The sequence below is a fragment of the Choloepus didactylus genome, chromosome 1 (assembly GCF_015220235.1).
Source record: "Choloepus didactylus isolate mChoDid1 chromosome 1, mChoDid1.pri, whole genome shotgun sequence".
Classification (NCBI taxonomy): domain Eukaryota; kingdom Metazoa; phylum Chordata; class Mammalia; order Pilosa; family Megalonychidae; genus Choloepus; species Choloepus didactylus.
In genome coordinates, this window is record NC_051307.1 from 192,806,876 (window position 1) to 193,095,233 (window position 288,358).

Genomic DNA, 288,358 nt, shown 5'->3' on the forward strand with positions numbered 1-288,358 from the left:
TAAAACATACAGTCTTCCTGGAAACCACTCAAATGTCCTTTAACTGGTGAATGGATAAGCAAACTGTGGTATATCCATACAAAGAAATGGCATTCCGCACTAAAAGCAAATTAGCAACACGTGCAACATGGATGAATGCAAATACATCATGCTGAGTGAAATCAGCTAGACTCAAAAGTCACATACTATGTGATTCCATTTACATGATATTTGGAGGAGGCAAAATTAAAGGAACAGAAAACAGATCAGTGGTTGCTAGGGGATGGGAGTGGGAGAAGGGTTGACTACAAAGGGGCAGCAAAATGGAATCTTAGGAGGTGATGGAACTGTTCTGTGTCTTGAGTGTGGTGGTGTTTATGTGACTTGATATATTTGTTAAAATTCGTAGAACTGTTCACCCAAAAGAGTGAAGTTTACTATAGGTAAACAAATTTTTTAACTGAATTTTTGAAACACAATGTTTCTGAGTTCAATAAAACATTTACAAAATTGACCAAATATATGGCCGCAAAGGAAGTCTAAACAAGGATCAAATATCAAAATCTTTATTTTATTGGTACTTCTTTATAGTGCAATAAAACTAAATCAGTACAAAAATTTATCCTCCAAACCTCATACTTTTGGAAATGAAACAAAAGCCTTTTCACTAATTAATGGGTAAAGAAGAAATCATAACAGAAATCACAAAATATTTACAACTGAATAAAAACAGATGCATTAAATATGAAAACTCATGGAAGTTTTCATAGCTGAAGCGCCACTTGGAATGAAGAGTATAGTGTTAGATGCAGCTATGGAAGACAGAAATTTTTTAAAATGATAAGCTAACCGTTTTGCTCAAGAAGTTAGTGAAAGAACAAGGAAAATAAGGAAAGGAGAAAAAAAGAAATAATAAAAATAACAGAATTAGTTGAAATCATAAACAAAGGCACAGTACAGGGAAAACTGCTAATAAAATAACAATAGAACCTCTGCTAGCTAGGAAGGCAGCTGGCATCTGCTCCAAAGCTCCGGCCTCAAAACGGCTTTCTCCCAGGACGTTCCTCTCTAGCAAGCTTGCTCCTCTTCAAGACATCACTCCCAGCTGCACTCCCTTCAGTCTCTTTGAGTCAGCATGTTTTATATGGCTCCACTGATCAAGGCCCACCCTGAATGCGTGGGGTCACACCTCCATGGGAGTATCCCACCAAAGTCACCACCCACAGCTGGGTGGAGCACATTCCAAGCAAATCTAACCAGCACCAAAATGTCTGTCCCACAAGACCACAAAGATAATGGCATTTGGAGGACACAATACATTCAAACCGGCACATTCCCGTATTAGAATTTAAACCTGGGGATTAAAAAAAGTTTATTAATTCATTTTAAAAAAATAAATAAACCCATTTACAATGTTATTTATTTATTTTGTTAAAATGAGTTTGTTTAATACATTTTAAAAATAAAAGATGTGCACAAGTAAGAAAAGAAAATGTGTATAAATAATAAAACAATGAGAACAATCCAAATGTCCACAAATAGGGAAAAGCATAAGTGAACTGGAGTTTATTATACAGTAGAATACTATATATATAGCTTATTTTAACTAAATGTATAGATATCAATATGGATAAAACTTTTTGAATGAAAAAGGGCAAATTGCAAAAGAATAAGAAATGCAATATATTTTACATAAATGTCTTTAAAAGGCTGAAAAGAATTGGCTGGTAGATGTGGATCTTTGCATGCCTGGATGAACATGAACTTACTTCAGTAGGGAATGAGAGCTCATTGTTGAATGAATGAGTCATTAAAAGATTTTGAACTTGGCTCTCCGGGTAAAGATGGAGGAGCACAGTTACAGTTTTTCGTTGACAACATTCAGCCCGTCTGATAAACTTGTCCAGATTGAATATGCTTTGGCTGCTGTAGCTGGAGGAGCCTTTGAGTGGGAATTAAAGCTGCAAATGGTGTGGTATTGGCAACTGAGAAGAAGCAGAAATCTGTTCTGTATGATGAGCGAAGTGTACAGGAAGTAGAACCAATTACCAAACATCTAGGCATGGACCCAGATTACGGAGCGCTTGTGCACAGGGCTCAAAAACTAGCTCAGCAATATTATCTTATTTACCACGAACCATTCCCACAGCTGAGCTAGTACAGAGAGCAGCTTCTGTGATGCAAGAATACACCCAGTCAGGTGGTGTTTGTCCATTTGGAGTCTCTTTACTTATTTGTGGTTGGAATGAAGGATGGCCATATTTATTTCAGTCAGATCCATCTGGTGCTTACTTTGCCTGGAAAGCCACAGCAATGGGAAAGAACTATGTGAATGGGAAAACTTTCCTGGAGAAAAGATGTAATGAAGATCTGGAACTTGATGATGCCATTCATACAGCCGTCTTAACGCTAAAGGAAAGCTTTGAAGGGCAAATGACAAAAGATAACTAAGAAATTGGAATCTGCAATGAAGATGGATTTAGGAGACTTACTCCAACTGAAGTCAAGGATTACTTGACTGCCATAGCATAATAATGAAGTGACTGAATAGTATGGAATTTCAGATGATCTATGTACTTGAACAGGTTTAAGTTATGTTTTGTTTTGCAGACATTTTGCATATTTACTTCTACGTGGTTTAATAGACTGATGTTTTAAAAATGATACTTATAAATCATAATAAACTGTTAAACACCCCCCCGCCCCCCCAAAAAAAAGATTTTTTGCAGTAAACCCACAAAACTGAAGATTCTTAATCTGGGGCACAGAGATGGAAGTCAGGGGGACTGTGTCCTTGGATGGGAAAAGAAATACATCTTTATTTTCAGCAACCTCTAACTGTACTGTAACATTTCCTTCAATTACAAGCATAGGCAACAAAGCACATTGGTATTAGGGGACCTGGGACTTTGTGTCCAATAGAAATCACAGATATTTTTATATCGGTACAATTGTGGTTAATGTCTAGAAATATACTTTAAGCTCATCACCCTTTGAAACTAGGGAGGTGTTTCTCAAAGGAAACTTGAGGTGTAAGAACTGCCTCTGGATCTCATTATTTAATGAGTTAATAAAGAAACACATATTGTATCAGAAATTTGATTTTTAAAATGTTTGCTAGTGCATTTCGATACAAAGGTTTCCGTTGTAATTCAATGTGTTTCATTTTATACATTCAAAGACATCATTCTGGGAATGTCCATAAGCTTCACCAGATTGCCAAAGAGGTCTAGGGTACAAAAACGTGAAGAACCAAGTAAGAAGCGGGGAATAGGTAGAGGCTGCTCCCTGGAAGCTTATTGCAGAGTCTAAACAGGTGGAAACAGGGCCTGGAAGAGGAAGTGTGCAATAGGACAGGAATGAAGCTTAGTTCCATGAGTGCCTGACTCATTTCCTGCCCACCCTCAGCACCCAGCACAGTGTCTGGCACATAAACACCAAGTCAAATATCTTCAATAAATGGAAAATGGAGCTGGTGAAGGAGGCAGTTGTGAAGTGGTCCAATGAGTGGTTTGATGAAGCTAGAAAGAAGGATCAGACATGACAAAGCTGGTGCGTCACACCTGGATGTGTTCCCGTGAGGTCTGGCCCTGGGGCAGGGGGCAGGAGGATGGCAAACTCCCCAAGGGGCGACAAAGGAAAAGGGCCCATTTCACCTTCTAAACCTCTCAGATAGCCCCTAATCACACATTCATCTTAGTTTACTCTTTCACTGATCTTGTTCCAAATTTGCCTTTTTTCCTTTATGTGAGGGACTCCACTGAGCCACTGTCACAAAGTACGTTTGACTGTCCTCCTGGATGTCTCCCACAAAGGCAGGTCGGGATAAGGCTTTTCCTAGCCCAGAGTTTCCACTGCAAGTGACAGCTTGACCTGTATGACACCACTCAGGCAGGACCTGGAAGTGGGCCCAGAATCACAGAATTACAGAAAACGCAATTGGATTTTTAAAAATATCAGATGGAAATTATCTTTGTTTACAATTCTCTACTCACAAAAATGCTACAAAACCATAATTTTAGGTTTTTTTCTGAATCACAGACTTAGAACATAATTGTTTGCTGTTTGTGTTTTGTTAAACCTGCTGGACCAATAAAAAAAAGAACATCAGGAATAGTGAAGAAAGTAATGAATTTCAGTCATTCTTAAGTTTGGCTGAAATGGTAAAGCTGAGGACTGCTTTGTAGGATAGTCTGGGGCACCACACACGTGTGCACATGTGTACACACATTCACACACACACACCTGCTCCATTTCCTCCTCATCCACTCTTCCTAACCTCTGGCAGCCTGACCTCCATGCTGAGGTTCCATCTTAGTCCTTTACTCTTGTTCATCTCTAATGTCTATTCCCAAAACCCAGCCATTCCCACTGTGTGAATGATGTGCATCTTTAGCTTTGAGCTTCTGAAAATAATGGAATAACAACCCAGAGTCTGGTTCAGCCCAATGCTGTCATGGCACAGATGAAAAACCTGAGGTCTTAGAAAGCTAGAAGATGTGTCCAGGGTCATAAATCTGTTGGTGATTAGTGTTGTTAAGACTAGATGCCAAGTTTCCAAACCACCGCTCTAGCATTCTCTCTGATAACCCCATTGTCCCTCTGATCTCTATTCAAGTTAGCTATTGTTTTAGTTCTCCTGGCTGCCAAAGCAAATACTACGCAGTGGGTTGACTTAAACAACAGGAATGTATTAGCTTACGGTTGTGAAGCTAAGAGAAGTTCAAAATCAGGGCTTCATCAAGGTATCAAGTGACGCTTTCTCCTGGAAGACTGTGGCATTCTGGGGCTGCCTGCCAAGGGTACTTGGTCCTCGGCTTCCCTGTCATGTGGCAATGAACACAGTGGCCTTTCCTGGCTTCTCTATTCCACTGACTTCCAGCTTCTGTGGCTGTTCCCTGGGGCTGTTTCTTTCTTTTTCCTTCAGGAATATGATTAAGACCCATTCCAACTCAGCTGGGCCACATTTTAACTGAATTAACCTTATTAAAAGGTCCCACTTGCAAGAATTCACACCCACAGGAATGGACCCAATTTAAGGACATGTTTTTCTAGGGTACATAGCTCCAAACCACCACATCTATAAAGATTGTCCAGTTAGATAGCCTCTGCTCAACTCAAATACCACAAGCCTCAACATACAGTCAAAGAGAGCAGTCACTTGCAAAAATGTTGCGTCTTAAATGGAAGACTGGGAAAAGTTATTTACCATTTAAGGTAGCCAAAGGGCTAATGTCTTTCATCTATAAAAGAGCATCCCATCATTCCACACATATTTAATGAATGCCAACCAAGTTCTCTGTGCTAGGCGTTGAATTCAACCCTGGGTAAGAGCAGTATGGCCCCTGCTCACCTGGGTTTACCCTGTCTGGTGGACAGAGGCAGAGTAATCAGAGAATTACTGTAATGAGACACTAACCAAAGGAAAGGAATGCCTGCTAAGTGACCTGACCCAGGTGTAGTGTGTGACCCAGACTTGGGAGTGTCTGGGAGGTGTCAATGAAGTGGCTGGGCTGGGATAGAAACTATAACTGGGAGCCAAGTAGGGGAGGATGGAAAGTGGAGCAGACATGTCAGGCAATGGAAACAAGGTGCAAAGGTCATGTGGCAGGATGAAACTTGGTGCATTTGTAAAACTGAAGGAAGGCTGGTGTGGCCTCAGGGCATACTGTGAGAGGAAGTGTGGTGGGGGGAAGTGACTAAAAGAGACTGGAAAGGGAGGCAGGGACCTGCCCATGCACAGGCCTCTAGGTCATGTTGAAGATTTGCATCTGCATCCAATAGGAAATGGACAGAAGGTGTTGACAGTGAGTTTTGTGTTGTAAAGAGACAAGGTTGGTAGCAGCGGGGAAAACGGATCAGAGAGGGAGAAAATGGACACAGAGACTAGTGATGCGCCTGCCAATATCCCAAAGAACAAGAATGATTAGACCAGTGGTTCTCAAGTTGGGGCAGTTTTGCCCTCCAGGAGATATTTGGCAATGTCTGCACAGGGGGAAGGGGAGGATGGTACTGGCATCCAGTGGGTAGAGGCCAGGGATGCTAATGAACATCCTACAATGCACAGGACAGACCTCTCAACAAAGAATTATATGCCCCAAAATGTCAATACTGCCTAGGCTGAGAAACTCTGGTGTAGACTGTGGTGGTGGAGGAGATAGGTAGACATATTAGAGGTTAAGATCAGCAGTAATTAGTCATTGATTGATTATGAGGAGTAGGGAAAAGATTATCCAAGGTAACCCTCAGGTTTCTGGCTTCCTCACCTGGATGAGTGGTGATGTCACTCACTGAGATGGGAAATGCTGGAGGAGGTGACAGTTTGTTGGGGGATGATAAGGAGTTCAGCCTGAGACCTGGTAAATTTGAGATGCCTTTAAGACATCCAAGAGAAGTCAAACAGATAATTCTGGAAGACTTCACCTCAAGAAGGAGGCCTGAGCAAGAAATGTGCATTTGAGATTATTCTGTGAATAGGAGACCAGGAGCCCTGGGCATAGAAGAGAGTGAGGAGAAAAGAGGGCCAAAGGGTGAGTCTTGAGAAACTCCTGGGAGAGGAGCAGGAGCTTTCAAAAATGAGAAAGAAAGAAGGGAGTATCTGGAGAGATGGGAGGAAAACCAGGACATGCCCCATCCCTGAAGCCTGGAGAAGGCCTATTGCCCAATACTCTCACTAATACTCTAGATCTTTTAAAGCATTGCTAAGCCGATCAGTTAAAAAAAAAATCTTGTCTAAAGATATCAAGGTTTTAATTGGTAAGTCCTTGACAAGTAATGAGATTAAGCATTTTTTCCATGTTGATTGATGATTTATATTTCTTTTGTTGATTTTTTGTTTAATTTTGGACATTCATGTTTTTTCTATAGATTTATAGGAGCTCATTATATATTATGGTTTTTAATTCTTTGCTATCACATCTTAATTATTTTCCTACAATTTATCCTTTTCTATGTCTTTTTCCTGCAGTGATTTTGAATTTTTATTGAGTCACATTTGTTGACTATTTCTTCCAGCTTTTATCTCATGATAGAAAAGGTTGTTCCTTCCCAAGGATCATAAACATATTCACCTATATTTTCTTAGAACATTAAATCTTCTTTATATTTAAACCTTTAAACCATCTATAATATTTTTGTATGGTGAGCAATCAGGATTTTTTCCAAATGGTGAGGTAATGGTTTCAACACCAATTATCAGATAATAAGTTCTTTCTATCTCCTCTTTTTTCTCTAGTAAATCCCAGATGCATTAGCCTCTTGACTATCTCTTCTTTCGATAACTCCTCCCCCCCACCCCACCCCCTGCCCTGTATATTCTTGTGCCTGAGTCAGCCTGTTTTAATCACTGTTGCTTTATAAAATACTTTCATATCTGGTAAGGTAAGACTGTATTATTTCATAATCAGGAAAAAACATATAGGTTTGTGTGGGGGGAGGGTGAATGTACGTGTATGTATGGAGGTTTGATGATGAAGTGCCTTTGAATGATTAGGGCTGGTCTGAGAGCTGCAAAGAAGTTTAGGCAGTGCCTGGAGCAGAAAGATTCCAGTGAGTTATGGAAAAACAAAAGGAGAATTGGAGACTACAGAGTTTACAAAGGAGGTTGGTACTCATGCTTAGGAGGCCTGTAGATCAGGAGAAGCAGAGGAAAGCTGGGGGCGTGGACTGCTCTCTGTTGTTTTTAGACACTAGTGTCAGCTACATTTCAAGTCCTTCTAGGCCTGGGGACCTTTTCCAGCCCCCAGGAAAATCACTAGGAGTGCCAAGGTCAGCCATTCACCCCCTTAGAGCTGATCCTAGTGACCTCAGGTCTGGGTGCAACGTTGGCAGCTGTTTGTGGCCCCTCGGATGCTCTCAGTCATAAATATCATCTCTCTGTCATATGCCTTATCTTTCATTGGCCCACCACCTTCAAAGAAACAAGACTTGCCTTTCAGCAAGCGTTCACTGACTGGCTGGCACCCCAGTGTGGACCCTCTACAAAAGCCCCCAGGAGGGGCCCATCAGAGCCCAACTCTGGGTGAGTTACTGCAGAACTCTTGCAGATACTCTTGGACATGTACGTGCCTGTGTGTGCACGCACACACACACACACACACACACACACACACACAACTGGCTTGGGACCCTCTTCTTAGGGATCTGAGGCCTCAAGGCAGAGGCATTCCCCTCAAGGCTTGGTTAAGGTAGGCAGTTTGGTTCCCAAGTACACAGGATAAGAAACCGATGGGACACTAGACCTAGATCTCTCAGAGAAGTCAAGCAGGCAGGACAGAGCCCGGGTCTCAGCTCTGTGTTCCCAGCATTCAGGAGCCACAAGGAGGGATGGTCCCATTGGAGCCCACTTAGACCGCTTGCTGGGGTCATTCCAAGAGTCCCTGAGTTCACTCAGAGGAGCCAGGAGGCTGTCTGCTGTTGTGTTAGAAAGACTCCTGGGCATTTGAATCATTGCTGCCCCCATGCTGCATTTTTGTTGCCTTTCCTATTTGGCCTATTCCAGGCTAACTCGTCATGGGTTTTTACCTAACGACACCCATATAAAATGGGATCTGGTGGCATTGCTCTCAGAAGCTAGTGAAAATGTCCCTGGGCATGGTCAAGGTGGCTCACTTAAGAAGGAATATATGAAAGGAGTGCCACTGTGTCACTTTGAGCTCCTGGCCCAGGTGACCCACAGACCTATTTGCCCCCACCCCAAAATTGCAGGTGTTTTCCCATTTCCACCCCACCCCCCTTGGAGAGATGGGGTAGGTCCCTGGCACAGAGGCTGCCTCCAGGGGTCCCCACGAGTCCATAAGCGCCCACCTAAAACCCACATCACAACTTGAGGTTGAAATGATGGTGGAGGGGGTTAGAAGTGGGGAGAGCAAAAGGTTCTTGGCCTTGACACTGACAGAAGAGGGAGGCGCGGGTGGGGGTGGAGCCAAGGTAAGCACGGGCAGCCCCCGGGCCGAGGCCTCACCCCCTCCGTTTCCACTCCGGGTGGAGGTGCTGGTGGAGCGAACTAGAAGAGGGGGGGTGAAGTGGTATTTGGCCTGGATCCCTTGGGCAGGCAGGGGTGATCTTCCAAAACCAGTGGAGGCGCTCGCCCCTTTCCTTCCACCTCAAAGGCGGCCAGGGGATGAAGGTAGGAGGAACTGGAAGAGGAAAAGTCAAGAGGTACTTGGCTTGCCGTCGACAAGGGTGCGGCCCCGGAGAGCTACCCCGCCCCTTCTTGCTAGAGTCTCGGCTGACGCCTCCTGCGAGCAGGCCGCCGGCTGCCACTGCGGCAGCGCCCGTCGCCTACCCGGACTCGCAGCGCACGGGTAAGGGCAGGGGACCCCGCGCCGGCGCCGCCGAGGAAGGAGAGGGGGACTGCGCAAGACTGAGAGCTGAGAGGGAGGGGAGGGAATCGGATTCTCGGAGAGGGCTGGAGGACGCGAGCCCCAAATCCTCCGGCGGCAGAAGGTGGTCGCTGCCATGCCCGGGAGGGGGGGCCGGTCTTTACCGAGCGCTTCTGCGGGTCGGGAGATGCGCTGGGCGCTTACATGCCTTTGGCTGAGTGGTGTCGCAGTCCAGAATGGGGTGCCCCAGATCCTGGGCGTGCTGGACTCTTGGGGACCCTACTCCCCCTTGCAGTTCCTTTCCTCCGTCAGCTGAAGACACCCGTGCCGGGTCTTTAAAGAGCGACTCCGGGCTCGCCTGTGTACACAGAAACCTCCTTCGCTGGTGTGCTTTGAAGAAAAGCCCCATCTCAGCTTGGTGAATCATGTTAATAGCAGGAGGAAGACTTTGTTCTAGTCCTGGGTGGTTGTGTAGAGGTGGGGAAAAAAAACTGCAGAAAAAGATAGGATCTTTTTTTTTTTTTTTTGGAAATTTTTTTCAGTTTAAAGTCCCAGCAACCCTTTTCCTCTTTCCCTCCTTGCATTTGGATACAATCTAAGCCCTAGGTTTGGAAGTTCTAGGATTGGGCTCATATGACCGCTGATAATGTTTTGATGTGGAGGGAGTGAGGTGGGTTTGGGTTTTAACATGTGCAGGTATTTTGAACTTCTTAAGTCAGGGGCCAGGAACAGCTTGTCATTCTCTGTTTTCTCACCTGCAGCTGGGAGAAAAGATGTTCACTGTGCTGACAAGACAACCCTGCGAGCAAGCAGGTTAGTATCTCCCAGTAGGCAGCAAGCATGGTTTTGCCAATCATCAGGAGAATCCCAGCTTCAGCCCATAGTTTTTTGTCTGTGTTCCCTGTAAATAAGTGCTTAACCTCGTTGGTTTGAAACTCAGATGCTCACCAGAGTTTAACCATCAGCATTCCTCAGATAAAAGTAATGCTTTTCATCAAAGCCACACAAAACAAGGACTAACATGCATGTTATGCTTAAATGTTTTTTCCGGTTTGCATTATCCGTTAATTTGGCTCAGGTGGCTTCCCCCTCATAGCTGTGTGTAAGGTTTACTTTAGAATATTGTTGATTTTGTCATGTATTGTAAAGTACTTGGGTCTTTCCTGTATTTCCACCCACATGTTTTTGCTGGCACAGTGCCTACAGCATCTTCTCTTTCCCCCCATGTGTCAGTGTTGTTATGGTTAACATCGCAGGCACATATGCAGAATTCACACACACACACACACACACACACACACACACACACACAGCCTCTGAAGCACTCATTGCAGTTGCTCATGTGGAAGCCCAGAGACTCTGGTCTCTCCATCTTCAGGTCGGCACCTTGTAATTACAGTGTTTGCCCAGCTCTAATGACAGCACAGCTCTGAGCCACATGCTCTAAATGAGTGGAGCTTGATCTAGTCCAGTTTGCTTTGTAACAACATTTTCGGCTGGGGCAAGGGTTTGCTTAAGGTAATCATAGCTTTTTACCAAAAAACCTCTGAAGCACTGAGGAATTTGGAAGGCCAGTCAGGTGGCTGTGGTCAGGAGACTGCGCACACATTATTCTTTAATTGTGTCTCTAAATTGGGTATTCTGATATGCTTGCCTTCCAAAAGGAGATTTTTTTTTTTTTTTAGGATAGTGGAGTCAATTTTTATGAATCTTTTTTTTTATGGGGGTGGGGCAGGGTAAGGGAAATTGTACTTCAGGAGCAGGTTTACTTTGATTTTCTGGTTTTCCCCAAAACACTTTGAAATTTTACTACATCACACATAGTCTGACTTGCTACATTCCTTGTAAAGGACAAGTTTAACTTGGCAAACTAAACCTCAAGTCATCTACCGTGTGTTGTTGGGGAGAAAAAACAGACAAAAAAATTAAACCTTTATAACTGACACTGACCCAAGCATTTTTAAAAAGTTGATGCAGAAGATGACCTCTGTGAATAAACTGGTTCCTGGCTGGTTCACGTACTCTTATCTGGACTTACAGAAAAGTGGTCACCTCTGTGGTGGGTGGCCTTTTGCTTGGACTGCCCTCATCCCTCCAGTTGTTATCACAAATTATGCGGCAATGAATAACCTTGTGCATAAAATCCTTTTACACACTTGGGGCTAGTGCTGTGAGATAAAATCCCGGAAGTGGGATTGAAAGTCAGATGATATGTGAATTTGCAATTTTGCTTGACATTGACAAATTGTCCTCCAATGATGCGGTACCAGTTTATTCTCCCACTGATATAGTAGGAGAGTTAAAGTGTTAGGTGACCAACTGTGACCTCAGGAAGTATCTAGCTGCATCTATACTGCAGGAGAATCAGATGGGGCAGAAAAAGTTGGCAGCTCTGAGTCATTGAGACCCACCTCGTGACTGCCCTTTCCAAGTAGCAGGTATTGTGATGTGATTAGATATTTGGGCTGAATCTAATTCTACCATGGTGGCATATGCATGCCTTTTTTTTCTTCCAGGAAAATGTCTCCGTTCTAGTTTGTCAATGCTGCCAGAATGCAAAACAACAGAAATGGATTGGCTTTTATAAAAGGGGGTTTATTTGATTACACAGTTAGAGTCTTAAGGCCATAAAGTGTCCAAGGTAACATATCAGCAGTCAGGTTCCTTCACTGGAGGATGGCCAATGGTGTCTGGAAAACCTCTGTTAGCTGGGAAGGCATGTGGCTGGTATCTGCTCCAAGTTCTGGTTTCAAAATGGCTTTCTCCCAGGACATTCCTCTCTAGGTTGCAGTTTCTCAAAAACATCACTCTTAGTTGCTCTTGGGGTGTTTGTCCTCTCTTAGCTTCTCCAGAACAAGAGTCTACTTTCAATGGCCATCTTCAAACTGTCTCTCATCTGCAGCTACTCTCTCAGCTTCCCTGCATTCTTCAAAGTGTCCCTCTTGGCTGCAGCAAGCTTGCTCCTTCTGCCTGAGCTTTTATAGGGCTCCAGTGAACTAATCAAGGCCCGTGCTGAATGGGCAGGGCCACGCCTCCATGGAAATTATCCAGAGTTATCACCACAGTTGGCTGGGTTGCATCTCCATGGAAACACTTAATCAAAGAATTACAGTCTAATCAACACCAATATGTCTGCCTACACAAGATTGCATTGAAGATAATGGCATTTTGGGGGACATAATACATTCAAACTGGCACAGTCTCCTAGAAATAATGAAGTTATAAAACATAGGTTATGATGATCTAAGAGTAAATGTTCTGGAATAGGGCAGAATCTACCCCATTGCTGTTCAATAGAACTTTCTGTGATGATGGCAATGTTCTATAGCTGAGCTGTCCAATATGGTGGTCATTCGCCACATCTGGTTATTGAACACTTGAAATGTGGCTAGTGCAATGGAGGAACTGAATGTTATTTTATGTAATTTTAATTAATTTAAAGTTAGATAGCCAATTGGTGAGAGATGCAGCTATGATTAGAGCATTGGTCTCCTCTGAACCCAGTGATTTTTCTCTTATGCCAGTGTTTATCACATTTCAGTTATTTAAGTCCCACAATTAATATTTACGCTATACTAGTTCTACAAAGACTGTTATTTACTTAATATTTTTAATTGAATGTCTTCTTATCTTTTTAAAATTTAGGTATAATTTAATACAGTGAACCGAATAGATTCTAAGTTGTGCCCCTAAATTCAGAATTCTTGTCTTCCAAAAGGAGATATTTTTAGGATAGTGAAGGCAATTTATAAGAATCTCTCTTTTTAAAGGAAATTGTACCTAAGGAGCTGGTTTACTTGGATTTTCAGGTTTTCCTCAAAATACTTTGAAAGCTTTAAAGAGTTTTGACAATTGCATACACCCCATCCTCCTGTGAGATATGGAGCATCTCCGTCACCCCCAGAAGGGGTCTCATGCCCCTTCCCAGTGATTCCCCACCCACACCCCTGCAGGCAACTGTTCTGATTTTAGAACTTCCCAGAAATGGAATCATTCCAGTGCAGTACAGTATATCCTCTGTTGGGAAATTTTCTTTTTATTAACTGAAATTATTTTAAATGAAATTTTTTATCACCTCCTTTAATGGAAAGTCCATATTTTTCTTGTCCACATTGAAACAAATACTATTGTAAATAATCTCAGGAATGACCATTTATATGCACAGCACACTTGGGGCAACACCAGAAAACCAGACCATGCATACCCTTCCTGCAAACACTTTGGGGAAAGATTAATGGGTATCGGTGCCCAATAGCTACTCCACCTTAAAAGTGGGAGTCTCATGAAAGCCAGAGGAAGGAACCTGTGCACAGGGCATGGGCCCGGCCCATGGATTCCACAGAGAAGGCAAATGCCTGGTTCCTCCTTTCCCCTCATGTGTCTTTTGGGTTTTCCCTTTGCAGGCCTGAAGGCCCTCTCCCGCACCCCAGCCATCGTTGCCTTGGTGGTCTTGCTCGTGAGTGTTGTGGTGCTTGTGGCCATCACACTCATCCAGATTCACCAAAAAGAAGTCCTCCCTCCAGGACTGAAGGTAAGTATGAAGGGATTAGCACTGTAGGGAAGAAATAGGCTATTCAGAGATCAGGATGATATCAGTTATCCTAAAACTGTGAGTTAGACAAGAAGAAAATCCTCTCCCCCCTGCCTCTGGCTGGAGCCAGCAGAAGATGGTATAAGACAAAGGGAGAAGGTCTGGACTTGTAAAATTTGAGGCTACAGGTTGATGGTGGCCACACCATCTCCAAGGACCGCATAATCTTGCTTTGTTTCCAAACTGGAGGAACCAAAGCTAAAATTTGTGGCCAAGATTTGTAGGTGGCTACTAAAACTTTATTCAGTTACTGCCAATTCCTGTTTTTACCAGCTCGTCCTTTCCCCCAGACCTCACAACTCTATCCTGAGTGGAGACTGGAAGACCCAGGCTCCTATTCTGGTCTGGCCTGGGTGAACAAAACATTGAGGACCTTAAACGGTCTCCTGGAGCTGTGCCACCTCTCTTGGGCCATGATCCTTCTGACCTTCTCCTTCCAGGATTACTCAGGACCTCGCAGTCTATCTCAGAGGCCTCTCTCAGCCCTGGATAAGTCCAGGCCCACGTAGCATCATAGATAATTCCTGGTAGGCTGAGAGTCATGATTTCTATCACCAGCATGGACCCAGCCGTACCGCTGAGGATGCTCTTGGAGATGGGTAGTGATCTCACAAGGAACTATCAAATGGAAGGGAAGAGAGTCACTGAGTCTTCAATTTGAACAGGGATCAGCAAAGTTTATCTGTAAAGGGCCAGATAGTAAATATTTAGGCTCTGAGGGCCTCTTATAGTCTCTGTCACATATTCTTCTTTGATTTTTTTTTAACAACTCTTAAAAAATGTAAAACCAATTCTTAGCTGGAGGGCTGTTAGACCAGCGAATCCAGCTGTGTTATTGGAATTGCATTTAGCATTTACATTTGACCACAAGAGTTCTTCTTACATCTTCCTGCTGTTAGTGACTGTTCAAAAGCCATATTTGAAATAGACATTTTTAAAAGATAAGAGAGAGCCTAATATTGTCTTGGTTCTGTGGGTGGGTTTGATCTACCTCTCTGAGGCCACTTTTCTAAAGGATTAAAGTAAAACCTCCTTTAGATAATGGCATTTGATTCCTTGACAGGACATTTTACTTCAGAATCTCAGGTCCCATTAATAACATGAATTAAAAATAGAAAGGGAAAAACCCTTATGCACTGTCTAATAATGAGAGAAAAACAAATTATGTGGTTGTCCAAAGACATTAGCTGGGCCCTAGAGAAGCTGCTTTCTCAATCTCCAGGCATTGCCTGCCTGTGTAAATTATATAAAATTAGGACTGCAGTTAGACATAATACCATCTCCCTATACTTTGTAGATAGCTGTTCAGTTTAGTGAGCACTTTTCTCTGCATTATATTATTTAACCCTCAGACTGCAGAAGGTAGATAAAGCAAGCAACATGACTGCCATTTTGAAAGTGAGGAAATGGAGGATGTACCAGTGGGTGGCAGGACCAGATCTGGAACCTGGTCCCTTCTGATCCCAAGGCCAGAGCTCTCTTCACTTCACCTCCCACCTCTCCCTGATTCTGATCTCTGAATGGAGAACCCAAGAAGAGGGACTGGCCTCTGATAGGAAGAGGGACATGTACTCCTTTGCACAGAAGGGATAGTGGGGAGGATGGGTGCAGAAGCAGGAAGGTTTGTTGAATTGGGGGATGGAAGTTCAGGCTAGTACCACCCTTAGACCCTGGTTACTGGAGTCCCCACACTTTAGAGGGCCCATCTCTAGTTGTATCCTAGCTTCTCTGTCCTTGAGACAATGGAATGCACCAACCCTGAGCCCCTCTAGAGCACACTGTGTGCCTGGGACCCCAGAATTCCTTGCCCTGAGTCCACTTCTAGGGTCCTTGTGGGGCATCTCCTGAGGGTGGACCTCACCACTGGTCTGAGGGGTGGCCGAGGGCAGCTGCTTGCAGGAATGCAGACAGAGCTTATATGCAAGGTCTGGCTATCCATATCCAGATGCACGAGGCTCCTTCCTCTGTGGATTTGCCAGGGGTGGGGAAAGAATGGGTTTGATGTGGGTGTGGGGGGAGAGGACAGGGCAGAAGCCTTCATTTGAAAAAAAATTTGTCTCAGGCACTACAAATGTTAAAGATGAGCTAGTGAAGGTAGTTGCCAGCTGATGGCTTCTACTTTTTCTGAGATGTGAGAGGTAAGTCCTCTGTCCATACGGGAGGGAGATGGAGGATCTAGTTAAAAGACTAGAAGTGTAAACTGAGTCAAGAAAAGTAGATCCCAGGGCAATCTGGAAGGCACCATTGAAGCAGGGGACCACACATGTTGAATGCTGGGTTCCCCTAAAAGCAGACCCTAAGACAAGGCTGTGAGTGAGTGTAGTTTATCCCAGTGTGATCCCGGGAAGAACAGCTAGGCGAGGGAGCATCGAGACAGGAGGTAAGGCAGCCAATAGAGGCCATGTTAGTTAGCAGATTACCAAAGTGGGCACCTGGGGCTCAGTCCTGCTGGGAGTCAGCACAGACTTCAACTCAAGAGGTATATTGAATGCTTGTCTCAGAGTTATCCTGCTCAAAGGGGAACTTCCATCAGTCATAGATGAAAGGCTACTCCCTGGGAGACGTTAACTCGAGCACTTCTGGCTTACTGTGTGCTCAGGTAGGCCGGGCTCAGGCCACCAGAGAAAGCAGGTGAAGGGGGAATGTAGCTGGCTGGACACCACAGTGGAAAGGTCTGAGGGGATGTAGACAGGGAACCCTCAGTGGCTGTTGCTTGTGGATATAGCCCTTATTATCCCCAGTTTGCAGATGGGAAAACAGGAACAGAGAGGGCAAATTGCTTCCCAAGGTTACATAGAATGAAAATAGCAGAACAGGTATGGAGGGAAGGAAAGACAGCAGAGGAACAGTGGTCTTAAGCAAAGGTTTGGAGGGACCAGAAGACAGAACCTCTACCACTTAGCAAACAATTCAAAGAGGGGATTTTTAATCTCTTCAGAATCTTGATATCCTTAGTCACGGTTGTAGGGAACAGCAAGTTTATAACATTGGAAGATTGTCTCAGAAGGCGTTAAATGTGAGAAAAGACAGATGCTCTGGCTAGCTGAAGCAGGGACAGATTGCCAGGCTTCGGAAAGACAGTGCCACATGCAGCCTTTCCTAGGGAATTGTGAGCCCTCTCTCCTTTGATTTTGCAGTGGGCACTGGTGGTAGGGAAGGATGGTTGTGGGGGTAACGTTGACTGAATATGAGGGCCTTTCTATTGTTTGTGATGTTATGTTTTCATACCACAGCCCTGTTTTGCCTTTGTGCAGCTGACAGTTGGTTATGAAGGGTCAGTCCCACAAATATCCAGCTGGAGGGCCCTGGAATGTTACTCAAGGCTCTCATAAACGGTCATGAGATCTGGCTATTAAATCCAACCTTGGCTTACCAGACCTTGGTTTATATGAATTTAAGAGCAGAATTATTGGAACTCAGTCAGGGGTCAAAAATGTCCCCAGTCCCTTTTTCCTGGTGTTACTAATTTGACCTGCTCCACCAGCTTGAAGAGTAAACATGATGACATCACTTTTGTTTTTCACTTAGTCCCTCACTTGCCCTATCAGCATGAAGTCCAATAGCTTCCTCTTGAGGCTTCTTTCTCCCTGCTCTCAGTCACAATTGTCCAAGAACCCAGGAACTTCTCAGGCCAGTTTGATCAATACCCCACTGCCATTGACTCTTGAGCCACATGGTGTCACTGTTGAAGACGGGTCCTGCACAGTCTCACAGTTTCAGGGACACGGCTTTCCCCCTATGACCTGCTTGGGCCACATTAGTTCCCCATGTTGGGTGCCACAGTGATAGGACTTTTTTGCTCACACTCGCAAGCTCAGTCGTTACTCTCCAAAGCACAGCCACTGGACTGGGCTATGTTGAAACTATGCCCTTCCAACCCTCACTGAGCCTTGGGCATCAGCCTAGATTTCTGGTGCCCTGTGGCCACCCTTGTCTATCCTTTGGAGAACAAGGCCTGGATAATTGGTTTCTTCCTTTCCAGAGGGCCCTGGCTCCTTATTCAAATTGGTCCACCTCTTTCCCAGCCAAATCTGCATACTGCTTAACTGTATTTGCTTTTGAGGGGCTTTTTGCCTGAACAGAGAAAGTCTGTGATTCCATTTCAGGAACCTTATAAGTAGTTACCCCATTCACCCCATTAGACTTAGTTTCCTTGGGACTTGGTGGAAAGCATGGGGACTATGAGTCCAGGTTCAAGAGTCCGTTAGACTCAGATTTGGTCCTGAGTCTACGACCTTGGGCAATTACCCCTGTGAATCTCAGTTTTCCCATCTGTCAAATGGGGACGATGATATTACCTGCCTTGTGAATGCAGTAACATTTATTAAAGCACTTTGCGCAGTGCCTGGCATAAGTACTCAATAAATACTTATTGCTAATACTATTCTTATTATTATAGTCATGGAATAATAGTAAACAAATCTAAGACATATGACCCTATGACCTATGATTTGCTTTTGTCAGAAGATCTCACAGTCCTTAAATTTAAGACCATGGGTTTCAGTACTAAAGACTGTTTCCTTTTGTTAACCCACTGAGTGTGTCTTCAGATCCATATTCAAACTGTGTTATGTTTTTGTTTTTTTACACTGCATTAAACAGAGGATGACATTACTTTTCATCCAAATATCACATTCAACTGAGCTGAATTAAATGAAATTGATTTCCACCCCCCTTTCCAATGGAACCGTATTGAGTTCCACTAAGCTATGCAGTTGAGCTCTGAAAACTAAAGACCAATTTTTCCACTGTTGAAAATGTCAGTGAAACAATGGTGGAAATACATACATGTTAATCAGAAGTAGAGTTTGGCCTCAAGGCTGGCGCTGTCAGCACATCAGCACGTGCCAGGAGAGGCGGCCATTTCCCCAGGCTCACAGAGCAAAGTCTCTGGCTATCTCGGACCCTGAGGAAGGCTGCATGCTAGTTGGAGTTATAAATGAGAGTGGACACTCTTCTTTCTGATCTTAGCCCAGCATACCAGGGCTTTGTACACAGGGAAAGCACACATTCTTTGTGAAAATGGGGAGTGAAGCTTTGGGAAAAGGCAGGAACCTGTGGAGTAGTTGTTCTCTTATTATCTTCTCTTGGTTTTTGGATCAGCACCAGGTGTGGGGTGGGGGTGGGGTTGCAGTACGGGGGTGATCAGGTCACCAGCAAGGGGAAGGAAAGAAAATAGACTAATAATATGGAGGTCCAACCCTCTCCAGTGCCTGTTTTCCTTCCTGCCTTCAGTTTCAACTTAGACTTTAATCTCTTTGTGAGTCCTTGCCCGAGACAGCTTGTGAACAATGCCCATCCTTGTTTGCCATGGGGGATGACATGTCAGGATTCCAATCAAGGGTTGAGATTAAGAAACTGTCCAAGTTTAAATACCAATGTACACAGGATGTTTTAACTCAATACAATGGAGAAGCTGTGAGTCAGGGCTGGAGCAACATTTTTTTACTTGGTTCCATTCCAAATGAACCAATCATGTGTAGTAATAGAAAGTTGGGAGTCTCCTAAATGTTTGCAATCAGGAAATTGGATAAATAAATTATTCTGCATTTCACAGTGGATGTGGTGAATGTACTGAAAGAGATGATATCAGTTTGTTTATATTGGCAGGGAAAGATTTTTGTCGTTATACTGTTAAGTAAGAAAAGGGCATTGCAAAAGACTTTGTATGGTCTATGTATAGACCCATGTTAAAAACGTATATGTCTAAAGTTATCTAAAGCGGAAGGAACCCAGAGAGGTTAGGCATTTACCCAGGGTCGCAAAAGTGGCCGTGCTGAGAATCCATCTGATTCAGCCTGCCTCCTGAACCCAACATCATCTTCCTCACTGGTACAAGCTGGATTGGGGACAGGCCAGTCCCAGAAGGTCTCTGGATGTCCTGGGCTGACTCTAGCCATTACCATATACTGGCTTAGACCTGTATTAGACTAATTTCAATCCCCGGAGGTTGCAATACATGCTCCTTCCTGGGAAGCTTTGGACCAGGACCCGGACTGGGCCGAACCTTCAGGTGAAGCTCCTTGGTGACTGCCTCAAGCAGGACAGGATGGTCCAGCCCTCCCAGCCTACTCTTCTGTGCACAGCCAGCCCTGGCGCTGCCCCTTTACTGCCCAGGCAACACCTTCCTGTCCATTTGTTCACATACATATTATCAAAGTGGGAGCAATATGGCAGTATTATTTATATCTTGTGTTTTTTCTCTTTAATATGACTATTTTAATTCTGGGGGCTGATGCAGATATTAATGTCTCTCTCCCTTATTAGAACTTCTTACCTATTGTTTCTCCTTGTTGGTTTATTCCCACCTTGATAGGGTGGGAAGTTTGATGGAGAGTAGAAGGCAGCCAGGTGACTGATCACTCATTTACCTTCTGAGACCCAGGTGGCTACTTTCCCCCACCTCAGGGGTCTGGATGAGGGGAAATCAGAGGACTGGCATTTGTGTGCAAGATTCTTGGAGTAGTAATTCTCAACGTTGGCTGCACATTGGGATCACATGGAGAGATTTAAAAAAACGTCAATGCCTTGGTCCATTCCCAGAGATTTGGTTTAATTGGTCTAGGTTATAGCCTTGGCATTGGGAGTTTTAAAATTTCCCCAGTTGATTCTAATGTGTGGCCAAGGCTGACAAACACGCCCTAGAACACCTGACCTGCTACACCCACCCCCATTCCGCCACAATCTGAGGAGACGTTGGAGAAAATAGTTTTCTCTTCTTGGTCAGCCCTACTTAAGTTGAATCTGTGGATTAAGCTCTCACAGGTATTTGGGGTCCTCAGAGACCTGCTGGGGAAAGGCTGCTTTGAGGCCCAATCTGTGCCTGACTCTGTCTTCCCCGTTGTGTTCAGTATGGAATTGTGCTGGATGCTGGGTCCTCCAGAACCACAGTCTACGTGTATCAGTGGCCAGCAGAGAAGGAGAATAATACCGGAGTGGTCAGTCAGACCTTCAGATGCAGTGTGAGAGGTAAGGTCCAAATATGTCTGGGAGGCCCAAGGAGAAGCAAGGTAGAGTTCCAGCTCCAGAGGCCTGGAGAAGTCCTGGGAAGCTTCCCAGAAGAAGGGAATGAAGAATGGCTGGAAATCGGGAAAATTTGAGCTCTTACACTCCTGCTGCTACTGATCAGTCAGTTCCTTCTCTTGGCCTGAGTTTTTACATCTTTTAACATGAGGGGCATGTAAAGAACTTTGAATGGCCTGAGATTTTACCCTGGCACAGTTTCACGGATGTTGATAGAAGACGTGAGACTCCTGGATCAGAAATAAAGGACAGTTTATTACTCGCAGAAATAGAAGTAGCCAGATTATCACCTTTTTTTTTGTACAGGTTCTTTGAGCTCTAATTTACACTTGGTGATGTGATGAGGGCTAGAGAATACCTGCTCATGCAGTGTATTGTGTAATAGAAGAGGATCCTGAAATTAGGGAACCTGAAACATTTATAATTGGCAGTGAGCATGCCTGCCTTTTACTCTAGGAAGACACTATCTCTGTCTTCCAAGACTTCACTGTACAAACATCCTTGAAAAGGTAGTCCAAAACAAAGGCAGTTAGTGCCTCTGCTAACAAGTCATGCAGAAACATAAGAGATGCATGGATAATTGTATTCCAGCAGGGTCAAGGGTTAGCTGTATATGTGAGGGAGGGTGGGAAATGGAGGGGAGGGAAATAGACAACAGGTGAACAAATGGGCATGGCTGTGTTCCAACAAAGCTTCATTTATGGATACTGAAATTTGAATTTCATGTAATTTTCATGTCACAAAATACTATTCTTATTTTTATTTTTTTCCCACCGTTTAAAACTATGAAAAACCATTTTAGTTCACAGGCCATTTTAAAAAAAAGGCAGCGAACTGGATTTGACCCATGGGCCATAGTTTGCCAAACTTTGAAATAGAATATTATCAGCCTATTTAATGACCCTTCCATGCTACTCCTTGATGGCAACTTCCTGATTGCAGCTCCCTGCCTCCTCCACAACATATTCTGAATTTTATGATAACTATTTTCCTTGTTTTTTTCAGTTTTTCCTTATTTTTAATTTTTTTCTGCTTTTGAAAATGGAATCAAAGATATATTCTTCTGTAATTTGCATTGTTCACTAACATTGGGTTTTTGAGATTCATAAATGTGGGTTTGAGTAGCTGTATCTCATTCTAATGCACTTCTTTGGCTACTAATAAGATTGGGCATCTTTTCATTTGTATATAGCCATTTCTGTTTCTGATGAAAATGCCTGTTCATGTCTTTTGCTCATTTTTCTGCTAGATTGTTTTGCTTTTTCTTATTGATTCACTGGAACTCTTTATTTATTTTTAATATAAATGCTTTGGTAATATTATTATTATATTATTGTTACTATCTTCTCACAGTTTGTGGTTTGTCTTTTTAGTCTCTTCATGATGTCTTTTGATGAACAGAAGTTCTTAATTTTTATTTAGGTACAATCTTCTTCTTTATGGTTTGCTCTTTTGTATGTTTTAATTAAGAAATCCTTCCCTATCCTAAAGTCATAAAATATTCTTCTATCAAAAATGTTAATTTTTTCTATTACAGTTAAGTCTTTAATCCACATAATCAAGCCCTGTTAGTGAGTGTGTATGTATGTGTGCTTTTTTAAAATCCACCCTTTGTAGAGCATTATGGTCTTCGAGTTGGCCTGAAGATTTCCAACAGTGTGTCCTGAATGGGTTACAGGTCTACCCTCAGCCCACAGGGCAACAGGTTAGAATCTGGAGCAGCCAGAGACTCTTCACTGGCTCTCCCAGTACCAGAAACCTCCTTCCTTTCCCTCAATGAGCTGCACAATATTATAATTTGTGGTGGGGGAGGGTAATGATATTTAAAAAGTTGGGAAGCAGAGTTAGCCTTTGACATAGACCACTAGCAACTCCCAGAGAGCACAGTCAGGCGCTCACCTCCCCTGATACACAGTTGTTGCAGGTTTGGGTTCTACAGAAGCACATGCTGAGACAGAGTGTGGTATACAAGGTATTTATTAGTGATCTACACATCTGGAAGGAATGGGGCAGAAGAAGAATTGGGCAGAGGGAGAAATAGAACTGCAGTGCAAGCCTGACAAGGCCTCCACCAATCACACTTCTCCTATGTTAGGCTGAAATCGTCTGAAAAAGCTATGACATGATACATCTGTCTCTATCAGTCATTGGATGTTTGCCACCCAGTGAAGAGCAAGACCTTGAACAAGGCAGCTCTCTGCAGTTGAGGCAGACCCTGAAGGAACTGACACCTGGGACAAGTCTTTCTTTGAAGGGACATCTGTGTGGTACATTTTGGGTTCACCACATAAGAGACTCGGACGCTTTCTGAATACTTGAATTGTAGTACACAAGGAGCAGTAGCCATGCTCTGACTCAGCCAGAATCCCTGCTCTGATCTAAGTTCTGAGCCACTTCCTCACTTCCAAGCATGAATGAGGGCAGCGGAATGCTCCTTTAGAAAAGAGAGACCACCCACTTCTAGAAAAGAGAAGATAGTGTAGGATAGTGATTAAGACTTCACCTTATCCCTGCTGCATGAGCTCTGGAAAGACCTCTCTGAGTCTTGACCCCCTGATCTCTAAACTAGGAATAATAATAATAGTAACAAGGACAACAACAGTTAATACCTACCCCACAGGAATGATTTGAAGATTAAATGAAATACTATATATAAACCAGGTAGCAAATGCTGGGCATACAGAAAACACTCAATAGCTATTATTATTCATGGGGCACCACACTCAGATCTCCTGGTGGATCTTCTTGCTAAACAGGTACTCTGATCCACTGTTACAAGATCTCTGTCTTTAGATCACGAGAGTAATTCAGCTAAATCAGTTCTGACGGACTGTGAGAAGAGGTGAACTTTCATGAAAAAGGATCAGGCAGTCTCTCAGGGGAAGTGATCCTTTGCCCACCCTGAATGGCATGTGATTTAGGGGAGGGGCTGGGTCATGGAGACCACACCACATCCATAAATGGATCCTCCCTTCTTTGATCACAGTAGCCTCAGGCATCCAAATATACTCTGAATGACCAAAAGACCGCAAACTAAAACTTAAATTAGAGAGTTGAAGTTCGACAAGTGTCATCCCCCAAGGCCACACAGATTCTCCAAGAAGGATTTGGGTCTCTGGTTTCTCCATTGCAAATTCCCCCAGGACTCCCCTGCCTTGGCAATGTGAGGGAGTGGTGAACGCTTGCTCACCCAGCAGTGTTTTCCTGGATGCCTAGATTCCCAGAGGTTCAAAGTCCTCGGTGGCTATCAATCCTTAGTTGCTGCTGTTTTCCATGAGTCTGTTGGGCACCACCTTTGCCACTGGTGCCTGTGCTGGTGTCTGTAGCTCTGACATCTTGTTACAAATCCATCCCTTTGAGTGGACTGTTTCCATGCATGCCTCTCATCTCTTTTGCAGTGCCCATGCCTGCTGCTGCTTCTCGCACAAGGGACTTGAAGATATTTTTCCTTAAATTAGCAGTTAAAAATTCTTTAAGTTCTACTGGAGCCTAAATTTAACTATCTCCTCCATTGAAATGCTCCAAAGAGTGCTTCAGGCACCAGGACCCCATAGTGTTGAAAAGCATCCCTTGCCAATAGTTGGCCAGAGCCCAAGCTGAGGCACACGTCTTTTGTTTCTGTTCCACCTCAAGTAAGTTCTGTGCCATCTCTCTAACCCGCCAGTTGGAATGGCAGTTTCAAAAATCTTTGGTTGAGGTTGTGAATTCCAGTATCCTATGAGCCTTTGAGCCCCATCTCCCTTTTCCCTTCAAGAGGCATAAGGGACCTTTTGCAAGTAGGTCTTCTGGTGACCCACGCAGACACCCCAGACTTCATCACTCAATCCAGCTCCTCACAGCCCCTTTCCAGGCACCAGTTCTAGCAGAATATATTTCATTTGCTCCAGATTGGACTACATGATCCTCTTACTATAGAATTTCATGCTGTTTTGAAAATCTCATTGACTGATTCATGCATTCATTTAATTAATATTTATGGGGTGCCTGCTATTTTCCAAGAATCGTTCTTGGCACTGGGAATTCAGAAATAAACAAAACATTACATTCTAATGAAGGAAATAAATGGGCAATAAATAAATGGGTACACTGTGAAGAAGTCAAGTAAGACAGGGGATAGATCATGCTGTTTTAGTCAAGATGGTCAGGGAACACCAAAGAAGGTGATAGTTAAACAGAAATGTAAGTGAGGTGAGGAAGAGAGCCATGCAAATGCCTAGGAGAACACACTGAGCAGAGGAGGGCATGACAAGGGAAAAGCCCCAAGATGGAAGCTGTCGAATTTTCTAGGAAAATCATACAGACTAGTATGGCTGGAGCAAAATGAGCAAGGGAAAGAAAAGTGAGGCATGAGGCTGAAGCTGTAGCCAAGGCCAGCTCTGAGAGGACCTTGAGAGTATAATAAGGGGTTTGATGTTTACACAAATGAATTTTTCTTCAAAATATGTTGGGAAGCTATTAGAAGGCTCTGAGCAAGGAAGTGACATGATATGACTTACAATTTTAGTGAACCACTCTTGTTGATGGAGAACACACAATCAGAGGCTAAGATTAAAAGCAGGGAACCCAGTTAAGAGCTTTTAGAACAATACAGGTGAAAGATGATAGGATGGTGGTTTGGCTTAGATTAATGGTTCTCAGCCTGGGGAGATTTTGGCCCTAGGGGACATTTGCTAATATCTGGAGACATATTTGATTGTAACTGCTGAAGATGGTGGTGCTATTAGCATCTAGTGAATAGAGGCCAGAGATGCTGCTAAACATTGTGCAATGCACACAACAGCTCACCATAACAAAGAATTATCTGGTTCAAAATGTCAGTAGTGCATTGAGACAGTCTGCTCTAGGGTGGCTCTGGTGACGACAGTGAGAATTGCTTGGATTTGAGAGGTATTTTGAAGGTAGTGCTAGTAAAATTTGGTGATGGATTGGATATGAGGTGTCAGGTTGATGGTGCCAAGATTTTTGGCCTGAGGAACTGCATGAATGATGGTATAATTTACCAATCTTGGGAAACACTGAGTGAGGACAAGTTTGGGTGCAGGGCAAGGATTATGAAATTGGGTTTTGGACATACGGTTTGAAATGCCTATACAACAGAGGGGTCATTTTCCCTCCATCCTCCTTGTCTGTCTTACACTTTCCTTTCCTAAGTTGGGATTTATTTAAAATCAGATCCTGAAATGAAAGAGTAAATTATGTTACATTCACACGATGGCATCCTGCTGTAAAATCAATATACTGTTATATAGTGATCTCCAGGAATTGTTGTTAAATGCAAAAAACAAAGTGGAGTATAGAATAGTAGTAAGTTACCACGTATCTAAAACGGTGTAGAGGTGATTCAAAATATATATATATATATATATATTTGCTTATATTGAACAAACAAACAATGGATAGATGAAGTAAAAACTTAAGAAACAAACAAACAAAAAACCCTACCTACCTGTAGAGGGAGGAGACAGGGATAGAAGCTAAATGTCTGAATATATCCAGTTTTGTAGATTTTAATGTCTGAATATATCCAGTATTGTAGACTTTATTTTAGAGCCATGTAAACATTTTAATAATTATAAAACAGAATTAAGTTTTTATAAAAAGAGCAAACCCTAAAATTCAAAAGCACAATAAAACAAGCCTAATTTTATATTAAGTTGGTGGTATAACCATATGGAAAAGAATTGTTCTAAACAATTAAGCATGGTAATTTGATTGCACACCCCTAGTGGAATATACTAGAAGGACAAAAAGAACTAAAAAAACAAAACAACAAAAAACTGTTTTCAATAATTGTATAGTTAGTGATAGTGCTGGTATTTTATTCTGACGCTATTGTGTGTGGATTATGAAATAAAGCAATTGAGTTATTTGTTGGAGTTGCTTGGAACTGGGATTTTTAGCTTAGGAAAATGAAGATAAAGATGTAAAACTAAAGAGGTTAAGTAAAAACCAGTAGTATTGAATTTGAATTGGAATTATCAATAAGAACTCATGATATATTTTATCTTAACGTTTTCCCTAGTTCTGTTCTCTAAAAAGGATTGCAATAAGCACCCTAGCTTCTAGATTTGGGAGACTAAATACCATTTTTCACTAAAAGGAACCAAGGCTCCTTGAAGAAATGGCTGTTTCCAGATCTGGGGCAAGAAATTTACAAGCTCATCTGATACATCCTATTACATTAGAAAGCAAAAAAGCTCTCAAAGTTTTCTGGAATCATGTCAAAATAACTCAGGGGCCATATGAAGGGAACCATTTGAGCATCAGTAAGAATAATAACTGCAATGAGTTGAAACACATAAATATATCTTTAAAATTCTTATGTTCCTAAAGATCCAAAAAAAAAACAAACAAACAAATGAAAAATCCCTCTTTGGTTAAATTAGGAGGATGCTAGAGATTCAATTTATATTTTTAAAGCTTGAAAATAAAGGGAAAGAATGGAGCACTTATCCTGCCTTTCCTATATAAACTGTACCTTAGGGTAACCAATATAGTTAAAAATGGGTAAGTTTTACTCTTATAAAAGTATTTTAGGTAACAAATGAAGGAAGAATGATGGAATGAAAATATCACCATTTTGCAACTCCTAATGGAATAATGGATCTAAGCAACAATTGTTGATGACTACAAACATCGCAAAAAGAGAGACAACCAGACATTATGTTCTTTCTATTGGAAGTACAGACTAGTTCCTGTAAGGTATTCTTGCTAAAAAAAACTTCAAACCTGAATCTGATCAAGCCTCTACATTCAATTACCAATTTATAGGAAATACAAGGGACTGAGCAACATGTAAAATGACTATAGGGATGCAATCAGCAAATTCTGGACTATAGGAACCTACAAGCCAAATGAAATTGCAAGTAAGTTTTTTTAATTATAAGGAAAAAATAGACTAAAAGGGAGGGCAGAAATCATAAATTAAAAGAGACTTAAGAGACATATCAACCAATTACAATGTATGAAATTATTTAGGTCCTGATTAAAGCATACTACAGAGAGAAAAAGAATGGCTGGGGAGAGAGGAAGAGAGAAAAAATGAATATGCAGGAAAGATGAACTTTAATGAGATATTTGATGATATTAAGGAATTTTTTTTAATTTGTATATGTATAGTAATAGGACGGTGGTTATACTTCTGTATAAGAACTCTTACCTTTCAGTGATACATACTGAAATTTCAAATATAAATAAAAATTGGAAGAATAGTATAATGAATCTCCATAATACTGCTGTAGAAGCTGGGAGATGGAGGCATGGGGATTCATTACACTATTCTCCCTATTTCTATTTCCATTTGGAATTTCCAAAATGAAAACTTTTTTGCTTTAGTTTTAAAAAACAAACAAAGAAAGAAAAACAGGTCCTGGCTCATTTTTTCACCTTTTAAATTCCTTCCTTCCACAGTGCGAGCGTGAACTGACTGATCAGTGTGAAAACATGGGACTTAGTGCATCCACTAGTTTTCCCCCTACTAAACCCCATCAATTTTCAAACCTTATTTGTTTTTAGTTTAAAAGTTGTATTACCATTATTGGTTCCTGGGAATGCTGAAAAGTATTGCTGCTTTCTCTTCAGGTTCTGGGATCTCCAGCTATGGCAATAACCCCCAAGATGTCCCCAAAGCCTTTGAGGACTGCATGCAAAAAGTCAAGTTGCAGATTCCAGCCCAACTCCACGGGTCCACCCGCATCCACCTGGGAGCCACGGCTGGGATGCGCTTGCTGAGGTAAGGGCTGGAATGGCTCGAAGCAGCCCCTTTGACCAAAAATAGGCAAGAATTTGCTGAACCTTGCCAAGAATGTAACTATTTCTGGGAACAAATCTGAAAGGAAGAAGCACATATTCTGCCATAAATTTAGGCTTTAAAAGGTTGGGAAACTTTCAGTCCTTATTTTAGTACCCATAAAGAGATGGTCCTAAAATTGATTCCCTTTCCCATGGTGATTTTAGTGAGAACTCTGGGAAAAAAAAAAAAAAAAGGAGGAAACATGAAATCTGCTCATGGGGTGCACTCTAGATCTTGAGAAAAGTAGAGGCTGCTTTTAACACATGGTCTTTTGACACTGGTTACCAACCAACCCACTAAGTGCACCCCATTGCGATGTAGCTTCTACTCATGTACAAAATGTCACTGAAAACTGTTTCTAAATAGTGGAATGTTGCCCTTCAAATCAGTCAAAGCCTTTGGAGTTGTTATGAAATGAAAATCTCATTTCATTCAACCGAGCAGTTTGCTCTAAATTTGTGGCCAAGTTTTTGAATGTTCTTTCTCTTCGTTTTTTTTTTTCCTCCATTATAGTAATTCCTTGAAATAAAAGAAAAATAATTCAGAGAAGAAATATCAAACTTAAATCTCTTCAGGGTAGAGGCTGCCCCAGGCTTTGGAGATAATGCTTTAGTAGAAGATGATGCTCATTTGCTTCAAAGTCACTTTGTCTATGACACCCAGTAATGTAAAACTGTGTATGTGAATTCGGCATGAAAAAAAACAAAACATAAAGAAACAGAGACACTTTGTCTCTGATCACATTGGGGAAAAGAAAAATCATGAAGGGCCCCTTCCGTTGGATTTTGCCTTTTCCTTGAGTTTTCGTGTCCTTGTTTCTACTCTGATGTCTTGGTAGAGTGTGGAAGGCACTCAGATTTCTTTGCTAACTATTGGAATCTTCAGTATGTTTCAAAATTATTGAGTTTCCCTGAAATAGAAACAATCTAGGTATTCTTTCTTTCTGTCTTTTTTTCTTACAAAAACAATTCTAAGGAACCCAACTTTTTATTCATGGCTTTTTCCCCAGTCCTCAGTGAGAAATAATTAAAACACTCTTTAATTTATAGCCCTTGACAAAAACCATAGAACAAGAAAGCTTACCACCTTGGAGAAAAGTGGATATCCCATTTGAATAAATTAAATAGTAACTATTCCTTGTACAATTTTTCTGATGGTGATCCATTTCTTCAGAGAAACTAGCTGATATTTTAATTGCCAGAAAAGTCAAATATAGAAAAACAATTAATGAGAATCGGTTGGGATGGGAACTGATAAAACTAGGAAAACGGAATAATTTTACAATTAGTGATAATTTGCCACCTAATTGGAATGGATTTCTGCTAATAGCATTGCTATTTCTTCTTCCTGAGCCAAGATTGAGCCCATTGACAAAAGGGAAAACAATCTCCCAAGCGAGTTTCTTCCATAGGGCAAAATGGCAGCAGATGAATATAGATATAGATATATTAATACTGTGCTATGGGCAATATAATCATGCTGTATTGCCACTCTTCCATGGGTCAGAACATTGGTATTTTTTTAACCCAATGATGGCCATTTGTCCCAAAGTAGATATTCCTCATGCTGAAGCCCTTTGGAAGAATGAGGTAGGGACAGCGAAAAATTCAACCCTCTTCCATACCGCCTTCTTCCTAAGCTGCCCTTCCTTTTGGCTTCTTTATATGGTGCCCCCAAGAGATTATTTCTGCCACTCCTATGCCTTCACCAATTTCTTCCTCTGCTGATCTGAGACAGCAAGAGTGGTTAAGTAGGGAGCTCCTTTGATTAGTTGGCTGCTAGAGAGTAGGACAAGAACAGGTCTGGTGGGAGAACAGGTGGTATTTTTACTGGAAGCTCTTTTCCTGCTTGGCAGTTTGACAGGTGACAAGTGCATCTTGCTTTCACGGTTGCCCTGGGAAGCTTCAACTTGCAAAAGGGGTTGCTATGTATTGCACACATCTGGAAAAAGTCCCTTCCAGCAGGGGGTGGTGGTAGGGTTTTATTTTCACTGGAGTGAGACTATTTTAAGACTGTGTTGTCAGGGCACTCAGCCTTTTGTGTTCTGTGCCTTGCATAGGTCGCAAAATGAAACAGCAGCTAATGAAGTCCTTGCAAGCATCCAAAACTACTTCAAGTCTCAGCCCTTTGATTTTAGGGGTGCTCAAATCATTTCTGGGCAAGAGGAAGGGGTATATGGATGGATTACAGCCAACTATTTAATGGGAAATTTCCTGGAGGTGTGTGGAAACAAATGCATGGTTTTTAATCTTGCTGTTTATCCTGTCCCATGGGGGTGGTAGCTTAAGCAGAGGTGCATGCCAACAGGGACATCTATCCAGTGTCATTCCCATCATGTAGTGTATTTGGGAAACACCTATGAGATGATAGCTGAGAAAAGACACTTACATATCCCTTTGTATAGCTGGGGCAAAAAGCTGGGTCATAAACAGAACCAGATGAAAGAGGGAGGGGGGATAGCATCACTTTATTAGTTTGTAAGAAATTGGTGTGTGTGTGTGGGGGGGGTGGGAATTAAATCTAAAATTGGGCTGAGGGTCTCTTTTGAGGGGCAGCTGGAGAATGATCCCTCCAAGAGGCTCCATGGCCATCTGTAACACAGAGAGCCCCCAGCTGCTCTGCTTTCCAACTCATTCTGTGTCCTCAGGTCTCCTTATACTCCATTCCCCATACTCCCTGCTCCTTTGATGCAGAGAAAATTCAATTCCAAGAAGCAACCATCATGTTGCAGAAGTCACACGCTGAGGGCACCCAGGCTATATCTAGTCCAAGACCTGTTTTTTGTTGTTGTTCTTGTTCCTCTGAAATGAATTTAAAATTTTGAATTACTTGCCAAGAGTTAATATTTGGGTAATTTCACATAAATATCTACATTCTAGTTTCTCTTGACCAAAAAAAAAAAAAAAAAATTCAGAAGACACAGTCACAGTGGACTCACATTTCTGTATGGCAACAATTGACTGGACAGAGTGCAACTCATGGACTCTCCAGTTTGCCACAGTCCCCACCACTCCCTATTATGCACACACCTAATCCACTTCACTCATATATTATTCATTTACATTGTCTGCCCAGCCCTTGTTAGTGTTTGAGTTCACCACCCTAGAATATATAAAAGGAGGGATGTGGCCCTGAATGCCCAGCACATCATATTTCATAGTAATAGGAGATGGGTCTTGGATGGAGAATCCTGGGCAAACAGAGATAGTGCCTTTGGCCTTTTTTCTCGCTTCCTCTTCCTACTGTGCAGAAGAACCTGTGGCGTATGTGGGTGCATCCGCATGGAGTGGAGACCACAGGCGCCCTGGATTTAGGTGGTGCCTCCACCCAAATATCCTTCGCAGCAGAAGAGAAGGTGGGACTGAACACCAGCGGCCTCATGCAGGTGTCCCTGTATGGCTACGTGTACACACTCTATACACACAGTTTCCAGTGCTACGGCCGGAATGAGGCTGAGAAGAGGTTTCTGGCAAGGCTCCTTCAGGTACCTGGGCTGGGGGTGGCAGGTGTTCCCTGAGCGGAGGGGAGGGTGCCCTGCCTTCTGTTTCTGTCCGCTCTATTCCATTTGGGAGGCTGATGGAACACAACAGCATTTTCCAGTTTACTCCTGGGGGTTCAAGGTCTTGGCCTGTTTTATTGACACCTTCCAGCACATTTGAATGAGCAGTCCTGAAAGTTTCAGAGCTCCAGATGCTTTGTAAATGGTTCAAGACCTGAGCTCCCTTTATGGACACAAACTGTTTTAAGCCAATTGCTAAATAAGCCTGAGAATTTTGGGACTCCCCTGGGTGCAGACAAAATAATAAAAGTTGCCACCAGAGAAATGCTTGCTGACAGGGGAGAAGTCAGAGCCCGTCCCAGGCTCAGCCTCCTTTTAGATGGATCTATATTAGGCAGGCTTGATGCCCTTTACATAGCAGGATTTTAGAGCAAAGTAATTCCATCACGTAGATCAGTAATTCATCTGGTGACTGTTCCAGGGCACAGATGGCTACTTTAGACATCAGCTGAAATGCTGCCGTTAATATAAACTCAATGGCAGTGCAGTGTGTCTGTGAGGACATTAGTTCCATGGATGAGCCCCCAGACCCCAGACTAAGCTCCAGTGCTCAGGGGCCATCAATCTCAGCCGTGGCTGGGCTGCTAGGAGGGTCCTTGGCTCCCTAGGAGGGTGGGAGGCCAACCAGAGGCCAGAGATCCTGACTTCTGATGGGACCATGGGCAGGGGATGAGGGCCAGGTCTGCCAGTGCACAGAGAGGGCACAGCATCAGTGGGTGAACCAACCCCCCACCCCAGCCCACCTTGGTCATGGAGAAAAGGAGCAACCTTTCCCAGCCACTGGACTGCAGAAAAATTGGGCTGATTTACAAAAATGTCATCTCCAGCAGGTTTCTTCACACTCCTGCATATACCATGTGGTCATGCAAGGGTGGGTTGTGGAAACTTGTCCTCCAGTTCTAACCTCCTCCCTAAAACTTCTCTCTGAGCTTTACAAGAAAGGCTGGAGCCCAATACATATGTGTGTGGCATTTATTGTCTGGAGAGGCTGAGCCCTCCCCAGGGAAGGACAGATGTGAGAACCCTATAGACAGTCCTTGGCCACTCTTCCCTGGCTAAAAATCTCAGCTCCTACCCTAGACTTTCACACCCCACTCAGCTAAACCAAGCCCCACCCGTAATCTGATCAACCCCCTCAGCCAGCCATGTAGCAGTTATCCGTTGTTACTCAAGCAGGCTGCTCCCGGGGATCTCAATACCCACTGCTCTCCACGACTTGCTTATTAAAGTATTTCAACCAACATGTTTCTTTCTGGGAGAAAAGGTCTGCCAAACCCTGTTCTCTCCATCCCCTCTTATTCCTAGCAATGCTTAATGCCCCATTCCCAGCTTTGGCGCTTGTTGGGGGAAGGCTCTGAATTTCAGACAGACAAAGGGGGACAGCTGGAATCATCCCTTTTCCTGGGAGAGTGAGGGCCAGGGAGGCTAATGTCTTAAATTTTGGCTGGTCCTGTCTAATGAAAAAAAATATACATATTGTATGTATATATAATATAGATATATAGTCACACACTCACCTACAATGTTTATTAAAGAATGATTATGTATGAATCCAAAGTCTACAGGAGAGAAGTAAATACTTTGCTTTTCTGAGGTCTCATTTAGCTTTGGGAATGCAGGTCTCAAGATGTGAGCCCAGGACAAGGGGCAGAGGAGGGAGACCCCAGCCTCTCACTGTGGACACCTCCCCAGGTGACGGGGTGGGGTGGGGGAGGTGGGAGTGTCTCTCCCACTTGCCTGATAACCTCCGGATGCCTGTGAGGGAGGCTCTGTCCCAGAGCCGTAGACTTCCAACTCAGGTGAGGGGAGGGATCCAGGTGTGATGAGGTTCACTCACAAATGCATGTCCAGACCCACCTCACCAGTCCTTTCATGTGCCAAATGTATGTGTTGCCAAGCCCTGACTTGGAAGTTACAGCATGAGGACTGGCTGAGTAAATTAAATTCTAGCAGTCTGATTTCGTTTTCTCGTGTAGAATAAGAGGCTTCCTTGTGTACTGAGAATGATACCTGGATGTTTTTGCAAATTCATTTCTTATTAACAAACTTCCAGGTGCCCTGGGGTCAAGCCTCATTCTGACAGCAAGTAAGACATTCAGGACATGCATTCACTTTCTTCCTTCCCTTTTTAAGGAAGATTTTTCTTCCAGTCTTAAAATAACACATGTTCAGTGGGGAAAAAAATTAGAAAACACACACTTTTCTGTATAAAGAATAAAACAAACAAACAAAAAATGCACAGAAATAACCACTATTAACATATTGTTCCAGAATTTTTTTTCATGCAATTATATGTGCATTTACAAATCTGGCCTCATATGTATATTGTAGTTTATATCCAACTTTTTTCCCCCACCTAACAATATATCATGAGCAATTTCCTGTGGTAGTCCTTTAAATATCCTTTGAAATTAAGATTGCATGGGTGTATAATGTTCCAAGCACCATCACTTCAAAAGAAAAACTAGACTGGTTATTTTATTGTAAAAGAAAGTGCATTATTGTAAATATTTCAAACCATAGAAAAGGGTGTTAGAGTAAAAATCAAACAACCTCTCTCCAACCCCATTCTTTGAATGTCACCATTGATCACAGCTTGCTGTGATGTTCTTCTGTGCTTTCCAGTTCAATCTATAATGTATCTTCTTTATTGTTTAATAATCCATAATTTGTCACCCATTCCCTCCCTGATGCACAGCAAGCTATGTCCTGTTTTGTTGCTATAACAATAATACCATGAACTTTCCTGTACATATAAGCTTATGAACTAGTGATTTTTCTTCTGTAGGATAAGGTCGAAAGAAAGGTATATTTTTTTATTTAAATGTACAAAAGCCAGGTAATTTTTCAACAGAACTAAAACCATTCAGATTCCCATCAGCATGTTGTGATGATTTCTGATTTGCTATATCTTATAATGTCAGCGATTCCTAGACATTCCAGTAATGAGTACTTAGATGATGAGAATCTGTTTCTGGACTTTCTGGTCTGTTGTGTTCTTTTGTTTGTCCACCTTGGGCTGATAACATACTGTTCTAGTTGCAATAATTTCTTTTTCCACTCTCAGACATTTATGTTGAACTTCAAAATCATTTGAAATAGTAACAAAAATTTTTTCATTGAGACTGTTTGAATTGCATTAATTCACATATTAATTTGATTTAAAAATGGTTTATTAATGATACTAAGTATTCTATCCAGAATTATAGAATTCTTTCCTTAAGTTCTTGTTTGTGTCCTTCAATAAAATTTGTAGCTTTCATCATTGTCCTGTATCTTTTTAGTTCAATGTAGTTTCTACGTGTGTCTTTTCAATAGTTTCTATCAGTATTGAGAATGGTATATATTTTTTCTGTTTATAACTGGTTTTACCTCTAAAATCAGATTACTCTCTAGTTTTCCAGTGGTCTTTTTTTTCTCTCAAGCTCACAGGTAGATTTTTTCATGATGATTTCCTGCAAACACTAAATTCAGTGAAGATTTGTTGAATGTTGTCATGTCTCAGTAATTTGACACATTGGCAAATTATATTTAAGGAATACCATAACGAATAATTCAAACATGAAGGGGAGAAGACAACAAATATTTACTGATCTTCTCTCTGGGGCAAGCCAGAAATAAAGTAATATTTTAATCAATGAAATATATGTCACATTTGGAGGGGATACTAAGTAACTGGTTGATTGAGTTTATTTTTCTTCTCTTTCAACCAATATTTCAGCCATAGAGTGACCCTGGTGTGTTATGTTTTACATTAAACATGTTTCTATTGTTTTGGAAATAATAGATTTTCTTCACAACATTAAGGTAGAAAGGGGCTTATTTACCTCCTCTGCAGAATCATATTAAGACCTTTCTTGAGAGACACTCAGGTGAGTTACCTTGGATGAATATTGGACTGTTAGAGGGTTCTTTGCAGAATCCTACCACTGATCTTTGTTAAATGATTGCATTATTTTAACGTGTGCCTCAGCTTTCAGTTTCCTCAACAGTGAAATGAAAAGTTTGGGCTAATTAGTCCGAATCAACATTTTCTGTAGGGGAAGCAGTATGACCTGGTGGCTTTGAAATTGGACATATCTGAGTTCAAATCCAATTCCTTAGAAAAGAGAATCCATAAATAGAACCAAATGCATTTTTGAATTTAGCATAAGATAAAGGGAGCATTTTGCATCAATGGATGAAAGACTGGATTGTTATCTTGAGAAAGTCAGATCTCTACCTCAACCTTTATACCAAATAAATTACAAATGGCTCAAAGATTTATGTATAACAAGGATAGTCATTGTAGCATTGCTTGTAATGGCAAAAAAAAAAAAAAAGAAAGAAAAAAAAAGAAAGAAAATCAGAAACAACCTAAATTTTCATCTTGAGAAGATTCCCTAAAAAATTATGGTGTATTTGGACAGTGGAATACTCTGCAGCTATTAAAAAGAATGAGGATGTATCCCCAAGATACATTTTAAGTGAGTAAAGCAAGGGGCAGAAGAGTGTGTCTAGAATGCTACTATTTGTGTTTGTTTTTAAAAAGGGAGAGAGGGGAAGGAGGGAGAAAATATATTTGTTTATATATATAGATCTCTGGAAGGAAACACACACAACTGGAAGAGCAGTTGCCTCTGGGAAGGGGAACTGGTAGCTGAAAGTGGGAGGGAAGGAGACTTAATTTTCATAATATAGTTATCTGTGCCTTTTGGATTATTTCACTAAATGAATAGATAATTTATTCAAAATGATGAATGAATCTAAAGACACTTTGTTTTCTCATCAAAATGGAATTCATCAAACCTGCTTCACCGGGCTATTGTAATGGTGGGATCAGACAGTGCGAGAGAGCCTAGCTTTGTGCCTGGCACATGCAGTAACTGACACCCCTGCTCCCACCTCCACTTACATCATCTAAACAGCCTGGAAAGCATCCTCAAGTACACTCATGCAGATGTCTCTCATGACATTCAACAGTAGCAATAGTGAGAATTGGCAAAAAGGAAACACTTGGTCCTTTATAAAATAATGTGTTTTTTTTTTTTTTATACCTCCCTCATATCTACAGAATTCTCCCACCAAAACCGACCTCATCAACCCCTGTTACCCTCGGAATTATACTGCCACCTTCCCCATGAGCCACATATTTAACAGCCTGTGCACAGCAGACCTGAGCCCAGCAAGTTATCACCCTGATGACATCATTGCTTTTGAAGGAACTGGGGACCCCCTGCTGTGCAGGGAAAAGGTGGCTTTCCTATTTGACTTCAAAGCTTGCCAAGATCCAGAAGCCTGTTCCTTTGATGGGGTTTATCAGCCAAAGGTTAAAGGGCCATTTGTGGTAAGAGCAAAACCCACTGAAACCTTCCATTGTCCTTTTTTGAATATTTATTGTGCACCTTCCTGTTTCTCTCTTGCTGACCTGTTTCCCCCTTTCCTATTCCCCACCTCCATATTATATCCCATTCAGAGAACCAATTTCCTCTGTACTATTTACTTACAGGCTTTTGCAGGATTCTACTACACAGCCAGTGCTCTAAATCTTTCAGGTAGCTTTTCCTTGGACATCTTTAACTCAAGCACCTGGAATTTCTGCTCACAGAATTGGAGTCAGGTCAGTATTGAAATAGAAAGGGTCAATGTCAGTACAAAACAGTGTAGCAGTGTATGTTCTATGTGTGTGCGTGTGTGTGTATTCTGAATTTGAGCTTTATGCTCTCCTACTTTTCCACTGATCTGTAAAAGGGGTGTAAAAAGGGAACCCAGCTCATACCGTGTTGTAGATTAAAGTTCTAACCACATACACAATGGTTTGAACAGTGTTTGGCCCATACTAAGCACTGAATATATTTTAGAGATTACTATTATATGATATTGAATAGTGATATTGCAATTACTACATTATATAACTGCATTATTATATAGTAATTTTTATTATTAAATTCTGGATGATATGATTTTTTCTAAATATCATGGCTGACCTAAGGTGTTCTGAAATGTGCCTTCTAGACCAGGCCTGCCTGCCCTGCCTTTCATGTGTTTTAACCTCCCTTTCAGCTCCCGCTGCTGCTCCCCAGGTTTGACGAGGAGTATGCCCGCTCCTACTGCTTCTCAGCCCACTACATTTACCACTTGCTCGTAAATGGATACAAATTCACAGAGGAGACCTGGCCACAAATACATTTTAAAAAAGAAGTAAGTCAAAGCACAAATCATTTTCTTATCTTCCTCTCAAAGTAAAGGTTTTGTGTATGTATGTGGAGGAAATGTAGAAGATGAAAGGGTTTTGGTGATTTAAACTTCCTGGTGGAAACTGATCAGAGTTGGATCACTTGTGGGCTTCCCAGGAGAAGAGATAAAAGAGAATTCAGAGGAGGAGGAAAGGGTTAGAAGCCAAGAGCCAGTGGACCGTGACTCTTCCAGGGCAGGGACTTGTCTTAATATTTTCATATTCCTAACACAGGGGCTGGAACATAGTAGGTGCTTAGTAAATGTTGAATAAATAAATATGTTAAAGACCTGAGACTTTTCTCCTGAAAAGAAGCTGCAAATATAACTTAATAATTTTTAAGATGATAGTAATTAATTGCTCTCCATTTTACACAGATGTCAGAATAAAATACAAATGTTAGAGCATGAGGAATTTGTTTTAGCATCAAGTAAGAATTTCCGCTTTGAATGAGCCTGCGGTCACTGAAGTCACTAAAGAAGATTTGGGGTTTGGGGAGGATCTTTTTTGTGCAGGGTTGGATTATATATACACAGGGAAGACTGTCAAGTGTCGGAATGGTCTGAGGCTGGAATCGCAGCTGTCACCAGGTGACTGTTTGGGAAAGTGGCCTCTGGGCCCTGTTTTCAGGCATGACCAAGCCTTGCAAATGTGTTCAGCCAACACTATGTTCTCCAGGTTGTGGGAGGGTTTTCTCATTTCAGGAATATCTGATGTGAAAGAAGCCTGAACAATGTCTGGAATCAGTCTGTTCAATACCAGCTTCAGCAGTAATTAGGTTAAACCAATCAATATCCTGCGTTAGGCCTGTAACTGTCTACTCTTACATGAATAAAATTGAGTAATCTACAAAAAACAAGAATGCCTGGAGACATATAAGGACTGTTTATGGCATGTACCCTCTAAGCTTTGCTTCTAATGAAACTAATTACCAGTAAAGTACATTTATACATAGGGAGGATGGCTCTCCATTGAATAATTTGGATGGATATAAAATTCTAGGTTTAAAGTTCCTTTCCTTTAATCATCAGGCATTTTATGTCCAGCCAGATTGGAATTCAAATGTGAAGGCATAAAATGACTTCAGAAGATTTTCCATAGACAGTATCACATTGAAAATATTTTTGGAGGAAATAATCAAATAAGAAGAGAAATAAATCCAAGATATAGTGCAAGAATGTAAGAAGTAAGAATAAATTATGTTGTGACCTAAATTTTAAATTAAAAAAAAAATGAACACCAAAAACAGAGAAAGTTTTCATCCATAACAACCCAGAAATGAATTATAGAGAATGTCCAGCGTGATGGTGTGAGGTAGGTGCGTGGTGATAGGATACAGGGACATAAGAGTGGCCCAAAGTTCTCATCTTGTAAAGGAGAAGATACAGTTATCATTTTTAAGGCAATAAAGGACAAAAAAAGAAAAATGGAAAAATGGCACTAATTGAATTTTAAAAGATGGTAGAAAAAAGTCCAAATATGTCAATAATCACAATAACATAAATGGACTAAACTTACCAGTTAAAAGGCAGATGTTTTCAGACTGGATTTTGAGATATCAAGTTAGAAGCTGTATATAAAAGAAATACTTAATGCATAAGAACATGGAAAAGTTTAAAGTAAAAAAAATGTTTTAATCTAGTAGGTAAACACTAACTCCCCCCCTCCAAAAGCTGGTATCTAACAAAATAATCTTTAAGACAAAGAGCATCAGTTGAGATATAGGGGGTTATAACATAATGATAGAGTTCAATTCACTAAGGAGACTGAAAATTTTAAACATTTATACAACTATAAGGAACTACCAGAAGAAATTGTCAAAGTCTGTTTCCCATTTGGACTGATCCCCTGTTCTTAGAACAGGCCCTGGGTTTAATAAACCACTCACTACCCTCTTTCTTTTGTCACAAAGAAACTGTACTCTATTGTACTCTTGGACAATAGAAAAACTTTCACTGTTACTAACTACGCCTTCTTCACACTTGCCTGTGACGAGGTTGTGAGGATCAGTTCTTTTGACTGTTTTCTCTGAAGTGCTGAAGATTGGGCTCTTGAATCTTTGTCACCTGACCTGGGTTCTAGCCCAGTCTCTGCAGTGTCTGAACTTGGGTGAGTCCTTTGACCTCCTTAGGTCATGGTTTCCTGTGGGGGTTTCATGAGGGTGACAGTGGTGCGCCCAGGTATGTAATCCCTGCCCTGTGCCCTGCCCTGAGAACTGAGCTGTCTGCTCTGCTCCACAGGTGGGGAATAGCAGCATTGCCTGGTCTCTTGGTTACATGCTCAGCCTGACCAACCAGATCCCAGCTGAAAGTCCCCTGATCCACCTGCCCATGCAGCCACGTGTCTTTGTCGGCATCCTCTCCTTCTTCGCAGGGGTGGCCTTGCTGTGTCTGGCGTTTCTTGTGTACTTGTGCACAGTTTCCAGGATACATAGGAGCTCCCAGCATGCATTTGACCACACAGTGGATTCTGAGTGAACCTGTGAAGCAACTTCTGGAGCCCGAGGGCTGTCTCGAGCCAGGGTGGGTGGCACCAGGCAATGCAAGAAAAATGGCTGCCTTCAGGAAACACAACTGAAGTTAATGCCCAGAGCATATGCCTCTCAGTTATTGATTTCTGGCAAAGCGCCCCTTGGGGGAGCCCTCAGATCTTCTGTGCACATTGCTCCTCCAGAGACTCCACCACCCACCTGCTCATCTACTGGGGAACATAGGGGAGACAGGCTTCCAAGGTCAGGCTCTTTATTCCAAGCCTCTCCAGAGGATATGACAGTTTGATGATGATGAATTGACCTCATGGTTCAGTTTTCCATTTTTCCTCCTTCAGCATCCCTCCAGTTTGGAAACTGGTGGATATCCGTTAAGACCATTTGACCCAGTCAGATGTCTCACTGTATATGGCTTCCTCCCATTGGTCCGTAAAAAGGTCTTCCTTGAGCAGTCCCATAAACATTAATCTTCCTCAGATCTGTAAAATGTAGTACCTGGGGACTCCTTTATCCCAAGGGCAGTGCCAGACCTCTATTATGCAGATAAAACCTGAAGCACAGAGACACACAGAAAGTCTCCCAGAAAACCGCAGGATATTCCTGAAGTGGAACCCCCACACAAGGCTCTGATCACTAGATAGCAATGTGTGTATCATTATCCTCATCTTCCCATCACATTGCTATGCCCTCCAATAAAACACATTTAGTCCTAGCAAGGTTATGGCATCAGATCATATTTCCTTTGCTAGGCTTTTGCTTAGGGCTGCCTTTCCATTACTAGTACGGTCTACCATTCCTACAGGTATACTTTATGCCTTCATAAGACATCCTTACCAGTTACTTTCCCAAATTGAAGGCCTTTCTGCATAGCAGCCACTGGTCATGACTGGGGAAAGAAAAAGCTGCAGGAACACTGATCACCAAAGTGGGATGGGAAAGAACTCCAGCAAGTGCACTGATTACAAACTAAAACTTAACATTATTTCAGATTGCTGTTTGTGACAGTATCCATATATGGAATAAAAGACTCATTTTATTCTGACTTACAGTGTGTATGTTAACTTGCATATAATACTCTTTCTTTTAAGGATTCAAGGTATTATTTATGAGAGGAATTTTTTTAATTAAGAAAATCATGCTTTAATTTCACCTTCATTCAAAGTGCTTTCCCTTTGATAAACCTTTGGTGATAATTGAATCAACATTCCTTTACTTTTTTGACATTCAAAGCCTCTGGTATAGTCATAACCTGCCCCTCATTTCTTGATTCTGCTCTGTATCCCAAACTGCCCCCTTGCTCACATGGTCCTCCCTACCTAGGCTGCAGGTCATCCTCCCACCCATCCAAATGATGCATATTTCTAATAGTCCAATTCAGGCTCTATATCTTCTTTCTCATTACATACACACACACACACACACACACACACACACACACACACACACACACAGATGCACTTATCTACCTCCAGGATCACTTTTTATAATTCACATGAATTCTTATATTATTTATCTTTGTTTATATGGCTTGTTTCTAAAATAGACTGTACGCTACTCCAGGGCAAAGCCTGCCATTCATTTCCATTCATTCAATAAACAGACATCTAAGAAACATCTACTGTGTGCCTAATGCCATGCCAGTGTGATCTTGGACTTGGATAAGTGCTACGCCTGTGGTAGATATGTGACTCATTTGTAGAATGATGTTTCCATAAATGGTTGCAGGGTGGGCAATAATCTATACAGGTATCAGGTAAAAATACCATTCAAATCACTGAGTCTGCAAGAAAAAAGAGAGCAAAAGCTCCACAAAGACAAGTCCTAGTCAATTATTCTATTCCATTTGGGGACTTGGAATAAAATGAAGTATTTTAGGTTTTGTGGCATACAGCAAAGAATTATTATCAGATGGATCGTCTTGAAATCTGCAGTTCAAGAAATATATCTAGTACTACTGTGGTAGACAGAATTCTAAGATGGTTCCCATGAGCCATCCTGGTGTTATTTTCATGATTTTGCTGTTACATGGCAAAAGGGATTTGCAGATGTAATTAAGTTTACTAATCAGCTGACTTTAAAAAATTATACAGGTAGGCCTAATCTCATCACATGACCTCTTTAAAGGCAGAACATTTTCTCCAGAAGAGGAAATCGGAGGAATCTGAAGCATGAGAAGGATTCAGTGTCCCATTGCTGGCTTGAAGATGGAGGGGGTCATGCAGATGAGAGTGGCTCTAGTTGCTGAGAGCAATCCCCAGATGGCAGGTAGCAAGAAAATGGGGACCTGAGTCCTACAACTGTAAGGAACTAAATTCTGCCAACAACCTGGATGAAATTGGAAGTGCATTTTTCTCCAAAACCTCTAAATAAGAGCCCAACCTAGTAGGCACTTTAATTTTGATCTCGTGAGACCCTAAGCAGAGCACCCAGTTGAGCTCACTTGGATTTCTGACCTTCAGAACGGTGACCCAATAAATGAATGTTGTTTTAAGCTGATATATTTGTGGTAATTTGTTATGCAGCAATAGAAAACCAATATAACTACAGAACCCCAAGCATCAAGGGTCCAACCCCCACCCCCCAGGTAATTGCATTTGAAATATATGTGGAAGATAAAAGTGATCAGGTATCATAGATGTGTCTGTTCCTTATAATAACCATGCAATAACCATGCAATATTTTACAACAGGTAAAATAATTTGCCAACACCACCTACTAATAAGTGTTTGCGGACACAGGGATTGGGAGTTGAGATTCTAGCATGGTTAACTTGAAGCCCCTGGTCCTCCCATTACATCATATTGCCTTTCACCTAGTAAGGTGGTATTATGTGGTAGTTAGGAGTGTGACTTCAGAATTTTGTAGTCCAACATTATCACTCATTTACAGACACCTGATTTATGACAGTGGTGTCACTTCAGAGCAGTGGGGTAAAGATGTGGGGCAACTGGACATTCACTGGGAAAAAAATGAAATTGGACCCCTTCCTTACACTATTTTCAGAAATCAATTTTAGATAGGTTAAAGACCTATTTGTGAAAGAAAGATAAATTTATAAATGTTTTAGAAGAGAATATTGGAGAAAATTAACCATAAGAGAAAAATTTATGTTTAATTACATTAAGAACTTCTATTTCTCAAAAACATCACAAGAAGAGTGAAAAGACATGCCACAGAATGGAAAAAAGTGTCTAAAACACATATAACTGATAAAGAACTAGTTTTCAAATTATATAAAGTACTCCTACAAATAAAGGAGAAAAAGGACAATCCAGTTTGTCTAATAAAGTTGAAGATACACATACCAAATGACCTGGTAATTCCAGTCCAAGATACAAACCTGAGAGATATGTGTTCTTATGAACACCAGAATACATGTGTAATGATGTTCTTAGCAGCAAATGAGATGCCAGTCAGTAGTAAAATGGATGGATAAGGATGAATAAATAGTGATATAACTGTACTAGAAAATACCAAACAGCAACGAGAACAAGGGAACTACAGATACATGCTTGATATGCATGGCTTTTATGAACATAATGTTGAGTGTATAAAGCAAATCATAACATATATATATAGTATAATCCCATTTATATGACGTTAAAAACAGGCAAAACTAAATATAGAAGGTAAAACTGTAAAGAAAGGCAAGGAAATGATTACCCTAAGTTTGGGGGTAGCTAGGACCTGTGTTTGGAAAGGGACGGATGGGGCTTTTGGGGTGACAGTGATGCTCTACAACTAGGGAGTAGTGATAGGTATTCCCTTTTTCCAACCACTTATGCCCTTTCTGTATGTGTCATATGACACTTAATAAAATTACAGATCTTGGCTAAGTCAAAAATATGCCACCTTTGCTACCTTTGTGATCTTCACAAAGACTTTTAACCTCTTTGAGCCTTGATTTCCTCATACATAAAATGGGGATAATACCCACCTCATGGGATAGTTATAAGAAAAGATAAGTATAGTGTTTAGCTATTGTCTGGCAGAGTATAGCCAATAAATGCAATAAATCAGTTTAAAAAAAGTATTTCTTTTACTTATTCATTCATTCATTCATTCATTCACTCATCTTACATTTACTGAAAGTCTACTATGTGCGAATACTGCGCTAAGTGACTGAGGTAGTAAGACAGTAAGATAAACTTATTTTCTCTTGGAAAACATGAGACATGAAGGCCCTCTGCTGGAGCCGTGGAGAATATTCTTCCCAGGTTTAATAAAAGATGCTGAAAAAAATAAACTAAAAATGCTTTAATATAAAATCTGAACATCTGACTATTTGATTATATCAAGGAATTACTGTTAATTTTTGTGTGGGTAAGACAATGGTAGGGTGGATTGTTGTGTTTTGTTTTGTTTTTAAAGACTCTTTATCGTTTAGATACTTGCTGAACTATTTCCAGATGAAATTATATGTCCAGTGTATCAGTCATGGTTTAGTCACACAAACAGAACCAGCAGAAGATTTATATTGAGATTTATTACAAAGAATTATCTTACCGGATTATGGGAGCAGGCTAGGCAAGCCTGAAATCTGTAGTGCAGGGAGTCAGGAAGGGCGGGTTGGAACTCTCAGGCAGGAGCTGAAGCTGCAGTCCACAGGTAGAATTTCTTCTTCTTCAACCAAGCCTCAGCTCTGCTCTGAAGGCCTTTCAACTGATTGCATCAGGCCTACCCAGGTTATGTAGGATAATCTCCCTTACTTAAAATCAACTAATTATTGGCTTTAGTCACATCTACACAAGACCTTCACAGCAACACATGGATTACTATTTGATTAAATAACTGGGAACTGTTCTGTGTGTGTTCACAATTTTCTACAAGAAAAACTTTTAGGTTTTTCACAACAGGTTTGCTGCCAGAACACAGGTATCATGAAAATCATCACTAAATCTTAAGCCAAAATGGGAAAGGAAAAGACTCATGTCAACATTATCATCATTAGACATGTAGATTTCGGGAAGTCCACTACAACTGGCTACCTGATCTGAAATTGTGGGGCAATTGACAAAAGAACCATCAAAAAAAATTGAGATGGGAGCTGCTGAGATGGGAAAGGGCTCCTTCAAGTAGACCTAGGTCTTGGATAAACTGAAAGCTGAGCATGAGCCTGATATCACCGTTGATATCTCCCTGTGGAAATCTGAGACTGGCATGTGTTAACGTGACCATCACTGATGACCCAGGACACAGAGACTTTATAAAAAACTTGATTACAGGCACAGCTCAGGTGCTTGTTGCTAAGGGTGCTGGTAAATTTTAAGCTGATATCTATAAGAATGGGTAGTCCATGAACATGCCCTTCTGGCTCACAGACTGGGTGTGAAACAACTAATTATTGGTGTTAACAAAATGGATTCCACTGAGTCAGCCTACAGCCAGAAGAGATATGAGGAAATCATTAAGGAAGTCAGCACCTCCATTAAGAAAACTGGCTATAACTCTGACCCAGTATAGCATTTGTGCCAATTCCTGGTTGGAATGGTGACAGCATGCTGGAGAAAAGTGCTAACCTGCCTTAGGTCAAGGGATGGAAAGTCACCCTTAAGGATGGTGATGCTAGTGGAACCACGCTGCTTGAAGCTCTGAATTATATCCTGCCATCTACTTGTCCAACTGGCAAGCCCATGGGTCTCCCCCTACAGGATGTCTACAAAGTTGGTGGTATTGGTACTATCCCTGTGAGCCTAGTAGAGACTGATGTTCTCAAACCTGGGATGATGGTCACCTTTGCTCCAGTCAACATTACAGCTGAGATTAAAGTCTGCTGAAACGCACCATGAAGCTTTCAGCGAAGCTCTTCCTGGGACAATGTGGTTTTCAATGACAAGAACGGGTCTATAAAGGATGTTTGCTGAGGTAGCATGTCTGATGGCAGCAAAAAAATGATCCACCAATGGAAGCAGCTGGCTTCTCCGCTCAGGTGATTATCCTGAACCATCCAGGCCATGCTGGATTGTCACACAGCTCACATTGCTTGCACCTTTGCTGAGGTGAAGGAGATAGATTGTTGCTGTGGGAAGAAGTTGGAAGATGGACCCAAATTCTTGAAATTGGTTGATGCTGCCATGGTTGATAGGGGTCCTGGAAAGGCCATGTGAGAGCTTCTCTGTCTTCCTCTGCATATCCTGTTTGTGATGTGAGACAGTTGCTGAGGGTGTCATCCAGGCAGTGGAGAAGGCTACTGGAGCTGGCAAGGTCACTAAGTCTTCCCAGAAGGCTCAGAAGGCTAAATGAAAATTATCCATTATATCTGCCACACTAGTCTTACTCGGTGGTGGAAGAATGGTCTCAGAACTGTTTGTCTCAATTGGCTATTTAAGTTTTATAGTAAAAGACTGGTTAATGATAACAATACATTGTAAAATTTACCTTCAGAAGGAAAGGAATGTTTTGTGGACAATTTTTTCTTTTGTGTGGCAGTTTTAAGTTATTAGTTTTCAAAATCAGTACTTTTTAAATAGAAACAACCTAATAAAAAATCTGTCACAGAATTTTGAGATCCATTAAAACAAAGTTTAATGAGAAACCTGTGTCTTTTGAAAAGTCAACCCTGAATTGCTTAGGCAAAAGACTTAGAGTTTCCTATTATCTATTTTTTGGTGTTCCATCTGCTGAAATCAGATAAGAATTTGATAGTTCAGGGTTAACCAAATTTTTTATGGAAGGAATTGAGGTGTTTTTTTCCACCTGTGTCTAACGGGAGGAATCATCACTTAAGCTGATACAAGTACTTTAAAAGCTCACTGGAGTGGTTTGTCAGTTGCAAGCAAAGAGTAACTTGTAATGTTTATAAACTACATTATAAGAATGCCATGTTCAATAATAAAGGCCATGTGTTGCATACAGAATTTAAATTTTGTGTAGTTATATCAATATTGAATAAACTTGAGAGTTAACTGTATCTAGGTTCTGGAAAAATAAAGATGCTAGAAGTTGAATAAAGTTTTAAAATATACTTTAAAAAACAGAATCTCACTGCTTTATATTTTATATATTTGTTTCTGGATCTTTTTTCCTACATATTTTTACATTGTTACGATCATGCTGGACTTAGAATTTTATATCTTTCTTACTTCATAGCATTATACCATTAGCACTTTCATGACTCATTAAGGGGATTACTCTTTTATGCAAGTAGGTTAGCAAAGTCTTTTCTGATAAGGTGACTTTTTTTCCAATTCAGTTTTATTGAGATATATTCACATACCCTACAATCATGCACAGTGTACAATCAGTTGTTCCTAGTACTATCATATAGTTGTGCATTCATCAACAAAATCAATTTTTGAACATTTTCATTAAGTTCTTTGATGTGATCTCAGACATTCCACATGTTTCAGACTGGTGTACGATGTGTATCCAGTCACAGAAGTCCCCCAAACAGTTGTTCAGACAGTTCCTGGCTATTTACCAGCTGCCCTAGAGGAGTAATTAAATTCCACACTTCGCCACTCCGCCATCTTGCCCTGCCCCTCTGATAAGATGACATTTGAAAAGACTTGAGGTAAAGGGGTCAGCCATTTGAATATCTGGTTGAAGAGCATTCTAAGTAAGGAAACAGCTTATACAAAAACCCCAAGGTAGAAGCATGCTTGAGGTATGGCAAGGAGGCCATGTGATCGGAGCTGAATGAACAACCGAAAGAGCAGTAGAAGATGAAGTCAGAGAATTAACAGGGAGTGGACTATGCAAGGGGCTGCCACTGGAGGATTTTGAACAAAGGAGGGGCATCTTGCTTCTGTTTTAATGGATTTACTCTCTATCTTCAGGGAGATGAGTTAGAAGGTGGTCAGAATAATCCAGGCTTGGATGAGAGGGGTAGTATGTGAAACTATGAGTAATGGTCAGATACTGCACATAGAGCCAACCAGATTTACTGATGGATATATGGAGTGAGAGGAAGAAAAAGGGAGGAGTCAAATATTATTCCAAAATTTTTGGCCTGAGCAACTGGAAAAAGGTGGTCGGCATTAACTATGATGTGAAGACTTCAGGAGGAGCAGGTTCACTGGGGGGAACACTGGGAGCCAGACTGCTTTCTAAAATGACTGCTCACAATTCCACCAGCACAAATCTATAAGCATGAAGAGAACAGGAAAAAAACAAAACAAAACAAAACAGCAGCGACATTTCAACATTTTGGAAGCTAAAGCTAATGGACCCGTGGTAATTGACTTAGCAGACCCAAGAAAGCAGAATTGCTCAATTTAAAAAGCTGCATCCTCAGAAGGCTCAGAAACTCATGGCACCATGTACATATGGAAATTGGGTTGGAGGACATAATATAAAGAGGATTCATTTAAATCTATTTAAGAAAGAATCCCTAGTTCACTCCTCTGAGTCTTCACTAATGGGTGGCTGCTTCCCCCAACTTCAGAAACTAAACATAATGACAATTAAATGCTGTATATGATCCTGGATTGGATCTAATAAAGAAGGAGAAAAGCCCCAAAAGGATATTATTGGGACTTGTGAAAAAATTAGAATATAGACTGTAAGCTTTATATCAATGTTAAAGTTCTTAAACTTGATAACTGTACTTAAGGTAATTACATAAGTGAATATCTTTATCCTTAGGAAATGTACATGGAAGTTTTATGTGTTCAAGAAGCACCATGTATTCAATCTATTCTCAAATGTTTGGAAAGTAGATAAATAGATAGACAGATGAGTACATGACAGATAGATGAGGATGGCAGACAGATTAATAGATGATAGGTAGATGATAGATAGATAGAATGATTCAGCAAATGTGTCAAAATGTTAAAATTGGTGGATCTGAGGTATCAGCGGGGGGTATATTGGAGTTGTGTGTATGAGATTTATATTATTTTTTGCAACTGTCTTGTAGTTTGAAATTATTTCAAAATAAAAACTTTAAGGAAAAAATCTATGTATTTTACTCCATGGAATCATACATTAATTTTAAAAAATGAGAAAAGGAAAAGCTTAATCTGAATTTTTGAAAAAAGAAGTCAAGAGAAAAAGAACATGAAGAAAAGCAAAAAATAAAATAAAATAAAATAAAAAATAAAGGGGAAATACGTGGACTAGACCTTCCAGGCCAGGATTTTGTACATGGAGGCTGTTTCCTGCATAAGCAAAACAGTGTTTTTTCAACCTTATATGGTTCCTCTTCTCAATAATCTCTAAGAATATGTCCTTGGTAAAATTATTTAAAAGTTTAGGCCCCAAATTTATACTTTCCCTTCATACCTCCTCTTATACTAACTCATTCTTCAGGGTTTTGTTTTGGCTTTTTGTGTCTGTTTTTTTAATACTGAGTCTAAAACAGCACTTCTTATTTGCCTTTAAATGTCCTTTCTTGGGTTTGAACATAAGCCCCTGGCTAGAGTTCTGTGGTGTTTGAGGAAGAAGTCCATGTTTGCCGTCTACACACTCAATGAGTATTTATGGCTGTCTGTCCAACCTCTCCTAACTTTGCCATTCCAGACGGAAGTCTTAAGATAACTAATCTCAGCTCACTGCTGCCCAAATTCACAGATGTGATATTAAATGTTTCTTTTTTGCTTTTTTCCATAGTACTAGCACTAGAATGTCTGATTTTTAGCAAGCCACATAGCCGAGAAATAAAGACTACATTTCCCAGAAGTGTTTGCTGGTAGGTGTGGTGATGAGGAACAGGAAGGAAGCAGAAGTTTCCCTGAGGTGCCTACCTGGACTCCTGAGAAGACAGTGGGCAGATACCTTTTGCCTTCTTCTCTATCCTGCTGCCTTCGTGTAATGGCAGGAGCTATAGGCTTTGGGTAGTGAGAATAAGGGCCACCTCATGGACATTAGGGATGGAGAAGGAGTGCACTGGGTCCTTGAGCCAAGGTACTAGGCCAGCCCAGAACTGCCCATAAGAGAGGGAAATAAATGTTTGACCAGTTCAGGTCACAGTTACTTAGAGTTTCTATAACTCATAGTTCAAATTGGTGCAAACTTCCCCTCCTCAGTCATTTTATTTGCCCTCCTGATGCCTTTTCTGGGTCTCCATTTCATGGGGCCGGGTGATCAGAATGGAATGCAATCAACTTCACATTCATGTGTAGCCCACATGTCTTTGTTCAAGTTTCCTGGGCTCTCAATGTACTGACCCTTCTCAACTCCAGTCTGTGAATGTATCTTGAAATCCATTCTTTCAAAATTGTTAGTAGAGGTTTTTCTTTCCAAATGTCTGAGGAGGGCTTTTGTGCACAGAATGGACTATTGACAATCACCTCAACTTAAAATAGTATTGCTTTTAAAAAATAAATTTTACATTTAAAAACCTAGATTTTTCTTAAACCTTTGATTTCAACTTATAAATCTTGTTATTCTATTTTATATCTAGTAATTTTTATATAAATTAGAAACAACTTTAGCTAGCTCTATGATTAATCTTCAACTAAATCAAGTCTAAGAAATTAAATTTCCAAAAACATGGCACCACTTGAAAGTCTTAATTAAGTTTTCTGAAAATTTTAAATTTACCTCATAAATGTCATGTATTTCAATTTTTCAAGCATTTCATATGCCTGGCATGTCAGACTTATAAACCTAGCCAACCTTTATGATAAATACCAAAGAAAGACATATAAAGACATCAAATCAAACTTACAATGTAGTAAATCAAGTTCTAAACATTCTAAAGTTGTCTACAAATCTAAGCAAATTCTCAAAAACATTTCAACTTAAAATTCAAAGTCTGAAATCAATTACACATTTTGATTTGAAATTACATAATGAATCTTAGATTTTCTTAAACATTAAAGATACTTTCATGAAAATACTCAGAGATCAACTGCTTTTAATGCATAATGTTACATTTATGGTTTAACGTATTTAATCATGGCTAGATGCCTTCCTTGGATTGTAGAATCTCTCACTCAACTTTAGGATTACAGCCTAGATCATGGGTGGGCTGAGACAAATGGGTCAAAGGTGTAGGATAGCAAAATAATTACCCACAGGCCAGATGTCTAAGAGCAAGACACAGGTTCTGGCTCCACATATGTCAAAGATGATTCTACCCAAGCCACAGGTTAAAGCTTGGAACCTTCTATCTGCTCTTTCAACAAGGTGCTTCAATCCTTTCATATAGGATTTAGTTTCACAGTTAATGAATTATGTAATTAATTTATTGAACAAATAGTGATCGAGGGCATTCAACTGAATGAGGCAATGTTTGAGGCACCTGGGTTACATCAATGAACAAAATAAAGTTTTCTGCCTTCCTGGAGCTTAAATTTTAGCAGAGGTAGAGTGGGGGGCAGATGATAAATAATAAATGTAATAAAGGAGTGAATTATTTTGTGTTAGACGATGGTAGACTCTATGGACAAATGGAGATTCAAGAGTGCTGGGTTGAGGGAGAGGGTGCAACTTTAAGCAGGATGGCCAGGATAGGTCTCACTGAGAAGGTGACATATGAGCAAAGACTTGAAGAAGATGAGGGAGTGAGGCAGGAGGATGTCCAGAGGGAAAGTGTTCTAGGAAGAGGGAACAGTCGGTACACAGGTTTTAAGGCAGGAGCTTACTTGCCACACCTGAAGAACAGCAGGGAGAGACCAGTGTGGCTGGAGAAAATGAGCAAGGGGGAGAGAGAGACAGGAGATAAGAAAAGAGAGTGACAAGGGGTCAGATTGTTAAAGGCCTTGTTGGCCAAGGGGGATACTGAGCAGTTGAAGTGTCATGATTGGACTTAGGTTTTAAAAGGATCCTTCTGTTGCTCTGTTAACAATAGACAGTAGAGTGAGACCATTTAGGAGGCTGGATTCCTACATAACAAATTTCCCCAAAACTTAATGAGTTCAAACAACAGCATTTTATATCTCACAGTTTCTGTTGGCCAGGAATCTGGGCAGAGCTTAGCTGGTTCCATGGACTCAGGGTCTCTCACAGTCTGCAAGGAAGATATCAGCTAGGACTACAGTCATCTTGAGGCTCTACTGGGGAAGGATCTGCTTCCAGCTTCACCCGGGCAGTCATTGGCAGGATGCAGTTCTGTGCAGCCTATTGGACTGAGAACCTCAGTTCCTGACTGGTTAGTGGCCTTCATTTCCTTGCCACATGAACCTCTCCATAGGGCAGCTCACAGGATGGCAGCGTGCTTCTTCCGAGTAAGCAAATAGCAGAAAAGAGAAAGAGAGAGGTCACAGTCTTATAATCTAATTTCAGAAGTGACAGCCCATAACTCTTGTCATATTCTATGCATTAGGTCCAACCATCTCTCAAGGGGAGGTAATTCTGCAAGGCATGAATACCAGGAGGTGGGGATCATTGGGGGCCATTTTAGAGGTGCCTATCACACAGGCTATTGCAGTTTTTCAAACGAGAGGTAATAGTGGCTCCAACCAGGAGCCATGTTAGTAATGGAGGAGGGGAGAAGTTTTCAGACTGTAAATATATTTTAAAGGTAAAGCCAAGAAGATTTCCTGTCTAATTGGATGTGGGGTGGGAAAGAGATGGGTCGGGGTGACTCCAAGGTTATCTGGCCTGAACAACTGGAAGGATGCAGTTGCCAGAGACCCAGGGAAGACTGTGAAGGGAGTAAGATTGGGGGTGGGGGTGCTGAAATTTAAGAGCTCCAGTGAACTTAAGTTCGAGACGACTGGTGGACAACTCAATGCATCCTGAGTCAAGTTTCCTATTTTAAGGAACACAATATGCATGGTGGTTGAGAACATGGGCTCTGGGTCTGAATTATGCCACTGACTAGCCATGTGATTGGGGACAAATCACTTAACCTCCCTGTGACTATCTTCTTGCCTGTACATCTTGGGATTTTGTAAGGATTAAATGATTTGTAAAGCACCTAAAAAAGTGCCTGTTGTTGGCTGTTAGTGTTATGAGGGTTAGCCATACAAATATTTTCTCTCCCCATCTCAGTCTATGTGTGTCTGTGTATCTGTGTGTGGCTGGTTCTCATCAATTCTGTAGTTATTTATTAACAAAATTAAGATCTTTGTCTGTCCCAAAACTGAAGATGCCTTCTGGCATGCTTCTGGCCAACCATAGGCTCTCAGCAAATAAGGACAAGGGGGCAAGGACTCTGCTATTATTTCTCAAATACTTGAAGATATTACAGCATTTTTGTTAATTTTACGTGTAGTAGAGGTTATATTTCTTTTTTTTTTAAAAAAAAAAAAAACCTTTATTTTAAAATTTTGGTTACAAGTTTCATTTTTTTCCTTAACAAGTCTACTGTTTACTCTTCTCAGGATTGAAAAAAAAAAACAAAACAAGATTCTAAAGAATTAAACAACAAAGGAATGTCAAGAGAAGGGCACAACTGCCCCATTCTCAGAGGTATGATAGCTATTCCAGTTTAATACCTAGCTTCAAAATAAAATGAATTTATATGTTCTAAATGAAATGATAATGTACATCCACCATCTTCATCTGAGTTTGTTAGAACTTGCAAAGACATAAAGCTTCACTTAAGCTTGGTAAAAAACTCTAACAGGAATGATGGCCGACCTTTATGTAGTGCACCTTACAGGAATTTTTAACAATCAAAACACAGTAATAATGCCATTAATATTGAAGTCCTCAATTTAGAATCTGTAACATTCTTCCATCAAGGGGGGTAAGGGGAAAATTCAGTCCAATGAGTCTGTCTCAAGATCTTCATCTCTTGTTTGCTCCACTTGTATTCTCTTTTCAGTAACTGGATTAATGCTTTGAGCCCAAAATGAGATATATTTTTTATTACTGTAGATTACATGTTGTTTGGTGCTCAGTTTCCGTTTGTTCCTCTTGTTTGTGTTTTCTATCTGCTGCTTCTTTCTCATGTTGGCTTTTCATCATATTCCTTCTATGAGCAGCCTGAAAGTTTCTTCCACCTTTTCTCTTCTTTTCACCTTTTTGATCATCTCCTTCTTCTTCTGAATCAGAGGTTGTTGTAACCCCTGCTTTAGCTAAATTTTTCCTTTTTGATTCAACTTCTTTCTTCCCCTCTTTTTTGTCGGACTCTTTTCTTGGCTTATCTTCTTCCTTCTGGCCTTCTTCATCCTTTTTAAGCTGTTTTTTAGGTTGTTTCTCCTCTTGCCCCTTTTTCTTACTTTTGTCTTCTTCAGTTACCATGTCACTCTCTGAAGGACAAGGTTGTTTTACCATTTTGGGTCTGCCTCTTGGTTTTGGAATCTTGACTTCTGTAGCTGCAGGTCGTCCTCTTTTTGGGCTCACTTTTAGATTAACAGATGCTGTTGCTGTTGTCACTACCCCTGACTCCTCCGTTTCTACTTGTTTTTCTGCCTTTCTCTTTCTCCCTCTTCGGGCAGCCTTCGTAGTAGTTACATCAATTGCTTTACTCACATCCTCGTTACTGGCTTTTTCTTCATGATCAGTATCCTCCTTTGAAACACTGGTTTCTTTTTCTTCAGCTTCAACATCAGATGATACATTTGATTGTTTAGTTGAGGCCTGTTGACTTGAAAATTTAACTTTCGGATTGTTATCTGCCTCCCATAAACCTTCATTAAAACCTTTTCGTTTATTTGGCTTGCCGTACTTTTCCTTATTTTCAGAGTAAGGAAATATGTCCTTTGGTCCTAAAAAAGCAGTCTCATGAGTTCCAAAAAAGAATATAGGTAGTTTGTTTGTGGGTGGCTTTACAGCTCCATCAGGAGCTTCATCTCCTCGAGCTGGCCAATGGGGATAACCTTTCATCTTGGCGAAGATGAGGTCTCCAGGCTTGAAATCGCGAGTCATGTTTCGAGGGTGATGCCGCGGGTCCCAAGGCCAGGAAGGAGCTGCGGCGGTGCGGGAAGCGAGGGGATGCGGGAGGAGGAGGAGGAGGAGGCCTCCGGGCGGCCGGACGCGCCTGCCGGGGCCGCGCGCACTAGAGGCTGCTGTTGCGGGTCGGCCGCCTCCGCCCGCGTCCACGCAAGCCACCTGCGCAACCAGATGCCGCAGAGTATCTCAACCGCCCGGAATCACGACCGCCGCCGCCGCGCTGCTCGAGGTTATATTTCTTTTAAGAGTCATCCTGGCAAGAAATATATTAAAATATTTATTTGTGAAATATCTGGGATTTGTTTTTAAATAATACAGAAGATGGAAAAGTGGATAGGTAGAAATGAGACAAGATTGGTCCTGGGTGAATAGTGATGGGTACATGGGAGTTTATTAAACTATTTTATTTTTGTATGTTGAAATTCTTTATAATAAAAAGTTAAAAAAAAAATTGACCCAGGATCTATGCTAAAAGAAGCTGGAGTCCCTAGAACTGCTTCCCATAATAAAGATCTGATACAACTTGGGTTCCTAAAACTTGGCTTATTAGCACCAAAGTGGCATCCAAGACTGTGTTACTGCTGGTACAAAGGTGTACAAAACTCAAGTTTGCTGGTACAAAGGTGTACAAAACTCAAGTTTTCAGGGCCAACACTTTCCTTTTTACATATTGCAGTATCTGTCTGACTTGTCTCCAGCTTCAATTTTGCCTCCTACAGTATAGTCTTACACCAAAATCCAGTGTAATCTTTTAAAAACATAAGTCAGATCATGTCACTCCTCTGCTCAAAGTGTCCAATGGCTCCCATTTCATTCAGAGTAAAAGTCCAAGTCCTTCTGGTGGCCTCCAAGAGTCTACACACTCTGGCCTACTCATCTCATATTATCTGCCCCTCAGCCACTCCTTTCCAGCCTCACTGCTCTCACTGCTCTTCCTCACATGTGCCAAGGAAACTTTGCACCTGCTGTTCACTCTGTCTGGAATATACCCCAGCTACCTCATGGTTTGCTCCCTCACCTCCTAAAGGTATCTATTCAAGTATCACCTCAGTAAGGCCTTATCTTACTTCCCTATTTAAAACAGCTATTGCTCCCACTCCACAGAAACTCCCCCACCTCCCTAGTACCTGCCCCATCCTCCTCTCTGCTTTATTTTTCTTAGTAGCATTTACCATCATTTGACACACTATGTATTTCTTTATTTCCTGCATCCACCCAGTAGAATACAAGCTCCATGAGGGTAGAAACTTGCCTGTTTGTTCACTGCTGTGTCAATGCCTTGAATAATGCCTGGAACATAGTAGGTATTCAACATTTGCTGAATAAACTAATACATGAGTACCACTGAAAGACCCGAGTCGAGTATGCAGATCACAGCATTTTATTCAGGACACCAAAGTTTTGCTGAAGCAAGGAAGCCAGATCACTTGCAAAAACATAAGCAGCTTTAGGCTTTTATGGATGGCAAATGATTTTTATAGACATAAAAAGAAGTTAGCTTGACTCCTATTGATTAGTCAAACGTTTGTCCATCTTATGGGGCTAGGTTTAGGACAGGAAGGCTTTTTGTTTCATATTGGGCTAAATGTAATGAACTAGGGGCTTGATTGGCTATCTGGGTCAGCTGCCTTGGTGAGTATATCAGTTTGGATATATCATGTCCCCCAGAAAAAGCCATGATCTTTTAATCCAATCTTGGGGGCAGATGAATTAGTTTTGATTAGGTTGGAACCTTTGGATTAGGTTGTTTCCATGGAGATGTGACCCACCCAATTGTAGGTGATAACTCTGATTATATAATTTCCATGGAGTTGTGGCCCCACCCATTCAGCCTGGGCCTTGATTAGTTTACTAGAGCCCTATATAAGAGCTCAGACAGAAGGAGCTTGGTGCTGCAGCTGAGATATTTTGAAGATGGCCGTCGGAAGTAGACTTCCGTTAGTCCAGAGTTTGCCTGAGAGAAGCTAAGAGAAGACCCCCAGACACCTAGAGAGAAACATCCTGGGAGAAAGCCATTTTGAAATCAGAACTCCAGAGCAGATGCCAGCCACATGCCTTCCCAGCTAACAGAGGTTTTCCAGATGCCATCAGCCATCATTCAGTGAAGGTACCCTATTGTTGATGCCTTACTTGGACACTTTATGGCCTTAAGACTGTAACTTAGTAACCAAATAAACCCTTTATAAAAGCCAATCCATTTCTGGTGTTTTGCGAAGTGGCAGCATTAGCACACCAGAACAGAGAGGATTTCAAATTTCAAAAGGTATGAAGAGGAAACTCAAGAGAGAGTTCAAAGAGGAAGTGTGGCATGGGATTTTTTTTGACTCTGATGGGTCCCCAAGGCTTTATGTAATTTTATCAGTACATGAATCCATTTATCCCTTCCAGATGGCACCATGTCAGCATTGCTCCTCTTCAGATGCCCTTTTGTCACTTATTCCACATCCTTATCTACTGTTAAGATCATTAAGCTGCATTACCCAGCATCTGGCCTCACTGTAATGCCATTCTTTTTGGGGAGAGGTGTTTCCATGGTATTATAGGAGCTTTAACCTACTCAGCAGGCTTCTCAGAAAGCTCTTTGCAGCAAGGATCTATTTTTGGTGCTAGTAAGATTTCAACACAGGTGGAACTTTCCATTCCTAAACTGGAGAGTATCCTGTATCACTGTAGCTAGCTAGGTAGCCAAATGGATTTGCCTGGTTCTTTTCAGCGGCAGTACAAGCTAGTTTAGTTAAGTATTTAAGCAGCCACCTTTTGGGACATTTAGTATGTTCTAAGGTTTTGGCCACTCATTCACTCAAAAATATTTACAGGTAGCACAACACTGTGAATGTGATTAATGTCACTGAATTGTATGCTTGAGAGTGGTTGAGATGGGAAATTTTATGCTATAAATATGTGTGTGTGTGTGTTAGTTTGGAGCTGTTACATACCCCAGAAAAGGCCATATTCTTTTAATTCATCCCTGTGGGTACAGACCTATCGTGAATGGTACCTTTTGGTTAGGTTATTTCAATTGAGATGTGACCCAGCCTATTCATTCAGGTCTTAATCCTTTTACTGGAGTCCCTTATGAGAGAATAAAAGACAGAAAAAGCCCAGAGAGTGTTAGAGAAGCTGAGACACAAGGCAACACCCATGGAAGCTGCAGGAAAGAGCCATGGAAGCCAGAAGCTGAAAGTAATGAAAACCAGGAGGGTGGGCCCAGCATACGCTGGCCATTTGACTTCCTATGTGACAGAGGGTCCAAGATACGGGTGGCCTTTCTTCAAAGAAAGTATTGTCCTGTTGATACCTTAATTTGGACATTTTCATGGACTCAGAACTGTAAAATTGTAAGTTAATAAATCCCCATTGTAAAAGCTGACCCATTTCTGTTATATTGCACTCAGGAAGCTTTAGCAAACTGAAACACTATGTTACCACAATTTAAAAAGGGGAGGGGGAGGCACTAAAGAGACAATGACAATTAAATGTAATATATGATCCTGGACTGGAACTAATAATGGAAGACAAAGGCCCAAAAGGGCATTATTTGGGACAATTTAAAAAATTGGAATATGGACTATCTGCTTTATACCAGCGTTAAATTTCTTGAACGTGATAGCTGTACTTAAGGTAATTACATGAGTGTCCTTGTTTTCAGGAAATTTACGTGGAAGTATTGTGTTATAAAGGAGCATTATGTATGCAACCTATTCTCAAATGTTTAGAAAATAGATTATAGACAGATATAAATGATATAACAAATGTGGCAAATTGCTAGTAGTTGGTAAATTTGGGTATCTAGGTATGTTGGAGTTCTAGGTATTGGTTTTGTATAATTTTTGAAACTCTTCTGTAAGTCTGAAGTTATTTTAAAATAAAAGGTTTTTAAAAATGTATTTACTGAGGGCCTATTCTATCCCAGACACAATTTTAGACACTTGCCACATGTCAGTTGACTACACCTTGGGTCCCAAATTACTCAACCTACTGTTGAAGAACATCAAAGATCATGACTTTGCTTGCTGATCTCTGGCTTCCAGCCTCATAGTCCAATAATGCAAAATAAACACATTTTCTCTGTTTACCAAAGAGGGGGAAAAAGTCAGTGTTTAGGATCCTATTCAATAACAAGCCATTGGTCTTGGAGGTTGTCATTAGAAAGAACCAATTCTGGCTGTCTGTCCTGGTGGTGAGGAGAGGAAAAGACAGAGCAACTCTCACTCAGTTGAGTTCCACTTTGGAACATTACACATACCACAGAGACACACTGACATCTCCCACCACAGATACATCTAACTCCTTGTGTACACACCATCAGTCACAAGCCATACCTATTCTCCACCCACCAACCATAGTCCCCACTATCCTCCTAGACTCCAATCACATATACCCATAACCCTCCCACACACCACAGATATCCTTCCCCCTCCACTATACCCCATACCCTCTAAACCACCCAGACACCCTTACTACACACACACATACACACACACACACCAGCTACTGCTACTCCCCAACACCAGTGATGCTCACACAAAAACACATTTAACTACTTTTCAGACATTCACACAGAATCCTAAAAGTTCAGAGCTATGCGCATTTGTACTCTGCCTGAACCTAGTCTTTTCTCCACCTGGTCTCAGCAGTAGCAGGGTCCCCATTGGGCAATCTGGAAAAGTCATCATAACAGTAACCCATGTGCAAGAAATCTTCCAGTCTTCTTGCCGATCCCAGCAGCAGCCTGCGGGATGGCAGAGCTGGTGAGATCCTTCAGATTCAAGGCCCAGTGAAAAGCTGTGGAAATTCTCATGGCTCTGTGTTCTGGGACTATCTGCTCAAGTGTTATGAGGGTTTTAGTGTGGCCTGTAGACTTTCTCTCTTGCCCCAGATTCTTTTGTCCTTCCTGCCCCTGGCTTAGATAGTCCATGAACCCACCTGTGCCAGTTTGGATGTATTATGTCCCCCAAAACGCCATGTTCTTTGATGCAATCTTGTGGGGGCAGACGTATTAGTGTTGATTAGGCTGGAACCTTTGGATTAGGTTGTTTCCATGGAGATGTGACCCACCAAACTGTAGGTGATAACTATGATTAGATAATTTCCATGGAGGTGTGGCCCCGCCCATTCAGCAGCGTGGGTCTTGATTAGTTTACTAAAACACTATATAAGAGCTCAGAGAGGAGGAGTTCGCTGCTGCACCTGAGGCAGACATTTTAAAGACGGCCAGTGAAAGCTTACTCTGACATTTCGGAGAATACCTTTTGAAACACAACCTGGGAGCAAGCAGATGCCAGCCAGGTGCCTTCAGAGCTAACAGAGGTTTTTGGATGCCATCAGCCATCCTACAGTGAAGGTACCCTATTATTGATGCCTTACCTTGGACACTTAATGGCCTTAAGACTGTAACTTTGTAATCAAATAAACCCCCTTTATAAAAGCCAATCCATTTCTGGTATTTTGCAAAAAGGCAGCATTAGCAAACCAGAACACCACCAAAACATAGGGTATTAATTTCCATTCTCACCTTCCAATCTACTTGTCCCAGACAAAACAGGCCACAGAGGGCCACCGCCCACATTTGTTTTATATGCAGATGTCAGCTCACCCTTTCTCTCCCTGGTTGGAGAAGGGAGGGTAGCCCAGGAGGGGTGTGGCCCTGCAGGAACAGGCAGAGAGAAATAAAGAGCGGGCCTGGGATGCCATCTTGGTTCCTGGTGTCCCCCTTGTGTTGCCCTTCCTCTCAATGATTAGAGGAGCAGGGAGGGCCTTCTGGAAGGCCTCTGTGTGGGCCTCCTTGGGTTGTCTGGTTTCTGACATCTGTAACTTCTAATGGCTGGCTATCTTCCTTATTTTGCACACCTGCGACCTCGCGAGGCGGGCTTGCTTGGAGGATCAACCTGCTATTATCATTGAGCATCAAAAAAATATGCAACTGCCTGGGCCTGCTTAGTAAGGAGACTTGAGGTGCTTCTTCGTGGCATTTATATTCTAATTATCACAAAACATCCCAAGTGGGTAGAAAAATAAGTTAGACAACTGCTACTGTGATAATACACTGAGGGGAAAAAAAAAGTGAGCTAGTAAAGAGGATGTGGGGATGACCCCCCCTTTTTTTTTAACCAGGTCTCCATGTAATGTCTCATTGAAGAAGACATATCTCTAAAAAATTAGAAAAGATGAGTTAGCACTGGCATGCATTGTGTATAAACAGAGAAGAGCATTTCTGGCAGGGGAAACACCATAAACATAGTCAAAGAGCAGGAGAGCGCCTGGCCTGTTCAAAAAAAGACCAATGTGGTCTGACTGAAGAACAGTGAAGAAACAGGAGAGATGATGGCATAAGGTGCTTGTGAAAATAGGAGCATGTGATGTAGGGTCTTGTAAGCCAGAGTAAGAAGTTTAGGAATGGATTAAAAGAGGCAATGGAGGAAGCTAGGAGGACACTTAAAGTGTTAGAACAGTCCAGGCAAATTATGCTGGGGTAGATCTTTAGATGTAAGGCTTGAAATACATTTGGGAATTATCGGCAAAAAGATCAGCACCTTCATCAAGTGATAAAAAAGGTAACACCACCATATTGAGTCAAACATACCACATGATTTATGATTCGATGCATCAAGGACACAGAATTTCCACCAAAAATGCATAATCATGAGGACAACTTGAACAAAGCCAAAATGAAGGAAAGTCTACAAAACTAGCCTGTTCTCTTTAAAACTGTCAGTATTATGAAAAACAACAAAGGCTTAGAAACTGTTACAGATTTTAAAGAACTAAAGACATGGTAACTAAATGCAACATGTATTGGATCTGAACAGCAAAAAAAATTACTTCATTTGCTCTAAAATGACATTAGTGAGACAACTGATAAGGTCTGCAGATGAAATAGTACTGTATCATTATTAATTTCCTGGTTTTGATAAATGTACCGTGATTATTTATCTAAGATGCCATCCTTATTTTTAGGAAATACACATTAAAGTGCTGGCATTACTCAAATGATCCAGCAAAGGAAAAAAAAAAAAAAAAAAGAATAAGGCAAACTTAGTAAAACATTAACATTTGGAGAAATCTAGGAAACGAATTTATGAGAATTATTTGTACTAGTTTCACAACTTTTCCTGAAAGTCTGAATTACCTTAAAATAAGATATTAAACAAAATTACTGGGGTCACTAAGGGCGAGAATGTAAGGAGGGAAAAAAAAAACCAGGGCTAGCCATGAGGAAGAACATCTAAAAAAAACCGCGAGCCAAAAAAAAAAAAACAAGAGGAAAGAATGTTAAAAATGAAGTCGAATGGGATACGGACAACGTATACGATGGAAGCCATTAACTTCGGAGCTCTTCATCTTCATCCTAAAGCCGTAAGAAACGACCTTCCTGAAAACCACCCTCTCGCAACAAACCCAATCTCCCAACAGCCGGAGAAAGAGCTGCCACGCCCTAAGAAGCTCCGCCATGTTTTCCCAGTAAGCCTGAGCGCCCACTACACGCACTCCTACCCCAACCAATCGGTGTCCACGTCGGCGTCTCCTAACCGCAGGGGCGGGGTCGGCTTTCTACACATGCGCACGGTCGGCCGGGCCTTCCTTCTCGCCGGACGCCGCCAAGATGGTGAGTATCGCTCCTGGGGTCTCCGGGTCAGGCGTCTGTGACGCTCGATCTCCTTTTCTGCCAGGGAGCTGAGGCGCGGGACGGGGCCCAGAGGGTCCCGGGCAGCGCGTGATGAGGTCTTCAGGCGGGCGATGCACGTGGTTCGGGCTCTTTCTGGACGCGGCGGCCGGCAAACGGCGAGCGCGTGGAGGATCCGGCGCGCCTTGATCTGTGCGTGCGCGTCGCCGCCTCTCGCCTGGGCCGCTGAACCGTGGACCCGGCAGAGCGGAGCCCGGGGTGTGCAGGCTCTTGCGTCCACGAGGCCTGCGGCAGCACGGTTTTCTCTACCGTCACTGCCAGTTTCGTTCAACCAAGTCTGCGCCAGGCGCTTGGGCGTGTTCTCACGATCTCTTTCAAGTTGGACTCAGCCGCTTTCACTTGAAGTGGTGGAACCTGATAATCCAGAGAACATTTTGAATAAATTTCAGTTTCTCCTCATTTTAGGTGTTCAGGCGCTTCGTGGAGATTGGCCGGGTGGCCTACGTCTCCTTTGGGCCTCATGCCGGGAAGCTGGTCGCGATTGTAGATGTAATTGATCAGAACAGGGTAAGAGAAAAGTGTGATGACTTCTAGTTCACTTGTCGGTGAACTTTTATTTTACCATCGAGGAAGCAGGCGGTCTAAGGTCGTGTTTTTTAAACAGCCAAAACGACAGGTTTGCGAATTATCTCTGCCGTTTAAACTGGCCGGAGCTAAAACATTGGTGAGGTTCAAATGAGTTGTATGCAAAGTAAGTTTGGAACAATGCATAGGACTTGTGCTTGTTACTGCCAGTATTTGAGAGCAGCAAAAAAGGATTAATGAATGACGGAACGAACATAAGTTTTTTGTTGGAAACATAAGGATTAATGGCTTAAAATTGATAAGTAGTTTATCCAGTGTTCTAATAATTAGTAGCTTAAAAAACCTTAAGGATGTATAATCCAAACTGAATTTGAAGACTGCTGTAAAATAGAACAGTATTCCCTTTTTCTGAACAGTTTAGTGAAGTGTTAGTAGGGATTTGATGACGTGAAAAGATGAGTAATTATGTAGGATAGCCGTCCCTTCTGGTTGCTGTTAGGTTTTGTAGTGAGATCTTTGATCTTATGCATTTTAGGCTTTGGTTGATGGACCCTGCACACAAGTAAGGAGGCAGGCCATGCCTTTCAAGTGCATGCAGCTCACTGACTTCATCCTCAAGTTCCCACACAGGTAAAGCAACTTTTCTTGCTGCTTTTGTTTCTGCTAGTAAAAGTTTGCTTAAATTCAGAAATTTTGTATTTCTTGAGAATATAGTAAATAACGAAGATTGAGAGTGATTCAGAAGAGGAATTTACATTGTACAAGTAGACCAGGCATCATTTACTTTTAAAATGTTCTATAATCATTTTTCCACCCTGGGTAATTATCTAGATCCAGACTCACCATTCTCTTGTTCTACTTCACATTTATGATTTCAAACAACTCTGTCCTCCCTAAGAAATTGTATTTTCTCACTGAATATATTAGTTACTTTGAGCTTTAAAAACAAAAAATAAAAATATTAACTCTCTCTTCCAATCTTGGTTCTCATTAATTATTTAACTATGACAGTCCCTGCAGAGATTCTCTTCTCAGCTTACATACAGGGAATTGGCAACAAGACACTCTTTTTTGATAAGTTTTAGATTATTAGAACAACGTGACTTGTTGCTATACAGTTATTAGCTCATTATGATAGTTGGCTTCAGTGGAACATGCACTATGGCTCATCACAGGTGAAGTAGATCTCAGTTGTAGAATTTTGGACACCTACATATTCCAGAAGATACATTTTCCCCCAACTAAAACAGTGGGACAAAACTGCTACAAGCTCAGCACTTCTGGTAGTGCCTGGCATATATATACTAGTAACTTTCAGATCAGTTTGGAGTGAACGAATATGTTCGTGTTGTTACTTTTATTTATTTGTGTGATAGTGGGGATTGCCAGGGTAGGTGTATACATTTGAAATGTTAATACCACCAGATGCTTTCCCCAAAGGGAAGTGGTCCAATTTTGCAAATGTTGTTTTCAGTAATTACAAGTGAATTGGATATCTGTTCCTATTTATTGGCCATTTGCATTTCTTCTATGAAGAGGCAATTAATTTCCGGTATTTATTGATGTATGAGTATAGGGCTAGATGTTTGATATCTGTTGTACAATGTTTGAGGCACAGTTAGGGATAAATCTTGAGGATACTTGTCAGAGTTTTTTTTTAAGCATACTGTAGTTTGATAACTTGAAATATTTCGGTCTGAAAAAGAATTTCAAAATGGTTATTCAGTCTTCATAAAAAAGAAGTATCTTGTACACATCCACTCCCTTGAGTGATATTATGTACATGGTCAAAAAGGACTTTTAAATCCATAAAATAGATTAGCTGGCAATTTTGATTAAAATTTTAGTTTATGACATTATAAGACATTCTGGTTTAGTGATGACCATTCAAATAAATAAGACATAATATGCCAGGTGGTGGGTGTTACAGAGAAAATAAAAACAAAGTGTAATGTGAAAGATTCCTCTACCATCATGTTTGTAGTTTTAAATTGGGGGGAGTATTAATTGTGCTTTTCAGAGAATGTGAAGCTGTCCTTTGTTCTGTGTGACTTCAAAGGTGATTCTTTTATCTGTGGTCTTGGTTCTTTGTAGTGCCCGCCAAAAGTATGTCCGACAAGCCTGGCAGAAGGCGGATATCAATACAAAATGGGCAGCCACAAGATGGGCCAAGAAGATTGAAGCCAGAGAAAGGGTAATGACTTGTGTCATGTGAGTTATTCTGACTTTTTCTGTTGGGGAGGACAGGAAGGTAATTCTTTTTTTTAATTTTTTTTTTTAACAGAAAGCCAAGATGACAGATTTTGATCGTTTTAAAGTCATGAAGGCAAAGAAGATGGTAAAGTTTTTAAAGTTCTTGATGAAAATATAAATTTTAAATTAAGATCTGCATCTCTTTTGTCTAACTTTGCTTCAGGATAATACAGATCAGTAGTCAGTTCCCTGAAGTGACTTCTTACTAAAGATAGGGAATGTTTAAATTGTTTGTGGATTGTTTGTATTCCAAGCCTAAACTTGGGTGTCTGGTAACTATGCTTGCCTAAGCTTGATAGCCCAAGGTGGACTTCATAGGTTTCTTAAGACATAGGGTTATCTTCTGTAATAGGCACATAGGATGAACAATAAAATTAGAGTATTTTGTACACATACATAATTAATGCTTTCTTTCTTGTTTTGAAAATTTTCAGAGAAACAGAATAATTAAGCATGAAGTTAAGAAGCTTCAAAAGGCAGCTCTCCTGAAAGCATCTCCGAAAAAAGCACCTGCTGCTAAGGGAGCTGCTGCAGCTGCAGCAGCTGCTGCTAAAGTTCCAGCAAAAAAGATGACCACTGTGGGCAAGAAGGCTTCAGCCCAGAAAGTTCCTGCCCAGAAAGCCGCAGGCCAGAAGGCAGGGGCTCCAAAAGCTCAGAAGGGTCAGAAAGCTCCAGCTCAGAAAGCACCTGCTCCAAAGGCATCTGGCAAGAAAGCATAAGAGGCTGTTATTAATGTAATAAAGGTTGTTTTTGACATGCTGGCAGTGCTTGCATCTGTGGATTAAAACCTGTTGCTGTGGCCAGGATTAGGAGCAGAGCGAAAGAATTGTTAAATCCAACCTTTAAAAAAAAATTCCTTAGTTCCAATTTTGCCTCAGACTCAGTTGGATAGTAAAAAGACACATTCAGAAAGGCTTAATAGTGAATGTTCTCATGGAAAGTTGTGATAGTTAGGCACCAAATGATTTTTATTTTCCATGAATATTTAAAATTTGAGGTTCCTGATGTTTGAGAGTCCAGTAAATTTCCCCCATAAAAATTCTAGGAAAATAGGACAAGTATACCTGCAGGTGAGGAAGGAAATGAAGCCTATTGCAAATGCAAAGGATTGGCTGCAGGCCAGGAAAAAGGGAAGCAAGTTAGTGGTTACATCTCTGGTGGAGGGCAGTAGGAAGCCATTGAAAGTTTTTGTTACACTCTTTGGACTGAATTGTATGGGATCGACACTGGGAAGAGGTGGTGTTCTTAAGCTTAGCAGTTTTTACAGTTAAATGACATGGCAATGGTAATGCCATTTACTAGGCCTTGACCATGTGGATTAGGTCTGGAGGAAAGGTTTCTGGCGTGTACTTCTATTCATCGACTGTGAGAACTTTAGAGGTAGAGCAAAGTTTGGCCAGGGACATTGAGTTTTAGATAAGACAATGTGAACTATCTGGATGGATTTAAGGATACATTGTAGCAGAGTGGTTAGGCTTTGGATTCCAGCAACCTGTGATTTAGGCATGTTCTTTAACCTCAAAACCCATTTCTTCATTTTATGTTTTATGCTCCTAGGGTAACTAAGAAATAATGTCTGTAGGCCAGTTATTAGCTCATGATAAACTGATGGTTACAATAGACAGGATTTGTAGGCATGTAAGTGATCACTAAGATTGCCCAGGGGTTGAGTAAATATTGACCAAAGAGGAAGAGATTGTGAAGGACTGAAAACTAGAAGGGAGGGATGTGGAAGCGATAGGAATAGCGTTCTGGTTGAGATTGTCAACATGAGGGGAAAGGGCAAAAAGTGAAGGAGGGATGTAATGGGGAGGAGGGGTGTTAGAGGTTTTGTTTATGAAGTTGAATATGTTTGAACGCTGGAAAAGGAGCTAATTGGAGGAGATGAAAAAGCTGGATGGAAAGGGGTCTAGAACAGAGGAGGGGGGATGTCCTTTGCATGAGGAAGTAAAGGGTGAATCTGGGTGCTGTAAGTACAGATTCAGTGTCAGGAAATTGAGGAAGTTTCAGTTTGAGATTCTTGGGAATTAGGAAGCAAGGTTATATGCTGAGAAAGTGGGACGAGGGATGTAGATTTGCAAAAGATGCAGGTTCCAAAGAGTTGCTAGTGTAGGAAAGGGGAAACCATTTCTGTCAGCATACTATTATTGAAGGCCCTTGTGGCTCCATTCTGTGAGGTTGTGCTCTGAGGAAGAGAACTATTAGGCGGAGAGGGTGAGAAAGCTTCAGGATGGAGGCAGCATTCAAGCTGCACCTAGAAAACAGTTATTTGAAATTGGAAATTCCGATCTAAGGGACCTGCAATAAAGAGATAAGGCATAAGGCACTTGAAAAAGAAGGTAAAACTAATAAGTAAGGTGGTGCCAGAGAAAAGTTTTGGAGTTAGGGAATAATCTTCACAATGATCGATCTGGCAGCATATGTTGGATTGGAGTGAGGGTGGGCTATTAAAATATCTGGGCACATGATAGTCCACTCTGGTTATAGAGAGTTGTGCACTTCACAGTTTCCTCAGGGAGGTGGTCTAGATTTTCAAATTTATTGATAAAACATTTCCATTTCCTTTTTTTTTTTTTTTTACATCTCTATGAAGGGATTTGTCCCTTTTCTTGTACTAATTATTGGTTATATCTACCTTTTCTCTCTTGAACCTTCATAAATTAAATTATTTTATTGGGCTTTTCTAAGAACCAGCTGTCTTAGTTTGCCAGAGCTGCTATGACAAATACCACACAATGAGTTGGCTTAAATGAGAATTCACACGCCCTTGGTTTTAGAGGCCAGAAGTCCCAAATTAAGGTGTCGACAAGGCCATGGCTTTCTCTCAAGACTCTCGCAATCTGGTGATGGCAGTCCTCTGTCACTTGGAGATCAGCTTCATTCTCTCCTGTGGCTTTTTCTGACTTCTGGCTTTTTCTTCTGGCTTCTGGTTTCTGGTTTCTACTGACTTCTGGCTTCTCTTTAAGGACCTCAGTAATACAAATTAAGGCCCACCGTGATTCAGTGTCCTCGTATCTAATTAGGATCTTAGGAGATCTGACTCACAAATGAGTCTACACCTTAACTGATAATATGTCTGAAGGGTCCTATTTACAAATGGATTCACACGGAAATGCAGATTGAGAACATGTCTTATTGAGGTACATAATTCACTCTACCACACCAACTTTTAGTTTTGTTTCCTTCACACCCCCATTCTTTTCCTATTTCGTTGTGTTTCTATCTTGATTGGTTTATTCCTTATAACTGATTTGTGTATATTCTGTTTTCTTTTTAGCTTTTTTGTATAACAAGCCTTATTTTTTTGTTCTCACATGTATTTAAGTTTTGATGGTTGCTGTTTTTCTTTGATTTCTTAACAATTTATAATTTTTTAATTTTCTTTTTAACCTAAGAGTTATTTAGTAGTTGCTATTATAAAAAGTGCTTTAATGAATGTCCTTGTATATGCCTACTTTCTACATGTCAGTATTTCGTCTGGGGCACATTACCCATGAGTACAGTTGCTTAGTTGAAGGATGTCTTCATTTTTGTCACCCCTACAGTAAATAGGCTCTACCAATTTAGACTTCTATCACCCAGGAATGAGGAAGAGGAGGAGGAGGATAGTAGTATGTCAGCAACAACTACGCTAGCACTTACTGACATAAGAGCCAAAAGCTGCTGTAAGTGCTTTGCGTGAAAGGACTCAAACCACTCAATTTATGAGATTAGTAATTATTACCCTTCTCAATTTGAGATATCAAGGCACAGAGGTTGAGCAGTTTGCACATACTATACAGCTAATAAATGGTGGAGTTAGGATTTGAATCCAGACCATCTGACCCCAGACCCCATGATCTGGGGTAACATTCCAATTAGCTGTTTAATGGGAGTCAGGGGCTGTAAATTCGTTAGGAGATTCTTTCAGCTAGTAAGCGTTAGAGCCAGAATTCAAAACCCGTGCTTTTTTAAAAAAATATATTTCTATCCTTCAGGAATTTCATTTAGTTGCGATAGGAGAACGTAATTGACAAGAGCCAGTCGCGGGAGAGGTCTCGCTTGCGGGAACCATGGAGAAGGGCCAGCCTCCTGGCTTCCTAGAGAGGCGCTAGGATCTCCTGCCCGATCGTGCTTCCGACTTGACCGCGTTCTGTCGCGCTGCCGGGCACCGCGAGTGAGCTACCAGCTGGTTTGTGACCTTCTCCCCGATGGTGGCCCAGCCCTTCCTGACCCAGAGCTCGGGAGTCGGGGCCTCGCAGACACCGCCCGAGGGGCCCGGGCGGCTGCCTCGAATACGGGCCCAGCCTCTTGCCCTAAGAGGCGCGCTCGACCTTCCTGCCCTGAAGAGCTGGCCTGATGACCACCCCCTCTCGGTACTCACGGTGGGGACCGGTGACGATTGGGATCGCCTGCTTCCCGGGGTGGAGTTCCATATCCCCGTCAGGTCTCCGGTCAGCATGGTCCACTGGGACATTGAGCGTCTTACCCGTTTCCCCATACTCAGATCACTATGCGTTTTGTCCTGCAGCCTGTGGTTGGTCTAGGGGCCTCCATTACCCTTCTCTCCAGAGGATTGTTCTGGGTCTTTGCCATGATTGCTAGAAGTATTCAGTTAGAGACTAGTGGGACAAGGGATTTTCTTAAAAGCCGCGAATCCACTGCAGTTCTTGACTCTTGAATCACATTCTAGGAATTGCCAGCTTAACCAGGCAGATATGTAGGAGAACGTAGAAGCAGTTGCAGCACGCTGTGAAACAGTGAAGACGGTGCTTTCCTAGGGTGTTATAAGAATATAAATTTCCAGTGATAGTGGTAAGGAAACAGGAGGAGGCGGCAAGTGTGGGAAACAAGACGGACTCAGTCTTATTTGTGGTTCTCTCTTAGCACTGCAGGTTTTTGCTTTTCCAAACTTAGAGGGCAGTGCATGAAGCCAGGGGTCATCAGCCATGCTTCAGTCAGTGTGGTCCCAGATGAGCTAAGCTTTCTTCCAGCTTTCTGTATTCACAACAGATGCATGGTCAGTATAGGACCTGACTTGGTCAGTCCCATGCTTAAATTTGCATCCATCAGTAGACTTATAGAAAGGAGTGTGTTATGGGAATTGATGAGGAAAAGTAGGTAAACTTGGGAGATTTAGGTTGGTTGGGAAAGAGGGAAGCCAGACAAGAAGCCTCGGGAGATTTAGGTTGGTTGGGAAAGAGGGAAGCCAGACAAGAAGCCTCCTAGAAAGTGAACATATCAGCTCCATATGACTCAAAGTGCTGTCTGCACACAGGTTGGTTTGGCATTACTAGGCAGCTTGTTAGAAAGGTAAAATCTCAGGCCACACCTCAGATATTCTAAATCAGAATTTACATTTTTACAAGATCTGGGGACTTGGTAGGCATCTTAAAGCGTTTTTGCATCATAATGCACAGATGAAGTCCACCTCCTGAGTTTGCACAGACACTGCTTGGGAGGAATTTGCCCTGCAGATCATACATACAGTTAGCATACAATGAGGTCACAACTGTGGGAACCTTTGGAGGATGTGGATTGATGAAGGAAGTGGATTCTTGGTAACAGTATGAGCAACAGGGAATACCGAGTTTGGAGCTGAAGTTAGAGCTGAAGTCAGAGCCTTTAGCCGAAGGCAAAGACTGCAGCTTTACCCTTTGAGAGCCTGTGTCCTTTGTTGGCACAACTTCATGCAGCCTTGGGAACAGTTATCCCTCCAGAGTTTTCTTGGTAGAGTATGATTTCACTGAATTTTTCTCCCATCTCCTAGATCAGCCTGGGTGTATCATGTAATGAGAAAGCTCCATCCTGGAGACTGAAAAGCAGTGTGAATGTGGCTCCTTTTTGTGGCTGTTGGGCCATCTACTTCTGTTTGAGCAGTTTAGCCAGAATTAGTTCCTTCTAGTCAGAAAATGTTTAAACTTCTGAGCTGGCATCTTGTTTTCTCCTGGTGCTTTGCCTGGAGTATAGTAGTCAGTCTATCAATTAGTATTAGGTTCCACTGAATATATCAGAAAACTACAAATGACAGTGGCTTAAGCAAGATAGAAGTTTCTCTCTCATGTAAAAGAAGTCTGAAGAAGGCAGTCCAGGGCTGAAGTTGCAGCTCCACTCATAACATGGACCTAGGCTCTTTCTCTCTCTCTTTTTAAACTTTTTATTATGAAAAATTTCAAACATTTTACAAAAGTAGAGAGAATAGTGTGAACCACCATGTATCAATCTCTGTCTTTCTGCTCTACTATTCTGTCACTTCTATTTCATGCTCAAGGCCACCTCAGGGTCCAAGGTGGCTGCTTGATCTCCAGCCATCAAGTCTGCATGCCAGCCAGCTAAAAGGAAGAAGAGGAGACACCAAAAAGGTGAACCTTTCGACTGAATTGGCTCTCTTTCAGGAGCCTTCTCAGAATTTCCTGACAATACTTAAACTTGTATCTCATTGAGCACACTTAGTTACTAGGCTGGGTGCAGCCTCAAGTAAAATTAGGGTTCTATTACTAAGGAAAAAAGAGGGATATAGAGATATATGGCAACTGTTAGTGTTTGCTTACAATCCCTATGAGAAATACTTGTTATTTAGAATCTCCTAGGAAGTTCCCTACATCTCATGTGTGGTTGTAATGAGTGCTGAAACCTATATAACACTGTGTGCCAGCTGATGTTTTAGTGCTTTATGTGTGTTAACTCATTTCATCCTCACAAGAGCCTTCTAAGACAGGTACTACTATTATCACAATTTTACAGATGAGGAGTCTATGGCACAGAAAGTTTAAGTGTCTCATATAAGCTCACACAGTTAATAAGAATTGGAGATGGAATTTGAACCCAGGGAGTCTGGCTGTAGAGTGGGGTTTCTCAACCCAGTCAGTGCTGACATTTTGCATTTTGGGCCAGATAATCATTTTGGGATACTGTCCTGTGTATTGTAGGACGTTTAGCAGCATCTCTGGCCTCTATCCACCACCACCCCTACCCATGGTTGTGATGAGCTAAAAATGCCTCCAGACATTGCCAGATTGTCTTAAGCACAATGATGGTTGCGAACTACATAGTGCTTTTCTAGTTATATTTCTTCCACCCAGAAGAGACTAAGCACCAAGAGAAGGTTGATGACAAGATGTACTGAGATAGACTTCAGTGTGCATCAAGGTGAGATGTTAAGAGTGGAACTGCTTTATGTAAGTCGTCAGTTTATTTTGAACTTTTTGCTTCCTTCTACACTTTTGTAACTGTGGGGACTCAGCTAATAAACACTCATATGAGGAGGAGTCCCTTTAGTCTGTTTCACAGTGCTTAAGATTTCTGATTCCAATCATTTGAAAATGGGAGTAATAATTCATAGATGCATGGTAGTGACTTACTGAACTGATGTAAAAGTAACTGACCTAGGACATGACACAAAAGCTACATATTCTGCCTTGAGAAGGTGGAGATGGTTCCAGTGGGAGGTAGAGAGAGACACACCTGGTGAAGAGGGCAGCATTGGCAGGTTGGATAGAGCTTCCACGTCAGGGGGCAGTTCTGAATCACCAAAGTCCCTGGAGTCAAGTGTGTTAGGAAAGGAGGCCGGAAGAGGTGACATTGCAGGTTGCCTTCAAGTGAAAGCCAACTTTCAAAGCAAGATGGTAGAAAGAGGGAGAGACAACTAGAATGAAAGGAACCCTATCCCCATGGGGTGACTCCTCTGACCTTAGGAGAAGCTACGGAGGGGTGAACCAGAGAGAAACATAGTCGAGGGGCCTGATGAGGGTTTCGGGATGGATGGAGGTTGAGTGAAAGGCAGACTCCTGCAATGGTCATTTTAGAAAACAAGCTAGAAAGATCGACCCAGCTCATGGAACCAGACAGAGGGACTTAACGTGATCACCAGGCAGAGAACAGCAGGTGTCAGTCTGTGTGCTCGGGATGACCGTATTGGGGCTGTCCCCACTGAGAGTGGGAACACTGGAGACTGAGAGAGGTGTTCACATTAAAGTGGGAATGTGGGCTGAGGGCTGGCCCCTCACTGTGGCGCCGGGCGGCTCTCAACCAATGCAAACCTTCCATGGGGCTCAGAGACATGGGCCGCGGAAGATTCATCCTTTCCCTGGTGTTTGGGCCCCTCCTTCTACCCCTCACTCAAGGCTTGAGCAAGAACCTTTTATTTTAAGGGGTCATTGACATTTGAGGATGTGGCTGTGTACTTTACCCAGAATCAGTGGGCCAGCCTGGACCCCATGCAGAAGGCCCTGTACAGGGAGGTGATGCTGGAAAATTATGCAAATGTGGTTTCTTTGGTTAAGTCCTCCTTTCTCTCTGAGATTCAGCTTTTTTTTGGAAACAGAATTATAAATGATTTAATGCATGAAATATGTTCAACCTCATAATAGAAATGCAAATTAAATGACCCTGCACTATGATTTTCCACCTATCAGATTGGCAAAATTCCAAAATTTAATAGCAAATTCATATGGTAAGTATTTTCATACATATCTGGTAAGATTATAAACTGTGAGACTCAGTTTTTGACCTAGAGACTCCTAGCTTCCTCCTTGGAGGATCTGGGGTATGTAATACCACCGGGCTTGATACTCAGTGAGCTAAACTCCCCAGTCCCTAGTTTCAGGGGTAGCTGGATGGAGAGAGGTCTGTATTCACTTTGGTTTTAAACAAGACTTCCCAATTCCCTGTTTCCTGGTGGGGGTTCTCCTGGGAGGTGCTTTGCTTTGGGCAGAGGGAATTAGAAGGTTCCTGGTGCCCCACCTCCATTTCTCCACTCTCCCAGTTCCCTGGGGGAGCCGCTGGCCTCCGGTCCTATGTGTGAGAGTCTCCTAGGATCTCCATGGGCACATCAATGACTGAGGGAGCTTTCTATCCTCTCAGTCAGAATAAACTTCCTCCCATGCAGCTAGAGTCTTTCCTTAGACCCCAGAGTCTCTCCTCACTGACTTCACTTAGTCTCCTGGGAGGTCCACTTCTTTTCCCACTTGACAAAGCAAGGAGTGGACTGAGAGGAGTCCCAGGATCAAAGCTGTAGGTGGCTCTTCTCACCTTCCTGTTCCTTCTCTTTCTCTTCAAGCAGCATTTCCATTCCCCAAACCAGATCTGATATGCCTGCTGGAGCAAGGGAAGCAGCATGGAGCCCGGATCCCTGGACACATGCTGGGGGGGAAACCTTGGGAGGTGACTGCACAGGTAAGCAGGAGAACGTGCCATCTTCCTTCCCATCTTTTCTTCCTTTGTTTTATTTTTTTTTTTATTTTTATTTTTTTTGGAGGAGAAAAGAATTTATTTACTATCTTGCAAGATAGGGCGTCCAGCCAAACACATGGAAGGAAGGCTGGCGCGCCCGAGGAAGAGAATGGCGATGTTTAAATCTCCTACTCCTAATTCGCAAGTCCCTCCCCTGTTTCCCCATTGACTGGGTACTACAGAGGTTACAGCCTATCCGAGAACACTAACTAATTCATCTTTTGAGATTTTAATTTGTACAGCCAATCCCAGAGAGCCAACTAGCTCATTATTAAGATTTTGAACTGATTAGCCAATCCCCCCCCAAATTTTTATTTTTTTTTGCTGTGAGTTCCCACCTCTGATACTACCTCATGTCTCTTTACATCAGGCAGATTCTCTCTTCTCTTTGTCTGGGGCTTGTTTAAACTGGTTTTCCCTCCATTTCCCTTATTCCATGCTGTCTCTATGTGAAAACGAAACTTATTCCTTTCTTACAGATTCCCTCCTCTTTCTTTTTAAACACTTTTAGTTTTCACATTTTAGATTCTCAAATTTGCTAAGGGCTTTTTCACATTTTTTATCATAGGGATCTTTTTTTTTATTTTTTATTCTAGTGGTTTTGATGGGTTTTTGAACTAGCCTTTGAGCACACGGGATTATGTAGCACCCATCTGTTATAAACATTTTGGCTGGAATGACAAGGAAAATTAAAATAGATGTTGCAATTCCTTTCCATTTCTTGAACCAATTTGCCAACCATTCTATGAGTGGGTTGTTAATGCTAGAATTCTTTTCTAGTTTTTGAAATAAGGCTGTTAAGCCTTGTAGGGCTTTGGTGATAGTTCCATTAGGTGCAGTATTATTGGGGATGAATGTGCGACAATTTCCCCCAACTATAGCACAGATGCCTCCTTTTTCAGCTAGCGTTATGTCTAGGGCCATTCTGTTCTCCCATGCCATTCGGCTAGTGGCATCTAACTGTTCTGCTATTTTTTAATGACATTCCTGGTATAGTTGATAAATTTTAGCTGATGATTGACATTTTTATTGATGGTGACCCACCAGAATAAGGATGATTTAAATTCTGCAGCTAATTGATTTTTAGCTTTAAACTCTTTAGGAACTTTCTGGGGAACCCCTATGCTATTTACAAACATTTTTTTATTGAAGGAACTAGGTACACTTTGTACATTTTTCTTTTCTCCTTTGCCTTGGGTTGGTACTTTATTACTTTCAAATGCCAGGGTAAATGAGATAGCCAATTGAACCAGAGCACAGGTTCCTCCCCACCTTTCAGGTAGTGTTGGCCAGAGGATGCCCTTCCCACAGTACCACCAGAGGTCTGCTCGGGGTATAGTTAGGCTGGAGAAGTTGCCAGTACTATCCTTGCTCACATTCCACACCTGTGTACACAAAGCCATGGTACCAAGATTCTGGAGCCCTTCTTCCCATCTGGAGAGACAGGCAGAGTGGTTTCCGGGACCAAGGTGAGATGCTGGTATGGCTTTGACACTTCCCTCCTGGACTGGAGGGAAAAGGGAGGACAACGTACTACAACTTTCACCAGGAGTAGCATTTTGAAAGAGGAGTGTTATACATTTAAACTCCCTTTCATGCTTTTTCATCCCCAAGGGGAAGGGCATAATCTGAACAGTGGGTTGTTTGGTTGTACAAGCAAACAGTTACTTCTGTTTAGACTCTGGATGGTATGTTTGCCCCATTCTACCCAGGCATTTGTATTTCCATAACCTGTCTCTATTTCTGTGGTTTGCTTTAAGTCTTTGGCCTTAAGTATTCTAATGACCTTGGGGTCAATTTGTACTGGAGAGTTAAATTCCAGCCAAGTTTTCCTTAATGGTTTTTCCTTCAACCTGGGTTAAGACCCATCCCTCATACTGTGTGGTCCACCAAGCAGTGTTCCAAGAATAACAGGGGTTAGGTGTCTCATAAGTTATACTCTCAAATGTTTGCTCCCCAACAATCTTGCTTTCTACTTGAACAGTCTGCTTTCATAAATGCTTATATTCCTTCCTCAGTTGTTGCTGATGTTTTAGATTTTTACAGCTCATTACTTGACAGACATCAAATTGTACAGTTTGAGACTTTAAGCCTTTGACTACACTTATAACCAGCTTAGCAGAACCTGTTACTCCTTGAATATAGAACATTATGATCAGTATAAGCAATTTCATCATTAAGCTATACACAGAGCACAATGCAAACATAGGGTTTAATCCAGCCCTTCCTCCCTCCTAGTATGTTCTTTCAACTGTTGCCTATTTAAGGTGATCCTTAGGGGATCTGAGGTAGGAGTCACTTTCCAGGATTCAGGTTGAGTTGCTGGATACTTATCGTCTGGTTCAGGCACCGGTCCCTTCACTCGTGTGTAATGAGTCCAGCCTCTTTCTGCCGTTCGGACTGCCGTCTTAGTTGTCAGCAAGACTTGATAGGGTCCTTCCCAGATCGGTTGAAGTTTGGATTCTTTCCACGACTGGATCAGAACCCAGCTGCCAGGCTGATGTCGATGGGCAGCAAATTCAAGAGGCGGGGTCTGAGCCAACAGTCCACGGTGCCTGAGAGATGATAAAGTAGAAGACAAGGCCAGTATATAATTCTTAAGAAAAAGATCCTTTGTGTCTAGGGAGGGGAGCTCTCCAGTCCTCCTGGGGAAAGGCAAACCAAAAAACCAAAGGCCTACACCTTATAATTGCCTAAGTACTAAATTACACATGGCTTGCACCCCTCTAATGACTCCCCTAGTGTAAAACTGCTAATACCTGCTTTAGGTACAGACACTCCTGAAATCATGTGCATGAAGAGCAGCAAGAACTTACCAACATTTCGGGCTGGAACAATTAGACTAAAGGACAACTATAATTTACAATAACCTAAGATTAATGAACATAAAAAGGCTTACCACTCTTAAATGCTAACTTAAAATTCAGTTTTTAGTACACCTAGTTTAGTGATGCTTGAATATACGTGATTCACATATATGCATACCCTGAACATACACACAAGTTTTGCTGTTAGATGAGTAAAAACCCACTCTCCAGGGAGAGGAGGACAAGCCTTGGTGTGTAGTATTTGACAATATATGTGGTGTCTTTATTCCTATTAGACTTAATGTTAAGATAGCAACCTGGCATTACCAAATGGAGACCTGGGAAGAGATATGAACCATTCACTGTTCTAAGTTTGTTTTAATTCAGCTTTAGTGAACCTTAAACCCTTTTATAGGAACATTTACTTGCACTTTGAGTATGGACCTTTTGCTTTTGCCCAAAATATATCAGAAAAATTATTCTGCTTTTTACAAGAATACACAGTCTCATATATCTGGAATACAGACACATATAACTTATATACACACTCATAACCATACGAAACAGACATACATTCCCATTTACAAGCATGTATAGCCAATACACTACTGTTACACATACATAGAAAACTTTTACACAGTTTTTCTCACTTTTTTTCATTTTTCACACTATTGTGAAACTGCACACAATTGCCCAGCTTTAGAGTACACACAAACTAGTATACGCTATAAAGACACAAAGAAATAGCTTCAGTTTACTATAGATGAGTACACAGGAAATTTTTGCCAAGTTTTAAATTACACACTGACAAACTTTCACAGTTTGAAAGACTCCTACGTAATTATATTACATGCTTTTATTACATACAAATACAACTATCCCACATTCCTGTGTAAACATACAACTTAAACTCCCATTAGATTCATGAAGTTTTAACTCTCAGAATGCATCCAAATACAGTCCTAAAAAATGTGCATATAACTTTCTATATACCCTGATACACACATTAAGGGACTTTAAATGTAGCTTCCACATGCCTTAGACTTAATTACACAGCACACTAAAATATGTAAATGTATTTATTAATACCTGTTTAGCCCCACATAAGTATATGAATAGAGAATCACAAAAACCCCATGCTACAAATTTCCTTCCTCCTTTTTTTTTTTTTTTTTTTTAAACTGCTCCAATTACTTCTCTATCTCACTTTTGTCTGTTTCCTCCCTGGCTTGTTGACTCTCTGAATATTTCCTCTAATGGCTTATTCAGCCATTCATCGATTTTTGGATCTTCTCTGAATATTAGGCTAAAATTCCTTTATATAGCTGACCTTTTAAAGTCTGAGTTATTAACAGAATGACATTGTATTCTTGGGGCTTGAGGGAGTGGGAGTCCAACCCTTTTTAGAGGCTTTTATGGCAGCCCTTTTCTTTTCAAAGTCTGGGGTGATGTTGGGGAGATTACCTTTTTGGCCCCACCCTTCTTAAACATCGGGGTGCCACCCAGACTCTGCCTCTTCGGGGTAAAGGCTCTACCTTCTCTGAACAGTGGGGTGGCAGCCAGGCTTTTCGCATTCCCCTGGGAATGTGCTCCACCCTCTGGGTCCTGAGGCGGCAAAACTTTTCTAGAGCATTGAGGCGGAAGGCCCACCCTCAACCCCCAGGGCAAACTCACCCTTTTCATGCATGTGGGCCACTCCACTCTCCCAGCCTGAGACCACTTGACTTCAGACCTCAACTTTCATCGTTCTTTGGGGATATGGGTACAGCCAATTTTATTTTAGGTGGATGCAGTCTCTCTCTTTCTCTCATAGCCGCCCTCTTTCCCATTTCCCTTTCTTCTCCCAAGAAAGGGATATTTACATAAACCGGAGTTTAAGAATTAAGTTAATTGTTATTCAGCTAGCCTTGCTAGGCTTTTTATTAATGATTCTTACCTTTCTTTCTTTAAGAGCCTTTAGAAACAGAAACTTTTGGAAATCTCTCCGTTTTTTTTTTCTTTTTCTTAACTTTTGGTGGGTTGTAATTACTGGAGCAGTCAGCATTAACTGGCTCTCCAACTGCCTGGGGGCATAGACTGCTTCCACTAAAACCCCAGGCTTTAATGGTTCCCGCCCCAGTGGGGGAGGGGAAACCATAAGGTGGGGGAATGCTTATCCCAGGTTTTAGTTTTTTTTTTTTTTTCTGCAGCCACCACATGGCACAGTTCAATTCTGCCTTGGAAAAAGGTTTATTTTTATTAACATGACACACGAGGTCAGCACAAAGCCAACTCTTATCTGCCTTATATTTTGGCCAGAATATATTTGGCAGCAAAATGCCTTTTTTTTTTTTTTTGTCTAAACATAACAATAATATTTGATCATTTTCTTTTACCCTTTCCCTTGGTCCAATTACTTTTAGCCCAATGTTTTAACATGTTTCCCAATGGATTATTTAGAGGAATGTTCCCCAGGGACCCTAAAGGTACCCCCTTCCCTTTATTCCCAGCCGGCTGACTGCCTCTATTCCCCATTCTGAGTCTTGCCTGAGTATCTTTCCCTTAGGATCAGCTCTAGGCTCATCAGAATGTCCCCATTCTGAGTCTTGTTTGGGCATCTTTCCCTCAGGATCAGCCCTAGACTCTCAGAATGCTTTAACCACCAAGGTAATATAATATTTCTTTCCTTACCTTGGTCCGTGCACGGAGTTGCCTGGTTAACCAGAGGCAGGCCTTTTCATTTCCCCCTTTTCTCATCCACAACCGGCAGATTCAAGCATCTGGTCTCGGGCCCTTTAGCTGCCGGAGATGGGCCCCCAATGGCGGAGTCTGAGACCGCTCAATCAGCGGGGCGCGCCTTCCCTTTGTCCACCTCGGGGGTCCCCCTCCGAAGCTTTGGATCCCGGACGAGCCCCCAAGTTGTCGGAAATAAAGTGGTACCTGTAAGGGAATAAACGCTCTCTCGGTTCTGGAGGAGAAAAGAATTTATTTACTATCTTGCAAGATAGGGCGTCCAGCCAAACACATGGAAGGAAGGCTGGCGCCTCTTCCTTTGTTTTAACAGTTTAACATGCAGAATATTTTTCTTCTCTTACATGGATTTTTTTTGGGATGAAATTGTCACTGTTACACAGAGAAGTATTGCTTACTAGATCCTCAGCCCCAAACTGGGAAAGACCAGACCAGATATTTCATTTTCTATCATTTTTCTTTGTAAAGGTAAAGGATTTAAAATCTTTTGTAGTGAAAATAGGCTTCTGTTGGGCAATTAAGGATAATAAATACAAGATAGTAAGAACTTGTTTCTATGAGAATATTTTAGTGTATCTGAATGTATGTATGTATGTGTATATATGTGTGTGTATGTATATTACATGCAACTGTATGTGAGAATAAAATTTTACTGAATTCCTAAATACTGGATTGCTTTTGACAGAAAGCTAAACTCCCAATCCCCAGTTTTAGGGGTAGCTGGATGGAGAGAGTTCTGTGAATAGTTTTCTTTTTTGAAAGATGTTGATTGAGGTAAATATAAAGAACCATCCAGAACTAGGGTAATAGCCTTTCTCACTCAGTCCGCCCTGTTCTCATACTCTCAATCCCTTCTGTTATTCAGAACCTTTGTAAACCAAATGTTCCCTTCTAATTCACCCCCACTTCTGCTTTAGTCAATGCCTTTAGATATGATGCTACCACTTCAGGTCATCTTGATGAAGAATCTTCCCAAGCAATCTGCTTGCAGTTGTCAGTGTTTCCCTTTGTCACAGCTGCATGTTGTCTAGTTAGCCTGCTAATGGCTTTAAACCAGCACTGTCCAATAGAACTTTCTGTGATGAGGGAAATGTTATGTATCTATCTCCTATCCAGTTTGGTAGCCACTTGCCACATGTGGCTTTTGAGCATTTGAAATATGGCTAGTGCAACTGAGGAACTGAACTTTAAATTTTATTTAATTTTAATTAATGTAAATGCAAATAACCACATGACAGCTGTAAACTGCTTCCTCTCTATGTCTTTAGGGTTCGTCCCTGACCCAATTGTATGACTTGTGCTATCTTGAGAGGGAATCTGTATGGCCAATCCAAACACCATATTCCTGGTTCTGGCAGAAGTTTCCCACCAGGTCACTTGCTTGATTTCTGGAAAAATTTATGCTCTTGGGTCAGATGCAGTGCTATCCAGAGGGATTCAAGCACAGATATCACCTCCATCAGTACATTTTGATTACAATTAACAGAAGATCTGATTCAATCTGCTTAAACCAAAAGATAATTTATTACCTTTCATAGCTGGGAAGTACAAAGGAGGGTGAATTTCAAGACTTTTCCAGCATTCAACTATGTCATGAAAGACCTTGTTTCTTTCCATCTCTCTGCCTTGTTACTCATAGTGCTGGCTCCACCCTATAATTGTCTCCTTTTATAGTGGCAAGATAGTGCTCAGCATTAACTAGGGCTACATGCGTCCCCATCCAAGTCTGTCAGGAGAGGTGAAGGAGTCTATCCCAGCATTCCAAAAAAGAGCCTTGAAGTTTCACCTAATTGGACCATTTAGGTAACAGCTCATTCCTGAAACATGAACTGTGGACAAACAAGTGGATGGGCTGATTGGCCTAAGTCAAACATTCCATGCATGGACTCTGGGGAGAAGTCTAGATGCAGGAATGCAAATCTGGGTCTTGTTAGGAGGTGGAAAGGGGATGATGGATGCTGGGTAGGTAGCCAATAGATGTCCACTGGATCCTTGCTAATCAGTGTCTAGCAGCATGGGCATCGCTAGGAACTTGTTCAAAATACAGAATCTTGGACCCCATCCTTGGTCTACTAAATCAGAATCTGCATTTTAACAAGATCCCTGGATGATCCCTATGTTCATTAACGTTTGAAAAACACTGTACATGGTCACCTTGGCTTAAGGAACTTCTAATGCAGTGCTACTCAAGATGTGGTCCTGTGCTAGTTAGTGACCAGATAGGTACAGAAATTGAGAGTGAGTGTTTAGTAACATTTTTAGCAATTTGAAATTGCTAAAGCACATGAACATTTTTCTAGTAAATTCATGTTTATTATATTTTATAAAATTATCAGTATGCAACAAATTAGGGAAAATAACTCATCTTTAAAAAAAATATTGTGGTAATGCATGTGCAGCATAACATTTCCCATTTGAATCACTTTCAAGTATACAGTTCAGTGGAATCAGTTACATCCACCGCAAATAACTGGTCTTTTACCACAGGAAGGACTGTCCTAGGATGACTGACTGTCCTGGTTGGCCTGGGACTGATGGATTTCTTGGGAATGCAGAATTTTCAGTGCTACCACCAGGACAACCCTGGGCAAACCAGGATGGTTGGTTACCCTAGTCCTAGTGCCATTTCTCTCAATAGAGAGATATAGGTAGGGACTCATATGGATAAAGCATAAAGCAGGCATCTTGGAACTTGGCTTGTCTGGAAGATGCTATTGGCTTCAACTTCATTTTTAATCTGTCTGTCCAGTGACCTCTGTTGGAATGAGGCAAGCGAAACCAGGTCATAGAAGCTAGTCCCTTTTTTGAAATCTGGCAGAAGTCAGCCAAAGGTTGCTTCCGTTCAGTGTGCTATAGAAATGCTGCAAAAATGTTTTTACTTTTGTTGTCATCAACTTTGTGCTAACAAAGTTTATCATAAGGGTGACTATCAGAGCCAGAGCTAGGGAATCTAAGCAAGGTTGTAGAGCGCAAAATTTAAGGAGGCACTCATTCTTAGGATCGGTTGACTCTCCTTGCCTACCTCACTTGCCTCACCCTAGACCTAGCCCCTTGTGACTTCAAAAAACTGAAGAGATCATCATTAGAGAACCTTGATCAGAAAATGCACTTAACCCATTTCAGGTATAAACCTGATAAAAAAAAGTTATGTTTGTGGACACAATCTCAAGTTTCTCATTTATAAATTTGAAAAAATTTTATTCGAAAATTTTATAAAAACTTAGTAACTTCTCTGACCCTTTGTATTTAATTTTCTTCTCATAATCTTACAATATGGAGAAAAGTCATGATTTTTTTTACCAACTTCCTTTCCTACAGCTCAGACCCTCCATTCATCCCTACTTTCTGCTCTGCCATGCACAGTGCTGACTAATGATTTTCTGTGATAACCATGATGTGGCTGCAACCTCATTAGTGACCCTGATTCCGTATCACCCCAGCCAAGCCACTCCCAAATTCCTGAGAGATAATAAAAATTTATTGTTGTTTTCAGCCATTAAGTTTTAGGGTGATTTGTTATGTAGCAGTATATACCTAATGTACTCTGTATGGCAGGACTGTTTTGTGCTGTAGCTGGTGAATTAGTCTAATTTCAGCGGATGGAGTCAGAAACTCCAAGAATTGGGAACCTGATGATACAGCAATATATCCAAATGTCCAGGTCACTCTTCCTCCTCCTGGAAAGGAGAGAGGATAGTCCTCTTATGTAGCCCAGCAGTGCTTGGAGAGTAGGAGCCATGTCTCTGAAGCTGTGTCCAACAGAAGTCAAGGGAAGACAAGTCTTCTCATGTTGACATCCTCCAACAAGAGGTTGGGAGACATTTGCTTGAATTGCACATAGAATTGGAGGCAAATCATGGGATAGGGTAGTTCTGGAAGACAAGGCAGAGTTAGAGCTGGAAGGTATTCATATCAAGGTATGAAAAGTTTAACTTAGTTCCAAGGCCCCAGTATTCACACGATGGGCTGTTGGGCCGTTAACTGAAATGTCTCTAGGTTGGGCCTGGACACCCATGAGATACAGGGTAGGAAAGGGCCATAAGGCTAAATGTTAACAGTTCTTTCCTTGAACTCTGCCACATACTCAAGCCCTAGCAGCACTTCTTTTGTGCCTTCAAAAGTAAATAACACAGGGGAGAACCTAAGATGGCGGCTAGGAGAGACAGGGCAAAAAAACACCTCTGTGAATAATACTAGATAAAAGCCAGAAAGTGACCCAGAATACCAGTTCCAGTGATGCACCAGCTGGAGGAGGTCTGCTAAATCCACAGGGACTGTGCATTTGGTGAAACTGGGAGCTGCGTTCTGAAATGAGTGAGTAAGCCGCTGAATATCTGGTAGCCACGCTGCAGTGTGGGGAAACCGAGGGTTGGCGTTTGGAGGCAGACTAGTTCCTTTTTAAAAAAACTCAAAGCGGCTGCAGATACGGCAGCGAGAACCACACAGTGAAGCGCGGCAGGAACGGGCTGTGCAAATGCCTCAATATCTGGTGTGGAAGATAGCTTTTTGCGCATCCACTGCTAATTGTCTTGGAGCGAGAAAGGCAGAGGTTAGCCAAAAGGGGAAAAATCCACACCCCTTGAAGCCATCTTCCTGGTGGGCTGGGAACGCTCCTGCCTGGCGCCGGAGCCACAGCCCAGAGCTGCCGCAAAAAACCCAGTGTGACAAGAAGTGCTTCCAGCAACACACGTACACACCACAATGTCAGGCGTGGACAATAGCCTTTTGTGCACCCACAGCTAACTGTCCTGGAGCTGGGAAGGCAGTGCTGTGTGAAAAGAGGGAAATTAACACCCACCATACAGCCATCCTTACAGCAGGCTGGGAACACACCTACACGGCCCAGCAGCCCAGAACTTCCTTTGAGGGACGGCGCGCACTTGTGATGTAGCACAACCTTCCCTCAGCAGAGGCCCTAGAAGGGCACGGCTTGGAAGAGGGACCCACTTGGAAATCCCAGGGACCATACGCCAATAACAAAGACTTGTGGGTCAGTGGCAAAGACAATCTGTGGCGAGACTGAAATGAAGGTTTAGACTCATGCAACAGCCTTAATCTCCAGGAACACCTGGGAGGTTTGATTGTTAAAGCTGCGTTCCCTCTCTAACTGCTCAGACACACACCCCACATTCAGGGCGGACAGCACCAACAACACACCCAAACTTGTTGCACCAATTGAACCCCACAAGAATCAGACCCCCACACACCACAAAGACAAAACTGGGGAGAACTGACTTGAGGGGAATAGGTGACTCATGGACGCCATCTGCTGGTTAGTTAGAGACAGTGTACACCACCAAGCTGGAGATCTCACAAATTATGGAGATTTGTCCTTGAATAATCCTACATATCCTAAAAGAACCCTATCAAGTAAAGCAAATGCCAAGAGGCCAAAAACAACAGAAAATTTTAAAGCATATGAAAAAACCAGATGATATGGATAACCCAAACCCAAACACCCAAATCAAAAGATCAGAGGAGACACAGTACTTGGAGCAATTAATCAAAGAACTAAAGACAAACAACGAGACCATGGCACAGGATATAAAGGACATGAAGAAGACCCTAAAAGAGCATAAAGAAGAAATTGCAAGAGTAAATAAAAAATAGATGATCTTAGGGAAATAAAAGAAACTGTTGACCAAATTAAAAAGATTCTGGATACTCATAGTACAAGACTAGTGGAAGCTGAACAACGAAATCAGTGACCTTGAGGACCACAGAACAGAAAATGAAAGAACTAAAGAAAGGATGGGGAAAAAAATTGAAAAAATCGAAAGTGACCTCAGGGATGTGATAGATAAAATAAAATGTCCAAATGTAAGACTCATTGGTATCCCAGAAGGGGAAGAGAAGGGTAAAGGTCTAGAAAGTGTATTCAAAGAAATTGTTGGGGAAAAGTTCCCAAACTTTCTACACAATATAAATACACAAAGCATAAATGCCCAGCAAACTCCAAATAGAATAAATCCAAATAAACCTACCCCAAGATACATTCTGATCAGACTGTCAAAAACTGAAGAGAAGGAGCAAGTTCTGAAAGCAGCAAGAGAAAAGCAATTCACCACATACAAAGGAAACAACATAAGACTAAGTGGTGACTACTCAGCGGCCACCATGGAGGCAAAAAGGGAGTGGCATGACATATTTAAAATTCTGAGAGAGAAAAATTTCCAACCAAGAATACTTTATCCAGGAAAGCACTCCTTCAAATTTGAGGGAGAGCTTAAATTTTTCACAGACAAACAAATGCTGAGAGATTTTGCTAATAAAAGTCCTGCTCTACTTCAGATACTAAAGGGAGCCCTACAGACAGAGAAACAAAGAAAGGAGAGAGAGATATGGAGAAAGGTTCAGTACTGAAGAGATTCAATATTGGTTCATTAAAGGACATTAAGAGAGAGAGGAAAAAAATATATCTGATAAACACAAATCAAAGGATAGGATGGCTGATTCAAGAAATGCCTTCACAGTAATAACAATTAATGTAAATGGATTAAACTCCCCAATTAAAAGATATAGATTGGCAGAATGGATCAAAAAATATGAACCATCAATATGTTGCATACAAGAGACTCATCTTAGACACAAGGTCACACAGAAATTGAAAGTGAAAGGATGGAAAAAATATTTTATGCAAGCTACAGCCAAAAGAAAGCAGGAGTAGCAATATTAATTGCAGATAAAATAGACTTTAAATGCAAAGATGTTATGAGAGACAAAGAAGGCCACTACATACTAATAAAAGGGGCAATTCAACAAGAAGAAATAACAATCATAAATGTTCATGCACCCAGTCATGGTGCCATAAAATATAGGAGACAAACACTGGCAAAACTAAAGGAAGCAATGGATGTTTCCACAATAATTGTGGGAGACTTCAACACATCACTCTCTCCTATAGATAGATCAACTAGACAGAAGACCAATAAGGAAACTGAAAACTTAAACAATCTGATAAATGAATTGGATTTAACAGACATATATAGAACGTCGCATCCCAAATCACCAGGATACATATTCTTTCTCTAGTGATCACAGAACTTTCTCCAGAATAGACCATATGCTGGGATATAAAACAAGCGTCAATAAATTTAAAAAAATTGAAATTATTCAAAGCACATTCTCTGACAGCAATGGAATACAATTAGAAGTCAATAACCATCAGAGACTTAGAAATTCACAAACAACTGGAGGTTAAACACCACACTCCTGAAATAAATGGTTTATAATGTAGAATGTAGGGGAACTAGCGATAAAGAGCAATTAATGAAGGGGGAATGATAATCCAATAAGAACAGATAAGCTATAGTGGGTAAATTTAACATTCTGGGAATGCCCAGGAATGACTATGGTTTGTTAATTTCTGATGGGTATGGTAGGAACAATTCATAGAAATGTTGCTATATTAGGTTATTTTCTTGGGGTAGAGTAGGAACATGTTGGAAGTAAAGTAGTTACTTTAGGTTAGTTGTCTTTTTCTTATTCCCTTGTTATGGTTTGTTTGAAATGTTTTTTTATTGTATATCTTCAAAAAAATTTTTTTGATATATTTAATTAAAAAAAAGAATTAAGAGTTAATGACAATCAGTGGAATATATGATACTGGAGTGGATCTAAGAATGGAGGAGAAAAGCTCAAAGGGGGCATAAGGAAAAATTGGAATACAGAATTTAAACTTAATATCCATATTAATTTTCTTGAATTAACTGCAGTTAATGACATAAGTGAATATCCTTGTTTGTAGGAAATGTACATGGAAGTGTTATGAGTTCAAGGAGTATGATATATGCAGCCTGCTCTCAAATGTTCAGAAGATGATCAATGGGTAAATAGATAATTGATAGAAAGATAACAGATATAGTTGAAAGAAAGAGGGGGGGAGGGAGGGAGAGAGGAAGGAAGGGAGAAAGGAAGGGAGGAAGGAAGGAAAGAGAAAGAAAGGTACTGCAAAGGTAGCAAAATGTAAAATTGGTAGATACGGATATCTGGGGGTGCGGGGGTGTTGGAGTTCTCTGTATGGGGTTTGTATTGTATTTGCAACTGTCCTAAATGTTTGAAATTATTTCAGAATAAAAATAAAAAAAAAGTCAAGAACACAATTAGGAAACAAAACAAGTTGACAAGCACTTATAATGTGTCTGGTACTATTATAAACCCTCTGCCAATCCATTAACTCATTTAGTTAACCATCAACAGCCCTATGAGATTGGTACCACCATCAAACCCATTTAATAAATAAGGAAACAGAGCCAAAGAAACATGCTGCAGGTCACACAGTTTTTAAGTGGTGCAGCCCGATTTCTGGAGGTAGGTAGTCGATACTCGCAACCGCTACACATCCGGCCTTTGGAATGATGGATCCCGCTTCTCCCACTGCAGCACAGCCACAGAACCCAGGCAGCTTTGGCACAGCTGTAGCAATTGTTCTCTCAGTACTCTGAAGGACAGACAGAAGTGGCAAGAGCCAGAGAACTGTGGTAATGCACAGCATTGTTACCATTCTGTGGCCTGAGCTGGCCGGACGGCAACCACCGGGGGAGCTACCGGGTGCCTCAGCAGGACACCAGCCTGTGACCGGCAACTTTGGCTCACGTTGTACGCGGGATCCGACCAGCGGCAGTCCAAGGGCAAACCACAGAGATGGGCAACACCCCAACTTCCTAGAGCGGAGGGACGCTAGATGACGCAATTCCTGCTGAGCAGTACAAAGCTTTCCCACGAGCTGGCGGGGGTTGGAGTTCCCACGCTTCCTTTGCGCCTGCGCTGCCTGGGGTTAGCGGTGTTACCGCATAGGGATTAACCGAGCGGTGTAACCGGTTCGCTTCCTCGGGGTCCAGGGCCCGGTTTTCGTCCTTTGTGCGTTTGAGGTGAGGGGATGGTGGGGCGGAGAGAGGCCCAACGCAGTCATCGGGCATGTGTGGGGTGCGAGGTAGCATCAGTCTCACCCCTGCCTCTTTTCAGTCTCACGTTTCCGCTTTTTCTTTTCTCTTCATTCTAACTTTTCCGAACCTTGAGGGCAGTATGTGAATCGGGGACGCCAGCCATGCTCCAGTCTGCTTGGCGCCAGGTGAGCGAGAATCTATCCTCTCAGCATGTGTTTCACCTCCCTGCCCTCCCCCCGCTAGCTGTCAAGAGAAAGCTGATGTCAGCTTTGGATCCAGACTTGGCTAGCTAAGCCTATGGCTTCCCACTGAGCATCAGTCACTATCGTGTTTATTTGGGGCGTGGGGGTGGGGTGGAGCGGGGAGGTGTGGAGAGGAGAATGTCCAAACTATGAGATGATTGGTATGGAAGGAACAGGCGAACATGGGGGCATTGGTTTGGATAGATTTGGCAATTGACACCTGTGACCCCAAATTTTCCTGAAACATGGAAAACTGCATCTCAGCCTACAATGAAGACCTCTCCTGCCTCCACCCACTAGGTTGGAGAGGTCTTTCCTTAGACAAAGCAGTTCTAGTGACTTTTTTGGGGGGGGTAGGTTCCATTGAATTTTCTACATATACATGTCATCCATGAATTCTTCTGTAGCAGTCTAGACGCCTTTTTTTTTTTTTTTTCCCTTGCACTGGCTAGAACTTTCATTTCAATATTTAATAGAAATGGTGAGAACTGATATCCATGTCTTATTCCTCACCTCAGGGCAAAAGCAGTCCGTCTTTCCTCCATTACATGTGATGTTCACTCTAGGTTTTTTTTTTTTTTCCTTGTAAATGCCCTTTATCAGGTTGAGGGATTTCCTTTATATTCCTGGTTGCTGAGAGTTTGTTTTTAATTTAAGTTGAATAAAAGCATTGCACGTTGTCTTGTTCTCTTTTTTCTTCCAGAATTAATGGCTTTTATTTTAGCATACTTGTTTCCATATTTTTTAAAAAATTAAAATAACTGTAGTTTAATATACACAACATAAAATTTACCATTTTAATATTTTGAAAGGGTACAATTCAATGACATTTCAGTGCAACCATCACCACCATTTAGTTGCAGAACATTTTATCACCCCAAAAGTAAACTTTGTGCTCATTCAGTCACTCCCCCATTTCTCCCTGCTTCCAGCCCCTAGCAACTATTAATAGGCTTTCTGTCTCTATGGATTTGCCTGTTTTGGATAGTTCATAAAAATGGAATTATACAATATGTGCCCTTTTGTGTCCATGTATGAGAACTTTTGATGGCTGAATAATTTTCCATTGTATGGATATACCACATTTTGTTTATCCATTCATTAGTTGATAGATATTAGGGTTGTGTATGCCTTTTGGATATTGTAAATAGTGCTGCTATGAATATTGTGTACAAATTTTTGATTGAGTACTTGTTTTCATTTATTTTGGTTATATACCCAGGAGTGGAATTATTGGGTCATATGCTAACTCTATGTATAACTTTCCGAGAGCCCCCAAACTTTTCTTCAGTGGATGCATGATTTTACATTCCCACTAGCAATGTATGAGGGTTCCAGTTTCTCCATATCCTTGCCAACACTTGTTATTTTCCGTTTTTAAAAAATGGGTGTGAAATGTAGTATCATATTGTGGTTTTGATTTGCATTTTTCTGTTGGCTAATGATGTTCACCATCTTTTCGTGTGCTTATTGGCCATTTGCACATCTTTGAAGAAATGTTTATTCAAGTCTGTTGCTCATTTTTTATTTGGGTATTTATTTTGGTTGTTTTGTTCTAAGTTTAAAAAAAATATTCTGATACCTTATCAGATAAATTATTTCCAAATATTTTTCACTGTTGTGTATGTTTTCGTTTTTACTTTCCTGCAATGTCCTTTGATGCACAAAAGTTTTAAATTTTGATGAAGTCCAATTTGTGTATTTTTTTTTTTTTTTTTGCTTGTGTGTTTGCTATCATATCTAAGGAACCACTGCTGAATCTAAGATCATGAAGATTTACCCTAAGTTTTCTTCTAAGACTAAAGCTTTAATATGTAGGTCTTTGACCAATTTTGAGTTAATTTTTGTATATGGTGTGAGGTATGAGTCCATCTTCATTCTTTTGTATATGGATATCTAGTGTTCCTATTTGTTGAAAACACTATTCTGCCCCACTAAATGATGTTGACACCCTTGTCAAAAATCATTTGGTCATGTATCTATATCTATATCTATATCTATATATCTATATATGTATCTATCTATCTATCTATCTATATATATGGGTTTGTTTCTGGACTCATAATTCTAGTCTAATGGTCCATGTATCTATTCTTATGTCAGTACCACACTGTTTTGATAACTGTAACTTTGTAATAAGTTTTGAAATTGGGAAGTGTGTTTGTTCTAACTTTGTTCTTTTTCAATTTTGTTTTGGAAGTTCAGGCCTATTGCAATTTCATATGAATATTAAGATTAGCTTTTCCACTTCTGCAAAGAAAGCTGTTGGGATTTTGATAGATTTGCATTGAATTTGTAGATTGCTTTGGGTAGTATTGGGTTCTTAACAGTAATAAGCCTTGCAATCCATGAACACAGGTTATTGTTCCATTTATTTAGATCTTCTTTAATTTCTTTCAGCAATTCTTTGTGGTTTTCAGTGTGCAAGACTTTCATCCCCTTGGTTAAATTTATTCCTATGTATTTTGTTCTTTTTGACAGTATTTTTAATGGAATGGTTTTCCTAATTTCCTTTATGACTGTACATTGCTAGTGTATGTAAATATAATTGATTTTTAAGTGTTGATCTTGTACCCTGAAACTTTGCTGAATTCATTTATTAGCTCTAATAGTTTTTTTGTTTGTGGATTCTTTAGGATTTTCTATACAGGCATATCTTGGAGATATTGTGGGTTCGGTTCCAGACCACCGCAATAAAGCGAGTATCACAACAAAGCAAGTCAAACAAAGTGTTTTTGTTTCCAAGGGCATGTAAAAGTTGTGTTTTCACTATACTGTAGTCTGTTAAGGGTACACTAGCATTGTGTGTAAAAAAACAATGTACATAACTTAATTAAAAAATACTTTGTTGCTAAAAATGCTAACCATCACCTGAGATATCAGTGAGTCATAATCTTTTTGCTGGTGGGGGGTCTTGCCTCAATGTCCATGGCTACTGACTTATCAGAGTGGTGACTGCTGAAGGTTGGGATGACTGTGGCAAATTCTTAAAATAAGACAACAATGAAGTTTGCTGCATCAATTGACTTTTCCTTTTGTGAAAGATTTCTCTGTAGCATGCAATGCTGTTTGATAGCATTTTATCTGCAGAACTTTTTTCAAAATTTGAGTCAGTCCTCTCCAAACTTGCTGCTGCTTTATCAGCTAAGACTATGGAATATTCTGAATCCTTTGTTGTCATTTCAACAGTGTTCACAGCATCTTCACCACGAGTAGATTCCAACTCAAGAAACCACTTTCTTTGCTCCTCCATAAGAAGCATCTCCTCATCTGCTAAAGTTTTATCATGAGATTGCAAAAATTCAGTCACATCTTCAGGCTCCACTTCTAATTCTGGTTCTCTTGCTCTTTCCATGACATCTGCAGTGACTTCCTCCACTGAAGTCTTGAACCCCTCAAAGTCATCCATGAGGGTTAGAATCAACTTCTTCCGAATTCCTATTAATGTTGCTATTTTGACCTCTACCATCAATCACAAATCTTTTAATGGCATCTAGAACGATGACTCCTTTCCAGAAGTTTTTCAACTGACTTTGCCAAGATCCATTAGAGGAATCACTACCTATGGCCACTATCGCCTTATTAAATGCATTTCTTTAATAATGACTTCAGAGTAGAAATTACTTCTTGATTTATGGGCTGCAGAATGGTGGTTGTGTTGGCAGGCATGAGAACAACATGAATCTTGTTGTACATCTCCCCGAGAGTTCTTGGGTGGCCAGGTGCATTGTAAAAGAGCAGTCATATTTTGAAAGGAATATTTTTTTTATGAGTGGTAGATCTCAATGGTGGACTTAGAATATCTAGCAAACCGTGTTGTAAATAGATGTGCTGTCATCCTGCTTTGTTGTTCCATTATAAATTTAGCATAATTCTTAAGAGCCCTAGGATTTCCAGAATGGTAAATGAGCAATGGCTTCAACTTAAAGTCACCATCTGCTTTAGCCCCTAACTAGAGAATCAGCCTGTCCTTGAAGCTTTGAAGCAGGCATTGACTTCTCTCTAGCTATGAAGGTCCTAGATGGCATCTTCTTCTAATGGAAGGCTGTTTCATCTACATTGAAAATTTGCTGTTTAGTATAGCCATCTTCATCATAATCTTAGCCATAAATTCTGGATAACTTGCTGCAGCTTCTACATTAGCACTTGCTGGTTCACCATGTACTTTTATGTTATGTACATGGTTCCTTTTCTTAAACCTCCTGAAGCAACCTCTGCTGTCTTCAAACTTTTATTTTGCAGCTTCCTCACCTCTCTGAACCTTCACAGAATTGAAGAAGTTAGGACTTTGTTCTGGATTAGGCTTTTCCTTAAGGAAATGTTGTGGCTCGTTTGATGTTCCATCCAGAACACTCAAACTTTACTCTCCTGGTTTTTGCATATGGACTCTGAATTTGTGCATTTCCAGAACACATAACCAGGCCATTTACACTTCTACCTTTCTAGCTTTCATGTCCTGCTCACACAGAGCCTAAACACCAGCCAGAAGTGAAAGTCAAGGGTCTTCTCAAACATGTATGTAGCCCTGGGCATATATGTGACCTTCTGTATTCCCTCATATACATGGAAGCTTTTCAAAGCCCTTATTCTCCCATGTATCTCTTTCCCCAGCCTCTTCCTTCCTAGCCTTTCTGCTGCTTGCCCAATATGTTATTTCTTGTGCCAGGTGTCTACAGCTAGTAAATGTGACAGATGGCTCTCAGGGGGTGGTTCCAGCCCAGAGAGAGTTCCAAGGAGGATGAAACAAAGGCAAGTCCCTGTGCCAATCCCTCAGGGAGTTGCCAGCAGGTTTGAAACATACAACTACAGCTCTTTGAGAACAAGGTCTGTATTGCCTCCACTCTGGCACTAGCGAGCTGACCTGGAACATGGGCTGCTCTTCCTACCTCCATTGTGGGTAATGGGAGAGGGTAGGCAGGCAGGCAAATAAAAACTTCACAACACTCTCCTACAAAATTAACCAGCTTCTTTCTTCATTAAGCACCTCCCAGGTTGTTTAAGTTTTTTATTAGATTCCAGAGTTCTGAAAAAGTTTTTGTCAGGTTAATTGTTGCTTAAGTGGAGGGATCAATTTTTGGAGTTCCCTATTCTGAGGTTTTCAACATCACCTCACCTTTGCTTTTGAAAGACATTTTTGCTAAGTACAGAGTTCTAGATTGACAGTTACATTTTCTTTCAGTGCTATAGAGATGTTGCTCTACTGTCTTCTCACTTGTATTTCTGACAAGAAATCTTAAGGCATCCTCATCTTGTTCTTTAGATAACATGTTTTTTTTTTTCCTCTCACTTTTTAAAAGATATACTCTTGTTCTTTTTTATTTTTATTTTTTGTTCTTACTCTGATTCTTTCTGGTGTAAGGAAAATGTTCAGAGATAGATTGGGGTGGTGAATTCACAACTATATGGTGGTGCTATGAACAGTTGATTGTACACCATGGATGATTGTATGGTATGTGAATATATCTCAATAAAACTGAATTAAAAAAATGATATACTCTATTACTGGTTTGGATCAAGTTGTTAATTATGTAACTTAGAATAGTTTTCTCATGTTTCTTGTGCTTGGGGTTAGTGAGTTTCTTTGATTTGTGGTTTTATTTTTCATAAAGTTTGGAACATTTTTCAGCCATTATTTCCTTAAATATTTTTTTTTCTGTCTTCTTCTCTGTCTTCTTCAGATACTCCAATTGCCTATATAATGTGCCTCTTGATGTTGTCCCACATCTCACTGATGATCTGTTCTTTTTGCCTTCAGTCTTTTTTTATCTCCGTGTTTCATTTTGGATACTTTCTGTTGCTATGCCTTTACATTCACCAGTCTTTTCTTCTGCAAAATTTAATTTGCCATGAAGTATGTTTTTCATCTCAGAGATTGTCGTTTTCATATCTAAAAGTTTTATTTGGGTATTGAAAAATGTTCCATGTCTCTAGTTATCTCTTTGAACATATGGAAAACAGTTATAATAATTGTATTCATATCTTTCTACTCTAATTCTAACATCTGTGTCAGTTCTGGATTGTTTTTTATTGACCGATTTTTATCCTTGTTATAGGTCATGTTTTCCTTCCTTTGTGAATGCTTAGTAATCTTTGACTGGATGCCAGACATTGTAATATATGCCTTGTCAGTTGCTAGATAATTTTACATTACTATAAATATTCTTGAGCATTTTATGGAATGCAGTTCAGTGGCTTGGAAACAATTTGTTCCTTTCTGGTCTTGCTTTATGATGTTAGTAGGATCTGGAGCAGTGCTCAGTTTAGGGATAATTATTTTGCATCACTGAGGTAAGATTTTCCTGAGTACTCTATCCAGTGCCCCATGAATTATGAGTTCTTCCAGTCTGGCTGGTGGGAAGAGGTACTGTCTCCATCACTGTGTGAGCACTGGGCATTGTTCTCCCCAATTCTTTCAAATGATTCTTTTTCTGGCCTTGGGTAGTTTTCTCACACTGTTAAATACTTGAGAGGAACCTTCTGCAGATCACTGGAGTTCTTTCTCTGTGCAGCATTCTCTTCTCTAGTACTCTGTTCTATACATTCAAGCTCTCTGTTTCTCTGGACACTGTTGGGGAATCTTCTGGACCCTGCCTTATTTCCTTCTCCTGTGTTGCAGCCTGGAAACTCTTTCAAAGTTTTAAGCTTGGAGAACTCCTTGTTTCCCATCTCTTAGGGATCATTGTCCTTGGTTGTCTGTTGGCCAGGATCTTGAAAACCATTGTTTCAGGTACTTTGTCTCATTTTATGTTGTTCAATTGGGAGGGTACATCCAATCCCTGTGACTTCATCTTGATGAAAAGTGGATGTTTTCTCTAGCATTTTGAAAAACATTTCTCCTTTAACTTTTGCTGTTTAAGCTGTCCTGTCCTGACTCCCCAGTGTTCATATGTGAGCTCTTTTTTCTTCTTTGGAATTTTTTAGGGTCATTCTTTTTGCTCCTAGTCTTCTGAGATTTCTCAGTGATGTGCCTTTATTTAGGAGTTTTTCATTCATTGTTTGAATTCTTGGTAAACTGTCCCCACAATGTGGTGCTTTTAAACATACAGAATATTTTACCAAGTTATAAAAGTAATGCATACTTAACAGATCCTTGTCCTTGGCCTCTTTGTTTGCTTCCCCCTCCTCCAGCAGTTAAGATTCAGTTTTCTCTGCTCTTCTAATTTAGTTACCATTCATCCTTTTTCTGCCTTCTAAAATTCTGTTCAGCACCTTTAGTCTATTTTGACTCTTTTTCTTTTGTTCTATTATATTCCTCTCACTTTAGTGGGGGTTTGAGAGGGAGTAGAGATGAGTGCAAAGAGCTGTTGGCTGTGTTTATAGAGATGCCCCCTGTTTGTGCTCCTGAAACTTAGGTGGGGGAAGGCAGCCAGAGGGACAGACAGGCACAAAGAGGAGGGCACAGTGGAGCTGATGCGGAGACCATCAGGTGAAGGAAGGGCTGTTTGCTTGGGATGACCACAAAGGGGTACAGAGAATCTTGTGACTCCTCTGTGGATGAGGGAGCTGTGTCTGGCGAGGGGCTGGATGACTGTCAGACCCAGCAAGTCTCTGTGTCGTCTACCACCCTCCCCCAGCTTAGGCTGTTCTTTGTCCTCACGCAGTATTTGATCGGGAACCTGTTGTTTCAGGAGCCAGTGACCTTTGAAGATGTGGCTGTGTACTTCACCCAGAATCAGTGGGCCAGCCTGGACCCTGCACAGAAAGCCCTGTACAGGGAGGTGATGCTGGAGAATTATGCAAACATAGCTACCCTGGGTAAGACACTCCTCTCCCTGCCTCTGCCCTTTGAGAATCCTGGCTTCTTTCTTCCTTTGACTTTGTGGAGGATCATTGCTCTGAAGACTGAGCCCCCCAGAGGTTACTGAGTGAAGAGAACCTTGGGTTCCCAGATTTTAAAATTGCTGTTCCCCAAGCCCCAGGATGGGCTTTGCTGCAAACACAGAGGGATATGAGGGGCTCTTGGGAGCTTAGCAGAATCCTTTGTGCCTCTGTCTTCCCAGTTCTCTGAAGATTTTGGATTCCTTCCTGTGAGTGTGAGATTATTCTGGGACTCTGTCTTCCTTTGTGAGAATTTCCTGTCCTCTAACATGGCAAAGGCTATTAAGTTTTTCCCTAACTTCACTTTGTGTCTCCCTCTCTGGCTCAGCAGAGAAAGATAAAGAGAGCTGAGAGGAGACCCTGTATCATGATTCCCTTTACCTTTTTGTTCCTATTTCTTTCTCCCTGAGCAGCTTTTCCATTCAACAGACCTGTTCTGGTTTCCCAGCTGGAGCAAGGGGAACTACCGTGGGTCCTTGATCCCTGGGAACCTGTGGGCAGGGAGGTCCTCCGAGGTGTCTGTTCAGGTGAGTAAGAGAACCTACCAGCTACCTCTTTTGCTGGGTCTGCTTTCTTGTTTTCATCGTCCAGTGTATAAGAATTGTGTCTTCTGTTGGATGACTATCATGGGGGAGAAAACTGTTTTATTTCCTATAGAATTATCACATGATTTTCTGGGGTCACAGTGGTGACCTACTTCAGGTGGGGAAGGGCCAGTTTCTTCCAAGAAAGTCATGGCTCAAGTTACCATCACATGTTCATCTTTGGCTCTCTCCCTCACCACCAACTGAGAAACTCTTAAACCAGCTCTTATCTTTCCTGTCTGATAGAAACATTTTATTTTCCATCAGTTTGTTTTTGCAAAGATAAGGATGTCAACTATCTTATGAGGAAAATAGTGTTCTGGGGGCCTGTTTGACCAGCCACATATCAGAGTACATTGTCTCTTTGGACAACTAAATTATGAGTACACAAACACTGACTTAAATTCATTCATACTTATAATGGAAAATTTCAAACATGTGTAGACACCACCAGTACAATGTACCCTGGGTATCCCTCACATAGTCTCAACAGTTATCAATATCTTGCCATGCTTTGTTTCATCTCCACCCACCCACCCCCCACACATGTACCTTCTAAAACGTTTTTAACAGATGAACTTTTTTTTTTTTTTAATTTTATTTTGAAATAAATTCAAACTTACAGGAACAGTTGTAAAAACAATACAAACCCCATACACAGAACTCCAGCATACCCCAACCCCTCTCCCCTGATACCCTGATCCACCAACTTTAACATCCAGTCACACCACCATTTCTTTCTTTCCCTCCCTCCCTCCCTGTCTATCATCCATCATCTATTGCTCTGTCTTCTGAACATATGAGTGCAAGCTGCACACATCCTTGAACAAACAATATAATTCACATATATGTTTCCCGTGAACAAGAACATTCTTTTATGCATTCCCATTAAGTGCAGCTGAGAAGATCAAGAAATTCAACATTGATACAAAACTTACATTCTGTATTTCCTTTTTTTTTCTTATGTCCCAACTGTGTCCCTTTGAGCCTCTTCTTCTTCATCCTCAGATCTCATCCAGGATCATCCTTGGCATTTAATTGTCATTATCTATTTAGACTGTCTTTTTTTTTTTTTTTTTTCAATTGTGGAAACATATATACCGCTAAATCTTCCCATTCCAACCCCTCCCGAGCATTCCATTAGTGGGATTAATCACATTTAGAATGTTGTAATGCTATCACCTTCCCACTATCCATTACTAGAAATTTCCCTTCACCCCAAATAGAAACCCTACACTCATTTCTTAACTCCCCATTGCCCCTTCCCCCACTTCTCATAACCCATACTCCACTTTTCATCTCTATGGTCATATTCTCTGATACTTTCTTTGTGTTTACTGTGAGGCTTAAATTTAACCTCTTAAGTCTATAACAATCTTGTTTTTCTTCGATACCAACTTAACTTCAATAGGACACATAAACTATGTTCCTATACTCCTCCATTCCCCCACTTTTATGTAGTTCTTGTCAAAAATTACATATTTTACATTGAGTCCAAAACCACTGATTTATCATTACAGTTTATGTATTTTAGATCCTGTAGGAAGTATATAGTGGAGTTACAAATCAAAAATACAGTAGTGTCAGTATTTATATTTACCATGTGATCTTTACTGGAAATCTTTATTTCTTCATGTGGTTTCAGTCAATTGTTTAGTGTCCCTTCCTTTCCACCAGCTCAGTTTCATTTAGCATTTCTTATAGGACTGATCTACTGGTGATGAAGTCCCTCAGCTTTTGATTATCTGGGAATGTTTTCATCTCCCCCTCATTTTTAGCCTCCAGGTGTTTGTGAATTTTCTAAGTCTCTGATGGTTATTGACTTCTATTTGTATTCCACTATGGTCAGAGAATGTGCTTTGAATAAATTCAATTTTTTAAAAAAATTTATTGAGGCTTGTTTTATGTCCCAGCATATGGTCTATTCCGGAGAAAAATCCTTGATCACTAGAGAAGAATGTGTGTCCCGGTGACCTGGGATGTAAAGTCTATATATGTCTGTTAAATTTCTCTACCTCTCTCTCTCCTTTCTTTGTTTCTCTGTCAGTAGGGCTCCCTTTAGTATCTGAAGTAGGGCAGGTCTTTTATTAGCAAAATCTCTCAGCATTTGTTTGTCTGTGAAAAATTTAAGCTCTCTCTCAAATTTGAAGGAGAGTTTTGCTGGATAAAGTATTCTTGGTTGGAAATTTTTCTCTCTCAGAATTTTAAATATGTCATGCCACTGCCTTCTCGCCTCCATGGTGGCTGCTGAGTAGTCACTACTTAGTCTTATGTTTTTCCTTTGTATGTGGTGAATTGCTTTTCTCTTGCTGCTTTCAGAACTTGCTCCTTCTCTTCAGTATTTGACAGTCTGATCAGAATATGTCTTGGAGTGGGTTTATTTGGATTTATTCTATTTGGAGTTTGCTGGGCATTTATGCTTTGTGTATTTATATTGTGTAGAAAGTTTGGGAAGTTTTCCCCAACAATTTCTTTGAATACTCTTTCTAGACCTTTACCCTTTTCTTCCCCTTCTGGGACACCAATGAGTCTTAAATTTGGATGTTTTATTTTATCTATCATATCCCTGAGATCTGTTTCAATTTTTTTGATTTTTTTCCCCATTCTTTGTATTGTTCTTTCATTTTCCATTCTGTGGTCCTTGAGGATGCTGAGTCATTGTTCAACTTCCTCTAATCTTGTATTATGAGTATCCAGTGTCTTTTTAATTTGGCCAACAGTTTCTTTTATTTCCATAAGTTCTTCTATTTTGTTATCTACTCTTGCAGTTTCTTCTTTATGCTCTTCGAGGGTCTTCTTCATGTCCTTTATATCCTGTGCCATGGTCTCGTTGTTTGTCTTTAGTTCTTTGATTAATTGCGCCAGTACTGTGTCTCTTCTGATCTTTTGATTTGGGTGTTTGGGTGTGGGTTCTCCATATCGTCTGGTTTTATCATATGCTTTAAGATTTTCCTGTTGTTTTTGGCCTCTTGGCATTTGTTTACTTGATAGGGTTCTTTCAGGGTCTAAAAAATACCAGTCTCTAATTGTCAGATTTCCAGCTTGGTGGTGTACACTTTCTCTAACTAACCAGCAGATGGCGTCTGTGAGTCCACCTATTCCCCTTAAGTCAGTTTCTCCCCCAACTTTGTCTTTGTGGTGTGTGGGGATCTGATTCTTGTAAGGTTCAATTGGTGCACTACGTTTGGGTGTGTTGTTGGTGCTGTCCACCCTGAATGTGGGGCATGTGTCTGGGTGGTTAGGGAGGCAGGGCAGCTTTAATACTCAAACCTCCTAGGTGTTCCTGGAGATTTAAGGCTGTTGCAAGAGTCCAAGCCTTCACCTCAGTCCCGCCACAGATCATCTCTGCTTCTGACCCACAAGTCCCTGGCACTGGCGTAGGGTCCCTGGGATTTCCGAGCGAGTCCCCCTTCTCAGCCGTGCTCTTTCAGGACCCCTGCTGAGGGAAGGCTGCGCCACGTCACAAGTGTGCACTGTCCCTCCAGGGAAGCCCTGGGCCGCTGGACCGTGCAGGGGCATTCCCAGCCTGCTGTAAAGATGGTTGAATGGGGCATGTTAATTTCCCCCTCTTCGCACAGCTCAACCTTCCCAGCTCTGGGACAGTTAGCTGTGGGTGCACTAAAGGCTGCTGTCCACGGCCGATATTGTGGCATGTGCGCGGTGCTGCAGGAAACACTCACCATCTCACTGGGACCCTTGGCATGGCTCTGGGCTATGGGTCCAGCCGCAGGCAGGAGTGTCCCCAGCCCGCCGGGGAGATGGTTGCAAGAGGCGCAGTTTCTTTCTCCTTTTGGCTCCCCTCTGCCCCCCGGCCCCGAGACAATCAGCAGCGGTGTGGGAAGGGCTATCCTCCATGCCAGACACTGAGGTGTTGGGACAGCCTGCTCCTGCCATGCTTCACTGTGTGGTTCTCACCATTGTATCTGCAGTTGGTCCCAGTTTTTTTTTTTAAAAAAAGAACTAGTCCATCTCCAAATGCCAATCCACGGTTTCCTGACACCGCAGTGTGGCCACTGGACTTTCAGCCAGCTCACTCAATCGTTTCAGAATGCAGGCTCCCGGTTTCACCAAATGCATGGTCCCTGTGGATTTAGCAGACCTTGTCCAGCTGGTGCATCGCTGGAACTGATGTTCTAGGTCACATTCTGGCTATAATCTAGAATTTTTCATGGAGGTGTTTTTTTGCCCTGTCTTACCTAGCTGCAATCTTGGGTTTCTCACTTCTCCCTACTTCCTAACAGATGAACTTTTGAAGGAAAACTTGTTTGTAACTTAGAAGGGAATGGCTTCCTCATTTTGAAAGGTATTAATATAAGAATTAAAAACAGTATATTTTCTTGCCGCTCTTATATGCTTCACTCCTTTTCTGTCTGTTCAAATTTCTTATGTTCTTTCACACTCTTTGCAGAAATGGCCATTTTTTATTTACCACCACCCTTGTGTTAATGTTGGGTCTTTCTGGATATGACCAGGACTTCAGGCTATCTGGGTAAAAAATATTCACTAAACATTTTGCTTTTAAAAACAAAGGATTGGCTACTCAGCAGCCACAGGCACAGGTAGCTCTAGGGACTGGGTTTGACTCCCTTAAACCTCCTCTGGTGCGAGTGTAGCAGCTATTGACAACCACATTGAGCAAGCTATGGATCTGCTGAAAAGCTATTTGATGTATGTGGTTAGAGAGGAAGTGGAGGTCCTCAAAGAACAAATCAGAGAATTCAGAGAGAAAAATTCCCAGCCGAAGCAGGAAAACAATCTGCTGAAGACACTGGCCAGCCCTGAACAGCTTGCCCAGTTTCAGGCCTGGCTGCAGACTGGCTCCCCCCACCCCCACGCCACCTTGCAGCCACAGGGGACCACACAGCCCCCTGCCCAGCCAGCATCCCAGGGCTCAGGACCAACCATGTAACCTCCCATGACCCCTGCAGAACTGGCTGGTACCACCTGAACTGAACAGAGCAGACCAGAGAAGATGTACTAGCGGGAATCCGCCTCCACCGTCACCCATGTCATTGCTTACTGCAAAAGAGATGTGAGACTGATATATGCCATTATCTATTTTGTTTCTAGTATTAAACAGTCATATGCTTTTGGCTTGAAGAACTTTCTTAGTTGGGTGAATTAAAGTTTAATCAGAGAATTAGCATGGTTGTACTGGGACCTTTTGCAGCCTGTCAAATATCTGGAAATGGTTTGATTCACGCTGAGTAGCTGTGTACCTTTTCATCCCTTTCCAGCTCCCCACCACCACTACCTCCAAGAGTTATCTCCTGCTTGCAAGTAGTTTAATACATGGGATTAGGAAGTGGTGGAGTTCTAGGTTGGACTTCCTGCTTCCTACCTTAAGAAGACTTGAGAGGGAGGTACAAGTAAAGACTGATGCATAGTCTCGCCTAAAATGAGGGGAAACAGTTCATTGTGCAAACTGACAACTGTCACCAAAATCCATGAAAACCAGTAGTACCATGCCTCTTTCTCAAAGAGTGGATGACACAAAGCTATTATTGTGACTAAATGGTGACAGGTGGCTGGGACCTAGGCTGTCTCACCATGAAGATTGTTTTGCTTATTGTATATTTGTGTATGTAGCGTAACTATTTTATGCAATAGAGGACTGTAACTACTATTTAGGTTGTACAGATCTAAATGTAGATGTTTCATTGGCTGTCAGAAGTGGTGTGGATTGTCTTTTTATATAAAGACTTATATTTAAAATGCTATATGACAAAAACCACACCTAAAGAAATTGGAAGAATTTGGCATAGTTGGTCTCTGTAATCTGCAATCTTCTTGCTTCTGAATATCCTGACGTAAATCCCTGTTCACCAAAGTGTTTTGATTGAGCTAGTTGAATACTTTGAAAACTGATCAGTTCTAGCTAATGAGAAGACTTTCCCAGTAGGGGTTTCTGCCTATTACCGGTATAGTAGTTATACGCATATGTTTCTGTGCATGTTCTCTATACAGTTGTAAGGTGTCACTCTATTTAACTGTTGCACTTGTCGACTTTCAGGAAAACATATATAATATTTATAAAAAAGGGTTTTGCCCTGCCTCATTGATGAAGATTATATTAGCCTCTTAAAGTCTTCAGTAGTGGAGGAAAAACAGACTTTGGTGTTCCCTTTTTTATTAGTTTAGAATTCTGTATTCCATACTGTGGCATTAAACTATACGCACATCATGTATGGCCTTTTAGGGAAAATTCCTGTTGCCTGGTCCTCTCTGAAACTGCTCTTCATTTTTGGAAGGGTTCTTTACATTTCCAGGACTCTTTTATTTTAGAGGCAAGCTTCCAAGTTTTCCCCCTTTCCTTCTGGATGCTTTGGTTGTTGGCCATGTGTGGTCCACTTAGCCGCAGCATAGTAGCCTTATGCTTTCCAAACCAGCTTTTACTAGAGCCAAGTAGTACTCTGTTCAGAGTATAACATGGATATGTTTTAAAATTAAGGGATTTTAAATGGCTTTACAACTTAGTGGTTTGGCCTTGAGATCCACCATTCACAGGCTGTCTTCCAGCCTGTGGAACCCTTTGTAGTGCTTGAGCTGCTCAACCTGCTCCTTCTTTTCTAATCTTTATGGTCTTTTTCCTCAGTTCTCTAGGTGTCATATTCACTTTTCTCTTGGTCTTTCTGCCTTGATTTATAGTATTTGCTGCTTTCTAGTCTTCACACTCTTTATGAAAATGCCCTTTGGCCTTGCTTCCTCTCTCCCCCAGAAACTTCATTTCACTCGTAGGGCATCATTGTGTGATGACTTTTAGTAGCCATTTTGTGGGCATATTGGAAAATAACTACATACTCAGGGCAAATAACCACATTCTTGGCACTGGTATTTTCTTTTTATATTTTCTTTTTGTGCTATCAGGGAGGCTAAACACTTATATTCTCTTTTTTTGATACCAGGGGATAAGACTGGAACTGAGAAGGAAAAACCAACTATAAAGCAACAAATTTCCAAAGAAACAGAGTCCCATAGACTGACGTCAGGAGGGCTGCTAGGGAATGTTCCTCACCACCCTGATTTTGAGAGCAGCCTAGAGAAGCAGCACAGTCACTGGATAGTTAAGAAGATAAAGTCAAAGAGGAGACATTTCTCAGATGGATCATCCAAGCATCATGGGATCTGTGCGGTTGAGAGCAGGAAGAAGTGTGAGAAATTAGGAAAAAATGTTCGTGTCCACACACAACTCATTACAAATCAGACAGTGCCTACTGGTCAGATATATTATGAATGTGGAAAATGTGACAGGTATTTCAGTAGAACGGTGGACTTTCATCAACATCAGAGACAACATACTGGTGAAAAGTCTTATGAATGCAAAGAATGTGGAAAAGACTTCAAATATAATTCATTACTTATTCGGCATCAGGTAACTCACACTGGAAAGAAACCATTTAAATGTAAAGAGTGTGGGAAAGGTTTAAGTTCTGACACAGCATTGATTCAGCATCAGAGAATGCACACTGGAGAGAAGCCCTATGAGTGTAAGGAATGTGGGAAGGCTTTCAGTAGCAGCTCAGTGTTCCTTCAGCACCAGAGATTCCACACTGGAGAGAAACTCTATGAATGTCAAGAATGTTGGAAAACTTTCAGTTGTAGCTCAAGCTTATTGTTCATCAGCGAATGCACACCGGAGAGAAACCCTATGAATGTAAAGAGTGTGGGAAACATTAAGCTCCAACACAGCCTTGACTCAGCACCAGAGAATTCACACTGGTGAGAAACCCTTTGAATGTAAGGAGTGTGGGAAGGCATTCAATCAGAAAATAACCCTTATTCAGCACAAGCGAGTTCACACTGGTGAGAAACCTTATGAGTGTAAGGTGTGTGGGAAAGCCTTCAGCTGGTGTGGAAGGTTCATTCTCCATCAAAAACTTCATATTGAGAAGATACCTGTGCAGGAGTAAGGCTATCCACAGTTAGGCCCTCTGTGCCTCTCCTTGTTGCTCCTCATTTTCATGTTCTTCTGTTCTGTCAGTGTCATCACTTTCCTTCCTGGACTGTGCTAATTCTTACCCTCATACCTCTGTTCCCATGGCTCTGCATATCCAGAATGCCCGCTTCTCTATCTGTCCCACTTTCCGTTGTGAACTCTTCCTCAAAGTCTCTTGAACATGAACATTCTTTACAAGTAAAAAGGCAAATAAAACAAACAAAAAACCTGAAAATTTACAAACATAAAAAGAAATGTAAGTTTCCCAGTTGAAGAGATACACTGAGTGTCCGACAAGATGAGTGGGGGGAACCCACATCAAAGAGCATCACTATGAATTCTCAAAACACACGCACAAAATGTTTAAAGAGGAGATGCTAGCTAAACCTTTGTAGAGAGAGAAAACCAAAGATCAAGTATAAGAATGGCATCAGATTTCTCAACCTTGGTGTATGCCATAAAATTGAGGAAAATGATTTCCATCCAGAATTTTATTCCTAATTATGAGAGTAAAGGCATTTTCAGACCCTTTAGATCTCAAAACTTTTATCTTCCATGCATCTTTTTTTCATATGTATACCATCAAAGAAGGGGATAAGCCAGGAAAGAGAAAGATCTCTGGATACTCTGCTACAACCTGTATGTCAGAAGAAGTCTTCTAAACTCAAAACACAGGGCTCCTGCTTGTATGGAGCTATCGGCATCTTGGAAGACATTCCTAATTGGGTGCAAATTTACAGAGACCCTACTTTGGATGCAATGCCCACCCACCCTGCTTTCTTTGCTATTACTCTTCTTCACTACTCACTTATCTGTGCTTTTGCAAAAGTCACAGTATATACTAAAAGGGCATATACCTTTTATTCATATGCAAAGCCCCAAGTCCTTCTGGTGAATGTGGTCTAAGTATTGCTTGCTCAGAAATTGCCTCTGCTTTCCACTTGTCACCACTTCCTGGAGTCTCCCTACATGGCTTTCTTGCCATCTGTACCTTAGTCTCAGGCCTAGTTGTTCTTAAATGGATACAATCTCATGCTGTTCCAGTGGTCTCAAGCAATGAAACATTCTTGGCAACTTCATCTAGTTATAGTTTTTTATGATCATGGAAGAACCTACCATTATTATCTGTTACCTGTGGAGATGAGGGAAGATGTAAATGTGTTCTGTTTTAGCATCCACTTTTTTTTTTTTTTAATCATCATTTTATTGAGATATATTCACATACCACGCAGTCATACAAAACAAATTGTACTTTCGATTGTTTACAGTACCATTACATAGTTGTACATTCATCACCTAAATCAATCCCTGACACCTTCATTAGCACACACACAAAAATAACAAGAATAATAATTAGAGTGAAAAAGAGCAATTGAAGTAAAAAAGAACACTGGGTACCTTTGTCTGTTTGTTCCTTCCCCTACTTTTTCTACACATCCATCCATAAACTAGACAAAGTGGAGTTTGGTCCTTACGGCTTTCCCAATCCCATTGTCACCCCTCATAAGCTACATTTTTATACAACTGTCTTCGAGATTCATGGGTTCTGGGTTGTAGTTTGATAGTTCAGGTATCCACCACCAGCTACCCCAATTCTTTAGAACCTAAAAAGGGTTGTCTAAAGTGTGCGTAAGAGTGCCCACCAGAGTGATCTCTCGGCTTGTTTAGGAATCTCTCTGCCACTGAAGCTTATTTCATTAGCATCCACTTTTGCAGACAGCTCGACTTTGCCCATTGCAGGAAAGGAGGGTAGTAGTTAGTATACAGAGCTAGGCAGACTTTGGTTTGGTCCCAGGTATGTGATCTGGTTAGGTTATAGAAACTCTATGCTTATTTCCTTATCTGTAAAATGGGGATAACAGTTAACCTACCTCATAGGTTTGTGTTGAGTATAAATGCATTAATACATGGAGAAGTGCTTAGAAGAGTGACTGGTGCATACTAAACTATAAAAAATGTTACCTATTATTATATTGCCATTGGTAAGTTTTTGTGTGTGTGTATACACCCATGAAACAATCATTACAGTCAATATAGCCATCACCCCCCAAACTCTGCTTGTCCCCCTTTGTAATCCCTCTCTCTCTCATCCCTCACCAGGAAACCACCAAACTTCTTTCTGTCACTGAAGCTTGGTTTTCCTTTTTAGAATTTTATATAAATGGAATCACACTGCATATACTTTTTCTGGGCCTGGTGTCTTTCACTTAGCATAATTCTGAGATTCAGCCATGTTGCATATATCAGTAGTTCATTCTTTTCTATTACTGAGTAATATTCCACTGTATGGGTATAGCACAATTTGTTCATTCACCCACTGAGGATATTTGGGTTATTTCCAGACTTTAGCTATTATAAATAAAGCTGCTATGAACATTGGTGTCCAAGTCTTTGTAATGGATATGTGCTTTCATTTCTCTTGATCTGTTAATATGGTGATTATATTGATTTTTTTTACATTGGAACAAAGAACATTTTTTAAACATTTAATTTTTAATTATAGAAGTTGTAAGTTTACAGAAAAATCATACATAAAATAGAGTTCACATATACCACCCTATTACTAGCAGTTTTCATTTGTATAGTACATTTGTTACAATTGATGAAGAACATTTTTATAATTTGCACTATTAAGTATAGTCCGTGGTTTATTTTAGAGGTTACAGTTGCGTTGTAAAGTCCTGTGGGTTTTATTTATTTATTTAATTATTTATTCATTATAGTAACATATATACAACCTAAAATTTCCCCCTTTAACCACATTCAAATATATATTTCAGTGCAGTTATGTTCACAATGTTGTGCTACCATCACCACCATCCATTACCAAAACTTTTCCATCATCCTAAATAGAAATTGTACAATTTAAGTATTAATTCCCCATTACCTCCCCCTGCCCCAGCCCCTGGTAACCCATATTCTAAATTCTGACTATGAATGTGTTTATTCTAATATTTAGTATCAGTGAGATCATACAATATTTGTCCTTTTGTGTCTGGCATATTTCACTCAACATGATGTCTTCAAGGTTCATCCATTTTGTCGCATGTATGAGAACTTCTTTTCTTTTTAAGGGTGAATAATATTCTATTTTGTGTATATTCCAGATTTTGTTTATCCAGTCATCAGATGATGACATTTGGGTTGCGTCCATCTTTTGGCAAATGTGAATAATGCCGCTGTGAACATTGGTTTGCAAACATCTGTTCAAGATCCTGCTTTCAAATTATTTTGGTATATACATAGAAGTGGGTTAGTTGAGTTTTATGGTGATTCTACATTTAACTTTCTGAGGAACTGCCAAACTGTCTTCCACAGCAGCTGGACCATTTTCCATTCCCACCAGCAATGAATGAGTGTTCCTGTTTCTCCATATCCTCTCCAACACTTGTACTTTTTCATTTTTTTTTTATAGTAGCCATTCTAGTGGGTGTGAAATGGTATCTCATCATGGTTTTGATTTCCATTTCCCTAATGAATAATGATGTTGAGCATTTTTTCATGTGCTTTTGGGCCATTTATATATCTTCTTTGGAGAATTGTCTAATCAAGTCTTTTGCCCATTTTTTTTTTTAAACTGGGTTGTCTTTTTATTGTTGAGCTGTAGGATTTCTTTATATCATGTGGTATTAAACCCTTATTGGATGTGCAGTTTCCAAATATTTTCTTCAGTTGTGTAGCTTGTTTTACTTTCATAATAAAGTTCTTTAATGCACAAAAGCTCTTAATTTTGATGAGGTTCCATTTATCTGTTTTTTCCTTTTGTTGCTTGTGCTTTGAATGTAAAGTCTAAGAAACTGTTGGCTAACACATGGTTCTAATCATGCTTCCTTATGATTTCTTCTAGAAATATAATTCTGGTTCTTATATTTAAGTTTTGATCCATTTGGAGTTGATTTTTTTACATGGTGTCAAGTAAGGGTCCATCTTTATTCTTTTGCAGATAGACATTCAGTTTTCTGAGCATTATTTGTTGAAGAGACTATTCTTTCCTAATTGAGTGGACTTGGCACCCTTGTCAAAAATCGGTTGACCATAAATGAGGGGCTTGATTTCTGAGCTCTCAGTTTGATTCCATTGGTCTATATCTCTCCAGTATCAGGCTGTTTTGATGACTGTGGTTTTGTAATAAGATTTAAAATCTGGAAGTGAGAATCCTCCAGTTCGTTCTTTTTCAAGATGGCTTTGGCTAACCAGAGACCCCTATGCTCCCATTTAAATTCGTTGGATGACTTTTCCATATCTATTCTAACAGCAAAGAAAGATGTTGGAATTTTGATTGGGATTGCATTGAATCTTTGGGTAGTACCAATATCTGAACAATATTTAGTGTTCCAATCCATGAGTACAGAATGTCCTTCCATTTATTTAGCTATTCTTTGATTTCTTTTAGCAATATTTGTAATTTTCTGTATACAAGTCCTTTACATCCTGGTTATATTTATTCCTAGATAGTTGATGTATTAATTAGGGTTCTCTAGGGAGACAGAATCAATGAGAGATGTAACAAACTGTCAACTCCAAGGAAGATGTCCGATGAACTCCTCGGGAAACAAACTGACAACTTCGACGAACTCCTCAGAAAATGAACTGGCAACTTCGACGAACTCCTCAAGAAATGAACTGGGATTTTCGACGAACGTGCTCGATGAACTCCTCAGGAAACGAACCAGCAGCTTCGACGAGCTCCCAGGAAATGCTTCACTGGGCAGCCGAAGAAGAAGTGAAGGTTCTCTAACCGTCCAGCTTATAAGACTCCAACTGATCACCCGGACCAAATCCAGCCAATTGCATTCTCTCATTGTGGAAGGCACGCCCCTTGATGAGTCATCAGTCAGCTGCAGTCAATTGACTGATGATCCAACAAACCAGCCCGTTGGTTTATTAACCAGCCTCAAATATCCTCACAGCAATCGTCAGGCCAGTGCCCGCTTAACCAGACAGCTGGGTCACCTAGCCAAGTTGACACATGAACCCAACCATCACAGTTGATTTTTTTTAGTTGCTATTGTAAATGGATTTTTTTCCTTGATTTCTTCTTCAGTTTGTTCATTACTAGTGTACAGAAACACAACTGCATAAGAAGGAACGATCTTGTGAAACATATGACAACATGGATGAACCTTGAAGACATAATGCTGAGTGAAATAAGCCAGGCACAAAAAGAGAAATATTATATGCTACCACTAATGTGAACTTTGAAAAATGTAAAACAAATGGTTTATAATGTAGAATGTAGGGGAACTAGCAATAGAAAGCAATTAAGGAAGGGGCAACAATAATCCAAGAAGAACAGATAAGCTATCATGGGTAAATTTACCATTCTGGGAATGCCCAGGAATGACTATGGTCTGTTAATTTCTGATGGGTATAGTAGGAACAAGTTCACAGAAATGTTGCTATATTAGGTAACTTTCTTGGGGTAGAACAGGAACATGTTGGAAGTAAAGTAGTTATCTTAGGTTAGTTGTCTTTTTCTTACTCCCTTGTTATGGTCTCTTTGAAATGTTCTTTTATTGTATGTTTTTTCATTAATTATTTTTTTATTTTTTTATTTTTCATACAGTTGATTTAAAAAAAAAAAAAAGTTAAAAAAACAACAAGGAAAAAAAATATGTAGATCCCCCTTGAGGAGCCTGTGGAGAAAGCAGGGGTATTGGCCTACCCCACCTAGATGGTTGCTTACATGACCACAGACATAGGGGACTGGTGGTTTGATGGGTTGAGCCCTCTACCACGGGATTTACCCTTGGGAAGATGGTTGCTGCAAAGGAGAGGCTAGGCCTCCCTATAATTGTGCCTAAGAGCCTGCTCCTGAATGCCTCTTTGTGGCTCAGATGTGGCCCTCTCTCTCTAGCTAAGCCAACTTGGCAGGTGAAATCACTGCCCTCCCCCCTACGTGGGATCAGACACCCAGGGGAGTGAATCTCCCTGGCAACGTGGAATATGACTCCTGGGGAGGAATGCAGACCCGGCATTGTGGGATAGAGAACATCTTCTTGACCAAAAGGGAGATCTGAAAGGAAATGAAATAAGCTTCAGTGGCAGATTCCAAAAGGAGCCGAGGGGTCACTCTGGTGGGCACTCTTACGCACAATTTAGACAACCCTTTTTAGGTTCTAATGAATTGGGGTAGCTGGTGGTAGATACCTGAAACTATCAAACTACAACCCAGAACCCATGAATCTCGAAGACAATTGTATAAAAATGTAGCTTATGAGGGGTGACAATGGGATTGGGAAAGCCATAAGGACCATACTCCCCTTTGTCTAGTTTATGGATGGATGAGTAGAAAAATAGGGGAAGGAAACAAACAAACAAACAAACAGACAAAGGTACCCAGTGTTCTTTTTACTTTAATTGATCTTTTTCACTTTCATTATTATTCTTGTTATTTTTGTGTGTGTGCTAATGAAGGTGTCTGGATTGATTAGGTGGATGAATGTACAACTATGTTATGGTACTGTGAACAATCGAATGTATGATTTGTTTTGTATGACTGCATGGTATGAGAATATATCTTAAAAAATTGAAGATTTGAAAAAAAAAAAAAAAGAAACACTGCATTTTGGGTGTTGATCTTGTACCCCACCACTTTACTGAAATCTATTTATTAGCTCTAGTAGCTTTGTGGATTTTTCAGGATTTTCTGTAAATAGGATCATGTCATCTGCAAATAAGGAGTTTTATTTCTTCCTTTATAATTTGGATGGATGCCTTTTATTTCTTTTTCTTGCCTAATTGCTCTGGCTAAAACTTCCAGAACAATTTTGAATAACAGTGGTGACAGTAGACCTTCTTCTCTGATTTTAGAGTGAAAGTTTTCAGTCTTTCAGCAATGACTATGATGTTAGCTGTGGATTTTTCATATATGCCCTTTATCATGTTAAGGAAGTTTCCTTCTATTCCTAGTTTTCTAAGTGTTTTTATGAAGAAGTGGTGCTGGATTTTGTCAAATGGCTTTTTTGCATCAACTGAGATGATGATGTGCTTTTTCCCCTTCGTTCTGTTAATGCAATGTAGTAGATTGATTTTCTTATGCTGAAACACCCTTGCATACCTAGGATAAATCCCACTTGTTCTTGGTGTATATTTATTTTCATTTGCTGTGATTTTCTTATGCTGAAACACCCTTGCATACCTAGGATAAATCCCACTTGTTCATGGTGTATATTTATTTTCATTTGCTGTTGGATTCAGTTGCTAGTATTTTGTTGAGAATTTTTGCATTTATGTAATGTTCCTTTCTTGTGGCACCTTTATCTGGCTTTGGTATAAGGGTAATATTGCAGGCTTATAGAATGAGTTAGGGAATGTTCCCTCCTCTTCACATTTTTGAAGAGTTTGAGCAGGATTGGTGTTAATTCTTCTTTTAATGTTTAGTAAAGCTCCCCTTTGAAGCCATCTGGTCCCGGACTTTTCTTTATTTGAAGTTTTTGATTACCAGTTCAGTCTTTTTACTTGTTATTGGTTTGTTGAGATCTTTTATTTCTTCTTGAGTCAGTGTAGGTAGTAAGTGTATTCCTAGGAATTTGTCCATGTCATCTAGCTTATCTAATTTGTTGGCATTTAGTTATTCAAAATATCCTCTTATAGTCCTTTTTATTTTAGTGGGATCAGTAGTAATGAACCCCTTTCATTTCATTTGATTTTAGTTGTTTGTCTCCTCTTTTTTTTCTTCATAGGTGTAGCTGAAAGTTTGTCAGTTTTATTGAACTTTTCAAAGAACCAACTTTGGTTTTGTTGATTGTGTTTTTTATTCTCTATTTCATTTATCTCTGCTGTAATATTTATTTCCTTCCTTCTGCTAGCTTTGGCTTTACTTCACTCTTTTTCTAGGTTACATCTCTGATTTGAGATCTTCTTTTTAAATTTAAGCATTTAGTGCTATGAATTTTGGCAACACTGCCTTTGCTGTGTCCCATATGTTTTGGTATGTTGTATTTTCATTTTGAAGATATTTCTTAATTTCTCTTGCAATTTCTTCTTTGACCCATTGGTAGTTTAAGACTATGTTGTTTAATTTCCACATATTTGTGAATTTCCTATTTCTCCCTATTATTTATTTCTAGTTTCATTCCATTGTGGTTGGAGAAGATACACTGTATGATTTCAATGTTTTTGAATTTATTGAGACTTGTTTTGTGATCTAACAAGTGGCCTATCCTGGAAAATTATCCATGTGCACTAGAGAAGACGGTGTATTCTGCTCCGGTTTGGTGAAGTGTTCTATGTCGTTAGGTCTAGTTGGTTTAGAGTAGTATTAAAGTCTTCTATTTCCTTACTGATCTTCTGTCTAGACATTCTATCCATTATGAATAGTGGTGTATTAAAGTCTTTTAACAATTTAGAATCATCTGTTTCTGCCTTCAAATCTGTCACTACTTGCTTCATATATTTTGGGGGCTCTGCTCTTAGGTACATATATAATTATACTTGTTTTGTCTTGTCGAATTGACCCCCATGTCAATTATAGTGTCTCTCTTAACAGTTTTTGACTTAAAGTCTATTTAATCTGATATTAGTATAGCTACTCTAGCATTCTTTTGGTTACTCTGCATGGAATATTTTTCCCATCTTTTCACTTTCAGGCTACTTCATCTCTGAATTTAAAGTGAGTCTCTAGTAAACAACATATAGTGTGGTTGTACTTGTTTATACATTCTGCAAATCTCTGCCTTTTGACTGGAGAGTTTAATCCATTTATACTTATAGTAACTACTGATAATATAAGACTTTCTTCTGAAATTTTGCTGTTTAGTCTTTGCAAGTCTTATACCTTTTTTTGACCTCAATTTTTCTTTTGATGCCTATTTTCATATTTATTTGATTTTTTTGTAGTACCATATAGAGTCCCTTCTCATTTCTTTCTGTATATATTTTTCATATATTTTATTTGAGGTTACCATGGAGTTAAAACTTAATATCCTAAATAATATGCAGCAATTATTTTTTATTTAATACTAACTTAACTTCAATAGCATAAACACACCATTCTATATCCTTTTGTCCCTCCACCTTTTTTTGTAGTTGTTACAATTTATACCTTTGTACACTGTTATGTCCCAAACTATGGATTTATCATTACTTTTTATGCTTTTGCATTTTAGCATCTGTAAGAAGTAAGAAGTGGAGGTATATACCAAAAAATACAATAATACTGACATTTATAATTACCCAAATGATTATCTTGACTGGAGGTCTTTATTTCTTTGTGCCATTTTTATCCACTGTCTAGGGTCCTTTCCTTTCAGTCTGAAGAACTCTGTTTAACAATTCTTGTAGGGGAAGTCTAGTGGTAATGAACTCCCTCAGCTTTTGTTTCTCTGAGAATGTCTTAATCTCCCCCTTAATTCTGAAAGAAAGTTTCAAAAGATATAAAATTCTTGGTTGGCAATTGTTTTCTCTCAACACTCAACACTTTACTTCAAACAACTGCCTCCTTGCCTCTATGTTTTTTGATGAGAAATTGGAACTTAATCTAAGTGGGACCCCCTCATACATAACAGATTGCTTTACTCTTGCAGCTTTAAGAACGCTCTCCTTGATAGCTTGACCACCATGTGTCTAGGCATGTTTCCTTTCAAGTTTATCCTGTTCGGTGTTTGATGAGCTTCTTGGATGTGTATACTCATGTATTTTGCCAAGTTGGGAAGTGTTCTGCCTTATTTCTTTAGATATTCCTTTTGTTCCTTTCTCTCCTCCTCCAGAACCCTCATAATGAGTATATTGATATAACTGATAGTGTCCCACTGGCCACTTAGTCTGTTTTCACTTTTTCTAATTCTTTTTTGTTTTCTGGCCCCCAGCCTGGCTCATTTCAATCATCTCGTCTTTGAGTTCACTGATTTTTCAGTCAGCTCCAATCTGCTGTTGAAACCCTTCTGGGAATTTTTTCCCCATGATTATTTTATTTTACACTTTATAAAAAACAAAAGCCCAAACACAATATACCCACCACTACCAGTTAGGGAGGGGCTCACTGTTCTGAATGCAGGTCTGGCCATTTCTAACGTAGTCCATATTGTTTCCCTACCCTTAAATTCTCCCCTCAAATATTTAAATCTCAGCTATAAAAATAGAGCTGCAAAAGGTGTATCAAGACAAATGAAATGTTCCTCCTTTCCTTACAGTACAAATACTTATAGTGACTAAAGCACTATGATATTAACAGGAAGAAAAGAACTGCCTGATTAAGGAATAGAATGTCTGTTACCTGCAACAAGGTGCTGAATAAGTTCTTCTAACTGGCCCCTACTCTAAAATATTCCATTTCTGGGGGCACAGGCATATAAAATAGACAAACATGTGCCAGGAAATTTCTTGTTTCCTGCAGGCACATGTTTCCTGCACTCTTTTTTTAATAATTAAAGACAAATTACAGGAGAACCCAGTATTTAGATCCTGCCCAATGTGAGGTATTAACGCATAAGAAAAAGATCAGTTATATCCAAGTAACATGCAATAAAAATAGTTTAAACTAACATGGTTAAGAGTTAAGGTTTTTTTAGAAATCAGAGTATTCACATAATTTTAAACTAAACTCAAAACTATTAAATCCTTTGTGGGTAATGATTTAAGTGCAAGAGATGCTGGCTTAACATTCAATTTATTTACTTCATTCAGAATAAAGCAGATCACTTATTCTTTTTTAAAATTCAATTTTATTGAGATATAGTCACAAACCAATCATCAATGGTGTACAATCAATTGTTCACAGTACAATTATATAGTTGTGCATTCGTCACCACAATTTTTGAACATTTTCTTTACCATGAAAAAATAATAATAATAAAAATTAAAGTAAAAAAGAACACCCAAAACATCTCATATTATTCATTTACTTTTTGTCCTCATTTTTATACTGAACTCTCCATACACTGGATAATGGGAGTGGGAGCCACAAGGTTTTCACAACCACATGGTCACAAACTGTAACTATATTGTTTCACTGTCATCTTCAAGAATCAAGGCTACTGAATTGCAGTTTGTTTCAGGTATTTGCTTCTAGCTATTCTAATAAACTAAAAACTAAAAAGGGATATCTATATAATGCATAAGAATAGTCTCCAGAATGACCTCCCAACTCTATTTGAAATCTCTCAGCCACTGAAACTTTATTTTGTTTCATTCCCCCCCCCCCCCCCGCTTTTGGTCCAAGAGGCTTTCTCAATCCCATGATGCCAGGGCCAAGCTCATCCCTGTGAGTCATGTCTCATGTTGCCAGGGGGATTTACACCTCTGGGAGTCATTTCCCACATAGGGGAGAGGGCACTGTGTTTATCTGCAGAGTTGCCTTAGGCCACATCAGAGCAACAAAAGAGGTTCTCTGGGGGTGACTCTTAGGCAAAATTTCAAGTAGGCTTAGCCTCTCCTTTGCAGTAACAAACTTCATAAGAATAAGTCCCAGGATTGACGGCTTGGTGTGCCAGTTTGAATGTATTATGTCCCCCAGAAAATGCAATCTTGTGGGGCAGACATAGTGGGGATTAAGTTGGAACGTTTGGATTAGGTTATTTGCATGGAAATGTGCCCCACCCAACTGTAGGTGATAACTCTTATGAGATATTTCCATGGAGGCATGGCCCCACCCAATCTGGGTGGGCCTTGATCAGTGGAGCTATATAAATGAGCTGGCAAACAGAAGGAACTCAGTGCAGCTGTGAGTGACAATTTGAAGAAGAACTACAGCCAAGAGGGACACATTGAAGTATGCACAGGAGCTGAGAGAGTAGCTGCAAATGAGAAACAGTTTGAAGATGGCCATTGAAAGTAGGCTCTTGCTCCAGAGAAGCTAAGAGAGGACAAATATCCCCAATTGCAACGAAGAATGACATTTTTGAGGAACTGCAGCCTAGAGAGGAATGTTCTGGGAGAAAGCAATTTTGAAACCAGAACTTGGAGCAGACGCCAGCCATGTGCCTTCCCAACTAACAGAGGTTTTCCAGACAACATTGGCCATCCTCCAGTGAAGGTACCTGATTGTTGATGCATTACCTTGGACACTTTATGGCCTTAAGACTGTAACTGTGTAACCAAATAAACCCCCTTTTATAAAAGCCAATCCATCTCTGGTGTTTTGCATTCTGGCAGCATTAGCAAACTAGAACACTCAGCCTTCTAAATTGGTAGTCTCCAATGTCTGTGAGAATATCAGTAATTCCCCAGGTGGGGAAGTTTAATGTTTCCACATTTTCCCCCAGTCCCTCAAAGGGGCTTTGCAAATACGTTTTTATTCTTTGCCCAAATTACTCTGGGTTGTATTGGGGCTTCAAAATAATCAGTACAAACCAACTAGATTTCACTCCCTATTCAAAGTTTCATGTAATTATTGTGATTGAGTAAATTGATCATACAAGTTAAATTATGTAGTGTGTTACAAAAAAATATAGATTTGCACCTAAAAACATCTCTTCCTTGGTCTCACACAGAAGTTGAAGTTTTAAAGCACTGTCAATATCATCCTTTACTCTTTAGTCTGATTTACCTTAGTCCTAACCAAATCTTTTGTTCATATCTCTAATTGAAGTTTGATCTCTTTTTCAGACTCTTTAACATTTGCTGTATGGGGTAATGCTGATATTATAGCTACCAGACTCTGGCTATGAGGCTCAGGTGTCAAACAGATACCCACAGTGCCAGGGACTGACCAGGTTATACACAAAGAGCTCAGCATCTCAGAATTTACAAATAACAATTACAACTCAGGAAGAGATGTAACTGTTTTAAGAGCTTACAATTTAGTATCCTTTACAATGATCCTTCCCCTGATAACCTATGCTCTCAGGTTCAATATTCAGAGTTTGCACATTATACTTAGTCCATATTAGTGAGGCATTATAATGTTTGTCTTTTCATTTCTGGTTTATTTCACTCAACACACTGTCCTCAATGTCCATTCACCTACTTGCATACCTCACAATTTCATTCCTTCTTGTAGCAGTTCAACATTCCCTCATATGTATATACCATAGTTCACCATTCCATTCATCAGTCGATGTACCCTTAGGCCACCTTCATCCACTGCGAATCATGAATACTCTCACCATAAACCCCATTGTGCAAACGTCCATTCATGTCCCTGTTTTCAGTTCTTACAAGTATATACCCAGTAACAGGGTTGCAGGGCCATATGCCAACCCCATGCTTGGTTTCCTGTGGAACCACCACACTACCCTCCAGATGGGCTGCACCATTCTACTTCCCTGTCAATGGTTATTAGGTACATCCCTTTCTCCACATTTTCTCCAGTACTTTTATCCCTCTGTTTATTTTTTAGATTGTTTTATTCACACACCAGAATTCCTTCCTAAGTAAACAGTCAATGGTTCCCTGTAAAATTACATAGTTTTGCATTCACCACCACAGTCTATATGAGGACATTTCCATTTCTTCCACAAAGAGGAAGAGATGAAAAGAAAAGAAAAAGACAACTAAAAAGCAACAAAAGAAAGAAATAAAATTAAAATAAAATGCAAAAAAAAAGTCAAGACAACAACACCAATACCAAGAATCCCTTACCCCTCCCTTATATCCTCCTCTTATAGACATTTAGCTTTGGTATATTGTCTTTGTTACAATTAGTGGAAGCGTATTACAATGTTACTGTTAACTACAGACTTTAGTTTGCATTGATTGTATTTTTTCCCTAATACCATCCCATTTTCAACAGCTGCAAAGTTGACATTCATTTGTTCTCCCTCATGTAAAAACATTCTTATATCTTTAATCACAATCATTGACGACTCTAAGTTTCACTAACTTATACCATTCCAGTCTTTATTTTTTATCTTTCTTTCTGGTGTCCTACATGCCCCTTACCTTCCTCTTTCAACCATATTCACAGTCATCTTTGTTCAGTGCACTTACAATATTGTGCTACCTTCACCCAGTATTGTGCTATCCATTTCTGGATCTATACAATCAATCCTGTTGTGCATTCTATACTCCTTCAGCATCAAATGCCCAATCTTTACCCTCTTTCTATATCCTGGTATCTTCATTTCTATACTCTTCTCCAAACCTCTCTCTCCTGTCTTTTTCTACCAGTCTGTAGCACTCCCTTTAGTATTTCTTATAGAGGAGGTCTCCTGTTCATGAACCCTCTCAGTGTCTGTTGATCTGTAAATATTTTAAACTCACCCTCATTTTTGAAGGACAGCTTTGCCAGATACAGGATTCTTGTTTGGCAGTTTTTCTCTTTCAGTATCTTGAATATATCATACCACTGCCTTCTCACCTCCATGGTTTGTACTGAAAAATCCTCATAGTCTTATTGAGCTTCCCTTGTATGTGATGGATTGTTTTTCTCTTGCTGTTGTAAGAATTTTCTGTCTTGGACATTTGACAATCTGATTAGTGTTTTGGAGTAGGTCTATTTGGATCACTTCTGTTTGCCGTATGCTGTACTTCCTGGACCTGTTCATTTTATGTCTTCCATAAGAGTTGGGAAATTTTCATTGATTATTTCCTCTATTATTCTTTCTGCCCCTTTTCCCTTCTCTTCTCGGACACCTATAACATGTATCTTTGTGCACTTCATGTTGTCATTCAGTTCCCTGAGCCCCTGCTCATATTTTTCCATTCTTTTCCTATCTGTTCTACTGTGTGTAGGATTTCAGATGTCCTATCCTCTAGTTCAGTAATCCTTCTGCTTCCCCAAGTCTGCTGTTGTATGTCTCCATTGTGTTTTTCATCTCTTCTATTGTGCCTTTCATTCCCATAAGTTCTGCCATTTGTTTCTTCAAGCTTACAAATTCTTCCCTACGGTCACCCAGTGTCTTCTTTATACCCTTCATCTCTTTTATCACATTTTTCTTCAACTTGTTGATTTGATTTAGAAGATTTGTTTGAACATCTTTAATTAGTTTTTTCAACTCTTGAATTTCAGTTACAGTGTTAGTTTGTTCCTTTGAATGGGCCATATCTTCATGTTTCCTGGTGTGGTTCATGATTTTTTGCTGTCTAGGCATCTGGTTTTCTAGATTAGTTTATTCCAGAGGTTGTTTCTCATGCTGACCAGTTGTCAGATTGGCTCTGTCCCCCAGTATTCCCCCCAAATCTGGCACCCACTGTGGCCTGCCACAGGGATGGCAGGTAGGCACTGGGCACCCCAGCAAGTTCACTATGTGTGGTAATATAGATCTGCTGGCTTCCAATGGTGCTCTGTTTTCCATCAGTCAGCAAGACCTGGTTTATTTTAGAGCTCTCCTTTGACAGTTGGGTTCTCCATTTTTCTTAGCCAAACCTGGGTTGGGTTTCTGTGTAGGGCATGTAGACCATCTCCTTTGGTCCTAATAAAGTGTCTGGTTCCCTTGTACTTTCCAGACTGTTCAATAGATGGTGTTGTTTGGTAACTTAATTGTCCTCAGAGGCTGCTTTGCCTCTGAGCACACACTGCATCTACACAGGTGAGCCAAAACTGCAGGATTCCTATGCCCTCATTTTGCCAGCCAAAATCTGTCTCGATGTGGGGGTGCACCTGTGGTAGAGTACTCCCTCAGCTGACCCAGTAGTCCAGCCGTCCCCAAGGCAGGGAAATGGCCCCCAGCTGCTGTTTCCCTCAAGGGTGGGGGAAGGGTTTTTCAGGCCCAGGGCTGGAAACAGTCTCTGTCCACATTTTCTCAGTCTCTTTGTCCCTCAATGACCTGGGCCTTGAATTGTCCTCCCCGTTCCCTGGTTCTTCAAACTGCTGTAAGAGATTTTAAAATTTGTATCCCTGGTGGGAGGGTTCCTGTCTGCTGATTCTGAGCTGTTCCTGCACTGATCCCAAGTGAGGGGGAGGGGAGAGGACTGGCTGGTCTGGGACGAAAGATTCCTACCTGGTATTTCTTCTCTTTCTTCAATTTGGCATCTGCAGCGTCCTTCTCAAGTCTATATCCTCCACCAGAGTTTCAAAAATTCAGAATTGTCCTTTTTTTGGTTGAATCTTTGGAGAGAAGTTTTCAGTAGCTATTTATATTACCATGTTGATGATGTCACCCAGATCAGTTGCTCTTGAACAAGTCAACGCAGCTTTGCAAAATGGAGACACTGTTTCTAGCATGTTTTATTTCCAATTCAGACATTTCAGTTAGATTTTTTATAAGTGCTGCCACTCTCTTCCATTTGAAATTTATCAGTTCTTTTGCAGATTCAGAAAGCTGTTCAAATTTTTGGCAGCACTCCTGTTGGTGTGACTCAGCCATCTTGACATCTCCGCTTTTTAACTGAGCCTTATACAGAGCATAGTTGGAGTTTTCATAGTCAATGAGAGCTTTGGTATGTCTGTATAGGAGATCCTTAGTAGCCTCAGTGTTGAGCATGTAGTACTGGAGAAGCTTGGACAGCTTTAAATCTTCATCTGATGAGACTCAACTCTCTGCTCTCCTGTTTTTCAAATAGCTCAGCAACCTTCAATAGGTACTTTTTGATGACCATGGGCTCTTCTAAAGCCAGACTATTCAAGTGTGGATATGGTCATCTGCAACACTTTTATGAGATCTGGTCATTTTGTCAGCTTTTGCATGAGTCCTTGATTGTATTATAATAGTTAATAAGGGAATTCTTCTCTTGCTCAAAGAAGTCATCCACCTCCTTAACTCCAGTAAAAGGGACTTCATCAGCACTTTTCACCACACTTTTGAAAAAGCCACTGAACATCTCTTTGGTAGTTTTCTTGCTAACACTTAGACCCTGATCATATTCCAGGAAAATGTGAAAGTTGTGATCATTACTGAGAACAGGGTGAGAAGAAAGCCATTGAAGAAAGACCTCGTGGGAGGATACAGTTTTCTTAAAGACAGCAATGCATTCAGCTTCCATTTCTTGCTTCATCTTGGCAAATTCTTCTTTGGCCATAGATCCTTCACCTTCTCCCAGTTTCTGCATTGTCTCTCAAGGGCTATCAAAGTCAGCTTTTGTGGGAAGAGGTGGAATAATAAGCCCAGCATAGTCTGTTGTTTCAAAGAGTGTATGTAGCCACAGAAAGTCTTGGTGTTGCCTTGAAACACAAATCTCTGGGCTCTGAAATGTGGAGTGTGGTCTGATGTTCACCGTAAATTTGACCTTCTCTCTCTGAGTGCATTAGGTGTGTCAATCTGAAGCGAGGGATTGATATTCAGGTCCACAGACACAGATCTCAGCTTGCTGTGGTCCTCCTTCTGCTGCTGCAGCAACTCAAACCGCAGCCATGGCGACACAGGCCTCGAGCAGGGGCTGCCTGGCCTCGCTCTGCGCCACACAGAGACCGCCGACTGCAGGACTGCATCAGGGACACGCAGCCACAAACACTCTCCCCTTGAGGCACATCTTGATAAAAAGCCTTTCTGGAAATTTTTCATTTCAGTTATTTTAGTCTTCAACTCCAGTTCTGTTTGTCCCTTTTAAAAATTTCTATGTCTTTATTAAGATTCTCATATTATTCATCCAGTTTTTTCCTGATATCCTTTAGTTCTCTCTCTGTATTTTCCTTCATTTCCTTGAATATATCAAAGATCATGTTTTTAAAGTCTTTGTTTGGTATGTCCACAGTCTGGTCTTCTTCATTGATGTTTTCTGGATTTTCATCCTCTTCCTTCAGATGGGCCATCATTTCATTTCTTTGTCTTGTAATGTTTTTTTGCACACTGTACATTTTAATATTTTAAAATGTTAACTCTGGGATTTAGCTCCTGACCTGACTGTTTCTTGAGTTTGTATCCAACTAGTGATATGACAGATTTTCTTGAGTGGTAAAAACTAACAAAACCAAACAAACTAATGAAAAACACCTTTCACAGTCTTTGCAAATTGACTTAGCATTGGCTGGTTTAGCCTTCCTATCTAGAAGGTTAGCCTAAGGAAATGCAAAGTACAGGGTCCTTCCTGTTTTTTTGGCCTGTGCCTTGTCTTTGGCTTGTGCTTGCTAGTAGCCCTAAGAGTTCCCCTGTTTGTAGGAATTTGAATACCCTCTCTTCCTAGGAAATGGACCTTTTCCGTCTCATGGGTGCTCCACAGCAGGACTTAGTCTTTGCCCCAGGCCACCCAACTCAATTGTTTTTTACCCTGGTTTTGCTGTCTCAGGCTGCTTTTGCCTGGAGGGCAAATTCTGAAAGGGGTGTTTGAGCAGGAGAGGAGTTCCCCAGGTATGTTTTTCCCGTTTGTAACAAGGCTAGGGGCCTACAAAGGGAGGGCCAGCAAGGGTGCCAGAAGTTTCTCCTATTTCAAGACGTGTTTCCTTGATTCAGCATTTGTCTAGTAAATGCAGCCCTTTATCTGTTTTCTTTAGTTCTGAGGAAGGGTGTGATCTTTAAGTCTCCTTTGCTTCTTTTGGTTGGGGTGGGTTGGGGCAATGGCTACCCTTAGAGGCAGGCCCCAGCCTTACTGAAGTAGACAGTTAAAGAAAGTGATGTGATTGTACTGTACACTCCAAGATCTTGGGGAAATAAGGTCTTTATATCCCACCCTGGCATGGATGCTGGATGCTTGGGGATGGGCAAAGGTAGCTCCTACATGGATAATGCAATTCACTGGCATTTACCACAATTTACTAGCTTCTTCCTCTGCTCTTCCCTGAACAGTTAACAGTGTTCTACTAGAGTGTTCTACAGTGTTCTAGACTCTGGAGTTTCAAAATAGTTGATTCAGAAACAGCTGTTGTCTGTTTAATAATTGTTCTGGTGGAGGGACTCATTCCTGGAGTTTCCTACTCCACCATCTTCCAAACTGATTGATTTTTTTTAAAATTAAATTCAGTTTTATTGAAATATATTCACATACTATATAGTCATCCATGGTGTACAATCAACTGTTCACAGTACCATCATACAGTTTTGCATTCATCACCACAATCTATTTCTGAACATTTTCCTTACATCAGAAAGAATCAGAATAAGAATAAAAAATAAAAGTAAAAAAGAACACCCAAATCATCCCCCCATCCCACCCTATTTTTTATTTAGTTTTTGTCTCCATTTTTTACTCATCTATCCATACACTAGATAAAGAGAGTGTGATCCACAAGGTTTTCACAATCACACTGTCACCCCTTGTAATCTACATTGTTATACAGTCATCTATAGGAGTCCAGACTACTGGGTTGGAGTTTGATAGTTTCAGGTATTTACTTCTAGCTATTCCAACACATTAAAACCTAAGAGGTGTTATGTATATAGGGTATAAGAATGTCCACCATAGTGACCTCTCAACTCCATTTGAAATCTCTTGGCCACTGAAACTTTATTTTGTTTCATTTCGCATCCCTCTTTTGGTCAAGAAGATATACTCAATCCCACGATGCCAGGTCCAGATTCATCCCTGGGAGTCATATCCTGTGTTGCCAGGGAGATTTACATCCCTGGGAGTCGGGTCCCACATAGCGGGGAGGTCAGCGAGATCACTGTGGCTTAGTTAGAGAGGGCCACATCTGAGCAACAAAGAGGCACTCACCAACCTGATTGATTTTTGAATGTTAAACTACCTTTACCTTCCAAGTTAGTTTAACGTGTTGGTTTTATCTTTTTATATACTGTTGAATTTTATTTGTTAACATTAAAAATTTCTTCAACCTGTGTTCATGGGGAATACTGTTCTATTGCAGGCATCAGCACACTTCCTGTAAAGGGCCAGATGGTAACTGTTTTTGGTTTTGCAGGCCATACAATCTCTGTCACAGTAAATGAGCTGCCATTGACACTACATAAGTGAGTGAGCCTGGCTGTGTTCCAATAAAATTATTTGTAAAAACAGGCAGCAGGAAGCTAGTCAGTCCCCCTGGAACAACTAATAAACAACCAGGAACAACGAGTAAATAATCTGGAATAACTGTGGGAGGAAAAACGTGACCCTCCACTCATCATATACCAACCTGAATTGGTAGGAATGCCTGAGATCGCAGCATAAAATCTGTAAGTAAAAACTGTGGATCCAAGCTGGGAACCCCTCCCCCCAAGGCCTGAACTGCAAAGCCTCGTGGTGCTAGAGAGCAGCTCTCTCTAAGCAAGCGAATATAGCTCAGCTGAGTTCCAACTGGGGTTTTAGTTAACAAGTGTGGACTGCTCAATAAAGCTACAAATCCCCAACAAGCAGACAGAGGCTTTTGGTGATGACTGACCTTGGAGAGCTGGAGGACCTCTCTGGGAGGGAGGGGAAGCCCAGAGGACCGTGTGCTATCTCTGGCTGATAGGTGAAATTGAGGGACCCTGAAGGGGGGCTTTCTGTCCCTTTTTTGGCTCAGTGGAGGAAGCCTCAGCCATTTTCAATTCCTAGTGCTCAGACCCAGATGAGGGTGGAGATAGCAGAGTCAGAGACTACTAAAATGCTAATGACCTTTCCCTAGGGGGTGTATCTTCCCTAAGAGGAAAGAGGCAGTGCCAAGCTCTACTACCCTCCTTCCATTCAGAACCAGACCCCAGAGCCTGGGGGACAACAGCTATGGGCCACGCCTCCTTACACCAGTCTGGAGTGACAGGCTGAAAGGTACCACCTGCTGGGCAGAAAAGTACAGTGATTTGAGGCCTCACAGAGTGTATCAATCTAAGACACTCTCAGGGAGACGTGATGCTATTGCCTCCTTGTAGACCTGAGCCTGTTCTGGTCTGGGAAAACCTGATTGGGGTAACCAAGGAAATCAGATGCCTAGACAACAGAAAACTGCAACCTACACTAAGAAAAATGAAGTTATGACTCAGTCAAAAGAACAAACTTATGCTTTACCTGAGATACAGGAATTTAAACAGCTAATGCTAAATCAATTAAAAAAGTTTAGGGAAGACATGGCCAAAGAGATGACGCATATAATGAAAACACTGGGCGTACATAAGGTAAAAATTGAAAGTTTGGAAAAACAATGGACAGAATCTATGGAAATGAAAGGCACAACACACGAGATGAAAGACACAATGGAGACATACAACAGCAGATCTTAAGAGGCAGAAGAAAACACTCAGGAACTGTAGAACAAGGCACCTGAAAGCCTAAACACAAAAGAACAGATAGAGAAAAGAATGGTAAATATGAGCAACATTTCTGGGAACTTAAAGACAAAATGAAATGCAGAAATGTACATGTCTTGGGTATCCCAGAAGGAGAAGAGAAGGAAAAAGGGGCAGAGGCAATAACAGAGGAAATAATCAATGAAAATTTCCCATCTCTTATGAAAGACATAAAATTACAGATCCAAGAAGCACAGCATACCCCAAACAGAATAGATCTTAATAGGCCTGTGCCGAGACACTTAATAATCAGATTCTAAAATGTCAAAGATAATAAGAGAATCCTGAAAGCAGCAAGAGAAAAGCGATCCATCACATACAAAGGAAGCTTCATAAGACTATGTGTGGATTTCTCAATAGAAACCATGGAGGCAAGAAGGAAGTGGGGTGATATATTTAAGATACTGAAAGAGAAAAACTACCAACCAAGAATCGTATATCCGGCAAAACTGTCCTTCAAATGTGAGGGAGAGTTTAAAACATTCTCTGACAGACAATGACAGAGTTTGTGAACAAGATACCTATTCTACAGGAAACACTAAAGGGAGCACTATAGACAGAAAGGAAAAGACAGGAGTGAGAGGTTTGGAACACAATTTTGGGAGACAGTAGCACAGCAATGTAAGTACACTGAACAAAGATAACTGTGAGTATGGTTGAAACAGGAAGGTTAGGGGCATGTGGGACACCAGAAGGAAGGAGGAAAGATAAAGACTGGGACTGTGTAACTCAGTGAAACCTAGGGTGCTCAACGATTGTGATAAAAGTTACAAATATGTTTTACATGAAGGAGAACAAATGAATGTCAACATTACAAGGTGTTAAAAATGGGGTGGGATTGGGGGAAAAATACAATCAATGCAAGCTAGAGATGATAGTTAACAGAAACAGTGTATTATGCTTCCTTTAATATAACATAGGCAATACACCAAAACTAAATGCATATGGGGGGGATCATAGGGGAAAGGTATGGGACTCTTGGCATTGGATATGTTGTCTGACTCTTTATTCTACTTTAGTTTAACGCTATCTTTCCTTTTGTTGCTTCCTAGCTGTCATGTTTTGTTTTGTTTTCTTTTTTTTCTTTTTCTCTTCTCTCTCTACCTTCTTTGACTCTTCCTCCTCCTTTGGGGAAGAAATGGAGATGTCCTTATATAGATAGTGGCAATGTTGGCGAATACATAAATACATGACTATAAATTATTTACTTAGTATGGAATGTATGGTGTGTGAACAAAACCATCTTAAAAAAAATGGACTGATGAAGAAATCTTGAGGGCACTATATTGAATGAAATAAGACAGACACATAAGGACAAATATTGCAGGGTCTCACTGATAGGAACTAATTATAATATGTAAACTCATAGACATGAAATGTAAGTTATCAGGATATAGAATGAGGCTCAAGAATGGGGAGCGGTTGCTTATTATGAGCAGAATGTTCAAGTAGGGTGAATGTAAACGTTTGGAAATGGACAGAGGTGACAGTAACAAGTTGTAAGAATAACTAACAGTGCTGAATGGTGTGTGAATGTGGTGGAAAGGGGAAGCTCAGAGTCACGTATGTCACCAGAAGGAAAGCTGGAGGTTAAAAGATGGGAATGTATAAAAGAGTGAATCTTGTGGTGGACAATGTCCATGATTAACTGCACAAATATTAGAAATCTCTCTCATGAGCTAGAACAAATGTATGACACAATAACTAGAAATTAATAATAGAGGGGCATATAGGAAAAAAATATACCTATTGTAAACTATATACTACAGTTAGTAGTATTTTAACATTCTTTAATCAACAGTAACAAACGTATTATACCAATACTATGAATCAATAATGGAGGGGGGCGTGGTTAGGCGTATGGGAGGATTTGAGTTTCCTTTTTCTGTATGTCTTTATTTCTTTTGTGGAGTAATGAAAATGTTCTAAAAGTTGAAAAAAAAAACAGCTGTATGCTGGTACCACAGGCAATTGATTGTACACTTTGGATCTTTGGATAATTCTATGGTATATGAACAAACTCAATAAAAACATAAATAAATAAATAAATAAAACACACAAAAAAGAAACAAACAAAAAAAAACCCCACCTGAAGCAAATAAAAAACCATACAAAATGTTAAAAAAAAAATAAAGTGGTTAGTAGAAAAAAACAAAAAACGAAAGAAAGAAACAAACAAAAAAAAACAGGCAGCAGCGTAGATTTGGCCTGCAAGCCAGGGTTTACTGACCCTTGGTTTATAGTACTTGAAGAATACTGAATGCCAATAAAATCAGAAAAATTCCTTAATCACTCAGTTAAAACAGTATAAATGCTGAGGTACTTGAACAATTTCAAGACAATTACTTTATTGTCAGTGGAAAAGACATCAGGTGCTGTTTGAGCAACATTATGCAGAATATGGTGAGGAAAGCCAACACTTTCCATAGAATCAAGCATGCTTTGCTTCAACTTTGAATAAAACCTGCCTGCACTTTTATGCATATATCCACCAATATTGTATCTCCACAAAACAGCAACATTTTTCGTATTAACTCCCAACTCAGTAAGAGTCTCTAGAAAAATTTGCTGTTGTTTCTGATGTCTCATCTGGAAAGAATTTTACTTGCAATAACCTTATAAGCAAGCCTTTTTAAAAATCTTTATCAAAAAATTAAAAACAAACAAAAACATTTCAAACAAAACAAAACAAAGAAATAAGAAAAACAAATAACCTAAAATAACTACATTGCTTCCAACATGCTCCTACCATACTAGCAAGACTTTTTTGTAAGAAAAATACTGCATAAGTGTTGAGAAACTTTTTTCTGCATTGTATTTACTTGCATGCATGAATATGTGGTAAAAAGGTGAGGCATTTAGATCTTTGAAATCTCTGCAATAAAACATGGAGCCATTACATTTGTAATTATTGCATTAGATTTCATCCTGGTACTTGAAAACTTACTTGAAATTTTAGAAGCAGGAAACATGTCTGGTAGCAGTTAAGTTCAAACATTTATTTGAACTGAAAGCTTAAGGACATTATGGAAGAACATTACAAATTACGCTGTGATTATTTTCTTCTTCATCTGAATTTCTCTTAATGAAATTTGTTAAAATAACTTTCTTTGATACTAATTGGAGAAATCTCTTATGTTATATGCTGGTTTACAGCTGACTTTCCATTTCTGAACACTGAAAATTCTTCTTGAGGCACAAAGACCGTCAAAAGGACTTTTTCCTGTTTAATAAATGTCCACTTCAGAAAATTCATCATGAAATTTACATTTGTGTTTTGGCATTTTGGGGTTCAAATATACACAAAAGATGAATAACTGCAATTCCCACAAGAATTGAAAAGACTGAATTTGATAACTGCACAGCTGTGTCAGTGCATCTGACACTCACTCGTTTGAACTCGTAACTATTAACAGCGATTTAACTGTTGAAAGGGTTGCAAATTGCAAGCTAATAATTCATTGAAATTGGTATCTGGTCCAGAAAAGGTGAAATTCCTGTTTGCCTGCAAGGGAGAGCTGTACTTGTAATGCACAGTCTCTCTGAACAAAAACAGACAATTTAATATAAGGTTTTGAGAAGTCTGGCATTCAGGAATTGGACTTTCGGGGAGTGTGTAGGGATTGGGGGAGATTTAGCTGTGTTAGCTATAAGTATGGCTACTGGAGTATGGCTACTGTTGACCATATCTGCCTGTCACAAGCACCGTCACTGGGGCTAGGCTTTTGCTGATTGGCTGTGGGGCTGTCACTGATTGGCTGACTTGTGGAACTCGGTGTTTATTACTGATTTGCTCATGTTCACAAGCTTGGGGCTGCCATTGATTTGCTAACTTGCACAAGCTTAGTTACTGGAGGCCAATTAAGTACTTTTTTTTTTTTTTTTTTTTTTTTTCAGCCGAACAATTTTTATTTTCAAAAACAACTTTATTCATGACACATATTTAAAAAAAAAAAAAAAAAAAAAAAAAAGAACTCCCACCCTTTGGAAATGAGCTAAAAAAAAATAATAATAAACAAAATCCACCTCCCACTTCCCCGCTCCCACTTCCTCCCATTCCCTCCAAATAAAAGGGAAAAAAAGGCAAAGGAAAAAACAAAACAAAACAAAAAAACAAAAAAACACCCCAGACCCCCCAAAACAAGGTAGTGCATTTCCCCAGGGGAAGGGAAATTTACACTGGAGCCGCCTGGAGCGGAACGGAGATCTTCCGGCTACAGAAACCTGCAAAGAAAGACACTCAAAACAGAAAAAGAAACACAAAAGGAAACAAAATAGATCACCAGGCAATCTGGAGGGGCAGGGAGCCCAAAGAGGGGTGGGGTGGGTGGTAGACCTGGCAGGACAGGAAGCTGGCAGGAGGGGACTGTGAAAGGCAGGGAGAAGATGAAGGGAAGGTAACAAGCAGAACAGTTTGGTGTCCTTCCAGAGCCCTGGGTAAAAAAAAAACCCTCCTACCACCCATGCTCACCTACCCTTGAGCAGCCCCCAAGGGGGTGAAGTGGGACAGGAAAACATGGGGAGCAGCTTGCGCAGTTGAGACGTGTCCATGGCGAATCCCCAGAGTGAATGAGCAGCCCTCTGCCCCACTCCCCGGGCCTTCCCCTACTCCCCAAAGCAGGTCCCTCCTCAGCAGTTAGTTAAGGGATTCTCCCCCCTTCCACAGTATATCTTTTTTTTAAAAATATTTTTTTTTCCATCAAGGTCATCTTCTGTTTTTCTTTTTTTTTTTAATTCTTTTTTTTTTTTTCCTTCTTTCCTCTTTTTTTCCTCTCTCTCCTCCTAATACACACTTTTTTAGTAAGGGGAATACCATGATGTCGCTCTAGCCCGGCCCCTGTAGACACGACCCCGGGGCCTGCTGCTGAAACCACTGTAGAACCGAGAGCGGGAATTGTTGTAGTTGGTGGTCCTGGCACGGTAACGAGCTCTTGGGAAACCCCGGTCTGTTGTGCTGATGCCTGGTCTATTGGTTCGTTTGGGGATCACCTTGATTTGTCTTCCTCTAAAAAGGGACTCATCTAAGGCCAGGGAGGTCCTCACTGACTCTTTGTCTGAGAACTCAATATATGCAAACCCTTTGGGATGGCCACTGAATTTGTCACAGAGTATAGTAACACGGTTGACTGAACCACAGCCATGAAAGTGTGCTTCTAGCTCTTCTGCTGTTGCACCATAGTCCACATTGCCAACATAAATGGAACGAGCATCAGCCTCCATCTTCTCTTCAATAGACATGATCACTGGGCCAGCATTGCCTGGAGGTGGACTCATATTCATCTGCTTCTCTACCTCGTTCTGCAGCTCCTTTAGCTTCTCAGCTTCTTCCTCCATCTCTCTGACTCGAGCTTTGATCGCTTCCAGCTCCGGGTCCTCAATGGCGCCGTCCCCCGGGTCACCCTCGACCAGTCCCGGCTCCTCCTCCTCCTCCTGGCTGCCGGGGGCTCCCGAGCCAGGCCCAGGACCCGGAGCTCCCGGGGGGGCGCGGGGCCGGGGCGCCTCCTCTTCAGGCTCGGGCTCCGGCTCGGGCTCCAGCAGCAGCTCTCCAGGCTCCAGTTCCTCAGACTCCAGGCCGTTCCCGTAGTCCCCTGCGCCCCCCGGGGCCCCCTCCCCGGCCTCCCCACCGGCCCCGGGCACAAGATGGCGCCGCCGCCCCGGCCCGGAGCCCCAATTAAGTACTTTTAATCGTCATCCCTCCTTTTTTGTCTTCTCACAGGTAAACCTACATGAGAGCCATAAGGGATTCTGAATATCTTTATTTTTTTAAAATTCATTTTTATTGAGATATATTCACATACCATGCAGTCATACAAGATCTTTATTTGATGTTTGCTATTTCAGCTAGTGTTGCCATTTTAGTTAAGTGCCAGTTACAATGGTGGGAAATAGCTTTAAATGGGAAATTTTTGTGATTTATTGAAAAAAGCAGAAAACAGGTCATTTAGGGTGTCCCGACAAAGTCAACACAGGATCCAGGACAAAATCATTAGATACAGGCCATGTCCTGCATATACTGGATGTCTATCAACCTTAGTTACGGTTAGTTTGGCTGCTCAATGCATCTCTCCTAAACGCTCCGGCATACTCGTCTAGGTCCTGGGAAGGGAGTGGACTAAAAGGACAAATAAAAATCGTGGTTTTCCTAAAGACTGCCCAGCCTAGGACCCAAGGAAGATCCTTGACTTGGGCCTCTAAAAGATTCAAACCACACCGCACAGCCCAGGCTTTCCGGTGACTCACGGAGTAACGGCGGCCCACGGCCGGATGGGGCTCTTGGACCTGGCGGGGAAGTCCGTTAACTGAGGTCCCATTTGTGCCCAAAGAGCAAAGTCTGGGTGGAACGGGCCTGCGCCAGTATCATCACACTCCGGCCCCGAGGCGGTTTCGACAGTTGCAGTGGTGGGGAGGCACCGGCTGGGAGTGCTCCGGCTCCACGCCGGTGACATGCGGCACAAGTCCGAGCCCTCTCCGCAGCTCCGCCTTTTCCGCCGGTCGGGGCGAGTCACGTGGGGAGCTGGCGGCAAGACCACCGAGACTTGCGGCCTCCCCGCTGTCTAGAGCGGCGCTGGGAGCGGGGTCTCGCTTCCGGATCGGCCACTAGTTACCAGCTTTTAGATATTCCGAAAGGAAGAACGTGTGGTTCAGCGAATTCTACATGCCAGGTCTGTCAGGTGCCGGCTTTTCGCTTCCCTTCCCCTGAACTTGGTCTCAATGGCGGCCCACCCCCCGCTGACACGGAGCTTGTGCGTCTGGGCCTCCCTGCCCACGGAGGCGCGATCCTCTTTTCTGTTCTAAAGAACTTGGCCTCACGGCCTCCAGCGCCCGGCACTGAGGTTTCTGATGTTTCCGTCGTCTGCTTCCTGGGTGACGTTCAGATCCCGGTTGTCTCCGGTCAGCATCACCCACTGGGACACTTAAGTAACTAGCCCTTAACCCGTATGGTCCAGCCATTCCTGCCCTTCTTTCTCTCCAGAGGCTTTTTTTTTTTTAACCCCCATATATGGTCCCTGTAAGCATTCTGTAAAAAACCTTTTCCGTTTTACAGAACTAACATTGTAGGTACAGGATTCTTGGATCCCTCAACCTGCTCTGGCCTTCAGGAAAGCTCTTCGGACTAAGCTCTTCGGATAGAGGATTGTCCTGAGGGACAAGGGAGAGCAATTCAGGAGGGGGTTGGGGGCGATCAGTTTGAGAACAAGAGGGGTCGTGACAGAGACTCCTTCAGTGCTGGAAATGAGGAGACGAAGAGTGCCAGAGATAGCAATGGGCGATGCCTCAGGAAGGGTCCTTTACACTCATGGCTCTTCTTCTCTTAGCTTCTAAGGTTCTGGCTTTTCCAAACCCAGAAGGCAGTGCATGAAGCCAGGGGACATCAGCCATGCTCCAAACAACTTGGCCTCAGGTGAGCTGAGCTAAGCTTTTTTCCAGCCTTTTTTTTATTCACATTAGCTCTCACTAAGAAGACCTAGCTTGGCCAGGCTATGGTTTTCCCTTTAAAGCTATGTGGCAGTGGTAAATGTGGTGGGGGATATGAGAGTTTTGTGTATAAAGAGTAATGAGCTTGGATGTGTAGATTTAATTGGAAAAAATGGGGCCCAAGCCAAGAAATCCCTTTGAAACTGAAAATCAAAATCATGTTCTACAAATGAAAACCCCCTGTTGAGATCATAGAGCTTCTTCATTAAAGAGATTACCCCACAAATTGTGGATGTGAGACAAGCATTATTCTTTCTATGCACAACAAAATAGTGTTTAGCACTTTGTAAATGCTATGTGCATAGTATTGAATAATGCAGACTATGTAAGATACTGTTAATGGTATAGACAGTCTCTAAACAAGTGAATAAATTAATATCATCATTACGTTTGGTATAAGTGCTAAAGTATTGTCAAAGTATGGTCCACTAACTGGCAGCATCAACGGTACCTGGGAGTTTGTTAGCAAGGTAAATTCTTGAGTCCCACCCAGGCCCAGAATCAAACTTTCTGGGGGTGAGTGGGGTCAGGAAGCTGTTGTAACAAACTCTCTAGATGATTCTTAAGCACCTTACGAGGAGCCCTGAAGAGGCTGTTTCTAAAGGTAATGAACGGTTAGGGAAGCTCTCTCATCGAGGTGGTAGTGGGTTGAGACCTCAAGGATGAGGTGGAGTAAGTCATGGGAATAACTGGTGAGAAAGCTAAAGAAATACTTCCCAGAGAGAACAGCGAATGCAAAGGCCTTGAAGTGGAGGAGAAAGCTTGTACTCTAAAACAGGAAGGAGTCAAGAGAGAGTGGTTCAAGGTGAGGCTGGCTGAAAGTAGACAGGGGTTTTGTAGGTCATGATGAAACTTTAGTTTCTATTCCAGGTGAAGTGAGAAAGCACTAAAGAGTTTTAAGCAGTGGGGGGGGGGGGGGGACCTGGTTGGATTTATATCTTAAAAAGGTTTTGCAACCCTTTAGTATCAGGTTGGTTGTGGAAGGGTATGAGTCAGGATTATTGCAGTCCAGACTAGAGATAAAATACTGTCCTTTTAAGGAGTGGTTTAATTTGTGCTCTTTTCTTTCTTTCTTTAAAATATTTTTTTCCAAAACATTGTTGGAAAATACTTTTTCAGAAGAATTTATATAATTCCCTCACCTCTGCACAAACCTCATGGAGTTTTTAAGGGATGATGGACTGTAGTGAATTCATAGGTAAATTTGGAGATAACTGATTTCTTTACAAAATTGATTCTTCCTATTCAGGAAAACTTTATGTTCCAATTTGTTCAATTCTTTTACGTATTTTAATAAACATTTAGTGTTTTTCATCTTGGTCTCACATATTTCCTGTCAGGTCTCTTAGCAATTTTTATTTGAAAGGCATTTTATTTTCTCCTATTATATTTTCCAATTGTTTATTGAGGGTATTTAAAGAAACTATTGATTTTGGTTTACTTTATTCTATATCTAGCTAACCTAATGACTTATCTTGTTAGTACTAATGGTTTTTAGTTTATTCTCTTGGACATCTTTGGGTAGTTATTTCATCTGCAAACAAAGATATTTGTGTTCATTCCTTTCTTATGTTTATGATCCTTTTCCTATCTGTTTTAGAAAATAGAACACATCGTAAATGTTAAGGTGGTGTTTGCTGTTGGTTTCTGACCCTCTTCATGAGGGTAAAAAACTATGTACTGTCAAACTATTATTGAAATTAATTCTTTAACAAATGTGTATTAAGCATGTAGTTCATGCCAGGCAGCGTGTATTAGTTAACCAGTAACGAACAAAACAGAATCCTTGCCTCCTGGATTTAGATTCTGGTAGGGGAGGTAGACAATAAGCAATATATCAGATAGTAGAGAATACTGTGGTGAAAAAAACAAGGTGGGGAACATAGGGACTATCCCACAAGGAGGAAAAAAATATAGCCATAGCCGAACTGCCCAAAAACAGTAAGTCTTCCCTCTAATCATAGGCATTTTGGGAGTACTCATGAAACCTGAGGATATTTTATGACTGGTGGGAAGGAGATCTTGAGGAAGGAATTTATGGTGCTGGGCTGGGAGGAGAATGTTGTGAGAGCAGCTCTGCAGGTGTTAGGGAGTGAGGTTTGACTTGTTAGAGGCAAATTTTGGCTTTACCTGTGAGCCTGCGCTGCTATCTGCAGCTATCCTAATGCCTTGCTGTTGAAACAGTGATTACTTACTAGACAACAGGGCAGGCAGGGAGATTCAGTCTGGTGTTTCTGTTTTTGGTTCAGACTATTTTGGGGGCACTTTGGACCACTTCACTGCCCAGTTTAAAGGCCAGCTCTCCCTTTGAGGCCTGTCCACATTTATTGTTTTTCTTTCATTGTCTGCTTTAGAACTGAGTTTCCTAACCGCTTTGTTTTAAAAGGAGCCCCTTATAAGGATCTGCGTGTAGAACCAATAGAGCTGTTTTGAGTGGTTTGAATTGCCAGAATTTATCCTTAGTGTATGCCTCTTCCCGGCTTGTCCCAAGAGCATTTACAATAGCATTCCTTTCTTCCTGATCCCTTGTGCTGACCCCAGTGCAAGGCTGCTTTAGGGGCTGCCTCAGAGTCAGAATGTGGCATGCAAAAGTTAGATGCTTAGCTCTAGCACTTGTTGGTAGATATTTTCATTTTCAGTAGCTGAAAAGAACAAGGCTGGCAGCATAAAGTAGTACAAATCTACCTGTGGGGGAAATCAAGGCAAGAAGATGCAGAAGCCTTGAAACCCCTTTTAAAGTGAGAACGAAGCCTCTTATACTCTGGGATATCCCTAGAACTTGCAGCAATCTTGACTGCAGAAGAAGAGAAAGTAGCCAAGGGACACCATTCAGGACTGCTCTTGGGCCTTCCAGAATGTTCCAAGACTCTTGCTCCTAGGATGGTGTGTGCTGTTTTGAAATAGGTCACCCCCAAGCCAAGTTTGAGGGGACTGTGTAGCCCGGAGGGGGGTATGGTAAATATGGATTGACCAGTGATTTGGGGGAGTTGGAGAGTTTGAGAAGCTGTTCTCCAAAGATGAGACAGCACCAGTTATGATGGGGTTCAGAGCTTGGCCATGTTTTTAGAGAAGTTTGTGAGCCCAGTGCGGGAGCAGCTTGGCAAGTGACAAGTGCCCAGGTTTGTTGTTTGACAGATCTGGGTTGAAATCCCAGTTCTGCCACTTCTTGGCTGTGTGATCTGGGGCAAAATAATTAACCTTTCTGGAACTTAGTTTCATCATTTGAAAAAATGGAAATTAAAATTCCTACTTCACATAGATTTTGTAAAGATTAAACGAAATTCAGGATTTCAAAGTACCCACCTAAGAGCCTGCTGCATAGGGGCTAATCACAAGCATTAGTTCTCTTTACTCTTGAGAAGTGGCTCCACGGGGAGGCAGCGAGGGTCACAGCTGGTGAACAAGGCAGCCTTGGCAGGTGGGATGGACCTCAGAAGACTGGTGGGTAGATCTGTGCACAGGAACAGGGCTCTGCTACTCTATCTGTGAACACGTAGTTGAGAGAAGAGGCAAGAATGGGGAGACTGCAGTTTCCTTCAAAAGAGAGCCTGCTTTATAATAAGGCCAGAAGATAGAAAAAGGAAGAAATATGCAAATTGCTGGGGATATTTCTAAAGAGTAGATCTTCTGCACATAGTAGAAGATGCTGGGGAAGACAAAAGACAAGCCAGGTGAAGGGAACAAATGGGAGCTGTGTGTGTGCTTTGGATGGGTGGAGACAGGGTGAGTGGTAGCTGTCAGCAGTGGTTGGTTTATAGAAAATAAGGTGATGGGATAGGAGGTGCTGGAGGGATGGATCTGCAGAGCCAGGAATGTAGGGGTTGACTTATTACCAGGCAAAACATCCTGGGTACAAGGCTATGTTCTTGGTAGGACATTTTGGGGCCCCAGAAATGTGCAGATGACAGAGTGTCAGGGCCCCCCATTTGGGGGTAGTAACACTGGCTAAGGGCTGGCCTTAAATTGGGGTGCTGGGTGTTCTTCTCATTAGAGCAGACCTCCCGTGTGGCTCAGAGTTGGGGACCCTGGCAGGTCCATCCCTTCCCTGCAGCGCAGGCCTCTCCCTTCTGCCCCAATTCAAGGCCTGAGCTGGAATCTGTTGTTTTAGGAGCTGGTGACCTTTGAGGATGTGGCCATGTACTTCACCCAGAATCAGTGGGCCAGCCTGGACTCTGTGCAGAGGGCCCTGTACAGGGAGGTGATGCTGGAGAATTATGCAAACATGGCTTCCTTGGGTAAGGCCTCCCATCCAATGGCCCTTTGTGATAACTTCTTCATTAGATGCTTTGGGATTTCTAGTAGCTCTTAGGTTTGTGACTCCAGAGGCTGAGTTCTGTAATCACCAGCCTCGGGATACTGGTTGGGGAAAACCCGGGTTCCCTTTGGTTTTGGACTGGACTTCCTACACCCCAGGGAAGGGTGTTGTTCAGGGCCCTGAGGGAGAGCATTCTTCCTGGTGCCCTAGGGGAGCCCTTGTTCCTCCATCCCTCCAGTTTTCTGGAGATGTTTGCCCTACTCTTTTTAGAGGCATTTCCCAGGATATCAGTACATGCATACTTCCCAAGGGAGTTTTCTTTTCTCTAAATCAGGGCCAGATTACAAAGTTTCTTTCTGTGGAGAATTGCTTTCTTTCTGGCCTCACTTTGGCGTACAGTTTGGACATCTTCCTCAGAACCCCTTGGTAGCTCATTTGGTCTTCTGGGCATTCCATTTCCCTCCCCAGCTGACCCATGGAAGGGAGGACTGAGAGAGGTTTCAACAACTCTGGACATTGCCCCTTAATTTGTCTTTCTTTTTCTCTTCCTGAAGTATCATTTCCATTCCCCAAACCTGTTCTGATCTCCCAGCTGGAGAATGGGGAAGCGCCTTGGAGCCCAGATCCCTGGGAAGCAGAGGTTTTGAGAAGTATCTGTCCCGGTGAGTAAGAGAAACAGTTTCATTTCTTGTTTGCCTTCTTGGTTTACGATATAAGAAGTGTTTCTTCTGCCACAGGGAACAAAGCTCCCAGTATTTTATAAGGCAGTGTCCTGTATGTATACTTTCTGGCTTCTAACTCAAGTGCTGACCCTGAGGCTGGAAAGACCAGGCCTAGGAATACCTGGCCAAACACTGTCTGCACATTCATGTGGTCATCCTCCCAAGCAGGAAAGCTGTGATCCAGCAGCTTCTTAACCAGTTTCTTTTCTCACCCACCAGTGGAAATACTTAATTTTATACCACTTCTTGCTGTATGCGTCTGTGGACCAAACTGATTTATTTGTGTCAGAGCTGTGAGTTTTATTTTTAGGCTTTTAGCAATGAAAAGAATGGTTTAATCTTGCCTTTTTAGTATCTAAATCATCTAAGAGTTCCATATGCCTTACCCTTTGGGTGTACATTGTATTTGTCACATGTGGGACTATAGAGAAAAGGCAAGGAGTATGCCTTCACCAGTGTCCCCAGCACATACACACAGCCTAAACTTACCTTGAGACTGCTTTCCAGTTATGGAAGGTTTTGGATTTTGTTTTCTTTTGGAAGCAAGTTTCTAAGCTTCCCTTCTCCCACACAGTGTGGTTATTAAATAGCAGTTGTATACCAGTAGCCTCCAATCCAGCTTCTTTTCCAGTTGACTTTCTGAAAGGAATCATTTATCTCAGAATATTTAAAAATGGAATTATTAGGAGACTATTTAGAATTTGGGGTGGTTTCCTGGGTTACAGATGAGACCTGAGAATCCATTTTTTTTCTAGCCTGTATTTCCCAGCCTGCTAGACTTCTTGTAATGTAGAGCTGCTCACCTACTCTTCCCCACTCTCACTGATCTCTTTTGATATGCTTTTGCTTTTCTTCTTCTGTGTCTTTCTCTCTTTTTGATCTTTTCCATTTCTTGCTTATCCCACCTGTCTATTCCGTTCCTCTCTTGCTCTCTTTTTCCCCTTCTATCTTTTTTCCTTCCCATTCTTGAGGTTCTCATTCTTCCCAGTTCATCTACCTTAGTTCACTTCCCAGCCTTCCTCGTAGGAGGCACTTCTTGTCCATCTTTCATGATGTGTTGCCAGTGTCTTCACTTCTCCAGTTGTATGCCATTGTTTTCTCTTTGTCTCTCTCATCCTCCTCTATGGATGCTTGTTGCCTTTCATGGGTTTGTTTTTAAAATCATACCCTACCAGAGAAAATTAGGACTAACCACTGGATCCTGTTTTCTTCAGTTCAGTAATGAGGAATACTTGTGGTTTCTTTGGTCAGATGGTGAGTCCTGGATCAAGAATGAAGAGCCAGGTATTAAGCAGGAAGTCTGTGAAGAAACAGAATTGCACAGAATGCCAGTAGGAGGACTTCTCCGGAATGTTTCTCAGCACTTTGATTTTAAAAGCAAGGCAATGAGGCGAACTTTCAGTCCAAATCCTAATCTGATATTTCGAGGTGGAATGAAGTTCTATGAATGTAAAGAATGTGGGAAAATCTTCAGATATAACTCCAAACTTATTCGGCATCAGATGAGTCATACTGGGGAAAAGCCCTTCAAGTGTAAGGAATGCGGCAAAGCTTTCAAGTCTAGCTATGACTGTATTGTGCACGAGAAAAATCACATTGGAAAAGGGCCCTATGAATGTAAAGAATGTGGCAAAGGTTTAAGCTCCAACACAGCCTTGACTCAACATCAAAGAATCCATACTGGAGAGAAACCCTATGAGTGTAAGCAGTGTGGAAAGGCTTTTCGCAGGAGTGCAGCCTATCTTCAGCATCAGCGATTACACACTGGGGAGAAACTCTATAAATGTAAGGAATGTTGGAAAGCTTTTGGTTGTAGATCGCTTTTTATTGTTCATCAGAGAATTCATACTGGAGAGAAACCCTACCAATGTAAGGAGTGTGGCAAGGCATTCACTCAGAAAATAGCCTCCATTCAGCATCAGAGAGTTCACACTGGGGAGAAGCCTTATGAATGTAAAGTGTGTGAAAAAGCCTTCAAATGGTATGGAAGCTTTGTCCAGCATCAGAAATTGCACCCCGTAGAGAAGAAGCCCGTCAAAGTTCTTAGGCCATCCCTGATCAGTCCCCAGTGTCCCTCTCCAAACTTATCTCTTATTTCTCTCCAGGGTTCGTGCTCTTCTCCAGCTTTGACAGTGCCTTCACTGACCTTTCCACATGCTGTGCTCATTCCTACCTCTGGGCCTTTGTTTATGCTGCTGCCCACTTCAGGAATACCTTCTTCACCTGTCCAAATAGTACATGTCTTTCAGGGTGTGAAGCCTTCCCCAGTCATTGTGACCCCTACTTCTCACCCACCATGAGCCTTATCTTGGTGCTCCTGTGGCACTCCTCAGAAAATCTCCAACCCAATTTGAATTTCATTTGCATTTTTTCTCCCCTCGTGTGTTAAAACTGCATCAGCTTAAATTGCATTGCAGTCTGCTTATATTTAAAAACTGTATTTATGTAATATACTCTCTTTTCTTCTGGGTAGAAAAATGGAAATACTTGACCCTTGCAATAGTCCCATTTAGGCTTGAACAGTAATGGCTGTGCCTGCATTGTGGGGTGCCTGGTGTTAAAACTGCTGGGAGTACTCTTTGGACGGGAAATTCCTGTATTAGGCCATTGTGAGAAGCAGCCTGGGAGAAACAGGAGGAGCCATGTAGGACCTGTGGGAGTAGAGAAATGGAATAAGTTAGAAATTGTTTAGTGGGCCAGTGGCTAGGTGGTATATTAATGCAATTGAAGTTGTGTTGTCCTTGTCATGCGTCATTGAGGATCTCATACATCTATGCAAAAGAGCATGTGAAATAACCAGTTTAAAAAAAAATGTATGTATTTAAAGCAATGATAGCAATCATTTACATGATTGATAATGATCATGTAAAATCATGTCTTAAAACATAAAGGAGGTTTTTTTTTTTCTTTTGCTCTTGATGTCTAGTTTTTTGGGGGGACAGGAAGCAGACTTTATTTTACTTTTTGAACAAACTTTTTATTTTAGAATAGATTTAGATTTATAGAAAAGTTGTCAAGGTTCTACAGAGTTTCCGTATACCCTGCACCCAGTTTCCCTTTTATTAACCTCCTACATTGGTATGGTACATTTGTGAAAATTAATGAACCAGTATTGATACGTTATTGCTAATTAAAGTCCATGATTCAGATTTCCTTAGTTTTACCTAATGTCCTTCTTTCTGTTCCAGGATCCCATCCAGGATACCACATTACATTTGGTAGGCATGTCTCCCTAGGTTCCTCTTATCTATGAGTTTCCTAGTCTTTCCTTATTTTTGATGACAAAGTTTTGACAGTTTGGTGGAATACTGGTCAGGTATTTTGTAAAATGCCCTTCAGTTGGGGTGTGCCTGATTTTTTTTTCTCCTACAATTAGACTGGGGATTTGGGTTTTTGGGAGAAAGATCACAAAGGTGAAGTGCCATTTTCATCATATCGTATCGTATCATATCACATACATAATATCAACATGACTTACCACTGTTGATGTCGACTTCAATCACCTGGCTGAGGCAGTGTTTGTCATATTTCTCCACTATAGAGTTATTCTTTCTTTCCCCTTTTCCGTACTGTATTGTTTAGTTAATATGTACACTCCACACTTAAGGAGTGGGGAGTTATGCCCCATCTCCTTGAAGGCAGAGCTCAATCTCCTTGAGGGCAGAGTATCTACATAAATTATTTGGAATTCTTTTGCAAGGGAGATTAGTCTATTCTGGGGGAGCAGGCTTTTTTTTTTTTTTTTTTTTAACTTTTTATTTTGAAGTGATTTCAAACTTGCAGGACAGTTGCAAAAGTAATACAGACATCATATGGAGAACTCTAACATACTCTCATACCCTCAGATGCCCAGCACCACCAATTTTAACATTTTTCCACCTTTGCCGTATCATTCTTTCTGTCTATCCATCTATCATCTATCAATCGTTCTGTCTAGTAAACATTTGAGAACAGGTTGCACACATCATACTCGAACACAATATTTCCATGAACATTTTCTGCAAACAAGGATACTCACTTATGTACTTATGTAATCACTTTAAATGCAGTTAACAAGTTCAAGAAATACAACGTTGATACAAAGATTGCATTCTGTCTTTCAAATTTTATGTCACAGAAATGTACTTATGAGCCTCTTCTCCTCCATTCTTAGATCCTGTGCAGTACAGGCATATCTTGGAGATATTGCAGTTCAGTGCCAGACCACCATAAAGAAGCAAATACCACAATAAAGCGAGTCACAAAGTTTTGGTTTCCCAGTACATACAAAAGCTATGTTTATACTGCACTGTAATCTATTAAGTGTGCAATAGCATGTCTAAAAAAAAAATGGATATAACCTTGATTAAGACTTACTTTATTGCTAAAAAGTGCTAACCATCATCTGAGACTTCAGCGAGTCTTAATCTTTTTACTGGTGGAGGTTCTTGGCTCAATGTTGGTGGTACTGACTGAAAAGAGTTGTGGTTGCTGAAGGCTGAGGTGACTGTGGAAATTTCTTAAAATAAGACAATTTTCCTCATCAATTGACTCTTCCTTTAGTGAAAGAATTCTCTAGCATGTGATGCTGTTTGATAGCATTTTACCCACAAGAGAACTTCCAAAAGTTCAAAATTTCCAAAATTGGAGTCAGTCCTTTCAAACACTGCTGCTGCTTTCTTAAGTTTATGGAATGTTGTCATTTCAACAGTGTTCACAGCATCTTCACAAGGAGTAGATTTCATCTCACTACTTTCTTTGCTTATCCATAAGAAGCAGCTCCTCATCTGTTAAAGTTTTATCATGAGATTGCAATAATTCAGTCACATCTTCAGACTCCACTTTGAATTCTGGTTCTCTTGCTGTTTCTACCATATCTGCAGTGACTTCCTCCATTGAAGTTTTGAACCCCTCGAAGTCATCCATGAGGGTTGGAATCAACTTCTAAATTCCTATTGATGTTGATCTATTGACCTCCTCCCATGCATCACAGATGGTCTCAGTGGTATCTAGAATGGTGAATCCTTTCCAGAAGGTTTTCAGTTTACTTTGCCCAGATCCATCAGAGGAATCACTATGGCAACTATAGCTTTACAAAATATGTTTCTTAAATAATAGGACTTGAAAGTTGGAATTACTTGATCCATGGGGTGCAGGATGGAGGTTGTGTTAGCAGGCATGAGAATGACATAAATGTCATACATCTCCATCAGAGCTCTTGGGTGACCAGGTGCATTGTAAAAGAGCAGTCATATTTTGAAAGGAATTTTTTTTTTGAGCAGCAGGTCTCAACGGTGGCCTTAGAAGATTCAGTAAACCATGTAATCAGATGTGCTGTCATTCAGGCTTTATTTCTTTTACAGAGCACAGGTAGAGTAGATTTAGCATAATTCTTAAGGATCCTAAGATTTTCAGACTGGTAAATGAGCATTTGCTTCAACTTAAAGTCACCAGCTGCATTAGCCCCTAACAAAAGAGTCAGCCTGTCCTTGAAACCTTGAAGTCAGGCATTTGACTTCTCTCTAGCTATGAAAGTCCTAGATGGCTTCTTCCAAGGGAGGTCTTTTTTGTCTACATTGAAAATGTGTTGTTTAGCCACCTGTTCCAGTTTGCTAATGCTGCTGTTTTGCAAAACACTAGAAATGGATTGGCTTTTATAAAGGGGTTTATTTGGTTATAAAGTTACAGTCTTAAGTGTCCAAGGTAAGGCATGAACAATAGGATATCTTCACTGGAGAAAGGCCATTGGCATCTGGAAAACCTCTATTAGCTGGGAAGGCATGTGGCTGGCATCTGCTTGCTTCCAGGTTGCGTTTCAAAATGGCATTCTCCAAAATGTCATTGTCAGCTTTTAATGGCTGTCTTCAAAATGTCTCTGTAAGCTGCAGCAGCACTGAGCTCCTTTTTGAGCTTTTATAGGGCTCCGGTAAACTAATCAAGACCCAGGCTGGATGGGTGGGGACACCTCCATGGAAATAATCTAATCAAAGGTATTACCCACAGTTGGGTGGGTCACATCTCCATGGAAACAACCTAATCCAAAGATTACAACCTAATGGACACAAATATCTCTGCCTCCACAAGATGTCATTGAAGAACATGGTGTTTTGGGGGAAATAATACATCAGTTATCTTAGATAGAACTTCCTGATAACTTGCTGCAGCTTCTACATCAGCTCTTGCTTGCTGCTTCACCTTGCATTTTTATGTTATGGTGATGGCTTCTTTTCCTTAAATTTCATGAACCAACCCGTGCTAGTTTCAAACTTTTATTCAGCAGTTTCCTTACTTCTCTGAGCCTTCACAGAATTGAAGAGAATTAGGGTCTTGTTCTTGATTAGGCTTTTGCTTAAAAGAATGTTGTGGCTAGTTTGATCTTCTATCCAGACCATTCAAACTTTCTTCATATCAGCAGTAAGACTGTTTCGCTTTCATATCATTTGTGTGTTCACTGGAGTATCACTTTTAACTTCCCTTAAGAGCTTTTCTTTTGCATTCACAACTTGGCTATCTGGCACAATTGGCCTAGCTTTCAGCCTATCTGGGTTTTCAACATGCCTTCCTTACTAAGCTTATTCATTTCTAGCTTTTTATTTAAAGTGAGAGATGTGCAACTCTTCCTTTCATTTGAACACTAGAGGCCACTGCAGGGTGATTGATTGGTCTAATTTCAATATTGTTGTGTCTCAGGGAATAGGGAAGTCCAAGGAGAGGGGGAGAGATGGAGAACGGCTGGTCAGTGGGAAAGTCAGAATACATGCACTATTTAGCAATTAAGTTCGCCATCTTATATGAATGTGTTTTCTGGCCCCAAAACAATTTCAATAGTAACATCAAAGATTACTGATCACAGATCACCATAACAGATGTAATAATAATGAAAAAGTTTGAAATACTGTGAGAATTACCAAAATGTAACATAGAGAAAGGAAGTGAGCATGTGCTGTTGGAAAAATTGTGCTGATAGACTTGCTTGATGCACGGTTACGAAACCTTCAATTTGTAAAAAATATGAAATCTGTGAAACAAAAAAAGTGAAGCACAGTAAAACAAGGTATGCCTCGTAGTAAAATTTAATTCATGCCCCATAATGTTTTTTTCATCCTGGTACTGCCACTGTTAAATTCATTTTCAGGTCTTTTAACATTACTTTCTGCTGTTATTAATAGTTTTCTTATATTTTTTGGTAAATGTCTTTAAAAAATGAAATCAACAATGAAGAATATGAAGTAAAACAAAAAGATAGGAAGTTGTATTCTTTGCCATCCGAATCCTTCATAAGTTGCTGTGAACAGATAGGATAATATATTATTCCAGGTATTTTACAAGTTTTTAAAACCCAAAAAGGGATCATAGTCTAGACCAGTCTCCTTGAACTTGAATGTGCTTAAGAATTAACTGAAGAGCTTTTTTTTTAAAAAAAATTTTTAATGGTTAAGATGGCAAATTTTATGTTATCTATGTTATTATGATAAAAATGGGGCAAACCAAATGACATATGATAAAGTAGAAAAAATATTCGCATTATGACAAAGAGCTAATATCCTTACTACATTAAGAGTTCTTACAAGCCCATTTAAGAAGACATATCTTGATGGAAGTTTATGAGCAGGTAGTGCACAAAAACAAAATATAAATGACCAATTATTACTGAGGTTCAACTTCAGTAATGATCAAAGGAGCACAAATTTAAAAGTTAGATCTCCAAGCCTGGCAAGTGTATGAGAAGCTGGCACTTTTACATACTCTCATGGGACCTGGTACAACCATTTTGGAAGGCAATGTGGCGGTATCCACTAGCAGCCCCAAGTCTAGGCAGCCATTCTTCAGCAATAGTGGCACATGAAGAAGTCCGATACAGCAGTATTTTAAATAGCAAATCATTAGAAAAATCAGTAGAACAATGAGATACATGATGATAAATCAAAATACCAGGAAGGCTACACTGCTATTTGTTTTAAAAAAGAGGCAGATAAAAATGCACTCACATGCAGAGATGCAGAATTTGTATGATGTCATCCCAGTTTTTTTATTATAAATACAACAAAGCAAGCAAACAGACAAACAAAAAACAACTAAACTAGCATCTGTTTGGCCTTAGAAAAAGATTTAGAAAGAACTACATTAAACTATCAACAGTGGGTTACCTCTGGGTAGCGGGACTGGAGAGTGAGAGGAGCTTTCATTATACTTTTAAATGGTTGCGCTTATCTACTAAAGGTAGGTTCTGTCCTTTAAGGATTCCCTTCAAAGTTCCTTGCAACTCAAATGGCCATGGCTTTCCCTATTCATAACGAGGTATTTTTAAAAACAACTCTTCCTTTATACATTTTGTAGGGGAAACTATAGTATCACCACTGCCTCTTTTTTAAAATCCATTGGTAATTTGAGAAAAAGAATATTACAAAAACAAACCACCACCCCAGGACTAAAATATACCAGAAGAAACCTATTTGCTCAACATACTACATTTAGTCACCACAATTTAGGAGACAATGCACAAAGCGTCAGCCAGCCAAAAAACTCCCACCGGTATAAATATGCAGAGTAGGAAGAACTGGTCGGCGTGGCCCAGAGCACAGCCCTCAGCGGTAAAGGGGAACGACTATTTGAGTCACAGAATCAGGCACAGAACCAAATTTGGGACTTGCAGGAAGCACAGTGCTCTTTCTTTCACATGTTACCCTCCAGCCAGACTCTGCCCTCTCACAGTTTTTAAAACCGGCTGTTTCTTAACAGATGTCTAAAACAGCTTTACACTGAGGAGTCAGAAACCACTGTAGAGTATGTAAGGAAGGGCTGCTTGGGGTCTGTGTTGGAATAAAAATGGCGGCATATGTGTAAACTCACAATTTTTCTTAGGAAAAGAAACCTAAAACTTCCATTAGCATGTTCTGCCTTACTGCAAGAGCGTTCGAAATCTAGAGTGTCAGAATATCAAATCGGGAGTGACCACTGATTAAAATCGAGATGTTGAACCTGAGCCCTACCGTCCCACGTGCCATGGAATCCTGTTGCAGCTAGTGGACGTAAGCAAGATGTATTCTGGGGAATCATGTCACATCAAAGTAGGAACTGGTGAGCATGTATTTTATGGAGCACTCTCTTCTCCACCTCCTCTTCAACCTATGCTTGGTACTGTAGCGGCCATTTTCCAGATGGCTTTAGCCCTGGAGAGCTTCTTAAACACAGATTTCTATATCCTGGGGTAGGTCTGGGTTGGGGCTCCCAAATGGTGACCCTTAACATTGTGGTAGTAAAGGTTTTTACACTCTGCTCCCATTTCTTGATAAAACCTCTTGTAAAATTGGTGATTGCCAGTGTACACTCTGAGAAGCTGCTGCCTTTTGCAATAGTGAAAATTCTTTCAGGGTTGTAGGCAGAGCCTTTGCTACTAATGCCCAAAGAAGAAAAACCAGATGTGTTGCTAAGAGCTTGTAGGCACCCCATTGCTTTGCAAAGAATTGAGTTTTTTTTTCCCAGATGAAATTTTACTTGGCAAACATAACTTCCATCATTTTGAAGTCTTCAGTACTAGATTTCCCAAAGAAGGCTCATAAAATAGGTATTCTGCATTGAGAGCACCAATGTGTTATAAAGGTAGATGGCAATAGTTTTGGCTAGCTGTCTGCCAAGGGTAGGTGAGAAAATGTTACAGGTTTGTATCATTTGTGTGTGTGTGTGTGTGTGTGTGTGTGTGTGTGTGTGTGTGCATTTATTTTTTTAACTTTATAAAAAATGAAAAAATAATAAAAAAACATTTCAAACAAAACCAAAACAAAGTTGTATCAAATTATAGAAGAAATGTCAGTGGTGGAGTTTTGGATTATGTTATTTGAAACAGGCACTGCTTCAATTTTCTTTCTGTTAATAGGTGTAAACTAGTTTACCACTTCCAAGGCCCAAAGAGGTACCACAGTCTCTTTATCAGTTAGCTATTTGGTGTGTAACAAACCACCCTAAAACTAAATGGCCTAAAACAATCATTATTATTGCTCATACTTCTACAGATTGGCTGGGGTTTGGCTGATCTAGTCTGGGCTGAGCTGGTCACTTTGCTTCTCACTGCAGATCTGTGGGTTGGCTGGAAGTGGCTGTTTTCCACATGTCCCTTGTGTGCCTTCTGGGACCAGTGGGTTAACCTAGGCATGCTCTTCTCATGGGAATGACAGTAGTACAGGGGAACAAACTGAGGCATGCAAGGCCTCTTGAGGCCTAGGCTCTGAACTGGCATATTGTCTCTTCTGCCTCATTCTATTAGCTAGAGTAAGTTACTTGGCTGAACCAAAGTCAGGGTTTGGGGAAATATACTGTGTTCCTTTATTGGGAGAAGCTGCAAAGTCACATGTCAGAGGGGTAAGGATGGGGGTCTGTAATATCTACCACGGTATCTTTTATTGCCTGGATCTTAATTGTTTGGTAATGTGTTTAGTGATCTGGTAGTGAAGAAACAAATGAAAGTAAAACTCTGGCCATTTAAAACCAAGCTTTTTCCTCCTGAGAAAGATTTATACCAAGTAATGTAAGGAGCTCAGCTTGTTGGCTTTCGTTGTCCAGAACCACCATCTGCAGGATAAGCAAGTTGAGAAATGCTGTGGCGTGTGTATCCCATAGCACTTCTCAATGAAAGTAAAACCACCGAACATGTAAACATCATGGCACACAATTTTCTGATGCTTTATAATTTAATATTTAAATTTTATTGTGTTTCTTTACTTGGAGTTTTTTCATTCATTCATTCAACAAACTTTGACAGATATGGATTGTCCAATGACTCTGGACATGCAAGAAATGTCACGCTTCTTAATTTCTCTAAATCAATTAAATCTGACTCAGGACTATACTAAGATTGATGGAAAGTCTAATACTGGTAAATTTTCAGTGCTCCTTCCACCTCCTTTGAATCCTACAAGAACTTGCAATGACTTGCTGGATCCCAGAAACTATAGGGGTGGGGGCTCTGGTCTTTAGTTTGTGGTGGTCCCAGCAATCTTTGTTCATTCCTAGGCTCATGCAATCCATTAGAGGCTGAGGAATAGCCCACTTGGGGCAAAGTCTGCCACACAAGGATCTTGCTGGGATTCCTTCCCTGCAGGGCTTACAGCTCAGTCCTCCCAGATACTAATGGACAGACTCCTATCACCTCAGACCTTCTGAATATGCGTGACTCATGTCCCCATCTCTCCCACTTCTCTCTTCAGTCCTGGGAGAACAAACATTTCCATCCTAGATTCCCTTCTTCAACCAGAAAAGCACAAAGCCTGAATTGTATCCTCTCTCCAGTTTAGTTAATTCCCTCCATAAACCTAGATTTTTAACAACAAATGTTTGTTTTTAGAGCTTGTTTACATGTTAATCCCTATTGTACAGTTTCTTTTCTTTTCTTTTCTTTTTTTTTTTGATACACAAACACTGATTAACTGCCCTCATGGGGAGGGAAAATCCAGATTTTAGTAACTGAGGTATTTGGCTATTCTTCTGTGAGAGGGAAAAAAATATCTTTCACTCCTAGATGATTGACAGTAGCAAAACCAAGAAAACAAACCACAGGACAATTTCTTAATCACCCTCCCACATCCAGGACATGCCAGATATTGCACTAAGCTCTGGTGAGATCCATCAGAAGAACCTTTACATGATGAACAATGAAAGCCAACAAGCTGAGCTCCTTACATTACTTGGTATAAATCTTTGATTTACCCTGTCCTTTACAACATTTTTTTTTTCCCAAAAATGACTGCATACATATTCTGTATAATTTTCTACCTATTCCAAAACCTAGGCTGCTACAGGGATATTGAGAAACAGGTTGGCAGAGACCTCCAGGGAATATCTGCAAACCTGAGTCTAAGATAATAACTGTTCCTTAGAGACAACCCTATTCTAAGAATAAGTGGTACTTCCCTAACACCAGTGAGACTCATGATAGTTGTTGACACATTGGTGGATCAATCAAACAAATTCATTCATTCATTCTTTTAAGATACTTAACTAGGTACCCACTATATGATAGATATTATGCTAGGGATGGGGATACAGTGGAGGTATTTATTACTTTTTCTAAATTATTTCAAAATATGTTGTATACATCATGATATGTCATTCCTAAATTCTTCAGCTGCATCTCCTAAGAATTTAAGGACATTTCCTACATAACCAAAATACCATTCTTATACCCAAGAAAATGTACCAATAATTTGCTTGTCTCGTATAATTTACAGTCCATTAAAAGTCCCCTGATTGCCCTAAAATGCCTTTTGAAAGCTGTTTTTTTTTTGTTTGTTTGTTTTTTCCAATCCAGGACCTGATCAATATTTTTTGTTGATTTGGTTATATCTTTTCTAGAATAGTCCCTTACTTAAAAAAAGTATGATACTGACTTTTTAAATACAGCTTTATTGAAGAATATTTTATATATAAAACTCACCCGTTTCAAGTGTGAAATTCAGTGATGTCTAGCAACTTTACTGAGGGGTGCAACCATCACCATAAATTAGTTTTAGAACACTTTCAACTTCCCGGTAAGATCCCTCATGTCCATGCAACCACTAATCTACTTTCTGTTTCTAAAAGTGTGTCTTTTTTGAACAGTTTATATAAATGAAATCATACTGTATTCAGTCTCTTATATCTGGCTTCTTTTATTTAGCATAATGTTTTCAAGGTTCATCTATGATATACCATGTGTCAGCAATTTATTCCTTTTTATCATTGAATGGTATTCCATTATATGGATATACGACATTTTGTCTGTCCATTCATTAGTTGATGGACATTTGAGTTGTTTCCAGCTTTTGGCTATTATAATAATGCTACTATGAACATTCATGTGCAAGTTTTTGCGTGGCCATTTTTGCATTTCTCTTGGGATGATATATTAGAGTGGAATTGCTGGGTTGTATGGTAGTTTGTGCTTAAACTTTTGAGAAACTGCCAGACCTTTTTCCAAAGTGGCTGCATCATTTTACATTCTCACACCAGCAATATATGGGGTTTCTATTTTTCTATATCCTTAAAAACGTTTGTTACTATCTGATAAATTTTTTTGTTACAGCCATTCTAGTGGGTGTGCAATGGTACCTCATTAAGGTTTTAATTTGCATTTTCCTAGTGACTAATGATGTTGAGCATCATTTCCTGTGCTTGTCATTTGTATATATATTTTCTTTGGTGAGATGTCTGTTTATATCTAGCTCATTATTTGATTGAGTTTTTGTCTTCTTATTATATAGAGTTGCCTGAGTTCTTTGTAAATTGTGGATACAAGATGTGGATATATGTTTTGCAAAAATTTTTTTTTTTCAGTTTGCTGCTTGTGCTTTCATTTTCCTCACAGTTTCTTTTGAAATACAAAGTTTTGAATTTTGATGAGATACAACATAATCATTTTTTTTCTTTTAAGAACCTTCTTTTGGTGTTTTATCTATGAAGTCTTTTCCTAACCCAAGGGCTTGAAGATTTATTCCTAAATTTTCTTCTAAAAATTCTGTTGTTTTAGCTCTTACGTTTAAGTTAGTGATCACTTTTTTTTTCCACGGTTAAGTACCTTATTTTTAATAAAATACATCATTCTGTTAACATGAGCTAAACAACCTAAACTTTTTAAATATTAGGTAGTGCAGTTAGAGGGGAATGTTTGATTCAATAAAATGTGAGTGTTAAGGAAAAACAGATTTTAATCTAAACTTTCATAGTGAAAAATCATGAATCTGGATTCATTGTACTTCGTAAGACTATCATTTAAACAAGATTAATCTAGAGGAAACAAAAGACTTCCAAATTCAGGAAAAAACTTAATTTTGAAATCTGTAAAATTTTTACAGTTCAGGAAAATCACATGAGCCCTTTTAAGTTAGTTCATTTAACTAAACTTTTAAATTTGTTTCTTGATTCTCTTACATATAAAATTATTATATAAGGAGACAAAATGTGAAAAGAGGTGCATAAGGGGTGTTTATAGTAAAATTTATTTTATATAACTTCTTAGATTACTTTCTTTTTACCTTGCACCTTATTAACGTATTACACTCAATGTCAATTTCTCTACGTCTCTTATATTTCTTTGTTATGCATGGCATTTCTCTTTTAAATATTAATTATGCAAGTAATACATGCTGATGGTAAACATTTTTTACAATCTGTAAGTTAAACAGACAGGTAGTCTGCTTTAACCCCTAATTACACTCTCCTCTCCAAAGGTAGTCACTTTTAACATTTTAGAATGTGCTTTTCTCTAAAAAGTTATATGCATTTTTGAATGAAGATCTGTGATATGATTGGTAAATCATAATTTTAGTCATTCATTATTTTTTCATGCCTCAGCATAATTTTCAGTTGCCCAAAAGCATGTTGATGTGCTAGATTTTATTTGTCTGTAAATAAATATAACTTTTCAAATATGTAGTCAATCCCCCAATTTTTATGTAGTTCTTCAAAAGCATCAGCCTTCTCAAGGCAATTAATATTGCATTTTGTGCCAAACAACCTGTTAATTTCTGTGTCTGGAATATAAAATGGTGGGCCTGCATGCTTAGTTAGATCATAAGAAACAACAAATGTGAGGTAGTAGAACCCTTTTCTTGTTAGGGACAACGTTATATCAACATAGTATTCTTGATCACCTGGATTAACAGCGACTAAGGCTCCTCTATCCCAAATCCTGTCAAATTTGCCAGTATTTTCTCTGGAAAGATAAAAAATGCTGCAACAGTACAATGAAATAGTCCCTGAAGAACTCTTAAATGGCTCCAGGAATTTCAGCAATTAGTTCTTCTAAGTAAGAAAGATTGTGCTCTGTAAACAATTCTCAAATCCCCAGTTCACTGATCTCCACACCAGCTACGCTGTGTCTCAGGTCTGCAAACCATCTCATCTCACCTGCTTTCCCACAAAGAGGAAAAAATATCCTGGGTCCACCCGTGCTGTTAAGAAGAGTATCCAAATGCTTCTTTAATAGCTGATATCCTTGTTCTTGATGAAATGCAATGTTGTAGCTCACCCACATTGCTTACCATTCTTCCCGAGTTAGTACTCGGTTTTTCTGTATCTCATTATCGGGGTACTCTTTAATTTCGAGTAAAGTTTTTGTATCATTCATAGTTTTGTAGACACCTTTGCCTCACAAGCAGATGTCTCCAATGCCCCTTGAGCCCCACTGCCTGCCGCTCCAGTGATCGTTTTGAGTTACTTTTGGGTATCATTTGAGGTGAGAGTCTAAGTTCATTTTAATGAATATCCAAATTTCCCAGCACCATTTGTTGAACAGACTATCCATTTCCTGATGAGTTACCTTGACTATAAATATATTGACTATATAGTCAATTGACTATAAATATAAAAACACATTCCTGGACTCTCAATTCTGTTTCATTGCCATGTCTACCCCTATGCCAGTGTAACACTACCTTGATAACTTAGGTTTATATTAAGTTTCAGAATTAGGAATTGAAAGTCCTTCAGCTTTGTCCTTTTTCAAATTTTTTTTACCTATTCTAGCTGTATTCCATTTCCATAAAAATTTTAGGATGTTTGTCAATTTCTGCAAAAGCTGGAATTTTGACAGTAATTACCTTGAGTCTACAGATCAATTTGGAGAGAAGTGTCATCCTAACAATACTGAGTCTTCTAATTCATATGCATGAATGTCTCTCCATTTATTTAGATATTCTTTAATTTCCCTCAGTGAAAACTTCAGTCTACAAGTGTTCACTGTTTTTTGTTAAATTTTTTCCTAAGTATTTTATTTTTGAGGCTATTGTAAATGTAAAATTTTATTTTTAATTTCATTTTCAGATTGTTCAGTGGTAGTATATATAAATAAAATTGATGTTTTTATATTGATCTTGTATTCTGTGACTTGGCTGTACTTCTTTACTAGTTCGAATATATTTTTGTGGATTCCTTTGGATTTTCTGCATACAGGATCATATCATCTGTGGTAAAGACAGTTTTACATTTTCCTTTCTGACATGAATGCTTTTATTTTCTTTTCTTCCCTTAAAGCACTGGCTAGAACCTTCAGTATAATGTTGAATAGAAGAGGCAAGAGGGGAAAGCAGACAGTATCTCACCATTAAGTATGATGCTCCCTGTAGTTTTTTTGTAGATGCCCTTTGCTAGGTTGAGGAAGTAGCCTTCTGTTCAAGTTTGTTAAAGAGTTGTTTTTTGTTTTTTGTTTTCTTTTTTTAAATCAAGAATGGGTATTGGAAGTTGTTAAAGGCCTTTTTGCATCTATTGAGATGATCATATGGTTTTTGTCCTTTGTTCTATTAATATGGTATATTACATTAATTGATTTTTCAATGTTAAATCGGTCTTGCATTTTGGGGATAAACCCCACTTGGTCATGGTTTATAGTCTTTTAAAAAATGTAACAGATTTTATTTTTTAGAGCAGTTTTAGGTAAGAGAAGAGTTCACAGAAAGTACAGAGAGTTTCATATGTCCCTCTCTTCCCCTCCCCCGCAGTTTCCCATGTTAATATCTTTCATTAGTGCGATACATTTATTGCAATTAATGAACCAATACTGATATATTATTATTATTACATTATTATTTATATTAAAGTCCATAAATTTATCTTAGGGCTCCCTCTTTGGGTTTTACAGTTCTATGGGTTTTGACAAATGTATAATGTCATGTGTCCCCTATTTCAATATCATGCAGAATAGTTTTACTGCCTAAACATCCCGTATTCTCCACCTATTCATCTTGCCCTCTCCCCCTGACTCCCTGGCAACCACTGATCTTTTTACTGTCTGTATAGTTTTTCCTTTCCAGAATGTCATTTAGTTGGAATTATATATTATGTAGATCTTACTTAGTAATGCACATTTACGTTACCTCCATGTCTTTTTGTAGCTTGATAGTGCATTTTTTATTGCTAAATAATATTCCACTGTATTGATGTACCACAGTTTATCCATTTATGTATTAATGGAAATCTGGGTTGCTTCCAGTTTTGGGCAATTATGCATAAAGCTGCTACAAACTTTCATGTGCAGGTTTTGATTGTATAATCTTTTTTATATGTTGTTGGATTTTGTTTGCTATATTTTGTTGAGGATTTTTTTTATCTGTATTCATGAAGGATATTGGTCTATTATTTTCTTTTTTTTAGTGTGTGATGTTTTGTCTGCTTTTTGTATCAGGGTGACATGGGTCTCATAGAATAAGTTGGGAAGTATTCCTTTCTCCTCTGTTTTCTGGAAGAATTTATGTAGTGTTGGTGTTATTTCTTCATTACGTATTTGATAAAATTCACCAGTGAAACCATCTGGGCTTTCTTTTGTGGGAAGATTTTGAATTACTAATTCAATTTATTTACTTGTTATAGGTTCATTTAGATTTTATATTTATTCTTGGGTCAGATTTTGTAATTTGTGACTTTTAAGAATTTGTCTATTTTCATCCCAATTGCCATGATCTATATCTTCTATATTTCAATATTATTGTAGCTAAGGATTTGTCAATTTTGTTGATCTTTTCGAAGAACCAATGTGGATTTCACTGATTTTCTCTATTTTTCTTTTTGCTATTTCATTAATTTCTTCTCTAATATTTATTACTTTCTTTCTTATGCTTGCCTTCAGTGTGGTTTGCTCTTCTTCTTCTAGATTTTCAAGGTGAAATCTTAGATTATTGATTTGAGATATTTCTTCTTTTCTAATACAGGCATTTAAAGCTCTTTCCAAACTCTAAGCACCACTGTAGCTGTATCCCATTAATTTTGATATGTTGTGTTTTTATTTTCATTCAAATAAAAATTCTTCCTTATTTCACTTGTAATTTTTTTTTTTTTTGATTCATGGGTACTTTAGAAAAGTGTTGTTTAATTTCTAAATATTTGTGGATTTCTCAAATTTCCTTCTGTTGTTAATTTCTAATTTAACTTCATTGAGGTGAGAGAACATGCTTTGTATCATTTCAATCATTTAACATATTCAATAATTTTAAATATATTTAAATATTATTGTTTTATGGTCTAGCAAATGGTGTAACCAGGAGAATGTCCCATGTATGCTTTAAGAGAATATTTATTCTGCTGTTTTTGAGTATATTGTCCTATAGAAGTCTGTTAGGTCAAGATGATTGATAATTTTGTTCAAGTCTTCTATATCCTTTCTAATTTTCAGTCTAGTTTTTCTATCAATTATTGAGAGTGAAGTATTGAAGTCTCCAACTGTTAGCACTGAGTTGTCTCCTCAATTCAATACTGTCAATTTTAGTTTCATATGTTCTGGGATTCTGTTGTTAGCTCTATATAGTTTATAATTGTTATTTCTTCCTGCTGAATTGAACTTTTCTGTTATAAAATGTCTGTCTTTTTCTCAAGTAACTTTTTTTTTGGTCTTGAAGTGTATTTTGTCTAATATTAGCACAGCCACCCCACCTCTCTTATGGTACTGTTTGCATGGTATGTCTTTTTCCATTATTTTATTTTCAGCCTTTTTTGTGTCTTTGGATCTAAGTTGCAACTCTTGTATGTAGCATATAGCTTAATTACTTTTAAAATCCATTCTGCTAATCTCTGACTTTTGATTACACCATTTAATCCATTTACATTTAATTTAATTATGGATGTGGTAGGATTTACCTCTGCATTTTGCTATTTTTTTTTAATGTCTTATGTCTTTTTCTTATTCCTCTTTTCTTCCATAACTACCTTATTTTGGGTCAAATAGATATTTTTTAGAATATCATTTTAATTTCATTTTTGTTTCTTTCACTGTATTTTTCAGAATTATTTTCTTAGTAGTTGCCTTGGGTTTTACACTTAACATCTTAAAACAATCTAGTTCAGAAATTCTAACTAATTTCAACAGTGTAAAGAAACTTTGCTCCAATTTGGATCCATTTCCTCTTCTCTTTTTTGTGCTAACGTCGTCATGCAGATTACATATTTATACATTATAAGTCCATTAATTATTGCTTTATGTAGTTGCCTTTTAAATCGTAGGAGAAGAAAAGGGTTACAAACACTACACTTATATTGTCTTTTATGTAGTTACCTGTAACAGTGCTTTTAATTTCTTCAGTGGCTTCAACTTATTTTTTAGTGTCCTTACTTTTCAGCCTGAAGGACTCCCTTCAGTATTTCTTGTAGGGCACTTCTCCTACCAGCAGATCCTCTCTGTTTTTGTTTCTCTGTGTATGTCTTAATTACTCCTTCAGTTTTGAAGGATAGTTTGCTGGATATGGAATTCTTAGTTGACAGTCTTTTTCTTCCACACTTTAATATGTCATTCTGCCTCTGGCTTCTAAGGTTTCTGATGAAATGTCAGCTGTTAATCTTACTGAGAATCCCTTGTACATGATGAGTTGTTTTCCTTCTTGCTTCTTTGAAGATTCTCTCTTTGTCTTTGTCTTTAGTTTGACTTTGATGTGTCTAGGTGTGGATATCTTTTGAATTTATCCTATGGGGAGTTCATTGAGCTTCATGGGTGTGTAAATTAATGTATTTCATCAAATATTCTTCAAATATTTTTTCTGGTAAATTCTAATCAACTTTCTGTCTCTACAAATGTGCTATTTCTAGGTAGTTGACATAAGTGAAGCCAGTATTTGTTCTTTTGTGCCTTATTTCACTCAGCATAATATTTTCAAGGTTCATCCATGTTGCAGCATACCTCAGGACTTCATTCCTTCTTATAGCCAAATAATAGTCCATTGTGTATATATACCACATTTTGTTTATTCATTCATCTGAGATGGACACTTGGGTTGTTTCCACTTTTTTGGCTATTGTGAATAATGCTGCTGTGAACACTGATGTACAAGTATCTGAGTCCCGGTTTTCAATTTCTTTGGGTATATATGTAAAAGTGGAATTGTTGGTTCATATGATACTTCTATGTTTAACTTTTTGAGGAACTGCCATACTCCTTTCACAGTGACTGCACCATTTTACTTTCCCACCAACAATTCATGAGGGTTCCAGTTTCTCTGCATCTTCTCTAATACATGTTATTTTCCATGTTTAAAATAATAGTCATCTTTGTGGGCATGAAGTGGTATCTTACTGTAGTTTAGATTTGCATTCCCCTTATACGTAATGATGTTGGACATCTTTATGTGTGCTTATTGGCCATTCAAATATTTTTTTCTGCCTCTTTGTCCTCTCCTCTGGGATTCCCATTATGCTTATGTTAGCATGTTTGATGGTGTCTCAGAGGTCTCTGAGACTGTTCATTTTTCTTCATTCTTTTTTCTTTCTGTTCCCCAGACTGAATAAGCTCTGTTAAAGTTCATTGATTCTTTCTTCTGCCAGCTCAGGCATGCTGTGGAGTCCCTACTGAATTTTGCAGCTCACTTTTGATAGTTTTTAACTCCAGATTTTTTATTTGGCAATTTTAATTATTTCTCTATCAGTATTCTGTATTTGGTGAGACATTGTCATCATACTTTCCTTTAATTCTTTAGAAATTGTTTCCTTGGTTCTTTGAACATATTAATGATAGCTGATTTTAAGCCTTTGTCTAATACATATGACCCCTCAGGGATAGTTTGTATTGACTGCTGACTTTTTCCTGTGTTTTTTCCTATTTATTCATGTCTTATAAATTTTTGTTGAAAACTGCACTTTAGATAATACGGTATGCCAACTCTGAAAATCAGATTCCCCTTTCTCCAGGGTTTATTGTTGTTGATGTTTTTTTAGTGACTTTGCTAAGCTAATTCTGTAAAGTCTGTATTCTGTGTAGTGTGCAGCTATTGAAATCTCTGTTCAGTTAGCTAGTGGTAAGCTAATGATTAGCCAAAGATTTCCTTAAATGTCTTGAACCAGTAAGTCTACCTTTCTTTGTCAAGGTGCTCTGTGTGTGTGTTGGGTCATGCCTTCATTGGTCTATCAATTTATAAGTATGCCTTAGCCTTCACTTCCTCCTTCTGAAGAGCTCAAAATCTGCCAGAATTGAATAGTTGGAGTACGCTCAGATTTTTTCTGCACATAAACACAGACCTGCACATGTACACAATCTTATAGGCTCCCAGAAATATATCAGAGCTTTTCAATGCCTCTGTGGACATCTTGTTCCCCAGATCTTCCTCTGAAAATTTTGGCCAGGCTCTTCTTTGCCCCAACTGGTATTGCAGTCTTAGGCAACTGCGGTGTTAAAAATTGCCGCTGATTGTTTCTGTCAAATGCCCTCAACATAGGGCTTTTCTTGGGAGTGAGTTCTCAGTCATGTGAAATAATGACAATGCCTTGTGAATGGGGCTTTTCCAGGGAGCTGTGAGACAGTAAAATAGTAACAGTGTTCTGGGGATGGGGCTTTTTGAAGAGGTCCATACATGGTCTGACCCCTTTGTTGGCTGTGAGGCTTCTGTTTTTCATATCTACCATGGTTGTGAAGCTGCTATTATTAAGGCTACCAGGGAGCCAGGAAGAAGGGGATAGGAGTATGCCAAGTTACAAGTTAGAACACCACAAATCTCACTGTTCTTACCGAGGTTTAGCCATTTTATTTGAGTAAATACTCTTCAGGTTGTTGTAAGCCTGAGTCCTGGAAAAGTTGATTTTGATAATTTTGCCAGTATTGTCATTGCTTTTATAGAGGAGTGGATTTACAGAGGTCCTCACTTCTCCATTTTTGGAGGGACTGCTGATAATGACTTTTTGAAGAATTGTCTTATAAAATGTCCTTCATTCTTGATTTGTGGCATTAACTTCCTCCTGGTGTTGTTTAACTTGTTCCCCTCTTCTCTGTATTTTCTGTAAACTGGAAATTGGGTCTAGAGGTTTGATTAGATTCTGGGTAAACATTTCTGGCAAAAATACTTCTTAGGTGATGTTGTAGCCTTTGTATTGCAACATTTCAGGAGACACTTAATGCCAAGATGGCCTCTTATTAATGATGCTGAATTTGATCACTAGGTTAAGATGGTGACTATTAGATCTTTCCATTGCAAAGGTACATTTTTGTTCTTTGAAATTATTAAGTAATTTATGGGGTGATATTTTTAGCACCATGTTAATTTCTTATTCCCCAACAGTTTTTTTTTCCTAGTGGTTTTAGCATTCATTTATGATCCTTTTATAAATCAATTATTGGGGGTTAAAAAGAGTAATTTTCTAATTCTATCATTTTTTCCAGTATTCCCCTTAAAGAATATCTTTTTAACCCCTTCCACTTTGAGTATCACTGTAGTTATTAGCCAGTATTCTCCTTAAAGAATATCTTTTTATTTGCCAGTGTTCCCCTTAAAGAATATCTTTATAACCCCTTCCACTTTGAGTGTCACTGTGGGCTCATGTTTTTCTAAATTATTCAGTGTTTTACAATTTCAGTCATTATTCCTTTTATCCTTAAATTGTCCCAAATTTGGCTGCTGGAAGCCCTTTCAGTCTGACTCCTGTGGTTTTCAACCATGTTTGCATTAGTCTTTGAGCTTTCTAGCATGACAAGATATCCCATGCTTAATCAGTACTTCCATGGCTCAGGGAATCAACCATTTTTCCAAGGAGCACTTGTTCCTTTTAGTGGGGAATGGTATTTAGAAACCAAGAGCTTGGAACTATATGTCTTGTGTTATCTTCAATATGGATTATCCTAGCTGGCATTTGATACATTTAATCCAGTTCATGGCTGTTGGATTTTATCTGACTCTCCAACTCTAGCTTCTTGTGGTGGAAACACAAACTGAATGGCAAGGTGTAAGTCTGATCATGGTGCTGAAAGGCAATGATCAAAGAGACTCAACCTTTGGTTCGCATTTGAACCTGCAGCCATCATAATGTTTTCTTCAGCATAAAAAGTGAGTAAAGAAGCTATGATTGGCCAACATATCTAATTGTATTAGTTAGGGTTCTCTAGGGAAGCAGAATCAATGAGAGATAGCTATGAATATAAGATTTATAAAAGTGTCTCACGCAACTGTGGGTATGCATGAGTCCAAATTCTGTAGCCCCAAAACTGGCAACTCCAATGAAGATGTTTGATGAACTCCTCAGGAAATGAACTGGCAACTTCGATGAACTCCTCAGGAAATGTTTCGCTGGTCAGCTGAAGAAGTGAAGGTCCTCTATCTGTCTTGCTTAAAAGTCTTCAACTGATTGATTGGATTAAATCCAGCCAACTGCATTCTCTCACTGTGGCAGATACACCCTTCGCTGACATCATCAGTCACAGCTTCAGCCAATTGACTGATGATTTAATAAACCAGCCTGGTTGGTGTATTAACTAGCCACAAATGTCCTGACAGGAATGGTTAGGCCAGTGCTTGCTTGACCAGACAGCTGGGTCACCTGGCCAAGTTGACACATGAACCTAACCATCACACTAATTAATTTAGCTATCTGATTCCCAAATAGCTACAGGATGTTTGGCATGCCAAAGGCTTTCAATAAGTGCTTTTTGAATAAATAAATTACAAAAGCATCTTTGCATTAATAGCTATTGTCTTCATCATAATTCAAGCTGCAACTTAATGTCACCAGAAGAGTAAGCAGTAAATATATAAAGACTCATGAGCTATAAATTATAAAACAGGCCTCATTATAGATTAAAGTTGCAGATGAATAATATCTACAGACTCTAGATTGTTTTTAGACTGGAAAAAAATTACTCCCACAATTATAAGATTGCTTTAAGGACATGCAGTAAAATTATCTTAAAACATTAAGAAAATGTATATTGGTAGGTAAATGTTTGTCATTAGCAAAAGGGAAGTGATCAGTGTGAGAAGCAGCAAGTGTGATCTTTCCTTCTTAGTGAGGAAAGGGGCAAATTAAGCGTTGTTTTTAACTTAATTATTTCATCTATGCCTGGATTTTGAGCAAATTACATTTCTAAGAAAAAGTGGTAATGAACTAGAATGTCTTTCATTCCTGTATAGACAGTTGTCGTGCACGAGCACAGTGTTAGTCAGGGAAATAAAGGGAAAAGACAGAGATGATTTAAGCCTTTTCTATCCAACTAGCTGGACATACATAGACACAAAAACCAGTTCAATTTGCCCCTGTTGGAATCAACCGAGAAGTCTTTTCTGGTATGCTACTAATCCAGAGAGAGGTTTGAGCCCTGTTCAGATCTGTACTCTCATTTTCACCCTATTTTAAAAAACATTTTATTTGCACAGAGTCATACAGACTCACCAGTTATTCATATTGGTTTGTTGTTCTCTCCCCCACTCCTCTCTCTACTGACACGCACGCCGCACACACACACACACATCTTTTTTGTGAACCATTTGAGGGCACATTGCACTTTCACCCCTGAATACTCCTATGGGTATATCCAAAGAGCAAGAAGATTCTCTATGTAGACTCAGTATAGTTACCATATTTTGAGGAAATTTAAGATTGACGCTGTTTTCTAATTTGCAATCTATTTTCTAATTTTACCAATCATCCCAGCAATGTCCTTCTAATAGCTATTTTTATTTCCAATCCAGAATCACACATTGTATTTAGTTTTCATGTGTCTTTAGTCTTCTTTAGTTTGAAACAGTTCCTCAGCCTTTCTTTGCTTTTCCTGACTCTGACACTTTTTAACTTGGGTTTGTCTGATGTTTTCTCATTATTAGGTTAAGGTTGTGCATGTTTGGCAGGAATGCCTCAGAAATGATCTTGTGCCCGTCTCAGTGCATCCTATCGTGTGGTGTACATTGTGGGTTTCTTCCATTTTCAGTGGTGTAAACTTTGATCATTTTGTTGTGTCCATCAGATTTCTCCACTGTGACTATTTTTCTTTTTGTAATTAATACTTTCTGTGAGAGATATTTTGGGTTTCAGTAAATATCCTATTCCTCATCAAACTTTCACCTATTCTTGCCTGAACCACAACCCCAATATTTAAATATAGATGGTATCTATCTATCTGAATAATTGATGGAGCATGAGACAGAAACTGAATTGGGTTTGTAATTCTAATAAATTATCCTTGGCAGGTGAAATGGCTGTAGAATGCCAGCATACTTCAGACTATTTATTCCAAGAAACTGACAAACAAACCAATCAGGTGAAAGCTGCCAGGTATTTTTAAACAGAGCTATAAACAATATCAGGGAAAGAAAAAAAAAATTTAGGCTGAGGCTGGAGTCTGGTTAAGTCCTCAGGACACAATTCTCCTGCTACTCAGTGCCAGGTCAGTTTTGACTAGCCTGAACCTCCAGGGGCTCCATCATTATTCTCTGGACCAGGAAGACCCTTCATCTTTCTGTTGAGTTACTGAACATTTATTTTCAAAATGTTCTTAGTTTCCAAGTTTGAGGTTCTTTCCTTCCTAACGAAGAACCCTTGGACTTATAATGGGAGTGCACCAGTCACCTGCACCCAGTTCTCCTCCAGTGCCTGGCAGTGAAGGGCAGAGAGGCTGTGGGTTTCGGCTTCCCCTGGCTCACTGCATACAGTGCATTTACGCCTCTTGAGAGAGAAAGCTTGTTTTATAGTCATTGGTGTTCTATGTGGTGTGGTTCGTTTGCATACATCATCTGAAAAAGTGGTGACTCAAAAAGAAGATCTTAAATCAGATGGTTTGTCAATGACACGGTCTTGCTGGGCTTCTCTAAGTATCTGTGACTCCAGGATGAAATTGTCCCATAGCTAAATAACAGTTCAGTTATTTTCATTCATTTATATACTGGCAAGGAAAATTAATACCTACTGGCTTTCACAGAGATTCTCCATAGCATTAGTGATAAAGAAAACTGATGACCAGGATGTGTTCCTCAAGCTCAAAAATAACTAATATGATGGAAAGAGAATAAACCTGGTTTAAATGAAATATAATTAATAGATACACACATATCTTAAGCATTTGGTGAGTTTTGACAATTGTATACACCATGTACCACCGTCAAAATAGAATACTTTCATCACTCCAGAAAGTTCCTCCCTGATCCTTTCCAGTTGATACCCACCACCCAGAGGCAACCACAGTTCTGATTTCTATCTTCATCTTTCCCTGCAAAATTGCCACTATTCTAATTTGTACCAAAATAGGTTGGTTTTGCCTGTCTTTGAACTTCCAATAAAGGGAGTCATATGGTAAATATCCTTTTGGGGTCTAGTTTCTTCACTCAACCTTATGTCTGTGAGATTCATCCATGTAGCTGCAATTTATTCTCCTTTATTCCTATGTAATATTGTTCCATATTATTTTGAAGTATATTCCAGACATTATATACTTTCATTCATAAATATTTCCTTAGGTAATTCCAAAAGATAAGGAGTCTTTAAAAATCCCATATTATCACATCGAAAAGAAATCGACACAAATGCTCTGACATAATTCTGACCCTCTGCCGGTAGGACTGTTGGGCATTGTGGTCTAGGTTGGGTGAGGGACACCTGGGATTTGGGGCCTGCCCTCAGCAGGTTGGGAGGAGAGCATTAATGAGCTTCTGGTAGTGTGCTGGGGAGGGAAAAGGAGGAGAGAGTGAGGGAGGGGAAAGCTGGCATTACAGTATTTGGGGCTTGATGAGTGTATATGGAGTAAATGAATGACAACATCAGGGACCTTGGAAGCCCAAATACCTTATTTTTCACTCTTTCTGTATTGTATTCCTAGATTTCCAGCTGCTCTACCATATATCTTAAAAAAAGCATTTATTCCCTGAAGTGTGTTTAGCATGCTTAGCAATTCAGCTAGTCTGCCAGGAGACCCAAAATGTCTCAATCCAAAATGCCTTTTCTTCCCTTTGTATAAAATGAATCCTTCCTTATTCAAATACCTAGCCCGTCTTTTTGTTGTAATGTAATTTGACTACAAGAGATTGTTCGTTCCCAGGTTACGATGAATCTGCCTACATACCGTCTTTTCTTGTTCTTTAAAATTTTTTCATTCCCATTTTAATTTCTATGCTGCAAATGGTGTGTATTGACCCAATCCGACATGCAAATCAGTAACACCACATTTCATGTTCTTGGTATATTTCCCTGTGCTTGCCTCTATTTCTGCAGCCCTCCTGCTGTTTTCCTGCCTGTGTGTTCTTTTATTCTGTTGATAGCTTTCATTTTGGTCTCCCCTTCGCATCTGGCGCCTCAAGCTGGGCTGCGGTTCTGTGCTGCGGATGGGCCATTCAGTGATTGGACTATGTCCAGCCCCCACCAAATGCTGTCTCTATGGAGCAGGAAGATGAGCTTAGGATGTCTTTCTTATGGTGCCTTGAATGCGCTTTTGGCGCAAAACCCATACCAGCTTGAAATGCTGTCTGTGTTCTGTATTCAATAATAATAATGATAATAATGATAGAAAAAGCCACACGCTTTGAGGCCGCCTTTGAGTGGAGCCTTCCATCTTGGCTGTTATCTTTCAATAATATTCAAAAAGGTCTACAGATTATATTGCAGAATGTCTTTGTGTATGTTCTATTCTGTTCTCTTAACCAGCCTCCATTTTCCCCCTGCTATTATGTATTGTGTTATTTTTCCCTTTCAATAGAAGCAGAGTTTTAAAAATTAGAATTCATTTAGCTGATGACCAGAATATATGTCCTTCAAGCTGAAAAATAGCTACTATGATGGCCAGCAAATAAACCTAGTTTTTACTGAAGAATAATTAACATACGATGAAATGTATTTCTTAAGCAAACTTTGATGGTTATACACTTATGTACCACCACCAAAACAAGATATAGAACATTTCCATCACATCAGAAACTTCCCTCCTGTCTCCTCCTAGTCAGTACCCACCACCCAGAGGCAGCCACTGTTCTGATTTCTATCAATCACCATAGATTAGTTTTGCGTGTTCTTGAATATTGTATAAATACAGTATGAGCGCTTTTTTGTCTGGCTTTCTTATGTATCATCATGTCTGTAAAATTCATGCGTGTTGCTATGTGTATCTATGCTTCCTTCCCTTTTATTGTTGAGTAGTATTCCATGGTACATTCACACAGTCTGCTTATCCATTTGCCTGTTGATGGGCATTTGGGTTATTTCCAGTTTTGGACTACTTGGAATAAAGTTGCTATAAGCATTCTCTATGCAAGCCTTTGTGTGGTATGGCATACAGACCTTGAGATGGCCCCCCATTCTCCTTGAGTGTGGGCGAGACCTGTGACTTACTTCTGGTGAGTAGAATATGGCAAAGGTGATGGGATGTCACTCCCATGACTGTAATGCTAGTCATCAGATTATAATTCTGTTTTACCAGCAGACTCTCTCTAGTGACTCTCTCCCTTGCTGGCTTTGATGGAGTGAGCTGTCTTGTGGAGAGGCCCACATGACAAGGAGCTGAGGGTGGCCTCTGGCCCACTGCCAACAAGAAACTGAGACCCTCAGTCCGACAGCCAGCAAGGAACTGAATCCTGCCAATTGCCACGTGAGCTTGGAAGTGGTTCCCTGGGTAGGTGAGCCCTGATGAGACCCCAGCCCTTGCCGACTCCTCAAAGGCAGTCTTGTGAGAGATACTGAAGCAAGAGACCCAGCTAAGCAGTGTCCAGATCCCTGAACCACAGAAACAGTGAGATAATAAATGTGTGTTGTTTCCAGCTGCTAAGCGTGTGGTAATGTTACGCAGCACTGGATAGCTCTGAAGTGGGCATATGTTTCCATTTCTCTTGGGTAAATATATAGACGTGGAATGACTGTATCACATGGAGGGGTGCATTTAAGTTTTGAAGAAACTGCTGACCTGTTTTCCAAGTGGTTTTATATTGTTACACTCTCACAAGCAGTGTGTGAGAGTTCCACTTGCTCCACAGCTTCAGCAACATTTGGTGTTGCCCGTCTTTTTGATTTTCCATTTTCTCTCATTGACGTGATATCATGATATATCTCATTGTGATTTTGAATTTGCATTTACTTGATGATTAATGATGCATAAGCCTGTTTTTAATCAAGCGTCCACCATGTTCCAATTTTGTTTTCCTTCCCAGAGAAGTATGTCTTGTTTGTTGTCTTAATTTTGTTGTTGTTTTTTGAGTTACACAGACGAAAAGGCAGGACTCCTGTCTTCAGGAAACTCATAATATAATGAAAATATCAATGTATTAATATATAATGTGGAAGAAAGGACATGAGATATATGGCCCATGTTGATGAAATGTAGAAAAATGAGTTATTCAGTGTACTCATTGCTAGGTGAAGTAACAGGCATCACTTTGCTGTGAGGTAGGTATTTCCAAACTGCTTTTAAGATAAGGAATTGGAGGTAGACAGACTGTTATCAGTTGTGGTGGGCTGGGCTATGCTGCGGTAACAAATAGCCTGCCATATTTCAGGGGCTTAAAATACCGTGTTCGTTTACATGTCCCTTGTTGGCTTGTCTGGACTCTGTTCTGTATCATTGCCATTTTTGTTCTAGGGTTCTGGTTGACAAAATATCTGCCTCCTAGAATTTTTCTGGTCATTGTGGCAGAAGGAAAAGAAAGCATAGAAAGCTCATATGAACTCTTGAAGCATTTGCCCAAGAGAGGGCCATGTCATTTCTGCTCATTTTTATTGGTCAAAGGAATGGCTCCAACGGCTCAGAAAAATATCCTTCCCTCCAGGGGTTAAGTGATTTACCTTAAAGGGCAGAATCAGGAGTTAAACCAGATCTTATAATTCTAAACTTAATGCTTTTCCCCCAACACCACAGTTGTACCAACTGATGCTTGAAATGATATTCTTGAATTTACTTACTGTTTTAATGGGCTTTTGTTCTCTTTCTAAGGATGAAATATTCCCTTTTTCATTTTTCATCAGGAAGAGCCAGATACCTCATGTTAAAGAGTTTATTTATTTAGCATGCCTGCGTACTTTGTTTATATACAGATGCATATTTTCAATTTCCTCCTTTCCATCTCAGAAAGCTCTGTTGGTAATGAATTTTCATTAAAGTAGTACAAGATTGGAAAATAAAATACGCTTTGACACATTTTCCAACTTAATCAACACAAACCAAATGTGAGAACCAAACAATTATTACCTTCAGAATCAGCCTTATATTATTAAAATGCAATTATCCTCAGAAAAGTAACCCAGCAGGGGGCCATGTTTATTTTTTCTCACTCATTTTCACAATAAATTTTCTCAGTGGATAGGGGACATCCCCACTCACTTCCTAATGTTTGAACAGCAACATAGATTCACCCGGGACTTGAGCGTAAAAGAATTTGTCTTTTCTTCTACTGATAGACTTCTATATGATATACTAAGTCAGATATGGTCAGATGTGGCCTGGAGATATGTTTTATGCAACTCCAATAGTGTTTAAAAGTAAAACAAACTAGCTGCTAATACTTAAGAATCTTGCACACAAGTTTGAATTTACAGCTTCTCTTGGAAAACCAGAAGAGCTGACAACGCTGGGTCCCCTTCCCAGGTGGCAACACTTGGCTCATGTGGAGAAGGCTGTCCCTTTGGGAGGGCCGGGTGCTCTCCAGACCCCCACAGTCCCCACCTGGGGCCTCTTCCCACGATGGAGTTTCCTGTAACTAAGGCAGAGAGGAAGTGAGGCATTTCCCAGTCTCTCTCTCTCTCTCTGATTCTCCCCAGCCTTCCCAGCCCTGGCCGTCAGAAGCCACTTGATGCTGCTGATGCTCGGAGCTGCTTGGTACGGGAGCCCCCCAAGAGCTGCTTGCAGGGCTAGGAGCCAGGCGCCATGGCAGCAAGTTACCCGCAAATCCAGCCTGCCCCAGAAAATTCATTCCCCTGGCTCTGTCACGGTGTTCCTCCCTGACTTGGCTCCCTCCCTTGTAGCAGTGACAGCGCACCCCTTGGTGGTTCCTTGAGGTGCACGGACCCTCAGAGCTGGCTGCGCCCTTGCCTTCTTCGACAGCACTCTTCCGGCTGGGACGCTAGGCCTCCTGCGCACCCGCAGCTCCTCTGTGTCTTCAGCTCAGTCTGGCTACTTTGTCTGACACTGTCCACAGCTCAGCCTCTCAAGTGGGCCCTGCACTTCTTATAGTTGTTACTGCCTTCAGTTATTTATTTACTTAGAGGAAGTATGCAACAAAGTCCAGCCCTTAGGAAGCTGGAAGATGAAATGACCAATAGAACAGAGTAGTCCAGAAACTGGCCCCCACGTATACAGCCAGTGGATTTATGACAAAGGTGACCCTGCAGTGTGGTGGTAGGGAAGGGATTGTCTTTTTAATGAAAATGGTGAGTCAGTTGTCTGTATGGAAAAAAAATTCTACTTTACCTCGACCTCATACATAAACAAAAGTCAATTCCAGATGGATTGCAGATTGAAAACAATAAGGTCTTTGGAAGAATGCATGGGAGAGCATCTTCATGACCCTTGAATAGCATTCTTTTATTTAGTTCATTGTTTAGTCACTCAGCACACAAAACAGGATTGAGAGCCCACAGTATATTGGAGCTCTGGGTAGGGCAGCAGGGATACAAGAGTGAAAAAAGACACAGTCCCTGCCCTCAGAGATCACATGGTTCAGTTGGGGGAGAAAACAAGGAACAAATGATTACAAAACAGTGTGGGGAGAGCCATTACAGTATGTGATGGAAGCCCAGAGGTGGCATGCCCTGTTCCACCTTGGGGAGGGGGATGGAGGGCTTTCTGGAGGTGGCAATGCAAGAGGGCAGTCCTGTCTTCCAAGGAGTTAGCCAGGAGAGTGGGGAGAAGGGCACACCAGGCAGAGAAACCAGCACATACAAAGGCAAGGAAGAGCAGGGCAGAAGGATTGCTACCTATTTCTTAAAAATGTCTAGAAATTCTCATGACTTATTTGCTGGCTTCTTGCTGAGAAATATTGTGTTTGTTTAGCACTTTCACCAAGACATGATGCAATGTCCAGTATGGGTATTATTATCTTAGTTTTACAGCTGGGGACCTGTGGATTTAGAGCAGTTGGATGACTTATCCAAGGCTACCTAGCTAGCCAGTGGAGGCAGTGGAATTAGAAATCTGGTGTTTGGATGCCTATTTTTTCCACTATGTAATGTGGCTGCCAGTTCAGACCTGCCCAAGTCTTTGGGACATCATAGAGAAAGAGGAAGGCAAGAGGAAGGATGCTCCAAGCAGTTTCTGGACAGGTTTGCAATGAGCTACGTTGGTGACGTCAGGCTCTCTGACATGGCTAAAGCTAAGGACTAGAAAAGGACAGTTTATGTGGACAGGATCACAGAGGACCAGGGACACATGTGCTAAGTCAAAAGTGTCCATTTTACATTACATGGCTCTAAATGTAGGGAAGAAAATGCACACTTGGACACCAAGCCCAACACCTGCCACCAGGTGGAGCTCGGATGCAGCCAGAAACCTGCAACTTGAGGGTTTGCAGTGGCAGCACCTCACCCAACAGTTCTGAGAAACACACAAGACAACAATCTCCACTTGCAAGCCTGCCAAAATCTGCCTTGGTCCATTTGCAACCCTTTGGGCTTAGCATCCCAACTGGCCTCAGTAGGTCTGTGGGTCCCTGAAATCAGCAAGGAAACTGGAAGCAGATCACAGGCTCCCATCCTTGCTCTGCATTTACCTAACAGGGACCATGAACCGCTGGATTTGGACTTTAGGGAAAGATTATAGTCCCCCTTTCCTAACTGTATGTAATTAAAATAAACACAACACTGCCCCTCTGATCCCAAATGTGCATGATGCCAATGCCCAAAGAGCAGCTTTCTAGATTTTCTGATTGTGGAATTCGGGATGGGCCCATCTGACTTGTCCTCCTTTTCTGGTGCCCTGTTTTGCTGTCTAATGGGAAATCCATGCAGATGCTCAGCAAGTCTCTTGGCACTTTGGAATTTCTGTTTCCTCACCTGCCAGGTAGTGATAATTATAGTTCATGCCTTACAGGGCCTCTGTGAGCTTCCCATGAGAGAAGAGATCCAAGAGAGCCTTGCAAACTGTAAAGTGCTCTGTATGTTTGTAGTGGTTGATGTGCTTCCACCCATGGCACCAAGTCTTCTGTTATGACTCCTCCTGCTCCTTCTAGGAAGCAATTGTCAGGTGCCAGGCACAGTTCTAAGTGCTTTGTCATTTAACAATCTCCCCATACCCTGTAAAGTAGGTGGTTCTGCCAGCCCTCCAGGCTAGTGGGTGACAGAGGATACTTCAAACCCAGGTTGTGGCTTCAAGACATATCCCTTCACCACTGTCCCAGATGTCCTCTTCTGATCAAAGATAAATTGCTGCAGTGGAGGACCATGTACCTTACCTTCCACACTTTCATTTGTCACCAGATGGAGGCTTAAAATTAGTTCTCTCTGTGGGCCTCACCCCCGTTTTCACACGCCCCTGACCTCACATCTCCTCTTTAGACCTGGTTGTTCTTCACTCCCCATTTAATTCTCTCTACTGGGATGGAATGGAAGAGAGGAGAAAGGCGGAGGGAAGGGGGACTGGAAATCAGGATGGGGGTGCCCTGCACTCAGTGTGTCCTGCTTCAGGGAGGGTGGAAGGTGGCTTTGCAGGAATGAAGAAGAGGTGAAGGCACCCCCACTCCAGGCACCATTTGGCTTCTCTTAGGGATGACAACACTTCCGAGGTATAGTTGTCCCTTTGTATCAGGCCCTCTTGGCTGGAGTCTCACCAGGCATGCAAAATTAGAAAACGCAAGACTCTTCAGGGCTGCAGCCTTCTTGCCAGCCCAGAACTGTCACCTCCTCACCTCCCACTTTGGTGCCCTACCATAGACCCTCTTGTCCCCTTTCTCCAAAGGCCTATGGGGGCCTGGTTGCCTCCCAGGTCACAGGGCTTCATCCACAAGATGAGGGAGGAACTGCACCAGGTGGGCATTTGACCTGGTACCTTTTCAGTTTTTATAATTTCTTGGAGATGGTGCCTGTTTTTATGAGATTTATGGTTAGGCTTTGAATTTTAAATGCAATAAAAAAGGTGGTTGTATTAGAAGGGGGTAGCACCAGCACCAAATTAAAGGAAGGAAGCCAACTATACAGAAAGGGCACTGGTTGTTAAGGCCCCTTTGGATCCTAAGATTCTGGGATTCAATGATCAGACCATATACATTTATTTTCATTGAAGTGTAAATGACTGATGCATTGTGCTATTATCAGTATACTTCACACAGGAACAATAAACAAGGTTTTCTTTGCCAGTTTCTCCAGACAGCGATACTGGGGGAACAAACAAAAGGAGCTGAACTGTTGGGGGGAGCTGTCCCTCAGCTGCCAGTGGTGTACCTGAATAACCTTGGCCAATCTTGCCAGGACAGAAGCAGTTCTAGTAGGTCAGACAGGTCTGGGGTGACCTGGAGCCATGGCCCGCTGACACCTCCCTGGGCCTGTTTCCCCTGTCCCTTCCTCCTGTGTCCTGTAAGCACCTGGACCAACTTATGCTGGAATGATATGATTGGCTCCTCTCCCTGCCACCTCGGTGTCCTGGGGACAGAATGGGGCTGAAGGAAGCCTCTTCTGCCAGGACAATCCCCGAAGCAAATATTTAGTCATGTGGCTCAGCAAGCATGGTCCCTGGACACAGGACAATCTTGTCCAGGCAAAGTGATTAGGTAATCAAACAAATGTTTGCTAAACGCTAAGGGAGATGGCTCAATGCGTGCATGTGACGATGTCATCAGAGGAACGCACGGGCAGGTCGCATTGTGGGGTGCGGAGCAGGGACACCCAGTCCGCGCAGGAGCAGGGAGGTCGCAAAATGGTCTGCAGGAGGCAGCCTGTGCCTGACGCTTGGCTGACAAGTCAGAGGCGGGCAAATGAAGAGGGGTAGCCGGGCCGTCCCAGCAGAGAACAGCCTGTGGGAAGGTGGGAGAGAGCAAGGCCTATGCTGGCCTGACAGGGGGCTTTGCTTTGCTGGAGGAGCCTGTGGAGACACAAGGTCAGAAGGTGAGTGGGCCACTTAGGAGGGTTCAGATAGGGAAGGAACACCCCAGGGCATACTATGGAGTCTTAAGTCAATAATACCAGTGAGTGTCTAGTCCTGCCCCCATGGCACCCTGGACCAGGGGGCCAGAGGGTGCAGAGCAGGGCTGGCCTGCACCGGGTAGGGGTGGGGGCTGGGGCAGAGGTCCTTTCACACAAGATTGAACATGAATCATGTGGAGGGTCCTTGCCACGCCCGGCCTCTTCTAAAGACCACGGATCCTGAGCATGCAGCCTTGTGATTTGTAGCTGCAGCCAAACGGGAAGTCTCTGTTAGGGGTCATGTTGGCATGTCTTTCGAGATTCAGTCCCTGTGTAAGAGGTCACAGCCCAACGCAACCAGGGCAGGGGGAGAAACATGGGGTTATTAGGAGATTCCAGAGGTTTTGCTCTACAGACCCTCCCTGAGCCCTGATTCGGAGTCTGGTCCTATGTGGGGGCTGTGGTGCAGCCTCCCTAAATCCAGGACCACACCCCACCTGGCGCAACAGGGCTGTGAAGGGCCCATCCTGGCCCTGTGGGCTTCTTGCTAGTCTGGCCCAGTTTGGGTAATGGCCATATCATTCCATCTTCCTTGACACGGAAATCCTGGTGCTAATGGCTCCAGTGCTTGAGGTCATAGAAGGGGCACTGAGCTCAAAAGCCCATGCGGGATAAACTTGTTGCATCCATTGTACAAATCACTCAACTTCTTGGGACCTGTGATTTCTGTGAAATGGGTCGATGTTTCTGCCTTGTAGGGTTAAAGATTGAGCGAGACAATGGGTGTAACTCTGAGGCCCAGGCCCAGCTCCCATGAACCCAGCTCAGTCTTTTCAGCTGTGTCCTGGCACCTCGTGGAGGGGCATTCTCCTGCCACCCTAGGCCAAGTGGACGGAGCTGCTCCATGGATAGCAGAGGCCTGGCGTGCTTCCTGGCCGTCCTCGGCCCGTCATCTGCAGGGGGCAGCAGTGGGACACGCAGGTGGAGGCCGGGCCTCTCCTCAGCCAGGCAGCCTGGCTTTCCCTGCAGAGTCTACGATAGAAAGTTCTCTTTTGCCGCAGCCTATGCAGGGAATGCAGCTCGGGTCGATTTGTTTTTAAGTGGGTGATATTTGAGGTTCCTTTATGAAAGCCCTTCACATCTGGCATTCAAAGAAAATAATCAGGCTAGACCATCGGACCCGATAGCAGCATGTATGAAATTTGGGTCCACCTTTCCTGTAAAAGTGCCTCCCAGCTCCAAGCCAGCGCACCCACCCTCTCGCCCCCCTTCTCTTCTCGTGACCTTTTATCTCAGCGGGAGCCCTGACTAGAAAGAGGCTTCTGGAAATGTGGTGTGTTTCTCATTAAGTTTCTGCAGCATAAAAGTCACATGATACAAAGCTCTTCCCCCACCCTCCCCTTCTTCTTTCCCTACCCTACATATCTACAAAAACTCTTGCTGCTTAGGTTTTATTTAATTTAAGAAGATTGAAGACCAAAATCTTGTTGGTACAAAGATTTTTAAAAAATGTTTCTAGGGTGCTGGTGGTATGTTTTGTTCATTTTTCTTTGGCATTGAGGTGGTTAATGGAATGCCAAATAGAATCGGTCCTCTGCTAGGGCCCAAATGCCCCTCTGTGCCTTCTCTTTCCTAATCTGTAAATTTCTTTCTTTAAAACTCAAGGCTGTGACTTGAGGGTTGGGATATTTTAAGGTTGGAAACTGCTGGATGGGCCCAGGCTTCTGAGGGGGCCTTAAGGAATCTGGGGTCTGCAAGGAAGTCTTGCAGCTCTGAGAGGTTAGGAGGCTCACACTGGAGCCCAGTGGTCTGTGGTGATGGGGTCAGTAGAGATGAGGAGGGGGGCGCAGGGAAGAGAGAGATGAGAGAGAGAAGGAGAGAAAGAGAGAGAGAGGAGATTAAGTGAGGTGCAATGGGAGTGGGACCTGGGAGAGGATGGAGGAAGATGGCCCAGAAGACCACAGACCCTGACAACTGCCAAGTCTCCTTTATCTGCCCTTGCAGTCGATGGCCGTCCTTCCCCTCGAGGCTGTGGCCCCACGATGCCCCTTGTGAAATGTTAAGCGACAGTATGGGGTTTGTGCAGTCTGTGCGGCTGGTGTCTCAACATAGGCCTGCAGTTTCATAGGGCCTTGAACTGAGTCCCACCCAAGCAGGTGAGCATCACAGACTCAATCTTGGGGTGATCTTAGGGCCTCTCACCAGTGCACTGCAGCCCTCGGCCCCTGGGACTCTTCTTCACTTTGAGGAAGGATAGAGTCAGCCTCATCTTCCCTGCCTTAGATTTGGTGAGGAAGAGCCCCACCCCTGACCCTGCCACACAGAGGGTAATCCGCAGCCAGGAATGCCCACTACTTTCTTGCTGACTTTTGCCCTCCTTTACCCTTCTGGGGCTTACCCTCCATTACCAGTACTCCCAGAAGCCCTTACGATTCGATCCCAGTCACTGAAGCTTCAACACTGGACAATAGATTAGAAACAAGGAGTCCAGTTCCATTTCTTGTTTGGCTACTAATTCCCTGTGGATCTTGGGCAAGTCCCACCCCCTGTGCTTGTCCTGGCATTGGATCAAGGTGTGTTAAATTCCCTTCCAGCCCAAAAGGGCCATGGTAGTTGTCATTGCCTGCAGCTGCCTGTTTTTGTAAATAAAGTTTTATGGGAACACGGCCACAACCATTATTTACATGTTGTCTAGGCTGCTTTTGCACTACAACGGCACAGCTGAGTTGCCGCAAGGGAGACCTTATGGCCAACAAAACCAGCAAATATTTACTATCTGGACCTTTATAGAAAAAAGTCTGCCAATCTTTGGTTTATGGGTTTGATTTTATTATATTTTTCCCAGAGAGAGGTACAGTTGTTCCCAGAGCCACAGTAATTTTGTTTTGTGGAATAATGTCCTGGTGACCTTACACAGATGAGGCTGTTCCAGGATCAGAGAGCAGGTGAGAGAATTCTAATCATTTTCTCAGAAAACTTCCTAATTTTGCCAACTTGACAGATGGGTAAACTAAGGCAGCGGGAGTGCAGATGTTTGCTCTGCCTTAGGATGGGTTCCCCAGGAGCAAACCCTGATGTGCTGAGGAAGTGCTCCCTGGGAAATTGGTAAGGGGGAAGAGAGGAGGAGGGTAGGCAAATCCCAGAGGGTCTAGTTTCATCCTGATCCTGCAAGGGAGTTCTAGAGCATAAGTTATATTACAGATTTTGATGCACTTGCACCTTTGTCATTGGCTAAGGGCAGCCTCGGGGGGATGTAAACTCCCAGGCATTTCCACATCTCTCGGTGTGCACAAGCAGCTCTAGTCGCCTGAAGGCATGCCTCCAAAGGGAGTTGCAGGTGCAAATGTCGGAAGTGAGGTCACACAGAAGCCAGGGCAGGGCTGCACAGTGACTGCAAAAGCAATCAGAGGGCATCTGGGTGGAGTCATATCCCATTAAAGAAAAATCTGACTAAATTACAAACTGCATAGTGAATACTGTAGTGCCGAGGTTCAGTCTAGTGAAATAAAATTTGACACCTCCACGATGTTCTGTGTTCTCTGCTTGGAGTCCTCTCAGGAAGGGACTAGGTTTTTTGCATTTCCACATTCCCAGACTTGGCACAGAGTGGGCGCTCAGTTGGGCTTGGGGAACTGGGTGAGCAGGTGTCTGGGAAAGGCACTTGAGTAGGCTTGGAAAGCGAGTCCCAATCCTGGGCCTCTCCTCACAGCCAGGAAACCTGACCCAGACAGTTCAGGAAGGCTTGAGGTGTGCCTGTTTTGCTCCTAACAAAGAATTTTTCTGAGCCAGTAGCCTTCCCCAGAGGCTGCAGCCAGGCCTGTGGGTGGTGTGGGATGCAGGGGCCCCAAAATGTTGGGGGTAAGGTGGGTGTGAACAGATTACTCACGTGTGGCACAGGTGGGATTTTGTTCCTATCCTGATTTTTACATATCTCAGAATGAATAGTGGCTGATTTCATGTGTTTTTGTCAGTTTTGTCACATTGCTTAAATTTTTTTTTTTTTTTCCTTTGGGAGAACTGAACTGAAAAACTATTAGAAATAATGAGAGTTTGGTAAGGCAGCCAGTTACAAAATAAACATACAAAAATCAATAGCTTTCCTATTTCCAACAGTAACCACTTAGAAAAAAATAATGGAAAAGAAAGGTCTCATTCACAATAGAAATGAAAGATATTTACTGCCTCGAAGCAAATGTAGAACACATATGCTGCACATTCTTCCCTCTGTCTGTGGTGAGAGAGAACTGTTATGCCTACGACTTGAACTCCTGGGCCCTGCCCCTCAGATCTCTTCCCTGGGTGGGGGGGGAGGGCAGCATCCTCCAGCTCACTTGGGGGAGAGTTTTACCTCCTCTGAGGCATTTTGAAGGTCAGTCAGCTCATGACAGTTGACCTGGATAGCTGCCCTGGGCAGCCAAGCAACTGTGGGGCCTGCTAGTTGCCCATTGTGGGAGGTCACCCAAGCCCAGGGCAGGGCCTGGGTTGCAGGGCATGAGGTGGAGCAAGACGCCATAGGAGGTGGTGCTCATTTCCTGGAGGGTTGGCTGACTCTGGGAGGCTACAGGGTTTACCACTTCTGCCACTTTGGCGATGTCCTGTTGATGCCCGAGTTGGTTATAGGAAGTTGGGTGTACGGGGCTCAAAAGATATCGTTTTGGTAGAGGTTTCTCCTGTAACCAGGATGGTTTCATATCTGGGATGGGGTTAGATCAAGGAAGGAATCCAGAGCTGTTTTATCCTAGGAACATTCTAGGGTTATCTAGGCTGACCTCTGATTTGGGTGGAAGTAGCACATATATTAGGATGTTTTTCTTTGTAAATGGCAGAAAACCCAGGTTTACCTGCTTCTCCCCATAAAATCAAACCAAAACTAGTGTATCCCACCCATTTCCCCTTGGCACTGTGCACAACAGTTTGCCGACTGCCAGTCCTTGAAACTCTGCTTGAGGAGCCCACTTAGCCCATTCTCACTAAAGGGACACTAACAGCCTGCCACAGGGACAGGCCAGAGAGGTGGGTCAGTATCCCAGCTCCCTTGTCCCTTGATTGGGATGATTCTGAAATGTGTGCTCTATACATACTCCTAGAGTTCCCAAGTGGGACTGAGACCCAGTTGCCCTTTGGCAGTAACCTACTTGACAATTCAGCTTTGTTGGTTTCCTTCTTTTCCCTGGCTTACTTCCCCATCCCCCTATTGGTATTCTCTGGGATTATTTCTTGAGTAAATTACTTGCATGTGAATCTTTATTTCAGGGCCTGCTTTAGGGGGCGCCTCTACTGAGAGAGAGAGAGAGAGAGAGAGAGAGAGAGAGAGAGAGAGAGAGAGAGAGAGAGAGAGAGAGAGAGAGAGAGAGGAAAAAAGAGAGAATTTGATTTGGCTTCAGGTAGGGTTGGACCCAAGGGGCTCAGACAATATTAGGACTTGATCTTTCTCTTCCTATCACTTGTTTCTGCTTTCTTTGCAGGCAGACCCTCTCAACACAGTGACTGTCAGTGGTTCCGGGCTTATATTCTCCTAACTGAACTACCTTAGGAGAGAAAGAGAATAGTTCCAAGAAAATCTTAGAATTGCAAATCATTGGTCAGACTCATTCCTGTGAACCAATCATTGCAACCAGGTGAATGGAATGACCTGATTGGATAGTCCTAAGTCTCATGCTTTTGGTTACCTTGCAGTTCATCTTCTGCACATTCCTGTTCTACTTCTTCCACATGCCATATTTGAATACATTGGAGAGATCAAAAGTAGGGATGAGAGACTTGTGTTTTGGAGGTAGATAAAGGCAGACACTTATCTGTAAGCATGTGCTGATATCTGTCAGTTTGTAGAGGGGAGAAGCATGAATTTATCTGTAATTCTAGAATCTGATCACTTGCTAACAATCAGACCATACTGAAGAACATTTTCAGGAAATTTGTGCATAAGCAGACCATTCTTTTCCTCAAAGTTATGTGATAAACAGAAAATGAACATCCCAGCTGAGGTGCTGTATCCCACTCCTTTTCAGCATGAGTGGTTTCTGTAGAAGAAACAAATCTTCGGTAAGAAAACATATGGGAAAGAGATTAATATCTAGAGCGTGATTACTATGTGCTAGTCATTTTCATAGCACTGTATGGATGTGATTTCATTTGCTAGTAACCCTACGATGTTCATCTTATAGATGGGCACACTGAAGCTGGGGGATGTTAAGTCAGATGTAAAAGAGCAAAACTGTGGCTCCAAGCCTGGGCTATTTGACCCCTCGGCCAGGCTATTTCCTCCAATCTAGATGCCTTCCTTTAGAGAATGGTGTTAGGAGAGGGAATTCCTCTCTACTGGGTTCTGTGGATAAGACACTCTTCCCACCAGGTTAAGTACTATGACATTGGGAAGGAGAAACTTGAATCAAATGGGTTTAATAGTCATACACGGTGTAAGAATTAGGAGCTGTCCATCAGTGTTTGTGAAATCACAAATGGTTTAAAAAGAAAAAGGATTAGTAGTTTGCTCAGATCTAGGCTGGAGAAAACTGTCTACATAGTCCAAAAAGCAGGGAAGAGGAACAAAAAAAAGCTCAACTCGGCAAGGGCAGGGACACTGACTGCAGCTATTATGGTGTTGAACTCAGAGTCAAGCACAGAACCTGGTGCACAGTGGGTGCTCAGTACATATTTGGTGAGTGAATGAACAAATAGATGCACATTGTTTTTTTTTAAACAATACAATGTTACAAATGTCTTTCCGTGACAACAAATAAATCATTTCTGATGGTTACATAATAGTTTTTAATTCAGTTTATTTAACATTTTGTTGAATTAAGGGTTCATAATTGATCTATGTAATTCCCTATTTTTGAACATTTGAGTAGTTTACAGTTTGGAGGGGATATTAATACTATGAATGAACATCCTTGGATATACATGTTTGTAAATTTTCAAATAACTTCTCTAGGATATATGAACAGAAAAGAATTTCTTGGTTAAATGTCAGGCATGTTTTAAGGCTTTTAGGGGCTGTCGTGGTTTGGAGTTGTACGTACCTCAGAAAAACATGTTCCTAAACTTCATCCATTCCTGTGGATGTGGACCCATTTTAGGTAGAACTTTTTGATGAGCTAAAGGTATGGCCCACCTCGGTCAGGATGGGTCTTAATCCTATTACAGGAGTCCTTTCTAAGAAGAATGAAATTCAGACTGTTAAGAGAAAAAGCCAGGGAAAGTAAGTCGTTGAAATTCAGTGGAACCTGGAAGAGAACTGAGAGGCCAGGTGAGGCCACCTTGTGTAGTGCCATGTGATAGAGCAGCCAAGGACCAAGTGTCACTGGCAGCCAGCCCCAGAACACCACAGTCTTCAGGGAGAAAGCATCACTTTGATGATGCTTTGATTTGGACTTTTTCCTTCCATCAAAACTGTGAGTCATTGAATTCCCATTATTTAAGCCACCCCTTTCCATGGTATTTTCTTTAGCAGCCAAAGAAAAGTAAAACAGGGACATGCATATAGTCAAATATATATCCATATATAATAAGGAAAAATGTAATTTACTTTTAAAATTAAATAAACAGGGATTGCTCTTGACACAGTCTTGGGTTAGACCTATCAATCTTGGTACATATTGGCACTCCAAACTAATTGATTAATTTTTGTGGATTATTGCTTTAGATAAGTGGGCCACTGGATAAGATTTGAAAATCTTTTGCTTGCCTTTTATTTCCACCATACTGTTTGTGAATTTCTGGTAAATCTCTGGAGAGGATGAATAACTTATCTTTGGGCCTGCAGCACCATGTCTTATGTAGCTTATATCATGCTTTGCCTCCTCTCCACCCCCATAACCTCATTAGTGACTCTCCCACAGAGAACTGATTCCAAAAATACTTGTGGAATCGAGTGTTGGCAAGAGTGTGGGAAACTCAGACTTGCACACACTGCTGGTGGGAGTATTAATTGGTACAGCAACTCGGAAGGCAATTTGGCAGCGTCTATTAAATTGTAAAATGTGCATACCCCATGATTCAGCAATTACAATTCTCTGTGTCTTCTTGAGATAAACTTTTGCACATGAGGAGGACCTTCATTGGAACACTGATCATAATAGTGAAAAGCTGGAAACAATCCAAGTGTCTGTCAGTAGGGGAATGATGGAAAAAACTCTGACAATATTTTGTACTGTGCAGCAGTTAAGGAGAATGAAGTAGACCAGAGACAAAATATTGAGACTGTGGGCCAGATCCAGGCCAGCAGACATGTTTTATTCATAGAATTTGCATAGTATTTCTCTCCTGTATAATCTATAACTATCTCAGTGTGTCTCTGTAAAAGTTAAAACTCTTTTAAAACATAACCTCAATTACCATTATTACTCCTAGATTCCTTAATATTATTGAATATCCAAAGTTCACATTTTTCCAATTGTCTTACTATATACTTTCTTCTTTCCTTTTCCCTCCTTCCATCCTTCTATCCCTCCCTCCCTCCCTCCCTTCCTTCCTTGTTCCCTCCCTCCCTCTTTCTTTTCCCTATTCCCTTCCCCTCTCTCTTCTTCCTTCCTTCCTCCCTCCCTCCTGCTTTCCTTTCATATTCCCTCCCTTCTCTTCCCCTTCCCCTTCTCCTTCCCCTTCCCTTCCCTTACCTCCCCTTCCCTTTTCTGTTTGAATCAACATCCAAATAAAGTTCTTGCATCATGATTGACTAATTCTTAATCTGTAGGTTACCTTTTCTCTTTATTTTTCTCCTTGCAATTTATTTGTTGAGGAAACTAAATCAATTGTCCTATAGTGTTTCTTATTGTCCAAATGTTGGTGATTGTTTCCATGTGATGTCTTTTTTTTAAAATTCATTTTTATTGAGATATATTCACATAACATGCAGTCATACAAAGCGTACATTCAGTTGTTCACAGTACCATTATATAGTTGTGTGTTCACCGTGTGATGTCTTTTGATGTATTTTTCTGTCTACTGAATTTCCTGTAAATTAGTAGTTAGATCTAGAAGCACAGTCACATTCAAATTAGATTTTTTTTCCAAACTATTTAATGGGTATATTGCATACTTCCATCAAGAGGCACTTGATGTCTGGTTATTTTTTTGTTTATGTTCTAGAATGATATTAGTAGTCATTGATTATTGTTTCCTAAGTACATTTTGTTGGGGGGGGTACAAAATAGTGAGATTATAATTCTCTTATTATTCTTTATTTATTAGTTTCAATGCTTCTATAAATAGTAACTCCCCCCTCATCACTTTTTTGGTTACCCTGACAGACGTGTCATATTGGAAAGGAAGGATAAATGTTTGGTTCTATCCCTTTATTTACCAATTTTCCAAATAATTAACTAGTTCTCTAATAGTCTCCAACAATGAGCAATTAGATTTTAAAAAATTCACTGTGAATTCATGGATTTAAGCATATTAAATATGCTTTAATCTGTTGCAATGATTATTGCTACTGATGCTTAAACTGTTCCATCTTTGGCCAATGGGAACTTTTTCAAATTGGCAGAGCCCCAGTTGTCTTTGATAATTTTCTTGGTTTCTGATGTGGTTTGATGTTTGATATATATATATATATATATATATATATGCGGCAGCTTTCATTCCTTTTTGTGAGAAAATGGTGTATAGAGATTATGAAATGACTGCTAAAGTTGCCTAGTGCTATTGATATTCCTGAGGCACTTATCTATTTTCAGAAATTACCCTGGGCTCTGGGATTGGTTTGGTTCAGGTCAAACTCAGTAAGGGTGATGGTGCAGATGTAAAAACTTTCTGGACCATTTTGTCTCATTTAATCTCACCAGTATTTATACTCAAATCTTTGGGTCTCAGAAGAGGAAGGCTCTGTGTGTCCCAGATATGCTGAGTTTTGTACAGACAGCACCACTGACATATAGCTCTTGACTGAGAGCATGTGAGAAGGATCTCAGTAGCCAGAGCTGGAAAAGGATAGGAAGTGAGAGAGTAACAGCCTGTTGGTGTGTTAGGCACTCTAGACTCTGTGTTTTCGTAGCAGCTGAGACTGGGATTCTCTTCTTCCTATCACATTATTTTGCAGATATTCCAAGGGGTGTTTTTTCTAAATATCCTTCGCTTTGTCACATCATCAGAACTGGCAGCAGGGGGAAGAACTGAGGGTACTCTGCAGTGGGGGCTGGTTTCTTAAATGCTCATAATTTCTACATGCTGAGGAAGCAACAAAACACATAACACACACATTCTCTGAAAATCCTCTTATGAATCCTTTTTAATCTGTGCCTCTGCAGGAAACAGGAGCACCATCTGGAAAACAAATAATCACTTAGTTCTCCCAAACCCACATTTGGATGAACCAGGAACTGGTAGACTTGACCCCCCAAACTTGAGCCCAGACCCCCAGTTTCCAACATTAAAAGCCCAACTGGAGGGGGGTAAGTGGGGTGAATGGAAGAACGAAGGAGAAGGAAGACAAAAGTGGAAATGCGAGTCTGCCACAGAGCCAGTGCTCCTCCCTGGTGAAAGAAACTGTTGTGATGAGGGTGCGAGCAGTAACGAAAGCACCATGGCATAGTGCAACAGGCATGACTGTAGAGCCAGAGAGACCTGGATTCAAATCTGAGTCCTGCTTCTTACCAGCTGTGTGACCTGAGGCAAGTTATCGCACTCCCTGAGCCTTAGTTTCATTATCTATACCATGAGAATAATAACTGCCTCATAGGGTTGTGGGGTGACTAAGATCATGTATGTAGAGAATATGGCACCCAGTAGGTATTTGTAAGTGCTAGTTGCTATTGCTGTTATTTTTATTGTAGGCTTGATTTCAGCCCTGGGAGGAAGAGCGACAGGCACCATTTCTACCTTGTGTGAGGGCAGTGGGGAAGGGTGACTAGAAGAGGAAAAAGGTACTGGGGTACTGTGGCCCAGGCAGTCAGTAGCAGGGTGGGGCTGGGAGCTGAATTCTTGGCTCCTGGTCCATGGCTCAATCTCATTAAAGGGCCAGATTTCTGATAAGCTGTTGCCCAAGTGACTCAAGACCCTGGATCAGCCCTGGGGAAAGGAGCGTGCTTTGTTCTCTGGCTCTTGGCCACCTTGCCCAGGAAAGGAGGCTGAGCACAGGGCAGCCTTGTTTATCTGACTTCTGTTTTTCTGGGCCTTGGGTTTACCTGGAGAGCATCCTTGGCTGGATGGCTGCTGTCCCTCCTACACCCCCTCCAGGACACAGCACTGCACCCCTTGAGTTGGTGCATCTCTGTTTAGATGGACTTCTCCAGCCTTCTTAGGTCACATTTCCCTTGGATTCTTCAGGGTTTTGTGTGTATGTGTGCATGTGTTGGACCTAATTCAGATTAATACTGTATGAAAGGTGAAAAAACCCATACAGAAAATGAATCAAGGACAATAAATCACTTCGTAAGGGGATTTTCTCTTCTTTATCTTTCCCTCATTCTCTCCATTGTTTTCATAAATTTGATCTTAATCCCAGCTGTGGCATCATGATAAAATCTTGGCCTTTCTACATTATCATGAAGGTTACATCAAGGTCACTTTATCCTTATAAAATGGAGTTATTTTGAAGAACTGAGCTACCCAATGTGAAATTTCAGTGGAGTAATGGGAAAGACAATCGATTTGGGTACAAATGGCCTGAGTTTGTATCCTGGATCTATAGCTCTTAGGATTTGTGACTTGTGATAAATTACTTACCTGTTCTGAGCCTTAGTTCTCATCTGTGTGTTGATGATCTTGATTTGCTCACTTTCTGTTTAAGCCTCACTTTTTTTGTTGTTGCAGTTTGTGTTCTGGATGGAACTGGAATTCTGATCTGTTTTGAAGGTGAATAAGTACTGAACATTGATAATGAAATGTTAGGTGATTGTTTATAATCATATTTTGGAATGTGGTGGGTCATGTCAAGGTGACAGGGAAGAGGCTAAAAATTTCCTGAGGTTTATGTTGTGTAGGAAGAAGAGGAACCGAAGATTTTTGGATAAGGAAAGACAAATGAATGTCCTAAACTTATGATATCAAGAACCTGAGCATTTAAGGAATTAAGATCCCATGCCATGTGGAAATACCAATCAAACCCAAATCCTGCTCTCTTATGTTTGCCCTCCTCAAAAAGAGGAGCAGTGAGTGCACCGGGGCCCCTGCACCAGAGGTGTTCTGAGTCTGTGGAGGCCTGTGGTTAGAGAAGTCCTTTCTTAGGTGCAGGGGTAGTGGGGAAATGGTAGAGCATCATAGTGTTAAGTGTTGGTCCATGTTCCCCAATAATAAGCTTCTGCTTTAGGAGCCTGGAGGATGGGCTAATTAATAGGAAAAGGATGTTGCTGGACATGGGCTCTGATGGATGTGGGCTGAATCTATGGTAAAATGCACTGGAAGGCCAGAACCATGGGAACTTTGAGTTTGGCAAAAATCAGTGACCCTAAAGAAGTCCCAGTGTCCCCACAGATCTTGGTATATATGATGGAGCTAGATCTAAGGAAGGGAGGAAGCAGAAGCTTCTTGGATTCCAGGTGGCTTGTCAAAAGTCTTCTTCAAGGAGGCTTCTTTGTATTGTTGGTTCTGGGTCTCCTGGCCCCAGAGAGGGATGCTGTAACTCCTGCATATAGTTCCCCAAGCCAGGGGTCCTTTTGGTGCATTTGTCAAAGGGCACAAAATAAGTAAAATAGAAGTACTTTGTAAACAATGCCCTTTATGCAACTTTACGGTGTTGTAACTATCATTATCATTACAGTTATTTTCAATGGGTTTTTTTATTCATCACAAATAGAATATAGAGCATACCTTCCCTTGAGAGTTGGATGCAAGTCACTGTGCCGAGGAGAAAATTGTCCCAGGAATGTACCTTCACGGAGAAATATTTTCTGGATGATGCCATTTTTCTCTACGTATTTACTGGTGAATCCCCTGGAGTAATATTATCCCCAAGACACCCTAAATACAGATAATATCCAACTTGTATTCCTTTTAAATGGCAAACAGTCTTGGTAGTTGCTTGCAGTGTGATGCATGTGACAATGTATCATTTTTACTAAGCACCATGGGGAGTTTAGGAAAAGATGAGGTTTCTGTTGTTGGAAACATGAAAGGTTTGAAATTCTAAAACCCTCCTATTACCAAAAAACATTTTATAAAATATAAGAAACATCATTTTAAATGCATGGATGACCTTGTGAGAAAATGAAGGATGAAGTGGGAGTGGGGATGAGTCCAGGGATGGGTGTAAACTCTGAAGTTGCTGGCTGCCTGGAGGCATCTGCCACCACAGACATGAAGGAACACAAGCATTAGGCCTGGGGTGAGTTGGAGTGGAGTCTCCTTTCTGCTTCATATGAAGCGATGATCCACAAAAGGCTACATGCTTAGTAAAAATGGAAACAGGAAAAACACTCCTTGCAGAGGCAAAATGCAAGGAAACTTGTCTATCTCAGCCTTGGTTCTGGAAAAAAGGAAAAAAAAAAAAATTCCTCTGAGGATCTGTGGACATGGGTTGGCCCTGGGTAGGTTTGATGCCTGATTGCTCATTATTTACAAGGTTTAAAAATAAACAAACTGAGAATTTTAATTTAACCTAGGCCCAGAATGTTAGAGCCCCTGACACCTGGAAGAAGCAAACGGAGATCCTCTCTGGCCTCAAAGAATTCCTCCCTATGGACTTCTGGGGATTACAGGCTCAAAAATAATTACAAAACTTACAAGGAAAACAAGGCACCTTGAGAGAGTAGAGATAACTACCTTAGGAATACTTTCAGGAGAGCCTCAGTGATCAGAATGGTCAGCTACAGAATATAAAATAAATGTTCCTACCCTGTTTAAAGAAATAAAAGAAAGAATTGAAACAAGGAGCTAGAGACAATAAAAATGCTCCGACAGAATTGAAAAAGAGCCAAATAGTACTTCTGGAAATGAAAAGTAAAATCGAAGTCATTAAAACTAATGGAAATTAATAATGGAAATTTAAATCTCAATGGATTTAAGTAGCAGATACAGCACAATTTAAGAGAGATTAGTGGACGTGAAAAACATGAAGAACTTATAAAGAATGCACAACAGAAAGAACAAGAGATGGTCAAGAATTATGAAGGTACACATGAGACGTGAGAAGGTGTACATACATCTAATTTGAATTCTAATTTGATAGAATGGGGAGATGCAATGGTAAAAAAATAATTGCTGAAAAATTTCCAGGATAAATGAAAGCCAGAAAATTTCAGATTTAGGAGTGCTCCCAAATTCCAAGCCAGACAGATAAAAAGAAACCACACATAGACACATCATAGTGAGACTGCAGAAGAACAGAAACCAAGACAAGATCTTACAAACAGCCAAAGAGAAAATGACCAATAAAGGAATGACAAAAAGACTGATAGCTGACTTCCAACTAAGTAATCAGAAGACAGTTGAATAATATATTCAAAATACTTTTATAGCTAAAATCCTGGCAATGAGTAGCTTGTAAGCTGGGAGAAGAGTGATTTGGCTTACAGTATTCATACTTCTATTTTTGAAGGAAGGTAAAGATGGCGATCAACTTTGGACTTTAAAAAACATACATACTAAAACTTAAGGTTACCCACTAAGAGAATGGAAATGATGTATATAGATTCCAAATTAAAGGAGGGAGAAAATGGGATGATGATTTAAAAAAATTCCCCAATCAAGTAAAAAATACCTGAGAGGATAAATCACACACACACATTACCACGTGCAAAGGAAAAATGGAACAAACAGCAAGCAAAAAATAAAATGGGTGAAATAAATCCAGTAGTAAATTTAGTAATCCCAGTAAATCTAAATGGACTAAACTCTATTTAAAAGACATAGATGATAAAACTAGAGAAAAAAATACAACTATATGCTGTTTACAAAAGAAAAACAGGAAGAAAAGCAAAAATTAGAAAATGAATAATGGAAAAATTGATAACAGGAAAATAGTGGTAACTAAAATAAAATGGATCAAACAATATTAATATCAATAAAATATACTGTAATGAAAAATTATTTCTAAAGATTGAGAGTTCTTATATAATGATAAAAGTTTTACTTCACTAAGAAGGCATACTATTTCTAACCTGTTATGTATTCAATTACATAGCTTCAAAATATATCAAGCAAAATAAGCAGAACTGCAAATGCTCCATCACAGTGAGATATTTGAGCACATTTATCTTAATAATCAATAGCTAAGACAAGAAAATCAGTAAGAAAATGGAAAATTTGAGCAAAAAATTCATTCATTCATTCAATATATGTTTATCGAATACCTGTCTGTTGCAGCCACCATTCAAGGCATTGGGGAAATGATAGTGAAAAATTGATAGAAATCTCTACTTTCATTGACTTTACATTTTAGTGGGATGGGACAAATAATCAAAATGTAAATATGTAGTCTTCCAGTGTTGAAAAGTGTTATGGAGAAACAAAAGGGAGAGAAAATGATAGAGACGATTGACAGGCTTGATGTGGTAACCATATAAAAAACCCTGAACACTCAATTCTTTTCAAGTCCACATGGAATATTAAAAAAATATTGACCATTTACTAGATATAAATCAAATTTCAATAATTGCTATCATATAGAATACTTTTTTTTGATCCAGTATAATTGAGTTCAAAAACATAAAGATAAGCTTACAAAAACTGATATATTTGGATATCAGGAAAGCATATTTCTAAACAGGTTAAAGAAGAGATAACAATGGATATTAGAAAATATTAGAACTAAATTATAAAAATACTGCATAGCAGAACTTGTGGGATGCAACTAAAGCAGTACTTGGGAAATTTATAGCTTTAGCATGTTGCACTAGATATCAATAAAGGCTGAAAATCAATGGATTTGAAATATAATTTAAGAAGCTAAAGAAGGAAATAATAAAGATAAAATCTGATACTAATAAAATAGAGAACAAAACAAAACAAAACAAAAACAAAAGAGAGGTAAAGAATGTAAAAAGTTTACTCCTTAGAAAAGACTAAAATTTGACAAACATGGGGGGTATATCAAAAAATCAAAAGGAGAGAAGGCAGAGATTAACCATATCTGGAATGAAAAGGAAGGCATAACTAGAGATACAGCAGAAACTAAAAAAGATAAAATAATAATATGAATGTTTGTTTATAAATGAGTCAGTTCCTAGAAAAATATAACATAAATAAACAGACTTAAGAAGATCTTCGGTAAAAGTTAAGAAACATGAATACACAAAAGTAATGATAAATCTAGGGTTTTGGACACACAATGGATAAAGATGTAATTTGTAATAGGTACAACAAAAAGGTGGGGGAACAGAGGGGTATAGGAACAGTGTTTGTGTAGGCTATTGAAGTAAAATTGGTATCAAATCAAGCATGATTATTATAGATTTAGGATATTACATTTAAGCCTCATGGTAACCACAAAGAAAATATATGAGAAATATACACAGAAATAAGTGAGAAGAGACTCAATATGGTACAATAAAAAAATCAAATAAATATGAACGTAGATATTAAAGGACGAATTCAGGGACAAAAAATATAATACTTACAATGACCAAATACAAAAATGGCAAAAGAAGGTCCTGCATTATCAGTAGTTACTTTAAATGTAAATGGATTAAACCCTCCAGACTAAAGGCAGAGATTGGCAGAATGGATAAAAAAGCATGACCCAACTATATGCTGTTCCTAAGACACTCTCCTTAAATTCAAAGACACAAGTAGGTTGGAAATAAAAGGATGGAAAGACATATTCCATGCAAATAGTAACCAAAAGCAAGCTAGAGTAGCTGTACTAATATCAGGTAAAATAGACTTTGTCAAAAACTGTTACAGGGAACACCACATATGATAAAGAGGTCAATTCGACAATATGACATAACAAGTATAATTATATATGCACAATATGTATGAAGCAAATATTGACAAATTTGAAGGGAGAAATAGATGGTTCTACATTAATTGTAGGAGACTTCAATACACCACTTTCAATAATGGAAAGAACATCTAGACAGAATATCAATCAGGAAATAGAAAACTTTAATGATATTATAAACCAACTAGACCTAACAGATATATATATAGAACACTTCACCTAACAGCAGTAGAATTCACATTCTTTGCTAGTGCACATGGGTCATTCTCCACGATAGACTGGATGTGAGGTCACAAAACAAGACCCAATAAATATAAAAAATTGAAATCATAAAATATATATTCTCTGACCATAATGGAATGAAGTTAGAAATCAACAACAGAGGAAGAACTAGAAAATTCACAAATATGTGGAACTTAAGTAACACATTCATAAACATATGGGTCAAAGAAGAAATCACAAGGGAAATCAGGAAATATCTGAGGTGAATGAAAATAAAAACATAACGTATCAAAACTATGGGATGCTTCAAAGGCAGTGCTGAGAGGGACACTTATAGCTCTAAATATTTACAGTAAAAAAGAAGAAAGATCTCAAATCAGAGACCTAATCTCACAAAAGGAGGATCTAGAAAAAGAAAAGCAAAGTAAACCCAAAGCTAACAGAAGGAAGGGAATAACAAAGATTAGAGTGAAGATAAATGAAATAGAGACTAAAAATGCAATAGAGAGAATTAACAAAACAAAAAGTTGATTCTCTGAGAAGATCAATAAAATTGACAAACCATTAGACTGACAAAAAAAAAAAAAAAAAAGAGGACACAAATAACAGAAACGAGAAATGAAAGGGGGGGCATTACTACTGACTCCACAGAAATAAAAAAGAATATTAGAAGATGTATTGAACTACTGTTTGTCAGCAAATTAGATGTCCTATATGAAATGGACAAATTCCTAGAAATGCACAAGTTACCTACACTGACTCAAGAAGAAACAGGAGAGCTCAACAGACCAATAATAGATAGAAGGATTGAATCACTAATCAAAAACTTCCCAACAATGAAAAGCCCAGGGCTAGATGCTTCACTGGTGAATTTTACCAGTCTAGGGAGAATTAACACCAGTTCAACTGAAACTGTCTCAGAAAATTAAGAGGAGGGAACACTCCATAACTCGTTCTATGAGACCAACATCACCCTCATAACAAAGGCAGATTAAGTTACACAAGAAAAGAAAATTACAGACCAATTTCCCTTATGAACATAGTTGCAAAAAATTCTCAGCAAAATACTAGCAATCCAAACCCAACAGCACATTAAACGAATATATACCATGCTCAGGTAGGATTTATCCCTGGTATGCAAGGGTGGTTCAACATAAGGAAATCAGTTAATGTATTACACTACATTAATAGAACAAAGAAAAAAATCCACCCACTCATCTCAATTGATGCAAAAAAGGCATTTAACAAAATCCAGCACCACTTCTTGATAGAAACACTTATTAAAGTAGGAATAGAAGGAAACCTTCTCATCATGATAAATGATATATATGGAAAGTCCATAGCTAATAAACTCAATGGTGAAAGACTGTAAACTTTCCACCCCTAAGATCAGGAGCAATACAAGGATGCCGACTATCACTGCTGTTATTCAACATTGTACTGGAAGTTCTAGCCAGAGCAACTGGGTAAGAAAAAGAAATAAAAGTTTCTATATTGGGAAGGAAAAAGTAAAACTTTCCCTATTTGCAGATGATATGATCCTATATACAGAAAATCCAGAAAAATCCACAAAAACGCTCCCAGAATTAATAAATTCAGCAAAGTGGTGAGGTATAAGATCAGCAGGCAAAAATTAGTAGTGTTTCTATACATTAATAATGAATCTGAAGAAGCAATCAAGAAAAAATTTCATTTACAAGAGCAACTAAAAGAATCAAGTTTAACCAAAGATGTAAAGGACTTAAATGCAGAAAACTACAAAATATTGCTGAAAGAAATTAAAGAAGATGTAAATAAATGGAGGAACATTCCATGTTCATAGCTTGGAAGACTAAATATTGTTAAGATGTCATTTCTTCCCAAAGTGATTTACCAATTCAGTGCAATCCTAATCAAAATTCCAACAGCCTTCTGTATAGAAGTGGAAAAGCCAATCATCAAATTTATGTGGAAAATAAAGGAGCCCCAAATAGCCAAAACCATCTTAAAGAAGAAGAACAAAGTTGGAGGACTCATACTTCCTGATTTTAAAACTTATTACAAAACTACAGTAATCAAACAGTGTGGTATTGGCACAAGGACCAACACATAGTGCAAAAGAATCAAATTGAGAGTTCAGAAATAAACCCTTGTATCTATAGCCAATTGATTTTTCACAAGGGTACCAGGTTCACTCAATGGGAAAAAAAAGTCTCTTCATCAGACATTGCTGGGAAACTGGCTATCAGTGTGCAAAAGAATGAAGGTGTATCCCTACCGAACACCATATACAAAACTCAACTCCTACAAGAAAACATAGGGAAACATCTTCAGGACTTTGTGGATTCTTAGACTGTATACAAAAAGCACGAGCAACAAAAGAAAAACAAATTGATAAATGGGGCCTCATGAAAATTAAAAACTTTTGTGCAACAAAGGACTTTATCATGAAAGTAAAAAGACAAGCTACACAATGGGAGATAATATTTGGAAACCACATAATTGATAAGGGTTAGTATACAGAATATACAAGAACTCCTACAACTCAACAACGAAAAACAAAAAGACAAAAAGCTCAATTAAAAAGTGGACAGAAGACTTGAATAGACATTTCTCCAAAGAAGATATACCGGTGGCCAATTAGCACATGAAAATATGATCAACATCATTTTCCATTAAGGAAACGCAAATCAAAACCACAATGGGATACCATTTCACAACCATTAGAATGGCTATGATTAAAAAAAAACAAACAAACAAAAAAACAAACAAAACAGAAAATGAGTCTTAGAGAGGATGTAAAAAAATATGAACACTTGTTCATTGTCAATGGGAATGTAAAATGGTGCAGCCTCTGTGAAAAACAGTTTGGTGGGTCTCTAAAAGCTAAGTATAGAATTACCGTATGACCTGGCAGTCTCACTTCTAGGATATACCTAAAAGAATTGAGCAGGGACACAAACAGATATTTGCACACAGATGTTCATAGCAGCATTATTAACAATTGCCAAAAAGATAGAAGCAACCCAAGTGTCCATCAACCAATGAATGGATAAACAAAATGTAGTATATACAGACAATGCAATATTATTCAGCTGCAAAGAAGAATCAAGTTTGGATACATGCTACAACATGGATGAACCTTAAGACATCATGTTGAGTGAGATAAGCCAGACACAAAATGACATATATTATATGATCTCACTGATATGACATAATTAGAATAACCAAGTTTATGGGATCAAAAACTAGAATATAGGTTATGGGGGCCAGGTTGGCATAGGGAATGAGGAGTTAATGCTTAATGGATACAGAGTTTCTGTTTGGGGTGATAGAAGAGTTTTAGTAATGGATGGTGATGATGGTGTCACAATATTGTGAATGTAATTAACAGCACTGAATTACATATTTGAATATGGTTAAAAGGGAGTACTTTGGTTGTATATGTTACTAAAATAAAAATTTTAAGAACCAGAGAACTGTACAACACAGTGAATCCTAATTTAAACTATAGATTTTTGTTAAGAGTATAGTTATGTTATTGCATCAATTGTAACATAGGTACCACACTAATGCAAAATGTTTATAGTAGGGAAAACTGCATTGTGAGGGGAGAAGAGTATGTCTTCTGCATTATTTTTCTGTAAACTTAAAACTGATGAATTAAAAAAAAAAAGACTAACCCACCTGTGCCAGTTTGGATATATTATGTTTCCTCAAAAGCCATATTTTTTAATGTAACCTTGTGGGGGCAAATGTATTAGTGTTGATTAGGTTGGAATCTTTTGATTATTTCCGTGGCGATGTGACCCAATCAACTGTGGGCGCAATGTTTGATTAAATTATTTCCATGGAGCTATGGACCCCGCCCATTCAGGGTGGGTCTTGATTTAATCACGGAGTCCTATAAAAGAGCTCACAAACAGAAGGAGCTCACAGCAGTTGAGAGTGACATTTTGGAGAGAAGCTAAGAGCTGACACTGACGCTTTGAGATGCTGGCCCATAGTTTGCTCCGGAGAAGCTAAGAGAGGACAAAACGCCCCAAGACCTGCCACTGAGAGAGGCTTTTGAAGCTGACTGCTTTGGAGATGCTAGCCCCGTGTTTGCTCTGGAGAAGCTAAGAGAGACAAGCCCAGAGACCTTTTGGAAAAAGCCATTTTGAAACCAGAACCCTGGAGCAGACATCAGTCACTTGCCTTCCCAGCTAACAGAGGTTTTGGACGCCATTGGCTGTTCTTCAGGGAGGGTATACTCATGTTGATGCCTTAATTTGGACATTTTCATGGCCTTCGGACTATAAATTTGTAACCAAATAAACTCCCTTTATAAAAAGCCAATCTATATCTGGTATTTTGCATAATGGCAGCATAAGCAAACTGGAACATCACCCTTCCAAAATGTACTACTAGGGAAATCTGTAGAGACAGAAAGTGGATTAAAGGTTGCTTAGGGCTGGTGAGGGGCTGGAGGATGGGGGGTGATGGCTGAGAGGTGCAGGGTTTCTTTTTGAGGTGATAAAGGTGTACTAAGTTTGATTCTGATGATGGTTGCACATATCTGTGAATGTACTAAAAACCACTGACTAGCACACTTGGAATGAATTGTATGGTATGTGAATTATATCTCAATAACTCTGTTAAAAAAGAAGAAATAGAAAACCTTAATAATACTACACTCATGAAAGAAATTGAATGAGGAGTTAAATCTTTTTTTTCCACAAAGGAATCCTTAGGCCTTGTCACTCAAGATGCAGATATGGCTAAACTTCTGAAACTTTTCCAGAAAATTGAAAAATAGGAAATAGTCCCTAACTTATTTAGCTATCTAGTTAATTTTGACACCAAAAGCAAACAAAGAAAATTTGAGAAAAGAAAATATGGGCCAGCTTCTCTCATGAACATATATGCAAAATATCTATACAAAATTTTAGCAAACTAATGCCAGCAATTAATAAATTAGATAATACAACATGACCAACTTTAGCTTGTCATAGGAAGGCAAGCATAGTTTAATATTAGAAAATTTATTAAAATAATTGAAAACATTGCATATTAGTAGAAAAACCTGAATAGAGGCAGAGAAAAAATGTGATGAAATTGATGACTAAAAATTCTTAGCAATACGGGAATAAAGGGAAATTCCTCAACCTGATACAACTACCCTAAACAGCATACTCAGTGGTGAAATGTTAGAAGCAATTCCTTTAAAATCAAGAATGGGCCAACATAATGGTAACACCATTCTATTCCGCAGGGTTTTGGTGGTCTCAACCTGTGCACAAACTAAATAAAAAGAAATAAAAGGAGACACAAAACTATTACTATTCACAAATGGTATGATTCCTTACCTAGAGAGTCTGAAAGTATATATGGACAAATTATTCGATTATTATGTTAATTAGAGTAGTGTTTCTTAACCTTGGTTTTATTATTGCCCCTCAGCAGCCTTCTTAGATGTTTTTTTCCTAATCGGCCCTCTCCCTACAAAATGTTAGTACCATAGATGTACTGTATAGTTGTTTGTGTTGTCAGATAGCGTTAATCTTCACAGGGCCACAAACCATTGTAATATCTAAGATTCTTTTTCAATCTCTTGTGGGCAATTCACCCCCATTGAGAAGGCATGAATTAGATGTTTAGGAATGTTGCTGTACATGATATCAACATACAAAAATCAATTACATTTCTATATACCATCAATAAGCAATTAGAAATGGTAATAAAAAAGATACCAGTTAAACTAACAACAATGAGATGGTGAGATTTGCCCTACAGATATCAAGACTAGTTACAGAGTAGAGTAACTGAGACAGTGTGGCACTGAATAGACATAGAATGACAGGCCAAAATAGAGCACCGAGAAAGAGTTCCATGCACACAGAACCTTGATACTTGAATAAGCTGGTATTAGAGAACAGTGTGAAAAGATGACCATTCAATAAATGGTGCTGGAACAATGTGTTGTCCTAAAGTAAAAGAATAAATTGTATTCCCACTCACAAGATAAGCCAGAAAAAAATCCCAGATAGATAAAAATGAATGTGAAACACCAAATTTTAAGATTTGTAGAAGGAAATATAGAAGACTATCTTTCTGACCTTGGAGTAAGAAATGGTTTCTTAGACAAGATGCAAAACCAACAAACCATAAAGGAAAAGATTGATAAACATGACTACATTAAAATCAAGAACTCTTGCTCATGGAAAGATATTAAAAAGAAATTGAAAACTTACAAGCCACAGACTGGGAAATGGTATCTGCCATACATGAGACTGATAAAGGATTAAAAGCCATTTTATAAAGCACTCCTAAAAATCAACAATTAAAATACAAAACATAAAATAGAAAAATAGGTGAAACACAAGAAGAGGCATTTTAACAGAAAAAAAAAACACAAAAAGTCAATAAGCATATGAAAAGATGCTCAACCTTGTCAGTAATTCAGTAAATGAATAAATACCCAGAATGAAATATAATTTTGCATCTACCAGAATTCAAGGTGTATTAGTTTGAGGCATTGGTAAGGTGTGATTCCCTGCTGGTATAGGATATTATATTATATTATTATATTATATTATATATTATATATATGTTAATTGTATTGTGTTGTCTTGTATCATATTGTATTGTATTATATTATATTATATTATATTATATTATATTATATTATTGTATCCTATAATCCAGCAATTCTGCTCTTACATATAAACCTTAAGATTCTCTTGCAGTAGAAGTTCATATTCCAGGAGACATGCTTAATAATATTTATAGTAGTACTTTGAATAGAATAAAATATGGAAACAATCCACATAACCATTATAGGGGAATGGTGTATTCACACATAGGAATACTAAAGTAGTGAAAATGCACACCATGCACCTTGTTTTAGTTTTCTTGGCTGCTAAAGCAAGTATCATGCAATGGGTTGGCTTAAGCAGTGGGAATTTATTGGCTCACAGTTTTAACGTTAGGAGAAGTCCAAAATCAAGGCATCGTCAAGGCAGTGCTTTCTCCCAGAAGACTGTGGTGTTCTGGGGCTGGCTGCCAGCGATCCTTCATCCTTGGCTTTTCTGTCATGCGGCAATGCACATGGCGGCCTCTCCTGGCTTCTCTTCCAGATCCTGGCTACTTCCTGTGGCTTTTTCTCTCTTTGTGACCTTCTGTATAAAGCCTTCAGTGATAGGATTAGGGCCTATCCTGATTCAGTTGGGCTTTACCTTAACTGGTATAACCTCATCAAAAGGTCTTATTTAGAACAGATTCACATCCAAAGGAATGGATTAAGTTTAAGAACCTGATTTTCTGGGGGACATAGCTCCAAGCTACCACAAGCATTAGCAGGCAGTAATTTCAGAAACTTAATGTTGAATAAAAAGGAAAGTTGCTGAAGAATTTATACACCATCATATATCATTTTTATAAAATTCAAAGGTAAGTAAAACTAAATAATATGTTGTTTAGGAATACATAAGTTTCTGACAAAACTGTAAGGAACAGGAAGAGAATACTAAGAACAAGGTTCAAGAAAGTGGATATCTCTGTGGGATGCTGGGGGCTGCCATCATGGTGGGGTACAGGGAGTTTCAACTCTATTGTTGATGCGTTTTTTTTCAAGTTGATTCCAAATGGACTCATGGATGTTTGTTTCATTATCATGTATTATAGTTTACATATATTAAACATTTTAATATGTATCAAATATTCCATAATAGAAATATGATAGTATTCCCACTCTTAAGGAACTTAAAATTATCCAAGACAGACACAGAGAAGAGATAAATGAGAAAATGTAAATAATAAGAGACTAGGACATTCAAAAATGAATCAACCCAGGGAGATTTTAGAGATCAACTAGGACAGTTAGTTAGTACATATTGGAAGCAATGTAGTTATTTTAGGATATTCGTTTTTCTTATTCCTTTGTTTTGTTTTGTTTGAAATGTTTTTTTTTAATTTTTTTGATAATTAAAGTTTTTAAACAAACAAACAAACAAGCAAGCAAACAAAAGAGGTAAGCTAGGACAGATGGGCTAGGGAATACATTGGTGAGCCAAAACAGATTTGGCTCTGACATTTGGTAACTTGTCCAATGAGATTTTGAGGGACTTCTTGTGTCACCAGGTTCTCTGGACTTATGTCCTGTGATAGAGGCTGGCATCTTATTTATGCATATGGATGTAAAGTCTATGTGTACTTTCTGGTTATCTATTGCTGTAAGAAACCATCCTGAGTTTAGTGGTGTTACTTTTTCTGCTCACAATTCAGTGGGTCAGGAGTTTGGGCAGGGCGCAGCTGGGATGACTTGTCCCTGTTCCATGATGTATAGGGCCTCAGCTGGGGTGGTGCGAAGGGCTGAGAAAACCTGGCTGGGCCCTATTTCTGGAGCCTTGTTTCTGGCTGTCAGTTGGGTTCCTTGTTTTTCTCTGTGTGGCATCTGTTAGGGCAGAAATGTTTTCATTCACATGTTTGGCACTTGGTCTTGGAGGACTGAAACAGCTAGGAATGGCTGTGCATCTCTCTCTCTCCATGTAGCCTCTCCACATGGCTAAAACTTGGGCTTCCTCATAGCATGGCAGTCTCAGCATAGTCAGATTTCTTACTCTTATGGAGTCCTTTGAAAGAGGATGAAAGACAGAAAAAAAGCCCCAGAGAAGTTTAAAGAGAAGGACACAAAGAAGCCAAGAGAGACAGAAGCTAAAAGAGAGAAACATGTAGAGGCTGAGAGAGGAAGCCACTGAAGCCAGAAGCTAGCAGCAACTGAAACCTGGGAGATAAGGGAGGGAACAGAAGACGTTGTCATGTGCGTTCCCATGTGACAGAGGTGTCCTGGATACTGGTAGTCTGTCTTCAGAGGCCAGGTATCATCCTATTGATGCTTTGATTTGGACATTTTCACAATCCAAGAATGGTAAGCTTGTGAGTTAATAAATTCCCGTTGTAAAAACCAACCCACTTCTAGTATATTACATTTCATCAGCTTTATCAAATTAAAACAACATGTCTTCTGATGGAAGAACACGTATCATCTAATGTTTTGTCCTCCAGAATCAACCCTAAATGTGATCATTACTTTGGACCATGCCTCTTCTTTACAGGAAATATAGAAGACAGAGGAGCGTTTTGCAATACAGTATGAGGATGCAAAACAAAGAAACAAACAAACAAAACCAACTTATGGGAAACTCATATTATGAGTCGAGCAACTTGCATTCTTCAACAAATCAATTGAAAGGGGAGGAAAAGGAATGGAGAGGGAATCTATAAAATTAAGAGACTTAAAAAGGGAACCTATAATTTGAAAGATTCAAAGTGAAGAGATTTAATTTACCAAATAAATTTAAAAACAGGCAAAGTTAAATTATAGTGTTTAAGAATTCATACTGAGGTGAGAAAACTATAAAGAAATGCAAGGAAATGATTATTTAAAAAGTTAGAATATGGTTGCTTTTGGGACAGAAAATGGTGTTGTCATTTAGATGCGGCACATGGAGAGATTTCTCCCATGGCTGGCGAATTATGTTGAAATAGGTGATAATTACAAGTGTTTGATTTTTAGTGATTTTTTAAATTATGCTTTTGTTTTTTTTTTGTTGTTGTTTTTCTATATCCTTGTTTTATTATACAAGAAATAACACTTCTAAAAAGAAAAAGAGCAATGAGAATAAGAAGAGAAGGAAGGGCCATATATCTTCAGAGGAGGAGGGTTTTGACTCTGCAGCTTGTATCAGGAGGCCCAGAGAGCCAGCAGAAGTGCACTCAGAATCTGGAAACCGGCCCCAGCCCCACATACACACATACACATGCACAACTCTTATCTTGAGTGTTGAGGCAGTGCCAGTATTCAGGAAGGAGCATGGCTTTTGAATTCACAGACCAGACTTTGAATCCCAGTGTACCACTCAATAACTAGCTCTAGGGTGCCCAGCTGTTTTAGGTTTCCCAGGACTAAGGGGCTTCTTGAGACGTGGGACTTTCAGTGCTAAAACTAAGAAAGTCCCAAGCAAATTGGAGATTGGTCATTCTAGTAGGTCAAGGTTACCCTCTGAACCTCAAAGTCATTTGAGTAAGTGGGACATGAATCCTTACCTTGAGGAATTGTGAGGATTAAATAAGATGAAAGCTATGAAATGCTGACTATACAGTCATCATACTGTAAAACTTTCAACATAATTCTGCTCATCAGACATTTATTGAATACATATAATAATAGCTACCACATAACATTCACTAAGAAAGGCAGCCTTCTTAGCCCTTGCTACTCAAAGTGTGGTCCTTGGACCAGCAGCCTCGGCATCACCAGGAGCCTGTAAGAGACACAGCCTTTCAGGTCCCACCCTAGTCCTGCTGAATCAGAACCTGCCTTTGAACAAGATCCCCACATAATCCATAAGCATATTACAATGTGAGAAGTGCTGTTCTAAGTGCATGGATTAACTAACTCATTTAATCCTTAACACAACCCTTTGATTCAAATCCTGGCTCCAGAGCCCTCATCAAGTCTTGCAGTCCAAGAACCCAGCACAAGGCCTGGCCCAAGGTTTTGGTCCTGAATAAATATACATTTTGCTCTTTTTTTCTATATGGAAGAGTTAGGAGAAGGCTGCTGAAGGGAGGATCAGATCTGGGAAGGGTCTACAAGCCACAAGGTTTAGGGGCTGTTGAACCCCTGAGTTCCTGGGCTTTATCTACTTCAAGTTTACAGTGAAACGGAGTGAAAATCTGGAGTTTCTTACACCATAGTCCTTGAACTGCTTTTAACTCTAAACCATGCACTCAATTCTTGCAAAGGAAGACTTAGGAGCCAGAGTCAGGAAATCATGAAGGCTTGGTGGTCCAGTCTTTCTCATCTGAGGGACAGGTGTTTTTCTGGTTGTAAAAGTGGGAAAGGAGACCCTAGATGAGGGTATCCTTGAAAGCCAACAGCTCTAGAGGATCTGGCATCATTTGTAAATTGGTGCCTCAGTGCTTGCCCAGAAGGAATCATTTATCAGCCCAGTTGTCTTAATTGAAGCCCTCCAGTATTTCATTGGAGATTAATATCTATTTGCAAAGATCTGAAGTTTCCACTGTTACATGTAATGAGCTCAAATTCTGAGTCACAGATGATGTGAAATTCTGTCAACACCTCCAGGGCAGAGCAATGTATGGGTTGACCTTGAAGGTCTTTATGTACATGGAATAATTATTACTACTAATCAGCATCACCATGTGTTCTGGTTTGTTAAAGCTGCATCATGCAAAAATACCAGAAATTTGGATTGGCTTTTATAATGGGGATTTATTAGGTTACAGATTTACAGTTCTAAGGCCATAAAAGTGTCCAAACAAGGCATCAACAAGAGGATACCTTCACTGAAGAAAGGCTGATGGCATCTGGAACACCTCTGTCAGCTGAAAAGACGTGGCTAGCATCTGCTGGTCCTTTGCTCCCAGTTTCTGGTTTCAAAATAGCTTTCTCCAAAATGTCTCTGGGCTTCTGTCTCTCTTGGCTTCTCTCTCGCAGCCTCTGTGCATCTTTGCTTATTCTCCTAGGGTGTTTTTCTCTAAGCATCTGGGTATCCTCTCTTAGCTTCTCTGGAGTAAACTCTGGGCTTCATCTCTTAGCTTAGCATCTCCAAATGTCCTTCTGTCTGCATCTCCCAGTGTCTCCAAGCATCTGGGCCTGTGTGGGCTCTCAGCTCTCTTAAGGACTCCAGTGATTTAATTAAGACCCACTCTGAATGGACGGGTTCACCCCTCCATGGAAATGATCTAATCAGAAGGTCTCACCTACAGTTGTGTAGGTCACACCTCCATGGAAACCACCTAATCAAAAGTTTCCACCCTAATCAAAAGACTAATAAGTCTGCACCCACAAGATTTCATTAAAGAACATGGCTTTTGTGGGGGACATAATCGATTCAAACTAGCACAGCATGTCTTTTACTATTACTAAATAATACCAGCTACTGTTACTATGCACCAGGCAATGTGCAAAGTATTTTTCATGCATGATTTCATTTAATATTCACAACCATTGTATGAGGTAAGAATTATTATCCCTATTTCACAGATGAAGTATTAGAAATTTCAAAGGTTTAGCTAACATGCCCAGTCACAGAGTTAGTGTGTATCAGAGCTGGGATTTAAATCCACGTCTGAGTCCACGTCCTTAACCACTTAACTTCCCAAGATGCCATGTTTTCATTATGCTTCTCTCATCTTTTCAACCTCATCACATTCCCACAAAGGTCTTTCCTAGTCCTTTAATTGGCAGAGGGATTGTTATCTGTTGAAATTTTTTTCTGCAGCAAATATTTGAGAATATGAATCTATTTGGCTTATACCATCAGGGAATATATTGCCTCATACTATTTGACAGAAGTCCTAAGAGTAAGGTGGACATTAGAGAAGTATCATGCAGTGGCTCTGGTTTGGTGTCTCCATGATAACTCTGGCTGGACCTTCCTCTGTGTGGGCTTATCCTTAGATGGGCTTCCCTCATGGTGCAAGTGGCTGCAGCTGCCCCAGGTTTTTCTTCTGTATTACAGAGGAGGAGAAGGGACTAGAAACTAGGTGTGCTCTCCATAGAGTGAGGACACTTCCTTGCCTGAAACTTTCAGAAACCTGCACTCATGTCATAATGGCCTGAATTTGGTCACCTGCACATTATTGAACCAATTCCTTAGATTAGGGAAATGACATGAGCTGACCGGCCTGGATAAATTGGTCTCGTAATTTTGATGGATGTATAGGATTAGGCTGGTTGGGTTAAAGTCAGTAAGAGCACTGTTCTACCCCCAATCCACAGACTGGGACAAATTTTCCTCCAAACTTCCTGGAAACTACACAATATGGATAGGATGAAAAAGATGTTCAGAGGACAAACACAATTTCCATTCCAGGGATGATCCCCAAACCTCTCCTTGAGTTTCATTTCCTCTGTGCCCACTCAGGACTTTGCTGGCCTGGACAGAGTAGCCTCATTCTTTCTCCCATTGATTCACTTGACCACGTTGACTCTTGGTGGGACCTGCCTTAGGTACAGCTGTGACGTGGACATGCCCAGTCTCAGGTGCCCTCTCACCTCCTCTTTGTGGGCTCAGCTGCCCTTGAAGATGGTAAGATCTGTCATCATCTTGTTCTTTAAACCAGACCTGCACTGCACCCCATCAGCATTGCCATGGCCCACCATGCCCTCCTCCTCCTGTTGCTATTCTCTTGGCACTTACTGTGCAATCAGCCAGTGTTAAGTGAATGACCTTGTTTCTGCTACCCTCTAGTGGGTGAGATGGATCTGTGAGCTGTCATTCTATCTCAACATGGGAAATCTATGGTCTTAACTTGAAATGCGACCACAAGTAAACTCTTGACTTCGTGAAAGTGGGCGTTACATTTGGAAAAAATCTCTTCTGACATTCCTCATTCCAAAAATGTTTTTGGATGACTTAAACAAACTTGGTAATCCTGTGGAAAGAACACTGGACTAGAGTTCAGAAGAACAAACAAAATGACAGATGTAAAGGAGCTAGCCAGAACCTGGTACCTTGCAGGTGTTCAATACATACTAGCCACCATTATCATCATTACTTCTGCATTGGTCTGTTTACCAGCTTCTGATCTTGGACCTAAACTCTTTGAGCTGTGATTTTTTTATAAAGAAGTTTGATTGCTCTTACCTGTAAAACAGAAACAATACCACCGTGCCCCACCCCCAGTTGGGTTATTGTGTGGCTCAGATGAATAAAGGCTGTGGACATGCTTTGTAAACAGTAACATGTTCTTCAAATGTGTTGTAGTAGCAAGTTGCTTTGCCAGTGCTTTGCTTTGAGAAATGAATCAATATTTTCCATAGGTGTTAACTGAATATCCTCTATTGGAGCATCCTGTATTGGAGATATTTTGTTGAATAAAGATCTATTCTTCTCCTCAGGAGCCCCCAGTCTATCAAGGACACTGAGAAGTACTGAAGGAATTACAATAAATGCTATGGGAGATGCCAGCCCAGGGCCCTCTGGAAGCCCAGGGGAGGACAGTATGGGTGGGGCCAAGAATGTGGTTATCAGGACAGAACACTTGAGTTGAATCTGAAGGATGAATTGGAGTTAACCAGGCAGGAGTAGAAAAAGCAAGTGAACAGTTGGGGGGAAGGTGATGAGGGTGATGGAACTAGAACATGTTTAGCCTGGCTGGAGTGTGGCCATGGGGGCATGGGAAGGCAGGGAGAAAAGGAGCAGCAGCAGATCACACAGGGCTTTGTATGCCATACTGAGGATTTGGAATTTACCCAGGGGTCAAGTCCTTTGTGGTGGTGGAAACCCATGATCACTTGATCTGTTTTGTGGAAATGGTTTGAAGAGAAAAAGACTACAGGCAGCAAGACCAGCTATGAAGCTGTTACCAGGGAGCATTGAAGAAGGGGGAAAGAGACAGACATATTGGGTGAGATTTAGGATGTCAATCAATAGGACTTGGTGACTGCTTGGATACAGGGATGGCAGAGAGAAATGTGAGGGTCACCAGGTTTCTGGCTTGGATGATTAGTTAGGGCCATTCAGAGAGATGGAGAAAGTAGGAGGAGGAACCAGCAAAAGAAAGCTGTCCACTTAACAGGGGTCCAATGTCTCTGGACGTCACTGAGAAAAACCTTCTTCCAAAGATGGGCTTCCTGAAAATCTAGTGTTGGGGCATCACAGTTGGTCAGATTCTCTGTGCTCCTCTCTGTGTCCTCGGTGAAGATGGCCTGGCAAGTAGGGCAAAACAGAGGCTCACATGTGTGCTGAGCCCATAGTTGCTGATAATTGGTATTCTGTCAACCAAGATGGCGGCAGCAGGAGGGCTTTTTGTCTGTGTTTTGTGGCATATGCTGGGGTGGCTCAGAACAGTGTCTCCTGGCAGCTTTACAGATGTGGTTGCATGGTAATGCATTTCTTTTCTTGTCTAAATATTAATAAAAATATTTTACATAGAGCTGTGGGTGCCTTTCTGGAAGTCTAGGGGCTCTGAGGAGGTTCTGGCTGAGGGAGAATTGATCTCAGCAGGGCATATCTCTGCATTGCAAGCTGAGGATTTCAGAGCTGCTGGCGGTGCAGGGAGTAGTGTTCACTCCATTTTTCAGAGGTGATAGCATCTCCCGAGACGGTGCAGCTGCTGTAGCAGGATGGGAGGCTGTATATCTGACTCTGATCAGAGCTGAGCCTGGAAAGAACAAATAACACCCACCCAAATGGAGCTGTGCTTCATTCATTACAGGGAGCATGATTTCTTCACACATCTCAGCCCATGGACTACTTCTCATTTTGGACAAAGGAGCCCTGGGGGGGAGAAGCAGAAAGAAATAAAGAAGGCGTGGTACAGGCGCCAGGCTAGATGTGCTCTTCTGTTCACCCCTTTAATTCTCAAAACAGAATGTGAGGGAGACATTCTTGTTCCACTTAGAGATGAGTATCTAGAAGCTGAGGCCTTGCCCAAGACCACATAATGAGTCCTAGAGCTGTGATTTCACCCGAGGGCTGTCTGATTTTAAAGCCCATGCTCTTTTTTTTTTTTTTTTTTGTATTCTTACTTTAAACAGCTTTTTTGAGATATAATTCACATACCATAAAATTCACCCATTTAAAGTGTACAATTCAATGGTTTTTGATATATTCACAGTTTTGTAACCCTCATCACAATCTAACCTTAGAACATTTTCATCACCCCAAAAAGAGACCCCATGCTTCTTTTTTTATCATAAAACATCCTTATTTTATTCACTAAGCATCTAATTTCAAAAAAGCTACACATACCCATATTGTCTATTGATGTACTATAGGTACTAAGAATCTAGGATCAATTATTCATTTATTTTTTATTCAGTTTTATTGATGTATGTTCACATACCATACAGTCATCCATGGTGTACAATCAACTGTTCAGAGTACCATCATATAGTTATGCATTCATCACTCCAATCTATTTTTGAACATTTTCCTTACACCAGAAAGAATAAGAATAAGAATAAAAAATAAAAATAAAAACACCCAAATTATCCCTCTCACCCAATTTTTCATTTTGTTTTTGTCCACATTTTTCTACTCATCCATCCACACGCTGGATAAAGGGAGTGTGATCCACTAAGCTTTCACAATCACACTGTCACCCCTTGTAAGCTACATTGTTATACAATCGTCTGCAAGAGTCAAGGCTCCTGGGTTGGAGTTTGATAGTTTCAGGTATTTATTTCTAGCTATTCCAATATATTAAAACCTAAAAAGGGTTATCTATATAGTGGGTAAGAATCTCCACCAGTGTGGCTTCTTGACTTTATTTGAAATCTCTCAGCCAGTGAAGCTTTATTTCGTTTCATTTCTCTTCCCCCTTTTGGTCAAGAAGATGTTCTCAATCCCACGCTGCCGGGTCCAGATTCATCCCTGGGAAACATATCCTGCATTGTCAGGGAGATTTACACCCCTGGGAGTCAGGTCCTACGTAGGGGGAAGGGCAGTGAGTTCACCTGCTGAGTTGTCTCAGCTAGAGAGAGAGAAAGCCCATGCTCTTTACAAAGAAGGGAGAAGAGAAGATCCATAGGCAACTAGGGTGGAAATTATGATTCCTAGTGCAGAATTAATGCAGCACCTCAAGGTTTCAATCAGACCCCAGCAAATTGACAAGACTCTGATGAACCCATGGAAACCATGAAAAAGAATGATGGAGTCAGGGTCCAAAATGGCCTCCAAAGACTGATCAAAGGCCAAATGTAATAGGATGATATGAAATGAGTGCTATGTACTAGTCATTCTTGAAAGTTACATGGAATAAACCTGCCCAATCATTGTTACAGGTGCTTTGCACATGCACTCTTATTTAATGAGCTTGACTATCTTCTGAAGTAGACACTGTTATCCTCATTTTACAGACAAGAAAACTGAGGTATAGAGAGGTTAAGTAATTGGTCAAGGTCGTGCTGCTAAGTAAATGGTGGAACCTGGGTCTGACTCAGGACCAGGCAGTTTGATCCAAAAGTCCATCCATCCTCTTGACTGCTCTGCACCGTTACCTTCTGAGAGCAGCTGGCTCGAAACCTGCCTGGGTGGAAAATTAGATGCACTGTCAGTAACATCAGGGAGGAAATAAGGATGCTTACCATTGCTGCTGTTAATTAACAACTTAAAAAAAAAAAAAAAACTGAGAAAATAGAGCAAAGGAGTAAACAGAATTAGAGCTGAGCTAATCATTACTCACAGATGATTTTATTATCTAACTAAAAAATCAAGAAACAATGGAAAAACTATTTACAATAATATTTCAATATGAGGGTTAGATAAAAACATCAAAATCAATGATTTTTCTTTCTTGGAAATAATGACTTAAACCTTACCTTAAAATTCCCCTTCAAAATAGGAATACAAATTTAAAAGTCTTAGGGATAAACTCAACAACAAATATACAGAAATAACGTATAAAAACATTTCTGAGAGAAATAAACGAAAGCACCAGTAATTTAAGAGGCATGCCAAGTTCTGGAGTGGAAAGACCCAAGGCTTATGGGTGTCAGTAATCCCAAAATTAGTTGTTGAGTTGCAGTTCTTTTAACTACATGTCAATATGTTTTTTTTAACTGAGTTCATGCACAGTCACACAGTGACGATAATCCTCAAGTTAATTGTATTTGGGAATTAGAAGGGTAGGGAGAGTCCCACACCAAATGGTTTCAAATCTCAAGCCTTTGCTTAATTAAGCAAAGGTAGAGGAGCGGGACCAGTTTTAACTACCAGAAAAGCTTCTGGGCCTCTCCTGTGGCATCACACGAGGAATATCCTCAGCACAAATCTGACCCACTGTAGTTCTGCCATCTTAAGATTTCATGCTCCAGATGTTTTAGAATAGTTACCGTGTCTAGCAAAGCTGTGCCCATCTCAGCAAAGGCAGCCCCCTCCTCATGCTACCCCCAAGCCCTGTCCTTCATGGGGGCATGCATGAAAGAAAAAGATCCCCCGTGACTCCCCTGTTTGGTAAATCTGTTGTGCTACGGTGAATACCCCTGGGTTTGGAGTTCATTGGAGTTTTGCAGTAAGAGGAGGAAAGCATGACATTTAAGATATTTTGTAATCCTCTTGTCTCTTGGACCAATGTTTGCAATTTCTAGTTCAAAGGAACTCTAACATAGACAATCTACCTTTTTTTTATTTGTACCGGGGGTGGGGGGGATACAACCAACAGCCCAAAGTGGCTTCCTTTCCTAGTGTGTGTGTGGGTATCTACACACTCTCCTACTCCTCCTTGGTTGTAGAATTCATTCCTTTCTCAACATAGACGTGGGCTCTCTACTTCTTGGTCCCAGGCCCATGCTAGGCAGGGGAGGTTGGAGATGGGATGCAAAGGGTATGACCACATCCCAGGGTGGAAAGGCATTTCCACACACTCCCCTGGGGAGAGAATTTCTATGGGCAGGTCATAACTTCACCAAAAGAGTTTTCTTATCAGAAAAAAGATGAAATGGACCCAGGTGGAAGTACTGCCCACAAAGTGTGCTGCATAACATGGGCATGGAATAGATATGAGGAAATATTCCCTCCACTCCCCAACCCCACCACAAAGGTGACCTTCAAAGTCTCCTCCAGATCTGCAGCTCTATGCCCCCATCTGTACAATGACTTGATAATGGGGGTCAAGTGAAAGGCTGTGTGTGAAGGAAAGGGGAAGGCTCTGTGCTCATGGGCAGGGTTTTAGTTCTGCCATTCACAAGTGGGAGGAACTTCGGGGCAGACTTTACCCAGAACCTCACCTCATCTGCACAGGTCAAAGGGGACGTTTCCTTCCTATCTTGGGGAATGAGGGCACCAGAAACGCAGAGCTGGGCGAGGGAGTTCAGAGTGGCGGCCAAGAGTGCCGGCCTCATGGGTGCTCTGCCAGACACGGATGCAGCTGATGTAGTTCAGGGAGACTGGAGTCCGTAGCCCTTCCCGGGGCTTCCGCTTCAGGGATTTGGCCTTCCGGTGACTCTCATTTACCTTGCTAATTTTTTTTTTTCTTTCAAAATGGAACAATCTTTATGCATTTTTTTCTATTACTTGAATTTTACAAAAATTTCAAACACTACAGAAAAAGTTCAAGTCTTCCCTGTGGAAGAACCACTATTAAAAAATGAAGATACAGAAATATGAATAATTTAAATTTTCTTACATAAATGGAATCTCTTTGATTCTATACTATATACACTCACATATACACACATACATGCATATGTAGTTTACCCTGCTTTTCTGCATCATCCTGTATCATCAGCATCTTTTCAGTCTGCCCATATTTACACAGAAGTCTATAGTCTGGAATTTAAGATAGTCCTCTTCCTCCTTGCTTGTCCGAGGACTTGACACCAGACACCCAGTGGGACTTACTGTGAAGTTATTGCTGATTTCTCACCCTGACAGCCTTTCCAAGGAAGGAGGGTTGGGAATGGGTGTATATATGTTTTAACACAGGTTTTTCTGTCTGTGCCTATAAACCATGTGACATTCTGAAAGAGGAAGAGAGCAGGCATGGAGAGAGGAGTGTCTCCATAGCACCAGGACCCTGATTTGTGTTTTGGGAGTCCAGCTATTCATGAAACACTCTGGAAAGTTTGAATTGAGTCTCTGCTCTTGTGCTCTGGCTTCATTTTCTTGTCTTTCTCTTTTCAGTTTTAATTCAAGTATAACTGAGACACAGTAAGGTGTACTCATCTTAAGCGAACAGCTTCATGCTATTTACAATAACAGGTAAACGGTAATGAAGCCTCTGTATAACCATCACCCACATCAGCGTGCAGGATCTTCCAGTGCGGACAGCTGTCCCCATCCTGGCGTCCCTTCTCACTGGCCCATGTGTAGAAGCTCTTGGGGCTGCCTGAGGGGCCACCAGCGTGGGAAGCACATCCTGGGCCACCACACTGCCTACCCCAGGCGGCGCTTCCTCTACCCCAGTGGACTTTTTCCCAAGAGTCACCACCCTGAGAGTGTCAAATAAGAAACCTGGACTTGGTAAGGAGAGACTTTATTTAAAAGGATTACTGCAAGGGGGAAAGGGGCGATTGTGGTGTAGGGAGAGGACCACTGCAATAGGGAGAATGCTCTATCAGGTCCACAGTCTTCTCCACAGCTTTTCTTTTAAAGAGAGGAAAGAACCAGGGGTGGGGAGGTAGGATGAAAGGTTGGTGGAGTCAAATAGTAGATCTGAGAATATTTTACACCGAAGCAGCCTGTTTTCTGGGAGGTACCTTTAAATTTCAGGGGCCTGGAGGAAGGAGAGATGCTTTACCAAAATTTGGTCAACAAGCATTTTGTTCTGACTGCTCAGTGGGGACAAGCAGTTCAGCTGGTCATTTATGAGGCAAAGAATGGGAACGTGGAGGATCTGTGTCTGGCCTTGTCATAGGTAAACAAGGGGCATCCCTGAGTCTTGGCTGGGTCATATGGGGAAGGAGGCTTTTTTGCCATAAGCCGTTTTCCGGAACCCAAATGGTAGGGAGATTTCTTAAACTTTGCTGCTTTCCAGAAACATGGGGCTTGTGTAAAGTTAATTGTTGTCAAGAGGAACCAGCCTCTTTCCTTCAGCTTCTTGGTTCTCCCTATCTCCATTTTCCTCGCATCCCCACTTCGTCTTGGACTCAGATCCAGACCAGAGCCTCAGCAACAACCCCCTCCAGCCCCGACACGGTCCATAAAGGGTTAAACTCAGGCAAGCACCAGCTCCACGCAGTTAATCCCGGATTCTCCGCGCTGTTTTCCGAGCCTGTCATTTGCATTTCTCTCCTTTGTGAGGGCTTTTCTTCTTCACTCTCCCCCATCCAGGCACCCGCATTAGCATACTGTGCCCGGCACGCCAGCTGCAGGGGGCCCTCCCGCTGCGTGCCAGCCTGCACAATCTGCCGGCGCCATCAATTTTTCAGCACTTTTCTCATTTCTCATTACAGTCAGGCCCATGCGGCTCTCCACTCAACACTCTCCTTAGCCGTCCTGCCGGCTAGCCAGGGCTGTCACACGCTCCCCCACCCTCCTCAGCCTGTGCTCGCTTGTTGAGGCTCCCACCATAATTAATCACAGTATTAATCCTGGCCAATCCTGCCTTCCTGAGTCGTTATGTCAACACGCTCAGGTGCCCAGCCCGACAGCAACCTTGAGAACTGGACCACATCCCTGCCGCCAGCCCTGCCATGGGGGCCTGGGCTCCTTGCCCACCCCTCCTGCACACTCATGTGCCAGTATGCACATACATGCACACATGCCTTCTCGCACACATGGACAGGTGCACGCATTGCGTAAAGCCAGAAGGCATTAGCGAGGAGCAGAACGGTGGAACTCACAGTAAACAGCATTTCTTTTCAAATGAGGAAACATGGCCACACAATGAAGTTATCTTTAGGTACCAAAGTGGGTGGTTGTCATAGCGATGTGTGCATTATTAAGAGTGTTGTTCATCCCAGCAGCTAATCTTATAATGAGGTTGGCTCATTATCAGTTTGAAGCAAGTTGGCTTTTGCTCTCCTTTTTGCTGTGGATTTGGGGACCAGCAGGGTCTCCGGTCCCAGCTCCAAGCTGAATCACCTACTCCCAGCATCCATCTTTTATGTGATTACCACAACTCTTTTCCCTGCTCAGCTAGGGGGACAGATGCAGAAAAGAGCCTGGGTAGGGTTCCTGTGCCATTGCCCACTGCATGTTCCATAGCTGGGTACTTGCTACAGTTTGTGAAACACTTAATAGTACTTGAGGGACTATGTTTTCCTAGGCAACTGGGGCATGTGTGAATTAAAATTGTAGGTTGGCCTTTAAAACAATCAGTTTTCCTTCTTTACCTGTTTCTCTTGCTTACTCATTCCCATGAAACCAAACCTGAGGACCAAATATTGACTAATTGAGATTCCTGCTCCCCACCTGGCCCCAGGGACTGCCCTGCTGGACCCACCTCCCACCCACCAAGCCTTCTACTTAGGGGAGGGGATGGGATGCCCAGAGAGGTGAAGTGACTTGCTTAGGGCAGCACAGGTGTGTTCAAGCCCCTGGTGCTAGCTGTGATTTGCATAGTTTTTTTGTTTGTTTGTTTTAATTTTTCTTTTTTTAAAAAAATTAATGATCTTTTTTGTTAGAGAAGTTGTAGGTTTTCAGAAATGTCATGCATAAAATATATAAAATACAGAGTTCCCATACCACCCTATTATTAATACCTTGCATTAGTGAGGTACATTTGTTATAATTCATGAAAGGACATTTTTATAACTATAGTCCATCATTTACAATAGCATTCATTGTGTTGTATACGCTTATGTTTTTTCTTTTAATTTTTATTCTGGTAACATGTATATGACCTAAAATTGCCCCTTTTAATCACATTCACATATATAATTCAGTGCTATAAATTACATTCACAAAGTTGTTCTACCATCACCACTATCCATTACCAAAACTTTGTAATCAACCCAAATAGAAATTCAGTACAATTTAAGCATTTCCTGGCCACAACCCAGTCCCTGGTAACCTATATTGTAGATTCTGACATTATGAGTTTGCTTATGCTAATTATTTCATATCAGTGAGATCATACAATATTTGTCCTTTTGTGTCTGGCTTATTTTACTCAACATGATGTCTTCAAGTTCATCCATGTTGTCACAAGAATCAGAGCTTCATTCCTTTTTTTAATGCTGAATAGTATTCCATTGTAATGTATATATCACATTTTGTTTATCCATTCATTTCTTGATGGACACTTGGGTTGCTTCCATCTTTTGGCAATTGTGAATAATGCCATTATGAACATCAGTGTGTAAGTGTCCGTTCATGTCCCTATTTTCAGTTCTTTCAGGTATATACCTAGCAGTGGAATTGCTGGATCATATTGCAACTCTATACTTAGCTTCCTGAGGCACCGCCAAACTATCTTCCACAGTGGCTGCGCCATTGTGCATTCCCAACAGCAGTGAATGAATGTTCCTATTTCTCTACATCCTCTCTAATACTTGTAATTTTTTTTTTTTTTTTGATTGTAGCCATTCTAGTTGGTGTGAAATGATACCCCATTGTGGTTTTGATTTGCATTTCCCTAATAGCTAGTGATGTTGAGCATCTTTTAATGTGATTTTTAGCTGTTTATGTGTCCTCTTTGGAGAAATGTCTATTTGCCCATTTTGTAGTTGGGTTGTTTGTCTTTTTATTGTTGAGTTGTAGGATTTCTTTATGTATTCTGAATATTAAATCCTTATCAGACATTTGGTTTCTAAATATTTTCTCCCATTGAGTAGATTGTCTCTTCACATTCATAACAAAGTACCTTGATGCACAGAAGTTTTTAATTTTGAAGTGGTCCCATTTATCTATTTTTTCTTTTGTCACTTGTGCTTTGGATGTAAAGTCTAAGAAACCATTGCCTAATACAAGATCCTGAAGATGCTTTCCTACATTTTCTTCTAGGACTTTTACAGTTCTGGCTCTCATATTAAGGTCTTTGATCCATTTTGAGTTAATTTTTGTATATGGGGTGAGGTATGGGTCTTTTTTTATTCTTTTGCATATGAATATCCAGTTCTCCCAGCATCCTTTGTTGAAGAGGTTATTCTTTCCCAATTGGGTGGACTTGGCAGCCTTATCAAAAATCAGTTGGCCATAGATGTCAGGGTCTATTTCTGAACTCTCAATTCTATTCCATTGGTTGATAAATTGATCCTTGTGCCAGTGTCATGCTGTTTTTACCACTGTAGTTTTGTAACATGCTTTAAAGTGAGGAAGTGTGAGTCTTCAACTTTGTTCTTCTTTTTCAAGATGTTTATGGCTATTTGTAGCTGCTTCCCCTTTCAAATAAATTTGATCATTGTCTTTTCCATTTCTGCAAGGTAAGCTGTTGGAATTTTCATTGGAGTTGTGTTGAATTTGTAGATCATTTTTGGATACAATTGACATCTTAACAATATTTATCGTATTATTCCAGATCTCTGTTTCTTTATTGATCCTCTGCCTAGATGTTCTATCCATTGATGATATCTTGACAATAGTTAGTCTTTCAATCCATGACCATGGAATGTTCTTCCATTTATTTAGGTCTTTGATTTCTTTTAGCAATGTTTTGTAGTTTTCAGTGTACAATGCCTTTACATTCTTGGCTAAATTTACTCCTAGATATTTGATTCTGTCAGTTTCTATTGTAAATGGATCTTTTTTCTTGATTTCCTCCTCAGCTTGCTCATTACTAGTGTATAGAAACACTACTGCTTTTTGCATATTGATCTTGTACACTTCCACTTTGCTGAATTCATTTATTAGCTGTAGTAACTTGTAGATTTAGGGGGGCTTTTTATATATAGAATCATGTCATCTGAAAATAGTGAAAGTTTTACTTCTTCCTTCCAGTTTGGATGCCTTTTATTTCTTTTTCTTGCCTAATTGCTCTGGCTAGAACTTCCAGTACTATGTTGAATAACAGTGGTGACAGTGGGCATCCTTATCTTGTTCCAGATCTTAGAGGGAAAGCTTTCTGTCTTTCACTATTGAGTATGATGTTAGCTGTGGGTTTTTCATATATGCTCTTTGTCATGTTGATGAAGTTTCCTTCTATTCCTATTTTTCTAAGTTTTTTTTCTTTTTTTTAATCAAGAAAGGATACCGGATTTTGTCAAATGCCTTTTTGTGTCAATTGAGATGATTATGTGTTTTTTCCCCCTTCATTATGTTGATATGATATGTTACATTAATTGATTTTCTTGTGTTGTACCACTCTTGCATTTCTGTGATGAAACCCACTTGGTCATGGTGTATAATTCTTTTGCTGTTGGATTCAATTTGCCAATATTATGTTGAGGATTTTTGCATCTATAATTCATAAGAGAAATTGGTCTATAATTTTCTTTTCTGTAGTATCTTTCTTTATCTGGCTTTGGTATGAGGGGGATGTTGGCTTCATATAATGTGTTAGGGAGTGTTCCCTTCTCTTCAATTTTCTGGGAGAATTTCAGTTGGATTGGTGTTAATTCTCCTTAGAATATTTGGTAAAATTCACCAGTGAAGCATCTAGTTCTTGGCTTTTCATTGTTGGGAGGTTTTCAATTACTGATTCAATCTTTTTACCTGTTATTGCTCTCCTATTTCTTCTTGAGTCAGTGTAGGTAGTTTTTGCATTTCTAGGAATTTGTCTATTTCATCTAGGTTATCTAATTTGTTGGCATACAGTTGTTCATAGTATCTTCTTATGATCCCTTATATTTATGTGGGGTCAGTAGTAATGTCCCCCCTCTCATTTCTGATTTTATTTATTTGTGTTTTTTCACTTTTTTCTTTGTCAGTCTAGCTAATGGTTTGTCAATTTTATTGATCTTTTCAAAGAGCCAACTTTTGGTTTTGTTAATTCTATTTTTTTATTCTTGATTTCATTTATTTCTACTCTAATCTTTGTTATTTCTTTCCTTCTGCTTGCTTTGGGGTTAATTTGCTGTTCCTTTTCTAGTTCCTCCTGGTGTGCAATTATGTCTTTTGCTTTAGCTCTTCCTTCTTTTTTAATGTGTTTAGGGGTATAAATTTTCCTGTCAGCACTGCCTTCACTGCATTCCGTAAGTTTCGATATGTTGTGTTCTCATTTTCCTTCATCTCAAGATATTTACTGATTTCCCTTGCAATTTCTTCTTTGATCCACTGATCGTTTAAGAGAGTGTTATTTAACTTCCATATATTTGTGGATTTTCCAGTTCTCTACCTGTTACTGATTTCCAGCTTCACTCCATTATGGTCAGAGAAGATGCTTTGTATGATTTCAATCTTTCTAAATTACTGAGACTTGTTTGGTAACCCAGTAGTGGTCTGTCCTGTAGAACCATCCATGTGCACTTGAGAAAAATATATGATCCCATGTTTTGGGGTGCAATGTTCTATAAATGACTGTTAGGTCTAGTTCAATTACCCTATTATTCAATTTCTGTGTTTCCTTATTTATCTTCTGTCTAGATGTTCTATCTATTGATGAGAGTGGTGTATTGAATTCTCCAACTATTATTGTAGAGGTTTCTTTTTCTCCCTTCAGTTTTGTGAGTGTTTGCCTTATGTATTTTGGAGCAACATCGTTAGGTGCATAAATATTTATGATTGTTATTTCTTCTTGATAGATTGTCCCTTTTATTAATATATAGCTTCCTTCTTTGTCTGTTATAACAGCTTTTGACTTAAAGCCTATTTTGTCCAATATTAGTATAGTTACCCCAGGTCTTTTTTGGTTAATATTTGCATGGAATATTTTTTTTCCCATTCTTTTACTTTCTACTTGTTTATGTCTTTGGGTCTCAGGTGAGTCTCTTGTAAACAACATTTAGTTGGATCATGCTTTTTTAATCCATTCTGCCTGTTTCTTTTTACTGGAGAGTTTAGTTCATTAACATTCAGGGTTATTACTTTAAAGGCAGTACTTGCTTCAGCCATTTTGTCCTTTGGTTTCTCGTGTTTTGCACCATTTCTGGTGTTTTGCATTCCGGCAGCATTAACAAACTACAACACCTACTAATTTGAAAAGATACCAACTTAGTTTCTACAGCATACACACTCACTGCTCCCATATCCCTCTGTTTCCCCTATTTATGTTGTTTTTGTCCCACTTTACCACTTTATATTTCTTATGTCCATTATCAGGAAATTTCCTTTTTCTTGATTAATTGTATTCTGACTCCTGTAGAAATTAAAGAGTAGAGTTGTATATTGACGTTGCAGTACTATTGGGTTTGCATTTACTCTTTTAGTTACCCTTACTGATATATTTCATTTGTTCACACTACTCCAAGCCACTCCCTTCTGTCTTTTCCTTTCAAACTGCAGAACTCCCTTTAATAATTCTTGTAGGGCAGATCTCTTGTTGACAGATTCTCACAGTTTCTGTTTATCTGTGCATACTGTAAACTCTCCCTCATTTTTGAAGGACAATATTGCCAGATGAAGAACTTTTGACTTTCAGTTTTTCTTTTCCAGTACCTTAAGTATATCACACCATTGCCTTCTTGTCTCCATATTTCTGATGAGAAGTTGGCACTATGTTTTATTGAGGAAGCTTTTATATGACAAATTGCTTTTATCTTGCGGCTTTCAGAATTCTCTATCTTTGGCATTTAACATTCTGATTAGTATGTGTCTCAGAGTAGGTCTGTTAGGATTCATTCTGTTTGGAATATGTTGAGCTTCTTAGACATGTCTATTTATGTCTTTCATAAGAGTTGGCCATTATTTTGGTCATTATTTCCTCAAATAGTCTTTCTGCCCTCTTTCCCTTCTCTTCTCCTTCTGGGACATCTGTGATGCATATGTTTGTGTTCTTCATGCTGTCACTCAATTCCCTGAGAAGCTGTTCAATTTTTTCTATTCTTTTTTCTATCTGTAATTCTGACTGTGTAATTTTGATTGTCCTGTCCTCTAGTTTGTTGATTCTTTCTTCTGCCTGTTGAAATTTGTTGTTATATGTCTCTACTGTATTTTTGATCTCTACTATTGTGGTTTTTATCCCCATACTTTCTGTTATGTTTATTTTTATACTTTCAAATTTTTTATGCTTGGTCATTGTTTTATAATATCCTTTATCTCTTTGTGCATATTTTCCTTCATCTCCTTGAGTTGATTTAGGAGATTTGTTTGAAAACCTTTGATTAGCTGTTCTAACTTCTGAATCTCCTCTGAAATTTTAATTTGTCTCTTGACTGAGCCATCTCTTACTGTTTCTTGGTATGGCTTATGACTTTGATGATGTCTAGGTATCTGATTCTTTTCATAGGTTAACTGTGAATGTCTATTTCTCTCTTTTGTCTAAGGTTTTATTATTGATTGGCTTTGTGATAAGGCTCTTCTTTGATGCTTGGTCTAACTTATTCTAGACCTTTAGAATAGCCCATGTTTAACTGTTTAGATTTTCCCACCTCTTCTTCATATGTGATGCAATTTTAAAGATTGCACTTTTTGTGCAATTGTTTCACCTCTAGGAGAGAGCTTCTTTTTCTCTGTACCTTCTCCAGAAATCCTGATCTGTTCAGTTATTTTGTGTGTGGGCCCACTTTTCTCCCCAGTTCTTATGATTTGTTTAAATTTTCTCCCTCACTGAGTGTCCTGTTTTCCTTACATTTTTCAGTTCTGAGACCCAGCCTATCTTACGGCAGTTCAGTTTAAACCTCCCCCCCCCCCATTTTTTCCTTCATGAGGCTTTCCTGCCTCCAGTTTCTTCCCCATTAGGTTGTCCCACCCCAGGGAGCCAGATGGGGTGAATCCAGAAAGGTGGACCACTTCAGAAAAGTCTGTATTACCTTTAAATGGTCCAGAAGACTGACACTGGTTTGGTCACAACAGTTCTTGTTCTTCCCAGCCTTGCTTTCACAGTCTCCCACTACCACTGCCAAGGTCCTTTTTGTAAGCAGCACTCCTCAGTGGCTCATGTTCCACCCTGGGTTTCTGAGGACTTAGGTCCCTGTGCCTGGATATGTATGGAGTTCTAACTCACTGCTGTGATTCAGTCTACATCTCTGTCCATGGTGAGAAGGACTCAGGGCCATGCTGTCTCTGTGTGGCTCCCCAGCTGTGCAGGACTGAGTGAGGGGGAGGGGAAATGGGAACTGACCAGTGGTCTGGGATGGACTCTTCTACCTGAGATTTTTATATCTTTGATTCAGCATTTGTGGAGTCATTCTCTAGTCTATACCATCCTCCAGAGTTCCAGGCAAGTGGATTTTGTCCTTTTGTTTACTTAATTTCTGGGGAGGCTTTTTCAGGGGATGTTTATATCGTCATGTTGATGATATCTCCCTGTAGTTTTCCATCCACTATTCTCAGGCATTTGCTGTTTTGCCTTTTGTCTTAACCAAGTTAACCTCCTCTAGGAGGCCTTGTCACCACTCTGGTAATTAGCCAAATGGCACCAGGGAAGGGTAAATTCTTGGCTACCAATGAGCACATTTGTTCTCCAGGAATAGAACGAATAGAAACAGAATTGGATTTTGCAATATGGGTTGGCAAGAGCAACACCACTCTTTATGCTGTAATCATGCTACTTCCTGGCAGGTAGACCCCTGAGCTTCAGTTTCCCCATCTGTAAAATTGGGGTTGTGATCCTTGTCACCTTGGCTTACTGTGAAAACTAAATAGAATGACATGGATGAAAGGGCTTTGGAAATAGGAAAAGCTACACAAATAGGAGGGGTTATTTTGTTACTAGTTGCCCAACCTCATAGCAAGCCTGGCATTGAGTGCCAAATGCACCTGCTTCTCCAGGGAACCTTACTAATCTATGGGAGTTGGTAGATAAATGCCCCAGCAGACTTTCAGTTCCCCAGTGGGACAATTCTGAGGCATATCCTTCTCAGTGTCTCAGAGGGTCCTGAGCACAGGTAAGCCCCAGTTGCCCAGCAGTACCCCACACACTGATGCACCATTTACTGGCTTTTCTCCCTTTCTTGTCTCACTTTTCCCTGCCCTTCTCATTCTTGCTTCCTATGTTCTCCTTCCAAATACCCAAGTCCTTGTTTAAGAGTCTGGTTTTGGGGAAACCCAAACTAAGACATGCATCCACATGGGCTGCAATGGGAAGACGGCTGAGAAGGGAAGTAGGGATATGAGGGAAGACTAAGGTCTCCCACAACTGAGAGAGTGGCAGGGTGGCAGGGACTAGCGTGCTTTGACTGTGTGGCCCTTGGAACTGTTTGTCCCCTGCTGAAGTGACCTTGAGTGGAGCCTAAGGTGTCCAGCTCTGGCCTAGCTAGTCCTTAGGGTGTTTTCTGCCTAAGTCTACTCCCAGGCTCATCCATGCCCAGCTGGGATGAGGACAGAACACACAGATGTTCTGAGCCACAGAGAAGGCTTGATGTCTTAATTCAGCATACTTGCTGAGCACCTGTGCCAGGAGGAGCATTTGGGGATGTGCACCCAAAGCATTGGAGAATCTACTGGGAATGTGTCACGACAACACTCCAAAGCAGTGTGCCTAAGCTAAACAACAACAACAAAATGAGGGAAGGGGAGGAAGAAATACAGAAATTAACTTACGGCATGAACTTGGACAAGTCTCACTTCTCTGAGCCCCTTTCACTCATCAAGAAAATGAGAGAGTGAGACTGGAAGATCTCTATGGGTTGTCCCAGCTCTGAAATTCATATATGGCTTTTTCTCAGTGACTCTATTACTAGGCACACTAGGTAGAGGTAAATTGAGACAGATTTGAAGGTTAGCTCCCAGCTCATCTCCACTATCTTTGAGAGCATTAGGTTTTCATAGTTCTCAGCCAGGCCTGATCCTGCTGCAAGTCTGCAAGTTGTTCTTCTACCAGTGGGTCCCATTCTGTACTCCTTTCCACTGGAATTTCTCCACTTAAAAGACTCTGGGGCCACATTATGCAGGCACAGTCAAATAAGATTTTTTGCTGCCCCTTATCTCTCCTCTCCCCCCAAATCTACCCTGGAGGATGTGGAAGCAACCCAGAGAGTTGGAAAGGAGGAAGAATGAGATGGAGAAATGGTGACGATGCTGACCCACCCCTCTTCCCTTCCCCACTCCAGGTCGCTGGCCCTATGTGAGCCCCAGGATGGGGAAGGGGGAGAAACTTTAAAGTTTTGGTATTAGCCTGGAGTGGAATTTCTTAATATTTAAAAATGAGATTATTTTGTAGTACTTGGAGATGTCCCTGTAAAGCTAATGAGTCTCTGTAAAATACTGCAGGAGAAGGCTGCTGTGTGTGTGTGTGTGTGTGTGTGTGTGTGTGTGTGTGTGTGTGTGTGTGTGTGTGTGTGTTGGGTGCTGTGATTCCAGATTGAGAAAAATAAGGTTGTTTCCTTTTTTACAGCCCAGTGGTCCTAGCTCATTTTATAAACCTGCTATATATGCTTCAAGAACACAGTGAAGGACAAATTAACTCTCACTGGGGTCAAGTTAGGGCTATGCTACTGTCTGGAGATGTGACCTTGAAAGAATGGCAGAACCTTGAAACTGAGCCATGAGAGATGACTTTACTTCGGGCTCCAAAAACTGGAGGCTCCATGAGATAGAGAGTACTCTATCGTAACAAAATGTTATGATAAATGAAATGTTCAGGAGATAATACCATTAGGGAGAGCAGAGGGTTTGAGGAGAGAGGGCTTCTCCCAGAGACCTGAGATTCCCAGGGTTGAGGAGGACGGGGATCCGGAAGCAAAGCGATGAAAGCACAGGCTTTTATGGTCTTAGAGAGAGGGGCCCCATTCTGGTTTCTCAACAGAACACTGGGGAGGCACTGAAGCCAGCATAGGCAGACAAGATCTGAGAGTGAAGCTCTATGTTCTGATTCCTTGGAAAGCCCTAGAGAGGCAGAAACGGCTGCATGGCATGTTTAGAGAGCCTGATTCTGTCGCTTTCACATACTAGCATTCATAGGGAAGTAAGCTGCTGGGCCAGAGGGGGCCGTAGGATGGGAACAAGGGACAGCTGAGCAGCAACTTATCTGAGGATGATGGGATGGGGATGTCTCAGCTGATAGCTAAGGGGACAGGTGACTTGCTGATAAGTTGCTCCATCCCAACTTGCCCTTGCTATGCTTTAGCCCCGTAGATGTTCTAAGAATTAAGCTTTCTGAGTTTGGGTTTCCACAGAAGCAGAGCTCAAGAAAAAGATTTGTGTGCAAATAGTTTATTTGGGAGGAGATCTCCCAAAGCTGAAGTGAGCGAGTGGGGAGAGTGAGTCAGAGAAGGAGGAAAAGTCAATAAAGAGGGTATGAATGAGCAAATCACCACTGTGGCCAAATGGTGCTCAGTTTCTCTGGGGTCTCTGAAGAGCGAGGTTCAAAATTGACTTACTAGAGGACAGGGAGGCTGGACACCTCCCCATTGAGACAGCGGAGCACAGACACGGTAGCACGTGCTTGGCCTGGGGCACTGTGGCAGTGTAGGTGGGCCTGTCTCCACACTGGGCTGCAATTGAGTGCGTGGAGGGGAGGTGGCATGGAGCATCCCCAGGGCCTGCCCTGCAGCTCTGGGAAGGACAGAGGCAAACCATTGCCTGAGTTTAAGTTTCCATCACCCTGATGGAATGGGCTCAAAAGATATATTAAGTTGAGTAACAGAAGATTAAAGAAAATTTACATTGCACACCTGTGTTTGTAGACTGATGTTTGCATCTGCTTTATATAAAATAGTAAGGCTAACTGATGTCAGTTTGGTGTAATGGAAAGAATATAAATTTTGGAATCAGGCTAGCATGGGATTGGAATTCCCATCATTTACTAGCTGAGTGGCTGGGGATTCATCCCTAGACATCTCTGACTTTCCATCCTGCATTTGTCAAACCAGGGGTGGTGACACTTACCTCAAAAGGTTGTTGATGGATTAACAGTGACTCATATGAAGGCCCTAATGGTGGGTTCTTAATAAACATTCTTACACTAAACCTTAGTTTCCTTTACATGATGTTGGTCCATTTTTTCATTACAGAATCTTTTTATCATTCAAAAAGTTGTTAGGAAACTATTCCTCTAGGTACAGTTGTAAACGTATTTAGATGGGGTGAACCTCTGCAGATGTCATTGTCATCCTTCCTCCAGAGTCTGGGACAGCCATACCTGCAAAGCAGACCACTCAGAGAGTGGAGGTGGAACTGCCTTGGGCTTCTTTTTCTCTAGGTGTGCGGCACGTGGCACTTGGGCTCATTTTCCCAAGTGACCTTTGGGAATTAAGTACTTTCCTTTGGTGTTTGTTCTTGGGTTGGAATCAATGTAGTAAATGAGTTCCCTTCCTCCCTCCTTTCCACCCTCTCTTCCTAACACCGATAAAACCTGAATGTTCTTTAATTCATTGCCTCAAGTGGTGAGAAATACATCTGTATTTGCAAGTGCCAAATCAATTGCAGCTGGATAAAGCTGTGAGAAAGGCTATAAAAAGCAGGGAGGTGGCAGCCCTGCTTGGTGCACAGCAGTCATTAAAAAATGGCTGATTCCGTGGAAAAATTCTTGCAGACAGAATGTCTGCCCTCTCAGAGGGGCTGGGCGGGGAATGCTTTGTAGTTCTCAGTGCTGAAAGCAAGGTGTGGATTTTTGCGCAGGGGCCTCTGCTGTAGGCTTGCTTGTCTCCCTAAGGTTCTCAGCACAGTGGTCCTTGTTCCAGTCACCCTGGGACACCTAGATTGACATATAGTGTCTGAGCATAATCAAAACTCTCAAAAGCTCCCTTCTCACTCACAGTGGAAGCCTCAGGCATGCCATGAAAAGTCCTGGAAACCCAGCTCTAGAACCTGGCTAGGCATCATTTCTGACTTCTTTTTTGAACCCATTTACTCTGGTTTGTGTCCTCAGTTTCTCTTTCAGCTGGAGTTTGCTCTCTGTTCAGCTGTTTGGCTGAATATCTAGTTGGATTTTGTGTTTTCTTTTCACTTTTGGATGCTTTCTCTTAACCATATTAGGCTTCCTGCTTTGAGTAGAGAGTTTATCCCACTCTGTCACCATGTTTATCAGTTCATTCTTATTGCAAAAATGCAGCGTAACAAACAAAATATATTCATTGCTTTTGTTCATTGACCTGTGGGGCAGCTGTGAGTTGCCATGTAGCTCTTCCTTCTGGTAGCAGGTTTCTGGGAGCCTGTTCTTCTCATAGCAGGTGGCAAAGGCTCAAGAGGCCAAACCAAATGAAGCAAGTGCATTCAAAGCCTCTGCTCTTAACTTCCACTGACATTGCATTGGCAAAGCAAGTCACATGGGCCACACCCATTGTCAATGGAATGGGAATGCACACCTTGTCTCTTCTGGTGGGAGGGACTGCAAAGTAATATGGCAGAGGACATGGATGCATAATGCTCTGGTAGGGAGAAAGCTGGGAACAGTAATCCAATTTACCATACTATTCCAGCTCCTGAGCTCTGGGCAACCTCTTGTCTGGGAGAGCCAAGCATTAACTTCCTAAGAGGTGCATTTCCCTTTGGTGGCAGAGTTGTCTTTCAGCAATTGCCAAAAGGTCTCTTTGGGCAGATTAATGATTGTTTCAGTTTGCTAATGCTGCCGTTATGCAAAATACCAGAAACGGATTGGCCTTCATAAAGGGGGTTTATTTGGTTACAAATTTACAGTCTGAAAGGCCATAAAAGTGTCCAAACCAAGGCATAAACATGAGTATACCTTCACCGAAGGAAGGCCAATGGCGTCTGGAAAATCTCTGTTAGCTGGGAAGGCACGTGGCTGGCATCTGCTGAACCTGTATTGTGTTCCAACTCCTCTCTCAGCTCCTGTGCATTCTTAAACATGTCTCTAGGCTTAGCTTCTCAGGGCAAACTCTGGACTAGTATCTCCAAAGTAATCAGCAGAAGTCTGCTTTCAGTGACCGTCTCCAAAATGTCTCTTTCAGCTGCTCTCCAAAATGTCACTCTCAGTTGCTCTGAGCTCCTTCTGTCTGTGAACATCTTTTATAGGACTCCAGTGATTTAATTAAGATCCACCCTGAATGGGTGGGGTAACATCTCCAGGGAAATTATCTACTCAAAGGTCTCGCTCACATTGGTTGAGTCCCATCCCCATGGAAACACTCAATGAAAGGATTCCAACCTAATCAGCACTAACATGTCTGCCCCACAAGATTGCATTAAAGAACATGGCATTTTGGGGATCATAATACATCCAAACCGGCACAATGATCAAAGGCACTCCTTCCTCTGGGTTAATATAGACCCTTGTCTGGGTGCTTGGCTTAGCAGCCAGAGGATGGTCTGGAATTCAGCCTCTGTTAGCTCCCTAGGTGGGTACCCTTGTGTAGGAGACAACTGCAGCTCTGTATGCTGTGACCCTGTGCACACCCTTATATGGGAGCCTGGGAAAATTCTTTTTGTCAATACAAATGCCAAGTTGTGCAGTTTAGAGCAGTTTGGGATAGTTTTCTTTTTTTTTTAAAATGCAACTAAAAGAACTTGTTTCTTTTTGACTGCACCTTCAGGAAAGAAAGGAGGATTTTTCCTTCCCGGAAGCAGCCTTGCTAGCCAACCACATAGGCCAAAGGCGGTGTCAAAGAAATGGGATGGTTATGAAACATTCATAATTGTAGAGTAATAAATATGCCTTTGAAGAAAGGCCTTTTTCTTCCCCAGGAATGACCACACAACCTACAATTACACTCATATTCCAACGTCAGAGGAAGCACCACATCTCTTTGGACAACACTAATAGCCAATTCTGATGCTACAGGCCCCTGAGTAGAATGGTCCACTTTGACTAGCTCTGCAGTGAAAATGAAGTGAGTAGTGCTCCCCATCACCGTCTTCCAGTTTCTGTGGTGGCTGGATGTGTGAGCATGCCATTCCTACCTTCATACTTCATAGTTATCAGAAATGTAACAGATGGATCATAAGTCCAGAGTCCCATCAGCATGGCTTCAGTTTGAGCTTAGAGGAAAGATCCAGGCCTTGGTAGATGGAATTATTGGCCCCAAATTCTTCACCAAGCCCTACATCCTCACCCTTGCTGTGGCCTCAATGGGGTGTGTGTTGGGGGAGTATAGCTGCCAGCCCTTGACTTAGGACTTGGCCAAGTGACTTGCTCAGGTCAATGATCCATGGACAGATGTGAGGGTGTACCAGATCTAAGGCTAGACCTTAGGAGGCCTCAGATGTTTCTTCTTTTTCTCTTGTGCCTTGGAGAAGGCCTTCTTTTGGGTAATTGTGTCCCTGTTAGCCTGCACCCCAGAATGAATACATTTGGAATAATATGAGCTGAACATCAGTGAGAGCCAGAGCTTAACCAAGCCCAGCTTGAATCACCAACCACCAGTTCACCTGCAGACCTGCAGACTTGCTGACCTGCAGATGTGAGAGTGACAATCAATGATTAATACTAAAATTTCGGGTGGTTAGTTATACAGCATTACTGCAGCAACAGTTAATTGATACACTCATTTTCTAATAGTATGTTACAGTGTATAGACCTTGGACACCAGACATGGCTGGGATGTAGGAAGCACACCAGCAAAGAGGCTACTCTCTTTTTGACTTTAGGGTTGGGATCTGCATGAAAGAGAAAGTGTGACTTAATTATTAAGATGCAATTAAGATCCTCCTCCATGGTCTCCCTTTTATCTACTATCCTCATTATCCTGGTTCTTTTTCTCTTACTGTAGAAATGGTGCGGCTATTGCATGCTGATGAGCTTGCTGTGGCCCAACTTCTGAACTGGAGATGTCTGGACAATTAATTTGGATTTAGGGGCTGGCTGGCCAACCCTTGAGGGGCCATTGAAGGGTCTTGATTTCTCCTGGGCATGGTTTGGGTGGTCAAAGGTCAAGAGTCATACCTGTCTATCTAAAATCAGTCTCAAAGTGAGTTTTGAAAAACATATGAAAATGTAGGATTGTTTCAAGTGGCTTGACTTACTCTTGGGAACCCCCAAAATTCTATGAAGTTTTTGCCTTTAATCTCTACAATTTGGCTACAGAGCAATATTCCCTCATGAGAGTACAAAATATTTGCTGGGCATGAGGGTTGGCTGGAGCTCAGACAGCATATGGGCTCATCGACATGAGATCCTCATTGAAGTAAGGTGATGAGCAGGTAGAAATAGAAATGTAATTCCAAAAGTCAAGTGTGGGATGAACTCAGGAAGAAATAACCCAAGTTTTACACTTCATTATTTTTGGATGCACAAGGTACTTTCCAAATTTTTGCACTTCTTTGCCTTCTCTCTATCCTCTTTGGATCTCCTCTGAGGACTAATCAGGGTTGAGTGAAACTGCCCTCATTTTGAAATCCTTTGGTGCTTAACTATGGTGGTTTTAAATTATTTTTGCTGTGTCCCACAGTAGGAAATGCAGTTTGCATCAATTCCTAACACACATGCACACGTTTATATGTATAAAGTTTCACTTTCTGTCTGAATCTGGTTTCTCCCAGAAACAGACCCTGAGACAAGGATTCCTAAGCAAAGTTGTTTATTTGGGAGATGATGCCAGATAAGAACAGTAGGAGAGTGGAGAAGTGAACCAGGAAAGGGAAGGAAGATATTAAAGGGTGTGTTATTATCAGTATCTTAAACTCACTGGGGAACCCTGGGGAACAATATATATGGCAGCCAGCCTTCAAGTTGCCCACCCTCCCCTTGACCCTCCCCTCCTGCTATTCACGCTTTTTTGTAATTCCCATGCCTACTGAATTATGTGGGTGGCCCCTGTGTCCAACAGAATGTAGCAGAAGTGATGTGGCAGGCAGCCTCTGTGACAGCTCTCCATTACCCCCACATCCAGGCAGTTATGCCCTGTGAAATCTCTCCTGGAGAAAGGGCTTAGTGACTTGCTTCTCACCAACAGAATATAGCAGAAGTGATGGGATGTCACTTCTGAGTTAGATTATGAAAAGGCTCTGGATTTCTCCTTGCTTGGTCACTCTGTCTCTTCCCCTCACTCTGAGGGATGCTGGCTGCCATGTTGTGAGCTGCCCTATTGAGAGGCCCACACGGTAAGGAACTGATGTCTGTAGCCAATAGCCAGTGAAGATCTGAGGTCTTCCCACAGCCACGTGAGTGAGGTTGGAAGCAGAACCCCCTCCAGTGGAGCCTTGAGATGACTGGGCCCCACCTGACACCTTGATTGCAGTCTTCAGAGAGTCTGAGTCAGACACCTAGCCAAGCCATGCCCAGATTCCTGACCCACGGTAATGGTAGATTAATGCAATGTTTGCTTTTTTTAAGCTGCTAAGTTTTGGGGTAATTTGTCATGCAGCAATAGATAACTAATGCAGCATCTGAATTTTGATGCTAGGTTATTATGAAAGACATTAGAGTTTCCACTTGGGTCACTTTCTCTTGGATTTCTGGCCCTGGGGGAAGACAGACACATATTGTGAGGACACTCAAGTAGCTTGATGGAGAGGTCTCTGTGGTGATGAACTGAGGTCTCCTGCCAACAGTCAGCACCAACTCACCAGATATGTGAGTGAGCCATTTGGAAAGCAGATCACTCAACCTTGGTCAAACCTTTGGTTGACTTCAGCCCCAGCTGACATCTTGACTTTATCTCATGAGTGACCTGGAGCCAGAATCACCTAGTTAAGCTGCTCCTGAATTCCTGCCCCACAGAAACTGTGATATAATAAATAACATAATAAATAATAATAAAAATATTGTTTTAAGCTGGTATGGTTTGGGGATAAATTGTTATGCAGCAAGAGATAACTAATACAGTGTAGAGCAGATGACTTGTGGGGGAACATGAGGTGGTGGCCTTACCCTGCTCATCAGTGGCTGCCCACCCTCCCCACACCCACAGTCCACCGGCTTTCCCTTCCCAGCTGGGCTTCTCCTTCATAGGCACCAGCCTGCTGCTATCCCCATGTGCCTTTTTTTTTTTTTTAATGTGGCCAGACCCTCACTATGTGTCCTCCCTTCCAGAGACTACCCGGATCCTTCCCCCTTCCCTTTCTTCCTTCCTTTCTTGTTCCCTCCATATATTTCTGTATCTACTACAAAGGTCAGAAAAACAAATCAATGAGGAGAAGGACCCAATAATCCTGATACCTGACTCGGGGAAGGGAGGTGGGGAGAGAAGCCGCTCAATAATATGAAAGAGAATTTAAAAATTCCCTGAACAAGGCACAGCATGGGGTCCGGATCAAAGGGCCAGGCAGCTTTAGTGCTGTGTGCAGGGGCCGATGCTCGATGCTTGGAGACTGGGGGAGAGATGTGCTCCCCCCCCTTCCCATCACACACTCGTACACACACACACACACACACACACACGCTCCTTGGACCACCTGACTGCTAGAGAAAGATCTAATGATGGATTTAGGGAGTCTGGGAGCTAGAGGACAAAAGGCATAGGTAGCCCACTTAACATCCCTGCAGAGCTCTCATTTGTCAAGACTGTGTCCGGGACCCCCATCCACTAACAGAGAGGTCAAATGCCCTTTGAGGGCCAGACAAGGGTATGGAGAGCCACTGAGGAACGGGATATTCCAAGTCCTGTCTGGCTTTTTCTGAATCAACTTCGGAAAAGGGTGAGAAAATCAAAACCCATTGGTCTGTAAAGAGCTAACTCATTAAAAAAAATTTTTTTTTGCTTTATTGTTTGTTTTATAAAAGTGACAGGTGGCATTATGAAAGAAAACCCTACAAAACATCATAAGGGAAAAGTTCATTCATCACCAGCCCCACTCCCTCCCACCTCATTCCTTCCAATAGTCCCATTCCCCAGAAATAATTGTATCTAGACCATTTTATGCATATGTGTGTTTTTAATGGGAACATACTGTAATACTATTATCATATTAGGTTTTTCACTTAAAAGTGAATGGGTACCTTCCTATGCAAGTACAAATTAATCTACCCCATTCTTTGAATGGGTGAAGATTAATCCGTTTTATGAATGTACAAAATGCATTTAACCTCCCATATATTATAGACATTTACATTGCTTCCAAATAGTTACCATAGCCAAAAATGCTGCCATAATATCCTTATACATCTTTTTTTGCTTTGTTAGAGAAGTTGCAGGTTTACAGAACAATCAGGCATAAAATACAAGATTCCCATATACCACTCTATTAAAACACCTTACATTGATGTGGAACATTTGTGACAATTGATGAAAGCAAATTTTCATAATTGTACTGTTAACTATAATCCATGGTTTAACTTAGGGTTCACTGTTTGTGTAGTGCAGTTCCATGTTTTTTTTTTTTTTAAATATTTATTCTGTTACCATATATACAACCTAACATTTCCCCTTTTAACCGTATTCAGATAAATATTTCAGTGCTGTTAGTTACATTCACAATGTTGTGTCTCCATTCTGCTTTAGGAGGGCCAATGATGAGGCACATCCAGGGCAGACTGGCTGAGCTCAAATCAAGCCATCACTCCTTATTGGCTAGGTGACCCTGGGCAAGTGACCTAGCCTCAGTTTCCCCATCTGCAAAGTGGGGTAAGTAAATGTATTTCATTTTTCAAACAGTGGATCTTCACATATTTAAAGACAGTCTTTCTCCTCCAAGTTCAACAGCCTCTGCTCTTTTCACAATTATTCACATAGCGTGGCTTTCAAAGATTGAAAAATATTTTGAGCAAGGACAGCATTGTCAGAATTAAGGTAGAAGCTCTCCACTTTGGGGAAACTCACTTGGTTGTATATGTTCTGGCATGTTTGCTGCCAAGTGACTCGTCAATTTGTATTATGATCATTGTATACAGATATAGAAAATATGTAGATCTCCGTATGTTCATTGGTGGAGAAGGCAATATATGTGCATGCTTGCATTTGTGTGTATGTGTGTGTGTATATGGGTGCATGTGATTCTTTTCCTGATTATTTCCAAAGAGGTTCAAGGTGGCTTGCTGATTTGAAACAGAATAGATGAGTTGCATAATAATAAATTAGAATAAAAATTATTGGAAGGGTGCAGAAGTAGGTAATTTCAGATTTATGAGCTGAATAGGTTAAATGTGTAGCAAATTTGGCTGTTTCTTGAAAGAAAAGACTCTAAAGCAAACCCTCTTGGTTTCTTTTCTTTTGTTATTTGGCAAAAATTATTTAATTCCTGTCCCTAACTATTTCTTACCTATAATAGGTCAGAGCTGGATACCAGACAATGAGAAATTTTGGTAGGTTTAGGAGTTGGCAGCCAATAACATGTTGGTTGTGGCTTTTTTTTTCTTCCGTCTACCTTTTTTTGGTCTTTTTTCTTGTTTCAACAGCAACAGAAACATAAATAAATCTTTATATTTGTAAGCTACTTTCCACATTGTTCTTCAAACAGCCCTGTTTATGGCATAAACAGTATTCTTTGCATAAACTGAAGCTGCAGAGAGGTTAAGAGTGACTTGTCCATTGTATGGATATACCACAATTTGTTTATCCATTTTCTTATGGATGGACATTTCCATTGTTTCCACTTTGGGGCTTTTGTAAATAAAGCTGTTATGAACATTCCTATACAGATCTTTTTGTAGATTAATGTTATCATTTCTCTTGAGTAAATACTTATAAGTGGAATTGCTGGGTCATAGAATAGGTGAATGGTAAGCTTGTTAGAAGCTGCAAAACAGTTTTCCGTGGTGGTTATTCCAGTTTACACTCCCACCAGTGGTGTACAGGAGTTCCAGTTTTCCATATCCTCACCAACTCTTGGTATTGTCAGTCATTGTTTTTAGCTATTTCTGTGGGTGTGGAGTGGCATCTCATGGGATTTTTGCATTTCTCTGATGACTAATGATGTTGGGAACCCTTTCATATGTTATTTGGCAATTTGAAGTATCTTCCTTAGCACCAAAATGAATGAATACCAACACTTACACATAGTATGACACGGATTAATTCCAAACACATTTTGTTGAGGCAAAGAGACTAGACACAGAGAGAACATACTGTGTGATTCCATTTTTATGAAATGAAAGAACAGACAAAACTGATATATTGTGACAGCAGTCAGAATAGTGGTTGCCAGGGGAGGAGGGTGTGTTAACTGAAAGGGGGAGGGAGAGAAGTCTCTGGGGTAATGGAAGTGTTGTTCATCTTGATCTAGGTAAAGATTTACAGAACTTCTCCCTCTGGCTCCAGGATCTCAGCCTAGCCCTTTGCCAGAACACCTCTGCGTGTGCTCCTAGGCACAGCGAGTGCTATACCCTGATATGCCCGCTCAAAAAGGGGTTGGAGAAGGGAATCTAGCAAACCACAGAACCACATTCTCTCTCCTTCAAAGTTACTAGCTTTTGCTTCATCATACAACCTATCAAATCCACTTTATCCAGTTGTTACTTCTGTGCATTAAACAAAGGTACCTGGCAGACGGGGTGAGAAGGAGCTGGAATCCAAGTTGTGGGCCCTGACAGTGGCAGCCCAAAGAAGGTGCTTTATCCTAATCAGTCCTCCAAGAGGCCTTTTGGCTAACATTCATTCATGAAGGGTCATTCATGAGCATAGCCTGCTTTGTTCTTATTGAAATGGCATTTCTGATAGCTTTGGTGGGAAAGCATCTCTTCCTAAAGACAAGAGCTCAGTTTAGTTTGTTCTTCCCTCCTTCCCTCCCATCCATCCATCCATGTGTCCAACCAATATTTTCTGAGTACCTAGGCTAGTGCATAGTCTGTGCTAGATGCTGTGCTAGCTGCTGGGGATGGCTTATCATATTTTTTTTCTTTTAAGTTGGGAATGTAATGGCATTTTTCTTTTTATGCTGTAAGAAAAGGTTGACTTGGGATGTGGGTTCACAAGCAGTGTTCAGAGTGTAGGCAGTCACAGAGAAGGCATTAGAAGACCCTAGGACTTTGACACATCTCTGGCCAGGATGGTAGAAAATATCTTCAATTTCTTGGCTGGAGAGTGCAGCTCTGCTCTTGGATATCACATACAAGCTGGAGAGTGCTCCTAAGGCAGGGTTTTCTCTAGTTGGCACCATCAGCCCCTTCCTGCCCGTGGTTAAGAAGGAGTCCTGCCTACCTGGGCTCGTCTGTGCTGCTGCCTGCTCCAGTCTTTGGCCATGAGAGGAATACTTGGAGGGACTGGAGTAAAATGTAACCTCTTCTTCCAGTGTAAACTCAATTAGAGGACAGTTTTATATTCTGAATAGGAGAATAATGGGATAGGACACCATAATAATCAAAGTTATAATTCTTTACATTTGTATATAGCACTTGAGCTGTTTCAAAATCATTTTCACATTAAATATTCCTGTTACCCAATGAAAAGGGCAAGGGCAAGGTAGATGTTATTAATATACATAGGAAGCCCACAGTGGATTGATCAACTAGATACCCCAACCTACTGCTTACTAATCAGGTTTGGGTACTAACTTCTATATTTTATGGAACCCCAACAGATGAGGAGTGTCAGTCAGTCACTTAGAATTAGCCATTAGCTCTTGGCATCCCTTCACAAGCACTTCCAAACAGCTGACCTGGGAGCTAGAAATCTAGGGAGGTGGTGGGCAGCTGGTGGTCCTCTCCCATGTGACACACCTGGGGAGCAGAGCAGGGAGAGAAGGAATAAAAGGCCCAGAGAGACAGTGACTCAATAAATGCTTCTGGCTGGGTCAATCGCAAAGCCAAGAATTGAATTTTATATGATCAAATGGTACAAATTTTTCCCATAGCAACTAACCTCATGTTGCATTGTGGGATTTTTGTTTCAAAAGAAAGATTTCAGTGATTTTCTATTAATCCTTGTATTAGTTATCTATGAATGGATGTTTCAGAAATAATATGATGTCAGTGAGCCAAAGAGGACTAGGCTTAAAGAAAAATGGCCCTGATTCTTGGCTGGGGTATATGTTGTTAATCCCAGGTTGGCCTGGGACAGGTGTTAGCAAAGAAGGGCCATGGCTACAGAAGGAAAGTGGGAACAAGAGGGCCTTATTGGGGTCTCCTTCCACTCAGACTGGGAAAGGTCTTGGAGGCCTGGGTGAGCTAGAATTGACACAAGACAGTATAAAACTTGATGGCACTTGGATTTTAAGAAAAAGGTTGGCATTCCCCACAGAAAGAAAAGACCATAGAATGGGGCAATTATGGGGACTTGGAACTTGGGCTGTAAGAAAAGGTTGACTTGGGATGTGAGTTGACAAGCAGGTGTCCCGAGTGTAGGCAGTCATAGAGAAGGCATTAGAAGACCCTTAAGCCTCATGGCAGAGAGAGGGCTCTACATCAGATAGTTTGGGGTTCTAGACATGGTTCTCCCATTTAAGCTTTGTGACCTTCAGCATATCAGTTAATCCTTCTGAGCTGCTAGATTAAATAAAATCATGTATATTGAAGGGCCTAAAACAAAGCTTGGGGTTTAGTAGGCCTGTACATATGTTGGCTCCCTAAAATGTTTGGAGTGGTCAAAGTTGAAAGAATCCAAACAACCAGGGGTCAATTTTAGAACATTTGTATAAGGAGTAGTGAGGTCTTTGCAATGAGCTGGCTTATGGCTTCTTTGTTATAAAAAATTGTGGATACTGTGGTTGAAGTAGGGGTAAAGGGACCCAAGTTTCTTCTGCATTGCTATTTGTGCCCATTTGAATGTATTGTGTCCCCCAAATGCCATTATCTTTGATGTAATCTTGTGTGGGCAGACATTATCAGTTTTGATTAGATTTCTTTGAGTGTTTCTTTGGAGATGCGCCCCACCCAACTGTAGGTGATGACTCTGATTGGATATTTCCATGGAGGCATGGCCCCACACATTTAAGGTGCGCCTTGATCAGTGGAGCCATATAAATGACCTGACAAGCAGAAGGAACTCAGTGCAGCTGTGAGTGATGTTTTGAAGAGGAGCTACAGCCAAGAGGCACAGTTTGAAGAAAGCACAGGAGCTGCAGATGAGAGACATTTTGAAGATGGCCATTGGAAGCAGACTCTTGCTCCGGAGAAGCTAAGAGAGGACAAATAACCCAAGTGCAACTTAAAGTGACATTTTTGAGGAACTGCAGCCTAGAGAGGAACGTCCTGGGAGAAAGCCATTTTGAAACCAGAACTTTGGAGCAGACGCCAGCCACGTGCCTTCCCAGCTAACAGAGGTTTTCTGGTCGCCACTGGCCATCTTCCAGTGCAGGTACCTGATTGCTGGTGTGTTACCTTGGACAATTTATGGCCTTAAGACTGTAACTGTGTAACCAAATAAACCCCCTTTTATAAAAGCCAATCCATCTCTGGTGTTTTGCATTCTGGCAGCATTAGCAAACTAGAACACTATTTGATATCTGCTCTTCCCCTCGGTGGACCCATGAAGCACCTTCCTGGAACGTATGGTTCCCAGGAACTCAAGTTTAAAAGCTACTCGATTAGGTGATCTGTAAGATCAACTCCAACTCTAGCAGTAAAAAAAAATTATTATCAAATTTCTCCTTGAGTTATGTGTTGCTTCATCATCTCCTGATGTCTCCTTGGTTTATTCTAGTATCTATAGCTTAGCTGTTGGATACTGTGTAGGTATTGGGTTTGGATGTGAGGTATCATAGGGACAATACAGTACAGCATTTTCTAGCAGAAGGCTGTCCTTGGTCAGCAACTTCATCAGGAAGGCTTAGGCATGTATGTGAACCAATGATTTTTGTTTTGTCTTGTTGCTTAAAGCCTTTGAACAGAATCATGGTAGAAGGCAAACATGGCCTGTAGTTGTGTCCCTTTATAACATGATTTTGCAACTCCTCTCATCAATATGTGGAGTCTATTTTCCCACTCTTTGAATCTGTGATGTCCTGTAACTTGTTTTGACCAGTGGAATGTGGTGGGAGTGATATTGTGCCTGTTCTGATCTAGTCCTCAAGAGGTCTTTAGATTTGCTTTCATCATTTTGGAATCCTGATTAGCCATCATGTGAACAAGCCCAGAGTAGCCCATCAGAGGATGGGGGAGCATGCAGAGTGGAGAAAAACCATTCCATCTGAGACCATCCTAGATCATGTAGTTGCCAGCCAACCTGGCAGCTGATCACAAAGTTATGAGTAAGACCAGAAAAAACATCTAACTGAGCCTCGCTCAGATTGCTAACCCACACAATCATGAAATAAATTGTTTTAGTTACTAAATTTTGGGGTGATTTGTTACACAACAAAAGCTAACAGACATACGGATTCAATTAAGGAAATGGCCAACAGCTATTCCTCCAGAGTCTTAGTGCTGTTGCTATGGAGGCCCAGTATGACCTTTCCTGGGAGAGACAATGCTATAGTTTCCACAAACCATTTCATTTTCTTCTTGGGCATACAGGAATACCACATTTCCAAGACTTCTTTTATGTAGAAGAGACCATTTCACTAGTTCTGGCCAATGTAATGTGAGCATAAGGGATGGGTGTTATTTTTGGGCTGGGGTGGGTAAGTATTCAGCATGCTTTCCTTAAACTCCATCTTAGGTTCTTCTCCCAGCTGGATGAAGCCAGGGTGAATGCAAAGATCCGAGATGGCAGAGCCACAATGTAGAATCAGTCTGCTTGGAAGAGAGCTACACCACCCGCATCCATCTCTGATGTAAGCTGTTTATGTTACAATAAGTGCCCTAGATTTGGAATTGTTTGTAACAGCAACTAGCATTTACTACCCTAATATCCGTTTAGATACAAGGCACAATTAATGTCCTAGGACTTTGAGGGAGTCTATTTATTATTTTTTTATTTTAAATACATTTTAAAAATAGGTAGTATATGCACATGCTTCAAATTCAAAAGGTGTGGAAGGTATACAATAAAAATTTTCCTTTTCATACTGATACCTTAGCCATTCAGAGCTTCTCTAAGACAACATTAGATATTTCCTGTGTATCCTTCAGAAATATTCTATGCATATTCAAACAAGCAAATAAATGTATGCACCTGTGTTTACATGTATATGTGATATATATATATATGTTTTGACAAATGGTAGCATGTCTTACGTATTGCTTTGTACATCACTTTTTAAAAAAATTAATACTAAATTTTAGAGATTATTCCTTATAGTACCTAAATAGTGCCCTTATTATTTTCTTTTTAGCTGCATGCTATTACATTGTGTGGACATATAATTTATTTATGCATCTTCAAGTTAATTATTATTAGTATTTTTAATCATTTTAATTTTATAATTTTTTATTAAAGAAGTTATGGGTTTACAGCAAAATCATACAGAAAATATAGAGTTCCCATATACCCCACTCACACATACAATTTTTCTTAACACTTTGTATTATTGTGGTACCTTTGTCACAATTGATGAAAGAATACTATTGTAACTGTACTATTAACTCTAGTCCATAGTTTACATTAGGGTTCACAGTTTGTATCTCCTATGGTTTCCTAAAATTTTTTTATCCTGGTGACATACATACAACCTAAAATTTCCCCTTTCAACCACATTCAAATTTATAATTCAGTGGTGGTAATTATATTCACAATGTTGTGCCACCATCATCACCATCCAAAACTTTTCCATCAACCCAAAGAGAGATTCTATACCAGTTAAGAATTAATTCCCCATCCCTTACCTGCACCTGGCCTCTGATAACCTGTATTCTAGATTCTGGATCTATGAATTTGATTAATTATTATGTGGCTTGTTTCTTTTGTTTAGACAAGCAATGTTGCAATGATCCCATCCGTAAACATATGTCATTCTCACAATTGTGAGTAAATCTTATAGAAAAATTGCTAGAATTGGAGTCATTTGGCATTGGGCATTTGTATTTTTTAAGCTATTCAGTTAAAAAAGTTTTTTTTTTAATTAGAGACATTGCAAGTTTACAGAAAAATCACGTAAAATAAACAGCGTTCCCATATTCCCCCCTATTGTTAACACTTTGCATTAGTGTGGTATACTTTGCTACAATTGATGAAAGAATATTAAAATTGTGCTATTAACTATAGTCAATAGTTTACATTAGGGTGTATTTTTTCCAATATACCACCCTATTATTAACACCTTGCTTTAGTGAGGTATATTTGTTATAATTCATGAAAGAACATTTTTATAATTGTACTATTAACTATAGTCCATCATTTACACTAGGGTTCACTGTTATAGAATCCTATGTTTATCCTTTAATTTTTATTCTATGACCTAAGCATCTTGTTTTAACCACATTCAAATACATAATTCAGTGCTAATTATACTCACAGTATTGTGTTACCATCATACCATCCATCTCCAAAACTTTAGAATCACCTAAAATAGAAATTCTGTACTAATTAAGCATTAACACCCTATTCCCTACCCCCAGTCCAGCCCCTGGTAACCTTTATTATAGATTGTAACTCTACAAATTATTCTAATTATTTCATATCAGTGAGATCATACAATATTTCTCCTATTTTCTCTGGCTTATTTCACTCAGCATAATGTCTTCAGGGTTCGTCCATGTTGTTGCATGCATCAGGACTTCATTCCTTTGTAAGGCTGAAAAATACTACATTTTATGTATATACCACATTTTGTTTATCCACTCATCAGTTGATGGATACTTGGGTTGCTTCCATCTTTAGACTAGAGTGAATAATGCCGCTATGAACATTGGTATGCAAATACCTGTTTGAGTCCCTGCTTTCAATTCTTTTGGGTATATACCCAGTAGAGGAATTGCTGGGTCATATGGTAATTCAATACTTAGCTTCCCGAGGAACTGCCAAACTGTTTTCCAAAGTGGCTGCACCATTGTAATTTCCACCAGCAATGAAAGAGTGTTCCTGTTTCTCCACATCCTCTCCAACACTGGTAATTTTCTAAGTTTCTTTTTTAATAGTAGACACTCTGGTGGGTGTTAAATGGTATCTCATTGTGGTTATGATTTGTATTTCCCTAATAACTAGTGGTGTTTAGCATCTTTTCATGTGCTTTTAAGCCATTTGTATATCCTCTTTGGAGAAATGTCTATTCAAATCTTTTGCCTATTTTTAATTTGAGTGGTTTGTCTTTTTATTGTTGAGTTGTAGGATTCCTTTATATATTCTGGATATTAAACCCTTATCAGATATGTGGTTTCCAGATATGTTCCCCTATAGAGTAGGTTGTCTCTTCACTTTTGTGATAAAGTCCTTTGATGCACAGAAGTTTTTAATTTTGAGGAGGTCCCCTTTATCTATTTTTTCTTTTGTTACATGTGCTTTGGGTGTAAAGGCTAAGAAACGATTGCCAAACACAAGATCCTGAAGATGCTTCTCTACATTTTCTTCCGGTTCTTATATTTATGTCTTTGATCTATTTTGAGTAATTTTTGTGTATGGTGTGAAATAGGGGTCCTCTTTCATTTTTTTGCATATGAATATCCAGTTTTCCCAGCACCATTTGTTGAAGAGGCTATTCTTTCCCAATTGGGTGGATTTGGCAGCCTTGTCAAAATTAATTGGCCATACAAATTGGGCCAAAGGGTAAAGGACAATATTGACTGTGTTTTAAAACTTCAACTTCCATGTGAGACCAAGGGAAGAGATGTTTATTTGGTTCAGGATCTATGTTTCTTAAACAACTTAACTGATACAGTATGTTCAAATACCAAAATTTCATGGAACTTTGAATAGGAAGTGAGATCTGGTAGGTTTGTGCAGGTTAATGTCAAATAGTGACACATCCCAAAGTGATTTGGGCGGAGAATAAAAATATATATGCAGGGCCTCTGGAGGAGCCAGAGGAAAATGCGGATGTGTTGGACTTCCTCACCTGGATTGTTGCTGATGTTGTCACAAACATTGAGGACTGGTGGTTTGGTATACACCCTCTATCTTGGTATTTGCCCTTATGGAACTTGCTACTGCAAAGGAGAGGCTAAAGCTGATTATAACTGTGTCTGAGTCTCCCCCTTAGTACCTCTTTGTTGCTCAGATGTGGCCCTCTCTCTCTAGCTAACCCAACTCATCAGGTGAACTCAGTGCACTGCCTCTCCTCCCCCCCCCGCCCCCGCCAACATGGAACCTGACTCCCAGGGGTGTAAATCTCCCAGGCAACACAGGATATGACTCCTGGGGATGAATCTGGACCCAGCATCGTGGGATTGAGAACATCTTCTTGACCAAAAAGGGGATGTGAAATGAAACAAAACAAAGTTTCAGTAGCTGAGAGATTCCAAATGGAGTCAAGGGTCACTCTGGTGGACATTCTTATGCACTATATATATAACCCTTTTTAGGTTTTAAGGTATTGGAATAGCTATAAGTAAATACCTGAAACTATCAAACTGCAACCCAGAAGCCTTGACTCTTGAGGACAATTGTATAACAATGTAGATTGCAAGGGGTGACAGTGTGATTGTGAAAGCCTTGTGGATCACACTCTCCTTATCCAGCGTATGGATGGATGAGTAGAAAAAATGGAGACAAAAACGAAATGAAAAATAGGGTGAGGGGGATGATTTGGATGTTCTTTTTTACTTTTATTCTTTATTCTTATTTTTACTTTTTCTGATATAAGGAAAATGATCAAAAAATAGATTGGGGTGCTGAATGCACAACTATATGATGGTACTGTGAACAGCTGATTGTACACCATGGATGATTGTATATGTGAATATATCTCAATAAAAGTGAATTAAAGAATCAATTAGCCATAGATGTGAGGGTCTATTTCTGAACTTTCAATTCAACTCCATTGGTTGATAGATCAATCCTTGTGCCAGTGTCATGCTGTTTTGACCAGTGCATCTTTGTAATAAGCTTTAAAGTCAAGAAGTATGAGTCCTCCAAATTGTTCTCCTTTTTCAAGATGATTTTGGCTATTCAGGGCCCCTTCCCCTTCCAAATAAATCAAATAATTTTCTTTTCCATTTCTGCAAAGTAGGCTGTTGGAATTTTGATTGGGATTGCATTGAATCTATAAATCATTTTGGGTAGTCTTCCAATCAATTATCATGGGTTTATTTTCCATTTATTTAGATCTTCTTTGATTTCTTTTAGCAAAGTTTTGTAGTTTTCTGTGTGTTAAGTCCTTTACCTTCTTGGTTAAATTTATTCCTAGATATGTGATTCTTTCGGTTGCTATTGTAAATGGAATTTTTTCCTGATTTCCTCCTCAGATTTCTCATTACTAGTTTATAAAAACCCTATTGTTTTTTGATTGATCTTGTATCCTACCACTTTGCTGAATTCATTTATTAGCTCTAGCAACATTGTTGTAGATTTTGGGGAACTTTCTATATATATCTAGGAGCATGTCATCTGCAAATAGTCAAAGTTTTACTTCTTTCTTTTCAACGGATGACTTTTATTTCTTTTTATTGCCTAACTGCTCTAGCTAAAACTTCTAGCATGATGATAAATAGCAATGGTGACAGTGGTCATATGTGTTTTTTCGTATATGCCCTTTATCATGTTGAGGAAGTTTCCTTCTATTCCTGGTTTTCTAAGTGTTTTTATCAAGAAAGAATGATATATTTTGTCACATGCCTTTTCTGCATCGATGGAGAAGATCCCATGGTTTTCCCCTTCGTTTTGTTAATGTGGTATATTACATTAATTGATTTTCTTATGTTGAACCACCCTTGCATATATGTGATAAAAACCCACTTGATCTTGATGTATAATTCTTTTAATATGTTATTGGATTCAATTTGCCAGTATTCTCTTGAGGAATTTTGCATCTATATTCATGAGAAAAATTGGTCTGTAATTTTCTTTTTCTGTAGTATCTTTATCTGGTTTTGGTATTAGGGTGATATTGGCCTCGTGGAATGAGTTGGGTAATGTTCTCTCCTGTTCAACATTTTTGAAGAATTTGAGCAGGATTAGTATTAATTCTTCTTGGACTGGTTGGTAGAATTCAATCTGTGAAGCCACCCAGTTCTGGACTTTTCTTTCTTGGGAGGTTTTTGATGCCTGATTCAATCTCTTTGCTTGTAATTGGTCTGTTGAAGTCTTGTTTTTCTTGTAGAGTCAGTGTGGATTTGTGTGTTTTTAGGAATTTGTTGACATACAGTTGTTCATAGTATCTTCTTATGATCCTTTGTATTTCCATGGGGTCAGTAGTAATGCTGTCCTCTCATTTCTGATTTTATTTATTTGCATCTTCTCACTTTTTTTCTTTGTCAGTCTAGCTAAGGGTTTGTCAATTTTTATCAAACTTTTCAAAGAACCAAATTTTGGTTTTATTGATTCTATTTTTTTTTAATTCTCAATTTCATTTATTTCTGCTCTAATCTTTGTTATTTCTTTCCTTCTGCTTGCTTTGTGTTTAACTTGCTGTTCTTTTTCTAGATCATCCAGTTGTGCAGTTAGATGTTTGATTTTAGCTCTTTCTTCTTTTTTTTAGTATGAGCATTTAGGGATATAAATGTCCCTGTCAGCACTGCCTTCACTGCATCCCATATGTTTTGATACATTATTTTCTCATTTTCATTCTTCTCAAGGTATTTACTGATTTCCCTTGTAATTTTTTCTTTGACCCATTGATTGTTTAAGGGTGTGTTATTTAACTTTCACCTATTGGTGGATTTTCCTGTTCTCTGCCTGTTATTATTTCCAGCTTCATTCCATTACGGTCTGAGAAGATGCTTTGTAAATTTCAAATTTTTTCAATTTATTGAGATTTGTTTTGTGACCCAACTAGTGGTCTATCCGGAGAACCATCCATGTAAACTTGAGAAGAACATATATCCTGCTGTTTTGGTGTGTAATGTTCTGTGCCTGTTAGATCTAGTTCATTTATAACATTATTCAAGTTCTCTGTTTCTGTATTGATCCTCTGTCTAGATGTTCTATTCATTGATGAAAGTGGCATATTGAAGTCTCCAACTATTATTGTAGATTGTCTATTTCTCTTTTAATTTTTGTCAATGTTTGTCTCATGTATTTTGGGGCAATGTTGTTAGGCAAAAAATATTTATGATTATTTCTTCTTGGTGGATTGCCCTTTTTATAAATATATAGTGTCCTTCTTTGTCTCGTATAACAGCTTTTGACTTAAAGCCTATTTATATTAGTATAGCTACCCCAGGTCTTTTTTGGTTACTATTTTCATGAATATCTTTTTCCGTCCTTTCACTTTCAATCCGTTTGTGTCTTAAGAAAGTTACAAGTTATTTGACTGTGGTGAGGCCTCCTGTAGGCTATAGCTGAGTCTTGTAAATAACATACAGTTAGATAATGCTTTTTTAAAAAAATATAATCTGCGTCTTTTGAATGGGGAGTTTAATCCATTAACATTCAGTGTTATTACTGTAAAGGCAGTATTTGCTTCAGGCATTTCATTCTTTGGTTTTTTATATGTCATATCTTTTTCTTTATTGCAACCTCCTTTTTTGTATAGTTAATTTTTGGTGGTGTATCTGATCACTTTCTCATTTCTGTTTCTGTGTATTTTTAAAATACTTTCTTTGTGGTTACCCTGGAGTTTGTATTACACACCTACATCTACAACCTACTAATTTGAAAAGATATCAACTTAGCTTCTATAGCATACACATTCTCTCTTCTCATAGCTGTTTCCCCTCTTTATGTTGTTTTTTGTCCCACATTACCTCTTTGTATTCTACATGTCCATTATCAGAAAATATGCCTTTTTCTTTTTCAATTATGTTCTGACTCTTACAGGAACTGAAGAGTAGAGTGTATATTGAAGATACAGTACTATTGAGTTTTGCATTTACTCTTTTATTTACTCTTACTATTTTAGTTTTCTAAAGTTGCCAAAATGCAATATAGGAGAAATGAGTTTGCTTTTACAATGGAAATTTATTAACTTACAGGTCTGCTGTTCTGAGGCTGTGAAAATATCCAAATCAAGGCATCAACAGTATGATATTTCTCTCTGAAGACTGGCTACAAGTGCTCCTCAGTTTCTCTGTCCCATGGCCAGGCACAAGGCAACATCTGCTGGTCCCTCCCTTCTCTCCCAGGTTTTACTGCTTCTAGCTTCTGGCTTCAATGACTTCCTCTCTTTTTCTGTGGTTTCTCTGTTTTCTGTGTGTCCTATCTCAGCTTCTCTGGCTTTTATGTCTGAGCTTTGTATTTATCTCTTATGAAGGACTCCAGTGAGAGGATTAAGACCCACCTGGGGCATGCATCAACTGAAATAACCTAATCAGAAGGGCCCACTCACAATAGGTCTACACCCACAGGAATGGGTTAGCTTTAAGAATGTGATCTTTTCTGGGGTACATACAGCTTCAAACCATTACACATACTGAAGATCTTCATTTCTTCACATTACTCCAAGCCATTCTCTTCTGTGTTTTCCTCTCCAACCTGCAGAATTCCCTTTAGTGATTCTTGTAGGGCAGGTCTCTTGTTGACAAACTCTCTAAGTTTCTGTTTATCTGTGAATATTTTATACTCGCCCTCATTTCTGAAGAACAGCTTTGCTGGATAAAGAATTTTTGGCTGGCAGTTTTTCTCTTTCAGTACCTTAAGGATATCATATGACTGCCTTGTTGTCTCCACGGATTCTGATGAGAAATTGGAACTTAGCCTTATTGGGGATCTCTTGTATGTGACAAATCACTTTTCTCTTGCTGCTTTCAGAATTCTCTCTATCTTTGGCATTTGACATTCTCATTATCATGTGTCTCAGAGCAGATCTCTTAGGATTTATTCTGTTTGGAGTGTGTTACACTTCTTGGACATTTCTATTTGTCTTTCATAAGAGTTGGGAAATTTTTGGCCATTATCTCCTCAAATATTCTTTCTGCCCTTTCTCCCTTCTCTTCTCCTTCTGGGACACCCATAATATGTATGCTTTTGTGCTTCATGTTGTCAGTCAAATTCCTGAGACACTGCTCAAATTTTTCTATTCTTTTCTCTATCTGTTTTTTGGCTATATGATTTCAATTGTTCTGTCTTCTAGTTCACTGATTCTTTCTTCTGCCTGTTCAAATCTGCTGTTGTATGTCTTTAATGTATTTTCAATCTCCATTATTGTGTCTTTCATTCCCATAATTTCTGTTATGTTTCTTTTTACTCTTGCAAATTCTTTTTTATGCTCCTATATTGTATTCTTAATAGTCTTTATCTTTTAATGCATATTTTCCTTCATCTCTTTGAGTTGATTTAGGAGATTTGTTTGAACATCTTTGATCAGTTGTTCCAACTTCTGAGTCTCCTCTAAAGTTTTACTTTGTTCCCTTGCCTGAGCTATATTTTCCTGTTTCTTAGTTTTCCAGTTTGCTAATGCTGCCAGAATGCAAAACACCAGAAACGGATTGGCTTTTATAAAGGGGGCTTATTTGGTTACAAAGTTACAGTCTTAAGGCCATAAAGTGTCCGAGGTAATGCATCAACAATAGGGTACCTTCACTGGAGGATGGCCAGTGGTGTCCAGAAAACCTCTGTTAGCTGGGAAGGCACATGGCTGGCGTCTGCTCTGGAGTTCTGGTTTCAAAATGGCTTTCTCCCAGGATGTTCCTCTCTAGGCCACAGCTCCTCCTCAAAATGTCACTCTAAGTTACTCTTGGGGCATTTGTCCTCTCTTAGCTTCTCTGGAACAAGAGTGTGCTTTCAACGGCCATCTTCAAACTGTCTCTCATCTGTAGCTCCTCTCTCAGCTCCTGTATGTTCTTCAAAGTGTCCCTCTTGGCTGTAGCAAGCTCGCTCCTTCTGTCTGAGCTTATATAGTGCTGTAGTAAACTAATCAAGGCCCATGCGAATGGGTGGGGCTGCACCTTCATGTAAATTTTCCAATCAGAGTTATCACCCACAGTTGGGTGGGGTGCATCTCCATGGAAACAACCTAATCCAAATGTTCCAACTTAATCAACACTAATATGTCTGCCTCCACAAGACTGCATCAAAGAACATGGCTTTTTCTGGGGGACATAATATATACAAACCGGTACACTTAGTATGGCTTGTAATTTTTTGCTGATGTTGGGCATCTGATTATCTTGATAAGTTAACTCTGAAGGTCCATTTCTCTCTCTTGTCTAGGGTTTTATGGTTGATTGGCCTTGTGTTAAGGATCTTCTTTGATGCTTGGTCTAATTTAATCTAGACTTTTAGAATAGCCCCTGTTTAACCATTCATATTTTCTCAGTTCTTGCCCTGGATATGTGGTACAATTTTTAAGATTGCACTTTTTGTGCAGTTGCTTCAACTCCAGGAGAAAGCTTCCTTTCCTCTTTTCCTTCTCTGGGAACCTTGATCTGTTCTGTTTGTTTTTGTGTAGATTTTTCTCTCCAGCTCCTAAGATTGGTTTGAATTCTCCCCATCACTCAGTGCCCCCTTTTCTGTACACTTTTCAGTTCTGGGATCCATCCTATCTTACAGCAGTTTAGTTCTCTCCTCCCCTTTTATTTTTCTCAGAGGGTTTTATGCCTCTGTTTTTTTCCCTGTTAGGGTATCCCACCCCGGGGACACAGACGTGGTAAACCTTGAAAGGTGCATCAGTTAAGAGTCTGTTTTGCATTTAGGTGGTCCAGCCAACAGAAAGTTGATTGAGTGTGTGCAACTCTTGCCAACAGTTCTGCCATTGTCTCTCTCTTTTTCTTTTTCTCCTGGGGGCCCCTTTGAATGCTACTCACCTCAGTAGCTTGTGTTCTGCCCTGGGTCTCTGTAGACCTGGGTGCCTGTGCCTGGATATACGTGGTGCTCTAACTCGCTGCTGTGAGTGGCTCTATAATCTGCATCCGAGGCAGTAGGGGCTCACGTGGTGCTGCCTCTGTGCAACCCCGAAGCTGCTTCAGACCGATTGAGGGGAGGGGTCTGGACTGACAGGTCTGGAACAGAATCTTCCTACCTGATCTTGAAGATTATTTTCTTTTTCTTCAATTCAGCACTTGTGGAGTCCTTCTCCAGTCTCTATTGTCCTCCAGAGTTCTAATCAAGTGGGATTTTTCCTTTTGTTTGTTGATTCTGAGGGGAGATTTTCCAGGGGATGTCTTCTGTTGCCATGTTGATGATATCACTCTCCTGTGTATTTGTATTTTTGAAGGTGGTTTCTAAATTTTCTCCACAGAGATTTTACAATTTACAGTTCTATCAGCAGTAAAAAAAAGTGCCTTTCTATATCTTCCCCAACACAGATATAGAAAGTGTGGTAATCAATGTTTTGATCTTTGCTGAACTAATAACTTGCCTTTCTCTTGTTATAAGTGCATTGTGAATCTTTTTGTATGTGTAAGAGTCATTGGTTTTCTTTTGGTGAACTGTCCTTGTCATCCACCCATTTTTCTATGCTGTTGGATTGTTGATCTCTTTCCAGTACTTCGAGTCATAGCAGTAGATGAGGTTCATACTGAGAAGTGGAAGGGGTCTGCCTCTTCTACCTTCAACTGAGCATATAGCTCAGAGAACTCAGAGAGGAAAGGAACCATTGCAAGTCCATCTGGACATGTGAACTAAAAGAAACCTTGTTTAGTTCAAGGTCATAACCACAGGGCCAACCCTACGGCTTGGGACACAGGAAGCATTTAGTAAATATTTACTGGATTTCTAATGAGCAAGTGAATGAATGCCAAATGCTGGAGCTTAGAGATTTTTTTGTTTTTTAAACACAGAATTCCTTTCAGTACTTGATTCCCCCCCTTATAAATGGTTCCATGGCAGGGTCTTAGGTGCTGAAATCCAGGACTAAACATTCTTCTGTTCCATTGCTGGAAGAGAATGTCAGAGGGTGTGTAAGGCAGGGCCTTGTGCTCCAAGGATCCTCCCCACAATCCCAGGTTTCCAGGAGATTCAGGTGGGGCTAAACTGTGACAGATGTGGTGCCAAAATGGATTCTCTCAATTCCCACTCATTCCTTCACATTTCTACAACAGAAGAGGGTAAAATAGGAGAGACAGGCAAACTTTATCCTCAGCCCTGGTCTGCAAATGCCAGTGCCTTTCTTCTCCTCCCCCATGTCAAAGCCACTTCTAGGAAAGGTTCTGTTATCTACAAATTTCTCAGTTTGTGTTTTTCCAGCAGCAGACCATGGGAAAAAGGTTTGTGTACAAGCAGTTTGTTTGGGAAGTGAAGGAGACTCCAGTGGACAAGAGGGAAAGTAGGTCAAACAAAGGGAGGAATCAAATGTAGAGTGCACTGGCACTTCAGCCACTGCTGTGGGAACTGGCACCTAATCCCTTTGGAAAAACTCTGGAAGTCAGTGCAGTCATACATGCCTCAGAATTATCCCTCCCCAGGGGCGAGAAAACCAGGATATTGCTGCACTCTGCTTTGGGGATGTTAATTCCCCAACACTTCTGACCTATCGCATGAGTTGCAAAGCATAGATGAGAGAAGGCCCTCAGGCAAAGAGATGCAAGAGCTGGCAGCTGGAGAAGGGTCAGAGGGCACTTCAGTGGTCCGGATGAGGGGATATGGGTGACATCTTCTGCTCCAGTCACTTATACTTTAGTGTTGTCTTCAGTCTGACCCCACCCTATTCCTCTAACCCATTTTCCTCCTGGTAGCCAGAATGACCTTTCTAAAATGAAAATCATATCCATTCACTTTCTGTACTAAGATGAAGCACTAACTCTTAGCAAGGTTCACAAGGCCTGGGTGATCCAGCTCCTGCTTCTCTGTCCAGTTTCTTTGCTTATAACTGTTCCCTACCCCCACACGTTTCATCCACCCGAGAGACCTGTGGCTCCCCAGGCACTCTGCCTGCCTGCAGCACTCCCTACTGCCCTGGCCTCTGCTGTCCCTCCCCTCCTCGCTCTGTGCTGTCCACCTGATGTTGTCCTGCTCCAGGCTGCTGGGAGCACCTGCAGGGTCAGGACCAGGACTAAGTGGTTTCTGTTTGCAAAGCCACAGCATCTGGCCTGCAGGAGGCCCTCAAGCATGCCTGTTGAATGGATAAGTGAATTTAAATGCTGGAAAGGCATCAGGAACAGGGAAGGAAAGGTATTTTGAGAAAGGAATAAATAGGAATTTGCTAAGCATCTATGAGGAGAAAGCAACTGTATGTTTATTACCTCATTTAATCCTTATAATAATCCTCTTATCATTTCCACTTTAAAAAACAGTAAACTGAGGAAAAGAGTGGCCAACTGACCGTCCCAGAGCCACCTGGATGTTAAGGGTTGTGGCCAGGATGCACACACTGGTCTCCTTGGTGGGAAAGCCCCTGCCTGCACTTGTTCATGACACCAGTTTGCTTGTGTGTTAACCATTCTCTCTCTACACTTGAGGTCAGCCCTCCGCATGAGAATCTTTAATCCTCGTTTATTTGTTTTATTAAAATTTTTCCCCTAGAAACTCAGTGACTCCAAGCCCAGAATGCTGCCCCCTTCCTGGGGCAGTAGGGCCACAGCTGGGCTGGGGACAGTGGTGGGCACAGTGAGTGCTTGTCCTGCCCCTCCCCCTCCCCATCTTCCCTGGAGTTGCTTGTGTAACACTGGGGGCCTCTCTTAGTTCTGAATGTCACTGTTTCTGTCATCACACGCTAGCAGCGCCAGGTCTCCCTGGGACAAAGTGCTTATTAGAATCCTCCAGAAGTCCACTTATCAAGCGTCCCACACTAGAGAGACTCTGGCTCTCCGGGAACAAGCCCCTTTCCATCAGCTTGAGATGGAATTAACCTCCCAAAGGACCCTGTGCAGCCTTTATGAACCAATCAAAATTGGTTCTATATTGAATTTCCGTCGGTTTTATTTTACTTTCCTCCAAATCTCGGGGCTGTTGCATCAGGCAGCAGCCTCCTCAAGTTGCTTAGAAACTGCTTTGCGTCAGCGGGCTCATCCAGGTCCCCATATGCAGGCAGAGTGATAAGCGCCACCATTTATTTTTTTAAAATACAGACATATAATTAAGGAAAATGTTCTGATGTCTGGAAAGTCCAGCTGGCAATAGCCAGTGAGAAAGGCTTCACAGTGGAACAGAGCTGGGGATTTCAATGAGGAAATGAATAAATAAGACCCCCATTCACTCTTCTCTCTGTAAACTCAGGGTCAGTGCCAAGTTTAGGTGACTCTCCCCCTCTTTTTTATTTCTCAATCTGGATTCTTTTCTGGCCCTGCCCAATCCTTCAGAGCTAAAGATGTTTCTCAAGGAGGAAACACTTCCAACTCCAGGTCTTACTATTTTGAAACAGAAAAAGGAAGAGAAAAGGTAACATGCAGGGTGGCAGTGAGCATCTGTGGGGTTTGCTGGTCCAGCCTCCATGCTCCGTTCTGCAAGCAGCACTCTGATTTTGCATTCGGCTTGTGGGGAAGGTTCCATCCACTTGGCTCCAGGGAGCAGTCGCATGACTCAGGGCTGGCCAGGGGAGATGGTTCAGGCCTGGGTGTATGCCCTACCCTGGCCCTGGGAGTCAGTCCTGGGACCTGGTTGGAACTGCTGGAGATGCAACCCTGCCAGGCTACACACCTGGCTCTGCTGGTGGTCATTGTTATCACCTTGTGGGGAGGCCTGCTGGGAAGGAAGCCAAAATAAAGACAGCAAAGTTAAGGGATGGAGACAACATTGTTGGCGCCACCGGAGCCAGCCTTTCCAGTTAAATGCATCAGTAAATTTCCTCTCTCCCTCTGTGTTTTTATTTGAGCCAGTTTGACTTGGGTTTTTGTCAATTGCAACCAAAATAGTTCAGGAAAGTGATTTTGCCAATCCCTCACTCTTTCCACCAAAGTTCTGAAGGGGGAGTGGGTATGTGGTCAACAACCAGAGAAGGGGAAAGAAGTCTTGGAAATTCTCTTTGAAGTCAGCAGAAGTGTGCATTACAGTTCACATGCGTAGGGGCTAAGGGGAAACATCAGACATGGGCTCTTAACTCCAGGAACTTTGGTATTGAGAAGGGGTGACAGGACACATGTATGGATAAAGCTAAAGACACAAGTCTACAATACACATTCTGATTGGAGGCCGAAATGGTCATGGTAGAGAGTTGTGTTGGCTGGCAGAGAGGCAGGCTTCCCAGAGCTGCTGGCTCAGGGAGTTAGAGTGGTCAGTGGAGGCAAAGGCAGAAGAATGGTGTCAGCCAAGCTATGATGGTTGGAACCAGTGCAAAGACAAGGGACTGCCCAGGCTTTGAAATCCATGCCTCCATTTCCAGGCGGGAGGGTCCTCTATTGTCCTCCTGTCCTCTCCTGATCACCCCTCTTTCTTGTTTCTCCTCCAACACTTTCTCCCTCCCCCAAAGCTATCAGGGAACAGGGGAGGAGTGGGAGGGTATGGTTGTGGGGAATCATTTCTGCCTGCTCCTCCACCCCTGGGAGGCCAGTAGAGGACGAATGGGCTTTGACTTACATCAGGGTGGAAGTAGGTTAGACTGAAGGAAGAACCAAGCAGGACTCCTAAAAGGGACTGCATACATTGCCAAGGCAACATCCTGACTCTTATCCTGGAGGAATTTAAAAATAGGTCACACGTTACTTTTTTAGGAACGATGATGAGCCCTGCAAAGGACTCGGCATGAGAGGTCAAATTCTGTCAAATCACAGATATCCTTTACAGGAATCTGTACAGAAGGATGACTCTCATTGGATGGGCTGTTCTCATATGTGACTTCTTTGCACAGCCTGGGAAGGAGACATGGTGTTCTCAGTGACTGAGGGGCCTGTGTGGTTATGACTTTTTGACATGCCCCTCTCAGAGGATTAAAAACTCAGGAAATGCTTCCTTGAGTATTGCTTGGGTACATCTGTCTTTCCTTCACAGCAAGTGCCGGTGTCTCTTTGTGGTTTTCCTTCTAGTGCTGGAGCCAAGTCCCCCGCAGGCACCCCTATCTTCTGTTATTAGCTCTTTAGGACTTTGGATTAGGGTTTAACTCCCAGATCTGCCTCTTCCCATCCATGAGATACAATGAAGCTACAGAAATTCTTGGAGCCTTAGTGCCTAGTCTTAAAAACTGGGGAGCCAATCACCCACCTGGAAGCACTGGGGAGGAGAGGAGATGAGACAGGGTGGAGAAATGGCCCAGCCCTGTATCTGGTGCAGAGAACACATGCAGGCACTGTCAGCTTCCTTAATGAGTTCAGTGTTTTCATTGCCTTTAGAAGGGGTTCCTGAACTCAGCAGTCCCATCGCTTGAGGATCTGGTCCCAGCTCAGATGTCCCTTAGGTAGACATGCCTTCCCTAAAATCTCACTTGAGGCTTACCTTGCTTCATACTCTCTCAAGGCCTCCCCCCTTTATTCCCTTTTCTAATTCTTACTTATAAATATATAGTCATTTGATTAACATATGCCTCTGCAGATATAAAAATAGGAGGGCAGGGAACTTGTCTGCTCTGTTCTCCACTGTATTCCCAGTGCCTGGCACACAGGAAGGGTTCAGAAAATGCTTGTTGAATGGACAAATGAATGATGAGAAACCCTGCTTGGTAGCTGCCTATATTTTTGCTTAATAAGAAACGGGGGTCATGAAGACATTGTTATCTAGTGAATGTAATTTCTCTGGGAGGAAAGATCTTTGCAAACATGAGCCAAGATGATGTATGTAAATTATCAAACAGGTCTTTGGTGATGAAAAAGTGAGTAACTCCTAGATTACACAGTCTGGTCGAATTCTATTTTAGTTTGCTCTAGATTAATGCAACAGCCTTCAAAATCTGCATCTGTTGCTTCCACCTGCTGGATTCCATGGATTAGATTTACATCGGTGTTGCTTTAGGTTCTTGGCAGAGGCATTTCAGTGCAAAATCTATCCCTTATGGTTACCCCTCATAGACTAAATGCTTTTGTTTCTCTTTTCCTCCCTGCAGGCTGGAGCGTGTTTGTCCCCTGCACCACCCTGCTCGTGCCCCTTGGGCCTGGAAAAAGTAGTAGCCTCATTGTAGCCTTAGGGCCGATTGTGCATGTGGATGTGCACATTGTATGCATGTGTGTCTGAACACATGTGAAGGACATTGGTAGACAAGTTTAAGGGGTGACCTCCATTTGTTTCCTAGGGAATAAAGAAGCCATCTCCATAGACATGAGTGCTGGAATTAGAGTCAGGTAGGTCAGGGAAAGAATACACAGTTGGTCATTGAAGGGCTCCCTGGACATTCAAAAGAAGATAAACTAAACAAAGAAAGTCTGAGGGGAAGGAGGAAACACTGATGGGAGCATCAGAAACGGGCGATGGGAAAAGTTTGCAATTCTGTTTTCTGTACTGGGCCACATGGGGGCTCGGGGGAAGTGAGGTCTTCAGGTAACTCCTGTGGCTCTCTGGCCTCTGCCTTCATTTTTCCAATTGCAGCTGAGCTTCTTTAGGGTTCAAACCCCATCAAAGTGCCCTTTATATCAGCAGGGACTGGTGTAGGAGAGGCTTGGAAAAGTTTGCCGGGTGAATGATACTGGTAACCCTTCTTGAATTTCTTCAGCAGTGGAGAAACAGATGGTGTCAGAGATGGGTAACCATTACCTCTCCCTTTCCATGGTAGACGTTGAGATGGGAAGAGTTGCCTGGCCTAGGGACTGCATTTTCCCAGCACCCATTGCCCTTGGTGTGGTCATGTGACTTGTTCTCACCAACAGAATGAGAGGAAGTGATGTGTGCCACTTCAGGGCCAAGGTTTTTAAGAAGCATACGTGCCTTCTTTGTACTTCTTCCCCTACTGCCAGTTGGCTATAAATAATATTGTGGCCATAGGGAATGGGGTGGGGACACCAGATAGGATTCTGGTCTCTAAATGACCATGTGGAGAGGAGCCACCTGTAGACTTGAACACCTTTCCAGGTTCATGAGCAAGAAATAAACTGAACTGTGTCAGACCATTCCATCTTTTGGTCCATTTGTCCCAGAAGCTTGGCTGACATTAAATAATACAGATGGAATTCTCTAAGTCTGAGCCAATGTTGTGGGGAGGGCAGAGATGATGTTACCCAAATCTGTGTATATATTTTCTGTCACATACTTGTTCATGATCAGACTTGGCAGATGGCTCTCCAAAAAGATTCAGAGAATCTTTAGTTGAGCTCAAGATGGTCATCCTTTTTGAATAGGTGATTTATTTACATGGTTCATAAATTAAGATCACCCCTGCCCCTTCTACTTTATTTACTGTCTCCCCTAACACATATTTTTATCAACTTCTTCCAGAGTTTATGAAAGTACAAACATATATATACACATATATATTTCCCTTTCTAACACAAAAGACAGCATACTATATACTTTTCTGCATTTTATTTTCCTTAACAATAAATCTTAGACACCTTTATGTATCAGTACATAGAGAGTTTCTTCATTCTTTTTCACAGCTACATACTATTTCATTAAATTCCTTTGCCATAATTAATTTACCCAGTCCTCCTTGATGGGTGCCTGAGTTTACAATCTTGTTGTTATAGACAGTGCAATGAAAAATACTATATCAGTAGGATGGATTTCTAGAAGTGAGATTATTGGATAAAGGGATAAATGCATTTACAATTTTTATGGGTAGTTGCTCCACCACTTTGAATCTGGTTTCTGGAAGGGCCCAGGATATATTCATACCCAGCTTCACTCTGGACTCAGACCATTGGGGTCCAATTCCTAGCTCCATCTTTTATTCATTCAGTGACCTTGGAGAGATTTTTAACCTCCTGAGAAGACCTTAGTTTCTTCAGCTGTAAATGGGAAAGATAATAACAGAATTGCTGTTAGGGTTATATAAGATAATGTAGGTAAGACACTTAGGAGAGTAAGTAACTGCTCTAAAGTAAGAAACTTGGTGAGCAACTTGGTGAGCAAGTGAGTAACTGCTCAAAATCAATTATGAATGTTAAATGATCTTTGATGACTTGTTTTTCTAATTGACGTTATACCTGGACCATATCTATTTTCATGCCCTCTATGCTTTAAACTATGGTTAAATGATGTTTATATGCCACAAGAAAGTTCTTACATTTTGCATATTTACTCCTCTGATCAACTCTTCTCTATAACAGACTTATCTAGCACGATAATAGTATATTTTGAGTGAAGGCTTTTGGTTTGAGAGTCATCAGTTCAAACATGAAATAAACTCATAACCCAAAAGAATGATCAGTTCATGAAGAAATGTTCTCTCCCACTTTTTTTTTTAATCATCATTTTATTGAGATATATTCACATACCACGCAGTCATACAAAACAAATCGTACTTTCGATTGTTTACAGTACCATTACATAGTTGTACATTCATCACCTAAATCAATCCCTGACACCTTCATTAGCACACACACAAAAATAACAAGAATAATAATTAGAGTGAAAAAGAGCAATTGAAGTAAAAAAGAACACTGGGTACCTTTGTCTGTTTGTTTCCTTCCCCTACTTTTCTACACATCCATCCATAAACTAGACAAAGTGGAGTTTGGTCCTTATGGCTTTCCCAATCCCATTGTCACCCCTCATATGCTACATTTTTATACAACTGTCTTCGAGACTCATGGGTTCTGGGTTCTAGTTTGATAGTTTCAGGTATCCACCACCAGCTACCCCAATTCTTTAGAACCTAAAAAGGGTTGTCTAAAGTGTGCGTAAGAGTGCCCACCAGAGTGATCTCTCGGCTCGTTTTGGAATCTCTCTGCCACTGAAGCTTATTTCATTTCCTTTCACATCCCCCTTTTGGTCAAGAAGATGTTCTCCGTCCCACGATGCCGGGTCTACATTCCTCCCCGGGAGTCATATTCCACGTTGCCAGGGAGATTCACTCCCCTGGGTGTCTGATCCCACGTAGGGGGGAGGGCAGTGATTTCACCTTTCAAGTTGGCTTAGCCAGAGAGAGAGGGCCACATCTGAGCAACAAAGAGGCATTCAGGAGGAGACTCTTAGGCACAAATATAGGGAGGCCTAGCCTCTCCTTTGCAGCAACCGTCTTCCCAAGGGTAAAACTTATGGTAGAGGGCTCAACCCATCAAACCACCAGTCCCCTATGTCTGTGGTCATGTTAGCAACCATGGAGGTGGGGTAGGCGAATACCCCTGCATTCTCCACAGGCTCCTCAAGGAGGCACTACATCTTTTTTTTTTTTTTCCCTTGTTTTTCTTTCTTTTTTTTTTTTTTTTTTAACTTTCCCTTCTTTTTTAAATCAACTGTATGAAAAAAAAAGTTAAAAAGAAAACAAACATACAATAAAAGAACATTTCAAAGAGACCATAACAAGGGGGTAAGAAAAAGACGACTAACCTAAGATAACTGCTTAACTTCCAACATGTTCCTACTTTACCCCAAGAAAGTTACATAATATAGCAACATTTCTGTGAACTTGTTCCTACTATATCCATCAGAAATTAACAGACCATAGTCATTTCTGGGCATCCCCAGAACGTTAAATAGCTTATCTGTTCTTCTTGGATTATTGTTCCCCCTTCCTTAATTGCTCTCTACTGCTAGTTCCCCTACATTCTACATTATAAACCATTTGTTTTACATTTTTCAAAGTTCACATTAATGGTAGCATATAATATTTCTTTTTTTGTGCCTGGCTTATTTCGCTCAGCATTATGTCTTCAAGGTTCATCCATGTTGTCATATGTTTCACGAGATCGTTCCTTCTTACTGCCGCGTAGTATTCCATCGTGTGTATATAGCACATTTTATTTATCCACTCATCTGTTGAAGGACATTTGGGTTGTTTCCATCTCTTGGCAATTGTGAATAATGCTGCTATGAACATTGGCGTGCAGATATCTGTTCGTGTCACTGCTTTCCGATCTTCCGGGTATATACCGAGAAGTGCAATCGCTGGTAGCTCTATATCTAGTTTTCTAAGGCACTGCCATACTGACTTCCAGAGTGGCTGAACCATTATACAGTCCCACCAACAATGAATAAGAGTTCCAATTTCTCCACATCCCCTCCAGCATTTGTAGTTTCCTGTTTGTTTAATGGCAGCCATTCTAACCGGTGTGAGATGGTATCTCATTGTGGTCTTAATTTGCATCTCTCTAATAGCTAGTGAAGCTGAACATTTTTTCATGTGTTTCTTGGCCATTTGTATTTCCTCTTCAGAGAACTGTCTTTTCATATCTTTTGCCCATTTTATAATTGGGCTGTCTGTACTATTGTCATTGAGTTGTAGGATTTCTTTGTATATGCAAGATATCAGTCTTTTGTCAGATACATGGTTTCCAAAAATTTTTTCCCATTGAGTTGGCTGCCTCTTTACCTTTTTGAGAAATTCCTTTGAGGTGCAGAAACTTCTAAGCTTGAGGAGTTCCCATTTATCTATTTTCTCTTTTGTTGCTTGTGCTTTGGGTGTAAAGTCTAGGAAGTGGCCGCCTAATACAAGGTCTTGAAGATGTTTTCCTACATTATCTTCTAGGAGTTTTATGGTACTTTCTTTTATATTGAGATCTTTGGTCCATTTTGAGTTAATTTTTGTGTAGGGGGTGAGGTAGGGGTCCTCTTTCATTCTTTTGGATATGGATATCCAACTCTCCCAGCCCCATTTGTTGAAAAGACCATTATGGCTCAGTTCGGTGACTTTGGGGGCCTTATCAAAGATCAGTCGGCCATAGATCTGAGGGTCTATCTCTGAATTCTCAATTCGATTCCATTGATCTATATGTCTATCTTTGTGCCAGTACCATGCTGTTTTGGCAACTGTGGCTTTATAATAAGCTTCAAAGTCAGGGAGTGTAAGTCCTCCCACTTCGTTTTTCTTTTTTAGAGTGTCTTTAGCAATTCGAGGCATCTTCCTTTTCCAAATAAATTTGATAACTAGCTTTTCCAAGTCTGCAAAGTAGGTTGTTGGAATTTTGATTGGGATTGCATTGAATCTGTAGATGAGTTTGGGTAGAATTGACATCTTAATGACATTTAGCCTTCCTATCCATGAACATGGAATATTTTTCCATCTTTTAAGGTCCCCTTCTATTTCTTTTAGTAGAGTTATGTAGTTTTCTTTGTATAGGTCTTTTACATCTTTGGTTAAGTTTATTCCTAGGTACTTGATTTTTTTAGTTGCTATTGAAAATGGTATCTTTTTCTTGAGTGTCTCTTCAGTTTGTTCATTTCTAGCATATAGAAACATTACTGACTTATGTGCATTAATCTTGTATCCCGCTACTTTGCTAAATTTGTTTATTAGCTCTAGTAGGTGTATCGTTGATTTCTCAGGGTTTTCTAGATATAAGATCATATCATCTGCAAACAATGACAGTTTTACTTCTTCTTTTCCAATTTGGATGCCTTTTATTTCTTTGTCTTGCCGGATTGCCCTGGCTAGCACTTCCAGCACAATATTGAATAACAGTGGTGACAGCGGGCATCCTTGTCTTGTTCCTGATCTTAGAGGGAAGGCTTTCAGTCTCTCACCATTGAGTACTATGCTGGCTGTGGGTTTTTCATATATGCTCTTTATCATGTTGAGGAAGTTTCCTTCAATTCCTACCTTTTGAAGTGTTTTTATCAAAAAGGGATGTTGGATTTTGTCAAATGCTTTTTCAGCATCTATTGAGATGATCAATTAATTTTTCCCTTTCGAGTTTTTAATGTGTTGTAATACATTGATTGTTTTTCTTATGTTGAACCATCCTTGCATGCCTGGAATGAACCCCACTTGGTCATGGTGTATGATTTTTTTAATGTGTCTTTGGATGCGATTTGCAAGTATTTTGTTGAGGATTTTTGCATCTATATTCATTAGGGAGATTGGCCGGTAGTTTTCCTTTTTTGTAGCATCTTTGCCTGGTTTTGGTATTAGATTGATGTTAGCTTCATAAAATGAGTTAGGTAGTGTTCCATTTTTTTCAATGTTTTGAAAGAGTTTGAGTAAGATTGGTGTCAGTTCTTTCTGGAAAGTTTGGTAGAATTCCCCTGTGAAGCCATCTGGCCCTGGGCATTTATTTGTGGGAAGATTTTTGATGACTGATTGGATCTCTTTGCTTGTGATGGGTTGGTTGAGGTCTTCTATTTCTTCTCTGGTCAGTCTAGGTTGTTCATATGTTTCCAGGAAATTGTCCATTTCTTCTACATTATCCAGTTTGTTGCCATACAGTTGTTCATAATATCCTCTTACAATTTTTTTAATTTCTTCAGGATCTGCAGTTATGTCACCTTTTTCATTCATTATTTTGTTTATATGGGTCTTCTCTCTTTTTGATTTTGTCAGTCTAGCTAGGGGCTTGTCAATCTTGTTGATCTTCTCAAAGAACCAACTTTTGGTGATATTTATCCTCTCTATTGTTTTTTTATTCTCTATGTCATTTATTTCTGCTTTAATCCTTGTTATTTCTTTTCTTGTACTTGGTTTAGGATTGGTTTGCTGTTCATTTTCTAGCTTCTTCAGTTGATCCATTAGTTCTTTGATTTTGGCTCTTTCTTCCTTTTTAATATATGCGTTTAGTGCTATAAATTTCCCCCTTAGCACTGCTTTTGCTGCATCCCATAGGTTTTGGTATGTTGTGTTCTCATTTTCATTCGTCTCTATATATTTAGCAATTTCTCTTGCTATTTCTTCGTTAACCCACTGATTGTTTAGGAGTGTGTTGTTTAACCTCCAGGTATTTGTGAATTTTCTAAGTCTCTGATGGTTATTGACTTCTAATTGTATTCCACTGTGGTCAGAGAATGTGCTTTGAATAATTTCAATCTTTTTAAATTTATTGAGGCTTGTTTTATGTCCCAGCATATGATCTATTCTGGAGAAAGTTCCATGAGCACTAGAAAAGTATGTGTATCCTGGTGATTTGGGATGTAATGTCCTGTATATGTCTGTTAAATCTAATTCATTTATCAGATTGTTTAGGTTTTCAATTTCCTTTTTGGTCTTCTGTCTGGTTGATCTATCTATAGGAGAGAGTGATGTGTTGAAGTCTCCCACAATTATTGTGGAAACATCCATTGCTTCCTTTAGTTTTGCCAGTGTTTCTCTCAGGTATTTTGTGGCACCTTGCTTGGGTGCATAGACATTTACGATTGTTATTTCTTCTTGCTGAATTGCCCCTTTTATTAGTACGTAGTGGCCTTCTTTGTCTCTCAAAACATCCCTGCATTTGAAGTCTATTTTATCTGAGATTAATATTGCTACACCTGCTTTCTTTTGGCTGTAGCTTGCATGAAATATTTTTTTTCCATCCTTTCACTTTCAGTTTCTTTGTGTCCCTGTGTCTAAGATGAGTCTCTTGTATGCAACATATTGATGGTTCATTTTTTTTGATCCATTCTGCGAATCTATATCTTTTAATTGGGGAGTTTAATCCATTTACATTCAACGTTAAAACCGTGAAGGCATTTCTTGAATCGGCCATCTTATCCTTTGGTTTATGTTTGCCATATTTTTCCCTCTCTCTATTAATATCCTTTATTGTACCCATACCGAATCTCTTTAGTACTGAACCTTTCTCCAAGTCTCTCTGTCCTGTCTTTGTCTCTCTGTCTGTAGGGCTCCCTTTAGTATCTCCAGTAGGGCAGGTCTCTTGTTAGCAAATTCTCTCAGCGTTTGTTTGTCTGTGAAAAATTTAAGCTCTCCCTCAAATTTGAAGGAGAGCTTTGCTGGATAAAGTATTCTTGGGTGGAAATTTTTCTCACTCAGAATTTTAAATATATCGTGCCACTGCCTTCTTGCCTCCATGGTGGCTGCTGAGTAGTCACTACTTAATCTTATGCTGTTTCCTTTGTATGTGGTGAATTGCTTTTCTCTTGCTGCTTTCAGAACTTGCTCCTTCTCTTCTGTGTTTGACAGTGTGATCAGTATATGTCTCGGAGTGGGTTTATTTGGATTTATTCTATTTGGAGTTCGCTGAGCATTTATGATTTGTGTATTTATGTTGTTTTGAAGATTTGGGAAGTTTTCCCCAACAATTTCTTTGAATACTCTTCCCAGACCTTTACCCTTTTCTTCCCCTTCTGGGACACCAATGAGTCTTATATTTGGACGTTTCATATTATCTATCATATCCCTGAGGTCCATTTCGATTTTTTCAATTTTTTTCCCCATTCTTTCTTTTATGCTTTCATTTTCCATTCTGTCATCTTCGAGGTCACTGATTCGTTGTTCAACTTCCTCTAGTCTTGTACTATGAGTGTCCAGAATCTTTTTAATTTGGTCAACAGTTTCTTTAATTTCCATAAGATCATCCATTTTTTTATTTAGTCTTGCAATGTCTTCTTTATGCTCTTCTAGAGTCTTCTTGATTTCCTTCATATCCCGTAGTATGGTCTCATTGTTCATCTTTAGTTCTTTGAGTAGCTGCTCTAGGTGCTGTGTCTCTTCTGGTATTTTGATTTGGGTGCTTGGGCTTGGGTTATCCATATCATCTGGTTTCTTCATATGCTTTATAATTTTCTGTTGTTTTTGGCCTCGTGGCATTTGCTGAACTTGATAGGGTTCTTTTAGGGTTTGTAGACCTATTGAAGTCCTTATCTCTAATTTATCAGATCTACAGCTTCGTGGAGTACACTTTCTCTAACTAACCAGCAGGTGGCGTCCACGAGCCACCTGTTCTCCACAAGCCAGTTCTCCCCTGCTTAGCCTTTTTGGTGAGTGGGGGAGTGAGTCTTGTGGGGCCCAATTGGTGTACCAAGCTTGCGTGTGAAGTTGGTGTTGCCTGCCCTGTATGTGGGGCGTGTTTCTGGGCAGTCAGGGAGGGGGGGTGGCCCTAACAGTCAAATGTCCCTGATGATCCTGGAGTTTTAAAGTTGCTGCAATAGTCTCATCCTTCAGTTCAGTCCTGCCACAGTTTGTCTCTGCCACTGACCCACAAGTCTTTGGTATTGGCGTATGGCTCCTGAGACTTGCAAGTGGGCCCTTCTTCCAGGCTGTGCACCCCGGGTCCTCTGTTGAGGGATGACTGTGCTATGTCACAGGTGAGTGCCGTCCCCCCAGGGCAGTTCTGGGCTGCTGGGCTGTGTAGGGAGGCTCCCAGTCTGCTCAAATGATGGCTGAATGGGGCTTTGTTAATTCACACTGCTCCACCTTCCCAGCTCTGGTACAATCAGCTGAGGTTGCAGGGAAGGCTAATGTCCACGCCCAGTTTTGTGGTGTGTGCCTGTTATTTGAAGCACTTCCGTCACACTGGGTTGTCTGGGGCAGTTCTGGGCTATGGGGCTGGCGATGGGCAGGAGTGTTTCCTGTCCACCAGGATGATGGCTGTGAGCGGACACCCCCCTTTTCTTGGGAAGTTGTGGTGTTTAGTGAATTTTCTCAGCCACTGGATTATTTCCTTTTGTCTCAGAGCTCTCTTAGTTCTGCTCTTGACTTGACGTGCCCAAATTGCAATTCTTTGAAGCTTTCTGTATTGGGCTTCTTAGAGTAATTGTTTTAGAAAAAGAAAAAAGGATTAAAAAAAAAAAAAGGGGCCCTCCTCAGAGATCTAATGGGTTATTGAAATGCTAATAGACAAAGCAACCAGGGCCATTAAGGAAAGGTCCACAGGGCAGAGAGATCAGCTTTTCTTCGGGATTTGCATATGCGCCTCAAGGCCTGAGCTCCGCCCTTCCCCTTTCTGTGTTCACCAGAACTCCAAAAATCCTCTGCTTTTATTTTGGAGTTTTTCGTGTTATTTTTTTTTTTTTTCTATGCCTTTCTCCTCTCTGCTGGGCTGGCAGCTCTCAGATTCTCTGGTGTCTGGTCTCAGTCTATCTATGGTTGGAGTATGGATCAGTAGAATGAGTTTCCGAGAAGGGCTACCACTGCAGTTCTCCCTTCTCCTTCCTGGAGCTGGCAGCCCCTCCTCCCACGGGACTGAGCCTGGCAGGGAGGGGCGCGGGTCCCCTGGCCGCAAAAACTTACAGATTTCGCTGATCTCAGCAGTTCAACATTTTCATGAGTGTTGTATGAAGTATGCCCAAAGACAGATTGCTCTGTGGTGTCCAGTCCACGCAGTTCCTGGCTTTTTACCTACTTTCCTGGAGGAGTAACTAAAACTTACAGCTCACCAGTCTGCCATCTTGCCCCGCCTCCCCCTCCCACTTTTAAACTCTTTTTCAATTTGACCATAGCGATTTACATTTACCCGATATCAGGGAGCACAGAAGGAAATGGAGAACGTGGGCTGATTTAGACAGAAGAACCTCATAGATTGGTGTTCACATCAGATGATCTGGCCACAGTTATGGTTCTGAAGGTTATCCATTTTCACAGAGTAGTCTACACCCAGGTTCTGATTGAGGGTCATCATTTTATTCTCTAAATTTAGCAAGGAACAGAAAACTGCTTAAGCCAGCTTGAGAAAGGGCGAGTTTGTTTTACACACTCTGGGGAATCATGTGCACCCTGATTTCTCTCTCCTGTTTGTGGCTTGTGGTTCCCCATCTCTACTACGGCAGCTGCTGTGTTTGCCAATCCCTGCAGGCTTCGTTTTATGTTCATTCACCCAGGCTCACAAAGAGCCATCAGGGCTGCCCCAAAGAGTTCCCTCAGGCCTCAAGTTCACTTGGCCTTCCAGCTCAGCTCCTCCTGTTCACAGACTTCTGATTGTATCCACATATTTTCCAATCATCTGTGGCCAGAGGCAAAATCATATTACATATTGAGCTGCCCCTTCAAGATTGTGAGTGGGCAGTTTCTCCATGTTGGGATGTGGAAGAGAAGAAAATGATCGCACATATCTCATATTCTTTCAAATGCCAAGAGTATCTCTGTGGCCCGGAGGGTATTCGTGGGACCGATTTTGGAGACATCAGTGTTTTAGTCCTCACAAACTAGGTAGGCCTGTTTTGTAGGTCCTGCTGATGACAGAGCCTAGTCAATCTAATGTCTATTGGAAGCCTATTTTTAATGGGAAGGCATTTATATATTCATTATTGGGGAAAGACCAACTGTTTCCTATGGTCTCATTCTGATTTTAATTAGAATATTAATCAGTTATACTCTGCACAATTTTGGCTAAAAATTCATGATGCAATATCCTAAAATTCCTAGGAATAGTGCCAATTTAATTTGTATTAGATATTTTGCCGCAGGTGAGCAATAGGCACTTATTATTGTATGTCTTATGTAGCTATTATTATAAATGTGCATATTGTGCAAATTAAAATCATATTTCACTCAAGGAAAAAACCACTCTGCTTGCTTGAGTCCTAGTGACTGTGTCCCTGTTCCTAAGGGAATTCAGTACCTGTGACATCTCTCATGGAAAAGCTAGCCAGGAGCTGTCTCTGGGACACTTGGCCACTTAACACTTCTGGAAGGATATGGTTTACCTGCTGCTTCAATGGCTACACTAGGGTCATAGAGGAGAACCAAATGTTGACTGTCACTGTGTCTTTGTTTAAAGAGTTTTCAACACCCACTGTAATGTCCATAATAAATATTATGATGGGGAGGTGCAGGATGCTATGATACATGTTAAGGGGTCCCTAACCTCATCTAAGAGTCAGGAAAGGCTTCCTAGAGGACAAGATTTTAAGCCAAGACTTGACAATTGAGTAGGAACTAAATGAAGAGAGGGTGGTGTGTGGTAAGAATGAATAAAAGTTCAGTATGGCCTCATTACAGAGGACAGGGTGGAGATCAGCAAGAACAATGACTGAAGAGCTAGAGTGAGGCCAGGTAATGGAGTATTTTCAAGCCATGTTAAGGAATTTTGACTTTACCATAAGGAGCTATGGGAAGTCAGTGAGGCGTTTAGTAGGAGAGTGACATGATGAGACTTGCATTTTTGTAGGATCTCTCTGGTTAAGAAATGGAGCATGGGTTGGAAGGGAATAACAAAGAAACAGAGACATTAGTTAGGAAATAATTTCCATGGTCTAGGCAAGAGAGAATGATGCCATGGACTAGGGGAGTGGCCATGGAAATGGAGAGAAGTTGATGGATGGAGAGATACTTAAGAAGTAGAACTGATAGGTGGTGATTATTGATTAGATGTGGGGGATGAGGAGGAGGGTTGCATCTAGGGAGAATTCCAGGTTTGGTTGAAGCATCTTGGTGGATGATGGTGCCATTACTGAGATGAGATTCATGGGAGGAGAAGCAGTTTTGGGGAGGAAAGGTAATGAGATCAAATTTGGACATGTTGAGTTTGAAGGGCTGGGAGTCACATAGGTGGAGCTGTCTTGAAGGTGGTTGGATATATTTCTGCTCTTCAGGGAAAGAAACCTGAGTGGGGTGGGGATAAAGACTGAGGAGTCTCAAAAGACAAATGGTCATTAAGCCACGGGTTTTGTTGGAATATCCCAGGTGAACATGTCACTTGAGAAGACAATGCAGGATAGAGCCCTGAGCAGCATCTTGAGGGTGGAGCAAGAGGAACATGAAAAGGAGACTGCCCAGAGCGGCTGGAGGGAACCCAGGAAGCCCTGGTGCCACCCAAGCCTGGGAAGTGTGTAATGGAGCACAGAGGGCACAGTCAACAGTTTTAATGCTGCTAAGGGCTCAGACAAGATGGGTCCCCAGGGAAGCTGACCCTGTCTGTGATCCCAGTAGCCAAAGATTTTAGCCCCACTTATTGCTGCATATGTTCATTCCATTTCTGATCTTGTTTATCTTCCTTTGAGTTTAAATATATTTTCATTAACTAAAAGAACTGTGTCCAGTATTGATAGACATTGAATAATGGGCGAGGTTTTACTTGAACTCTCTGCCATCCATCTTTATTAGAAATCCTCACTCTGAAATAATCATTGCTCCATACAGGAGGTCTAGCCACATGTGGCTGTGGAGGATACTTGACAAGTGGCTAGCAACTTAGGAGCTAGCTTTTAAATTTATTTAATATAATTTGAATTTAAATGGCCACACATGGCTGGTGGTGACTATGTTGCAGAGTGCAGGGTTAGAGTATATACACTCACTGTTTTCACCATCACATAAATGTTCATGTTTATTTAGATGTTCCTTTAAACTAGTGGTTCTCAAGTATAAACCCTGGACCAGGAGCCTCAGCATCTGATGTGGTGAGCAGAATTCTAACGTGACCCTGAAGATCCCTGACTCCCTGGTACATATGTTCTGTACAATCCTCTTCCCTTCAGTGTGAGTGGGACTTGTGGATATGATGGAACATCAATCCTGTGTTACATTACAGAAGAAGGGATTTTGCTGATCTAATTAAGGTCCCTATTCAGTTGACTTTGAATTGGTCAAAAGGAAGATTATTGAGGGTGTGCTTGACTGAGGGAAGTGAGTCTTTTAAAGAAACTGGGCTCTTCCTGAAAGAACAGATGCAAAGCTCAAGAGAGTTTTCTTCTACTGGTCTTGAAATGATGAAAGCTGCCTTGAAATGAACTAAGCAGGGGCCTTGATTAACATAGAATAAAATGATCCCCTCTGCCACTCCAGCAGTTTCTGGGAGGCTCAATCCAACTGCACTTGGGAAGTCACCCCGATGCTCATATTCACACAGACCTATCCAGGCTGTGTGTTTGGCAGCTGAGCCTATGAGTTTCTGCCCAACTCTTTCCAACAGTAGGACATGTCATGTACCTGGAATTTCCCTCCTGACTGAACTGAAATGTGGGATAAAATATTTAAGAATATGTATTCAGATACATTGTTGAGCTGTCACAGAAGGAGGGCTTCTGCAGAAGTCAAAGCAGAGTGAAAGCAGGAAACTAAAGAGGGCCAGCAAGCACTGAAAACATCCCTCACTGCCCCAAACAGGACTTTTCTGCCTAAACACAGACCTTGAGCTTCCACCTTGAAAGTCATAGGGGTGTGGGGCTTGGCTATGAAAGCCCAGGGCCCATTCACTGTGGTCTGGTTCATAGAAAACCTCAACATAATGCTTGGATTTCAGCCTCAATGTAAGAATGAGTGAGACTGGACCGGCCACTTCTGACAGCTGTGCTGTCCATACAGGAGGTCTAGCCACATGTGGCTGTGGAGGATACTTGACAAGTGGCTAGCAACTTAGGAGCTAGCTTTTAAATTTATTTAATATAATTTGAATTTAAATGGCCACATATGGCTGGTGGTGACTATGTTGCAGAGTGCAGGGTTAGAGTATATACAAGAAGTCCTCAGAGAACTAAGCCCCACTAGCTGTGTCAGGCGTCTGGGTTGCGTGTGTCAATGTGGTCAATAACATCGCACGCTTGTCAGAGAGAGTGTGGACCAGCAGGCAGGGAGCTCGGGTGTCACTCTCACTTCTTAGGCGTCAGGGATGAGAGCTCCAGAAAGGTACAGCAACCAGGGAGCCAGTGATGTCACCCCCAGTACATATCTCAAAACATGTATCACCCATAAAACCCACATAAAAAGTTTAACAAAGTTCCTATTTTTTCCATATAATTCCTTTGATGCCAGAGAATCCTCACCTCGGGGCAGCTCCTGCTCGGCCCCCTCATGAACCCGCTCACCTGGGGCAGCACTTACCCACTGTCTCCCTCATCCCACCCATTGGTGGTGCAGTGAGGAGCCGTCTGCACATCACAGAGGGGACCTGATATGAAAGTGGAGACGGCAGGAAAGGAGTCACAGCCAGGGCTGTGGGAGGGTCCGGGGCTGCTTCTGCCTCATTGAATCCACCTAAGCTGCTGCTGGTGCTCAGTCACAAGGATCCTTGGAAAGATGTGGCTCTAAGAAGGCATTTTTTAAAAGACTGTTTTAAAGTTCATTTTACTTTGCAAGGGAGGGAGAGCCCATCAACGCTGGCTCTAGACCAGCACCAAGGAGAACGGAGTTTAGCAGAGAGAGGCCAGAGGGCAGGGGAACAGAGCTGTTCGGGCGGCCCATTATGTGTCAGAATAAATTATATATTATTCTATTCAGTGCACCCAGTGATGTATGGAGGACTGAGGAAGGACTTGGAGAGTGTTAGGACCCAGCCAGCATGCACGAGTGGTGGGCGGAGGGCGAGGACTGAAACCCCAGTGTGCCCACGGCCACCCTGGGGTTATGGATGGAGTGGAAGCCCCTCTGCCACCACCAGCTGCTGAGGGCTGTCCCTGCAGACACAGAGCCCCCGAGTCATGCTGCCTCTGCCCAGCTCACCCCTTGCTGTCCTCATCTCCTTATTCTCTCTTCCTCCTTCAGGTTCTGCCTGGGCCCCGGGCCACCTCCTGTCACCATCATGGGTGCAGCTGAGCTCCCAGCTCCTCTGGAGATCTGAGGGGCCACATGATCATCCAGCCCAGACACAGGCTTGACTAAGCCTTGAGTTAGAGCAATCATCAGCAAAGCCCCATGTTCAGTCACTGGAGGGAGGGGCAGTGTGACCCATTTAACCCCCTGCCTCAGTTTCCCCATGTGAAATGAGATGACAATGTGGTCTTGGTTTGTTCTGGGCTATAACCCGACTCTACCCTTCCAGCTGTGGTCCTCAGGCAGGCCCCCCACCTCACCCCACCCCTGAGCCTCATGCCCCCTGGCAGGTTGTGAGCAGCAAAGGGGCCGATGTAAAGAGAGAGCCCATGGGAAGTTCCAGGCAAGGAGCTGTGAGGGGCAGTGGTTATTCTGCAGAAGTCCACGTCCCTTCATTTGCACTGTTTCCCCAGCCTGCCATGATTGTTTGGGCCACACATCTGTGGTTGAAGTGTGTGGCTCTGGAACCAGACAGCCACGCCGAAATCAGACTCTGCTAAGCACCAGCCATAGGATCCTGACAAGGAACCCATCCTCCATGTCCCCCAGTTTCCTCACCTGTAGTGGGGATAGAAACAGAACCATCTCCAGGTTCATGGTGAGGAGTCAGTGAGTTAACACCCCTGAAAGTCTTCAAACTTTGGCCAAATAATCACCGGGTCAGTAGAGGCTGGAGTGTGGGCCTGTGGGGGTGCAGGGAGGAGGGCTGGAGACTGGAAGGGGGCATCGCGGAGTGTCCAGGTGCCAGGAACAAGCCATTTCCTGAGCAGGGCGCTGGTTCCACAGCTGTACATATTCAGTTTGTGATAATTCACTGAGCTGTGTGCTTCAGATACGTGTCCCTTCTCTATGTGTCCCTCACCTCCAGAGGGGTGTTTTCTTTTCCAGTATGCCTGGGATTTAGCACACTTCCTAGGAGGACTTCAAACTTTCAAAGGCTGTGGAATTTGTGGGGTCCAAGCCTAATCTCCAAGGGGTAGAAGACTATCCAGCTCATGTCTGGGTTATGGTAGAATAAATAGAAAGATGCTATGACGAGAGGACGGGGCTGGCGAACAGGACAGTGCAGAGAAAAGCAGGGAACTCGAGCCCAGGAGGGGTTGGTGGGACCTGAGGGCTGGATGCAGGGAGGGGCTGTGGGCTCCCCTCTCCCATCCCCTAGGAGCCCTTTGTGACTAGTCGTTCCATAGCTCTGTGATGCAGGCCTGGAATTCTCTAGAGTAGAGTATGTATCTCAGTGCCCATTGCCTGAGGCAGCAGTGGGCTTCAAATGATGGACAACCATCTCCTTTTCTGAGGAAATTTAGTGCGTCATAGGGCATCATTTACTTACTGAGTGGGTTGGGCTCCTCTGTCGTCTTTTTTATAGGGAAGTCAATTGTTTCCAATATTCAGGAAAAAGGAGATATCTATAGGTTAGGGAAGCCAACACACAGCCTGAGGAGATTGACTCTGGATTTTCCTGCTCCTCTTTCCACTTTTGTAAATCAAGTCTGTGGGTTTGGAGAGACACCTGAGATGGGAACGCTTAAGAAAGTAAAACAACATCTTTGGTTCAAGGCAGGGCTTAGAGTGGGGTCTAGGGTTTCTGTCTGAATCTCATAGACCTTCTTTCTAGAGACGGTTGAATGTTCCTGGGTAAGATCCAAACAGTGATTCACCAGTCATGGATTGGAATATTAAGGGAGTTCAGGATTTGGGAAAACAATGTCTCCCAACACTTGTTCATCAGTTGACTTCTCATCTTAGCTGTCTCAGACAGGAGCGTTTCCACTCTGGGGAGCACTGCGGAACCTCTGAAAACCTATGACCAGGTGGTAGAGCCCTGCCTCTGTCCTCATGGAGCAGAATCCTGTCCCATGAAGCATCAAGCAATTGCAGGTCTGAGACTCTGTGCCTGTGTTCAGCTGAGGACTACTGACTGAAATATCATCTGAGGATCATGTACAGAAAACCTTTCTTTGAGATTTTCAAAGAAGGATATATAGGAAATATTTTCATCCACTTTCAAAGTGAATAATACGGGCCTCTAGTTCTGGGACAATATGGAGTAAAAGCACTTCTCTCTACTCCTCCTACTAAATACAGCTAAAAACCCTGGGCATTATATATAAAACCAACATAACTAGACTCTGAACAGTGGAGAAAAGAAGGTGGATCAGCCAGGGACTTCAATTCTTGAGGAATAATGCTGCAGTGAGTTTCCCGGGCTTTCTTTTTGCCTTCTTATATACAAGACTGGTTGCTGGAGAAGCTGGCAATCCAGAAATGCCAATGGCGCACACAAAATAGCAGGAGGGAAATCTTTGTGGTGATGCAATGGTTCTCTATCTTGATTGCAGTGATGCTAACCAGAATGCACAGATGTGATAAAATGACATAGAGCTATGCATATGTTGTACCAAAGTCAATTTCCTGGTTTTGATATTGTTCTATAGCTTTGCAAACTGGGTAAAGGGTTCATGGACCTCTTGGTATTTGCAGCTTCCTGTGAATTTATGATTATTTCAAAATAAAAGTCTAAGAAATTAAAAAAACCAAAAATTTTAAAACACTAAATAGTTTACATTGATGCTGTTGATTTAAATTTAGGGTTATAAGAATATTAACCTCACAGACCTGATATCTGCATCTCCTTTCTCCACACTGCACATCCTAGTTCTCGATGATACCAACATAATTACCCTGTCCCACTTTGCTTTCTTTTACAACACACATATAACAGACCAAGAGTCATAATACCAATACGTCCATCAACAATGTCATTACTAAAAACGCAATGTGATTACTGACATGTGATTACTGATTAAGAATTACTTTGCAGTTCTTTCTGTCTTTAGGGTATACTCTACTATGCTTTAGAATCACTTAGAATATTTTTTCTTGTGAGGCTATGCTACAATTTGATATGCATCTCTGTTCATTTGTTTAATTTTGTTTTTGAGTTTAGCGATTATTTTTAAATTTAATTTTTCATAATTATGTAAATTATTTGCCTGGTTTCAGGTCAAATCATCAATATTAGGTATATTCAGAGTAATCTAGCTTTTATTTTTATTCCTTTTGTCCCTTTGTCTGTAGGTAACCATTTAAAAAATTGTATGGTTTATCCTTTCATTGTGTATGTATTTGCATATGTGTGCATGTCTTCATATCCCTCACTTCTTAGAAACTATACAAACTTCAGTGCATTGAAAATTTTATTCAACTGTTTACCCTGGCAATCACTCTTTTATATTCTATAGAGCTATACCTCTATATAGTATATAGTGCATAATACTCCACTGTTTGGATGAACCATATTTTATTCAATCATTCTCCTACTGATGGACATTTGGATTGTTTCCCTTTTCCCATTATAAATAAAGCAGTAGTGGATATCTATAGGTGTATATATCTTTTTGCATTTTTGCTGATGTACCTTTGGGATAGAGTCCTAGAAGGGGAATTGCTGGATCAAAGAGTAAGTTTTATACATATAGATTGCTTTTGATTTCTTAAAAAGTAAAAAAAAAAAGAAAAAATTAAGTGGAATGCAGAATACCAATTCTGTGTGGATGTCCATGAGTTTTGACCCTTGGTTCTGTTTCAGGGTAGTAGGATACTCTATGGTGAGGACCACAGGGATGGTCACAGTGGGGATGTGGAAGATGAGCCATCTGCCTGCCCCACCAATCCCTGAACAGTCTGCAGACAATGAGCTGAATGAGAATTGATGTCAAACTGAGTCATATCTGGGGCCCACTCTGTCCTCCAGCCTCCCTGGGAAGTCCCAGCACTGCCTCATGTGCCAACTGTTATCCATCTCTTGAGGTAACAGGACTGCGCTGACTCCCAGGCATCATACTCATTTCATCCATCCACTCTGGGAAGAGGATGTTATTAGGAAAGTTGAGCAAACAGGTTCAGAAAGTTTGTATCTCTCAAAATGTCAATGAATGCTGGAGCCAGCTTCAAATCTTGGTCTGTAGACTATCCTGGAAGATGATGGAGTGAAGATGTTTCTCTGATATTTCTCCTCAAAAAAGAAAAAAAAAATCCCATATCAATGGGTAGAATAAGAAATAAGAAATGAGGCAACAGTGCCCTGAAACACAAGACACCATGACAGAGAGGAGGGAGGAATGTACACAGCTTACCCAAGAGGGCTGAGCCAAGAGGGAAAAGCTTAAAAACTTGAAGGTGTGTGTGTGTGTGTGTGTGTGTGTGTGTGTGTGTGTGTGTGTGTGTGTGAGAGAGAGAGAGAGAGAGAGAGAGAGAGAGAGAGACAGGAGGGAGGGAGAGAGAGAGAGAGGCAGAGAGAGACAGCTTTGTTTGTTTACTTGTTTTTTGTCGTGCAGAATCCAGGAAAGGCTCAGGTATGGCAGGCTCCAGGAGCCTTGGAAGGTGGGTGAGATAGAACACTGGAGACAGGACTTATTTGAAAGTCCATGTCAGGGACAGTTAGATATTAGATCCTCATCTTGTCTCTGCAGTAGAGCCAGAATTTATTCTTTGGAGAAACTGAACTAGGGGATGGGATAATGAAGAGGGAAAGAGAGCTAATGTTTTTATTTTACCAGAGCAGAAAGTCAATAGGTGATGTATAAAATTAAGAAATATAGAGGTAACAGCAAATATTTATTTAGAAACATAGAGGTCAAGCATGGAGGAAACCCAAAGGGCTAAAAATGATTGCCTAAGTGAAGACAGATAGGGGGTAGAAGTGGAGAATAGATGAAACAAGAATGGCCAAATGGTAATATTTATTGCCACTGGATGATGGCTATGTGGGAATTCATCATGCCTTTATCTCTAGGTACGTTTCAAAATTTCCATAATTAAAAAATAAAAAAGCAAGGGGTGAGTGTTTTTTTTTTTTTTTTTTTTTTTTCCATTATTATTGTTTAAGCACTATTTGGCTTTTAAAACTATTTACAAGGAATACCTTGCTGGCAGAGCAACAAACCTGGTCTTTCCACTCTAACCTGAACTGTCAAGCATTTTAATGGAGAGAGCCTGAGGTTGTGAAGAAAGCTCTGGGGTCTGAGGTTAAACTTGGGGAGCGTTGGGAAAATTGTCCAGCTTCTCTGGGTTTCAGAGTCCTAATTTGTAAAAGAAAGAACTTGGACCAATGCCAAATTCTGTAATATGTGGGTTTAGCAATGGAAGGAGTTGACGATGGGATGGAGTGAGATAAGGTGGGTGGGAAGGGACCATATTAAAAATTCTGTGAGAAAATGAGGGTTTAAGAAAATGAAGATTGGTTGCTTTCAGAGAATCTTAAATTAAGGATTGCTTCCACCTTTACTTATTTTCTTCTCCAGTGCTTTGTAATCCTCTTAAGCCAATTTAGAAAATGTCCTTGTATGCTCTGGGGAGGATTATATTTCAATAGCAGCCACGTTTGATTACATGGAGGAGCTGAGCAGGGACCAGCGAGCACCACCGGTGACACAGTGACTAATGCAGGAGCAGGGCCAACAGCGTGTGAGTGGATGGGGTGCTGTGTGGCTGCGCTTCTGCCTTAACGTAAATTGAAGGGTCCAATTTGGTCTGCTGAACAAACATATTTATGGAGGCTTGCTGAACACAAAATTAATTTAGGAGACATTAATCTAAAGAGGACTCGACCGACAGCAACAGAGGTGGTGTTTAATGGAAGATAATAAAAAAATGAGGTAGGCCTGCCATAGCCCTTCTTTCTGTTGAGAAAATATGAGTATCCCAAGGGCTTTAGTAGACTATAATCCTTTCTCTTGAACAATATAGCCTCCAAATAGACCTGGTGAGTAAAGTAGAATCCTGTTCATGATCTAAGAGATAAATATCCTGAAGCCTTGTTGGCTGCAGGACGAGAAGTTGTCTGCCCATTGGCACAGCTCCTCTTCCTGCGTTGGCTTTCTTTGCATGTATTCTTGGGTTGGGGTTTATTTTACATTCCTCTGTAACCTTGCTTCTCACAGTGTGGGCCGTGCCCTGACACTGTCAGCATCACCTGGGGGCTTGTTAGAAGGGCAGAATCTCAGCCCCTGCCCCAGACCTGCTGAATCAGAATGGGCGGTTTAACCAGATCTCCAGGTAATTCATAAAGCACATCAGAGTTTGAGGAACTCTGTTCCACAAAGTCCTCACCTTTGAGGAGAAATGAGAACAATCTAATCTCAGAGAGTCCAGAAATCTGAAAACTGTAACTTGTTCCTCCTTCAAATTATAAAGCTAATTAAAGATCAGTGCAGAAAGCTTGAAAAAATAGAGAAGTACAAAGAAAAAAAGTCACCTGTGATCTTGTGAAACAAATATAATTATGATGAACATTTTCAGGTGTGTCCTTCCTGACTTTGTTCTATGCATATATGTAAATTAATTTTAAATATAAAAGGTAATTATTTGTTCAGTCATTCAGTCAACCAACACTTACTGAGCGTCTACTAGGCACTGGGTGCTGGGGATACAGCAATGAACAAACTGTGGGAAAACCAATGTGTGATCATGTGAGACTTATCCAAACCATGCCATGGATGGGAACTTCCTGCCTCCCTTTACCCAGCCTCTGCCTTCTCATCCCCTGTGTCCTTGTTTCTTGACCCCAGCCCTGGAGAAACCACGATGGTCTCCCCAAATCTGCCCTCAGTGTTCTCCCCCTCATACAAACATTTCCCCTCTGATTCCCATTCCTCAGGGTGATGCTAATTATAAGCTTAGCTAACATTTATTGAATGCTTACAAAGTGCCACACACTGTACTAAGTGCTTTGCATGTATTTCTTCTAGTCTTCCAACAATCCTATCATTTTCACCCCCATTTTACAGTTCAAGAAACCATGTATCTTAGTTTGCAGCTGCTGTAACAAATACCATGCAGTGTTGGCTTAAACAATGGAAATTTATTGGTTCTGGTTTTAAGTCTAGGAGAAGTCCAAAATCGAGGCATCAGCAATATGATGCTTTTTCCTGAAGACTGTGGCATTTCTGGGACTGGGTGCCAGTGATCCTTGGATAATTGGCTTTTCTGTCACATGGCAATGCACATGGCAGTCTTCTTTCTTTCCAGATCCCGTTGATTTCCAGTTTCTACTCCTCCCTAATAGTTTTCTCCCTGTGGCCTTCTCTGTAAGGACTTCAGTAATAGGATTAAGACCCATCCTGATTCAGTTGGCTATACCTTAACTAGAACTAACATCTTCAAAAAGTCGTATTTACAATGGGTTACACCCACAGGAATGGATTAAGATTAAGAACATTTTGTTTGTTTGTTTGTTTGTTTTGAGATATATAATTCAACCTACTCCACCATCCAAGGGCCCAAGGTCACCCAGATAGTATTGGCAGCAAGCCTCCAAAGCCTGCACTGAGCTGATGCAATGATTTTTGCTAGAGTGTCAATGAATACTAACCTAATATGTGTCCTATTCTTACATTTAATAGTTAATTTTCAGAGACCAGACAAGGTACCCTAATCCAAAAGAATGGGTATTTAATTGTGAGATTTTAGGAAGAGAGGAGGATCAAGTAGGGTTGGGGGATGTTGGAAGAGAGTCTTCCATGTATACCCTATTTCATATCATTCAAATTTTTAGTGATCTTGTTGCTTTGTTTTAGTTACATGTGGAAACACCAAAAAGAAGCTCCAGGTACCAACTCTAAAATCCCTTTTAGATATTTGACATCCTGTAGCATTGTCTATTTTAGATTCCCAGCCAGGCAACTGTTGTTGACTTGGAAGCCTCCTCATTCCTCAAGACTCAAGTCAAGAATTTCCTGCTCCTTGAAATCTTTCCTGCTTTACCCAGGCTGGGCTGGCCCCCTCTCCTTGGTATACTATGCTCTTATCACTTCCTACTCATAGGACTCTTAGGATGTGTCTTGATCTGTTTGAGCCTCAGACCCCTCATCTGTAAGATGGGGATAATTACAGGGTCTACATCATGGGACTATGGTGAAAGGCAGCAGGGGTTATGTTTAGCTCCACTATCAGCACATGCTCATCACTCAATAAATGGTATCTATGGTTCATAGTGCAGCTTTTAATCTTTTTATTGGCATATCCCCTGTATTTGGCAGGTTTTGGAGTGTAAGACTGTGTCTTAATCATTTTTATATTTCTAGGAGCTCGGAGTTGGTGTTCAGTTAATGGAAGCACTAGTAGGAAGAAAAAAAAACAATAACTTATAAGAAATTATGACAAGGATTTCATTTATGGTCACACTTCATGATCTTGTGAATAGAGGTAAAAGAGGACACTTATTATTTATGGATACCTTATGAGTAAATATTTTGCATATTTCCAAAGTTTTGATAAAAATTCTTGATTAGATACCCAATGATCTTGCCTCTCCCTTTATATTTGTGGTCATAGTGAGTGGTTTGGTATATTCTTTTTTTTTAAATTCAATTTATTGAGATATATTCACATACTCTACAATCATCCAAAGTGTACAATCAGTTGTTCACAGTACCATTATATAGTAGTGCATTCATTACCACAGTCAATTTTTGAACATTTTCATTACCGCAAAAAAGAAGAATAAAAATTAAATTAAAAAGATCACCTAAAACATACCATTCCCTTCATACACCCTATTATTTAATTGTTGTCCTCATTTTTCTACTCATCTGTCCATACACTGGATAAAGGGAGTGTGAGTCACAAGGTTTTCACAATCACGCAGTCACACAGTGTAAGCTGTATAGTTATACAGTCATCTTCAAGAATCAAGTCTCCTAGGCTGCAGTTCAACAATTTCAGGTATTTCCTACTAGCTATTTCAAAACACTAAAAACTGAAAAGGGATATCTATATAATGCATAAGAATAACCTCCAGAATGTCCTTTTGACTTCATTTGAAATCTCTTAGCCACTGAAACTTTATTTTGTTTCATTTCTCTTCCCCATTTTGATCAAAAATGCTATCTCAATCCCACAATGCTGGGTCCAGGTTCATCCCCGGGAGTCAAATCCCACATTGCCAGGGAGATTTACAACCTTGGGTGTCAGGTCCCATGCAGTGGGGAGGGCAGTGAGTTCACTTGCAGAGTTGGGTTAGAGAGGCCACATCGGAGCCACAAAAGGGGTTCTCTGGGGGTGTCTCTTAGGCACAATTATAAGTAGGCTTAGCCTCTCCTTTGCAGTAACAAGCTTCATAAGGGCAAGCCCCAAGATCGAGGGATCGGCCTTCTGAATTGGTAGTCCTCAATGCTTGTGAGCGTATCAGTAATTCCCCAGGTGGGGAAGTTTAATATTTCCACATTTTCCCCTAGTCCCTCAAGGGGGCTTTGCAAATATATTTTTATTCTCTTCCAAAATTACTCTGGGATGTATCGGGGCTTCACAATAATCTGTACAAACCAACCAGATTTCACTTCCTATTCAAAGTTCCATGTAATCCTGGTGTTTGAATAAATTGACCATACAATTTTGCTAATGCAGCTAGAATGCAAAACACCAGAAATGGATTGGCTTTTATAAAAGGGGGTTTATTTGGTTATACAGTTACAGTCTTAAGGCCATAAAATGTCCAAGATAACACATCAACAATTGGGTACCTTCACTGGAGGATGGCCAATGGCATTTGGAAAACCACTGTTAGCTGGGAAGATATGTGGCTGGAGTCTGCTCCAAGTTCTGGTTTCAAAATGGCTTTCTCCCAGGATGTTCCTCTCTGGGCCACAGCTCCTCTTCAAAATGTCATTCTCAGTTGCTGTTGGGGTGTTTGTCCTCTCTTAGCTTCTCTGGAGCAAAAGTCTGCTTTCAAGGACCATCTCCAAAATGTCTCTGTAAACTGCAGTTCCTCTCTCAGCTCCTGTGCATTCTTCAAAGTGTCCCTCTTGGCTGTAGCAAGCTTGCTCCTTCTGTCTGAGCTTATATAGTGCTCCAGTAATTTAATTCAGACCCACCCTGAAAGGGCGGGTGAACACCTCCATGGAAATTATCCAATCAGAGTCATCACCCATAGTTGGGTGGGGAGCATCTCCATGGAGCACTCAAAGAATTACAATCTAATTAACACTGATAGGTCTGCCCACATAAGATTACATGAAAGATAATGGCATTTGGGAACATAATACATTCAAACTAGCCCAGTGTTCTACAAAAAATATAGATTTTTTTTTTCGAAAAATATAGATTTGGCACCGAAGAAACATCTCTTACCATTCTACTTCCCTACCAACAGTGATTAGGTACATCCCTCTCTCCACATTTTCTCCTGCACTTGTATCCCTCTGTTTATTTTTTAAACAGTTTCATTCACACACCATACAGTCCCTCCTAAGTAAACAATCAATGGTTCCCAGTATAATCACCTAGTTATACATTCACCACTACAAGCTATATGAGGATATTTCCATTTCTTCCACAAAGAAAGAGGAAGAGGAGAAAAAAGAAAGTAGAAGGAAAAAAAATAACTAAAAAAAAAATTAAATTAAAATACCTTTAACTTGTTTTTCTTCTTAGCACAACATTAATTCCTTGGTTGGTCACATGCCTGAATGACCAATGGGGGACAGAATGGATCTCAAATGATTGTGGAGATGAGCTTTGGAACTTTACTAACCTGCCTTTTATTACCAGATCTACCACTTAACTTGGGCAAGTTCCTTGAACTTTCTAAACTTCAGTTTCTTTATTGGTAAAATAGAATATAGAAAAAACATACCTCATAAGTTTGCACTGAGGATTAAATAAGGTAATGTAGGTTAAGCATTATTTTTGGGTTCTCCACAAGTAGACTCTTGAGTTGAGAATTTGTGTGAATGTGATTTATCTGCTAGGAAGTGAACTTTGGAAAAGGATTTTGTTTTTATGTAAGAAGAAAGCCAGTTATATATATTTATTTTCCCCAATGCCTCACTAATGTGAAATTTCACTATTTGAGAAAACAACCCTCTTTTGTTTCATTGATCAGTCTATCCATTCCTTCATCATTGTTTTAGTAACTACAGCTTATGGAAAATTTAATGTTTGATAGAGTGGATCCCCCTCAGTGCTCTCCTTTTTTTGAATATGCTGGCGAATCTTACATATTCGTTTTCCCAGATGAACTTTAGAATAATTTTATCATGATTCTAAAAAATTAACCTAGGATTTTTGATTGACAGTGACTCAATTTTTAGATTTAGGGATAATTGACATTTTTACATTTTTAAATCTTCCTATCCAAGAATACGACATTCCTCTCTATATATTTCTATTGTGCTTTTCAATCCCTTAGTAAAATTTTATCATTTTTTGTCACATAGGTCATGCAAATTTTTCATTAGATTTATTCCTGTGTTTCTGATATTAATGTGTGTGGGATCTGTTTTTGCTTTGCATTTTAAAAGTGCATTAGATTTTTATTCTTGATGTCCAAGAACCTAATGATTTTTTGCATTTATTTTGTATTTTGTCACTTCATTAAATTTCTTATTATTTTCAATAGTTTTTTCATTTAATTTTCTTGATTTTCATGGATAATGCAAGGACAATGTCTGCAAATAATGGGAAACTTGTCTTCTCCTTTTGAACATTAATGCCACTTCTTTCACTTTTCAGTTATTTCATTGTTTAGCACATTTATATTGTTTGGGTTTTTACTCAGAATGCTTATGTTAAATTGGATTAAATTGGATAAAAGCTGTTGGTTTTGTGTATGCATATATTATTAATTTTATTGAATTAAAAAATTCAGTGTGTTATGCTTTTTGGAAATCTCGCAAGAAGATCACATGATTTTCCCCTTTGATCCATTATTATGAAGAAATATGTTACTAAATTTCCTAACTTTGAAATGTGTTTACCTCCCTGGAATAAATCCCATTTGAAGTTAATTTTAAAAATACTCTTAGATTCTACTGCTAATGTAATATTTAGACTTTATGTATATTTATGAATATCAGAACATTTTATATTATCATTTACAAGTTCTGGTATGAGCCCAATGCCAGTGTCTTTCTTCAGAAGAATGTAGATGCTTTCTTGCTTTCCTTATTCTCTGATATGTCCTAAATAGCATATGAGATTTGATTTTGAAGTAATTCACCCCTGAAACAATTTAGAACTGGCAATTTTTTTTGAGGGGTAGTTTCTTTTTGACAATATCCCTAATTTTGATCTGTGGAGATAAGAGAAAGTGAATGATTTTTGTCATTAACTGAAACCTAGAATTGGCTTTTCTGGGAAGCTATTTCCTTTCCTTGAGAGGACACCTGGAGGCATAACCAGTCATTTAGCTGCATCCCAGGTTTAGGGGGTGAGAACTTAGTGAACTGACTTCAGGGGCTTGGTCATTTTCTCCTCTAAGACAAGGCTTCATTGAGAAGAAAAAGCAAAGCAGGGAGGAGGGCTGGGTCCTCAAATCCTGCTCCTCCTTCCTCCTTTCTTCTTCCCCCACTCCAGGAACACTGGTGCTGGGTATGTAAAATCTTTATAATTAGTCCAAGTATTTTCAAAAGCTTCCTAAACATCAACTCCTGAAAACCTCACAGGATCAAGGCTAACCTGTCTTCTTACCCTTCAAACCTTAGATTAATTCATTGTACTTCCACCCACTCAATTTCTTGAATCAAGAACTTGAAATTCGTCCTTACTTATTCCTTCTCCCTTATTCATCCCATTTGATTTGTTGACAAAGGCTGTGGCTCTATCTTCAAAATATCTCTGAAGTCTGTCTGTTTCTCGCCATACCCATCTCTGATGCATTAGTTCAGATGCTTAAATCTTGTCCCCTCCTTGGTACAATGGCATTGTCATCAGTCTCCTGACTCTAGTCTTCTCCCCAGTGTATCCCCACTCCCCAAATCTCTTTCTATCCTTGTACCAGAATAATCTTTAAAAAAAATGATTTTGATTTTCTCCAAGTACTACACATAGTTTTAAAAAATGAAATACAATTTGATACTCTATTGTCTGCATTTTTTATCAAAAAAAAAAAAAAAAGCATTGACAACTGATTTTTGGGGTACATTTGGCACCAAAGTACATTCTGGTGGCAAAAGGTGACCTGAACTTAGAGACAAACTGCAGAAATACTGTGTTGATTATGGGACGCTGTCCCAAATTCTGGTGGGAGTACATATGATGCAGTATGCACATGATATTGCCTTCTTAAAAAATCATAAATTTCTGAATTCTGAAGCACACATGGCTCCAAGGATTGAAGGTTAGAGACTGTGGACCAGTAGTAGGAATCCTCAGCCTCTGTCCCACTCTCCAGGGACATCTCTTTAGACTCCTTTAGCTTTTTCTTCTGATATATAGCCTTATGTTTTCAAATAACATGCATAATTTGCTATTTCTTGATTTGTCAATTTTAGACATTTTATATTTCCTGATTTATGAAGATTTGACTTAATTACATTTTCCCCAGTTATACCTCTCCCTATTCAGTCCATATATTTGTCAGAATTTTGGTTTACATTATTGGGATTGTTCAAATATTGTTTATTGTAGAGTAAAGTAGAATGCTATAATTATTTTCCTTTCTTCTTTTTATTTCCTGGAATGAATAAGTGCCTCATTTTTTATTTGCTAACCTATCCTTTATTTTTTCCTCCAATGTGTACAATCAGATATGCCAATGTATTTAAAAAAAAACAAACCCAAACTATAAGTTCCATCTGCTGCTTCTCCTGAAATTTTTGCTCTCTAAACCTGCTATATAGCCATTATTCCTCTTTTGGATCCCCTCTTTCTTGGGTTCCATGTTTTTCTTTTTCTTCATTTGCTCTCTCATTTTTTCTGGAACATTGCAGTAGATTTCTAAGGAAAAGGCATAGAATATAAGTTTTGGGTTCCCTGCATACATGAAAATATCTATGGTATATTCATACACAACTGCTAGTTGGCTGGTCATAGAACTTTAGGTTGAGAATACTTTCTCCATGAGTGTTTGAAGTTGTAGTCTTCTCTTTTCTAGGTTTCTATCTGGGTTTTGTATGCATCTGTTTATAAGCTTTCTGGCAGCTTTTGGAATCGTTGCTTTATCCCCAAGGTTCTGAAATTTACAATGCTGCACCTTATAGTGGGTCTTTTTCATTCATTGTGCAAGGTATCTGTGGTCCTTTCACTCTGATGACTCATTTTTCTATTTTGGGATTTTCTTGAATTATTTCATTGACAATTTATCCCCTACTGTTTTCTGTGTTCTCTTTCTGGGACTTCTGTTATTCAGATGTTGGACTCCTTAGAATGATTCTCTAATTTTCTTTTCCTTTCTATTTTCCAACTTTGTTTTCCTGTTCTACCTTCAGAGAGATTTCTTCATCTTTATTTTCTAACCCTTCTACTGAAATTTTTATTTTAACTGAGAACATTTTAATTTCTAAGAGTTCTTTTTGTTCCTTGATTATTCACTTTTCATAGTAACCTCTTATTTTTATAGATGAAGTAACTTGTTAACTGTATGGATATGTTAGAGTTTTTAAAATTGAGTTTTCATTTGGTTCATCAAACTGTTTCATCTGGAACCCTCTTTTCTGTTTTTGTTTCTGTTTTTTATTTTTTTCTGTCTGCCACATGCCTTTCCTCAAAGAGTTGATGATACTGGGGAGTAAGTTTATATTTAATAAGACGACAATGGGTTGATTGAACTGATGGGACATTCTGATATGGATGGGCCTTGTTGATGGTCTGGATTTATTGTAAGATAATGAAAAATCCTCAAGTGTTAGCATCTAGAGGTCATTCCCCTTAGGCCATTCATTTTCTCAAAGAAGAATCATCCAATCTCTTGCCTGGGGTTTATAGTTGAATGACTATCATTTGGGAAGGGTGCATGTTTGTTGGGGGGGGGACCGGAAATGGGACTCCAGTTTTCATAATACAGACTTTTACTTAAGCCACCTTTTTAAAAATCTCTATATCCCATTTCTGACCCATTTCTGACCTCTAAGCTTGAGGTATTGAATCTTGAAACTCTTAGCTCCAATTCACTTGGAGACCAAGCCCTCCTCTCCTTGCAGAGGATAGAGGTCTAGACTTATGTGTACACAGACTCCCAAGTACTCATCCTGCTTTACGTATCTTCCTCTAAAGGTACCGTATCTGGTAGCTTCCTTTGGACTGCTAACTCAGTTACCACTCTTATCATGACTTTCATCTTACAGCAATTTGATAATATTCTCTAGTCTGCTGATGTCTCTACTGTTCTCTTTCTCTTTGTGGGCTTATACAATTTAATTCTTTTATTTTTGTAAAAGAAAAAGAAAAAGGAGAGGCTAGGCCTCCCTATGGTTATGCCTAAGAGCCTCCTCCCGAATGCCTCTATGTTGCTCAGATGTGGCCCTCTCTCTCTCTGGCTAAGCCAACTTGAAAGGTGAAATCACTGCCCTCCCCCCTACGTGGGATCAGATACCCAGGGGAGTGAATCTCCCTGGCAATGTGGAATATGACTCCCGGGGAGGAATGTAGACCTGGCATCGTGGGACGGAGAACATCTTCTTGACCAAAAGGGGGATGTGAAAGGAAATGAAATAAGCTTCAGTGGCAGAGAGATTCCAAAAGGAGCCGAGAGGTCACTCTGGTGGGCACTCTTACGCACACTTTAGACAACCCTTTTTAGGTTCTAAAGAATTGGGGTAGCTGGTGGTGGATACCTGAAACTATCAAACTACAACCCAGAACCCATGAATCTCGAAGACAGTTGTATAAAAATGTAGCTTATGAGGGGTGACAATGGGATTGGGAAAGCCATAAGGACCACACTCCACTTTGTCTAGTTTATGGATGGATGAGTAGAAAAATAGGGGAAGGAAACAAACAGACAAAGGTACCCAGTGTTCTTTTTTACTTCAATTGCTCTTTTTCACTCTAATTATTATTCTTGTTATTCTTGTGTGTGTGCTAATGAAGGTGTCAGGGATTGATTTGGGTGATGAATGTACAACTATGTAATGGTACTGTAAACAATCGAAAGTACGATTTGTTTTGTATGACTGCGTGGTATGTGAATATAATATATCTCAATAAAATGAAGATAAAAAAAAAAAAAAAGAAAAAGAAGAGGAGGTGAACATGAGTGATCAACTCTTTGGAGTAAATTGGAGGACCTATTAGAAGGCACTAAACCAAGAAGTAGCATAATTAGATTTTCACTGTAGAATGTTAACTTTGGTAGACCCATAGGTAGACACACAATTCTCAGTCAATTCTCTATCTGCTTTCTGACTTGCAAAAAACTAGTTGAAATGCGTGTCTGCTTTAATGGCTCCTGTGTAGCTCTCAAAATAAAGCCCAAGTTCCTTTAATGACTAAACCATGCCTATACCTCTCCCCTTGTAATCTGTGCCCCTTTCTTTGCTTTTCTATGGTATCTTTTTAATGTCTCCCAGTGCTTATCACATTAATTCTACTCACTTGTCTCCATTTATGTTTGTGTGAGCTTCCTGAATTCTGGAATTGGCTTTTGACTTTTCATCTCTAGTTCAGTGTCTTACACATTATATTAGTTCAATAATGTCCCATTGAGTAAATGAAAACAAAGCTACTATGTCCCCTCTTTCTTATGCATGCCAGAAGCAGGCCTTGAGGTGGAGATTGATGCTCAGGTAATTTGTTGAAAGAATTGCTCCTAGGACAATCTGGAAAGGAAGTGAGAAAGCAGGACAGGGAAAGAGGGGAAGTCATGCAAGGATATAATTTTAGGCGAAGTCAGCAGCATCAGCCTAATTCTGAAGGGGAACTCTGGAGTATAAATTATGTCTCAAAGTTTTTCCAATCTTGAGGCAAGGTAGATGAGCTCTCGTACTCTGGCATTGTTAGTCATTGGCTAAGATCTGTTTTGGAAAGGGGTGACCAACTGCTCTGGTTTGCCAAGGACTATCCTGGTTTTAGCACTGAAAGTTGAGTGCCCTTAGTCCTGGGCAAAACAGGGCAGTTGGTAACTCCAACAGGCACTTCCAGCAGACTGTGCCTGCAGGAAAGTGGCTCCTCAATAGCCCAAGGGCAATCCTTGGAAGAGAGAAAGAGTTGCAGCCATTGGAAGCTGTGGCAGAATAATGGTCCCCCAAAATGTCTATGTCCTAATGAACAACCATTAAGTTGCTGTTAGAAGTGTCAGGACCAATTTTCTAATAACTAATAAAGATCAGCTGTACCTTAATGGCAAATGGGACTTGTCAGAAGTAATTACGATCTTGAGATGGAGAGATTATCTGGATGGGTGGGATATAATCACACGTGTCCTTATAAGTGAAAGAGTGAATCAGAAAAGTCAAAGAAGGAGATGTGACTATAGAAGCAGAGGTTGGAGGGATGCAACTGCTGGCTTTGAAGATGGGAGAGGGCCACAAGCCAAGGAATTGAGGCAGCCTCTAGAAGCTGGAAAAGGCACAGGAATGGATTCTTTCCTAAAGCCGACAGAAGGAATGTAGTTCTATCCATAGTTTGACTTTAGTTCCATGAGATTCATTTTGGAGTTTTGACCTCCAGAACTGTAAGATAATAAATCTGCTGTTGAAAGCCATTTAGTTTGTGGTAATTTGTTACAGCAGCAAAAGGAAACTAGTACAAAAGCAAAGGCTCATTGGAGCTTGGGAGGGGAACACAAACAATAAAAAGGGACTTGAGGGGTACTTAGGTAAAGCACTCAACAATGGCTGCTCACTTCAAATTATAAAACTGGATCAGGAAAATAAAACTCAATGGTCAACAAATTAGTTGACTGTCAAACGGATTTGGAGTCTGATGCCCATTGGTGAAATTGTGACTGTGGGGACTTTTTAGCTCTATGACCTTGGCCATGTTACATGAATCTCTGAACCTCAGTGCCTCATCTGTAAAATGGGGATAATAAAAGCCAAGAGCTGTTTGTTCCGAGGATTAAATGAATATGAATACAATGTGCCTGGCACACAGCTAGATCTCAATGCAAATATTTCTGATAGCATAGTGGGATTCCATCTCCATTCAGCTGTTCATCAAGCATGGTGAATTAGAAATTGAAATCCCTGATCTTGTCTAGAGGGTATAGTACACAGGGTTTTATGTTCATAACCTTGTAAGTAATATGTACATATGAGAATTTCCTTGTCACCACAATGGTGGAATTATATAATACAGAGTCCAAGTGCAAAATACAATGTTATGGTATTTTAAATTACCTAAAAGAGGGAAGGAGCTGTTGAATCTTGTAAAATGGGCTCCTCTCCTCTGTACATCTAATATATTTTGGCACTTTTTTCAATCAGAGGTTTATTTATTTAAATGGTGGCTTTCACCTTCATTCGAATTTGCTCTCTTCCTATGATCTTTGTTAAACTCAGCAAAGTCACCCATTATCTGGAGGGTATTTTCCCAGTCTTTTGATATGCTAAGTGGCTAAAATTGGGGAAAGTTTAATGAACAACCATTAAGTTGCTATTAGAAGTGTCAGGACCAATTTTCTAATAACTAATGAAGATCAGCCGTAGCTATAAAGCCAATTAATGTCCCAGATGATCCTCAGACAGATCCAGAAATGGTCCTACATTCGGTTATCAAGGTGCTTGCTCTCCAGGTGGGAGGTTGCCTGAGATCCTTGATTCATCTACGCTAGATGGTAGCTACTGAAACTCAAATCAGCAAATGTGGAGGCAATAAATAGCTTTTCAAGGAGGCCAAAGCCATGGATTATACTAGGAAGTAGGAACCATCCAGAAATATCTGTGGTCTGCTCTGTTGTCCCCTTCACCCTCCCCAGGTCACACAGTCCAGGCTACTGGACACCCTAGCAGGGCTTTCTTCCACATTCCAGAGACGCCACTAGTTTGGGCTGAATTTCTTAAATTGGTGCTTTCTCCCCCTGGATGACATGCTGAGAGAGACGGGGAGGTCCTTGGCTGAGCTGTAGCCCAGGGGGCCTGCCTTGCGCTTGGCGAGGAAGGGAGTGGGTGTGGGAGAGCTGCGCAGCTCTGAGGCCCCGCCCACTCCTGGAAACACTGCCTTTTCCTGAAATCCCTCCCTGAGGAGGGCCGGTTCAAACAACAAAAGACGTCAGTCAAACCTTATGGGGTTATTTTAAGGCCAAAGGGAAAGTATCTACTTGGAAAACGGGAGTGGGCAGCAGTGGAAACTCGACCCGTGGTCGCCTCTCCCAGAGCCTCAGCTCGCAGCCCCTGGCGCCCTCCGCCCACCCGCACCCCATCTCCGTCCGGCGGCCCCGGGAGTCCCGTCCAGACTCGCCTTGTTCGCCAGATGACCTGCCCTGTCTGTGCCTTGGTCCGGAGGGGCCTCTAGGGGATGGAGCTGTGTTTTCCTCCACTGTGTGTTGAACTTGGCAGGTGCAGGCACATCTCTTTCCAAGTTAAACTACCACCTTTCAGAAGGGAGGCCCAGGCCTGGAATCCAGAGCTCTGGACAGGCTCTGTGTACAACCACCACCATTGGAAGAAAATGTCCTTCTCCGTCACCCATGCCGTGCCCGCTGCTGGGCTGGGAATGACTAGGAAGGGAAGAAACAGGCATCAGGGCTGGAGGGAACTGGAGGAGGCCGGAGGGCTGCGGGCAGCAGGCGTGAGGGCGGTGTCCTTGCCAAAGGTTCAGGCAGCCCCAGAGAAACAATTGTAGCTTTGGACAAATGAGTGGTTGTTGGCTGTGCTGAGGCCGCCTGCGTGTGTACCTGAGTGTGCAGAGCCAGTTCAAATATGAGGTCTTGTTTCCCAAGAACCAGCCCTCCTACAAGAAAGGTCTGGAAAGATCTGGAAAGGCAATGAATACATTCACTTAGTTTGTCTCCCTTTCCTCAGGGCTTCCTTCCAGCCTTCATGGAATCTGTTGCTCCTACAGAGAGAGCCAGTCCTCCAAGGACTTGGGGAGGGCAGCCTCTGGATCAGAGGGGCTGAGAGAGACTGCCAACCTCAGTTTCTC

At 40.7% G+C, this 288,358-nt stretch overlaps 7 protein-coding genes and 4 pseudogenes across 15 annotated transcripts; 7 read left to right on the forward strand and 4 right to left on the reverse strand.

The window, feature by feature from the left end:
• Positions 1–1,823: 1,823 nt before the first annotated feature.
• LOC119528149 lies at positions 1,824–2,511 on the forward strand (annotated as a pseudogene).
• A 6,482-nt stretch (positions 2,512–8,993) lies between these two features.
• ENTPD3 (ectonucleoside triphosphate diphosphohydrolase 3) lies at positions 8,994–43,371 on the forward strand. 5 transcript variants are annotated; one of them, XM_037828839.1, is made up of 12 exons: positions 8,994–9,284; positions 10,064–10,115; positions 13,706–13,833; positions 20,745–20,862; positions 28,498–28,648; positions 30,768–30,927; positions 31,959–32,192; positions 37,321–37,593; positions 37,756–37,866; positions 38,310–38,447; positions 40,722–41,003; positions 43,094–43,371. In XM_037828839.1, the coding sequence occupies exons 2-11, from the start codon at positions 10,076–10,078 to the stop codon at positions 40,956–40,958; spliced, it is 1,590 nt and encodes a 529-aa protein (XP_037684767.1). In that variant the 5' UTR covers positions 8,994–9,284; positions 10,064–10,075; the 3' UTR covers positions 40,959–41,003; positions 43,094–43,371. The 5 variants fall into 5 exon arrangements, with proteins under 5 accessions (XP_037684767.1, XP_037684769.1, XP_037684770.1 ...); XM_037828841.1 differs by lacking the exon at positions 40,722–41,003 and having other exon boundaries at positions 43,060–43,371; XM_037828842.1 differs by lacking the exon at positions 40,722–41,003.
• Positions 43,372–46,024: 2,653 nt separating this feature from the next.
• LOC119526603 lies at positions 46,025–46,819 on the forward strand (annotated as a pseudogene).
• A 7,619-nt stretch (positions 46,820–54,438) lies between these two features.
• On the reverse strand, positions 54,439–55,675 carry LOC119528198 (PC4 and SFRS1-interacting protein-like). Its single transcript, XM_037828848.1, has 2 exons — positions 54,678–55,675; positions 54,439–54,643 (listed from the first exon to the last, which is right to left on the reverse strand). Exons 1-2 carry the CDS (start codon positions 55,673–55,675, stop codon positions 54,565–54,567), a joined length of 1,077 nt encoding a protein of 358 aa, XP_037684776.1. The 3' UTR covers positions 54,439–54,564.
• Positions 55,676–63,245: 7,570 nt separating this feature from the next.
• Positions 63,246–66,922, forward strand: RPL14 (ribosomal protein L14). Its single transcript, XM_037847699.1, has 6 exons — positions 63,246–63,305; positions 63,789–63,890; positions 64,444–64,538; positions 66,003–66,102; positions 66,193–66,246; positions 66,596–66,922. The coding sequence occupies exons 1-6, from the start codon at positions 63,303–63,305 to the stop codon at positions 66,878–66,880; spliced, it is 639 nt and encodes a 212-aa protein (XP_037703627.1). The 5' UTR covers positions 63,246–63,302; the 3' UTR covers positions 66,881–66,922.
• A 3,213-nt stretch (positions 66,923–70,135) lies between these two features.
• ZNF620 (zinc finger protein 620) lies at positions 70,136–107,662 on the forward strand. The gene is given in 8 exon segments (XM_037847710.1): positions 70,136–70,516; positions 75,202–75,314; positions 89,932–89,978; positions 97,664–97,790; positions 98,267–98,380; positions 105,343–106,047; positions 106,050–106,106; positions 106,109–107,662. Coding segments are annotated over 8 exon segments (1,419 nt in total). The 5' UTR covers positions 70,136–70,499; the 3' UTR covers positions 106,348–107,662.
• On the forward strand, positions 102,844–103,346 carry LOC119510130 (TSC22 domain family protein 1-like). The gene has a single exon (XM_037804263.1). It carries the CDS (start codon positions 103,080–103,082, stop codon positions 103,344–103,346), a length of 267 nt encoding a protein of 88 aa, XP_037660191.1. The 5' UTR covers positions 102,844–103,079.
• Positions 107,663–122,359: 14,697 nt separating the features above from the next.
• On the reverse strand, positions 122,360–131,875 carry LOC119526609 (annotated as a pseudogene).
• A 164-nt stretch (positions 131,876–132,039) lies between these two features.
• Positions 132,040–133,125, reverse strand: LOC119526616 (polyadenylate-binding protein 2-like). The gene is made up of 2 exons (XM_037825874.1): positions 133,119–133,125; positions 132,040–133,002 (listed from the first exon to the last, which is right to left on the reverse strand). Exons 1-2 carry the CDS (start codon positions 133,123–133,125, stop codon positions 132,122–132,124), a joined length of 888 nt encoding a protein of 295 aa, XP_037681802.1. The 3' UTR covers positions 132,040–132,121.
• Positions 133,126–133,812: 687 nt separating this feature from the next.
• ZNF621 (zinc finger protein 621) lies at positions 133,813–181,184 on the forward strand. 5 transcript variants are annotated; one of them, XM_037847758.1, is made up of 6 exons: positions 133,813–133,986; positions 134,641–134,726; positions 138,909–139,035; positions 139,610–139,717; positions 141,029–141,562; positions 179,938–181,184. In XM_037847758.1, the coding sequence occupies exons 2-6, from the start codon at positions 134,703–134,705 to the stop codon at positions 180,003–180,005; spliced, it is 861 nt and encodes a 286-aa protein (XP_037703686.1). In that variant the 5' UTR covers positions 133,813–133,986; positions 134,641–134,702; the 3' UTR covers positions 180,006–181,184. The 5 variants fall into 5 exon arrangements, with proteins under 5 accessions (XP_037703686.1, XP_037703667.1, XP_037703649.1 ...); XM_037847721.1 differs by lacking the exon at positions 179,938–181,184 and having other exon boundaries at positions 133,820–133,986; positions 141,029–143,499; XM_037847728.1 differs by lacking the exons at positions 133,813–133,986; positions 179,938–181,184 and adding an exon at positions 134,006–134,215 and having other exon boundaries at positions 141,029–143,499.
• LOC119543090 lies at positions 154,121–154,853 on the reverse strand (annotated as a pseudogene).
• Positions 181,185–288,358: the final 107,174 nt, after the last annotated feature.

Bases quoted from the DNA above. Each gene is read 5' to 3' on its own strand.
- LOC119528198 (XM_037828848.1), bottom strand. From the start codon at position 55,675: ATGACTCGCGATTTCAAGCCTGGAGACCTCATCTTCGCCAAGATGAAA. The intron at 54,644-54,677 runs GTAATAAAAAAT...TTGGGCTCAAAG, and splicing joins CAAACAACATGTAATCTACA to CATTAATCCAGTTACTGAAA.
- RPL14 (XM_037847699.1), top strand. The intron at 63,891-64,443 runs GTAAGAGAAAAG...TATGCATTTTAG, and splicing joins ATGTAATTGATCAGAACAGG to GCTTTGGTTGATGGACCCTG. The intron at 66,247-66,595 runs GTAAAGTTTTTA...GAAAATTTTCAG, and splicing joins TCATGAAGGCAAAGAAGATG to AGAAACAGAATAATTAAGCA.
- ZNF621 (XM_037847721.1), top strand. From the start codon at position 134,703: ATGCTCCAAACAACTTGGCCTCAG. The intron at 134,727-138,908 runs GTGAGCTGAGCT...CTGTTGTTTTAG, and splicing joins TCCAAACAACTTGGCCTCAG to GAGCTGGTGACCTTTGAGGA. The intron at 139,718-141,028 runs GTGAGTAAGAGA...TTCTTTGGTCAG, and splicing joins TTTGAGAAGTATCTGTCCCG to ATGGTGAGTCCTGGATCAAG.
- LOC119510130 (XM_037804263.1), top strand. From the start codon at position 103,080: ATGGATCTGCTGAAAAGCTATTTGATGTATGTGGTTAGAGAGGAAGTG.
- ENTPD3 (XM_037828839.1), top strand. From the start codon at position 10,076: ATGTTCACTGTGCTGACAAGACAACCCTGCGAGCAAGCAG. The intron at 37,594-37,755 runs GTAAGAGCAAAA...ATTTACTTACAG, and splicing joins AGGTTAAAGGGCCATTTGTG to GCTTTTGCAGGATTCTACTA. The intron at 37,867-38,309 runs GTCAGTATTGAA...CCTCCCTTTCAG, and splicing joins GCTCACAGAATTGGAGTCAG to CTCCCGCTGCTGCTCCCCAG.